This window comes from Mesoplodon densirostris, chromosome 16, assembly GCF_025265405.1.
Source record: "Mesoplodon densirostris isolate mMesDen1 chromosome 16, mMesDen1 primary haplotype, whole genome shotgun sequence".
Classification (NCBI taxonomy): Eukaryota; Metazoa; Chordata; class Mammalia; order Artiodactyla; family Ziphiidae; genus Mesoplodon; species Mesoplodon densirostris.
In genome coordinates this window covers 84,333,268-84,608,130 of record NC_082676.1, presented here as the reverse complement: position 1 = coordinate 84,608,130, position 274,863 = coordinate 84,333,268, and the positions used below count along the sequence as shown (strand labels likewise).

Genomic DNA, 274,863 nt, shown 5'->3' with positions numbered 1-274,863 from the left:
GCTGGTGCAGCTGAAAGGGCCTCCAACAATTTGCTTGTTCTGTTGTCTGAATTTGCATCCCATCAGTGGTCTACATTCAGTGAGGCAGGTGCGCCAGAACTTCCCAGGCATAATTGAAGGAAGAATCAGAAGAGAGGGATTTGTCACGTGTGACCTGCATGTCTCTGAGAAATGTAGCGGCGAATCCCCGGGCACCAGCAGCCATGCTCTGTGGGCTGGCGTGAGGGGGTGGTGCTGGACTGCCATGGGCTCCTGATTTCAGGGGGCTGATGGCACCCCGAACGGCAGAGGCTGAGCGGTGACCCTTAAGCTCTAGAGACAAGGTGAGCAAATTACACAGAGATGGAGCTATTTCCAGAAAGTTCTGGCCTGCAGGAATTTTTTTTTTCCTGCAGGAATTTCTGATGGAGGCTAATGGATCGTGGTGTTCTTAGGAATGAAGTAGATGGGCCACATACTAACGTATCACTTGAGCTATAAAATGGGAAAACTCCAGGTCTGGTGGACAGAAATCCCACTGGAGTCCCCACAGTCTCGAGTTCCTAGGCTTGAGATATGTTATTTAATGCATTAATAAAGAAGTACTTTTATCAGTTACTGTATCACACATTTGTGCTTTCAACTTGTTGACAACTGCAATTGATAGTTTCCTTTTGTAATTCCTTTGTAATTCTATGCATTTTATTTTATGCACTTAAAGGCATGATTCTCATTGTCTGTGGATGGATGAATGCATAAACAAAATAGGAACATATATACAATGGAATATGATTTTGCCTTTTAGAGGGAAGGAAATTCTGACACATGGTACAAGGTGGATGAACCTTGAGGGCATTATGCTAAGTGAATAAAACAGCCACAAAAGGACAAATACTGTATGATTCCACTGACATGAAACAGCTAACATAGTCAAACAGAAAGAGAAAGTAGAAGGGTGTTTTACCAGGGTCTGGGGGCAGGGTGAGAAGGGGAATTTATTGGGTATAGAGTTTCAAGTTTGCAAAATGAAGAAGTTCTCAAGAGCTGTTTCACAATATTGTGTATGTCTTAACTAAACTGTACAGTTAAAATGGGCTAAGAAGGCAAATTTTATGTGTATTTTACCACAACTTAAAAAATACAGAATGCAATACACACAACTGAAAGTCTTAAATTTTCTTTTCTTAAAAGCATGATTCTGGGACTTCCCTGGTGGTCCAGTGGTTAAGACTCCGCACTACCAATGCAGGGGGCCCAGGTTCCACCCCGCATGCCGCAAAGAAGACCCCATGCAGCCAAATAAATAGATAAGTATTTTTTAAAATTAAAAAAAAAAGCCTGATTCTGAGAAGGGTCGCTCTAAGTATCTTCAGATGCTAAACGCATCCACATGGGTCCACCCACAGCACCCGAACTGTTAAGAGCCCTGGCGCCTCCTATTGGCCGAGCCCAGCAGGAATTCCGGGTCGGCCAGGGATTCTGGGAATCGTAGTTTACAGCCCTCAGCCGGAGCCTCGCTGAGAAGGGTGGGCTTGGAGCTGGGAGACAATAGCTCCGATACCGACATACGGGATGGCGGGGGATTCGCGGAATGCAAGTTCGGCGCACCCGTCCCCACGTTGCCCAGGGCAGCCTCTCACACGGTCAGACGAACACACACACCTTGTCCACTTGCACCACGCAGCGCGTGGCGCTCCCGGTTTGCAGTTTGCACCTGCACATTTTTTCCAATACAAATGCCCACACGAACATCTGCGGGTCAGGCTCGTAGATGCTCCCTCGCTCTTGCCTGACACATCCCCACGGGAGCAGAGGCCTTGGCAGTGACCATGGGGAGGATGCACAGGCTACAGATGCCCTGGGGAAGTGTGTGCCAGGCTGAGGGCACAGAGAGCGCAAAGGCCCTGAGGCGGGAGGCCGCGTGGCCACTTGCACTGGGGGAGAACCGCAGGGGATGAGGTGGGGCTGGCCTCGTTGGCCACGTAGAGGCGTTTAAACAGGCTAGTGGCCAAGTCTCCCAGGTGAGCGCTGGGCCGCTGCCTAGTGAATTGAATGACGCTTATTGTTTTCACCGTGATTGCAGCTGCAGCCTCGGAAGTGACTCAGCGGAATTCCTGGGAGCTGGGTGTAGGCGGGAGGGATGCTCCAAATAGTCTGGGGAGGGGGCGGTGCCCGAGCAGAGGCCCCACCCCCAAGCTCTGGCTGACGGCGGCGCACACCCACCCTGGAATTCTCCACCCTAGCCCTGTTGGCTCCGGCAAGCGCCAGCGGGAGCAGAGGAAAGCGGGGCGGCGGTGGGCGTACAGCCGGAGGATTCAGGGAGAGAGGGAGGGAGCGGGAAACCTGGCGCGGGGCGGGGACTTCTCCCATCCTCCTGGAACTTCCATCCTTGAGCCCGGACTTGGGTGGGGGTGGGGCAGACTGGAAGGAACTGGGGTGCGGTGGAGGCTGGCTCTCTTTTCAGCCCCCGGGGGGAGCCCAGGCCTTTGGCCGGGGGCTGGGGAGCAAAGTTGGCCCAGTCCGGACTCCTGAGTGAGTCAGCCGGATCAGGGCCTCTCTGGGACTAACTTCTTCCTCTAAATAAAGGGAATCGTTCAATCAGCAGGCATTCAAACTTAAAGTCGCTCGTGGCAGACTGGGCATTTCCGAGGGGGAGCCAGGGCAGGCTTGAGTTAAGAAGGTCTGAGCACTGGACTGGGGCTGTGGCGCAAATATTCTAAGAATGAGCCTCAGTTTTCCAATGCATAAAACGGGTGCGACAACCCCAAGAATGAGGCTTGCTGGAGTAAACTGCGCGCGGTCCACCTAATTCAGGGCAAGAGCTTGCTCTGGCCTTGCACCCCGGGGTGGCTGGGCTGAGAAGGCGAATTAGTAAGTGTACTGCATGGCCCAGCTCCAACTTGCCCTCCTTAGGGAAGACGTCCCCCACTACCATGACAAAACACACGGCCTGTTCCCTCCTCGGGGCCGGAGAAGGGAGGACCCCGCCCAGGATCTGGCAGCCCTCAGGGACCCCACTGCCCTTTCCACCGCCCGATCGGGCCGCAGGGCGCCTGGAGGCCTCCAGGTGGCGCTGGAGACGCGCCTGCCAAGCCAAGCTGGGCGGGGCTGGACTTGTCCTTGAGAAGGGGCTGCTCGGGAAGCCACCCCAGATCCACTGAGAAGCCCTTTGGACACCCCCGCCCCCAGCCAAAAGTACTGCATTCAAAAAATGAAAAATTAAGAGTCAATACATATATGTATTTATGTGGTCAAGTTATGACTGAACTCGCCTCATCTTTCTGAGTTGGGGGTCTAGAGCAGGGCCAGAGGTCTCTGTCCTGGCGGGGTGACAGGTGAGAAGTGGCTGGGGTGCTTATCAGAGCAGGGAGATTTAAATAGGGCCTTGAAAAGTGAGTAGAATGGAGCGGAGGGGAGAGGGAATTCTAGGCTGGAAGGTGGGACTGGTTCCAACAAGTACAGAACAAAAGAAGTTCATTTCTCGGGTAAGAGGGTGGAATTTGGCGAGTGGAGTAGATGGGGTGGGTGATGTCCTAGCCTCGTCCAGCTTGGGACTGGCCACATTTTGTCTCAGGGTGGCTTCAGGGACATTGAAGGAGGTGATCCATCAGCATGGTGTCCTTGCTCCACTGGCATTTCACTCTGGCATTGACAGATACTGAGAGGTCATTGTGGGCTGTGCCTAGCCTGGGGACACAGTAGGCCTGCCTGTCTGCTTTCAACCTAACATCATCCGAAGCTCCCCAGGGCCCTTGAGACAAAATCTGGGGCCTCAGCTTGAACCTGCATGCCAGTGGCAGCTGGACATTCCCTGGCAGATGGAGATCAGGAACGGCATATGTGGGGCGCTGGACTAGTAGCACCCTACAAGCTTCTTAGGTCAGAAAGGCATAAATAAGGAGGTCTCGGCACAGGTGCTAAGGTGGGCTGGGCAGTGACTCTCGCCTGGCAGCAGTGGTGGGGGGTGAGCACTGGTGTGAGCCCTTGCTGTTTACTTTTAAATAAAGGCTCAGGGCTTCCTGCGCACCTAGAGCTCACACTCCGAAACAAGAGAAGCCACCACGATGAGAGGCCCGCACAGCGCAATGAAGAGTAGCCCCTGCTCGCCGCAACTAGAGAAAGCCCGTGTGCAATGAAGACCCAACACAGCCATAAATAAATAAATAAATAAATTATATATATAAATTAAAAAGTACGGACTTCCCTGGTGGCACAGTGTTTAAGAATCCGCCTGCCAATGCAGGGGACACCGGTTCGATCCCTGGTCCTGGAAGATCCCACATGCCGCGGAGCAGCTAAGCCCGTGTGCCACAACTACTGAGCCTGTGCTCTAGAGCCCACAAGCCACAACTACTGAGTCTGCACGCCACAACTACTGAAGTTCTCACGCTACAACTACTGAACCTGTGCTCTAGAGCCCGCAAGCCACAACTACTGAGCCTGTGTGCTGCAACTACTGAAGCCCGTATGCCTAGAGCCCATGTTCTGCAACAAGAGAAGCCACCGCAGTGAGAAGCCCACATGCCACAATGAAGAGTAGCCCCCGCTCGCCACAACTAGAGAAAGCCCGCGTGCAGCAACATACTGCAGCCAAAAATAAATAAATAAATAAAATAAATTTATATATCAAAAAAAAAAGTAAATAGCAAGGGGGACTTCCCTGGTGGTTCAGTGGCAAAGAATCCGCCTTACAATGCAGGGGATGCCAGGTTCGATCCCTGGTCAGGGAACTAACTAAGCCTGTGCACCACAACTACTGAGCTCACGCATCTCAACTAGAGCCTGCCTGCCGCAAACTACAGAGCCCAAGCGCTCTGGAACCCGTGCACCACAACTACAGAGCCCACGCACCTTGGAGCTTGTGCACCACAACTAGAGAAGAGAAAACCCGCAGGCTACAACTAGAGAGAAGCCCGCGTGCCACAACTAAGACCCAACACAGCCAAAAATAAATAAATGAATAATAAATAAATCTTAAAAAAAAAAAAGTAAATAGCAAGGCAAACAGAAGTTTCCTAGAGAATTAGATAATCCTTAGGTGGGCTCCGTACACATAATGCAGTCCTTCTCTGGGCTTCATTTCTAGGTCTTCATGTTGCAAGAAATGGAAAATACCAATGTATCTTGTCTAGAACAACAAATACTGGCTTCTGTAGCTGTCTAGAGGTAATGGGATGTCAGGTATGGTATGATCAGGGCTCTGGCTCAATTTCTCTCTCTCTAAACATTGTCTTCTCCATGGGTCAGCTCTGTGTACAGGGTGGCCAAATGCTTGCTGCAGGTCCGGGTGGCACATCCATAGGCCATAGTGACTTGGAGTAGAACAGCAGTGCTCTGGGCCAGGGTGCCAAGCATGCCCTGGGGTCTCTCCAGATTGGGCAGTTTAGGTCACAGGCCCATCCCTGGAGCAATGATGACCTGGATGGGGAGGTGACCTGGATGGGGAGGTGAGAGTAGGGGTTGGCCCAAGGCTCAGGAGTTGAGAGGATGAGCAGAGAGTGGAATGAAAACCTGGACTGTCTCTAAAAAGAAGGGGAGGGGGCCTCCCTGGTGGCGCAGTGGTTGGGAGTCCGCCTGCCGATGCAGGGGACGCGGGTTCGTGCCCCGATCCCGGAGGATCCCACGTGCCGCGGAGCGGCTGGGCCCGCGAGCCATGGCCGCGGGGCCTGTGTGTCCGGAGCCTGTGCTCCGCAACGGGAGAGGCCACAGCAGTGAGAGGCCCGCGTACAGCAAAAAAAAAAAAAAAAAAAAAAAAAAGAAGGGGAGGGACGGATGTGGGGAAGGAGCCCAGGGAAGAACAATGGAGGGAAAAGAGGAGATTGACAAGGAAATCCCTTAGGCGGGTTGCGGCTGGTGTAATCATCCAGGCTTGGGGACTGTCTGGCTGGCAGCGGGTGCAGTAGCTCTGGTGTGGAGGGCGGAAGGGGCTCTGGGTGAGGGTGCAACTGGAGGACCTTGGTGAGGGGGCTTCAACGCCGGGACTCCGGAAACCACACCCAGAACGAAGCCACTCAGGCCCTACCAGAAGCCTCCAAGCTCCCCAAACCTCCTACTGCTCTAACTGCCGCCTCCGCCAGCAGGAAACCAGGGGGGAGGGGAGGCTGCTCGCGGAAGGGCACAGGAAGGGCCGTCTCGGGACTCGGCCGGTGCGGAAAGTAATCGGGTAGCACGAGTGTTGCAAAGGGCGGAGGGACCCGGGGGGCGCGGGATCCGCTGGGGCGGTCCGGGCGTGGCTCTGCAGGGCCTCGCGGACCCCGGGGCGCCCCCTTCCTAGCTGCGCCCAGAGTCAGGGGCTTCCCCATCGCGGGCGGGGCCTCTGCTCGCCCTGATCCCACTGCTGAGGCCCCTTCCCCCCGTGGCACCCCTCTCCCATAGACCCTCCTTCTCCCCTGGGGCACCCGACGGCCTCAGCAGGACCCGGAAGGAACCTCAACTACAGCAGGTAGCAGGAGCCCCGCCCACTCTCCCACGGGCCCCGCCCACGTCCGGCCACAGCCCCGCCATTGGCTTCCCAGAGCTGGGGCTTCCCCGGATTGGTCCATCTCCGCTAGACCGCGCCCTCCCGCCAGCACAAAGAAAGGGGCCCACTCAGCCCACCCCCACCGCAGACTGCAAGGAATTTGGGGGGGCTGGGTCCCAAGGTTGCAAGCCCCGCTCTCGCCCCGACCGAGGCGCCCCGGCTGAGTCACAGCCTGGGGGTTGTAATAGTAACTGCGGTCGAGGTTGTTGTGAGCCCCCAGATGCGCTGACTCAGGCCTTGGGGGGTTCCGCTTTGGGAAAACCCGGGTCTCCCTACCCGGACCTCGCGCCCCGCCCCCCCGCCCTCCGGCTCCATTCCCACCCAGGAACTTACCCTCTAGGCCCCGTCACTCTGTCACTCCGCTGTTTCCCCTCTCTGCCCTTAGTGCTGGGGTGGGGGTGAGTGGACTCACCAATTTCGAGTTAACTTGATTATGAAGCTGTTACAGATGAGAAAACTGAGGCTCACAGAGGGTAGGTAGCCTGGGCCAAGTCACACAGCAGTCAGGAGTAGCCGAAAAAAAATAATGAGGTGCGGGAAGGCTGTGGACGATGTGATCATCCGTGCCTCCTCCCCACCTTCCTCCCTACACACCTGAGACTCAGCAGCCAAGTCAGGGAAGGGTCTTCAGGGTGACAGAAGGGTGTGCCAGACAGCCTGCAGGCTGAGGGAGGGGATTTGATTTGATTTGATTTATTTACTTTTTATGGGTCAGAACGTGAGCCATTTTAATGTAGTCAAGATTCTTTGTTCAGAATTTTTTCTTTATCAGTGATGTGCTTGATCCCAAACAACTGCACTATCCAACAGATACATAATGCCAGCCATAAATGCAAATCACATATTTAATTTTAAGGTTTCTTGTCTGGAGGAGGGGATTTTAGCAAGAAAACTTGGCAGTGGTGTCTAGAGAGCGTGTATAGGCTTTGTTCCCACCTCCACCTCCCAGGCAAGTTTTGCCTCCTAGAAACTTTCCTTATCTGTAAAATGGGCTGGTAACAGCTGTGAGGATTAGATGAGACCCTGCCAGTGACAGGCACACAGTGGGGGTGGACATGCATCACTGTGAAGAGTGAGGAGCCAAAGTCCACAGAAACTCAGCGGGGGTCCTGGAAGGTGGCTGCCTCAGGCTCAAGGTTTCTGGTGGGGAGGAGCTGATGGCTGGAGCCATGAGGGCAAGCTGGGGTGAGGGTCCAGGCTGCCCCCGGAAGCGTGGGTGTGGGGGGACATCCGGGCCATGCCCAGGCTGGGGCGGTGGGAAGCGGGGGACGGGGATGGAGCCTGCCAATGCCCAGCAAGGACCAGCAAGGGGTGTGGGTGGGCTTGAGGCCCTCACGCTCCCCAGAAACACCTTAAACTGTTTCAAAGCTGATGGCACTTCTGAAGTTTTGGGAGAGGGTGGGCGGGTGGTGGGAACACTGGCCAGGACCCCTGGATTCAAGCTTGAGGCGTGTGGTATATCTCCAGGTGAGGAGTCAGGGCTGTCCCCTTGTCCTCAGCCAGTCAGTGGCCCTGCCCTCCTGGAGGAAGCCCCCTCCTGCTCTCTCCACTTCCCTGGCTCGTTGCTGGGGCCTCTCCATTCTTTCTCCTGAACATAAGAATCCAAACCCTCCTGCCACCTCCAGGGTCCATGCAGGGTACAGCCATCACCCTCTGCCACCTGGCTTCACGTCCCCAAGCCGGCCACCCCACTCCGGCACCCCCCCACGGGAGCCCTCTCCACCCTGTGCATGGAAGCCCACCTGGCTCTGCCCCAGCCAGTGGCTTTAGGACTCAGCTGTTCCAGAAGGGAAATGAAAGAAGGGGCAAAGGGGAGAGGAAGGAAGACATCTTCTCTGTTTCTCGCTTTATCTTGAAAACTCACACCAAGCGTGCAGTTTGTAAGGAACGCAATTCCTTTCAGTTTAATGTGATGCAGGCTTCTCCCCACTCATCTTTGTGCTGTCCTGGGAGGGGGTCTGGGGCTTCCAGGGGCCGGTCCAGGGCAGAGACAGGTGGGGAAGCTGGAACAGCAGGGGTGGGGTGAGGTGGGGTGGGGGGGGTGGAGTGGGCGAGCCTGGAGGAGGGTGGGGCAGGGCAGGGGCCTCCAGGCCTCTCCTCTGCTCTTCCCTTCCCTTCCAAGACAATGGGCTGCCAGCTGAGGGAGCTAAGGGGCTGGATGGGGGCCCAGTAGAATCACAGCCTCCGGCCGCTGCCTGGAGGAGGGGGGCTTCCCCGAGGATGGCCCCCCCCCACAGCCTCCAGGGCCTCTGGTCCCCATTACTCTGCGCCTTCGTGGAAGGGAGGCCCGAAGGCTGTGCCTGGTCGGTCACCAGAGCCCCCCTCCTGACTCAGGGACTCAGTCACTCAAGGACAACGTCTTCCTTCCTCCCTCCCTCATCCCCACCACCGCCCGCGTCTATTTCTCTCTCTTTCTTCAAACGCAAAGTGCACCTACCTTGAGTACAAGTCTGCGTCTGTTGAGACGTGTCCAGCCAGGATGTCAGCCTGTGGAGCCCAGGATGGGCCTGTGGTGGGAACGGGCCAGGTGCGGCTTGGCGGAGTGTAGGTGGGCCAGATGGCTTAGTTTGGAGGGAAAGGAGAACCTAAAAATTTCTCAGTAACTTTTATATTGATTACAGATTGAAATGATCATATTTGGGGCATGCTCATGGGTTAAATAAGATATATATATATATTTTAAGATATATTATTAAAATTGATTTCGCTGGTCTGTTTTTACCATGTTAATGAGGCTGCTGGAACATTTAAAGTTACATCTGTGGCTGATACCAAACATTTCCAGCTCCTAGAAAGCCCCTGGAGCCCCACCTGGCCAGCACCTCCCCACTAGCGTTGACTGTCCTTGAACTTCCTAAAAGGAGTCACCCAGCAAGCGCTCCTTCCCGTCGGGGGGTCATCTTGGTGGTACAGTTGCTGCACCCTCATGGGGATTTAACAAGCCAGACTCTGGACGGAGCACAGAGATGCTGTGGCCACCAGGACAGCCGGGTCCTTGCCCTGGAGCAGCCCACACGTGGCGGGAATGATGCCGGGGCTCCCAGGGGCTGCAGAGGGAAAGGGGCACCTGAGCGAGGCCCACGTCTGAACTGGACTGGGTTGAACTGTGACCCCCCCCCAATTCATTTCCTGTTGGAACCTCAGAATGTGACCTTAGGATAGGAAATAGATCTTGGCAGGTGTCATTATTTAGGGATCTCGGATGAGAGCCTGGGTTGGGGGCGGCCCCTCCATCCATTGGCTGGTGTCTTTTTAAGAGAAAGGAGAGGGAGATTGGGACCCAGAGAGACCCCAGGAAGGAGGTCTTGTGAAGGCAGAGGAAGAGATGGGGTGATTCGGCCACAAGCCAAGGAACACCCGGGGCCACCAGAGCCCGGAAGAGGCAGGAAGGAGCCTTCCCTGGAGCCTCTGGAGGGAGCAGGGCCCGGCCGACACCTTGACTTTTGCCTCTGGACTCCAGAACGGGGAGGAAATAAATTCCTGTTGTTTTAAGCCAACTAGTTCGTGGCCATTTGTTATGGCAGCCCCAGGAAACCCAACCACGGAGACTTGGAGGAGCACTCCTCTGGGAACAGAGGGGAAACCGAGGCACTGGGGGCACGCGAGTGAGGTCTCCTCACAGAGCACAGGTTTGGGACCCCTCCCGGACTAGCTGGGCATCCCTGAGCAAGTCACTGCACCTCTCTGAGCCCCACTGTCCTTCTCCTTGGAGAGGCGCTGCTGAGAGTGGACGGAGACCCTCCTACCCAGGGCTGGGGGGCACCGCGGGTGGTAGGGAGGGGCCTCCGCCTCTCTGCCCCCAGAGGTGCTCTGAGCCTGGTTCCTCAGTGACACTGATGCTGCCGGAATCAGCTCACCATCAGCTCCGCCATCACTGTGCGCAGACCCTGGGGTGCCCGGAGACACTGGCTTCTAAGGCATTCCTGTTAGGGTTTTGTCTTGCACAGGTTTTACAAAAATATCCATAACTAGGCCAGAGACAAGGCAAGGGGCACTGTAGCCCTCTGACCACTGCATGATGCCTGCCAGAGCCCAGCCAGAGCTGCTGGGAGGGAAGTGCCCCCTGCGGGCGCTTCCCAGCCTCTGCACCCCGTCTTCCCCTCCGCTGCCTTCCTGCTGGTCACCGCCTCGTGGGGTGAGGGCTAGAGGGCGGTGGGAGTCTGGGGACCGCAGCGGGGAGGCAGAAGGAACTGTGGGGTCCCAGCCAGTGTGGAGAGGCTGGGGCTGGAGGAGGCCTTGATCTGAGCAGGCTTGTGACCCCCCACCCCAGCCTGTCTGGTCCTGCTCATGCTGCCCCCTTCCAGCCCCTCAGATGGTGTCAAAGTTCTTCCCCCCAAAACAGAAACTGCTTTCTGAGCACATCCTCCGGGCCCTGCTTGGTCCTCGTGACCCTCGGGATGTGGGGCTCCGAGGCCCCCCCGCTCCCCATCATGCTGACTCATCCTCCTGCACACGGCACCTCCTCCCCATCTCAGCCCCGGGGCTTGCTCCTCCCATCTGTCTTCCCCAGGTATCAACAGGACCACCCCACACTCCCACTGAAACCTTCCATGGCTCCCCAGCACTCTCAGGATAAACCCTGAGCACAGACCTGCAGGCTCCGGCCTCTCTACCACCCTGTCTCCCCCTTCCCACTCCCGTGCACCCCAGACCAAACCCCAGGTGGTCCCTGAACTCCTCCTGCCCTGCAGGCTCCCGTGGACACATATCTTTTTCAGGACATTTCCCCACAGCCCTCTGAGGTGGGCAGTATGGTACCCATTTCACAGAGGACAACACTGAGGCTCGAGAGAGAAAGGAAGCTAGAGGATGAGCAAGGGCCTGCACCCCAGTGGCTGCAGCTGCCCACAGCCCTGCTCGGAGACTGTTGCCCCGTCCGTGTGCCGACCTCTATTTCTTTGGCACCTTTGGTGAAAATCAAATGACTGGATAAGTCAGTTGGGCTCAGTCTTCTCTTCCATCCACCTCCGTGTCGGTCCTGTTCCAGAACCTTGCCATCTTCCTTACTGTGGCGTCAGAGAAAGTCACAAGGTTAGGGAGCAGTAAGTTCTTTTTGTTTTTTCCCCTCACTCAACCCCCCGCCACCACCATTCCACCTCCTGTCTCTCTGAGCGTGGCTCCTCCAGGGACCTCATATAAGCAGAATCCTACAGTATTTGTCCTTTTGTGTCTGGCTCAGTTCACTGAGCATACTGTCCTCAAGGTCCACCCCCATTGTAGCAGGTGTCAGAATTTCATTCCTTTTTAAGGCTAGATGACATTTCATTGTATGATGGACCACATTTCGTTTATCTACTCAGCTGTCAATGGGACTTCTCTGGTGGTCCACTGGTTAAGACTCCACGCTTCCACTGCTGGGGGCACGGGTTCGGTCCCTGGTCAGGGAACTAAGATCCCACAAGCCACTCAGCGTGGCCAAAAAAAAAGCTGTCAATGGTCACTTGGGTTCCTTCCACTTTTTGGCTACTGTGAGTAAACGGTGCTGTGAACATGGGTGTGCAAATACCTGTTCAGGTCCCTGCTTTCAGTTCTTCGGGGCTTATACCCAGAAGTCGAATTGCTGGACCATATTGTCATTCTATGGGGCGTGGATTTGGGGAGAAGCACGTTGTCAGCTTGGCTAAGAGAAGTGAGGGGAGGTCTGCAGGAGGGCTCTGGGAAAGGTTTCCTCTATTTATAAAAACAGCCTTCCACAGAGAGCTGCTGGAGTTAGGGAGTCTGGAGTCTCTGAACTCGGATGAGAAAACAATCACATCCTGATCGTCACTGACTGAGTTCAGCATTTCCCTTCTTTAGGATTGTGAACAGCAAACCCCAGAAGGGCCTGTGGCTTTGCCACCAACACTGTCACCGAGGGTTTCAGAACATAGTACGTCTATTGCAGAAATTTCAGAATGTCGTTTGGACTCAAGTAATGGTAGTTCTTAAATCCACCACTAGGTATTATTTAATGTATTAAAAGAAAGCCCATATTAGCACATCACAAGTAAACAATAGGTTGACAATTTCAATGTAATTGGCTTCCTTGGTAATGCTACGTATTCTGTCTTATGCATTTAAAAACATGATACTGAGAAGGGGTTTGTCAAAAGCCTAGTTTAGATGATGCTGGGGGGATGTGATGTCTGGAACCCTGGTAGCCATTTTGTGACTCTGAGGGGCTCAGCCTGAGAGTAAAGCTGACTCAGTAAGGATGGTAGAGAGGAGTAGGGGAAGTTCCAGGGTCCTTTCCCAGCTATTATCAGAATTACCCAACCCAGGAAACTCCCCTCTTTAGGGCTTCTTATTTCTTGCCATAACTACTGGACTTGTTATTGATATTTATCCAGTTGAGTCAAGTTTCTTTCTTTCTTTCTTTCTTTTTGGCCACCCTGCAAGGCTTGCAGGATCTCAGTTCCTCGACTAGGGACTGAACCTGGGCCACGGTAGTGAAAGCCTGGAATCTAACCACTAGGCCACCAGGGAACTCCCAGTTTTTTTGGTTGGTTGTTTGTGGGTTTTTTGGCCGTGAAGATTTCATGACTGAAAGACAGTGTTTCCAAAGGGATCCATGAATGGCCTAGGAAAAGATGGGTGAGGACAGAATCCTGCTGGCCTGCACAAAGCCTTTGTGTGAATTAGAAAGAGGTGTTCCTCTGGGTGGCTAAAAAGTGCCCTGGCTGGGGGCTATGGCTTTTGGCAAGAATAAAACGTCTTTTCCTCCAGGCTGACACAGCCCCCAAGCTGGGGCACAGGGCTTGTCTAAGGGGGCTTGAGTTGGCTCTCCCCCCACCCCAGCTGTACACAGAGGCCCTGGGAGAAGACCCCAGGTTGAGGAGAGCAGGTGGGCTTCATGGAGGGGCTGGATATGAATCCGGTGGGGTAGAGGGGGGCTGGCAGGACCCCTGAGCCAGGCACATAGTGAAAGGTTCCCCTTCCCCGTATGAGCATTTGGAATTCCCCAGACAGTTGGCGCTCCCGAAATGCCGTGCAGACTCCACCCCAGGCTCTTTCGGGGAAGCAGCCAGAGTGCTGGTCGGAGGCCACGTGCCCACTTGTGGAACTGTCAGGGTCTGGAGTCGGGGAGGGTACCCGGGCCGCGGAGGATTGAGCCAAGAAAGGCCTGGGCAGCAGGGAAGGTGAGGGAGGGTCTGGTGTCCAGGCCACACCACCCCTCCTGCCTCTGGGTCCCTCTGTCTTGCTTGGGGCTGCCTGGCTGCTGGGTGGGCCTCAGGGATGCATGTGTCAGGGGTTTGTGCAGGGCGTGACATGGGTGCTGCTGCTGTGGCACTGGAGTTGGGGGTGCGGAGAGTTGGGGGTGCCCTGGCTGCTGGTGCGGGGGGAGGGCAAAAGAGGCAAGTCACCAACAACTGGCCAAGGCACTGGACGCTTGTCACATCTGTCAACTCGTGGGATATCCCCAAACTCTGCTCTAGCCTCCCAGGGCGGGGCGGGGCAGCGCGGGCTGCTCCAGCCGCAGCAGAAGTGCCCGGACCTGCGCTTCTTACACGTAAACGAAACACAGTGAAGGGGCTTCCCTGGTGGCGCAGTGGTTGAGAGTCTGCCTGCTAATGCAGGGGACACGGGTTCGAGCCCTGGTCTGGGAGGATCCCACATGCCGCGGAGCAACTAGGCCCGTGAGCCACAACGACTGAGCCTGCGCGTCTGGAGCTTGTGCTCCGCAACAAGAGAGGCCGCGATAGTGAGAGGCCCGCGCACCGCGATGAAGAGTGACCCCCGCCCGCCGCAACTGGAGAAAGCCCTTGCACAGAAACGAAGACCCGACACAGCAAAAATAAAGAAATTAATTAATAAACTCCTACCCCCAACATCTTGTTTAAAAACAAAAAACACAGTGAAGCAAAATGAAAGGTTCCTCAGTCACACAAGCCACATTTCAAATGCCCCACAGACTGATGTGTGACCTGAGGCTCCCGTACCGGACAGAGAAGGTTCCAGAACGCTTCCATCACTGCACAAAGATGCCTGCCTTGACCCCTGGGACGCTCAGACCTGCGGAAACAGGGCCAGAGTTTCCCACACACACACTGGGGGCCTCCCCAGAGGAGATGGGGGATGTTTGAGGTGGGTCTTTTGCATGAGCAGGGGTTTGCAGGTGGAGAACAGGGAAAGGAGGAGAGCGAGGCAGGAGAGATGGACAGAGGCTGGACCACCAAGGGCTCTGGGCACCGGGGAGCCGTGAGAGAGCTTTAAGCTGCGGGGCAGGCAGGGCTAGCTTTGTGCCATGGAGGAAGCTGCCTGGCTGCCCCAGTGGATGGGTTGGGGGTAATGGAGGAGGCGGGCGAGGCTGCCATCCCTGTGGAGGTGCTCATCACTCTTTCTCCCCCTGCAGGCATCAGAAGTCAATCAGAATAGCGCTCAGAGCCCTCTGGGTGGGGGAAAAGCGGGCACCGTGCTCCTTGCAGGTGACCGTGATGCCCCTGGACTTGTGGGCGTTACGTAGCAAGGGTTCCGTGCAGGCTCGGGGAGGATGGATGAACACACCATTTGACAGACGGGGCCTGAGGCCTGAGGCCAGAGGCCGGCCTGTGCTGTGGAGGTTCACGGGCACTGGTGGAGGGGCGGGGGGGCCCCGAAGGTTGGCCACAGGCCGAGGAGCAGGAGTGGGGTGGCGGCCAGGTGGGGCTTAGCCGAGGCCTGGCATGGCCAGGGAATCGGCCCTGCTCCTGGCAAGGACGCCTTGGCAGGAGAGGGCTTCTGCCCGGGGTGCTAATGCCCTCTTAATTAGCCAGGCACTTGCCAAGCAACTGCCGCCACAGCCTCACTTTACAAAACACACTCGGGTCTCAGAGCTGTTCCAGCACCTGCCATGCTGTCAGGTGGATGGCCAGGTGCGGCCTCTGAGCTGCCCGCTGAGGCCAATCCAGGCCTTCCCCTCGGGACGTCATGGTCCAGGACGACAGAAATAGAAATGCTTTGTAGGGACACGCTTTTGGTAACAGACACGGGGCAGGTCAGCCTCTGTACCTTTGCTCCAGCCAGCCTGGCTCTGCCCGGCTGAGCTCCTATTCACCCAGCGTGGCCACCACTTCCTCCTGGGGGCCCTCCTGGACCTCACGGTTAACTCTGGGGTCTCCCCCACCGCCCAGGACAGCTCACTACGTGGGCCACGCTGTGGGCACCCACAGGTTTGGTTTCTGACTTAGAAGGGTTACAATTTAGGGGCAGGAGGGGGTGTCACGGATCTCTTGGCAAATCTGAGAAGAGCCACAGACTGGGCCCCTGGGCAGTGCATGTCCCTCCTGAAAGCTGGACCAGAGCCTCGCTGTTCGGTCCAGGCTACAGTTTCCCTGCTTGTAACCTGGAGGCCCTGAACCCATATTGGCAGAGATGTTTCTGGAGACGGGGTGATGGGGTGACAGCCGGTCCTGCCCTCCTTGGCTCTGACCCGACAGTGCTGGGGTGTGGCCCGTGGCCCTGGAGGGCACAGCTGTCCATCGGTTACTCCTACTTAGGGCGCTCGTGAGGGATGCGAGGGGTGCAGGGATGCAGGCCGTACCAGGCTGCCTCGAGGGGCCACAGGGGCAGTACAACAAAGACACCATTCACAGGCTCTGGGCCCTGAGGCCGGTCATCTATGGGGGCTGGGCCATTGACATCTGTGCATCTGCAATGTGGATGGCCCTTCTGGCCCCTTACACACGCCTGGGACACACTTACCTCCTTTTGAGAGAAGGGAAAGTGAGGCTCAGAGAAGACGGGGAGCCCCCTGTTCACGGCTCTAAGTGATGCTGGCGGGAAACTCCCAGGATGTCACATCCTGTCCTTTTGCAGACGAGGAACTGAAGCTTCGAGGAGCCTCAAACCCTGGTCCCTGGACCACAGTCAAGACCAAGTGCAGGGCCCATGCCCTGAAAGCCGGCAGCCGTGGTCAGGTGTGACAGGAGGTTTCTAGCGTTGAGATCCTGGCAGGCAAAGACAGGGTGTGAGACTGCAAAGCTGGTATGAAGCGGGAGCCCCAGCAAGGAGCGGGAGGTGCTGGGGGCGGGGCGGGGGGCAGTGGGAGCCAGCCTAAGGCTTGATTTTGTCACTCCTAGCTGCATGATTTGCTTATGTTCTTTTTTCCCCCAAGATTGATCGATTTTTTTTAAGTTGAGGTAAAGTTCACACAACATAAAAGTGTAAAGCACACAATTCTGTGGCATTTAGTATATACATTCACAATGTTGTGCAATCACCACCTCTACTTAGTTCCTTTTTTTTTAATTAAAAAAAAATTTTGGCTGTGCTGCGCAGCATGTCGGATCTTAGTTCCCCGACCAGGGATCGAACCCTCGCCCCGTGCAGTGGAAGCGTGGAGTCTTAACCACTGGACCGCCGGGGAAGTCCCTCTACTTAGTTCCAAAACACTGTCTTCCGCCCCCACCAAAGGAACTCCGTCCCCATTAAGCAGTCACCTCCCGTTCCCGGGCCCCAGCCCCCGGCAGGCACCAATCTCCTTTCTGTTTGGTTGTGTTTCTTCCGCTGCTCAGGCTCCTTCTCCTCATTTGTGAAGTGGGGATGACACCCGGTTGTCGGAAAGTTAAAGCAGATAGAGCCCTGGGCACAGTGCCTGCAGCGCCTGTGATTGTGAGTGGTTTAATGCCCGCCTCCCGACTGGAGCCCAGCACCAGTGACCCCAGGAGTGGTGGGAGCTGGGGCCCGGGTCTCGGCGGTTGGGAGAAGTGGGGCTTGGGAAGATTTCCTCGAGGAGAAGCCACGGGGAGCCCGAGGTGCCGGAGACCCTGGGCAGCGTAGCTTTGCCCCAGCCCAGGTGAGATGGCTCAGCTCCGGGACAGGCACAGGTCAGGGCCCAGCTAGTGCAGGCAGGCATCTGCCCCTGGGATCAAGCCTGAAGCGTCAGGTCAATGTGACAGCCTAGTAGGAATCTGATGACCTTCCACATGCCAGAGACAATGGGGTTGAAACAGCCTTGGGGATGGAGGGGGTGGGGGGCGTTCACTGGGCCAAATCGTCATGGGATGTAAGTAAGATGCAGAGCAAAAAAAAAAAAAAAAAGCCAAATTAACAAAACCCTCAGAAATAAAGCTATGCACTTCTCTATCTAAATATCTATCAATATCTCCTACCTGTCTATCATCTACCTATCACCTCTCCATCTCTACCTACATAATACATTTCTGAATAAAGGTACAGAGAAGGCTGGCAGGATGAGGTCCAAACACAACAGAACAGCACACACAGGAGACAGGACTAAGGCATAGGCGAAGATACAAGGTCAGAATGTCAGGGTTCATTATTGTTATAAACACGTTCAGGCAGACGTAAAAAACACAGTATGTTGTCTCTTCTCGTGCCGTCACTGCTGGCACAATCATTACATCCTATCTATTCCCCACCACCACTATTTTTTTGCGGGGGAAGGGAGGACTGGGGTATTTTATTTTTTATTTTTATTCTTAGTGTCCTTGTCCAAAACTTTTTTATTATGGAAATGTCCAAACATTTATTAAAGTAGAGAGACTCGGGAATTCCCTGGCGGTCCCGTGGTTAGGAGTCCGCAGTTTCACTGCCAAGGGCCCGGGTTTGATCCCTGGTCAGGGCCACGAGGCATGGCCAAAAAATAAAAATAGAGGGACTCACAGAATGCAACCCCACATGCCCACCATCCTGTCTGGAATAGTTTAAGGCAAAACCCAGGCATCATGTCATTTCATAGGGAGTGTTTTTTCATGGCTTGAGGGATCTTAGTTCCCTGACCAGGGATCAAACTCTGGGCCCTCAGCAGTGAAAGTGCCGAGTCCCGACCGTTGGACCGCCAGGGAGGTTCCTTTAGGGAGTGTTTCTGACAGGTAAAGACATTTGTTTGTTGCTTTTACAAACACTGTGCCATTTTTATAACTACCTCTGTGTTGTCCATGAGGAACTCTGCATGTATTATTATTTCCATTTGACAGGTGAGGAAACTGAGGGTGAAGTAACCTGTCAAAGGTCCCATGGTAAGCATGTGTCAGAGCCGAGAGCCAAGTCAAGGCCTCCTGACTCCAGCTTCTGCTCCTTGGCTTTTGCGCTGGGATGCACCCCAGGATGTCATTTCAGGAAGCCCCTGCCCATCAGTGGTGGGTGGGCACAGGGAATTCTCCAAGCCTGCTGGACGGGGGAGGAGTGTGAGTCTTCGTGGCTCAGAATCCTCACTCGGGGAACTGGGTTCACGGCTAGCTGAGCAGCCCTTCCTGGTGGCCTCATTTCCCTGCCCAGACCAGGCAGGAGGGCGCCCGGCGGCCAGCCTGGGAGCGGCTCAGGCCTGGCCCCAGCCAAGCACCTCCGTTCTCCCCGTGCCATGCCCTTGTTCCGGGCAGCTCAGGTGGCGCCTGGGTTCCCGTGGGGCCCAGGGACACAGCGTCCGTGTTCCTGTCCTTCCCCAGAGGGACCCAAGGTGGAGCCTGCAGGCAGGACCGTGTGACTGCACTGGACACAGAAGTGCCCAGTGTAACTGAGACTTGGGGAAGGGAAGAGGCGGGAACGTGGGTGCAGAGAAGGGAAGGAGTTTTGAAAATGCTCTTTTGCTAAACTGACCTAAGATTTTGTTCCTATATTGGCTTTTCAGCAATAATTAATCATAATAATAATTTTTAAAAAAACTGAGATGCTTCCCTCTGCCCTCATCCAAAGATCTATGGTCATGAGACTCAGCCATCTGGTAGTTTTCCCTGTACACAGGAGACCCCTCTTTCCCAGCAGCTGCTGTGGGCCAGGGCTCCCTCACCCCCCAATCTCCTCCCAAGCCAGAACAAGGCAAATATGTATCACCCATATTGGCTTTGGACAGAGGACAGAGTGAGCTCCCCATCACCAGAGGCATTCAAGCCAAGACTGGACAGCCTTAAGTTTTTACATGGTGCCTGTTGGGTAAAGAGAAACATGAAAACATGTTGGTTTGTGGTTGAGGGCATCACTCTTGGAAGGAGGTTCTGGCCAAAGCAGGGCATCAATAGCAACATCCCAAATGTCCATCCATATGGCAGCAGTTAAATAAATGGCACACTCATGCAGTGGAACATTACACAGCTGTGAAAGAGAATAAGGAAAGCACTCAGGTACTGAAGCAGAAACTGGGTTCAGATGCAAGTAAGAAAGCAGGATTGAAACTACTGTTTAAAGATGTAGAGATTTACAAGAATACAGATGCAGGTTCGCTTGTCTTTGAAGTTCAAGGAAAGGAAAACAATCTAACAGCAGTTATGGAGGTAGTGGGTGGGAATGGGGGGAGCGGGGAGGACAAAAGCCTTTTTAGGGTTTGGGAGATTTGAACTATGTGAATATACTGTCTGTTCAGAAAAAAATTAAATATACTAATTTAGCTCCATGCCTATTGAAACGAACCTCGGTTCTTCATATACTCACCCCTACACCGCCCCTTGCCCCCAGTCTCAGGACTAACCTGATCTTCCCCAACACTTCAGGCTCTACGTTGTTCACTCGACTTGGACTGCCCTCATCTGTAGGGAAATCCAAGGTCCCCTTTCTCTGTGCCCTCCCCCACACTGCTCCATTTGATTTTAATTTATTCATCAAATCAAATCGGCACAAGGTTCATGCTCCTGGCCGACTGATCCTAAAGCTTTGTACTTCACCATCGCTCTGACTACGGGACTAGGGTCCTGGGGATTCCTGGTGACCCTGGAGGCTGGAGGGAGTCTGGCCCGTCCCCAGGACTGTTCCCAGGACCAGCTGGCATTTATGAGCACTGACCACGTGCCAGGCACTATTTTTTAGGTGCCTAATGTGTGGAGTCACCAACTTGTCTCCGTTTGCCCAAGACCTTCCTGGTTTGAAAACCAAATGCCACGTCCCGGGAGGCCCCTCAGTCCCGTTCACAGCTCCTTCTGTCCTCTCGGCTTCTCTCCTGCGGCAGGTGCTATCATTATGCCCTTTTTAGAGATGGGAAAACCACGAACCAGAGCTGTGCATTTGAGCCCAGGAAGCCCGATGCAGGAACCCAGGCTGCCTCCATACCCAGCCGGGCTCACCAGTCTTTCTATCTGTCAAAAGCATCACCTGGGAAGTCCTGGACCCGCTCCCACTCCTGGCCTGAGAGGCAGGAGCCCCCAACCCCAGCCTCCTTCCTGGCCTCTATGCTGCAAAGTTGTAGGAGGGGGACTCGGGTCAGAATGGGGAGCTGCAGAGCCAGGAGGGAGGTGCCATCCAGCCCCCATCCCAGCAGGCACGTCTCAGCAGACTCCAGTCCTGCTGCCAGCATGGACCCCGCCCCCAACCTTCAGTTATTCAGCTCCCTCTCCTCTGAGCCTTGGTAGTTGGCCAGAGGGTTGGGGTCTCCCTTACTAGGGCTTTCTGGGGACTGGAATGGGTTCTGAGGGTGGCCAGGGACAGTGTCTGCTGAGCTCCATGCCCTCGGGGACTCTCAGACAACCCTGAGATGGGGGATTTGTATCTCTTCTACAAAAGGTGAAACAGGCTCAGAGAGGCTAAGTGACTTGCCTACAGTCACACAGCCAGCGAGACCCTGGGTTTCAAGCCTATTAGATGACCTCAAAAAGAGACACTTGATTTCTCATCTCTCCAGAGGTGAGCTTTGTGGGACGGGATGCTGTGGGCAGTGCCTGCCTGGGGCTCAAGGACCTGCCAGTAAACCCATTTGACCCAACTGATGGGAAAGTAACATGAAATTACCCTGAAAGATAAAAATCCCTGGAGGAGGTTGCCTGGGGGGAGCCACAGGCACAGACCAACCAGCCCAGGAGCTAGTTCAGTGCCCTCTGCCTTTGGCCTCGAGACCTTGTGGGCAGCCTGTGGTCATGCTGGCATTCCAGGGGCCTGCTTGGCATGTGGGGAATGTCCCAGCAAAAGTCTTGGCCTTTGGAGATGCTCAGAAAAGGGAAGTGTTCCTCTACAGGGGTGGGGGTGGGCATCTGTAGGGAATATCCACGTTGACGGAGGAGGATGGAGGGCTGTAGACAGCGTCGCCCCCTCCTGTGTGCCAGGCTCTGCGTCCAATGCAGTGGGGGCCTGGGGGTGGGTATCAAGTGGGAGGCACGCTGGCCCCTGGGGCTGGAGACCTGGGTTCCGCCCCTCGGGGCTGTACTGCCTGAGCCGCAGCACGTCTCTGACCTGCTCAGTAAAAGGGCACGCTGCTCACTCTATGCCTGGAGAACCTCACCAGAACCCTGTGGCTTCTGCATCCTCAGAGTGGACACACTGCCACTTGTCTCAGCCACTACCACGGAGACCTATTTGGGCCAGCCCGGCTGGGTGCCTGGGCCACAGGGAAGGGTCTGGGTGGCTTTCAGGGCAGTGTCCTGGGAGGGAAGCCTCGGGGAACCGCAGCCCCCGCTCTGGAGGCTGCAAGGCCTGGGTTGGGTGAGTTGGGGTCTGCAGGCCCCTCCCCAGCTCCTGGCCTGCACCCCACTCTTCCGCCCACAGGCCCTCGGAGGGTCCCTTCTCAGCTCCTTCAAGGCTCTGCTCTAAAGCCACCTCCTCTGAGGAGCCTCCAGGCCGCTCCGCCTGGTACTGATGTGCTCTGTGGTCTTGCGGTCTCTATCACAACCTCAAACCTGGCTCGGCCTTCCTCCCGTCTGGGCTTGGGGTGCGGGGCCTCCGAGGGGTCCCGTGCTCTGGGTGAGTCCTCAGGCTGCGGTGCTGCGAGGGCGAGGCCTTGGCATTGGCGGGGAGGGGGCGGCGGCCCGAAGAGGAAGAGGGAGCACTGCAGAGGCCGGCCGAGCAGGGAACGCGGCGAGCCCAGCCCCCACCCGCGCCCCTCCAGGCCCCTTCGAGACTCAGTTCGCTCCCTGGGCCCCGGTGCCCCCTCCTCGGCGAGCCCCGGGGCGGGGCGGGGCGGGGGCGGGACCTCGCGACGCTGACGTCACCCCGCCTATAAAGGGGCTCGGGCGCCACGGGCCGGCTTTGTAAAGCGCTGCTGAGGGTGAGCGCACGGCGGCGGCAGCTGAACAAAGGAGCAGGGCGCCGCCGCGGGGACCCACCACCGACCTCCCGGGCCGCGCCGGCCTCCCGCCCGCCGCCACCATGACCGCCAACGGCACGGCCGAGGCCCTGCAGATCCAGTTCGGTCTCATTAACTGCAGCAACAAGTACCTGACGGCCGAGACGTTCGGGTTCAAGGTGAATGCGTCGGCCAGCAGCCTGAAGAAGAAGCAGATCTGGACGCTGGAACAGCCGCCCGACGAGGCGGGCAGCGCAGCCGTGTGCCTGCGCAGCCACCTGGGCCGCTACCTGGCGGCGGACAAGGATGGCAACGTGACCTGCGAACACGAGGTGCCCAGTGCCGACTGCCGCTTTCTCATCGTGGCGCACGACGACGGCCGCTGGTCGCTGCAGTCCGAGGCGCACCGGCGCTACTTTGGCGGCACCGAGGACCGCCTGTCGTGCTTCGCTCAGACCGTGTCGCCGGCCGAGAAGTGGAGCGTGCACATCGCCATGCACCCCCAGGTCACCATCTACAGCCTGGCCCGCAAGCGCTACGCGCACCTGAGCGCGCGGCCGGCCGACGAGATCGCAGTGGACCGCGACGTGCCCTGGGGCGTCGACTCGCTCATCACGCTGGCCTTCCAGGACCAGCGCTACAGCTTGCAGACGGCCGACCACCGCTTCCTGCGCCACGACGGGCGCCTAGTGGCGCACCCCGAGCCCGCCACCGGCTACACGCTCGAGTTCCGCTCCGGCAAGGTGGCCTTCCGCGACTGCGAAGGCCGCTACCTGGCGCCGTCGGGGCCCAGCGGCACGCTCAAGGCGGGCAAGGCCACCAAGGTGGGCAAGGACGAGCTCTTCGCCCTGGAACAGAGCTGCGCCCAGGTCGTGCTGCAGGCGGCCAACGAGAGGAACGTGTCCACACGCCAGGGTGAGTGGGGACGCCGTCCCCCGCCTCTCTGGGCCATGCACAAAGCGAACCCCACCCCAGTCCCCGCAGCCTCCCGCCCTTTCTCGCCCGCGGCGCCGCTGCAATCCCGAGCGACGCCCGGTGCGCCCCCGCTGGGCGCGCGGGCCACCCCACCCCACCGCGGGACCTGCGCTCCGATCCCCGGGAAGGGGCGAGGGGTGGGGCCTTGCCCATCCTTGGGTGCCGCTGCATAACCCCCACTCCGCCTTGATGTTGGGGCTCCTAGGCCGCGATTAGAGGCCTCCCCTTGTGCCACCCTCCGAACCCTCGGCCTGATCTGGGTCCTCCCTACGCGCGCAGATCCCTCCCTCGCATCCGCGGGCCTAGCCCGTGGGGAGGGACGCCCCTCGCCTGTTTCCTCGTGCCCCTCCCCCCAGCAGTGGGCCTTTGGCTCCAGGGCGGAGACTAGGGGTCGCAACAGGCGCGGGGCGCGCCCCCGCTCCATGAAGGCCGCCTTTCGCGGGCGGGATGGGGGTAGCCTTTGATCTCCGCAGGGTGCGCTTCCACCTCCCCTCCCTCCGGGCCTTTCTCCACCTCCGCTGGCTGCTGGGAGGGGTTGGCCTCTGCTGGAGGGGGGCGCCCAGTGTGTCTGCCCTTCCCCCCCAGCCCCTCCTCCTGCGTCCGCCCCGCGCTCGAGGCCGCGGCCTTTGTGAGCAGGGGGGCGGGCTCGTCGACAAAGCCCTCCCTCGCCCCCTTTGTCCTGCTCCTTCTCTGCAGATGGGAAAACCAGATGCGCCTGGGCGGGGGAGGGAATCGACTTTCTGCGGGTCCCCCCTGCTGAGGACCCCCCGCGCCGCCCCCAGCCCAGTGCCCCGTCCGAAGCCGCCCCAGAAGGCGGCCTCCCTGCTCGCGCCCCAGCCCCGGGACGGCGTGGCGCGGATGGCGCCCCGCCAGGCACTCCGCCCCGCGCCCGCCGCGCGTCCCCTGGCCGGTACCCTCTGCTCTGCGGGAGACAGAGGGGTCTCAGCCTGAGCCCGGAGACCCCAGCCCGGCACCCTCGGGAAGCCCCCCTATCCTCGGTTGAACCCACCCCCAAGACTCCCGCCTGGAACAACTGGCTGCAACTCGATGCGTCCTCTCCCGGGGCCTCCCGCTGGCCTGGCCATTTCCTACTGGCCTGCGCGCCAGAAGTGAACCCTCCTCTTTCCCTTCTTAGACTCTCCCCGTAGGCGGCTTCTCTTCCTTCTGGCGCCCTCGCCCCTCCTTTGGGGGAACCTGTGGGTGTCTGGCTCCCCCAGCCGAGAAGTTGGACCCCAGCCTCTGGAGATAGCTGGATGGGAGCCCAGTCATTGCCCAGCCCCCCCTCCCCACTTCCTTCTGACGGCCACCCTCCTGACCCGGCTCTGCCAAGGAGGTCGCAGCCCCGTGGCAGTTTCCTACCCGAGTGTGCTGATTGAAGTGGGCGGTATTTCCTGCATCCTACAGATGGGCAGGTTTAGGCCCAGAGAGGAGAAGCCATGTGCCCAAGGTCACACAGCAAGTAAGCAGCATGAAGAACTGGGTTTGACTGTAGAATGAGCTCTTATCTGGACCCCCTGATGCCTCCCAGCCTCTGGGGCACAGGTCCTCCCCTTTCCAGTCTCACACAGTACGAGGTGGGGCAGGACTCCCCACCTATTCAGCAAACACTGAGCCCCTACCAAGTGAGACATGCTGAGGCCTGAGTGGTGAGCACATGGGCATCTCCTGGATCCTTCCCTGCTGAGCCCAATGTTCTTATTGGGACATGAGCAACATCCCAGAGGTGTCAAGCAAAGGTCTGGGGGTCCAGGAAGTACATGAGGGTCCCAGATTAGATGGGAGAGGTCCCTTTCTGAGGAGGACACTTGACCTGACCTGAGGATGAATAGAAGGTAGCATGTATCAGGTGTGTGGAACGGTGTTGCAGATACAGGGCACAGCTTGTGCAAAGGCCCCGAGGCAGGAAGGAGCAGAAAGCCCAGTGTGGCTGAAGAGAAGCTTGTGAGATTGGTAGATGGGACTGGAACAGCCAGCAGGGCCACAGGACCTAAGTTGGGTGCTCATCAGTGCAGGCATGCTCCATGCTTGCTGGGCTGCATCCAGCACCTGCCCTGGGGAAGGTGTGGCAGGAACGGGTGGCCCTGGCCCTAGCCCTAGCCCTTGGCGCCAGAAAGGAGCAGAGAGATCCTGGGGGTGTTTCTGGCAGGCACTGGTGAGCCTGGGCAGGTACCCTCTCCTCTCTAGGAAAGCCCGCTGGTGGTGTCATGGTGTGATTCACGCTGATGGGGCAGGAGGAGACGGAAATTGCACCAGGAGAGTTGCTGGCTCCTCTGTGCGTTTAAAGGGAAGGGGGCTTTGGGAGCAAAGACTGGAGCTACACTGGCCTCAGAGTTTGGGGTCCTCATCTCGTTCTGATGTTGGCTGACCTCGGGTCTTTGTGGGGTGGAGGATGACCAGAGGACCTGGAGCCGGCATGAGCTTGGGGGGTGTGTCTGCAGAGGCCATTTTGGACAGGCCTGCGTGGCAAGGAGGCTTCAGCTGTGCTTCCGACACATGTTGGGAAACGCCAGCCAGGAAGGAGGAGCATCCTGGGTTTAGCTGGCTGGGGGAAGTGAATCATCCTCCCCGTAGGCCTGCACAGGCTGGGCCTGGTGGGGGTGGGTTGCTCCCTGCTGAAGCTGCAGCAGCTTGCTCTCTGGCCTCAGTTGCCCTATTTGTAAAGGGCTCGCCCAGGGCTGCCCTGGGCACATTCTTTTCGGCCAGGCTGTGTTTCTGGGAGGAGGCCATCACAGCCTACATTAGAGGCAGGATCGGCCACAGGGAGTGGGGGTCCCAAGAGCTGATGTGACAAGGCAGATGGCACATGTCTATCCCAGGTCCTGGGAAATGCTGTAGCTGTGACCACACAGGTGAGGACATGGCTTGGGCAGGGATAGAGGATGGCAGGGCCACTGAGTGAGCAGTACTCATGCTACTTTGGAGCCTCACCTGCCCTGGGCTCCAGCCAGACCCTGGGCAGAGCTTCACCACATTTCCCACCTGGTCTCACAGCCTCTTTGCATCTGGCCAGCTGTGCCCTGGGGACTCCATGCTCAGGAAGTGCCCAATCCCAGCCGCTCGAAGGTGAGGCAGGCTGGCTGAGAAAGGGCTGGTCAAGCTGGGCTTTGCAGGATGTGTAAGAGTCCTCCTGATGCGGCAGGGCATTTCAGGCCCAGGGAACGGCTTGTGTAAGGACGGAGTAGGGATTTAAAGTGGTCAGGGAGTGGCAAGAGCTGACTGGGAAGAGGGCAGGGGAGGGGAGGCCACAGATGCTTCTGGGCCCCCTCCCTTAAACTGAATGGGGGTGGTGGAGAGTGCCTGCTTTGAGCAAGCCAGGGGAATATGCGGACTGCTAAGGCTGAGGGGGATGGGGACCATGGGGTGTGTTGGCAGGGAGGGGGTGCCCCCTCCAAGCCACCGTACAGGATGGCTCAGAGGCTGGAGATGGGGAAAGCCACGATGGGGAGGGACATGCCAGGGCCCGGTGTCTCAGTTGTGCTCCCTGGAGCGGGTTGCGGGGGACGTGCCCATGGGCTCTGTTGAGCCCCCGCATCTCCTGCCTCCTCAGGGCTCCTGTGGGCCTGTGACTCAGGTTTTTTGTGCTGCTGTTGATGAAAAGAAAAATTCCGAAGAAAACCCTGTTCCCATAGTAACCGAGCTCTAATTAGAGACTCCAAGGCCCCACTCCAAGTGGGGCCCTTCCCATCTGGGCAGGGCCTTGGAGCCAGGAGGTACCCCACTGGAATGGGGAGGGGATACTCTTCCCACCCCTTCCTATTGCGGGCGGAAGACCTGGTGTCTACTTGGCACTGGGCTGCTAAATCCTTTCCATCTCCGACCGGGCCCTTTTGACAGGCAGAGAGGGAAACTAAGGCTGCGTGGGGGGAGGCACTCAAGGGCGCCTGGCCCCGGCTTTGCGTACCTTGCGGGCTGGCCTAGGCCTGTTTATCAAACCAGTTCCAGGACTGGACACACCCAGGCGGGACGGGGTCTGAGGGGCTGAGCAGGTGGTGGTGGTTGTGTGGCCCTGGGGAGGTACCAGCCGCTGCAGAGCCTCCCTTTGTTCCTCGAAATAACTCTGGAATTGCTGGGAGGACTCAAGCCTATGGTTGTCCACAGGAGCGCAGGGCTGGCTAAGCTCTCAGGAACCAAAGCCTCATTGAAAAGGAGCCCCTGCACTTGCTGTGTTTGTCCTCGGGCAGGCTGGCGAGCGCCTTGTTCACTGGCAAGCCTCTGTTATGTCAGGTAGGCTGGGCAGTGCTAGAGATCTGCCTGCCATTCGGGGCCCTTCCCTGCCCCCGTTGCCCCTCTTTCTGGGGAGCCCCCTCTGTCTTTTCTGCTGCCCAGGTGTGCCCGGTGGGGCTCCTCCTCGTCTGTGCTTTCCTTCCCATCAGCCGGCCTGCCACGTGTTGGGCAGGTGGTGCCATGTGGCTGGGCACGCTGGGCGTGGCAGCTCTGCAGCAGTGGGGTGGGGCAGGTCGGCTGGGCGAGGTCTGAGCAAGGATGGACCCCAGCCCCACATTGTGCTCCTGGGTGTGGCCTTAGGATGGTCGTCCTCTGGGTGGCTCGGGCATCCAGAAGGCCCAGCCCCTGCTGATCCTCGCCCTGTGCTTCACTGGGGCGTGACGGTGGATCGAGCTCACCTCTACCCCCGGGGCCTCAGTAGTCAGCAGATCCCTGACACTGTGGCTAAGGGGACCCAGGGGGCCTGGAGGGTCAAGCCCAAGCGTTGTGAGGGTCTGCTTCAGAGTGACCCGTGGAGGCCACATCCACCAGTCCACAGAGGGGAGGGAGGGTTGGGGAAGAGGGCATGGCAGGAGGCCTGAGTTTGCCCATCTCTCCTCCCGAGAGCCCTGGACCCCTAGCTTTCTCTCTGGGTGACCTTGGGCAAGGGCACCACCTCTCGGCCTCATTCTCCTTTGTGATGGGGTGGCGGTGACATGGGACACGAGACCTGGTTAGCATGGGGCTGACACCTTTCAGGCCCTCTGGGTGGCGGCTGGAGAACTAAGAATGGGTCCTGGGGGAGGGCCTGGGGGTGCTCAGACCCCAGGCTCCGCCACCCACCAGCCTCTGCCACCCGCCAGCTTCATCTCATCTAAAAGAACACCTGCCGCCCGCCACTGATCCTGGCTTCAAAAGGCCTCAAGGCCCAACTCACCCTGCTGCTGAGGCTCTTAGGATCCATGGCGCTTGGGGATGTGAACTTGTTGGGACCAAAGATCCCCCTTCAGGTTTTATCTGGAGGAGTCCATACGGATGTGCAGAATGACGTGGCTGCAGCTTGTGGGAGCAAGACTCTGGAAGCCACCCCCTTCACAGACGATTTAGGGACATGGAAACGTGTAAATGTGTTAGGCAGATCATTTGCAAATCGAGGTCTGTAGCATGCATGCACTTGCAGGTCAAGAAAATGCATATGTGAGCGCACGGGGAAAAGGCTAGGAGTGTGTGGTCACCCGCTGTTCACAGTGGCGTTCTGGGGGTGTGGTGGGCATGGGGGTGTGTGTGAACTCGCATTTATGAGTTTTCTAAATTCCCTGAAGGGAACGTGTGCTGTGACTCTCTTGACACGTATACAGAAGCAGGAAGGGTATCATGAACTACCCTCTACCGAGTCCCCCAGCTGCAATATTCTGCCACACTAGCTCCCTGGCCCTTTATTCATTGCTTCTGGTTGTACTTAATGCAAATCCCTAACATCAGGGCGTTTCATCTCAAAATGTTTGTGTGTATCTCTAAAAAAACAAGGCCATTTTCTTACATAATGACAACATGATTAACAATAATTAATCCATGCTCTCCAATCCCGGACCATGTTGAGAGTCTCCCAGTTGGTTCTACAATATCTTTTTTTTTTTTTTTTTTTTAACAATATCTTTTTGCACTTGGTTTGTTGGAAGGTATTGCTTCTGTAATCAGAGAACATGATGTGTAAATGGACCTAGCTGGCCTTGGCCCTTGACTTGTCCTGCCTGGGATCCTGGGTTCCGCCCTCTGACGTGAAGGCCAAGGGGTCCGAGCCGCACTGTGGGGTCTCAGCAGCCCCCCGCTGTGTTGGTGTGTGCGGGCAGGGCTGAGGGTCAGCCAGCACTCGGGGGGCATGGGGGTCCCTGTACTAGCTGGAGGCTCTCCCCGCAGGTATGGACCTGTCGGCCAATCAGGACGAAGAGACCGACCAAGAGACTTTCCAGCTGGAGATCGACCGCGACACCAAAAAGTGCGCCTTCCGCACCCACTCGGGCAAGTACTGGACGCTGACGGCCACCGGGGGTGTGCAGTCCACTGCCTCCACCAAGTGAGTGCCCCGCTGCCCGCCTGTCACTGCCCGCACTCGCCCAAGCTGGCCTTCCTGTGGGGCGGCCTCGCCTGACCCTGTCCCGCCACCCCCAGGGATGCCAGCTGCTACTTTGACATTGAATGGCGTGATCAGAGGATCATACTGCGCGCGTCCAACGGCAAGTTTGTGACGGCCAAGAAGAACGGCCAGCTGGCTGCCTCGGTGGAGACGGCAGGTAGCCACCTGGGGGCACACCTCAAGCCCTTGTTCCCTGGAGGGTCTAACTGTATGCCGTGGTCACTTACGAACCCCACCCGAAGCCTGCCCCGTGCTGGGCATCCTCCCAAACTGGCACCACCCTGCCTCACCCTAGGGCTGGCATGCTGTGTGACCCCAGACTCCCGCTCTCCCTCTCTGAGCCGCACCCTGGGTGTGGCACCCCCAACCCCATGAGGCTCACTTCTTTTCCACCTCCTGGGACAGGGGACTCGGAGCTCTTCCTCATGAAGCTGATCAACCGCCCCATCATCGTGTTCCGTGGCGAGCACGGCTTCATTGGCTGCCGCAAGGTCACAGGCACCCTGGACGCCAACCGCTCCAACTACGACGTCTTCCAGCTGGAGTTCAGAGACGGCGCCTACAACATCAAAGGCAGGTTCTCCTGTGGGCAGTGCTGGGTGGGGCCCCCTGGGCTCAGGGGGCCAATGTTGGACACAGAGGGCAAACCCCTGCCCCACTTGAGCCTGGCTTTGGGGCTCGGCTTGGCCACCCTGTGATGTGGCTTGGGCCAGGCCCCATCTGGACACCAGAGGCTGTAGGCTGGGGGGTAGCCCCTTCCCCTCTTGTCTGTACAGGAGGGAGATGTCCGGCCCACCCCAGATAGAGCTAGAGAGGGAGACGGGATTCTGGAAAGGCTGGGCAGGGGAGGGGTCACACACGAGTTGTGGGACCAAAATTCTGGTGGGAGGCGGGGGAAGGGACTCCAGTCCAGCATGGGCCGGAGGCTTGGGTGGATGTCACAGACCCCGCCCCCCATTCTGGAAGCCGTGACTGGAGGGTGGGGAGCGGAGCTCAGGCAGGGCCTGATGGGGCCCCCCTTGGCCCTGCTCCAGACTCCACAGGCAAGTACTGGATGGTGGGCAACGACTCCTCCGTCACCAGCAGCAGCGACAGCCCTGTGGACTTCTTCTTCGAGTTCTGTGACTACAACAAGGTGGCCATCAAGGTGGGCGGGCACTACCTGAAGGGGGACCACGCGGGGGTCCTGAAGGCCTGCGCGGACACCATCGACCCCACCACGCTGTGGGAGTACTAGGGCCCCGCCGCCGGCAGCCCCCTCCCCACCCTGCCCCACCCGCCCTGCTAACTCTCTTCTCCAGGTGGGCTCTGCTGTGGGTGGCGAGCCCCTTGCCTTTCAAACTGGAAACCCAGAGCAAACGGTGCCCTCACCTGTTGTCCCACGTGGTCTCCCCTGGGCAGGTCAGAGGCTGTGACCTGGTCCTTGGAGGGATTTCACATCCCTCCACCCTCTCTTCTCTGCCCTGGGCGAGGCTGGAACTTCTTTCTTCTGACCTCAGACAACTCTGAGCCTTATTTCCCCGAAGAGGCCGAGGAGGAGTGGGGGGCTGGGAGGCCTTCCCGAGCTCCTGGGAGCGGCGGGGTGTGTAACTGGAATCTCCTGTCCCCTCCTGAACCTCCCCCTCCCCCATTTCCCGGGAGCCAAGCTCTTGCCCCAGGCCTGTTGGTGGCCCCCCTGGAGCGCCATCCCTGTGTTGTCAGGAGGACAGCTGGTGGACAGGACGGGGCTGGCTCCAGGCCCCCGTGAGTGGAGCAGGCCTGGTTTGGTGGCCGCCCGGGCCTGGCCACTGCACACACATCCTGCTGTGGTCCGGGGGTCCTGCTCCTGTCTCTTTTCTTTCACTCTGGCCTGACTGGAAGCAAAAAATGACCAAATCAGTAACTTTTTTCTTTTCAGTGAAATGTTATTGCTGGGGGAGCCCCAGGCGAGCCTGGTTGTAGCCATGAGTGGTCTTCAAGGGGTCTTGGTAGGGGGGTGGTGTTGACGGCATCTCCGGGCCTCAGTGCCCTCTGCCCACTAGTGGTGGGGTAGGTGGGGTGCCTCCCTGAATCCAGAACCTGCCTCCACCTTCCCAGGGGGCTCTCACCGGCCCCCTCCCTCCCGTGTGCCTGGGCCCCAGGCCTGTGTCCCCACCTGGTGGTGCTGGGCCCTTCACCGCCTCAGCCAGGGCCCCTGGTATGATCGGTGCTCCTCTTCTGACTGGACTCCCGGGTCTTGGTGGGATGAAGCTGGGCGTTGCCCTCAGCCGGGAGCCCCGTGGAAGCCCCCTGGTCCCTGGCTCCTAGCCCCGCCCCTGCAAGTTCCCTTCCCCTCTGGTTAGTGTCCACCATGCATCTCACTCTGGGTGTCTTGGTCTTTTATTTTTTGTAAGTGTCATTTGTATAACTCTAAATGCCCATGATAGTAGCTTCAGACTGGAAAGAGCAAAATAAAGTTAACGCAAGTCTGCGCCCCTGAGGTTGCGTGTGTGTGTGTGTGTGTGTGTGTGTGTGTGTGTGTGTGTGTGGATGAAGGCAGGTGGGAGGGGTGGGCCTGGGAACCCTCCTGCTGCAGGTTTCTGAGTTAGAGGTCAGGCCCACACAAACCAGCAGAGCGAACTTCCTCCTGCCTTGGCAGGTGTGCCTTGACTAGAGCTTGGAGGTACGGGGCCTGGGTGCTCCCTTTCCATACTGCAAGGGGCCTTGTGTGCATCCATCCACACCCCAACACAGCAGGCTTGGGCCCCTTGAGACCTGGATGTGCTGTCTGGGCGCCCTTGGAGGACAGGCCCGGATAGAGGTGGGCACAGGCCCTGGGAGAAGTCAGCTGGATGAGTTAAGCTTGGAGTCCAGGGTGGATGCCTTCATGAGAACAGGACCCCTAGGCCCAACTTGGGGAGGAAGGGAGGCACTTCTCTATTTGGCAGATAAGCTGAGGAAGTTTCCAACCTCAAGGGGGGAACCTGGGACCTAAGCCCACCCTGCGGGCGTGGCCCCTGCCAGAGCTCCAGGTGCTCAGCCCTGCAGAGACTCCAGAGAGGAGAGGCTGGGTTGGGCCCTTACTGTGCAGTATCATGTTACCCAGAGCATACCTGTTCCCATCTTACAGAAGAGGAGACTGAGGTTCAGAGTGGCGAGGCAGAGCTTTGAGGGTGGAACGGGGTGCCCCATGGGTGTCCAATAAGTAGGCGGTGATTGAAGAGGGACTTGGGCGTGTGGCCGTCTTGCGGGGGCAGCGGGACCGGAGGGGCCGGAGCTGTCAGCAGAAGCGCTGATTGGCTGCTGATGACGAAACTGGGATGCCTGCGCTGTGATTGGTGGTCCCTGGGGGCGGGAGTCTCGAGATTGACAAGCACAGATGGCGGCTACAAAGGGACGTTGGGCTCTCAGCGGGGTCCTGGCGGCCAACCCTCCACCACTGTTAAAGCCAGGCTGGAAGCCAGAAGAGCCTCAGTGACGTGGAAGGGAACAGATGAGTCCTCCGGAGCCAAGCTCCTCCAGACTGTAGGGATGGGGATGCACTGGAAGGGGCTCAGGGAGGGGTCCCCAGTTGGGCAGTTGAGCGAGGTGGTTCCCTGCGGTGTCCGGGGTGGGCGTCTGCCCAGGAGCAGGAATGACCTGTTCTGGAATGATGCAGGCACCCCTCCCCGCATCCTCCCAGCCAGGCCCAGGCACTGATTCTGAATTCCACGCGTTCTACAAAAATGGGCTCAGAGCAAGTGGCTGCGCGTTACAGGGGCTTATTCCCCCCTCCCCCACACACGCACCGCGAATGAGGCGCAAAGGCTGGTGGGGGAGGTGATCACACCTAGGGAGGAGGGGGGCCTAACCCAATACTAGGGACAGGAAGGGCAACCAGGGCAAGGGAACCGCACAAGCAAAGGTCAGGTGGGAGGAACCTTGGGGCGGGGCCTGGTTGGGTCCCGGATGAAGAGTGGATTTGAGTGAGGCCATTGTCTCTAGGCCCACGTGGAGGCGACAGGCGTTCCTGGAGGCGGCAGACACTCCCGTGGGCGCAAATGGAGCACCGTGGGGACCACCAGATTCACTCCTGCGCACGCACCGGGACTCCCCATGTCCTGGTCGAAAGGTGCCCCCCGTCAGAATTGGCTCTGGGGCCCCCAGAGCTCAGATTCCAGAGCAAAGGATGCTGTTCTTCCTCAGTGATTCCCAGTTCACAAGGGTCATTGTGTGATCCTGCACACACGCACACGGGCTTATGTACATGCATGGGTGAGTGCACACAGGAACACATGCAGGCACGTACAGGAGCGTAGTGCACACACAACACACAAGCAATATAGAGACATACGTGGACGCAGGCACAGGCACACGGACCAGCCCACAGGAACAAAGAGCTTACGGTTTGCTCACCAGCCTGCACTGACTCAGCCCACAGGCTTCCAACCACTGTGCCTGGGGACTCCGTTCCCCTCAGTTTTCCCAGACCCTGACTGGCAGCTCCTCTCACCTCCAGGCTGGGTTCCCCCCAAGCCTGCCATGGAGAGCCAGCAAGAGTCCAGCCTCCCATTGCTCAGATGGGGACACCAAGGCCTAGAGAAATGCCCAGTGAGTCTGGGTAGCTACAGCCAGTGCTCCAAGTTACTCGTTGGGGTTAATTGTGAGCCTAAAAGATCATGTCAGAAGGAAAAACATTCAATTAAACTTGTAAGGAAGCAAAAAAGAAGGAGAGGCAACCCTTCTTCCCTTCCGTGGCTCTTTCCCTGTTAGGGGCAGGACTGCCAGAGGCCGGGAAGCTGGGGGCAGCTGTGGGCAGCTGCGGTCCCCAGGATGTAGCCTGGCCAGAGTAAACTGGGATCTCCACAGGTTGGTCCTTTAGGTCCATCTTGGGGTGTGACCCCAAGCCCTGCTGGGGGATCCAGCCCCAGGAGGACACAGGTGGTCCCCCCTGGTGGGGGGAAGCCTCTGAACTTCCCAGGTGCATCTCCACAGGACACTTAAAGCCCCCTGCCCTCCCCAGCTCAGGCTCCTCCCCTGTTCATTTCTGGGGAGACCTCAGTGGAGGATATCCCAGACCTGGCTGGGCCCTGCTTCCTCCAGGGCCTCTGCTAGGATTGGGAAGGATGAGAGGTGACCTCCAGTGACCTTGGAGCTCATATCTCACACTGAAGGGTAAGGTGGGTGAGGCTACAAAGGGACCCCTGCCACTCTGGACTTCCTGGGGACCCTCTGGCCTCAGTTTCCCTCATTTGAGCGACGGACAGCTGGTCCCCTGGGCCGCAAGACTGTCTGACGGGGGAGGGGCTCTGAGACCTCTGGGGCAGCGAAAGGAGAAGGGAACAGATGGGGTCTCCCCAGGCAGAAGGAGGCCTGGAGAAGGGGCTCCGGCCTGGGAAGGGTGGGGTGGAGCTGAGCATTTGGCCTGAAGCCCCAGCCCTTTAGTGGGGCCCCTGAGCTTAACCAGGAGGAGGCTGATTCTCCATGAGGAGATGGGGGAAGAGAAATTGCTCTCTTCTCCCCACCCCTCCCCCCAATCCAGGCCTGACCCCCAGAAGGGGAAGGGAAACCCACCTTCCAGGAACCTGGAACTGGGCAAGCTGCTCTGAAAGGTTTTACTATTACTATCATTACTGTTACTTTAAGAATTAAGAGAGGGACTTCCCTGGTGGCACAGTGCTTAAGAATCTGCCTGCCAATGCAGGGGACACGAGTTTGACATGAGTTTGAGCCCTAGTCCGGGAAGATTCCACATGCCGCAGAGCAACTAAGCCAGCGTGCCACAACTACTGAGCCTGCACTCTAGAGCCCGCGAGCCACAACTACTGAAGCCCTCGCGCCTAGAGCCCGTGCTCTGCAACAAGAGAAGCCACCGCAATGAGAAGCCCGCGCACCGCAACACGAAGAGTAGTCCACGCTCACCGCAACTAGAGAGGATCAACTGGGAGGATCCCACATGCCGCGGAGTGGCTAGGCCCATGAGCCATGGCCACTGAGCCTGCGCGTCCGGAGCCTGTGCTCCGCAGTGGGAGAGGCCACAACAGTGAGAGGCCCGCGTACCGCAAAAAAGAAATAAATAAATAAATAAATAAATAAATTTATTTAAAAAAAAAAGAAATAAGAGAATAGGGACTTCCCTGGTGGTCCAGCAGTTAAGACTCCTTACTCCGAATGCAGGGGCCGGGTTGGACCCCTGGCCAGGGAACTAGATCCTGCATGCCACAACTAAAGATCCCCCGTGTGCGGCAACTAAGACCCGGCACAGCCAAATAAATAAATAAATATTTTTTAAAAAGGATTAAAAGAATAAATACCTAGAGTGTAAAGTTAAAGGGTGCCCCAGCCTCAGTCCTCCCCCCATAGGTAACACTGAAGTTACTTATACTCTTCCAGAAAATCTTATTTTATTTATTTATTTATTTATTTATTTATTTGCAGTACGTGGGTCTCTCACTGTTGTGGCCTCTCCTGCTGTGGAGCACAGGCTCCGGACGCGGAGGCTCAGCGGCCATGGCTCACGGGCCCAGCCGCTCCGCGGCATGTGGGATCTTCCCGGACCGGGGCACAAACCCGTGTCCCCTGCATTGGCAGGCGGACTCTCGACCACTGCGCCACCAGGGAAGCCCCCAGAAAATCTTATTTTTTATTTAAGGAATATAGCCCTTACTATGTGCCAGGTACAAAGCCCTTCATTACCTCATTTAGTCCTTATGATGAGCTGAATTGTGTCCCCACCAAATTCATATGATGAGTTATTAACTCCCAGTACCTCAGAATGTGATTGTTTGTGGAGATCGGGTGTTTAAAGAGGTGATTAAAATTAAATGAGGTCATTGGGGTGGGCCCTACTCCAATATGACTGGTATCCTTATAAGAGGAAGGGATTAGGGACTTCCCTGGTGGCGCAGGGGTTAAGAATCCACCTGCCAATGCAGGGGACACTGGTTCGAGCCCTGGTCTGGGAAGATCCTACATGCCGCGGAGCATCTAAGCTTGTGCACCGCAACTACTGAGCCTGCGCTCTAGAGCCAGTGTGCCACAGCTACTGAGCCGGTGCCCGTGCTCCACAACAAGAGAAGCCACCATGATGAGAAGACTGCGCACCACAAGGAAGAGTAACACCCACTGGCCGCAACGAGAGAAAAGTCTGCGTGCAGCAACGAAGACCCAACGCAGCCAAAAAAAAAAAAAAAAAAAAAAAGAGGAGGGGATTAGAACACAGGCACAGAGGGATGACCATGTGAGGACAGAGGGAGAAAACAGCTGTCTGCAAGCCAAGGAGAGAGGCCCAGGAGACATCAACTCTGCTGATACCTTGATCTCAGACTTCTGGCTTCCAGAACTGTGAGCTAATATATGTTTTTGTTTAAGCCACCCAGCCTGTGGTACTTTGTAATGGTGGCCCCAGGAAATTAATACAGACCTTATAACAGCCCCGCATGGTAGGTACTGTTGTTATTTCACTACTGGTGCAGAAACTGAGGCACAGAGAGGTTAAGTAACTTGCTCAAGGTCACACACCCAGTTCGTGGTGCAACTGGAATTTTTATATAAAAACCTAACAGGTGGAAATGCAAATCAAAGTCAAAATGAGATACCACCTCACACCTGTCAGAATGGCTATTCTCCAAATGACAACAAATAAGTGTTGGAGAGGAATTTTAGAGAAAAGGGAAGCCTCGTGCACTGTTGGTGAGAATGTAAATTGGTGCAGCCACTATGGAAAACAGTATGGAGGGTCCTCAAAAAACTAAAAATAGAACTACCGTATGATCCAACAATCCCACTCCTGGGTATTTACCCCAAAAAACACTAAATCGAGGGGCTTCCCTGATGGTGCAGTGGTTGGGAATCAGCCTGTCAGTGCAGGGGTCACGGGTTTGAGCCCTGGTCCGGGAAGATTCCCACATGCCATGGAACAACTGGGCCCGTGAGCCACAGCTACTGAGCCCACATGCCACAACTACTGAAGCCCGCACGCCTAGAGCCTGTGCTCCGCACCAAGAGAGGCCACTGCAATGAGAGGCCAGAACACCACACCGATGAATAGCCCCCGCTTGCCACAACTAGAGAAAGCCCGCGTGCAGCAACAAAGACCCAACGCAACCAAAAATAAATAAATAAATTTATTTTAAAAAACCCCACTGGGCCTCCCTGGTGGCGCAAGTGGTTGGGAGTCCGCCTGCCGATGCAGGGGATACGGGTTCGTGCCCCGGTCTGGGAGGATCCCATATGCCGCGGAGCGGCTGGGCCCGTGAGCCATGGCCGCTGAGCCTGCGCGTCCGGAGCCTGTGCTCTGCAACGGGGGAGGCCACAACAGTGAGAGGCCCGCATACCGCAAAAAAAAAAAAAAAAAAAAACCACTAATTCGAAAAGATACATGTACCTCAATGTTCATAGCAGCATTATTTATAATAGTCAAGATATAAAGACAGGGCTTCCCTGGTGGCACAATGGTTGAGTGTCCGCCTGCTGATGCAGGGGACATGGGTTCGTGCCCTGGTCCGGGAAGATCCCACATGCCGCGGAGCAGCTAGGCCCGTGAGCCATGGCCGCTGGGCCTGTGTGTCCGGAGCCTGTGCCCCACAGCGGGAGAGGCCACAACAGTGAGAGGCTCGCGTACCACCAAAAAAAAAAAAAAAAAAAAAAAAGATGTAAGGACAACCTAAGTGCCCATCAATAGATGAATGGATAAAAATGGATAAAGAAGATGTGATACACACACACACACACACACACACACACACAATGGAATACTGCTCAGCCATAAAAAAGAATGAAATCTTGCCATTTGCGACAATTTGGCTGGGCCTAGAGGTATTATGCTAAGTGAAATAAGTCAAAGACGAATACCATATGATTTCACTTATATGTGGAATCTAAAAAACAAAACAAATGAGCAAACATAACAAAACAAACAGACTCAGACACAGGGAACAAACAGGTGGTTGCCAGAAGGGAGGGACTGGGGGGATGAGTGAAATAGGTGAAGGGGATTTAGAGATACAAACTTCCAGTTACAAAATAAATATCACCAGAATGAAATGTACAGCACAGGGAATATAGCCAATAATATTGTAATAACTTTGTATGGTGACAGATGGTAACCAGATTTGTGGTGATCATTTTGTAACATATATAGTACATTAGTGTAATGCATACTATGTATACGTATAATCTAATGTACACTATGTTGTACACCTGAAAGCAACATAACATAAGTCAATTATGCTTCAATAAAAAAATCAACAAACATAACAGGACTTCCCTGGAGATCCAGTGGTTAAGTCTCCGCGCTTCCACTGCAGGGGACGTGGGTTTGATCCCTGGTTGGGGTAGATCCCACATGCTGCACAGCATGGCCAAAACAAAAAAAAATCAACAAACATGACAAGTATGTACAGGCACACAGGCACTCAAAGTCATCAGTTCTCCCAGAAACAGATGGATACAAGCGTTCAGGCCAAGTGACTACTTTGGAGGTGACCCAAGGACAGGGAGAGGAGGGGAGAAGGAAGGCAATGGTGGCAGCACCATGGGCACCAGGCCCTGAACCCCTCTGGGTGGTTCAGGAGATCAGGACAATGCACTGCAGAGCCTTCCCTGAGGAGCAGGGATGCAGGCCTGTCACCACCAAACCTCTCCATCATGGTGGGCTGCTTTCCAGAGCGCCAAGCTGTACTCTGGACTCTCCCTGTGTGGACAGGACAGATGCGTGCCCACAGCTGGGGGGCTGCTGGGCGGGGGGCAGAGGGTGGTGCGGGGGTTCGAAGGCAGCACCTCTGCTGCAGAGGGGGAGCCAAGGGGATATGTGAGGGGCACCGACATGGCTGCTATGGCCTATGTTGTCATGCACTTATTATCATGACCCCCGTTGTATTTATTTTATTCCAATTAATTAATTAAATAACTTTTAATTGTGGTAAAATACACTAGCACAAAAGCTGCCCTCTTAACCGTTCCTAGTGGTTCAGCGGTGTTAGGAATACCCACATTGTTGTGCCATCGTCAAATCGCCACCGTCATCTCCAGAACTCTTCATCTTGTACAGCTGATACTCTGTCTCCTCCCCCAGCCCCTGGCACCCACCCTTATACTGTCTGTCTCTATGAATGTGATACTGTAGGGACCTCATCCTAGCGGAATCATGCAGTATTTGTCCTTTTGTGACTGGCTTATTTCACTCAGCATAATGGCCTCAAAGTTCATCCATGCTGTGCCAGAATTTCCTTCCTTTTTAAGGCTGAATACTATTCCATTGTATTGATATGCCACATCTGTCAGTGGACATTTTGGTTGCTTCCATCTATTGGCTATTGTGAATAATGCTGCTATGAACATAGGTGTACAAGACCTTGCTTTCAATTCTTTTTTTTTCTTTTTGGCTGCACGGCATGGCATGCGGGATCTTAGTTCCCCGACCAGGGATCGAATCCATGCCCCCTGCAGAGGAAGTGTGGATTCTTTTTTTTTTTTCTTTTTGCGGTATGCGGGCCTCTCACTGTTGTGGCCTCTCCCGTTGCGGAGCACAGGCTCCGGATGCGCAGGCCCAGCGGCCATGGCTCACGGGCCCAGCCGCTCTGCGGCATATGGGATCCTCCCAGATCGGGGCACGAACCCGTATCCCCTGCATCGGCAGGCGGACTCTCAACCACTGCTCCACCAGGGAGGCCCGGAAGTGTGGATTCTTAACCACTGGACTACCAGGGAAGTCCCCCTGCTTTCAATTCTTTTTTTTTTTTTAATTTTTAAATTATTTATTTATTTATTTTTGGCTGCATTGGGTCTTCGTTGCTGCTTGCAGTCTTTCTCTAGTTGCAGAGAGCGGGGGCTACTCCTCGTTGTGGTACGCAGGCTTGTCATTGCAGTGGCTTCTCTTGTTGTGGAGCATGGGCTCTAGTTGCGTGGGCTCTAGTAGTTGTGGTGCACAGGCTTAGTTGCTCCGCGGCATGTGGGATCCTCCCGGACCAGGGATCAAACCCGTGTCCCCTGCATTGGCAGGCAGATTCCTAACCACTGCGCCACCAGGGAAGCCCTGCTTTCAATTCTTTTGGGCATAGACCCGGAAGTGGAATTGCTGGTTCATGTGGCCATTCTAATTTTAATGTTTTGAGGAACTGCCATAATGTTTTCCATAGCAGCTGCACCATTTTACATTCCCAGCAATGGTGCATGAAGGTTTTATTTTATTTTTTGACACATGCAGCATCGTATGCGTCCACTGCTCCATCCCTTCACTTGTCACCCAACACATGCCGGTTTTCCTTATCTGCCCAGACAGACCTCACTCTGTCTTCTCATGCTCAGCCCTGTGACAGGCTGTCTTATCTACCTTGTCCCCTGCTCATGGACATTCACATCCTTTCTCATCTGTCATGACTGGCACAAACATGGCTGAATGGAACAACGGTGGGTAGGAGCCTTTTTACAAGTCTCTGGGGTAAATTCCTGGAAGGATTAAAATTCTTGGGTCACTTGACATTTTGATAGATGTAGTCTGATGGCCTCCCCAAAAGATGCTCCCCCCGGCCCCTGCCCAGCTGTGGGTGTTTCTTTACACTTTTCCCAACGTGGATGGAATCGCTCTTGAAGCTTCTTGCCAAGCTGAGAGGTGAGAACCCGGGTCCTACGTGTGTTGGTGTGTGCCATCAGCACTGTGCTCAGGTTAGTCTGCTAACCGGGAACACAGGGTGTTTGGCCCAGGGGGCTCCTGACTGCTGGGCTTCCTCCTTTCCCAAAGCACCACTGGCAGATTTGAGGGGTGTAAATAAAAACCTCGTACATCTCCCAGGGCTCCAGATAAAGTCTCATCAAAGAGCTGGTAACTGGGACTTCCCTGGTGGTGCAGTGGTTAAGAATCCGCCTGCCAATGCAGGGGACACGGGTTCGACCCTGGTCTGCAAGATCCCACATGCCACGGAGCAACTAAGCCCATGCGCCACAACTACTGAGCCTGCTCTCTAGAGCCTGCAAGCCACAACTACTGAGTCCATGTGCCACAACTACTGAAGCCTGCACCCCTAGAGCCAGTGCCCTGCAACAAGAGTAGTCACTGAATAAGAAGCCAGTGCACCACAACTAAGAGTAGCCCCACTCGCTGCAACTAGAGAAAGCCGTGCGCAGCAACAAAGACCCAACACAGCCAAAAATAAAAATAAAATAAATTTTTTTTAGAAAAAGAAAAAGAGGTGGTAATCAAGGAGGCCCTGGGTCCCTGCAGCTCCAGATGTGCTGAAGGGGGCTCCAAGGTGGCTGATGGTCAGCCAGTCCCCTAACTCACCTGGGCCAAGGTCCTCCCCACAAAGGCTGTCCTCTTTGAGGGTGTAGGCTGTGCCCTGTCTGGCTCCCTTCCCCTTCTGTTTATTTTTTTCACTCTTTTTCTTGTGTGTTTCTTTGTTTTGGATAGTTTCTATTGCTGTCTTCAAGTTCACTAACCTTTTTTTAAAAAATTTTTTTCCCTGTAGCATCTAATCTATTATTAATTCCACCCAGGGTATTTTTTTAAAAATATAAAACATTGTATAGTTTCATCTTTATAAGTTTAATTTGGGTGGGTTTCTCCCCACCCTTTTTTTTTTTTTTATCATGCTCATGTTTTCTTTTGCCTTCTTGAGGGAATCGATTTACATCTATTTATAATAGCTGTTTTAATGTCCTTGTCTACTAACTGTATCTTCTTGTTTCTAGTGATTGATTTTCTTCCATCCTTAATATGGGTTGTATTTTCCTGCTTCATTGCATGCCTTGTAATTTTTGATCGGATGACAGATATTTAGATTTTCATGTTGTTGTATGCTGGATTTCTTTTCTCTATTTTAAAAAATATTTTAATTAATTAATTAACTAATTTTTGGCTGTGTTGGGTCTTAGTTGTGGCAGTCAGGCTTCTCTCTAGTTGAGGCATGTGGGCTACCTAGTTGTGGCATGCAGGCTCTCTAGTTGTGACATGGGCTTAGTGGCCCTGTGGCATGTGGGATCTTAGTTCCCTGACCAGGGGTCGAACCCGCATCCCCTGTGTTGGAAGGTGGATTCTTAACCGCAGGACCATCAGGGAAGTCCGGATTTCTTTTCTTTTTTTGTGTTTCTTTTAATGTCTGTTAGCTTCATATGTTTTTGCTCTGGGTTGAAGTTAAAGTACTTGGAACAGCTTGATCATTTGAAGGCTTGCTTTTAAGTTTGGGGCCAAAGCAGCCCTTCAGCCTTTCATGCCCACTATGGCGGCGACATCTTTCTGAGAATTCTAGCTCTGATCCATGCACTGAGATTCTTTGCTCTGCTGTGGGGAACATGAACTATTCCCAGTGCTGTGTGGCCTTTGTGGGTCGTTTAGTCTGCTTCTTTCTGCTGGTTATTTCCTGGCCTGACACCGGGTCCTCACATGCATTAACTCGTCAATTGTCAGCTGAAGACAGAGGAGGCCCCTCTGTAGACCCCTAGAGCAGCTCTCCCCTCTTTTCTGCTCTTTTGCTCTGTGGATTCTCGGCCTCACCAAATTCTCAACTCTCCTCAACTCTGGGAGTCCACTGGTCTCTGCCAGGGCTTCCTGTTCCTGTGCTGCAGCCTGGACAACTCTCCAGAAAGGAGGCTGGGAAATTGTAGAGTTCACTTCATTTGTTTCTCTTGTCTCAGGGGTCACTGACTTTGCTCCTGTTGTCCACTGTCTGAAGACTATTGTTTCATATAATTTGTCTGATTTTTTTAGTTATTTAAGGGGGAAGGGTAAATCCAGTCGGCCTTGTTACTCCACATGGCAGAAGTGGTATTTCTCCCCTCCCTCCCTCCCTCCCCCCCCCTTTCCTCTTTCTTCTCCTTCTTTTTTTTTTTTTTTTTTTGCAGTGCGCGGGCTTCTCACTATTGTGGCCTCTCCCGTTGCGGAGCTCAGGCTCCGGACGCGCAGTCTCAGTGGCCATGGCTCACGGGGCCAGCTGCTCCATGGCATGTGGGATCTTCCCGGACCGGGGCACAAACCCGTGTCCCCTGCATCGGCAGGTGGACTCTCAACCACTGCGCCACCAGGGAAGCCCGTCCTTTTTTTTAAAAATAACAGCTTTATTGTGATAATTCACATACCATAAATTCATCACCTCAAAATGAAAGACTGTAGGGACTTCCCTGGCGGTCCAGTGGTTAAGACTCTTTGCTCCAAATGCAGAGGGCATGCAGTCTTTTTTTTTGGCACACACTCTTTAGCTGTCACTCCCTATCCTTCCATGGCCCCCTCCAACCTTAAGCAACCACTAATCTACTTTTTGTCTATATAGGTTTGCTGATTCATATAAATGAAATCACACAATCTGCAGCCTTTTGTGTTTGGCTTCTTTCACTTAGCATAATGTTGTCAAGATTCATCCACATTGTTGGAGGTGTCAGGACTTCTTTCTTTTATGGCCAAATAATATCTCATTGTATGGATAGACCCCATTTTGTTTATCCATTCATCAGATGATGGACATTTGGATTGTTTCCACTTTTTGGCTATTTATGAATAATGCTAAATTATCATTGTATTAAATACATTCTAGGGAAACATCTCTGTAGATTTATAACCCCAGCTCTTGATATCTGCACCATCAGGACACCTATAAAATCCCAGCCCATTAAAGCAGGGAGGGCTTTTCAGGCTACCCAGCCAACCCCTCCACTTTACAGATGGGGGAACTGATGCTCCGGCTGGCAGGTGACTTGCTCACCATACCAGGAGTGGAAGGAACACTCACCCACATTTTCTGATTCTAAAAACAATGAAGGTAACATCTGTGTGGCTTCCGGGGGTCAGATTGCATCTCCACATACCCTGTCCCATTTGATGCCCTACATCCCCCTTCTGAGGTGGGTCTTTTTATCCTCATTTCACAGATTTCTTCTTCCAACAGTTATTGCCTGAGCACCCCAGACCCTGAACTGGTGCTGGAGATGTTGAGCTGGGCAGAATGGTGCTCCTGGGATTTCAGGGAGGCAGGCACCGTGGAAAATATTCCAAAGGTAGGGCATCAATCAAAGATGGTCAGTGCCTCATGAGGATAGAGGTCAGGGGACTGGGCTGTGTCTCAGAGGCAGGAAATGTCAGAGCTGGGTAGGAACGCCCAGATTCAAGGTCGCTCTAGGCTTCCTTTTTGGCCTTACTCCCCATCAGAAGGGAGAGAAAGTATATGTCTGTGGGGGAGGTGTCAGCTTCCCCGAGGTCTGAGGCTGTGAGCAGGCTTGGCCCCCAGGGTGCCTGGGACAGGGGCAGCCGGGCCTCCAGCAGGTCGCAGAGATGTGCCTCTGCCTGCAGAGTGCCCTTCCCTTGAGCTATGGGCATGTCTCCATCTTATAGAGACATTGACCCTTGTAATTCATGCGTTTCAGCATGCGAGGTGAAGCTGCCTTTGAAGACTGGGCAAGGACGCCTGGTGGAGGTGCATTCAGAGCCCTAACTCTGGGCTGTGTTCATTTTATAATCATAGCTTTGCTTTTGTTCCAATTTGGTTTCTTTGTTTGTTTTTATATCATGTGTATTTTTGGTAAGTGGCCTTAAACGCGATAGAAATGAGTAAAGAGGGGGGAGGGGGAGAGAGAGAGAGACAGAGAGGACCAGACTTGGGGCCAACAGAGAAAGGAGGGACAGAGCCACTTTAGAAGGCTGCGGCCACAGTCCCCCCAAGGCGCCTCTTCCAGCTGTGAGAGGCGAGCCGCGCACAGGGGGCCACAGGGCTTGGTTTGGGGCACGCTGGGCGCTGCGCGAGGTGGTTTGTGTGCGCTGGCCCCGGGGAGCCCTTGACAGCCCGCGCCCGTCGTGCTGGGGGGAAGCTCGGGCCGCGAGGGGCGAGGGGCCCTGGGAGGCCATCTCGGGGCTGCAGTCTCAGACAAACCGCAGCAGGGCTCAGAGCTGCCCGCGGTGGTTTCTAGCCATTGCGGTCTCTTGCTCGGGGTGGTTTCCTGCTGCCGAGGCCGCGGAGGAGCGCGTGGAGCAGCGGCGGGGGAAGGGGGCCGCTAGCCCCGGGGCGGGAGGAGCTCGGTTGGGCCCTGGTGGGGGCTTGGAGGGGAGGGGAGGAGGGACAGCACCGGATCTGCTACCCGACGCCCAGTAACCAGAGGGCCGGAGAGGGCTCGGCGGGGCAAGAGGCTCCTCCCCCTGTCGCCGCACCCCCTGGACTTCCTCCCGCTTCCAGACTGCCCCTCCGCCCGCTCTCTAAGCGAGCCCCTCAGGGCCCCGGCCTGGCCTGCTCGGCAGCCCCAGGCCTTCAGGACGCGTCTGCAGGAGCGCCTCGGCAAGCCTCCACGTGCCCGGGCCCGCGGCTCCGCCAGCGCAGGACAGGCTCTGAGCGCCACCGGGGGTCCTCCTGTCCCTCAGCCAGTCCCCAGGAGCCGGGTCCCTTTGGACTCTCTCCTCCTTCCTCCCAGATGTGCCGCCGCCTCAACTGCTCCAGAGGCTCTGCAGGCCCAGCACTGATGAGCTGATTGAAAATGCAGATTCCCAGGAAGCGCCGGAATCACGGGCCCAGGAGCCTATTGACAAGCGCCAGGTGATGGAGAGGAGGAGCCAGGTTGGGGTCTTTCCCCACCCTCTTGGCTGGAGGCACCTCCTCTAGGCCACCTCCCCAGCCCATGGGAGCCTCCTGCTGCGTCTTCTATTCCCACGGTCTGCTGTTTTAGTGGCATGTTTTTTGTCACCACTGCTGGGGAGCCTGACAGCTCAAGACCACCCAGCTGAGTGGCGCCTTCCTGAGGCCCAGCCCAAGGCTGTACCATTTAGTGGAGCGTGCACAGGTGCCCACTGTGTGCAGGGCGTGGGGCATGGTCTCAGTGCCATAAGGGTTTTATTTTTTATATAGCAGGTTATTAGTCATCAATTTTTTTTAAATTTATTTTTTGTGGCACGCGGGCCTCTCACTGTTGTGGCCTCTCCCGTTGCAGAGCACAGGCTCCGGATGCGCAGGCTCAGCGGCCATGGCTCACAGGCCCAGCCGCTCCACAGCGTGCGGGATCCTCCTGGGTTGGGGCACGAACCCGTCCCCTGCATCGGCAGGCGGACTCTCAACCACTGCGCCACCAGGGAAGCCCCTAGTCACCAATTTTATACACCTCAGTGTACACATGTCAATTCCAATCACCCAGTTCATCACACCACCACCTCCACCCACCACCCTACCCCCACCGCCGCTTTACCCCCTTGGTGTCCATACGTTTGTTCTCTACATCTGTCTTAATTTCTGCCCTGCACACCGGTTCATCTGTACCATTTTTCTAGGTTCCACATATATGCGTTAATATACGATATTTGTTTTTCTCTTTCTGACTTCACTCTGTATGACAGTCTCTAGATCCATCCACGTCTCAACAAATGCCGCGAAGGTTTTAACTGGCACCTTCTAAGGCAAAGCCAAGCCAAGCCAGTAATCAGTTCTGCCAAAAGGATCAGTCCTTGCCAAAAATGTGCTAATGAAGGGAGAGGAACTGGTTCTCCAACATAATCCTGACTAAGAGGGATGACACAGATGGGGATTTAGATGTGACCATTTCCCACCAGGGGTCATGGGAACAAAGGGCCAGCAGGCTGGGGAGGGTTGGCTGTACACCAGCCTTCAGGAAAGAGATTTTAATAAGCCCAAAGAGAATGCTAACAGAGCCTGCAGCAAGAGGTTATAAAACAAGGAGCTAATTAAAAATCATGTTTCAGAAGCACTTGCTCATATGTACCTTGTTACTGCTCAAGATAGACTGAAAATCTGCACATCTGGCTTACTGGTTTTGGGAAATACACCATATGTATCACAGAAAAAAAAATACACTGGAAGGAAGAAACACATCAAAATATTGTTAGTAGTTACCTTTGGGTAACAAAGCACTTCTTCTTTATACTTTTTTGTGTTTTCAATTTTTTTTCCATTTAAAAACATTCACAATTGGCAAATATATTTATTTATTTAAAAAAGACACTTTTTTTTTTTTTTTTTTTTTTTTTTTTTTTTTCTTTTTGCGGTATGCGGGCCTCTCACTGTTGTGGCCTCTCCCGCTGCAGAGCACAGGCTCCGGATGCGCAGGCCCAGCGGCCATGGCTCACGGGCCCAGCCGCTCCGCGGCATATGGGATCCTCCCAGACCGGGGCACGAACCCGTATCCCCTGCATCGGCAGGCGGACTCCTAACCACTTGCGCCACCAGGGAGGCCCAAGACACTTTTTTAAGGATGGAAAAAATAAAAGTTTGGACATTATAATGACAAATGCTCCTGACCTAAAAGCAGTTTTACCTAAAGAAAGAGGTGAAAATACAAATGATGCCTCCATGAGGTCAGATTACAGAGGGCATGTCTTAGGACAGCAGGGTGGACCATGGTCACAAAGATGTGCCAGTGAGGGGCGAGAGCACAGCCAAAGGCTCTCACCTGTGGTGGGTTGACACAGCTTTGCAGGAGAGGAATCTGGCAAAGCTACTGAAATACACCTGGAGAAAAGGGAACCCTCCTACACTGTTGGTAGGAATGTAAATTGGTGCAGCTACTACGGAAAACAGTATGGAGGTTCCTTAAAAAACTTAAAATAGAGTTACCATATGATCCAGCAATCCCAGTCCTGGGGTTGTATCTAGAAAAGGCAAAAACTCTAATTCGAAAAGATACATGCACCCCAACATTCTTAGCAGCATCATTTACAATAGCCAAGACATGGAAGCAACCTGAGTGTCCATCAACAGATGAATGGATAAGGAAGATGTGGCACATATATGCGATGGAATACTACTCAGCCATAAACAAGAATGATAATGCCACTTGCAGCAATATGGATGGACCTAGAGATTATCATACTAAGTGAAGTAAGACAGAAAGACAATCATATGATATCACTTATATATGGAATCTAAAAATTGTACAAATGAACTTATTTACGAAACAGAAGCAGACTCACGGACACAGAAAACAAACTTATGGTTACCAAAGGGGAAGGCGGTGGGGGATAAACTTTGAGTATGGGATTAACAGATGCGTGCTACCATATATAAAATAAACAAGAAGGATTTACTGTATAGCACAGGGAACTACGTTCAATAGCTTGTAAAAAAAGTATAATAGAAAAAAATTTAAAAAATCTATCTATATATATGTATAACCAGATCACTTTGCTGTACACCTGAAACTAACACAATATTGTACATCAACTATACTTCAAAAAAAAAAAAAGCTACACACGCCCCATCCTTTGATTCACAACTCCACTGCTGGAAATTTATCTATCGCAACATCAAAGGGAATGTTCACTCACTGAGGTGTTGTGTGTGGTGGCAAGACATCGCCAAGCATCCAAATTTTCTTTAATGGGGCAATGGTTGGATCACTTGTGGCAAATATATACAAAGAAATATCATGGAAGGCATAAAAGGCACAAATTAGAGCTATATTGACCCACAGACCTGGAGGGTACTCCATAATTGCAAAGAGAGAAAAGTGAGTTTCAGCCAAAAGTATGAAACCACTTTTGTAACAACAAAGGCCCAGAGCCCTGATAAGCAGGTGCATGTTGAAATGTGCTGGAGGGCGAGTGGGGTAAAGAGGGAGGAATGTGACTCTGGTTACTTGAATGGAGGATGGGAAAAAAAGATGGTAGCAGATTGTGGGGAGAAAACATTACTTATCTACTGATGGAAACTGCAGAACAGTCTATGATATTGCTGCAAATACGTAAATATGGAACACGTACAGGAACAAGAACTAGATGGCATGGGTATATTTAAAAATACACAGATTTAGAAGCTGGCAATGCAGGTAACTTTTGTCTTGGGTTTACTTCAGTACACCTTTTTCAGACATGCAATTAAAAAAAAAAAAAAGATGTCACTCAGTAAAAAGTTGCAAGTGGAGAAGAGGATAGCGTGTCTTCTCAACATCTGAGCCCGAGCGTGCTGTGACCCACCCGTGCCCAGGGTACCCTCCAGGCCTGGCAGGTGGCAGGAAGTGTGTGGAAGGGGGTGTACCTGCAGCTTCTCTGCCTAGGGGCTCCCTGTTCTCAGGACTGGCCTCCTGTCTTGAGTGAGGTTTCTCTCTTTTGCATCCACCTCCAGGGCTGAGTCAGTGGCTTGCTGCAGGGGCCTGGAAGAGGGGCTGACCATACTTTCTTGAAGGGGATTCTGTACTGAAAAACAAATTAAAAAACCCCTTTGTGCCCAACCCGACCTGAGCAGCCACCCAGGCAGGGTTAGCATAATGGATCACCTGATCTTCCTCCTGAGCAGGCCCAGCCCCTCGGGGCTCCTCTGGGGTCAGATCCTGCAGCTCTCCAGCAGCATCCCGACCTCTGCTCTCGGTGAGCAGTGCTACGTGAGGTGTTATCACTCCCCTGGAATACGCTGGCTTTCAGTCTGAGCAGCCCCTGTAACTCTGTGGGGTCGTGGGGCCTGCCTGATCAGGCCGTGTGGAGAAACTAAACCAGAGAGCAGTCTGCACAAACATTTATTTACAAAAAACCAAGTTACATATGGTACAGGCTTTTTACATAACACAGTAGTTTAAACAATTTTATGTATTTTTACTACCAGAAGGTAAAGAAAAGAATTTAATAAACTAATCGTTTTTGCTATTTTTATACAAAGTGACAGGTCATGCACATTTTTTTAAGTTTTAAAATCTTTTGCTAAGTGCAAATACTAGATTCCTCTCTCCAGTTTTAAGGCAAGAATGGGACTGTTGCTGGGCAGTCTCTCGCTCCAGGGAGCAAGGAAGGCAGCCCAGAGGGGAAGGTGCCAGGCTGCCTCCGGGACTGCTCTGTCCCCCAGACAGGGGTTGATCTCTGGGGGTGTCCTGTCGTTTGCATCTTGCAGCCACTGACTGGTTTGTCTGATGGTTACAGCGCCCTCTCCCCCCAACCCCATCACTAGTACAGACTGACTCTCCAAGACACGAGGCACCTACAGGGTCATTTTGCAGACATGAGGGGGCTCATGCTTGGGTCAGAACTTGCGGCAAAAGTGACTGTGCTACATCTGCAGACCTGCGAGCCACTCCACAGCCTGGCTCAAGGAGGAACGTTAGAAATCAGGCGCCCTCGGCTCAGAAAGGCAGGAGTGGTTCCCTAGCTGCCTTGTGTGGCTAAAAACAGCCAGAACTCATCTCAAAAGACAAGTCTTCAGTTTGGCCTTGGGGGAATTATTCTGGTCTCCCTCCTGTGCGGTAACCTTTGGACCTTCGCATGCCAGGTCCTAGGGCAGTTGCTGGACCACAGTGTCAAGGGCATGCGACACCAGCCCAAGGTCTGTCCTTGCCGCTGTCCCAGGACCTCCGTGGAGCCACATACCCTGGGCTGCTGGGCAAAGGTGGAAGCTGGTTCCTTCGTTAGTTGATGAATCGGGTCAGAGACCCAGAAGGTTGTGGTGGGCTGGGGTGAGCACTGTCACCAGTGGGGCAGGTTGACAGCACCTGGGGTCACCCTCCCCATCCGGTGGGACACCTGTTGGCAGTTCACAGCCCTCAGAGACCCTCCCTTGGGGAAGCACAGGGAACATGCTTTAAAGGTACTTGAAGAAATCCTGTTGCTGTGCCCCGAGGGCAGGGGCAGGAAGCCCAGTAGGGAAAGGCTCCTGGCAGCAGAGACTCAGTGTAGCCTCTCTTCATGCGCCCCCCACCCCAAGCCCAGGGGGCCACCTCTCCGCAAACCCAGAGGGAAGACAGCAATAACAGGCAACCTGGCACATCACCTCTCCATTTTAATCTCTGAAAAACATCTGAGAAGCTGATGGCAACGGGTGACCACACGGTGATGCCTGGTCCCAGGTGTGTCCCCTCCTCTCTGGGGTCTGTGTGTGTGAACTTCGGGGAACCCCATAGCCATCAGAGCTTCAGCAAGAGGAACGGAGGCCAACACAGGGAGCCAGGCAGGTTCATTCCCCACTGAGGCCTCTGCTCTGCACATGGGCTGGGGCATGAAGTACTGCAGAGCGGGTGGCTGGGGTGAGGCTCAAACACCTGGCTGGGGCTGGACAGCAAAAGGCAACTGGGAACATGGCGCGGACTCCCAAGCAAACCCACAGCCGGACTCACCTGACCTCAGGAAAGGGTAGCTGCCAAGCGCAACCTGGGTCACGTACCTGCTGGGGAAAGCCAGCGCCACCATATCTTAGAGGAGAATCTGTTCATTACCTGGGTGGTGGCAAACACGGATCCCTGGGAGAGCCACCAGGCCTCTGTCACAGCTACTTCAAAAGGATCTTGTGGTTGGCAAAAATTTCAGGACCATCCCACCCGCATCAACTGCCAGGCACGGGGCAACAGGTTTCTTTGACTTTCCAGAGACTGAGGGAGAGAAACTCTAGTAGGCCACAGAAAACTGGAAAAGTTCAAAGTGAGTAAACAGCAAATGTTTCTTTAGATAAACTACAAACATCCCATTGCATGAAATGGCTCTGTGGTCTCATCCGAGAAGATCAAGAGGGAAGGCGAGACCCTGGAACAATCACTGTGGTGGCGGCCTGGGGTACTGCACTTGGACACGGTCCACAGCCTCCCCAACCCGAGCGGCGCTCCCAGGTCTGTGGACATCGCTCTGCACTTAGACCAACCGGCTCAGGGCAGTGGGGTGCACCTCACTCTAGGTGGGCTTCAGAGCGAGGGGGTAGGAGAACGAGGCCTCCACGACACGGTCCTGAGCTCTCAGCTCTCTCGAAACTGCACTTGTTACTTCACTTTATTATGGATCACACTGCTACGGTAAGGAAGGCTTACGTGGTTTTTAACTGAGAGACTTCTGTTGTCTGCCGGGGGAGGGGATAGAGGCAACCATTTCCCTTCATCTATCTCTGCAGGGACGTGAGTGACAGAGACGGGTTACCTTGTGGCCCAGGGCCACCACGTTGGCTGCTAGGATGGCAGAACTCTTCAGGAAGAGGGTTTTGCTGCTCCCTGATCTCTGGCCCAATCCTGTTACGGGCACCCAGAGGGTACTAGCCTGCTGACCACTCTTCAAGGAGCAATGGCCCTTCCCAGGAAGAAATCCAGCCTATCCATTCAACAGGCAGGTCCGTCATCCCTACTTAGCAGGCATGGGCACAGCCATCAGCCTTGGGGGCAAAGAAGCATCTATCCAGACTCCAGCCTGCACGGGATGCTTGGCGGGGCTCCCAGGAGGGGTGGGGCCTGGGTGTCAGAAGCGATGCCGTGGCTGGGGGCCAAAGTGCATAGGCAGGTTGTGCTCCAGCGGCACGTGGACGGGGGCAAAGTCGTAATTGACTCGTACATTGGGCAGAGGGGGCACATAGGGCGCTGGGATGGGGCCCATGTTGAGGGGGAAGTTGTTGAACATGGGCCGGACGGGAGGCAGGGGGAAGGCTGGGTGCACAAAGGCGTAGGGGGGGATCTGTGGCTGGTGCAGGTTCTGTGGGACGGGCCTCGGCAGGGCTTCGATCCTCTGGACTTTCTCTGGAGGCTTCTCCAAGGGGGGCCCAATGCGTTTGAAGGTATTCTCTGAAAAGAAGATGGGATTTAGTAGAGAAAACAGTTAAATCCCACTGTGCTTGGATCTGGCTTGGGACCAGAGCTGTATATACTGACCCTGGTCCCAGGGGCCCTGAGCTGTAGGCTGACAGCCTGGAGCATGAGGGCAGACCAGGAACCTCCAACTTTCAGCATCATTCTTCCCTGTGGACACAGGAGGGGTGGCCAGGCCAGAATAAGGCCGATTAAAGCCCAAAACGTAGCATGCACGCATGGGTGCAGAGCCCCCTAACCAGCCATCACCAAGGACAAAATCGTACTTCCCACCGAGTGTCACACTCCACAAGGATCACCGTGGAAAGAGGCAGACTGATCCAGCTCAGAACAGGTGAAGCTTCTGTGAGAGGATTTCCTTTAGAGCCAGGGTGTGGATGGCCACTTCCAGAAACTCCATTTCATTCCTCTGTAACCTCAGAGGGGCCTACTGTCTTTTTAAGTCTACTTTGGCTTCCATTTGCTTCCTAAGCTCAAACTCACCCCTTGGGACCTCCTGGCCATCAAGGAGCTGCTGAAACTGTGTCTATGCTTTCAGGGCCTTTCCCAGAGGGAGCTGGATATGTGGGTGGGGTATATGAGTGGCCACCTGAGGGACAGCACTTCCCGGTGGTCCCTGGCTGGGTGGAGTGCCAGGATCTCGATGCAAGCCGGCAGCGGGGTCCCCTCCTCCCCTGTGCACATGGAGTGAGTGAGCACAGGGCCTGTCTTGGGGAGCACTTGCCTCCGTTCTTTCTTTTCTGTTCCTCTTCGGCCTCCTTCTGGATCTCCTCAATTAGCTTCTCATCATCTTCCTAGGAGAAAGGAAGGAAGATTACAAGCTTGCTCTCAGCCAGCTCCATGCAGCGCTGAGGCCCTCCCGGGACACGCGGGAGGCCAGCTTGCTGCCCATCAGCCATGGGGCTAAGCCGGAAACCTGCTGCTGACCAGCGAGGTCGTGGGCTTGCGTACCACCCATTCCCAGTTCCCCGAGAATCTTCTTCCTTCATCGTTAGATGGTGTTCCCATGAGGAAGCCCATCTGAAAGGCTGGGACCAAGGAGCGGGTCTGTGCACTGCAGGTGGCTGTCTGGGGGCTGGGCTAAGAGAGCGTGCTCTGTTCACTCAGCTGTAAGGTAAGAACTCCCCACAGCTCGGAGAGGGCAGACTGATAACCCAAGGGTCTGGGATGGGTGTGAGTTTGGAGTGGGCAGGGCCTGAGGAGTTTCAGATCTTGAGTCTACAAACTCTGAGCACAGAAGTGCTCTCTGTAGAGCCCGGAAGTCTTGCTGGCTCCCCGAACTGAGCTGGACAAAAGACTATGCGGGCCTGCTGAGCCCTGAAGCTGGCCTTTAGCTCCTAGACAGTGGTGGGCTGTAGAAGGAGCAGCATCCTGCCAGAACAGTGGCCAGGGCCACAAGGAAGGGCACAGCAGTTTAAGAACAACTCCACTGTAGACCTCATCATCTCCCCTTCCCAAACTCAGGCTTGGTAGGCCTGCTTCGTGAATGGGCAATTCAGACTTGGATTATCCCAGTCTGGGGACAGGAGCCAAAGAGGTGCTCTGGGTACAGGCAGATGTGTTGGCTTCACCAGGGAAACCCCGGGGTCTGTGCCACATACAGTTCCCCCATCTCCACCTGCCCCAGGCACCGTGAACTGGGCTGCTGGCCCGGGACAGACAACCTGAACCATGCCTGTTCTGTGTAATGTGCTGGGGGTTCAACCCACTCCTCAGCGGCCCTGCAAAATGGCTGGGGACTGAAAGCACACTTGCTGGATTGAAAACACCACCAATACGGTACACGTCTTTGCTGCCAGCCGCAGGGCTGCTGCTGAACCAGCATGGCCACGGAGGGCACGGGACTTAAGTCTACCCGCCACGAGCTGGGGCTCGACAAAGAGCAGAGTAGACACTGCAGCCACAACCTGAGCGTGGCAAGTGCACTGATCAAACCGAGAGACAGGCAGGCATGTTCTGTTTCCTGGGGTCTTGCAGTAGCTTCTCCAGGAGTTAAGGGCAGTCAAGCTGGGAAGAAGTAAGGAGAAGGGCAGTGGTGCCCAGTGTGGGGCGGGGAAGCATGAGCCAAGTTTCAGGACTTCCAGAAGCCTGCTAGAAACATGGGTTGCCCCAGACGACGCATCAGGCAAGGCCCCTCCACATGGCCAGTGTGGTCTGGGTTGGAATACTGTCAGTGCTAACTCTGGCTTTTTCACGCTGATTGGATGCTCTTGACTGGCTGACGTCACCCGTGGAACTTCTGGGAGGTGAATGGAGGGCCACAGAAGGGAGCGCGTGAGCTGGAAAGAACACCTGGAGAGCCTGGGACCAGGGGAGAGCACAGCAGCCTCAGTGTGGAGCTGGGCAATGGGCAGTCTGCATGCAATGGGCAGTTACTAATGTCATAACCAAGATGGTAACTGTGGTTTCACAGACAGTTATGGCCCCTCCCTGATTCTGGAGTCATGAGTGTTGCTCACTCAGTGTGTGCTGGACACCTACTCTATACAAACCCTAAGACACGGTCATCCAGCCTCTTGGTGAACACTCCAAATGAGGAAACTTACTACTCTACATAGTAATCACTAAGCCAATCGACACTAAGGGCTCCAATAATGCAGCAGGCCTTGGTGGAGGCAGTTTGAAGCTCTCCATGTGAATGTCAAGATAAATTCTACCACTATCTAGATTAGGAGCTGGCAAACATCTTCATTTTGGTGCCAGTGGCAAGCCTAGGAAAAAAGATTAAAAAAAAAAAAGAGTAATCTAGAAAAATGGAAAGTAGGAGAGCTGTTGCTCTGCACTGCTCACTGAGTGACCTGGGCAAATTCCTGAACATCTGAGTCTGGGCATCTCACCTGTAAAATGGGCTGTTGCAAGGACCGTATGAGCTCAGTTGTGTAAAGGACCCAGCACAAAGCAAGTACTCCTTATTAAGGACAGGAAAGTTGTAAAAAATGGCAGGAATAAAGATTTCAGAAAGGTGAAAAGTTTCAAGAAAAAGTGGTAAAGATTGGGAGATGCCCTAACATTTCTCTCAGTGGCTTCTTTATGGTATGAGTGAGGTTTCCTGCCTCTGGTCATTAATTATAACAGTACTACATCACCATCACCCTCACCCCACCCCAACTATCTCATCCCTCTTCTATCACATCACCTAAATGTGGTCATGCCCATCAGTACCCAGAGGGACGCCTAAGGCCTCTGATGGCACAGGAAGGCACCTTAGAAACCAGGCATTCTAACTTCCTTCTACCACAGAAAGTAAGGTCCCAGAGCAGGTAAGTGGTTCAAAGTTATGGTTAGTTGGTGGTGGACTAGGCAGTGTCACTCAAATACCTTTCCTGGAGAAAATCCACAGAAAACTACTTTGAAGGTTCCCTGTCCCTGTCGTTTGATTTGAAAATGTGGAGGGTATATGTATGCTTTCATTCAAGAGTATGTATCGCGTGTCCAGTATGCATCAGGCACTGAACTGGATGTACAGCTAAGAATAAGGCAGACCTGGTCCCTTCCCTCATGGAGCTTCTATTTTTGTGCTGTGATCACAATTCCAGCTGGCATTCCACTCTGGAATTCTACATGGGCTTAAAGAGTAATTTCACAGCATTAAAGACTAACCCCTGACCCCCACCCCCTCTTTCCCCTCAGACTGTCTTGTGACATTTCTGCCAGGATAAATGAAGAATGAGGGATACTTTCTGAGTAAAAGATTCCAGGTCTCTTATAGCATTGTTAAGGGTGTGGATGAACAGGGCATCTGACCGATTTGTATCAATACTAAGTTTCCTGTGATAAATCCGAACGCTCCTGGTAAAAGTTCGCCCTTGAATAAATGCAATGTAAGAATTCCCTTAGGCCTGGAGGGGTGGGATAGGGAGGGTGGGAGGGAGGGAGATGCAAGAGAGAAGGGTTGGGGGAACAGATGTATCTGTATGACTGATTCACTTTGTTAGAAAGCAGAAACTAAACAAACAAACAAACAACAAGCCAACCACATAAAAAAAAAAAATAGAATCCCCTTAGGTGGGTCTGAGGCACTTGCACAGGCAAGTGTGAGCTGCGCGTCTGACACGGACCTGCCGGCGCTCGGAGGACAGAGCAGCCAGGCCCACCAGCTGGCAGAAACGCCCAGGCTGCCACTGAGAGCTCTTCCGGGGTTGGGGGGCAGGAGAAGCCTTGGAGCCTTGAGTTCTTCACATTTTGAAGAGAGCCACCTGGAGCCTCCTCCCCTCCTCCCCTCCTTCCTTGGCTCTGATCACTCTCCTGATTTGTTAAGTGGACTCAGGACTACCTGTCCTTAAGCTCTGGCTTTCCCTGGTCAGGCAGTGCTCTCACAGTCTAAATGCAGTCTGTATTTCACAAGAAAATGTCAGCACTCAACTATTTTGAGCAGTGATTGTTACCATAAGAATGAGCGAATTGTTAGTTACACCTAGAATATGGGTCAAGCGTTTCAGATTTCAACTTTCTCCAACTGGTTGGAGTCACAGGACACTATATTTCGAAACTAAGAACTAAAACACTTTTCAATATATTTTTTTAAAGATAAAAATTACATTTTCAGCCAAATATGTTAGATTCTAAGGGGGAAGACTTTTTCTTCATCTGGGGTAGAATTTCCTTCCATAAGCAGTTTCCCTTCAGTATTTAAAATTCCTCAAGTCAAGAGTGAAGGCATGGGCTTCCCTGGTGGCGCAGTGGTTAAGAATCTGCCTGCCAATGCAGGGGACACGGGTTCGAGCCCTGGTCCGGAAGATCCCACATGCCGCGGAGCAACTAAGCCCGTGCGCCACAACTACTGAGCCTGCGTGCCACAGCTACTGAGCCCGCGTGCTACAACTACTGAAGCCTGAGCACCTAGAGCCTGTGCTCTGCAACAAGAGAAGCCACCGCAATGAGAAGCCTGCACACCATAACGAAGAGTAGCCCCCGCTCACTGCCAACTAGAGAAAGTCTGCGCGCAGCAACGAAGACCCAATGCAGCCAAAGATAAATAAATAAAAAATAAAAATAAAATTTTTAAAAAATTAAAAAAAAGTAAAGGCAGACTGAATTGTACACTTTAAAAATGGCAAATTTTACTTTACCACAGTTTAAAAAGTTAATAATGTTAAAAAAAAAAGAGTGAAGGTAGCAGGTTTAGGGTTGATTTTGAGATAACACATGAGGACTGGTCCCTCATCAGAACACTTCTTGGGTTGGGTAAGTGATACATGGGGATATTAAGGCTCTTCTAGAGGTGAGCTCCCTTGGGAAACAATCTAGACATCCCAAGTGTCATCATTCACGGTGAATAAGGACACTTGTGAAAAAGTCGTGCCATTCTGCAAATCTAGGACACACCTAACCTGCTGGAAACAGGGAACAATAGGAGGAAAAAAGATGATGAGAGGGCCAGGGGTGTGTGGGCTGGATCACAGAATTAACTGTCCTCCAGCCCCCCTGCAGGGCCTGAGTCACTTACAGGAAATCCAGGCATGCTGGAGCGGCCCCCACCGTAGTGAATTTTATCTTAAAGCAGCACTGGCTTCCTAACAGGCAGGCAGCTGGTGTGATGGGACTCCAGCTTTGGGGTTCCACAGACCTTGGCTTGGGGACCCCTCTACCCAACATGACTTAACCTGGAGCCTAATCATTTCCATAGCAGGTTTACTGTGAGAAGCAAATGATCTCACTTTTTATAAAGTGCCAAGCACAGTGATAGTAATAATGGCTTATTGTGTGCCAGCTCCTGTTCTAAGCACCTCACATAGATTTCATAACAACTCCAGGAGTTAGGTACTATTAATTAATCCCCATATTACAAATGAGGAAAACTGAGGTTTTTAAAAAATATTTTTTCTGATCAGGGATCGAACCCACGCCCCCTGCATTGGAAGCACGGAGTCTTAACCACTGGACCGCCAGGGAAGTCCCACGCATAGTAAGGTTTGAATCCAGGCCTTCTCAAAGTCTGAGCTCTCAAGTACTTAAACCACTAGTTTCTGAATAGAAGATTCTGGAACAGTATGACTGGAGGGGCCCAGAATACTCTGCCTGCCCTGAGAACTGTCAGAGGTGACTATTTCTAAGCCCTGCTTTGTTCTAGAAAGAGTGTGTCTTGCTCTCTTTGAAATATAAGAGTTCCTTCTCTTTGGGATGGGCAGAACTCTGAAATCTCCTTTCTCCACTGAATAAAAGAAGGGAATAGGGCAAAATAAAACATCTCTACTCAAGGAGATGAACAGCCAGTACAGCAGAGAAGGGGACACTTCCCTGAAAAATTCCCATTTTCCTGGGGTCAGCTCACCCAGAAGTACATGTGCCATCACTTGGAACATCAGGTCTCTGACTGGCCTCCCCAGCACTTGGCCTTTGAGACAAAGCCAGCAGAACCTTCTCACCCAGAGTGGGAGCCGGGAGCTTGGGGAGAAACCAGAAGCCTAAGGTGCAGGCCAGGCTCTATCACTGAGGCCACAGGACTTAACTGGCTCATGGTAACTGAGTCGCCTATCGCTCCTGACCCGGGCGCTGTTCCAGGCCATCTCCAGATGTCCTTGCCTTGTTGACATGTTTTCTCATGAGGCTACCAAGTTACTTGTATACCTTGGAGTCCCATGGAATTTTCTCCTTCTTCCACAAAAAGCCAGGGTTTTTTTTTTTTTTTTTTTTTTTGCGGTACACGGGCCTCTCACTGTTGTGGCCTCTCCCGTTGCAGAGCACAGGCTCCGGATGCGCAGGCTTGGCGGCCATGGCTCACGGGCCCAGCCCCTCCGCGGCATGTGGGATCCTCCCGGACCAGGGCGCGAACCCGTGTCCCCTGCATCGGCAGGCAGACTCTCAACCACTGCGCCACCAGGGAAGCCCAAAGCCAGGGTTTTGATTCTCACACACATTAAAGCAATCTTGGGAAAAAGTTAAACAAAACACAAATAAAAAGGTAATTCCGGGCTTCCCTGGTGGAGCACTGGTTGAGAATCTGCCTGCTAATGAAGGGACACGGGTTCGAGGCCTGGTCTGGGAGGATCCCACATGCCGCGGAGCAACTAGGCCCGTGAGCCACAACTACTGAGCCTGCGTGTCTGGAGCCTGTGCTCCGCAACAAGAGAGGCCACGATAATGAGAGGCCTGTGCACCGCGATGAAGAGTGGCCCCTGCTTGCCACAACTAGAGAAAGCCCTTGCACAGAAACAAAGACCCAACACAGCAAAAATAAATAAATAAGTAAACTCCTACCCCCAACATCTTAAAAAAAAAAAAAAAGATCATTCCTGGGACTTCCCTGGTGGCGTAGTGGTTAAGAATCTGCCTGCCAATGCAGGGGACACGGGTTTGAGCCCCGGTCTGGGAAGATCTCACATGCCGTGAAGCAACTAAGCCCGTGCACCACAACTACTGAGCCTGTGCTCTACAGCCCGCGAGCCACAACTACTGAAGCCCACACGCCTAGAACCGTGCTCCGCAACAAGAGAAGCCACCGCAATGAGAAGCCCGCGCATTGCAACGAAGAGTAGCCCCCGTTCGCCGCAACTAGAGAAAGCTCACGGGCAGCAACGAAGACCCAAAGCAGCCAAAAATAAAAATTTTTTTAAAAAAACAAAGAAAAAAGAAAGGTATTCCTCACCAGAGAAAACTCCTAGGAAGATTTTGGCCTCATTCCCATTGGTTGTTTTTGTATCCACATCTCATTTTCAAAATCCCTGAGGTTCCCTTCTAGAAGGCCACACTGCACACTCAGGTCCCACTTCCCTGTGTGTACTGCGCTTGTTCACACACGCCTGCTCTCCAAGTGTCTCTCCCAGCCCCAAGGGGCTGGCAGGATTCTACCCACGAGGCAACAGGCTCTGACAAGGCAGTTATGTGTTGAAGGTCACCAAGTAGATGATGAAGAGTGAAATCAGAACCAGGGCAGGGCCAGGCTGCTTCTTCTGGGCTTCCAGTCCCCAGGGGAGCCTGGGCAGCTCTGGACTCTGCAGGCAATCAGAGGCCAAAGGCCTTGGGAGCAAGCTATTAGGGGCCCCTCTGACTGCTCTGACCCCAACAAAGTTGGAGGCTAAACCGAGCCCATTTGAGACCTGAGCTCCCCTTCACACCCTGCCTGCCTTGGTCAGTGGTTAACTGTGGGAGGAACAGACAACTCTGTCCGGACTCCCTGCACTGGACACCTCGACAGGCCCTAGTGAATGTCCACCAAGGGCAACATGCCCGCCCCAGCATTCCTCTCCTTGGCCTTTGGCTCAGGGTTTAAGATGGACCCAGTAGGCTTTTTCTGCCCTCTTTCTGGCCCCTCCTCATCTTGGTGAAAACCTTTAAACAGATCCACAGAATATGCATATAAGCAAGTCTCAGACTGAGCATAAGGTAACTGTGGGAGGAACTGTGGGAGTAGAAGTGAACCCCACGGCACTTTCCATCACTATGCACAGCCACTCTGGGAGGGGAACCCACAGACCACCACCGAATGTAAGGAGAACTGGGATGGGAACACGTGCAGCACCCACAGTGGGCCAGTGCACCCCAAATGCAGTGCTGAGGACAAAGGATCACAGCAGAGTGACATGGAGTCTCGCCGCCCAGCAGATCTGGAGGAATGCTTTATATAAAGAAATGAGGCGTTGCATCTTAACAGTGAGAGGATTTTATTTCCTTTCCCTGAATTCCTCTGAGCTCAGCAAGATACAGAAATGCTGGCCTAACAGAGAAGACTCTGACACGCTTGCTTCACATGGAGGTGGGTAGGGAGTGAGGCAAGGCAAGAGCATGAGGGGGATGGCAGGGGCCCGGCTTCTCCAAAACACCGACTCAGCACGCCAGCTGCCGGCAGGAAGTGAGGGAGAATTCACCAGAGAGGTTTTAATGAAGAGAAACAACCCCAAACCCCAACTCCTTAAAACGCGTCCCTCAACAATGAAGCCCCACAGCTCTGCCCATGGAGCAGGGTCTGGATGGGAGAAAAAGAAAGAAGAGAAACTGCAAGTGGTTAAAGGGAAAAAGAGAAGGTTTCCACCAATCAGATATTGACAACAATCGCCAGCCACAGGCTGAAGGCTCCTAAAATAAATGTTTGAGTACTTAGCACACGGCTTGTTCTTGCGAGGCTTTTAAACATCCTTTTGAGCCCGTTTGCTTCAACATTTCTGGACACCAGAGCTGCCAGCCTGCTTGCCTGCTGCCAGCCTCTGGTGACCACGAAGGGAGGGTGGTGACTTTTCTTCTCCATTTAACTTTTCCTCCCCGTAAAAAGGTGACAGAATTGCAAATCAACCGCTGCTTCCCTCCTGTAATTTTGGGGGTGGGGCTGGGGCTGGGATCCAGGTCATGTATGGCCACAGCTGTTGTTAATAAACTTGCAATGATTTCATAAAAGGCTTCCAAAGAGCTGAGGATTTAGTTTCAAATTATTCCCAGATTGGCTGCAGATCGCCGAGCAACACCAGACCCTAACCCCCCAGCGCCAGCTGTCCCCCTGCAACAGGAAATTGGGGGGAGGAGGGTGCGGCACAGCCTGGAGTGGCACATGCTGTGCAGCTGGGGTCTGGAATGGCCGGGGAGGGGGGAGGGGGTGCGGTGGAGGTCTGGACAATGTGCTGGGGAGGAGCAAAGACTGGACGGCTCTCTGCTGGCTTCTGCAACTATCTCCTCGGGTCACGGAGGCCTGGAACGCAAACACCTTTCTGTCTAGAGCTCCCCCCAGGGACCTGAAGGCAGCATGGGGTGTGGCCATGTTGTGACTCCTGTCAGGGTCAAGCACTCAGCCTGGGGCCTGCTGGCATCTGCTGAACATGACACATGCCAACATGCCATGTTTACCGGACTGAGCCATACTGTGGCCCTCCTTGGTACAATCCTCTAGTGACATCTAAACCCGACTGGGGACACTGTCAAGGCCCCTTTCTACCATCTGCAGCTTGCTCAATGGGGAAGGGTCCAGCGAGGACCTATCCCTTTACGGAGACCTGCTTGACTCACTGGGTGCAGGGACCCTGCGGGCAGCTATCAGCAAGCTCCCGTACTTGTGACCTCTTGCTCCAGAGAGTGGAGACTTGGGGAGTGGAAGGAGCTAACAGCTGGCTGAAGACCTGGATTTGCACCCTGGTTCTACCAAGTGACCTGAATCTTGTTTTCTTCATCTGCAGAATGTGAAAGTGGTCCCGTCTCCATGTTGTAACAGAAACAATGGTGTTTAAAACAGTGACTTGAAATAAAATGCTAAGGCCAACTGTGGAAGTTAAGTGATGGGGCAACATGGGCGTTCACTTTACCACCTTCTTCACAGAAGGTAAATTTTGAAAGTTAAGAAAAAAACCCTGGAACTGAAAATTAGTTACCGAGCTAAACGCTGGAATACCTTTCCGAAGATACTCCCTAAAATGATCTCCACCTTTTCCTCCTCAACCCTGTCTGAAATACTTTTATTTCCTCTTCCTTTCCCAGGCCACTCAAACAAGGGTCTCAAAGGTGCCCAGTGCCCTCCGTGCCCGTGACCCATCAGGAAGACAGACACTGGTCCAGGCTGGGTGGTGCTGGAGCCAACTAAGGGGAGAAAGCAGAAAGCAGCTTTGTTTAAGACGCTGAGAGAACAGAAGACCTGAGATCAACACATGCCACGTTTTTTTTTTTTTTTTAATTTGGCATGCAGGATCTTAGTTACCAGACCAGGGATTGAACCTGCACCCTCAGCAGTGAAAGCACAGAGCTCTAACCACTGGACCACCATGGAATTCCCCATGCCACCTTTTACCGACCACAATCTTCTGCAAGTTTCTTCATTTGTAAAACTGGGATGATACATTGGCCTTAGAGGACTGTCAAAGAATTAAATATATTAACACATATTAATGTCAGGTTCAATCCACTGCAGGCTTGAGAAAAATAAATAATTCTCTTAACCAAATGGCTAGACGATAATGGTGCCAAATTGTAAACTGGCTGTTAAAGCCCTAGGGTTTTATTTGAACTGAACATGCTTCAAATTCTTATATTAAAAAACAAAGAAGTTGTAGAAAACAATTCTGTGCAGTTTCTGGTAGCCAAAACCCAAGATAAATACCGACTTTGTTTTGTATTAAAGAGAAAATGCTCTATGAATTTTGCCCCACTTCTGGAATCCGGACTGCCAGATGATTGCTCTGAACATGGCTTTTAACAGTTAAGATGTAACTTGTTAACCCCCTTAAGTTACCACTCACGGACAAGAAAAAAGTAAGCACATATGGGTCCAGTAAAGTCCCGGGGTAACCATTCACCCACTGCAAAATAATGTTTGTTCATTTATGTGTTGTGATTTGGCTGTGCATTCTGACCCCTAAGCTAGAAAACTGTGGTTTGTTGTGACTGGTTTTCTTCCGGTTTCCTTTTTTCCTTCTTAAAAAGACATCTTGTTTTTACAAGACTCTTGGTTGAATGTTTTGAGCTTATTTCTGACAACTAACAGATAACTGACAGCTTTCTAATATACAGTTAGTTCAGTTCCCAAGCAATCTCTAGTCATTAAGGATGAAAAACTCAACTTCTCTCCAAACCACGAAGGGATAACTCTCTCATGGACAAATGAGAGATTCTTCCTGGCCTTGCTGGTTAATTAAGCCAGAGAAAAGGCTGGATGACAGGGCATGCTTTGTTTCCCTGAACTTCTGAATGGCTTTGTCTTCCCAGAAGCCCCAACAGATGCTGGGTTGGAATTCAATCGGTCTCCTGGTGAGAATCAAGGAAACAGGGCTGATCCCGGTTTTGATGGGAACGGGACAAATGGAACAAAATCTCTGGCTGTGGCTACCAGAGGAAATCGGAGGGATTTGTATTTGCCTGACCTTCCTTTCGAACTTTATTTTGAGCAAATACAGAACCTTTCTCAGCGTAGAAGACGACAATTCAACATGAAAATGAGGGGCAGTTGCATGCTATGGCACCCAAACAAGGTAACAGAACACGAGATACGTTTATAATCAATTCCACGTGTGGGAAGAAAAGGGCAGTGGCAGGAGAAGAACAAGAGAGAGCAGAAAGGAAAACGGGGCTGCGGAGAAACCAGACTGCCTGCCGCACACCCTGCCGCACATGGTAACTCCCACGCTGCTCTCTGCTTCTAGAGAGGAAAGCAGCCTGAGGAATGCTTCTTAGGAGCCCGCTGAAGAAATAGACCCTATTTCTTCACCAAGTTCCTAGAGATGCTCAGGCCCCCAGTTTGCTCGCTGGATGGGACTGAGGAACCGAGTCAGTGGAACTGCCAGGGCCTGGGAAGTTTTGTCACAAAATACAGCGTGGGTTACCCTGGAAAGCACTTCCCACTGTGGGCCACACCTCCCTCCACTCAACCAGCAACAGAAGGATGACGGTTTATTCCAAAGTCGCCCCTTTCTTTCAATTATTTCCTCAGTGGTAGGAGGGCAGGCTTGCTAAGGGTCTTACTGGGTCACGGAGCTGTGGAATAAGAGCAATTCCTGGGTCCCTCAGCCCAGTTCTCCACCCAGGAGGAGACTGTTCCTGACATGCAGATACCGGGTTTTCACAGAGGACTCAGTGCTTTACAAAACTGTGGGGAGTTCTGAGGATTAGGATTAGGCCACCAGCCTGGTCTGCTGTGGCTTTCAACAGGGGCCAGCCTGTTACCCTGACACCTTTTCTTATCAGGCATATTGGAGGTGTTCTATATGAAGGATAAAGATTGGTGGCTGGGCCTCCCTGGTGGCGCAGTGGTTGAGAGTCCGCCTGCCGATGCAGGGGATACGGGTTCGTGCCCCGGTCTGGGAGGATCCCATATGCCGCGGAGCGGCTGGGCCCGTGAGCCGTGGCCGCTGAGCCTGCGCGTCCGGAGCCTGCGCGTCCGGAGCCTGTGCTCCGCAGCGGGGGAGGCCACAACAGTGAGAGGCCCGCATACCACAAAAAAAAAAAAAAAAAAAAAAAAAAAAAGATTGGTGGCTAACAAGACTTTTATCTTTGACTTAAAAAGTTCTAGCTAGAACAGTGTTTTCGATTTGGATTAATGGTCAATCTTTAAAAATTGGGAGATTTCACATTAAAGTACAGATTTCCAACCTCTCTGGAAAATCTGAAGCCATGGTAACTGAGCACAGTCCCATCTGGCAACAAACTATGGGGGCTTAGGCCAAGTCACTCGTGTACTCAGGGCCTGCAACAGCTCCCAGCACACTCAGTGAGACCCACGGCCTGCTTCTGCGCCCACCTCTCTCACCTTCCTCCCCTCGTTCACCACCTGCAAGCCACGCCAGCCTTCTTTCTGTTCCGCGCATAGGCCGAATCTCTTTTATTTCTTTGGCCTCTGCCCTGCTCCTCCTCTGCACGCAGGTTTCGCTGTAAATGCTGCCTCTCAGAGAGGCCTGCTGAGATGACTCCCCCCTCCGCTCCTGTCATTCTCCACTGCACCATTCTTACTGTTCCTACACAGTACCAACCACATGAAGGATCTCTGTTTTAAACTTAATAGACTGGAAACTCCAAGAAAACTAGTCCTGGCAACACTGAATAGTTACAAAGAATGGATGAATCTATCATTTCTCCAGTGATTTGAATGAAATTTTGTTCACACATTAAATTCTTATGGGACTGTTCCTGGTCTCTACCTTGTCCCCTTGATTTATCTGTCTATTCTTGCATTAGCCTACGTGATTTTTTTTTTTTTTTTTTTGGTGGTACGTGGGCCTCTCACTGTTGTGGCCTCTCCCGTTGCGGAGCACAGGCTCCGGATGCGCAGGCTCAGCGGCCATGGCTCACGGGCATAGCTGCTCCGCGGCATGTGGGATCTTCCCGGACCGGGGCACGAACCCGTGTCCGCTGCATCGGCAGGCGGACTCTCAACCACTGTGCCACCAGGGAAGCCCAAGTCTACATGATTTTGATTTGTGCAGCTTCACAGTAAAAATTAGTCTCACTTTCAAAATTACAGGTAATTTTTCAAGAAAAAAAAAAAGAAATCTGACTGAATTTAAAAGGGAATTGCAGTAAACTTGTAGATTACTTTGGACATAAGTAATCTCTCTGTAATACCAAGTCTCCCCTTTGAGGGACAAGGTGCTTCTCCACTATCCAGGTCATCCTCACTTGCCCCAGTGAACGCTGACTTGTCAATGGCTATCCCCAGGCCTCCATGGGCTATGGTGCAGCTTCCTTGCTAGCTCCAAGTTGGCAGGGTATCTATCCACTGTTATGTGCAATCGTTTTTTGGTAGAACAAGTCTTCTCACATACTACATTGCCATCCTTACAGAGCAACTTACAACTAATAGTAATACTATCAAACTTAAAATTATTGGGACTTCCCTGGTGGCGCAGTGGTTAAGAATCTGTCTGCCAATGCAGGGGACACGGGTTTGGGCCCTGGTCCAGAAGATCCCACATGCCGTGGAGCAACTAAGCCCGTGCGCCACAACTACTGAGCCTGTGCTCTAGAGCCTTCAACTCACAACTACTGAGCCCGCATGCCAAGAGCCCGTGCTCCACAACAAGAGAAGCCACCGCAATGAGAAGCCTGTGTACCGCAACAAAGAGTAGCCCCTGCTTGCTGCATCTAGAGATAGCTTGCATGCAGCAACGAAGACCCAACACAGCCAATAAATAAATAAATAAGTAAACAAATGAAATTTATCATTATATACATTAAAAAAAAGAACAAAGCATATTTCTCCACATGTTCAAGTCTCTTCATGTCCTTCAATACGGTTTTATAGTTTTCTTCATACTTCTTGTTAAAGTTCATTTCCTGGGTATTTCATGATTTATATAGCTACTGTGAATGACATTCTGTATATTTATTTTGTATCTAGCCATCTTTCACTGCTTCTGATGCCTTTTCAGTTGATTATTTTGTCTTTTCTCAGGTTTAAAACAGTAGGTTTGCCTTTTTTTTTCTTTTTTTTTGCGGGGGGCTGTGCTGGGTCTTCGTTGCTGCGCGCGCGCTTTCTCTAGCTGTGGTGAGTGGGGGCTACTCTTCGTTGCAGTGTGCGGGCTTCTCATTGCGGTGACTTTTCTTGTTGCGGAGCATGGGATCTAGGCGCGTGGGCTTCAGCAGTTGCAGTGCGTGGGCTCAGCAGCTGCAGCTCATGGGCTCTAGAGTGCAGGCTCAGTAGTTGTGGCACATGGGCTTAGCTGCTCCGTGGCATGTGGGATCTTCCCAGACCAGGGATAGAATCTGTGTCTCCTGCACTGGCAGGAGGATTCTTAACCACTGCACCACCAGGGAAGTCCTGCTTTTCTTCTTCACATATAAAAGTGCTTAGAACTTTTTATTGGGCACACAGTGGGTGTCCAATAAGCATTAGTGATTATCTTCTCCAATATCTATATTTTTCATCTTATTCTCTCAGCTAACTGCATTGGATAGCACAAATAATGATGATAGTCTTATATATGACTTTTGGGGAATGCTTCTATGTATTTCACTATTAAATACATGCTAATAACTGTTTTGAAATATGGGGCTTATAAAACATATTAAGTATACTTCTAATACTACTGTTAAAGCTTAAATCAAGAATGGATACAGTCATCCCTAGATATCCACAGGGGATTGGTTCCAGGACCCCCATGGACACCAAAACCAGTGTTGCTCAAGTCCCTTATATAAAATGGTGTAGGATTTGCATATGACCTATGCACATCCTCCCGTATACTTTAAATAATCTCTAGATTACTTATAATACCTAATACAATGTAAATGCTATATAAATAGTTGCTGGTGTGTGGCAAATTCAAGTTTTGCTTTCTGGAACTTTCTGGAAATTTTTTTCCCTGAATATTTTCAATACATGGTTGGTTGAATCCACAGATGTAGAACCTGCAGATACAGAGGGCTGACTCTATTTGTCTTTTTTTTTTTTTTTTTTTGCGGTACGCGGGCCTCTCACTGTTGTGGCCTCTCCCGTTGCGGAGCACAGGCTCCGGAAGCGCAGGCCCAGCGGCCGTGGCTCACGGGCCCAGCCGCTTTGCGGCATGTGGGATCTTCCCGGACCGGGGCACGAACCCGTGTCCCCTGCATCGGCAGACGGACTCTCAACCACTGCGCCACCAGGGAAGCCCCTATTTGTCTTTTTTTGTTTGTATTTTGTTTTGTATTTATTTATTTTTCACACACACTATTTTATTTCTACAAGAGATAAACTGACACCAAGCACTGTAAATGGATGACCACAACAAAAGCAACAATGATTGCAATTACCAAACATGAAACACACTCGTACTATGTCATAATACTGACATTCAGTCCAGTAATCCTCCACTGTAACAGCTCCTTTACTTTGCAGTGAAAATTGATTTATAGGGGCTTCCCTGGTGGCGCAGTGGTTGAGAGTCCACCTGCCGATGCAGGGGACACAGGTTCGTGCCCCGGTCTGGGAAGATCCCACATGCCACGGAGCGGCTGGGCCTGTGAGCCATGGCCACTGAGCCTGTGCAACTGGAGCCTGTGCTCCGCAACGGGAGAGGCCACAGCAGTGTGAGGCCCGTGTACCACAAAAAAAAAAAAAAAAAAAAAAAAATTGATTTATATATTTTTTGCCTCTGAGTCCTTGTGGGATTTTTTTTATTCCAACAGAAAGTCACAAAAATTATAATCATCCTCATCAGTGTATTTGTCTTTACCATCTAAAGATATCATATGGTAAATCATATTAATAGGGTTCTTAATACTGAACCATCCTTGCACATCTGGAACAATCTCACTTGGTCATGGTTTCTATTTGCTGATATTTTATTTAGAGAATTTTAAACCTATATTCATAAGTGAGATAAATTTGCAGATTTCTTTTTCAGGGTTACCTCTGAGAGGTTTTGGTATCAGCATTATGATGGCTTTATACAAATATATGTAAAACATTCCTTACACTTTTCTATCCTCGGAAGTATTTCAAATGGCATAGAAAAATTTTATTCCCTAAAGGATTAAAAGAATTTGCTCATAAACTGTTGCAGAATGCTGCTTTCTGAGGAGTAGCTTTTTAGCTACTTTCTCAATTTTTGTGTGTAGTTATCTATGCAGTTCCCTATCTTTTCAGGATTCAAAATGTGTTATTTATGTATAAAATCTTTTTGTCATATTACATTATAGATACTTTTTCCCTACAAAGCAACATGTAGCCATGCATTCACTTACAGTGGGGTCGGTCCAGAGGGAGCATCTTGAACACTCCTGGCAAGGGGCTCCTGGGGAGCGAGGATGCTGGCAGAAGTGGTCATATCCATTGATAGATACTCGACAGAGGTAGCACATTTGGGCACCGCAGCGGCAAGACATGCGGTTGCAGCCTTCTGATTTGATGAGGCCAGTTCCACACTTATGGCATTTCCTAATGCGGGCTGCAGTCATCTTTTCTTCACTAAAAAAAAGAAAACAGGATTGGAGATAGCACGGAAGATGAAAAAGAAAGAAAAATATGGCCCTTAAAGTCTTTCTTTCTTTCCACAGATAATGATTGCTTGGCTCTTTTGGTGACATTCGAAGGGTGAAAAGAGCCTATGTTTTGGGCTTCCCTGGTGGTGCAGTGGTTGGGAATCCGCCTGCCAATGTAGGGGACATGAGTTTGAGCCCTGGTCCAGGAAGACCCCACATGCTGCGGAGTAGCTAGGCCCGTGCGCAACAACAACTGAGCCTGTACTCTACAGCCCGCGAGCCACAACTACTGAGCCTGCATGCTCCAACTACTGAAGCTCGTGCGCCTGCAGCCCATGCTCCGTAATGAGAAAGGCCACTGCGGTGAGAGGCCTACGCACTGCAATGCAGGGTGGCCCCCCGTTGCCTCAACTAGAGAGAGCCCTTGCGCAGCAACAAAGACCCAACTCAGTCAAACAAACAAACAAACAAACAAACAAAAAAAGGAGCCTATGTTTTGGAGTCTCAGAACTGGCTTCAGTTTTTCAGTTGTATGACCTTGGGTAAATTATTTAACTGCCTCAAGACCCAGTTTCCTCATTTTTAAATTGGGAGAACCCAACTTTCTCATAGTTTTTTAAAAAATTAATTAATTAATTAATTAATTAATTTTAGCATCTCATAGTGTTCTGAGGATTACAGATAAGATACAGAGTACCCTGTGGGGCAAGTGCCTGGCACCTAGTATTTAGAAAATGATTATTCTATTTGTTATAGGAGTCCCTATAGGCTTAAAATGGAGAGAAAAAACTCAGTGTCTTCCTAAACAATGTTTTTTACATACACAAAGCTGGATAATGGAGAGCCAGTAAACCTTAGTTACATACACACCTTAGATTTTTAAATACATACTTGACATAGGGCTGGGGTAGACACAGCTGGGGGTGATCCAATAGCCACCTTATGACTTCTTTCTGTTGGCAGAGCTCACTCCTATGACAAACTGGCATGTTGGAATACTACCTTCCCAGACTCCCTTGCAGCTAGGGGATGGGCACACATATGACTCAATCCTGGCCAATGGGAAGCTTGTAGGGAGGCAACTTGTTTCCAGAAGCACTTTTTACTGATATCTAGAGTCAAAATGACAGGTCTTGGCTTGTTTTCAAGAGCTGGCACTGCTGAACTAGTTACTTCTAATGGTGCTGTTCATAACTCTGAAATAACACTTGCCCCCTTTGCCTATAATTGCTTATGTGTGTCTTCCTCTGCTGTGTTGAGTTCCTTAAAGTATAACGCAGAGGCTATGATGCCTGTACCCAGCTGGCATGAAGAAGTATCATCTTGATGGGAAGGAGTCAAAAGGTATTCCTGCTGAGACCAAAAAGAGCATGAATGACCCCAAGAATGGATAGCCTTGAAGGACTCATCCCATTGCTCGAGAACTTCTCTCCTTTCCGAGTACAAACACAGTGTGTAACCAGGTAATTGCTTCAATGTAAAGAATGTAATAGTGTGGGGATGAGTTCTGATCTGCACTCTCCCTCCTAGAGCTGAAAGAATGCAGCCTTCTTCCTTCCACTGCTCCCAGTTTTTCTGCTAATAAGTAAGAGTAGCCAGATGAGCCTGTGGTCAGGCAAGTGTTTTTTTTTCTTTTTTAAATATACATTTAGGACTTCCCTGGTGGCACAGTGGTTAAGAATCCGCCTGCCAACACAGGGGACAAGGGTTCGAGCCCTGGTCTGGGAAGATCCCACATGCCGCAGAGCAACTAAGTCCGTGTGCCACAACTACTGAGCCTGTGCTCTAGAGCCCGCGAGCCACAACTACTGAGCCTGTGAGCCACAACTACGGAAGCCCATGTGCCTAGAGCCCGTGCTCTGCAACTAGAGAAGCCATTGCAATGAGAAGCCCATGCACCGCAATGAAGAGCAACCCCTGCTCGCTGCAACTAGAGAAAGCCCGCCCACAGTAACGAAAACTCAACACAGCCAAAATAAAAAATATTAAAAAAAATTATATACATAAAAAATACATTTATTTATTTATTTTTGGCTGCGTCGGGTCTTTGTTGCTGAGCACGGGCTTTCTCCAGTTGCAGTGCGCGGGCTTCTCATTGCAGTGGCTTCTCTTGTTGTGGAGCACGGGCTCTAGGCATGTGGGCTTCAGTAGTTGTGGCATGTGGGCTCAGTAGTTGTGGCTCACGGGCTCTAGAGCGCAGGCTTAGTAGTTGTGGTGCGCAGGCTTAGCTGCTCCATGGCATGTGGGATCTTCCCGAACCAGGGCTTGAACCCATATCCCCTGCATTGGCAGGCGAATTCTTAACCACTGCGACACCAGGGAAGTCCAGGCAAGTGGTTTTAATTATTGATATTTAGAAGACTGTTGTAGAATGCTCCTCAGAAGCCAGATCATGTGTTTAAAAATAGAAAAATACATTAGGAAATTGGCTGCTATTCATTTCATTTAGGTCTAAGTTTTGAATGGCCCAAAATGAAGGCAGGCAGAACTTTGGCTTGAAAAGAATTTAAACCCAGTTCAAGTTACGGAAGAACAAATGAGTTCTAAGTTTTGCTGAACAGGAAACAAGGTCAAGGAGACAAAGTTTTAAAAAAGTAAATTTATTATTGTCAACACTGTACACATGTCCATGATTTCAGTTAACTCAGCAACTGTGAAGACAGTTCTCAATGTTCCATGTTAAGACTCACAAGGTTCTGGGACTTCCCTGGTGGTCCAGTGGGTAAGACTCCATGCTCCCAATGCAGGGGGCCCAGGTTCAATCCCTGGTCGGGGAACTAGATTCCCCCATGCATGCCACAACTATGAGTTCGCATGCTGCAACTAAGAGTTCACATGTCGCAACTAAGAGTCTCCATGCCACAACTAAGAGTCCTTGTGTTGCAACTAAGAAGCCCACATGCCACAACTGAAGATCCTGTATGCCACAACTAAACGTGCCACAACGAAGATCCCATGTGCCACAACTGAGACCTGGTGCAGCCAAAATAAATAAATAAATAAATATTCAAAATTATTATTATTTTAAAATAAAGTTCTTGTCTTTTATTTTATTTTTTATTATTTTATTTATTTATCCCCCTCCCCGCTACGCTTTTTTCAGCTGTACCGGGTCTTAGCTGAGGCATACGGGATCTTTGTTGAGGCATGTGGGATCTTTCATTATGGCGTGTGGTCTCTTCATTGCAGTGTTCAGGCTCCTCTCTAGTTGTGGCGTGTAGGTTCCAGGGTGTGTGGGCTCCAGAGCGTGTGGGCTCTGCAGTTTATGGTTCGCGGGCTCTCTCACTGAGGCGTGTGAGTTCAATAGTTGTGGCGTGCGGGCTTAGTTGCCCTGCAGCATGTGGGACCTTAGTTCCCTGACCAGGGATTGAACTTGCGTCCCCTGCACTGGAAGGCTGATTCTTTACCCCGGACCACCAGGGATGTCCCCAAAATTACTATTAAAAAACCAAACAAACAAGACTCACAAGGTTCTGATGAAAAAGTTTCCAATCTGAAAAGCTGTGACCAAAACACAATTGCAATTTTCTATGGCACAAACTTTCTGTGTACATGTACCCTGGAGACTGAGGTGTGGCTTTAAGCCATTGCACTCTGCCTGGGGCTGGCTCATGTCTTCCCTGGGCAGCTGCTTAGGCTGTAGTGTGGGAGAGGAGTGGCTAAAGAGAACCAAGGTTATATAGTCCTTTCCAGGAAGGGGGTGCATTTGCTTGCTCTGTTCCACCAAGCTGTCAGTCGCCAATGTGAGATAATACTGGGTGTGGTGGGGGAGAAAAGGAACTTCCAAATGGATGGAGAAATATGAAAAACACATACAACTCAGCATGGTTATAATGTTCAAATAGCTACTCAACACTTCAAGGATATCTATTCAAGTCCTTTGTTTCTGCAAAAGAACAGAGCTAGATAGGGCCAGAATGGCCCTGTACCATAAAAGGACTGCTATTATGGGATGTGGTGACCACCTATCCAGTAATGTGAAAGTGCAAAATGGGACTGGGGAGAAATCATAGTTGATTTTTTTGGGAGGAGGGTGATTTGGCAAGTAGATTCTAAACTAGGCAGGAAGCAAACAGCCCTACAGGATGTGATCGTTCGCAGGAAAGGAAGAGAAGCCTGGGCTGCAGCTGTGTGGACTGACCTTGTGTTCAAACAGGAAGGCTCACTGCCCTTCTCTGCATAACCAATCAAGATCCTACGATTCCATGATTATTTGTTCTCACCACTATTTAATTATGCTGGAAACTCCTTTTGGGAGCTGTCCTTATTTCCTGTAGCATACACTATTCAAAATCTTAAATGGTCTTCCTCTGTGAGCATGTGTATGCATTTTTTTGGTGATAATGTGCACATAAAATTTACCATTTTATCTATTTTAAAGTGTACAATTCAGGGACATTTAGTATATTCCCAATGTTGTGCATCCATCACCATCACCTAGTTCCAGAACATCTTCATCATCTCCAAAGGAAACTCTCTGTACCTATTAAGCACTCACTCTCCTCAATCCCATTTCCTCTGCAATCACTCATCTGCTTTCTGTCTCTAATGGTTTTGTCTATTCTGTACATAGGCGAATATCCATATGCTTATGAATACTTTATATAAATGGAATCATACAAGATGCGGCCTTTGGAAGCTGGTTTCTCTCACTTAGCCTCTTCTGAAGGCTCATCCACAGTGTAGCTATATATCTTCATTCCCTTTCCACGGCTGAATAATATTCCACTCTATGGGTATACTACACTCTGTTTACCATTCATCAGTTGGTGGACATTTGGGTTGTTTCCTCCGTTTGGCTATTGTAAACAGTGCTTCTAACGAACATTCTTGTACAAGTTTTGCTGGAATACCTGCCCCATCTTATACCACTTATTATGCTGTATCTTATGATTTAGCAATAAACTGCTTATGATTCCCTGTGTGTACCTTGTTGTTTCTTACTACTGACAGCTGGCAACTGGGGATTCCTTGGCTCTCTGGTCCATGGCTTCAGAGCTATATGGTAGCGAAAAGAAGTGGAAGCCCCTTGAGCACCCTCTGCCTACAAAAAGTGATACCAGATTCCTGTGAGCATCTTTTTTTTTTTTTTTTTTGTGGTATGCGGGCCTCTCACTGTTGTGGTCTTTCCCGCTGCGGAGCACAGGCTCCGGATGCGCAGGCTCAGCGGCCATGGCTCACGGGCCCAGCTGCTCCGCGGCATGTGGGATCTTCCCGGACCGGGGCACGAACCCGCATCCCCTGCATCGGCAGGCAGACTCTCAACCACTGTGCCACCAGGGAAGCCCCTTGTGAGCATCTCTGAGAGTGGCACCAGCACCAAAGACTTCAAAGATGCAGGGGTGCTGATTCTCAATGAATCTCCTTTTACTTCTCTGTCTGGACTGTACAGAGGAATGGGTCTTGGAGAACACTGCATTACTATAAGCCTAATCAGGTGCTGACTCTAATTGCAGTTGCTGTTCCAGATGTCATTTCTTACCAGAGCAAATAAACATAACCTCTGGCAACTGATATGCAGCCAATGATCTGGAAAATGCTTTTATTTTCTGACCAATAAGCTGAGAACACCAGAAGCAGTTGGCAAGGACCTTGATCATCTGTCAACCAACAGACAATCCACTGGACCACTATTCTAATGACATGCAAATAGAACCCAGTGAACAGGAAGTAGCAGGTACTTTACGATACATTAATATGGTGTATGTATGCCAGAAGGTGGGAGATAGATCTCTTGAAAATACAGAGATCTCTAATCTCTATGAATCTCTGGTGGTCTGGAGGTCATGTGTGTATATATCAGGCTATTCCTTCCAAAGCTACACACACATTGCTGTTATCTTGTATCCCCTACCACAAAGAAAGAAGTCAGACATTTGGGAGGTCTTTCTGGATTTTGTAATTAACATATATCACATCTGGATACATGGTTCTGATCCATTTACTGCTGATACAAAAGCCCAGGGTTAAGTAGGGTCTAAACCAAGAGAAGCCTTCCAACTGCTATTGGACCCAGTGGTGTTCCAAGTATCTATGGCAGACCAACATGCTGAACAGAGCTGGTAGCAGGAACTGACAGGAAAGTCAGAAAGGGGGCTGTGCTTCAAAAAGTAACCAACTCTGGGAATTCCCTGGTGGTCCAAAGGTTAGGACATGGCACTTCCACTGTGGGGGTCTGGGTTTGATCCTTGGTTGGGGAACTAAGATCCTGAAATCTGTACAGTGTGGCCAAAAAAAAAAAAAAAAAAAAAAAAAAAAGTGACCAAGTCTTCTCCTTCTGAGAAACATCTCTGGGTCTGTGACCGAGTCTTGGAGTAGTCTAAATGCCTGATCAAGAACCAGTTTATAGAGGTGGGCAATACTCCATCACCAACTGCAAGTAGAGTACATATGACCAGGCCTGAGCAGGCCCTGAATGCAAGAAGTTGTCTGTTTATGTGCTTTGTCACATTTATAAATCAGGGCTTCCTGCTTAAAAAAGAAAACAACAACAACAAAGAGCTAATACTTATTATAGACTTACCACATGGCAAGAACCATTCTGGGGATTTTAATCTTCATAACAACCCTATAAGTAGATATGATTATGCTCTATACTTTACAGATAAGGAAATTTAGGCACAGAAAGATTAAAAAATTTGCCTAAGGTTCCTAACTACAGCTATCCAGGGTGAGCACTCAATAAATCTGTACTGACTTCATGAATGAGACATCCTTCTTCGAGGCAAAACAAAGGCTCAAACAGCAACAACAGAAATCATCCATTCCTCCCAACTCAAACTACATATGACATGTCCACAATAACAAGAACAAATTTTGGGGGAGCTGGCTCGTAAACTGGCTGAAAGACAATTCCAAATGAGGAGTTTAAAGTGTTTTAGGCAATAGCACAACTGCTAGAATACTGCCAGACAAGAGGATGACTTTGAAAAAAGAACATTTTTTGACATGTTCATCACTCAAGGCCATGACACTGGTCAGGGTGGTGGTCACTCTAAAATATAAAGGCTGGCTGACAGGGGTAAGTCTGGATGTGAGGAAGCAATACCAGATTTTTCTAGTTGCCGTGGTATTTGTGATTACTATGTATGTGGCTGCATTAGTTTTCTTTTGTTTACTGTAACCTTAATCACATCTGCAAAGCCCTTTGCCATGTGAGATTAAAAACAAAACAAAACAAACCACAGGTTCTGGGGATTAGGGCATGCATTATCTTTGGAGGCCATTTTCTCTTCTCTAACATAGTCTGCCGTCTGGCTTCCAAAGACTGATAATCATCCCACATGCAAACTACAGTCACCTCATCCCAAGGACCCCAAAGATCTCATCCAGTATAACATCAACTCAAATTTCATCATCTAAATTAGGTATAGATGAGACTCTGGGTATGATCCACTATGGGACACACTTCCTCTCCATTTGTGGGCCTGGGAAACTGAAGAAACAAATTATCTGCTCCTAAAATACAATGATGGGACAGGCCTAGGACAGCATTTACCGATATTCTGGTTCAAAGGGGGAGAAAATGGAAGGAAAAAAGGAGTCACCATTCCTAAAAAATTTAGAAATCCAGCTGGGCAAACTCCCTTATATTTCAGCTCTGAGAACAATCCTCTGTGGCTCACAGCTCTGCTCATGGCTTGAAGAGGAATAACCCTTCCTTTTTCAAGAAAGGTAGCATATGTTTGCAGCTGAGTAGTTTTTAATCAGCCTGTTTGCTGCTTATAGAATTTTGGGGGTCTGACAGACTTCTTTCATTTTGTACTGTCTCTTTCAGTCCAACCTGGCAGTGTTTCTACTGATATAAAATTCTCAAGAACCTTGTGGGTCTCCCATGTATGTCACAGGGATTCATTCCATTAAGACATGAAGCTCAGGGGCTTCCCTGGTGGCATAGTGGTTAAGAATCCGCCTGCCAATGCAGGGGACACAGGTTCGATCCCTGGTCTGGGAAGATTCCACATGCTGTGGCGCAACTAAGCCTGTGCACCACAACTACTGAGCCTGCACTCTTGAGCCCACAAGCCACAACAACTGAGGCCCGCGTGTCTAGAGCCCGTGCTCCACAACAAGAAGCCAATGCAGTAAGAAGCCCGTGCACTGCAACGAAGAGTAGCCCCTGCTCGCTGCAACTAGAGAAAGCCCATGCACAGCAACGAAGACCCAACACAGCCAATAATAAATAAATAAATAAATAAATAAATTTATTAAAAAAAAAAAAAAAGACATGAAGCTCATTCACAGATATTTCCTTGATAATCCCACCTCTACTTTTGGCTTCTGCTTAGATGGCTGAGGGATAATGCCTGAGTTTCCTAGAGGCTCCCTGGTTACACTGAGGGGATCTGTGAGTCACTCTCTCAGGCTCTTCAAAGAGCCTTTGTGTAGCTGAACACTCTGACATTCTCAATGCAGCCTTGGTTTTTTTCTCTAGAGCATGCTTTTCCTGACAGTCAATCTCTTAATTTTAGGGTCTTTTATCATCTGAAGAGTATGGGATTTTCAGAAACAATCAAGCTTGTTCCTTTAAAAAAAAAAAAAGTTTATTTATTTATTTATTTGTTTATTTATTTATTTATTATTTTTGGCTGCGTTGGGTCTTCATTGCTGTGTGCAGGCTTTCTCTAGTTGCGGCGAGCAGGGGATACTCTTTGTTGCAATGCGCGGGCTTCCCATTGCAGTGGCTTCTCTTGTTGCAGAGCATGGGTTCCAGGCGTGCGAGCTTCAGTAGCTGTGGCACGCGGGCTCAGCAGTTGTGGCTCGTGGGCTCTAGAGTGCAGGCTCAGTAGTTGTGGTGCACGGGCTTAGATGCTCCATGGCATGTGGGATCTTCCTGGACCAGGGCTTGAACCCATGCCCCCTGCACCGGCAGGTGGATTCTTTTTTTTTTTTTCAATACGCGGGCCTCTCACTGTTGTGGCCTCTCCCATTGCGGAGCACAGGCTCCAGACGTGCAGGCTCAGCGGCCATGGCTCACGGGCCCAGCCGCTCCGCGGCATGTGGGATCTTCCCGGACCAGGGCACGAACCCATGTCCCCTACATCGGCAGGCGGACTCTCAACCACTGCGCCACCAGGGAAGCCCTGCAGCAGGTGGATTCTTGACCACTGCACCGCCAGAAGTCCCACCTGTTCCTTTTTGTTAACAGCTCTCCTCTCAGTCTATCTCTTTCCACTTGCATTTTCTACTCTTCAATACTGTGCTTGGGGGACTTCCCTGGTGGTCCAGTGGGTAAGACTCCATGCTCCCAATGCAGGGGGCCTGGGTTCAATGCCTGGTTGGGGAACTAGATCCCGCATTCATGCCTCAACTAAGAGTCCGCATGCTGCAAATAAAGATCCTGCATGCCAAAACTAAGACCCAGCACAGCCAAAAAAAAAAAAAAAAAAAAAAAAATACGGTGCTTGGAAACTTCAGTTAAATGTCGTTTCACCATTTACAAGTTCTACTTTCTTCATAACTGCTGGACACAAGTCAGCTAAGCTTTCTGCCATTATATAACAAGGATTCCCTTTCCTCCAGTTTTCAATAACATGTTCTCCATTTCCTTCTGAGTCCTCACCAGCACTGCCTTTCGTGTCCATATTTCTACTAACAGTCTGTTCATGGTGATTTAAGTGTTCTCTAAGGTAATTTAGGCTTTGCCCATAATGGTCCTCACTTACTTCTGAGCCCTCAATGGTGGTTTCTAATGTCTGTATTTCTACTAATGGTCTGTTCAAGGCAATCTATGTATTTTTCTATCATGCTTCTCAAAATTCTTCCAGTTTCTACCCATTGCCCAATTCCAAACCCATTTATACATTTTAAGGTATCTGTTACAGCAGCATTCCACTTCTGGTTCCAAAATTTATTTTCTACTGCTGCTATAACAAATTACCACAAACTTATTAGCTAAATGTAACACAGATTTATTATTTTATAGTTTTGTAGGTCAGAAGTCCAGCATGGATCTCATGGACTAAAATCAAGGTGCCGGTGGGCTGTGTTACCTACTGGAGGTTCTAGGAGACAATCTGTTTGCTGCTCATCTGGAATGTCAGAGGATTCAGTTCTTTAAGGCTGTAGGACTTGAAGTCCCCATTTTCTTGGCAGCTATAAACAGAAGGTTATTCTCTGCCTCTGGAAGCTCTCACATTCCTTGGCTCATGGCCTTCTTCCTCTATCTTCAAAGATAGCAACAGGAGGTAAAATTCTTCTTGTGTCTCTCTTTGTCCATCATTCCATCTTTGTCTGACCAGAGAAAAGCTCACTCTGCTTTTAAGGAGTCATGTGATTAGACTGGATTTACCTGGATAATTCAGGATAATCTTCCCTATTTCAAGTTCCATAACCTGAATCACATTTGGAAAGTCCCTACTGCCATGTAAGGAAATATATCCAAAGGTTTACAGAGATTAGGATATGGGACATCTTTGAGGAACATTATTCTGCCTACCAAACCTGTGGCAAAGAGCAAAGTCACGGAGCCATTTGCCTAGGTTCCAATTCCTGCTACGCCAATTACTACCTGTGTGACCATGTTTACTTGGGCTCCCTGCGTGTCAGTTGTGTCTTCTGTAAAATGAGGATAATAGTACCTATCTGTGGTGGAGACCTGGAGACTGTTAACTGCCCCAAAAAGCCATTTCCTACTTTATTTTCTTGGTCACAAAACCCACTCCTTACCCTTCAAATTTAAGTTGGACAGAAAATCGGCCAGCTAGAGACTATATATGGTATCTGCCTTGGAGCCAGGTTGTGGCCATATGACTCAGTTTAGGCCAATAGGGTATGAGCAGAAATAATATATATAATTTCTGCTTCACTTAAAACTTAAAAGCTGCCTGCCTGGCAACTTGTCTCTGTCTCTCTCCTTTTCTATGGGCTGGAGTGCAAATGTGGCTGCAACCTAGTCACAATTATGCAGATAAGAACACCACCTTAGGGCTTCCCTGGTGGCGCAGTGGTTGAGAGTCCGCCTGCCGATGCAGGGGATACGGGTTCGTGCCCCGGTCTGGGAGGATCCCACATGCCGCGGAGCGGCTGGGTCCGTGAGCCATGGCCGCTGAGCCTGCGCGTCCGGAGCCTGTGCTCCGCAGCGGGAGAGGCCGCGGCAGTGAGAGGACCAAAAGAACACCACCTTAGTGAAGCAATGAGATCAAGAAACCTAGGTCTTTGAATGACCTCATGGGACAGATCTGCCCCACCTGCCAGGCAGGGCTGGACTATTATATGAGACAGAAATAGACTTCTGTATTATATAAATCAATGTATTTAATATCTGTAAAGTGCCCACACACATAAGGAGTGCTATACAGTAATGTTCTTCTTACTAACTGCATTATTTTGCATTCTGGAGGTTGTAATTCTACTTAATGTCTCAGGCCACCAGTCTCATACAGAAAACAGATAAGCAACAGTAGTGCAATGTGACTTAATTAAAATGTGTAATAAGGGACTCCCCTGGTGGCGCAGTGGATGAGAATCCGCCTGCCAATGCAGGGGACACATGCTCAATCCCTGGCCCAGGAGGATACTACCTGCCGCGGAGCAACTAAGCCCGTGCGCCACAACTACTGAGCCTGTGCTCTAGAGCCCGTGAACCACAACTACTGAAGCCCACAAGCCACAACTACTGAAGCCCACACACCTAGAGCCCGTGCTTGGTAACAGAAGCCACTGCAATAAGAAGCCTGCGTACCGCAACGAAGAGTAGCCCCTGCTCGCTGCAACTAGAGAAAAGCCTGTGCGCAGCAATGAAGACTCAATGCAGTCAAAAATAAGTTAATTAAAATATGTAATAACAAATTTTATTTAAATAGTAAAGAGAAGAGGAACCGAAAGTTATTGAATTCATATGTGCCAGGCATTTACTATGTTATGTTTGACCCGAGAAATAGTTCTAAGAAGCTGCAGAGATGAGGAAACAGGGGCTCAGGGGTTAGGTCCCTTCCTTGAGATCATTCTAGCCTGGGGTAGCTTGAGAGCTTGTTTTTCCCACAATATTCACTGCCCCCTCTGCCCAAAAGGCAGGTTAATGGGGGAGTTGCAAATCGGTCAATAAGCCCCCCTGAATCATGTTACTCACATAGATGTTCGGTACTTGATGTCATCTTTTTCAGCCAGTTCTTCACAAGTGAGACCGTTGTGCTCCTTCCAGAGTCCCTGACACTTCCTACAGGTCTCCTGGGGATAAAGGAGAGACACAAAGACAGCTCTTGGTGAGTAGACACCATATACGTTTCTGTATAACAATCGGGAATGCGAAACAAGCTTCACTTGGCTTGAATTCTTTCAGAGGATCTCTCTCCCTTTCAGCAGGGATATTTCTAAAGACATCTCTCAATAGAAGATGTAAGAAACATTATAAGAAAGCATGGGGAAAGTTTTCTCTCCTTGGATCCAAAGAAAATGTCGCTCCCATCACCCAAGGTTTATAAGGTTTTCTAAAATGCCAGGAGTCACCTGAAAAAACTACAGAAGATAAATTTATGTGACCTTGGTTTTTTAAAAATAAAATACTGTGAACTGCTTGAGGTCTGGTTCTGCCCAGTGTTCCAGTGTTGGGTCTGGCATAGACCACTTGTGTTGAACTGAAGTGAAGAACAGTCTAGATTAGGATCACTAGGGGGTCCTTAAGGGAGACAGTCCCTCAGTCATCCCTCACTCATAAACATGGATATCATCCTCCATGGCTTAACTTCATTTATAAACATAAATTCAAAAAAATTACTACTTTTTATTCTAGGACTCTTCACAGTTTATAAAATATTTTCACATGTGCCAGAAACCATCTCACATCAATAACAGGAATTTAAAGAAACACTAATCTAATTTAATTTCCATAAATAGAAATCACAACCCTAATAAGTACAATGAAGGAAGAAATGGTGTTGTCAGCTTTGTTTGGCCTGGGGCGACAGTGAAGGCTTGAGGAAGTGGAGCCTGAGATCAGAAAGATGAGTCAAAGAAAGCAAAAGCAGAATAGCATTCCAGACAGAGGAACAGTAAGAGAAAGACTCTGGTAGATGAAACTGGCCGAGTTTGGTTCCTGTAGCTGGACTGCAGGCAGTGAAAATAGGCCTAGTGAGGCCCACTGGAGCCAGTCCCTGTGAGGCTTTGTAGGATGTGATTACCAGTTTGACCTTTATCCTAAGAGTGGTAGGGAGGCATCAAAAGGTGTCAAGCATGGAAGTAACATGAGCAGGTTTGTGATTTTAAAAGATGATTCTGCGTGGAGAACAGAGTAGAGGGAGAAAAGAGTGGAAGTGTAAGACACTAGGAAGCTATTAAAGTCATTCAAGAGAGAGAATTTGGAGGCCCCGGTCAGGTAGGTGAGGACATGAAGGAAAGTTGACTGATTTAAGAGAAATTTAGGAAGTAAAACTGGCTGGCTTGGTGACGGCCTGGCTCTGGGAATGAGGAGAGGGAGGTATCACCCTGATGCCTTGGTTTCTCGTTTGTGCAACCCAAGATAATAGTGACATGGATGGAGCTTGGGAACAGTGGAAAAGGCCTGGCTTGGGAGGAGGGAGGGCAGGTGTTAAGATCCCGAGTTTGATCTTGGCAGTAATGACACAGGGGGACCTGTGGGACACCCAGTGGAGATGTCAGGCAGGGAGTTGGGGGTACATGTTTAGCATCTGGAAGTACCTGGGGTAGAGCTCGCCAGGAGATGTGCTAGATTATATCTTCACATCAATTCTAGAAACATCTCCTACCTCTGTATTCTCCACTTACTACTGAACTTTCTCTAATATATACTTGCTAAGATGACTCTAACAAGGTGCAGAGTAGTATACATAGTAAAGATGCTACCACTTCTACATCAAAAAAGGTGGTGGTGGGAGAATATAGTGATATATAAAATCAACCTGAAAGGATACCCAAGAAATTGGTAGTACTGATTGTCCCGAGTGGCTGTAAAGTGGGGTGAGACTTCTTACTGTAAGCTCTTTGTATCTTTTGTATCTTGTACTACCTAATTAAAATATAAAATTTTAAAAGAGAAAGAGAAATAAAATGGACTGCTTGAGGAACTGAGAACCTGAATAACTCTCATAAAAAGGCTTCAATCAATGGCATGGGGTGGGGTGGGGTTAGAGATGAGCTGATCAGAGATTCTCTATTAAATGCTATTGCTTCCAAGGGATATGCTGCTCTCTGGTCCACTACTTACATCTCTGTCAGTAAACAGAAGCTAAATCAGTACTGACTTCATTACTACACACCCAAACGTAAAGCAGCATAAAACCCCAATTTTTTTTAAAACCCGTTTTTAAAAGACCTTGTGCCTGACTATTCTGGGAAACTGGAGGATAAACAACAGCTGGAGAATAGATGAGCTGGTATCTATATCCTAACCTTCAAAACAATACTAACCTAGCCACCCACCAGGAATAACATCTTGGAAACAATGCATGGCATTTAGAGAGTGCTTTCCAGCATTCCTGGTGATCCAGTTATTAATTCATGGGACCTTCTTCATAAGGGAAGAACCCATTTTCTAGGTGAGGCACAGGTCCATGACAGCAAGATGACCTGGCCAAGCTGAGTCAGCTGTGAGGGGTCACCACGAAGCCACTGCTTACTTCCAATGTCACAGCGGCTCTCCTGTAGGTCCATGTGTGGTTTTTCAGGCATGTACTTCTTATTGAAGGGCTGAGGGATCCCAGAGAATAAAAATGAAATGTCTTTTGAAGAGACTAGCTAGTTAGACATTGAAACCCACAATTAAAAGAAGGCAAGCATATAGCAGGCTGGGTGAATTTTACATTTGGACCTTTCTGTGTGTTGTTTCTTTAAAACGTACCCTCTCTTCTAAACACAGTGTATAGTTCACTAAGCTGTAATTCTCTCCTCTCAAGTACAGCTAGGCTTTGTTCCTAAATGCAACAAATGCTTAAACAATATTAGGCAGAAGAAATGTTCTTCAACGTTTCTAACATGAAGATAATCAATTCTTCAAAGTAAGGTTAATGAAAGTCCTAAGGACCATTTTGGAAGGTGGAGTACAACGTTGACAAGTAACTTCAAAACATGAAGGACATGGGGCTTCCCTGATGGCGCAGTGGTTGAGAATCCACCTGCCAACGCAGGGGACACGGGTTCGAGCCCTGGTCCGGGAAGATCCCACATGCCACGGAACAACTAAGCCCGTGAGCCACAAATACTAAGCCTGCGCTCTAGAGCCTGTGCTCCGTGTGCTTCTAACAAGAGAAGCCACTGCAATGAGAAGACCATGCACTGCAACGAAGAGTAGCCCCCGCTCGCCGCAACTAGAGAAAGCCCGCGCACAGCAATGAAGACCCAACACAGCGCCCCCCCCCCAAAAAAAACCCAAAAAACATGAAGGACATGCATATCCTGGCTGTCAAATATAATTGGAGAGGCTTCCCATCGCCTGTGTGTGTTTTCAGATCAGGAGGAAACAGATGAATTCATCATCAGCCCAAATACAACAGAGAAGGGAGCTCCTTCCTTCTTGATGAGGAAGGCATGCACACACTGGTTAACTCAGCAGCTACCAGTCCATGTTCCTCATGACATCAGAGAGATTTCTGGTTAAGTTTTATGTTGCCCTTTAGTGCGCAAGATGCATCAAGGTGTTTTGACTATTCATTAAGGTCTTAACTTTATACTCTAAAGAAAGTACTCGATAGCTTCTCTTCATCCATTTTCTGCTGCTTAAATAATGTTTACTGGGTAAGGCAGAAGATCAAGTTTGGTTTCAGATGACCCTGTCAGGGAGCTGGTATTTCTTCAAAGAAACAGCTTCCTAAAAGACTAGCAGACAGTGTCCAGGTCATCATCTACGCATAGCAGGGCTTCCTGCTGCTGGCAAAGAACCCGAGAGATGAGACCAAGGGTCCAAGTCACCAGACTCTGCACTTCTTGCTCGCCATACCTTCAGGCCTGCTCTGAAGCTGCTTGGCTCCCTGTGCACCCCGCCTCTTTCCTGCTTGACTTCCAGCCTTGTCTCAGAAGCGGAACACAGGAGAAACTGCTCACTGATTTCTGAATGGTTCCTCCAGTGAAACTTCTAGACTCACTCTCCAGGGGAGAGAAGTCTGCTGGCCTAAGATATGGGGCATGGGGCTGTGGCCAATTCATATCGAATCTCTGAGATTCCAGCTCTCTGCTTTGCCATCTCAGGTACTCAAAAAATGGTGGGGCTGTAAATCCTCACACCTCTTAAGTAAAAGATGAGGCCCGGGCACCTGACCATTCACAAATGCTTAGCATACTCTAGAAGCCACAGGGCTACGGGCATTCAGGCCACATGTGTCTTCCAGTTGTCAAAGTCACTGGTTCTCCCCACCTCAAGACCCAAATGACATACGGATGCTAGCCAAATCCAGAAAGAGTTCTATTTTAAGACAGGAAAACAGACAATGAGATGGATGCTGGAACCCTTGGGAATCAATAAAGCTTAGCAAAGTCAAAGCTCAGGCAGAATCAGTGGGCTTTCCTTCCTTTCACTAAGGGAATTTGAGGATTTCTATTTTCTCTACAGCAAGGATGCCAAGGAAGTCAGATATGTGAGCAAACCAAGTAGAGCACCGTGGAGGTAAGTATAATAGTGTACACATATACGTGTGCATGCGCACACACGAGCACACAAGAGACAGCAAAGGGGGTGGGGCTAAGTCAGACAAGGATTCTTTGAGGAGTTGGTGTCTTCATGGGACTGAATAAAACCAGTATCGTGGGGACTTCCCTGGTGATCCAGTGGTAAAGAATCCTGCCTTACAATGCAGGGGATGCAGGTTCGATCCCTGGTCAGCAAACTGAGATCCCAGATGCTACGGGGCAACTAAGCCTGTGCGACACAACTACTGAGCTTGTGTGCCTCAACTAGAGAGAAGCCTGCATGCCGCAACGAAGGTCTCTCGTGCTGCAACGAAGACCCGATGCAGCCAAAACAAACGAAAATAAAAAAACAACAGTATCATGAGTGATGAGAACATCCAGGCAACCAGTAAAGCACTCCTCTCATCTGGACTGACAACTCTTAGCGAAGTGCCTTTCCCAGCTACAACAGCCATTAAAGTATGTAAAATGTAGAAGCAGGGAATTCTCTGGAGGTCCAGTGGTCAGGACTCTGTGCGTTCACTGCTGAGGGCGTGGGTTTAATCCCTGGTCCGGGAACTAAGTTCCCACACGCCGCACGGCACAGCCAAAAAAAAAGTAGAACCAGACTCTCAATCAAACATTTCAACAATGAAACATATTCAAAGTGTTAATATTTTAATGAACACAAAACGTTTTCATATCATTCAATAAAATTGTTTTGTTTTGGGCTTCCCTGGTGGCGCAGTGGTTGGGAATCCGCCTGCTGATGCAGGGGACATGGGTTCGTGCCCCGGTCCGGGAAGATCCCACATGCCGCAGAGCGGCTGGGCCCGTGAGCCATGGCCGCTGAGCCTGCGCGTCCGGAGCCTGTGCTCCGCAATGGGAGAGACGACAACGGCGAGAGGCCCGCGTACCGCAAAAAAAAAAAAAAAAAAAAAAAAAAAAGTTTTGTTTTTTAAATAAAATTATTTAAAAGTATTTATTTCATCCTACCCTTTACAATTTTCTGTATTTATGTATATTTTTCAATGTATGTTACAGCAGTAGTACAGACACATAATTTATAAATAAATAAATACATACTTTGGGGGGAATTCTGCTGTACACATTTTTTTCCAATACAGAGAGCAATCGCAAAGTTGTGCCATCTACTACCCTAGATATCAGAAAGTCACGGAAGCGATCCAGATATGGCAGCAACCTGCCTGGGCATGTGTTTCCAAATGCTTTGATGGACTGAAGAGGCTGAGACTAGAGGCAGGAAGACAGTTAAGCAGCAACTGAAGAGTCTGTGGGACTGGGTTGGGGAAAACATGGACTTGGATCAAGTGATGAAGGAGGAGAAGCAGATCTGAGTGAGGGTGGGAGGCAGAGGTGAGAACAGAAGTTTAATTTTAAACAAGCTTATTTATTCACCCTCAATATTTGCTGAATTTTTATCATTGGTTGAGGGCTGTATGAGATGCTGGGGATACAGCATTAAGCAAGTTAGACTCAGTGTCTAACTTCTTGCAGCTTATGTTCTGCTGAAGAAAAAAGATATTAGACAAACAGGATATATAGCTACAACTGCAACAGGAACATTCAGAGGAAAAGCACTGGGTACTGTAAAAGAGCAGAGTTTAATCAGCCCAGCGATCAGGAAAGGCTTTTTGAGGATGTGATGTTGAAGCTGAGCCCTGAGGGATGAGCAGAGTTAGCCAGACATGGGGGAAGGGTGTTCCAGGCAGAGGGGAGAGGATGTGTGAAGGCTTTGGTACAGGTGAAGGCCTATCTCATTCAAGGAGCACAGAGGGAGTTGGTATTGGCTGGAGTCCAAGGGGGAGAGCTGAGAGTAGACAGTGGTCAATCCTGGTGCAGCCACTGAGGCTGGAGGGAGGTGTTTGGAAAGCTAGGCTAAATGGGTGGGAAGTGCAATGATCTAAATTCACATTTTCAAAAGATCACTCTGGCGGCTGATGGCTTGCTAGGTTGTAGGACCTTGCAGTGACCCCCTCACTGAACTAGGGCCTGGTAAATAACTTTTAGGGGAACAAGCCCTAGAGTCTGGATTCAGTTCTTGGCCAGACTTCCTCCACAGCCCTCCACAAATAAGGCCACAACCTCCCTCCTGAACCAAGCTGTGCGAACGCTGAGCCTGGCAGAGGTGAGGCTGACCTGTGACCAGCAAATGGCAACATACCCATCTTTTCTTGCTAGGAATAAGAGGACCACTTTTCCTACACGATTTCAGAAAGGGACTTCATCATTATTTTAAAAAGGAGATTGTTTTTTCAGTTTTGGCTCTTTAGATGAGTTTCTCATTGAAATGTCATCTATATGGTACAGAACATCTTTTTTTTTTTTTTTTTTTTTTTTTTTTTTTTTTTTTGCGGTATGCGGGCCTCTCACTGTTGTGGCCTCCCCCGCTGCGGAGCACAGGCTCCGGACGCGCAGGCTCCGGACGCGCAGGCTCAGCGGCCATGGCTCACGGGCCCAGCCGCTCCGCGGCATATGGGATCCTCCCAGACCGGGGCACGAACCCGTATCCCCTGCATCGGCAGGCGGACTCTCAACCACTTGCGCCACCAGGGAGGCCCGGTACAGAACATCTTTAACAAGAGTCTTGAACTCAGACATCTCACCCGAGACCCTGGTTCAAGGTTTCAGACCTATACACCTTCTGGTACAGGCTGTTTACATACACATTTCACTTAGTCTTCATAGCAATTCTACGAGGGAAGTACTGGCCATTATCACCCCCCCCCCTTTTTAAGTAAACGAGAAAGGAAGGCTCAGAGAGGCAAATTAACTTGTTTAAGGTCACAGAGCTATGGACTCAAGTCTGCTCAAATCCATTTACACTTCCCACTCTATTCTCACTGATTGCCAGCACGGTGTCTGTGAGCAAGAACAGGTCATTGTTTACTGGAAACCTGAGGGCACATTGTTTACTGGAAGCCCTGAGGTTACAATGGGCATCTTGTGTAAGGAGACCACAGACGAAAGGTCAGTGAGGTCACGTAGAACCAAGCGTCAGGGTAGCAAAGGTGTGGACACTGAGCTGCAGCTGTGCAGGATGCCTGCTTCCCCGTGTTTCCTGGAGAGCTGGGAATGACCCATTAAGAGGCAGGATGGACTAGGATTAAACACGAGGACACCTTTTCTTAATGGTAATGATAGGAACCTGCTAATCACAAAGTAATCCTGGACTGGATACATGTGAGGAAGTAGCTGTTCCTGCCGCTTTCAGCCAGTTGCATGTCTGGCGGGGCACAGACGGAAGTGTGTTTTTAGATTCCCATTAGATGTACAAACGTGAGTATTCCACACCAGAACCAAATATCAGTTACCTGGTCCTTCCCTCAACCAGCCCCTGGAACTTTACTTGTAAATACTGGCCACTCACTTCCCCAAAGGTGGCCAGGATTATGATACGTGAAGACGTGCTAGTGAGAATGCTTGAGATGATTACCATCACCAACACTGTGATTCAGTGCAGACAATTTCTGCACTGAAAGGAGTAAGAACACTTTCACTTTCCCTCCCTTGCCCTCTTCAACAAATACCTCCTGAGCGCTACCATGAGGACCAGGCACTGTTCTCAGCAAATGATCAGTGAACAAATGAAGTCCTTGCCCTCCTAGAGTCTACATTCTGGGAGTGCTGGAGTGGGTGGATCGCCAAACAGATAAACAGTCTAGTCTGTAGGAAGACAAGGAGCACCCGGGGGAACTAAAGCAAGGTGAGGGGCTAAGAGGTGTGAAGGACAGCCTTGCGCAGAGGTGGCGTGTCAGCTCAAACCTGAAGGGTATCTGGTAGAGGAGCGGGAGCAGGATGGAGGATGGTGGAGTGAGCCAGGAGAGAAGAAGGAGAGAAGCTCAGAGAAACAGCCGTCCCAGGTCTCACGTCCATCCCGAGCCAGCACCCAAGGCCAGCACTGCTGGCCTCCTGCCAGTGCCACACGCTCAACACCCTCGACCTCGCAAAGCTCTGCCTAGGTGTCCTTTCTCTGCTGGCAACACCTACTCATCAGCTCTCATTTCAAGTACCGGGGGCTCTGGAAAACCCAAATGACACGGGCAAAAGTTGGCACTCTTTCTCTGGACTCTTGGAGCCCTTGGCTCCAACTTTAATAGTGTCTTGTAATTATCTGGTTACATCACATCTCCAAGGAGCCAAGCACTCCTTGCAGGCACAGACTATGCCCTGCTGATCACTACAGACAGGCTTGGAATGGCGGGTTCCATTCATGTATTCAAAAAATGTTATCCTTTGAGGGCCTGTTATGTGCCACATGGGGATACACTGGTGAGTAAGCCAGCAAAATTCCTGACTGAAAGGAGCTTACAATGTTCTACACTGTGTTTCAGCTATCTTTGGACTTCTAGGGCCTTACACTAGGTCTGAGACAAACAAGGGGCTGTAGGTATGAAAAATTACAGAGAGATGAAGCCTGGCAAGACAAAGCACATTCCTCTCCATACAGAGTTACAAATACAACCCCACCCCTACTCCTGGGACTTTTGCATTTTACGTGGGAAAAAGGCATATGAAACCTCTTAGTAAACTGATCCCCTTCCCAAAAGAACATTAGTTCCTCCCTATCATATCTTTTTCTTTATAGTTATGTAAAATATAATGAGAAAATCAAGCTATATGTAAGACAATTTCAAGTTAATTCTTCAGAGTTTATGCCTTAAGGATACGGACTACGCCTTTTCCACTGTGATTCTTTTCTTTGCTCCCTAATCACCTTCCCCAACCTAATGCATAAAACTTACAGATCAGTTATTACCAAGAAGCTAATGGCCAAATGCCTGCAGATGGTGCTTGAGAAAGCACTGCATATATTTCAAATAAGACATTGTTTGTTGATTTTCTCCTATAGCTCCAATATGTGGAAACTGATCTCTCTTCATTTCCAATGAAAGGAGCTTCACCAACTATACTGCTTGTGTGAGCCTCTATTTTAGAGGGATTAAGACTCAAAAATCACCGTCAAGACTTCCCTGGTGGCGCAGTGGTTAAGAATCCGCCTGCCAATGCAGGGGACATGGGCTCGAGCCCTGGTCCGGGAAGATCCCCCATGCGGCGGAGCAACTAAGCCCATGCACCACAATTACTGAGCCCGCACTCTAGAGCCCACGAGCCACAACTACTGAGCCTGTGTGCCACAACTACTGAAGCCCGCGCACCTGGAGCCCGTGCTCCACAACAAGAGAAGCCACCGCAGTGAGAAGCCCACGTACCACAACGAAGAGTAGCCCCTGCTCGCTGCAACTAGAGAAAGCCTGTGAGCAGCAACGAAAACCCAACGCAGCCAAAAATAAATAAATAAATTTATAAATTAAAAAAAAATCACAGTCAGCCTGGCTCTTTCCTCCCACCCAGGGGCTCTGGAAGGTCAGTTACTACCTGAGGTCAGATCACAGGCTCCTCCTGCCCACCCGTCACCCCAGCAAGACCAGTCCACTCTGCCTGGGCCTACTTTTCTATTCCTTTTTTTTAATCACTATTTTTTTTGAATTTTATTTATTTTTAACACAGCAGGTTCTTATTAGTCATCCCTTTTATACATATTAGTGTATATATGGCAATCCCAATTTCCCAATTCATCACACCCCCACCACTTTCCCCCTTGGTGTCCATACGTTTGTTCTCTACATCTGTGTCTCAGTTTCTGCCCTGCAAACTGCTTCATCTGTACCATTTTTCTAGGTTCCACGTATATGTGTTAACATACGATATTTGTTTTTCTCTTTCTGACTTACTTCACTCTGTATGACAGTCTCTAGACCCATCCACGTCTCTACAAATGACCCAATTTCGTTCCTTTTTATTGCTGAGTAATATTCCATTGTATGTATGTACCACATCTTCTTCTTTTTTTTTTTTTTTTTTTTTGCGGTACGCGGGCCTCTCACTGCTGTGGCCTCTCCCGTTGCGGAGCACAGGCTCCGGACGCGCAGGCTCCGTGGCCATGGCTCACGGGCCCAGCCGCTCAGCGGCATGTGGGATCCTCCCGGACCGGGGCATGAACCCGTGTCCCCTGCATCGGCAGGTGGACTCTCAACCACTGCGCCACCAGGGAAGCTCGTACCACATCTTCTTCATCCATTCGTCTGTCGATGGGCATTTAGGTTGCTTCCATGACCTGGCTATTGTAAATAGTGCTGCAATGAACACTGGGGTGCATGTGCCTTTTTGAAGTATGGTTTTCTCTGGGTATATAATGCCTGGGCCCACTTTTCTTAAAGGACCAACAAAATTTGAACATTAATTCTTTAAATGATGTCTTGTAATTATTGGATTACATCACACCCCTACAAGAAGCCAAGCTCTCCTTGCAGGGGATTTCTCTCTTTTCTCAAAGTAAATAATCACTCTGAGGCAGAAGAACCTTTCGATTTCTGAATGTAGAAATGCACATCTGGGTGGGACCAGGCGACAGCTCTGGGCAACATTACCGCGGAATGGGCTTCTCTGGGGAAGATTCCATACTGTTCTTATTTTTGGATGGTCACACACACACACACACTGAACTATGGAGATTTAAAGAAAGGTGTGCGCTGGGTGCGAACCCTACCATTTCTGTGCACAGAAGCAGCTTTTGAAAACAGAAGTCTCCAAATCTTACTCCCGCAGATTAGAAAGAAGTCAAGCACTCCCTTCCTTTGGCTCCACCGGGATTAGGTGACGCATCGGAAGAGCTGGTTGATAAACCTGGTTTCTGTGCTAACGCTGCCCCCTAGGGGTGGAAAGCCATAGAGGGGCGGAGACGTAGAGCTTTACGCTGCCGGGGAACAGGGTCAGGCTTGGGAAGCACTGACTGGGGGAAGCCCGTTACAGCAGGGCCACAGCTGCCTGCTGTTTATCGTACTATGGGGACCAGGACTCTAAGATAGAAAGTGGGAGATAAATGTTTCCTGAAGTGAATGTAAGTTCAAATACTGACAACGTTCTCTAGAATGTCCACGTAACAGAACCAATGGCACAATATAAGCAACACCCAGGGCAATGCCAGGAGGTGGACATTAATATAATCTGATGACTGCTCTGGGCATTGGGGAATAAAATGGACAGAGACAAATCCCGTACCTTCAGAGAATTTACTGGGGGTGGAGGGAAGGTCACACCGTATGCCAAATAAGTAAAATACACAGTGAGATAAGATTACAGGTGCTTAGGAGAAAAACACAGGGAGGAAGAAGGTTAGCGTTGGGTTGCAGAAAGGGAAATTGTTCATAATTTTAAAGTGGGTGGTTGGGGAAGGCCTCTCTGAAAAGGTGTATTTAAGCAAAGACTTAGGAAAGCAAGTAGGCTTTGTGATGTCTGGGGGAAAGAATTCCAGGCCATGGAAACAGCAAGAAGGGAGGTGGAAAGGCCAGTAAGCTGTAAGGAGGGCAGGGTGTCTGGGGCCTGGGAGGTAATGATAAGGACTTTGGCTTGTACCCATAGTAAACAGGTTAAAGAGGATTCCCTCTACAAGGACTTGAGTGAGTTAAGTCCCAAAGAACCCCCATCTGCTGGCTCCCCTTTCCTGGCGACTTCTCAGGTCTCTGAGCCACACCTCCACCTGGGCCCTGGGCCTCTCCTGCCTTGTGCTGCGCTCACAGACTTGAAAGGGCGGGAGGGCAGAGGTTGTGACTAAGCCCTGTCCAAAGGGGTTTGCTCACGGCGGACACTCAACACAGTGCAAGTCTGTGGAACCAGCTACTTACAGCTATGATTTTTAAACTATGGACTACAAACCATTGGTGGGTTATGAAATCATTTCAGTAGATTATGATACAAAAAAAACCCTAGAACAGAAAAGAAGATACTAGAGTGCATTCCACAAGTCAGGCATTTGTTTTTTTGTAAAACTATTGTTTTGGTTATACATATATGTGTTTATGCATGTGTTGGTTCTATGGTAAAATATATTCCTACTATAGGTCACAGTTAAAACAGTCTGAAAACCATCAACTTAGGATTCATTCATTCATTCAAGAACCAAAAAGTTTCTTTAAAGGATCAGAGAGGCTCTTTCTCCAGGGACCAGCTGTGAGGAATTGAGAAATGGACCCGTCTCCAGTTTACCCTAGAGGTAATGCTTTTAGTGAGGAACAATGCATGAGAATCAGGTAGAACAACAGTCTTCAGGAGGGCTCAGGAGCAAAGCAATGTATTATGAAGTGGCAGATCTAATAAAAGGTCACTTCGACTGTCAAAAATAAACATTGCTAGAACTTGGGCAGAAACAAGCCCAGTACTCACTCCAAGGGCTACTCCTGGGGGACTTCCCTGGTGGCGCAGTGGTTAAGAACCCGCCTGCCAATGCAGGGGGCAAAGGTTTGAGCCCTGGTCTGGGAAGATCCCCCATGCTGTGGAGCAACTAAGCCCATGTGCCACAACTACTGAGCCTGTGCTCTAGAGCCCATGAGCCACAACTACTGAGCCCGCATGCCACAACTACTGAAGCCCGTGTGCCTAGAGCCCGTGCTCCGTGACAAGAGAAGCCACTGCAAGGAGAAGCCTGTGCACTGCAATGAAGAGTAGCCCCCGCTAGCCGCAACTATAGAAACCCCATGCGCAGCAACGAAGACCCAACGCAGCCAAAAATAAATAAATAAATTTTAAAAAAAAGGGCTACTCCTGGGCTTCCTGGAGCTTCTGGGAATCCTGGCCTGGAAGGAAGAGCCGGCTAAGCCAGCTCTTCCCTGCTCTCACTCCACTGTCAACATGCCCTGGAAGGGAGGCTCCAGATTTCAGGAAAACCAAAAGATGTACCTCCCACAATATGCTTCGAGACCTCATCTATATTTTCATGGTGTTAGCTAGCTGGGCAGGGGTGTTGAGGGGCAGACAGACAATAAAGGCCACTCACAATCCAGAACTTGGAGAGAAGTGACCCTCTACCTCAGTGTTAAACCGGGAAATGCTACGTATTTCTTGCGGAAGACAGACAAGTGGCAGAAGGGCTCAGGGAGCAAGTCTACAAATCAAACAGGAGAGGCATGGCCAAGGAGAAGAGTGCTACAGCCTAAGGAACAGCTCTCACAACCTGAGAAACAGAAGGATATGACCTGAGCTACCTGAGGTTGGAAAAAGAAGAAATGAAGGACTTGTCAGCCTGACCGCACATGCCCTAAAGGAGAGGTAACGGCACCAGCCAGTGCAAGTATCTCTGGCCTTGTCACCGCTGCCATCCTGCAGCCGTGACAAACAGCCATGAGATGACTGGACCTGTCCCCGGCCTTGCGCTCCCTCTTAGATGTGCCTTTGGGGACAGACAGCATGTGCTGGAAGGCCAACCTAAGTGTCTATGTGGCAGTTACATCTGGGACTCTAGCTGCATTCTGGTTTCTCTCTCTTTTTTTTTTTTTTTATTAGTTTCTGCTTTATAACAAAGTGAATCAGTCATACATATACATCTGTTCTGGTTTCTCTTTTAATCTTGTGTGGATTTGGCTTGCGCCAGTGTAAAATTCAGCTTCTGGATCAGGAGTGTCAGACAAAACCCTTGACCCTGGCACTCACTTTCTGTGTGCACAAAAATCACTGGGGTTGCTAATAAGAGATGCAGATTCTAACGCTGTGGTGCTGGGTGGGCCCAGGAATCTGCACATAGAACAGCTTCTTGGGACACTGCTACAGCTGGCTTACAGATTATGCTTTGAGAAACCTTGCCCAGATCCCCCCACTGCCTCCTTATGAGGTCTGGCCTTGATGGCTTTCCTCTAGGACAGTCATGACTACTCTTCAAGGGTAAATAAATGGTAATTAATGTCCCTCACCTAATAGGCTGCCCAGTTTCCTGGGCATTCCTGAGTAGACAGCATGCACACTTTTGTTGTTTTTTTCTTCTTTGACAAAGTTAGAAAAAAAGGTCTTTTGAACATACTGTCCACTTGTATTTTAGCCTGGTCTGATGATGCACTGTAAGCCAGAAAAGCAGAGAAACCAAGCCCCACCACACAGGCCTGTGAGAAGGAGTGGAGACTACCTTAGTTAGCAGCCCTCCCCAGTGGCAGGTCCGGCAACAGGCTGGGAGATTTATGCAGCTGGGGTTCCAATAGGCTGCCCAGGTAGAGGAGGAGCCATGAGGTCTGAGCACAGGAAGAAGGAGGAAGCAGAGACCTCAATCACAGGTAGTGCAGTGGAAGTGCTGATTCTAAGGTGGAGTGCAGTTTCAGGGGGCATTCTGTACAGCTGGCAGTGGTACCAGCACCCAGGGTCAGGATTTAGGGTTCAAAATACCCCTTGGTGGACGCTGGATAGGATAGCTCACGGAGGTCTCTGACCTAGGCTTTCCACCTTATGAACAAACGTTTCCAAAGAGGGAGACCCTGTAGGCCACTCACGGTGGCCTGTTTCCGCAGGAGGCAGCCTGGCTGCTCCCCGAGCCTGTACCTCCACCTCCTTCCCGCCCCCACAGATGGTTTATGCCCTAGCAGAAGAGCCCAGGAGGTGAATATAGTTATAATAAAATGAGAAAACATCCCCAAAGAGGTCTGGACTAACAGTTGTGCTGCACAGGTCAGTAAGGCTCTCTGGGACAGGGAAGGCATTACTAGAAACTTTCTCAAATGTTAAAGCTAATAGAAGAAAATATAGGCAAATATCTGTGTGTTCTTTGGTTAGGAAAGGATTTCTTAAACAATTCTCCAAAGCACCCACTACAAAGGCGAAACAACTGAACTGAGTAGTTTTATCCTAAGGAGGACACCATAGACCAGGGTTAACAGATGTGTGACTGACTAGAAGATATCTGGAACACTTAAAACTGAAATAAGATTAATATCTAGAATGTACAGGGAACTGGCAAAAATTGGGAAGTAAAAAAAAATAAGAAATCTGATAGAAAAATGGGTTAAAGATATGAGAGGGGAGATGTGCAACTTTAAAAGTTACCAAAGGGCTTCCCTGGTGGCGCAGTGGTTGACAGTCTGCCTGCTGATGCAGGGGACACGGGTTTGTGCCCCAGTCTGGGAAGATCCCACATGCCACAGAGCGGCTGGGCCCGTGAGCCATGGCCGCTGAGCCTGCGCGTCCGGAGCCTGTGCTCTGCAACGGGAGAGGCCACAACAGTGAGAGGCCCGCGTACCGCAAAAAAAAAAAAAAAAAAAAAAAAAAGTTACCAAAGACAAATGGCCAACAGACACATGAAAAGATGCTCAACATCGCCAATTATTAGAGAAATGCAGATCAAAACTACCATGAGGTACCACCTCACACCAGTCAGAATGACCATCATCAAAAAGTCTATAAATAAACTTCGGAGAGGGTGTAGAGAAAAGGAAACCCTCCTACACTGTTGGTGGGATGGTAAATTGGTGCAGTCACTAAGGAGAACAGGATGGAGGTTTCTTAAAAAACTCAAAATAGAGTTTCCATATGATCCACCAATGCTACTCCTGGGCATATACCCAGAAAAGACAAAAACTCTAACTTGAAAGGATACCAGCACCCCAATGTTCACAGCAGCACTATTTACAATAGCCAAGACATAGAAGCAACCTAAATGTTCACTGACAGATGAATGGATAAAGAAGATGTGGTGTATATATACAATGGAATACTACTCAGCCATAAAAAAGAATGAAATAATGCCATTTGCAGCAACATGGATGGACCTAGAGACTACCATACTAAGTGAAGCTAAGTCAGACAGAGAAAGACAAATGTTATATGATGTTGCTTTTATGTGGAATCTAAAAAAATGATACAAATGAACTTATTTACCAAACACAAATAGACTCACAGACATAGAAAACAAACTTATGGTTACCAAAGGGGGAAGGAGGTAGCAGGGATAAATTAGGAATTTGGGATTAACAGACACACACTACTATACATAAAACAGATAAACAATAAGGACCTACTGTATAGCACAGGAAACTATATTCAATATCTTATAACAACATATAATGGCAAAGAATCTGAAGAATACACACACACACACAACATAAATCAACTATACTTCCATAAAAAAAAATAGTTACCAGAAAAATGTATATGAAAACACTTTATACTAAGCAGACTGGCAACAATCAGAAAGTCAATCCACGTGAGGTGCTGGTGAGGCTGTGTGTCAAAGGGAACCGCTGAGTACAGCTGGAGAGTGTCAACTGCCTGGCCACCTCCACCTAGGGTTGCTTCCCCAGGCCCATAAGGATGCATTGAGGGGTCTAGGATGGCAGACAGGTGCTACGGTACACAGGAGAATGGATAACAAGAGGCTATGCAGGCAAGGAGAAACATTCACAAAAAGCAATGCAGAAAAGACCTCAAAAACAGTATGAAAAAAAGAACAGAATGAGATCTACAGCACATATCATTTATGTCAGTGAAAATGATACAGGCACAGAACTCTATTTTCTCAAGATACCCACATATCCAAGGACATATACTGAATATTTAAAATGGGTGTCTAAGGGGGAGGAGATAGGAGTAGGGATTGGAGATGGAGAAAACCCAGTAAAACAAAGAGGGGTCTTCTGCAGCTGGTTCTGATGGTGCGCCCGTAGGTGGAGAGTGTGACCGATTCAGATTCGTGGACTTGGGGTTCCCGTCCTCACCCCAAGACTAAAACACACCATTTATACACCCTGGGCTCAAACTGCTATTACTACCCCCACCCTCCCTAGGATTTAAAAACAGCTGTAGAAAGACTGGATTAACCGCCATATTTGCAAATCAAAAAGCAAAGCACGATGATCAGGGTGTAAGCACTGAGTGTGGGTGTATTCTGGGGTGTATCTTTCACTAATACTTTTATTTTGGTTAGGTCTGGGGATTTATTTCATTGACTTGGTCTAAATATGACTGAGTTTTAGAATACTTTAGAAAAAACCTTGAATAATAAAAAATCAAAATAATAAGAATAGCACATACTCAGAAAGATGGGTCCTGATAAGTGTAGGAGGACCCTGTAGAATCTGATCCTAGGGTACATGTGGTTCTGTATTTCTTGGACAGCTTTACAGACACAAGGACTTTTCACTTGGGATGAAATTGTTAGAGTGAAGAGGACACAATTCAATCTTTTCTTGGTGACTCACAGTTATGGTCTTGGTGTATGCCAGCCACTCTGAGCCATAAGGAGTCTACCAAGTCTGTCCCCGGGCTGCTGGGCCTTTGGAGTCCTCATGTTTGTTTCGGATAGACAGTATTTTCCTTGCTTTCAGGAGGCCCTTTTTTGCTGCTGTTTCTATGACTGCCCAACATGCTCCTTCTTTCTCCTCATCTATTGTTAAGGAGTTGAAAACTAGGTAACTAAGTGTTTTAGAACTGGATCTCAAATAAAAATAGACTGATCTGAGGACAAATCTCTAGGCTCACCTTGGAGGACAGAGCAGCACAGACTGTGATGTTAACTAGTTTGGATGCTTCAAAGGCTTTTCTGATTAGCTCCTGCCACTATTTCAGTGTGGAAGATGAAAAAAGGCAGCTGTGGAAAATTCTTCTCAAAAATGGCAATGACTACAAAATCTGCCCTGGCTTGACCTTACAACCCTTTCCCAGCCAGATTATCTTTGCCAGGTATGTTACTGCCATTTTCAATCTGGTGCCCAGGTCTCATCAGACTCATCTTAAATTTTTAGGATTCATGGTTTATGAGATGTTGTCAGTGTACTTTTTTTTTTTTTTTTTTGGCGGTACACGGGCCTCTCACTGCTGTGGCCTCTCCCGTTGCAGAGCACAGGCTCCGGACGCGCAGGCTCAGCGGCCATGGCTCACGGGCCCAGCCGCTCTGCGGCATGTGGGATCCTCCCGGACCAGGGCACGAACCCATGTCCCCTGCATCGGCAGGCGGACTCCCAACCACTGCGCCACCAGGGAAGCCCAGTCAAGTGTACTTTTATGAAACCCTTGTCAAGAAAACAAGACTTGAAAAGAAAGACATCACAGAGACATAGTATCTGGAACTGTAACAGCAAATGCCATGTTTAATAATGGGATTAATCAAGTGGAGCCTGGATTTATCTGTATTCCCTCATTTGATGTACTAGAAAATGGGGACATTACTGTAATCATGTTTGTTTTCTCCCCAGGACTCAAGGAGAAGGGAGTTACTTTTGAAGAAAACATGACAGATTTAGATTTTATGTGGTGGATTTGGGGAACTGTTTGGCGGTGTGGCTTGAACTTGTTAGGCTAAGAGCTCAGGGAGGGATGCGGCTGGAGTCCAGATGTATGAGGCTCTGGCACGCAGAAGGCATTTAAGACAGCTTGGATGAGGTCACCCAGGGCATGTGGGGACAAACGCAAAGGGGCACAGGTCAGAGCCCCAGGGGGCTCCAGGGGTGGCATGCAGGGCAGAGAGGAAGAGATAGGAAGCTTCTGAGTGGTGGGGGTCATTAAGGTACTAGATTAGGTTCTAAAATGGAAAGATGACAAATGAAGGAGAGCGGGTAAGGCTGCTATGCCTCAGGGACTGGCGATCTCTCTTTTGGGCTACTTAATAACATCACACCCATCTCTCTCTGCCTGAGTATTGAGGCACATCCTACTTGCATTCCTCTCTGGTGATGTCTTTCACAGCTCACTACAGAATTTCTGGCATTTTGTAGTCCTACAGTGATAGGAATCCAAAGACCTGCTAGTGTCGGGCTTCCTGGAACCAAGAATTGGCTCAACTTTGAGCCCATTCAGCCACTAGATAACACTCAGATAATTCTTGGCTCAAATTTTGTTAATTATTGATGGGTTAGAATTGCATCATTCATGTAACATAAAACCACAAGTTGGTAGCAACTTCCTGGAACTAAAAACTTCAGTTTTAATTTACAGAAAAAGGAACTCCTAGGTGGATATCCAATTGGAGTGTACCAATACTGTCTTTCCACTTTAGCTGGGCTTAAGGCAAGGTACTCAGGCCTGAGAGTATACATATAGGAAGAACACATCCTCCATAGAGCTGTTAAAACTGGTAGTTACAGTTCATATGACCATTTTTGATACTGAAACTGGTAATGATTTCTGGAAAACTTGGAAGAACAGGTTCCTGAAGGAGCGGTAGGGGTTGTGGTAGGAAACAGCCAATGACAGCATTAAGGCAGGACAGGGAGGAAAACAATTCTTCTCATTATTTCCCTCAGTGGCTGCCTTTTCCCCGCACTCCTGTGACAGGCCCTACTTGTCTGCATTTTTCTCTCTTCTTGCTCGCCTCCCTGCTGACCCCTCTATCCCACTCTTTCTCCAATGATGTTCATTTCCCTTTTCAGAAATGGACTTTCATAAGGAAGTAGAGGTCACATGTGAGCCTTTCCCTTGTGGCGTCTGTTGTCCTGTTCCCTTGAACGTGGCCCTCACTCACTCTTTTTTGGACCCCTCAGGAGAACGCAATCTCTCTAGTTTCTTTTTTCTTCCTCTTCCCTGAGAGAGACACATAGACTTGCTCTGTTGGAAGGATTTTATGGCTCACCATGCTGCGTGGACAGACTGGAGAAAAAAATGACATATAGGAAGTTAGTTTTCAGAAACTCCCTTAAAAAAAAAAGTACTGGTTTCTGGGATGTGGTTTCAGGTACACTTCTGTGCTGGTAAGTAGTAAATCCCATTGGATTTCCTTCCACTTTTATTTTTAAAGCTCACACGCCCTCCCCACCTGCTGACCCAACCCAATGAAAGGAATAAAGACAACACAATGTAGCAGAAGGCTTGGAGAATAAGAGTAAGTATTTGCTGCTATTTACTGCTATGGGCAGTCTCTTCTCAAAGAGTTACCACTTTCAGATCTCCCTGTAGTAGTATAAGCATTAAATGAGAAAAGGTATCACCTCTGGTAGGTGCCTGGCACACAGAGGCTCTCTCTCTCTTTTTTTTCACATCTTTATTGGAGTATAAATGCTTTACAATGTTGTGTTAATTTCTGCTGTACAACAAAGTGAATCAGCTGTATGTATACATATATCCCCATGTCCCCTCTTTAGCCTCTCTCTCACCCTCCCTATCCCACCCCTCTAGGTCATCACAGAGCATCGAGTTGATCTCCCTGTTCTATTCAGCAGCTTCCCACTAGCCATCCATTTTACATTTGGTAGTGTACATATGTCAATGTTACTCACTTCATCCCAGCTTCCTCTTCCCCCCGCCGTGCCCTCAAGTCCATTCTGTACGTCTGCATCTTTATTCCTGCCATGCCACTAGGTTCATCAGTACCGCTTTTTAAAATTCCATATATATATGCATTAGCATACGGTATTTGTTTTTCTCTTTCTGACTTACTTCACCCTGCATGACAGATTCTAGGTCCAACCACCTCACTACAAATAACTCAATTTCGTTCATTTTTATGGCTGAGTAATAGTCCATTGTATGTATGTGCCACATCTTCTCTATCCATTCATCTGTCGATGGACAGTAGGTTGCTTCCACGTCCTGGCGACTGTAAATAGAGCTGCAATGAACATTGTGGTACATGTCTCTCTCTTTTTTTTTTTTTTGTGGTACGCGGACCTCTCACTGTTGTGGCCTCTCCCGTTGTGGAGCACAGGCTCCGGACGCGCAGGCTCAGCGGCCGTGGCTCATGGGCCCAGCCGCTCCGCGGCATGTGGGATCCTCCCGGACCAGGGCACGAACCCGCATCCCCTGCATCGGCAGGCGGACTCTCAACCACTGCGCCACCAGGGAAGCCCCACGTCTCTTTTTGAATTATGGTTTTCTCAGGGTATATGCCCAGTAGTGGGACTGCTAGGTCATATGGCAGTTCTATTTTTAGTTTTTTAAAGAACCTCCATACTGCTCTCCATAGTGGATTTATCAATGTACATTCCCACCAACAGTGCAGGAGGGTTCCCTTTTCTCCATGCCCTCTCCAGCATTTACTGTTTCTAGATTTTTTGAGGATGGCCATTCTGACCAGTGTGAGGTGACACCTAATTGTGTTTTTTTTTTTTTTTGCTGTACGCGGGCCTCTCACTATTGTGGCCTCTCTCATTGCGGAGCACAGGCTCCGGACGCGCAGGCTCAGCGGCCATGGCTCACGGGCCCAGTTGCTCCGTGGCATGTGGGATCTTCCCGGACCGGGGCACGAACCCGTGTCCCCTGCATCGGCAGGTGGACTCTCAACCACTGTGCTACCAGGGAAGCCCCTCATTGTGGTTTTGATTTGCATTTCTCTAATGATTAGTGATGTTGAGCATCTTTTCATGTATTTGTTGGCCAATCTGTATGTCTTCTTTGGAGAAATGTCTATTTAGGTCTTCTGCCCATTTCTGGATTGGGTTGTTTGCTTTTGTAATACTGAGCTGCATGAGCTGCTTGTATATTTTGGAGATTAATCCTTTGTCAGTTGCTTCATTTGCAAATATTTTCTCCCACTCTGAGGGTTATCTTTTAGTGCTGTTTATGGTTTCCTTTGCTGTGCAAAAGCTTTTAAGTTTCATTAGGTACCATTTGTTTATTTTTGTTTTTACTTCCCTTACTCTAGGAGGTGTGTCAAAAAGGATCTTGCTGTGGTTTATGTCACAGAGTGTTCTGCCTATGTTTTCCTCTAACAGTTTTAATAGTGTCTGGCCTTACACTTAGGTCTTTAATCCATTTTGAGTTTATTTTTGTGTATGGTGTTAGAGTGTGTTCTACGTTCATTCTTTTACATGTATCTATCCATTTTTCCCAGTGCCACTTGTTGAAGAGGCTGTCTTTTCTCCATTGTATATTCTTGAGAGGCTCCCCCTTTGAATGCTGACCTCACTAGCAGGGACTCTGCTTCTCTGCTGCTCCTCACACCCCCTGCCATTTGTGTTTCTAACTCCCCAGCAACTAGAGAAAGCACCAGCAACAGCCTGATGTTCCTCAGGGCTTGTTTTCTACATTTGCACACAGTGCAGTGTGGGTATGTCTGTCTTCTTTTTCTTTTGCTCATAAGGTTTGCAGGGCAGATTCTATGCTGATATCATCCACTTAAAATATCGACTAAGTGCCCACCGGGGGCCAAGCAGACTGCCAGGTATAGTCAGCAGTGCTTGAAATTATCAAACTGTGTGCTCTCTTTTTGCTTCACATATTGGCAATGTTTTGAACAGAGGGCCTAATCCTTCCACCGTGGACCCTGGCAATACTCTGCCTGGGTTACACCTGACCACAAAGCTCTTTTCTTCAGAGTTCAGGGCCTTCCTTCCTCACTGTCCAGGGAGTGGACGGCCATTTATAAACATCTAATTTGCCCACAGGCACGGTCAGCTCCTGGAAAAGGAATGGCAATCAAGGGGACTACATACTCGCAAAGGTTTTCAGAATGATTTTCCTCCAAAGAACCCAGAATTCTTCCAAATTCTGTACATCTTAAGGAGACAGAATCCTCGCTGTCTTCCCAGAAAGGAAAGAACAAACAATGGTAAAAAATTGAGGGCCTCCCTGGTGGCGCAGTGGTTAAGAGTCCGCCTGCCGATGCAGGGGATATGGGTTCGTGCCCCGGTCTGGGAGGATCCCATATGCCGCGGAGCGGCTGGGCCCGTGAGCCATGGCCGCTGGGCCTGCGCATCCGGAGCCTGTGCTCCGCAACGGGAGAGGCCACAACAGTGAGAGGCCCACATACCGCAAAAAGAAAAAAAAAAAAAAAAAAAAAAAAAATTGAAAGGGTGCAGTCACTTCTGATCTTTACTGGTACTTTCACATTCCCTCCTGTTCTGCTATCAATGGGAGGTACAATCAGGGCTGTTTAATTCTTATGAAGCAGGTTACAAAAACCAAGAGTGACATGGATTGCTGATGTGTTGCCAATGACAGTCCCTTTCCTTTGGTGTTGGAAGGAACGTTCTCTCCTCAAACTTAGCTGGAGGTAGAGTTACACCCGCTTCACAAGTGCCGTTTATACAGCAAGCTTGCAGGGAGGGAGCGGCTGCCTAGCTAGTAGTTTTTCATATTCTCATTAACAAACAAACAAACAAACAAACCCCCTCCTCAGAGTAAACAGCAATGGTGAGCTTTCAATCTTTCCCTCCTTGCTCCTTAAGTGTGACAAAAAGAAAAGCCTCTCTCGGGCTCAAGCAATATGACTGAATAGAAGGGTCAGAAAAGGGAGGAAAAACTGTCAACCTGACACAGGGGCATGATAAAAAATGCAAGTGGAAGAATCCCAACTTGAAAGGCACAGAAACAGGAACACAGAGGCCTGTCTCGATACAGAAATGCTTCGTGCTGTCACCCTCCTAATGCCTCACTCCCTCCATGCTCCCACTTAATATGCTTTGGCAACTCCAGTTATGCTCTAAGTTTTCATATATTTTTGTTATAGGAAACAGTAAAACACTATGTATTTGGTTAGTACGCTATCCATCTGATGTCTTCAGATACTATCATCCTTACACCCCTACTGAACTCACATGCCCACGTAGCTCTTTATCCAATTTTTTTCCTTCCTTTTTTCCTTCCCTCCCTCCCTCCCTCCCTCCCTCCCTTTCTTTATGCAGGCTGTGCCGGGTCTTAGTTGCGGCACATGGGATCTTTTAGTTGCGGCATGCAGACTCTTAGTTGTGGCACGCATGCAGGATCTAGTTCTCCGACCAGGGATCAAACCTGGGCCCCCCTGCACTGGGAGTGCAGAGTCTTACCCACTGGACCACCAGGGAAGTCACTCTTTATCCAACTGAAAACTAGTCCTTTCCCTTAGGAATATGAGCAGTTTGATCAATGATTTTTAGCTCTGTGGGACGTAATAGTATAAAGAACATCACAGAACATTCAGGGGATGGTTACCTAGTTACTTGCTCCTCAAAGGATGGGCAGCACTGTCTTTCCCTGGGAGCTTGTTAGAAATGCAGAATATCAGGCTCCACTCTAGACTTACTAAGCAGATTTGCATTTTGACAAGATCACGGAGTGATTCTAATACACAGTAAAGTTTGAGAAGCCCTGGCCTCTTCTTACACAGGTCTTGGTTTTGCTGATCTTTTTGATACCTCTATTCAGACAAGAAAAAAAAATCAGGTGATATGGGTTCTTTAGTAGATTAGTTTTCACTACTGGCAATTTTTAGGGAAGGTGACTATATTCATTCTCCATTCTTTTCAGCATGGCTAAGGGGACTGGCAGAGTTGACTCAATGCTCATGAAATCATCACTCCATCTTGCTTCAAGGGAAAGGCCATCAACATATTTAACAGTAGGGGACAAAGAGGTATGAGAGAGTGAGGTGACCGGAGGGGGCACTAGTGAAATCTACAATTCTTCATGCTTGTAAATCAAGGTCTAAAATTTATTATCAAATTTGCCAAATATTGTCGTTGAAAATGAGATGGTGAACACTGCATTTTGGAAAGCACCTTGCAAACAAACAATGCCGGTGCAGGGTCTTCAAGACTGCAAATAAACCATCTGCACTGAGCACATACTCGCCTGCCTGTAAAGGCTGCTTGCTGATGCAGGGAAGGACCCAGCTATGCGGGGAGGCAGGGCTTGCCTGATGCCACGTCGAGGAAGCTGCCAAGAAGAGACATTCAGAACCAGGCGAGAGTGCTGAGCTGACTGCTGATGAAGACAAATGGTCTTTTATTTTCTTGTTTGCTTATTCTTGGACTTAAATTTTCAGTACAGTTAGTCACTCAAGTATAAAACAAACCTTAGTATACCACTATCTCAAACACTATCAGAAAGTGTTTGATCAGAGAGAAACTAATCAATGGTGTGTCCTCACCATTTGACCCCAAAGCATGCTTAACCACCACCCACTAATGCTTAACCATTTTTTCATTAGTTTTCTTCATGTTCAAAAACCCAAAGGTGATCTTTGGAAGCAAAAGTGCAACTAAGGTGTTGTAAATGGGTCTTGTAACACAATATGTTGCAAATGTGACTTCCCTCTCATCTCTTTTAAGCTGTTTTTCAGCCTTTATCCATGGCCCCAATTCTCAGTTCCAGTTATATGGTGGACCGAGGGGGAACGTGTAGTGTTTGGCCATATACGGAGCCTGTCCACAGCCTTCCTTGAAGGCAAGATGAGCCCAGCCCAGGAAGGTAGAGCTGAAGGTCTACTCAATAGGAACCATGTCACTCACGCCCCCTTTCCATGTCCCCTCCCCTGGAAGGGCCTACAGTGATTCTGTGAACACCCAGCCCTGCAGAGAGCTGCCAGAGTGGTAGCCTGCTCTGGTGTTGCCAGTACCTTTGTTTTTCATTCTCAATTCCTTCCTTACAGCACCTACTCAAAACAACAGATGGACAATAGGACAACACCTCACCAGAAGCCATTTGCCTTTTGTCAGGCTCCCCGGGCTCTGCTCCACTGGGGCTCAGCAGCAATCGCCCTGTGTGCCTGGACGAAGGCTGGACAAGCTGGAAATACATGGCACACATCTGCTAAAGCTCTAACAGATTTGTCTATGGCTCCGTTGTAAGCTCAATTATAACCACTCCTGATTTATGTGGCTTTCTCACCTGAATCAGGCTACAAAAGACACTGTTTTTTGGGTGGCCATGATGGACTGAATTGTGCTCCCTCCTAAATGCAGATGTTGAAGTCCTAACCCCCAGTAGCTCAGAATGTGAATCTGTTTAGAGACAGGGCCTTTAAAGGGGTGATTAGGTTGAAATGAGGCTCTTAGGGTAGACCCTAAGCCAACCTGACTGGTGTCCTTATAGAAGAAGGGGTATTTGGACACATAGAGAGACACGGGAGATTTGCCTTCACAGTGGAAAGGCCCTGTGAGGACACAGTGAGGAGGTGGCCATCTGCAAGCCAAGGAGAGAGAAGAAGAAATCAAGAAGAAATCAAACTTGCCAACACCTTGATCTTGGACTTCCAGCCTCCAGAACTGTGAGAAAGTAAATGTCTGTTGTCTAAGCTGCCAATCTGTGGTATTCTGTTATGGCGGCCCTAGCAAATTAATAGGGTGGCCTTCAATGGTGATCAAACACTAGATGGTGGTGGATCCAGAGAGGTCCTGACTCTCTGTGCACACACTGCTGCCCTTTGACCTTCTTCATTCATGCTGAAACTCTAAGTCATGATTTTGGGGGACAGATGGGAACAGGCCGTGGAGACTGTGACTAAGTCCCTGAAAACCGAGAGTGCCACTGACCTATTTTCCATTCAGATTAACACGTGGCTTCCTGGAAGTGGGGCCTCTAAGTACATGTTGACTTTGGGGGAATAATAATTTTTTTTTTGGCCGTGCCGCATGGCTTGCGGGATTCTCAGTTCCCCGACCAGGGATTGAACGCAGGCCCTTGCAGTGAAAGTGCCAAGTCCCAACCACTGGACCAGGGAATTCCCAATAATCCTGTAGTTATACCAGTTACTTCTACCTTTACTAATGGTAATCCTCAGAATATACCACCCCCCTCAATGCAACGTGGTGCTTAGAGTATGAAGAGATAGTTTATGCTACTGAACAATTTCAACAGGAATTGGACTCAATATATCTTCTGGGAATAAAAAGAGGTTTCCAGAATTCACAAAATACATGTTGAATTAAATTTGCATCCATCTTCCTGCATGCTCCTGCCAGTATACAACAACAAATAGTTATGATACTAAAGTGTAATTAAATCTATTTCAACAAATATTTATCAAGCAAGCTAGACACTGTATTAGCAAGTGTAACTAAAACCATTGACAAGACTCTGTCTCTGACTTTCAGGAGGAGATTACAGCAGACCAGGAACTGCAAACTCAAAACGCCCATATGGGTGGCAGGTAATGCCAGCTGCTAGAAAATAACCAATCGTGGTGACCAACAGCTGCCAATCAAAAGCGAGATTCAGTTTGCCTAAGCTTTAAATTTAAGAGCAGCCAGAAATCTGAAATTTTACATAAAATCTGATTTCATGTATTGGTAGCTAACTAAAAAACAGTTTATAATGTTGGTGAGGACTAAATGAAAATGGCTATGAGCTGCATCAGGGGTGTGTGTGCGCACGCGCATGCGTGCGCTGGGGGTAGGGTTTTCTGCACTTTACAGACCAGATTTAGGACCGGGCACAGCTGGGGGATGAGCACTGGCACCAAGGAAACATTCACAACCTTGGCTCTGGGTTTAGGCTTGTTTGTTCATCCAGCTACTGAACCGCTGCCACTCACCAGCTGGTCCCGCTGTCTCCACCCTGCCCCCACCCTTTTTACAAAGGTATATGTGGTTTTCCTTAACCATCAAGAGACTGTTCCCTCTCCACCTTTCTCCCCAGCAACCCCCCTCCTACCCAAGACAAGTACAAGAGTTCATGGTTACTGCTGCTCCGAAAAGGTCTCTGTGAAAAGAGCTGTCTTCTAAGGCAGAGTTCAGCAGGGAGTGGTGGTGTCTACTCCTCATGACTGACTAACCTGTTCATCCAAACAAATGCTTACGCCAGGTCCTGAATAGGTGCCGGCTAAGAGGTGGATCCTACAGTGTTTCTGTTCAGGTATCGGCTAGTGTAGAGTGGGACAAGAGACAAGAAGGGTCACATGGTGTTCTAGGTGTTCAGGGGAGGGGTGGGGCCTGGGAGGGCTGCACAAAGGAGAGGGTCTGGCTGAGGTTCAAAGGCTCAGGAAGAGTCGCCCAGGAGCGGGTGGGGGGTGTAACAAGTACAAAGAGCAGAGATGTGAGAGAGCTGGTCTAGTGAGGACACTCTAGTCGTGTGGGGCTGGAACACGATGCTGGGAGAAGGAAGATGTGCAGGAGAGGAGTCTGGTGAGGCCAACCAGATCCCGGGCCAGATGTATAAGGCCTCCTAAGGTGCATCCTAAGAGCCATGGGGGCTATGGAGGGTCTTAAACAGGAGACAACATGGCCAAGTTTGTTCTGTAGGAGATCACTCCAGTGCAGGTATGGAGCATGAAACTGGAAGTGGAAGCCTTGTGAGGAGGCTGTTGCGATCCGGGCAAACAGTGCAGGGTAGAGGAGAGATATGGAGAGAACTTGGTGACAGGTTGCAGGGAGAGGTGGGAAAGTGGAGGAGAAGGGAGCTGCGGAGAGTAGGAGGTCTAGGATGGAAGGTGAGAAGCTGAGGCACTTTGTGCTTGAGGTTCTCTCTCTGGATTCTATCGCTTGACCTCTGGGGATCCCTTGGTCAGAAAATCTACAGGAGTGCTGAGATTTCCTAAGCCTTCGCCTAAGAAGCTGCAATTTATAGGTTTGTTCTGTCTTTACAAGAGACATGGGGTGGTATCTATCAGCCTCTCTACCCACTCTCATGGTGGGACGGGGACACGCATGCAGTGTGGGTATCCGCTCTGCACCAACTGGACTCCCTGAGACCAGTTTACTGAACAATCTGATGCTGAGACAGATGTATTCTCTCCAACACCAAATCCCACCTGTGGGCAGTACTGCATCTGGCACCAGCCCTACCTGAGAGGGGGAAGCACGTTAAACAGTCAGTGGTTACTGAGATTCTTCTGTGGAGCCCCAAAGTATAAAACAGGGCCTCTGCCTGCCTACCTACCTACCTACCTATCTATTTACCTGCCTATTTATCTATTTAATTAATGTGGAAAGGATCCACAGAGCAGTGTGGACTGGAGAGGGCTTTGTGAAGACAGCAGGACAAGCGGTGAAGAGAATGGTCCAGGTGAAGGCACGTGTATGAGCAGAGGCAGGCACATGGAGGACCTGGTCTGGTCTGTGAGAAATTCAAAGGCCTGGGCTCTAGAAGCCACTGCAGGTTCTAATTGGGTGATGTGAAGGAACAACGTTATAGGCTGACAACATTATAGGGCAGACTGGAGGGAGGAAAAGAGAGTCAGGAGACTGAGTGCAGGAGGCCACAGCTACAGTCCAGAGTGAAAGTCCGACCAGGTGAAATGGGGAGATAAGAGATTCTGAAGAAATTCTTCCATATGGCTAGATTTAGACAAAAAAACCCAAACAACCCTAAGCCATCACAGGTTATGAGAAAAATCTGCCAGTCAAGGAATCCTTGGGAAGACTGTTCAAAGACATGCTGACACCCACTTGTAGGAGTGCAAAGAAGGGAGCCTTTAAAGCAATGTGGATGTAAAACAGTTAATGTTTGAATATGTTAGCTTCATATGTAACAGAGCAGAACTCCCGCAATTTAATTGAAAGGTTAAAATTTGATTTTAAAATAATAGCATGGCAAGAAGAAGTATCAACTCTCGAAGACTCAGATATGGCATCGTTTATTAAATACGTGCTATATACTACTTACTGTACTGGGTGCTTCACACCCATCATCTTGTCAATCCCTAACCCCCTGCACAGAGGCAAGTGAGTCACAGACAAGAATCTAAGGCTCCTGCAAGGGAAGTGACTTTTCTGGGCTGTACCTCCGTGGATGGAGGAGAGAGGCAGGGCCACACAGATCATGAAGCTCACAGCACCACCTCTATCTGAAAGAAATTCCCTTTTCCCCAGCTTCATACCTTAAAAACTTATGCAAATTTTAACACAAAACGAAGCTGACAGTAGAAGTGTTGACAGCAGGTGCTAAAAATGAGTACTACTCTGAAACAAGGTAAGCCCTGTCAGAACCGCTGCTGGGGAAATCTCCCAGCAGCACTTGCAGCAGAGCCAGTGAACTGCTTCCCTGCAGCCTCTGTCCACATGGCATTTCTACATGGAACAGAGTGGCGCAGTCTGCTCCAGACCTACTGCTTCGGTCCTGTCTGCCTGTCTACCACAGCTTCAATGGCACTCTGGGAACACAAGCAGCACCCCAGACACCCTGAGAGGGCACAAAAGGGGGACAGGTGCACAATTAGAAAAAGTAGGCTTGTGCTGGAAAAAGCCAGTCTAATCTAAGCCCTTATTCTTGCAGAAGAATGGCACTTCAGGCCTAACAACTGGTAAAGAAATAAAGGACTCACAAACAGTACAGTATGAGAACCATGACCGACAAAAAGGCCACTAGCCTTCCTTGGGCCTCAGGTTCAAAGTACTTCCCCTCCAGCCATTGTCCCCTGCTATTATTTCAAGGCTGACCTTGGGCCTATGACCAGGTGTGCATCCAGCTGGGGTGCTCTAAAATGGGACCAGTGAATGCCGGAAATACTCTCATCCAAGGTCCATGTTTCCAGTGGGTAGGGGTTACTGTTTCTTAAAGACAAAGCCAAACAAAAGCAAACCAAAACAAACCAGATTCTGTTCTGTTCTATGACCTTCCTAAGAAAACCTAACTAGCGGCCCAGTTTAAGTAAAATATTGGTATAAAACACACACACACACACGAGTGGGGCCTGCCCACCCAACAGTTTCAGGGTACTCTGATGTAACTTATAAGGTGTGGGAAGCTGAAAATGATGTTATTTTGTATTAGCATTATTTCTAAACTGTCAAGGTGTTCACTTCAGGGCAAACACATGTTACTTAGAGACTGCTGAACACGCACTTCCACGCATCAGTCAAGGAGTCACCAAGGACTCCCCTGTCCTCTGAACACTATGTGCTCTTACTGTATGTGCAGCACAAGCAATGAATGCCTCCTACATTCACTAAAGGTGAGCATGAGATAAATTTTATTGCTAGTGATATATAACTGCATTCTTTTGGCTTTCTTGCCATTTTTCTAAGTTTTCCACTATAAAGGAGAAAAAAAGGGACAGCCATGGGGAAAAAAGGGAATGAAATGTAAGATCCAGGCCATGATTTAAAGGCCCATATACAGGGAGTTCCCTGGTGGTCCAGTGGTTAGGACTCCTCACTCTCACTGCCAAAGGCCAGGGTTCGATCCCTGGTCAGGGAACTAAGATCTCGCATGCCGTGTGGCTTGGCCAAAAAAACCCATAAAAAAATAAAAATAAAATAAAGGTCCAGGGCGTCCCTGGTGGCGCAGTGGTTGAGAGTCCGCCTGCCGATGCAGGGGACACGGGTTCGTGCCCCGGTCCGGGAAGATCCCACATGCCGTGGAGCGGCTGGGCCCGTGAGCCATGGTTGCTGAGCCTGCGCATCCGGAGCCTGTGCTCCGCAACGGAGAGGCCACAACAGTGAGAGGCCCATGTATCGCAAAAAAAAAAAAAAAAAAAGGTCCATATACAGTTTTTAGTAGACTATAACAACAACAAGCACTTACAAAGGCATTGTTCCAAGCGCCTGTCACTACACCTACAATCAGGATCCTCAGATTAGAAAGAAATTACTAATAACCAGTCTGGAATCTGGCCATTCAACTGCTAATACTGAGGGTTAAGAGCGAAACAGCTTAATCCTCTTCCGGGTGTGTCTGTCATTACTTCACTCTGCATCTGCTGTCCACAATCCTGGAAGCATTGTGCAGGACTTCCCAGGAAAGTCTGTCCAGGGAGGGGGTTATACATGCAGAGGCCATGCGGGTTACTGAAGCAGAACCCAATAGAAACCAGAGCACGGGGATACTGGGGTGTGAAGGCGTTAGTTTCTTGTTCACTTCCCGGTTCCTGCAGGCCAATGGGCTCCTCTTTTACATACAGTGGCAGACCACACAACCCTCTGCCCCACCCTCAAAGCAAGACTACACAGATTCCCAACTACCAGGCCACCAGATTTCGCAACTGTACTTCTGTAATTAACTGTGATTTCTATCTTCCACCTAGCCCCTATCTTGATATCGAAGGTGGTGGAGTTTCCTCCCAAGTTCAGAGATGGGCACTCCAGTTTGGGCTTGCCTCACTGCACGCCCACTGAAGCCAAAGAAGGCTGGCCTTGGCCTCCCTGAGAGGGCCAGAATCTGCGCTTATTTGTGAGGCTCTGGGGCCCTCTGCCGACTGCCTGCTGTAACTGTCAGTTCCTCACTAGACCAGTAAGAAAATGGTCCTCAGAAATCTTCCCATCTCACTACCATCTACAAGGCTTTCAATTTACTGAAAACACCCACATGCAGAGAAATACGCAATACAGCTTTACGTCATCTGAGCTCATGGAACGTAAATATTTTTATCCACATTTAATAAACAGGATCTACAGAACATTAAGGCTTGTGCCCAGTCTCAGGACGGGAACTAACACGGTCAAGATCTGCCCGAGATATCCTCTGACCAGCATCGCAGCCTCACCAAGTACGTACAGTTAATCTCATTCTACAGATGAGCACAGTGAGATTCAGACAGATTAAGGCAACCTGGGCTCCCCACACAACCTGGTGGTCAGGAGACTGGCTCTGGGCAGATGTGGGTGGTCTGCCTCGACCACTCACTGAATGGTGACTGTGGGCTGGTAGCTCATCTCCCAGCTTTAGTTTCCTTGTCTATGAAGGAGAGGTAACAGAGTTACAGGACAGATTGAGACGCTGCACTTCTAGTACCCACAGGGGGGCGGCACCCAGCAGTAGACTAACAGACGTTTTAGCTGCTGCTCTGCCATCGCTATCATCACAGCCTGGGCCTCCAGGCCTCCTGCCTGCCAAACACAGCTGCAGGAAAACCCTGCCCCATGGGGTCTAGAGCAATAACATGAGTCGGAGAGGCCCCCTCATACAGAAGGTGGCAGAGCCTGTTTTTGGACAGCAGGTTACCAAGTGAGAGCTGGTTTCTCTCCCTTAAAAGGCAAAGGGAAATTGAGAGAACTGACAGAGCAATGAGCGCATGAAAGAACCGAAACCCAGGTCCGTAGACACTGCTGAGGAAACTGAGGATGCCGCAGGTGAGCGGAGGATGAGCACCTGGAAACTACTTGGGCAGTATGGTTGGCTTCCAGTTACTTTCCAATAACCCTGACCACACAGGGATTATAGAACAACCATGGGAAGAGCAACAGGGAAATTTATGGGAGCCACAAGTATAGAATATTGAAAAGACTTAGTAAGTTGCCAAATCTAAGAGTAGGAGAAATGAGATACACAGTGGGATGAATAATAATAACAGCTAACATTCACCGAGTGCCCATGGACTAAACATCTTACTTATATTAAGTCATTCAATCCTTATAGCCAATCTCTCAGGAGGGGGCTCTTCTCCTCCCTATTTTCACAGTAGGGGAAACTGAGACAGAGGGTGAAGTGGGCTGTGTAAGGCCACATGACTAGTTGGTGGAGGGGCTGGGATTTGAACGCAGGCAGTGGCAGTGCAGTTCCAGCCAGCCTCAGTGAAGAGCGCTGGACTAACAACCTGCTTTGCCACAGTCTAGTGACTCTGGGCAAATTCTTCAGCCCCAGAATGGTGCAGCACAGAGAAAATACTATATAAACAAATGGTGTATTTATTGATACACTAAAGAGATGTATTTGGTGGAACAGACTGTTAGGAAGCCAGAACTTGGGCGAGGCCTCCCAGTACTGGGAAAGCTGACCGGAGAGGCCCTTGACAGTTCTCCTTGCCTCCAGTTCCTGGGAGTTGAAGTCTTCACCAGATGCGCAGTTATTTGATAAGTAAGGCCTTAGCTCCAGGCACTATGGCAACAGACCACAAAATCAAACCACTGAAATCAAGCAAGTGAAAGAACATTCCTGTTGTGGAGTCTGCCAGTGGAATGTGCTGTTGCAGGATACAATTTAATAAAAAAGAAAAGGAAAAAAAGCCACCAGGAGAATGAGAGTATTAGTGTGAGTGTGTGCATTTTAAAACAACTGGTCTTACAGAAACAGGAACAGGAGTGTCTTTAGAATCGCCCTTGGTGAGACAGAACCTGAGCAGCTAGACCATCACACTGATAAAGAGCCAGCCCTCCCAACAGACTTGGATCGATAAAGCCAGAACCCCCACTGTCCACACAGCATGCTGGCCCACTCATACCCACCCTTCTGCTGAGCTGCCAGAGCCCCAGGGCAGGGAGCACGGTGGCTCCGCCATCACTCTAAGGATGAAAGCGGCAGCGCTAACTGCACTGCACTGCCTGTGTGTGGCTGAGCTGCATCCTTGCACTGTCTCCTTACTGCCCTCCCTGCCTTCAATCTCTTCTCACTTTCAGTCCTTTTTTCAAACTGCTGCCAGAATGATCTTCTGAAAACCTTTGTTTGAGCACATCATCCCCTTTCCCACCCTGGATGGACCTGCTATTGCTAACAAGAAGACGCCCACACTCTTCCCACAAGGACTGTCCCCTTCACCAAATGGCTCATCACCGGCCACCGCCCCACCCCTCCCTCAGAAACACACCTTCAATATGCTGTGTCCTCTTCTGGGAGGCCTCTCCCCACTCCCCTGCCCTAGCTACCCAGCAGCCTTCCAGGTCCAATCCTAAAGTCACTTCTTTAATGTGTCCTCAACTCTCCCAGGCAAAACCAGTAGTCCCCTCTCATCCACTCCCTCCCCAGCTGACACGCCAGGCTCTGAGGCTCTCCCACGCAGGCAGGATCGGTGGTGCCCGGCTCTACTCTGGCTCTGACAGCTTCCCTAAGTTGTAGGCCTGCATATCCGACTGGCTCTTCAACATTTCCCCTTGGAGGTCTAAAAGGCATCACAGACACATCTGAAACACAAAGTTTGATCCCCTCACCTCCCCACAAAGCTGTTCTTAGTCTCTTCTGTATCACTAAGGGACACCACCACCCACGAGCTGCGCAAGCAAAAACGCTGGATTCCTCCTTTTTCTTCACCACCCCCACTCATCCCACCAGCCAGTCCTCTCAGCTCTACCTCAAACCCACCCACTCTCAAGTTTCCCGAAGCCTAAATCCAGAATCACTGCTAGCCTGGACCCTGCAGTGGTGGAAGATCCAGAATCTAAACCAAAAATAAATAAATAAATTAATTTTAAAAAAAGGATGCTACAAAGGTGACCAAAGGTGACAAACTCCCTGAGCCAACAGCAACCAGGACGGAACACGTGCGCCCACTCTCACAATGATGGCTTCACAGGCACATCCGCTGTATGTATGTATTTATTTATGGCTGCGTTGGGTCTTCGTTGCTGTGCGCGGGCTTTCTCTAGTTGTGGCGAGCGGGGGCTACTCTTCATCACAGTGCGCGGGCTTCTCTTTGCAGTGGCTTCTCTTGTTGCGGAGCAGGGGCTCTAGGCTTCAGCAGACGTGGCACGTGGGCTCAGTAGTGGCTCGCAGGCTTGGTTGCTCCATAGCATGTGGGATCTTCCTGGACCAGGGCTTGAACCTGTGTCCCCTGCATCGGCAGGTGGATTCTTAACCACTGTGCCACCAGGGAAGCCCTCATCGGTTTGTTTTGGTTCTTCTCATGCTGTTTCTTTACCCCAGCAGCTTCTCTCCTCACGGCAGGGACAATCAAGAAACGCCTGCACTAAAATGCAAGCACAACTGTCCACTCAGAGAAGGACAACTGAGACCAGAGTGGGTGTCATGCTGCCAGGACAAACTCTGTACCGATGTGCTGGCCTATACTTGCTCTTGCTCAAATCTGGACTCCGAAAATTCCTGTTTTGTCTTGAAATCCTCTGGAATCACCTCAAAGGCTACTTCACAAAGCAGCCCTTCAAAGGTGTCAGTGCCTCTATGAAGGGCAGCCAGGCAGCATGTGTCACTGTTCAGCCTGGGGAAGCCAGTCTCTGTGCTGAAGAACAGATGACATTTTTCCTTTTAAAATAAGCAGCATGTACCGGAGGAAAGATAACCATATACAATCCTGGAAAGAAATTTGCAACTATGTCTTAAGAGTCTTAAGGAAATTGATTCTCTTGGGCCCAGGAGTCCTACTCTAGAGATCTATCATGAAAAATTCTAAAAAAGAGAAGGCTTGGGCTTCCCTGGTGGCGCAGTGGTTGAGAGTCCGTCCGCCTGCCGATGCAGGGGACACGGGTTCGTTCTCCGGTCTGGGAAGATCCCATATGCCGTGGAGCGGCTGGGTCCGTGAGCCATGGCCGCTGGGCCTGCGCGTCCGGAGCCTGTGCTCCGCAACGGGAGAGGCCACAGCAGTGAGAAGCCCGCGTACCGCAAAAAAAAAAAAAAAAAGAGAAGGCTTTACATACAAGGCCGTGCACTGCATTGTTTGCAGCAGCAAAAAGCGGAAAGCCTCCTGCATTTCCAACTCAGGGGTGCATGTGAATAAGCTGAAGCACATCTGATTGATGGAATGGCAGCCACCCGTGACACAGGTTTACACATGGTTAGAGAATGCAAAAAGTGCTTACGTCATGTTGAGTAAAAGCAAGGCACAGCAGTGTACATATGGAATGACTACAATCATACGGCAAAAAGCACATGCCAGCCCGCAAGCTAAAGGCGCAGCACCACATGGCAGAGCAGAGCATCAGAGGGATCTGTGTGACCCTGAGAAAGTCCTGGCCTCTCTGCTTCCGCAGAAAACGGGGAACAAAACACAGGAAAACAAAACCAAAACAAACACGGGGAAGACACGTACCTGGCAGGATGTCTGTGCACATGAATGAGACATGCGTCTGCTCGATGCCCAACAGCTGCTGTTCTCCCGCGCCTGGTGCTGCGGCCTCACGCCTCAGCACACCCTGAGCAGGCGCCACGTTATCCCCACCCTCCCCCGTGAAGACTCCAAGGTCACAGGCACTCAGGCACTGTGATCCTAACTGCTTCACCAGAACTTTCTAAACAGACATTCGAGCCTCAGTCCTGGCTCTGCCATGTACAGGTGTGCACTTAACCCCTGAGCCTCAGTGTCCCCATCTGATAAACTGGGGATGATGATGATGCCTTTCAGGGTTACTCTGAGGACTGGTAAGAGTTTTTAGAGTGCTTAGCACAGCAGGAGATAATCAATGAGCGATACAGTTATTATTGGGGGAAGTGGGTGGCAATCATATTCGTGTCTTGGGATAGAATCTGTACAAAGCTCATGATTAGCCGAGCAGAGTTTATAGCCTAATTACTCTGGCCATTACCACAGAGACAAGTGAGAGACAGGATTTTCTAACTTAATTCCGGATGGGGACAGGGGTAGTTTTTGTTTAAAGAAAAACTGCAGGGCTTCCCTGGTGGCACAGTGGTTAAGAATCCGCCTGCCAATGCAGTGGGCAAAGGTTCGAGCCCTGGTCCGGGAAGATCCCACATGCCGCGGGGCAACTAAGCCCGTGTGCCACAACTACTGAGCCTGCGCTCTAGAGCCCGCGAGCCACAACTACTGAGCCTGTATGCCACAACTACTGAAGCCTGCGCGCCTAGAGCCCGTTCTCTGTAGCAAGAGAAGCCACCGCAACGAGAAGCCCACACACCACAACGAAGGGCAGCCCCCGGCTCGCCACAACTAGAGAAAAGCCCACGCGCAGCAAAGAAGACTCAGTGCAGCCAAAAATAAATAAATTAATTAAAAAAAAAATTGCAACACTATGATATGACAAGTGACATATGGTGAGAAGGCCGCCATGGCTGAGTTAAGGCCTAGATAAAAGTAGACAGTGATGTGTGAAGAACAAGTGGGCAGAGAAGCAGTTCAGCCTGGCCAGTGTTTGGCTCTGATTTGTGATGGCCAAACACGTGTTTCCATTAGCTGGGCTTTCTAAGTGGGAGTCTGCATTAAAAAAAAAAATCCTGAGGGACTTCCCTGGTGGCACAGTGGTTAAGACTCTGCGCTCCCAATGCGGGGGCGCCCGGGTTCGATTCCTGGTTGGGGAACTGGATACCATGTGCACGCTACAGCTGGGAGTTTGCATGAAGCAACTAAGGAGATCACGTGGAGCAACAAAGGAGCCCTTGAGCTGCAACTAAGGAGCCCACCTGCCGCAACCAAGTCCCAGGGCAACCAAATAAACTAAAAAAAAAAAAAAAAAAAAAAAAAAAAAAAAAAAATCCTGAGGTTGGAACTACTGCCAGACTTTGTTATCCCTGACCTGCTTGTGCAGGAAGCACCAGCCACCACTCCTGTTGTACAGTGCTCCCTGGGGTTTCTAGAAATTCCAGCTTGGCTTATGTCAGTGGCAGCGAAGACCACCCCGAGTAGTCATGTAGCGTCCCCAGTTGCCCTCAGGCCTGGGTGCCTGTGCCCTGCCTGTGGAGCAGAGGGGGAGAAAGGGGGCTCTATTGATTTCTTAACAGCGATTCCAATGGGCTCCCAAGCAGCATATGTCCAAAAGGCACCTCACAAATAGGAAGGAAAAACGAAGCTTTTACTTTTCCATGGTTCCTTCCTTTAGCAAATCAAATGGTGCGCCTCATTTTTTTTTTGAGGTGGCTAAAGAAGTCAATGAAACACCTTGCTTAGCTCCCCCAAGAAGGAAAAGTGGACTCCTGCTGGGGCCATCTGCACTGCTCCCCACCCACAGGCCCCGCACCCGTTCCTGCTGAGGCGCGAGTGGATGAGGCTGCTGGGGACTGCTGAGGTGAGTCCCACGCCGGGCGAAGCCAGCTTCTGCTGGCCAGACCTCTGTCTCCCCTCCACCCGTGCCACTGGCTGCTCACGCCACACTCTGCTTCCTACAGGGAGCCAGACCACAGCAGAAAGAGGGGTGAGCCTTCATTCACTGACTCGGGCTGTAGGAACCAGGGAAGCACCCTGATTGTCACCCACTGCAAATGTGTGGACACGGGGTGGCTGCCCTGGTGGCGGTGGCCTGAGACGAAAAGGAGTACAGTGAGCTCCAACACCGCTCCTCCTCTGCCCACAGGCTCCCTGACCCCCTCCGCCTTCAGAACTAGATGCGACTCATGTTAGGAGAGGGGGACTCCCACTGGCCCCTGTCTGGGGTCTGCACTCTTTTGTGGGCCTGGGCCTACTCCTCCCCTCCCCACAGGCCACCAAGGTTGAAGGACCCAGGGTGCAAGGGAGGACTTTTTTAAGTCTGGGAGAGCAGGGCTGCAGAAACTGTTCTGTTACTGTATTTTTTTTTTTTTTTCTTTTTTCCGGTACGCGGGCCTCTCACTGCTGTGGCCTCTCCCGTCACGGAGCACAGGCTCCAGATGTGCAGGCCCAGCGGCCACAGCCCACGGGCCCAGCCGCTCCGCGGCATGTGGGATCCTCCCCGACCGGGGCACAAACCCGCGTCCCCTGCATCGGCAGGTGGACTCCCAACCGCTGTGCCACCAGGGACGCCCCCTGTTACTGTATTTTACTGGACACTAAGGAATGTACACTAAACATTACTACTTTGAAAATACAGCCAGCTACAAGATGAACTCCACAGAGGCGAATTCTATTACCTTTCCTCTTTCCACCCAAAACCAAAAGGACAAAGTGACGAGCTGAAAATGAGAGGGAAGGGTATGCAGTGGGAGGGAAAGAAATAGCCAAAAGCTGAACCTGACAGAAGTCATGGTTTAGCCACTCTCCTCTCACAGTTGCATCCAAATGGCAAGTCACCAAGGCTGCAAACATCTATCTCAGGAGTAATTAAATCAAATTAATCTCAGGAAAAGAGCTTTAAATGTTCAGAGCCCCATTAATCCTCATGCCTTGTAATTAAATACGTATGTTAAGAAGGCTTGGACAAAAGCAAAACATTTTCAAATGTGAATTCTTTACATTCACAGCATTATAATGCATTCTAAGTATTGATCTTGTAGAAAACTATGTAAAAAATTTAGTGAAGCACACACTGTAAAAACATGGCAGAAGGTATGCAGATACAATCTCAGTCCATACTGAGCTTTAGAAAAATGTGCCTTGATAAACATCTTCACTTTTAAGCCTCCACATAAGTCATCCAATGATAATCTCCACTTCGTTTTTGACCTCTCCCTGATCCTTGCCCCTCTGGATCCCGAGGGGGCGGCCCTCACATGCATCTTGGAAAAGTTCTTTGCTTCTGCTCTCCTGGGATCTTCTACTTTATTTCCTTGTTCGTGTCAATCTTCCAGGGTTAACCTTCTCTTTGACAATCAACCATGAAAGAGACTGGTCACCCCAACATACCGTGCGTCTTGAAGGGAAGGTATGCAATCTTCCATTTCTAAGAAAGCGTGTGCTTAGCAGAAATCTCAAGAACACTACTGCTGACACGTGGTCTCTGAACAGCTCTTGACTCCTTTGTCAAAGGGCTCTCACCTCACAGAACTTCATTTGCTTCTCACAACCACCCTGAGAGGAGGTGGAATAGGAATCACACGTCCATCTTTCTGATGAGGAGAGTCAGAGTCAATGACTTGCCGACAGTCACACAGTAAGCAGTTTACAGTCTGAATGTTATCAGTTCTCTGATTAAGTGCTACTGGTCGGAACCGTTGGTGCCTCCAGGAAAGCCTGTCACAACGCAGACCAAATCATCTACAAAAGGCTCCCATGATTTGTCTAAATTGCTTGGTTCTGTTGGAACTGTAGTTATCAATTATTTCTTAAAAAACACTGTGAGTTGGAATTATGGACTGGACTGAATGTCTGTGTCCTTGGATAACTCATACATTGAAATCCTAACCCCCAATGTGATGGTATTAGGAGGTAGGGCCTTTGAAGGCCATGAGGGTGGAGTGCTCAAGAATGGGATTCATTATAAGGAGAGACAGGAGAACCTGTTCCTTCTGCTCTTTGTCATGTAATGATACCTAGAGAAGATGTCCATCTGCAAACCAGGAAGAGGGCCCTCACCAGCACTCAATCTGCCAGCACCTTGATCTTAGACTTCCCAGCCTCCAGAACTGTGAGAAGTAATGCTGGTTGTTTAAGCCACCCGGTCTATGGTAATTTGTTATAGCAGCCTGAGCTAAGATGGCTGAGTTTGGAAAACTTATCAACAAAGTTTTCAAAGACAGGGATATCTGTGGTAAAGGAATTTTACCTACAGAAGATCTTAAAAGACAAAAGCAGAAGCCCTGATTATTCCAACTGGATTCATTACCATGGTCAACTGAATGTATCTATCAGGAATACCAGGTTCCAAATCAAAACCTCGAAATTAAGGGAAGAGGCAGAGTTTTCAGAAACCACAGGAAGAGTCTCTATACGCACATCTAATCTGTGGACAGAGATACTGTGGCAGGATTGTCACACTGACCCCAGGGGATCTAAATGACATTTTAAAGTTTCTTTAGGTCCAAAGGTCTGTGTGAAGCTCCCCTGCCCCTTGAAAGATTCTAAGGTAAGCAGACCTCACTCCAGAGGAGGAACCCAGTGAGCCAGCCATGTCATTTCAGAGAGGACCGAAGCAGAGAAACCAAATGCCTCAAATGAGGAGGAATCAAGAACAGTAAAAACCTCGTCTTTTGTTTATTTCCCAAGTCCGAGGGGAGGGAGAAGATAAATGGACCTACCCACATTTTCAAGGACTTAAAGATTAAAGGTGCTCTCTCAGAATTTTACTAATATCCCTTCCTTCAATCCTCAGATAGCCCAGAGAATGTCATCATATCCATTTCACATATGAGGAAACCATGTTACTAAGAAATGGAAGGACTTGCCTAGTTTACATAAGTTATGCCCAGGATTCTCAAAGTCACACTACAATTAACTTCCTATCATACTCTTTCCCCTGTTTTCTAGCAGGAAAAAACAGCTGTTCTGACTATTTTACTTATGTTTGATAAAAGGTCCTGGCTTTTGGAAATGAAACTAAAGAGATGACTGGAGCAGTAAATAAATATCAGAGAATGGATTTTTGTTCAATGAACAAAGTCTTTGTGTTCTGTGTATTGATTCTGAGAAAACTTAAAACATTTATTTTATTTAATTTATTTACTTTATTTTTGGCTGCACTGGTGGCATGCGGGATATCTTAGTTCTCCGACCAGGGATCGAACCCGTGCCCCCTGCATTGGGAGCACGGAGTCTTAATCACCGGACCGCAGGGAAATCCCCAAAACATTTATTTTAATGTCAAAAGCTTTTGCCTAGTGAATTTCACTTACTTCTGACACAGCTCCAGGTCTAACAGACGGAGGGAGCACTTCAGTTCAAGTGAAGAAAATGGAACTTTACTGTCTACATTGTCTGAAGTTCTGCCAAGCTTTCCTGGAAGAGTCACGAGAGTATTCTTAACGGAAGACATTCCTGCTTCCAGTCCTGGATTCCTACAGCTGGCCAGCGAGGGCAACAGGCTTTCATTTTGCTGTTAAAAGCACAGAATTGTGTAAAACCGAGATAATTCTGGCAATGATTATCTTCTTTCAATTATTTTTAGATTGAGAGAAAAAGTAGAGTAAAAAGCTATGAAAAGTATAAGCAGACGGTAAATGAAGTAGGGTGAAAACTACTTAATATGACACATTCACATATTCACAAACTATAAAGAAAGAGGAGGAGGAGCTACCGACCCGTTCATTCTAAACAGACTAGACTGAACGTCAGGGGGAAAAGTGGTCAGCTGAAGCTCAGAATTCTATGCTGGGGTAGTTTTTGTTTTTTAAATCGCTGTGGACACCGGTCAAAGAAAAAAAAATACATGTACATGCTGAGAAATACAAAAAGGCATAATGAGTGAAAGCCTGTGTTTCATTCCAGAAAAAAAGCTCACACTGCACCCATTTTACCTTGCTTTTTGCACTCGACAGTGCACTTCTTGAAGAGATTTCCTGATCAGTACTTATAGGTCTTTCTTATATATATATATAATTTTTGGAATGGGTTATGAAAAATTTTGCTGCTTACTCTAGCAGTGGGCCAATTCTCAATTTATCTATCTTACTTTCTTATCAACAGAAGAGTTGTTTTTTAAAAAAATTTATTTATTTTTATTTTTCTTATTTTTGGTTGCCTTGGGTCTTCGTTGCTGCACACAGGCTTTCTCCAGTAGCGGCGAGCAGGGGCTACTCTTTGTTGTGGTGTGCGGGCTTCTCATTGCAGTGATTTCTCTTGCTGCGGGGCACAGGCTCTAGGCATGCGGGCTTCAGTAGTTGCGGTGCATGGGTTTCAGTAGTTGTGGCTCACAGGCTCTAGAGCGCAGGCTCAGTAGTTGTGGTGCACGGGCTTAGCTGCTCCATGGCATGTGGGATCTTCCCAGACCAGGGCTTGAACCTGTGTCCCCTGCATTGGCAGGCGGATTCTTAACCACTGCGCCACCAGGGAAGCCAAAAAGGGTTGCTTTTGATAAAGTATGACTCAGGCTCCTAAATGAAGATAACAGTCAACATTACTATGCAGATTACTGTTTTTTAATCATCTTTTTTTTTTTTTGCTGTGTTGTGCGGCTTGCAGAATCTTAGTTCCCTGACCAGGAATTGAACCCAGGCCCCAACAGTGAAGGTGCTGAGTCCTAACCACTGGACGGCCAGGGAATTCCCAGATCACTGCTTTTTAAAGTAAGAGTTTAAGAGATTCTGAATTCAAATGTTGATTGAGTGAGAGATCAGAAAAACAAACAAATGAAAACATTCGAAGAATTGGATTAAGGAAACAACCTTTCTTCCTTAAGTGGATCTGCCGTGGCTCCATCCCTCATGTCAAGACCTTAAGACAAAATAAGTTCCTGGGATGTAGCACCACCACCAGGACCACTCATGCCCACTGGGAGAGCCGGGGGCGTGGAACTGGAAGGAGTGCCTGCCCTCCCATGCGGCCTGCTTCAGCATCGTGCTGGTGTGTGAGATGTGGGAAAAGCGAGAGGATTTACTTTCAGTTTTGAGAACCATGATTCATTCTCCCTACATTCTCTCAATTCTGGCCGTATTTTTAGTATTAAAAAAGAAAGAAAAAGAAAAGAGAGGCAGATCATGAAGCAGGGAACATAGAAGCCCACATCCTTTCAGTTCTACCATCAAATGATTAATAACTGCTCACTTTCGTGAAGCTGTTTTCTTTCCAAGAAAAATATAAGCTTTGTGTCCTCTCAAAATGGTTTTTCCTGCCTTTCAACAATTAAAAAACATTATTTCAAAGTAGTTTTCCTTTTCTCCTGGACTCAGGGTTGTAATTGTATGATAACACACTTGAGTAAAATAATTTAGAAATGAAGCGTTCAAGAAAATGATACGTGAGGGGGCAGGTGACCCACGTTTGCAGAGTTCAACTGTCTTACAGTTTACCCATACCTTTGAAGTCCCTTTCTACTTCCTCTTACTCTAGAAGACATGGTCAGTGTACCTGAGAAGCTGGGCAGGCTTTTGATTAGAGATCAGTTTGCTAAGGTTCCCCAGGTGACATTAAAGGCGGCTCCAGCGGCATGAAATTCTCCTCTCCCTGAAGCAACAACGGGAGGAGGTGCTGTCCTCACCTCTCACAGAAACCACTACACCAGCTCACAGGGGCCGTCAACCAAACACGCCCTTGCATAAGCAGGGCTCCATTCCACAGGGAAGAAGGGGGGCTGCTGGCCCCTGCCCTCTGGTAACGCTCTGCCGCCCAGTCTTTTGTACCTTAGGTAAGTGCACGTGCTGGTTCTGCCAAGCTTACATCTCCCAACAACACCGACGTGTCACATTCGCGCGAGGCTGGGATGTGGGGGCTGGATTCGTGCGAAGCTGGGATCTGGGGGCTGGAGGGAGACTTAACTCACATAGGCAGACTCAGACCTGGAGGTGAAGGGCTGATGCCAGCACACGGCACATGGCCAAGCGAGGGCGGAAGCCGGTTCCCCGCAGTCTCCCTGCAACGCCTCTCCTGCCACTTTAACACAGTCCTGTCCGGCTCATACCGCCAGCGCACAAAGAGCTCGCTTTCAAAGGGGTTGTTCTGCCATGGTAAGAGTTTTGGATGTTTCAAAGTTCCGACAGAAACGCACCCTCTTCTCTAACCCTGTGCACAGACAGTGAGACTGGGGTGACCGATGTGATGTGAAGAGCACCTCCCCTCCCACCAACAGGGTCTCTGCTGGGTCGGCTTATGGTGAAGATCCACCTCTACCCTCAACAAACAGCACAGACACCGAGCAATTTTGCCTGACAGCAGTATTTTATTGTTATGACACCGTCTTGTGACCCACTTTACTCCCTGCTCCTTACTTCTCAGTTATAAGCAGTAATTAGTAATGTCAGTGTTCTGGCTGGATTGCTCCAGGCCCATTAATAATGCAAGAGCAGGAACAGGATGAATGCATAAATGTGCAGCAGAGGTTTCAAGGTTAAAAGCGGTAATGGGGGAGCTGGGGGGAGGCAGGCGGTGTTGGCAGAAGAGGAAAGCGTGTGTGTGTGTGGTGTGTGTGAGAGAGTGAGAGTGAGAAAGAGAGAAAGAGAGAGAGAGAGAGAGAGAGAGAGAAAGAGAAAGAAGCAGGGAGGGTGTGGGGGAGAGAGGTGATGGGGAGTTAGTTTTAAATTTATTTTTTACAATGTCTAGCTTCCCTTTAGGGGCAGTATGTACAGCGAAGCACTTCTCAGTGTCCTTCATCAAGCTGAGTATAGTTTCTCCTCTCCTCTGGAGTGGACACATACCTCTGGCCACCTGGTGGGGAGGGTGTCAGTGCTAAGTCTCAGGCACTGAAGAGTTACCAGTATATGAAACTGAGGTCAGAGGAAACTATGCCAGTATCTTTCAAACACCTTTCTGGTGATTTAAACGACTTCTCTTACAAAAGGCAATGCCTGCTTGTTCAGCAAAACTGGTACCTCCCCACTTAAGCTTTTACAGGAAAGTCAAGACAAGTGATGCAGAACAGGTCCCGGTCTGGCAGCCAGGTACTCCGTCAGTGCAAGAGACAGAAGACGATGTTGTTACAACTGCTTCCCCATCTCTGCAAATCTCCATCCCACCGTGCTTCCAAGGGGGGATTTCAAAAGGTATGATATCCAACATTCCTACACAGATCGTTGTATTAGAACTGAATGACAGCAAACAAGCCTGCAAATGAGGCGTGGGAGAGGATTAGCATGGCTATCTGAAAAACATTTGCTTAGGAGATGGGGGAGGGGGCCCTGAAGCAAGGTGGACAGCCATCTGTGACTCCTGAGCTGTTTATAGCTACGTTACCTTCTAAGCAGACACAAGCTTTCACTTGTCCCTCACGTACCAAAAGTGAACTGCTTTACACACTAGGAAAGTAACAACTTTCTCTGCTGGTTTCACAACCAAAACCAGACATTTCAAAAGCCGGTGACAGCAATGCTTGGGTGAATCAGAACCCATCCTTACTTGTTAGTCAGAAATAGTCTCTGTGGGAAAAGGAAGCAGTTGGAAGCAGCCTTGAATCATAGTTACTGAAAGCTGTATCTATTCCCACGGGGCTCTGACTTCTGCGCCAAGGTTTTCTCACTGGCAGCATACGGTCCTGTGTGCTAGAGATGGGGCTCCTGCAGAAAGGCCAGCGAGAAGAAAGGCAGAGCTGCCAGAGTTCCAGTTCTTTCCACTAGCCACAAAATTGCATCACGTCACCTACAACCTGAGGCAAAGCACTCCTTTTGAGGGTGGTGAAGTCAGCCCTCACAGGGATCCAGGAGAAAGGTCCATGGGTTTGAAAATATACAAGCATGTTTTTAAAATCACGTCTATCATTCTTTTCAAGTTCCCTAAAAACAAATAAAATAAAATCCTTTTGTTTCAATAAAAGTTCAGAGGTGACTGGGTTGATGAAAGTGGGTGCAGTTATTTTTTAATTGGAAAAGTAGTACACGCACAGTACTCCCCCTCTCCCGCCTTACCCTCAGAGTAAGCCTCCCCCAAAGCAATTCCCTGTAACCAATTTCTTATTTATCCTTCCACACAGATTTTATTCACATGTTGGCACCCATCTCCTCCTCCTCCCATGTGAGACCCAGATATAAGCATACAATACCCACTGTTCTACACCTTGTTTTATTTTATTTTTTTTACTTAATACCTCTTGGTGATAGCTCCAGATTGGCACAGCTGGACCCATGTCATTCTCTTTAATGCTATGGTGTACTGGTTCACAAGTCAAATCTGTTCTGTTGCCTCTTGTAAATATAATCTTAACTGGATCACAGCCACATTCATTTGTTCACCTATTGTCTACGGTTGCTTGCAAGCTACAAAGGCAAAGCTGAGCAGCTCTGACAGACTTATATGGTCCAAAAAGACTAAAATATTTACTATCTTGCCCTTTACAAAAAAAGTTTGCCAACCCCTGGTGCGTGCCATTGTATGAATGTCGATATGTAATCTGTTCCCTGTTGATGAACATTCAAGTGGAAAATGGGTATCCTTAAGAATAAAATTAAACTGTAAACATTGAGAGGCACTAAGTAAGGATGAGGAGGAAAGAGCAGGAACTAGCTGGAAGAAGCTGGCATGAAGAAGCAGGCGTAAAGAGGGTACTGCAGGGCAAGCTACAGCCTCCCGAAGTGTTACTTCCTTTTTTTAGAGGAAGTTAAGAGGCAAACTGTAGGTCTTTTGATAAAAGGAAATTCCCCTTTGCTGTATCAAAGCTACTCCCTGTGTTTGTGTTTTTCTAAGTTAGGCAAGGCTGCCTGAAGCATACTCTGACCAAATTAGGAAGCAAGCAGGCTGATGTCTCTAAGCTGGTCACCACATGGCCAGGACGCCCAGGCATGCATACAGAGAGTGATGGATGGGGAAGGAGAGACTCAATCCAAGAAAGAAATGCTATTTGCTTGAGAAATTAGCCTTATGAAAATTACACTTAATAAGAATTAGTAATTGTTCTTGAAGATGAAATTCACTTCCTGCTTCTGACAAAAAAACCCAGGGCTTCCAAGGTTTCTACATGGGAAGAATGTGTGAGGTGCGCAGTGGAGATGAATTCTTTGGGGCATTTTTCTGTTTACCCCAAGGGCAGTGAAGATCTTGTGAAGTACCAAGGAAAAACATACCAATTAGCTCTCTGATAGATTAATAAGATATTCAGTTTTACACTACTGAGAAAAAAAGAACTTAGAAAGGTCATACTAAAAAAGACTTGTATAAATTTCTATTTGAAGACTGACTCCTCTCTGCTTTATCTGCCGGAAGGATAACGTTTTAAACTAGTCTTACACTTTCCAACAGGCTGAGGTACGTGACACTGAATCAGTCATTCACACTGAGCTTGTTTCTGCATTCTCTACTCAGTGATATTCTTTTTCAGGAATGACTTCTGAGTTAACTTTTGATTCTGAGCCAATGAGCTCAGAATCTACTCCGACCACCAGCACTATCTGGGTAATAAAATTTAACCTTGAAAATCCTTGCTTTCCTCCCACATTTCCAGATCAGCAAGATTCTTGGACATGATTCTTATTCCCTTAGGAATGTGCTCAGTTCAGTTCCAGTATTTGCTTTGAAATAAGACATGCAGTTAGAGTTAAGGTAAGTTTAAATGACAAAGCAAATCTCAGTTCTTCTTTACAGGAAAATCTTCAAGGTAGCCAGGCAAAAAGACGTGGGCACTGTTCTTGGCTCAGTCTGAGAACGTGCTCTCTCCAGCGCAGCAGCCGCTCCCCACAGAGAAGGCAGAGCCCAGAGCAGCGATCTGCACGGGTGGCCATGGACTGGCGTGGGGCTCCTGTTGAAACAGCGTTTTCTGTGCTGTAGCTCAATTTGTGTTGAGTTGGTATCCTGGTTCCTTTGCCAGGCTGCATGGGGCAGGAAATTCGCAGCCCCTCTCTCCAAAGCGCTCTATATGTTGTCAAAATTGCTAAGTGTTTGCTTTCTACCTATTCCTTTGTTGACTTTGCATATTTATTTACAATCACCTCAAGGACCCATGGATTTTACAGGTAACACTATAAAGAACAGCTATTTTTTGAAACCCTGGTTGAACCCATCAATTAAGAACTGTATTTCTATTAGTCAAGACTTCTGTGACTCACCTTTAACTGAGTCAAACTGTACACTAATGGACCACTGAGGACATACACAGGTTAGAGAGCTATCCCTGAACCCGAAGTTCACACATAACCAAAAGACTAAAGTGTGATAGTTTCCTCAAGCTGCGTGAACCCGGCACTTAACCCCTTTCTTCGTCTGCACAGTGAAGATGTAAGGGCTGTATGAGTCCCCTCCACTCCCTTTATAAATCCAGCACCTACAATTACAAATGGAGAGAACCAAATGCCAGTAACATAGAACCACCCGGGCAGGCTCAGTGCAGTTCCCCTTAACAGGGTTTGAACTACACACTTGTGTCCCACCAGACGAGCGTGAGCTGTCGATGGTACCCAGGTAGATGGGAGGCCTTCCTTGCCCTGCTTTCTCCAACTGAGGCTGCTGCTCGGCAGCCTGGCCAAAGCAGTGATGTGGGCTCAGCCAACGTGCTGCTGTACCTACTGAGACGCGTCCCTCTCCCCAGCTTGTCTTCTGCTTTTTTACTGCAGTGCAGAAGTCACCACAGCTCTACACAAGCTTTGTTGCCCTTTTATGGTAGAAAAATGAATTGCCTGCCCAGCAGTGGAGCGGAGAGAGATGACAGAACGGAAAGTTGTCATTTGTTGTGGTTTTGGCAGCAAGAAAGTGTTCTCCCCTCAGCCACCCTTGGATGGACAGTGCACGCCAGGCATTCAGAGAGGGAAAAGCAAAAGCCCAGCCAAACTGTTCCCCGATGCATTCTTCCTTTGCCTGGGCGGCAAAGGGATGTGTTTATTTATGAACAGTATCAAGCCTCATTCTTGTGAAAATGTACCTTTTACAAAACAAGCCATAAAAAGGCTGTTTGTGTTCTGCTGAAAGATTTAAGCAGAGGTGTCCCAGAAAACATGGTTCCAATCAGATCTCATCCAAGGAACAGACTTCACTTCCTTGCGTAATGAGGATGTAGGACTGGAGCTGGGCAGGGAGGTGACCTCACTCTGAAGGAGGGGCTGTGGCTTTTACTGCAGCCCAGCGCAACCTTGGTCCCTGCCTCCCATATAGCTCAGAGGGACAGGAGAGTAGCCACAAACCCTAGATAAATGCAACTCCTGGGAGAACACACCAATATCCAAGTCCCTGTGGTAATAAACAGCAGTTGGTACCACAAGGCCTTAAACGGTTTGCACTTCTGTCAGGAGGCCCACAGAAAAAAAGCAGGTCTCCCAGCAGCTGGGAAAGCATGTTGTTAAAAGGAAAATTTAGCAAATCTCTGTATGCACATCGGAGTTAGGGAAATTAAGCCATCTGAGTGAGAAATTAAGCTTAATCCAACATGCTTTCAGCTGGAAAACAAGCCTTTTAAAATGTGTGGGGAAAAAACTTCGATGGTTACGTGGTTTCTTCCATGTTTAAAAAGCACCCAAGGACTAAAAAAACCAAACATACTGGTACGGAACTGTACCAAAGCAGCAGCTACTAAAGGATGTGCCCAGTGTCTCATTTTGGGGCTCCCTCCACACTCCACTCCCTACACCCACAGGGGCTGTGCTCCGGGACAGCCCCGCAGGAGGAAGGGGCCTCCTGGACACCCGTGCCCAGGCTGTGTCCACCACTGGCCCTGGGCTGGCGCCTCCACCATCGCTCCTGATGGCTGCTGCCCCTCCACTGCAGCCCCCAATCAGCCCTCAGAAGACTGTGTTTCTTCAGGCCAATCCAACCCCATCAAGGCCTTCTGGAGAAGGAAAAAAATCATAGCAAGTACCTGAGGCACTACATAAACGGGCTTTGGGACTGGAGGGTTTGTTAACCGAGGACCACGGGAGCACTGTGCGATCCTAGGTCTGGCGGCACCAGACCCGTTACGATCACTAAACTGACAAGACTTCCCAGCTCCCCCAACATTCTGTATCTCATCCCTCCCCAACTCCCACTCCTCTTTCATGGCTCTACAAGGTCCACCTTCCTTGCACTTTGATCACATTGTCCCAACGTCAGGCCTGCAAATAGCTCCCTGGAGTGTCCAGAATTAGATCCCCTGTCCTTCCCCTGCGCTGCAGAGCCCTCTTCAATCTGGGCTCTAGTTACCTGCCCAGTGTCATTTTCCCCTGCTCTGTCACACTCGTCTACTGGCTGACCTCACATGCAGTTTTGCTCGTGTCAGAGCACCAGTCCCCCATCTCTGCCCGTTAGGTCCCAGTCAGGCGGAGACCCTGCTCTTTCAGGGGGTATTTCCTGGGCGCTCTTCTGACTCCCTAGAGCAGTCACCATCACCATCTCACTATCTAACTGCCTTCACAGGACTTGGCCTCCCCTGCCGAGACCCTGGGTTAGGGCTGTGGCTGCCCCTTTTGCATTTCTTCAGGCACGGCAGCGCTCAATAAGTATCTGAATGACCAGATTCCAACCAAGCAGTGATGTCCCACCTGTCTTGGCACAAGTCTAGGCTGAGGGAGCGGCTCACAAACGTGCTCAGAGAAGAAGGAAGTAACGTCGGGGAGGATAAGGGGCAAGACCCTGGTCGGCTGCTTCTGCATGATGGCTGGACAAAGGTTTTTAGGAAGGACTGAGTCCAGAGCTCTAAAGAGGGAAGCACCCCAACGGCAGGCAGGGCCATGGAATGAAGGGTTTAGGGGCAAGTGTGCTACCTGGAGAGAAGATCCAAGCCAGGAGAGATACAGTTAGGTCAGAGTGGGCACTGGCCTTGGGGGAGAAAAGAGGGTTTTAAGGGAGGCAAGAGGGCCTTGGAGCAAAGAGGGCTGTGGTCACAGGACAGGGAGCAACAGAGATTTTTAGCAGCAAAATGTGACAGAAGAGGGGAGAGGAAGGCAAAAGGACAAGCCGCTGTCAAAGACAAGAGAAGAAAAAAATTGCGATCTGTTTCACTCTCTTTGGGCTAGAATCTGGATCAGCTTCTAGGGAGCTTTTGAAACTTAAAATGTTTTTCATATATATGCTTCTGATGGGAAATAAAACTGAAAAGTGCTTTTATGAGGCTTTAGGGATTTGATCTGAGAAATTCTCTTAGCCTACTTCTCTTTGAAAACCAAATGCCAATGCCAGTTTGAAAGCCCTCAGTATTCTAGAAATCAGAGACTCTGGACTGGAAGGACGCTCGAAAGGTCATCTGGTCTCCCTCCCGGCCTCGAGGCTAGACCGCACATTGCCAGTCGTCCTAGAGGAAGGAGAATCTGTCGAGGGCTGTACGTGAGCCTCTGCACAGGGCCCCAGGCTCCTGGAACCTGTTTCACTGGTTACATTATAGTCTAGCGATCCATCTTGGATTCCTGATGGGCAGCTGAAGTCTGTTTTCTCAGGGAAGTTGGAAAACATCAGGTCACCACCACTTGTATGGAAGAATCTTGTACCGATAGAGAAACTACACACATGCAGCCTTCCCTTCTCTAGGATGACTAGCCCTTTAATCTTCTCACAAATAGCTGCTGACATTTTCCTGTTATGTTACAAATTTTCTTCATCTCTTAAAAAAGTGACTACACCATGAAATAGAATATTGGAGTGAAAGGTCTTGCCAGTTTCCAAGAGTGAGGTGCCCTCAAAGTAGTAAAGCAAAGTAGGTCAGAGCATAGACATAGAAAAGTCAAACACATCTAGATTTCTGTTTTTTAAATTAACTTATTATGAAAAAATTTAAATATATGCAAAAGTAGGTAATATAATGAACCCCATGTACCCATCACTCATGTTTAATAATTATCAGCTCAGAGCCAATCCTGGCTTCTCTAAACACTATCTGCTCTCCTGTCCTCCCTCTTCCAGTATAATTTCGAAGCAAATCCCAGACTACACATCATTTTGTTTGTAAGCATTTCAGTTTGTATCTCCAAAAGACAAGGACTCTTAAAAAACCAACGATCATACCAAAATCACACCTAAAAACACACAAATAATGATAAGTAAGAAAACCTTGGATGTGATTCAGGGTTGTCACCCTGATGTTGTCACCTGCTAGCTGCGTGACTCTGGGTGGACAAGGAGTAGAAAGCCCCTAAAAGCCGGCAAGAACGCTGCTGGCAGGTACTGTGACTTCCGCCAGGTGTAACGCCAGGTGCTAAACCCCCGCCGCAAGGAACCCTGACTAGATTGGCTCTGACTTTCTGGCAGAGCAGCACACTAGCTTTTGCTCGTGCTCCTCAAGCCAACCTCAGCGGACTGCACTTGGTTTCTCAGCACTGCTCTGAGTTACCAAGGTGATTCTGAGTCCATCTTCTCAAGAGACATTAGCACGTAATGCAGACGCAGAGCACAAAAGCTGCCATTTGGCTTCAAATGAGATGGCAAGGCTGACTCCTTAACCTGTTATACTGGAGATGAAGGGCAGTGGGTGCTGTAGGTCTGGGTGGTCAGTCCCACTTGGAGCGGTACACTGGCCACAGATACAGACACTCGTTTCTAACCGTGGCCTGGGAGAAGGTCGTGTGGCCTTTGGGAACTACAGAGATGACAGGCCCTTCTCATTCTCTGTTTGTCTCCAAACAGAGGACACTGAGGAGAAAAAGACCATTTACATTTCTCAGCTACAACATAGCAATCGGAAAATGACCTCAAATTCAACAGTAAACACAAGAAATTCCATCCAGTGGCAGCTTTAGCCTAGGCTTCACTCTGATTTTGCCTGAACATTCCTCTCTGCTACTGCTTCCTCCTGCATTCCTCCTCCCTGACACAGACACCCAGGGGGATACAGGGTGTTTTCGTGCTTGTGTTATTACCATAGCAACAATTTTTCTTCTACCTGGAAGGCTGGAAGCCCTGCAGTGCTCTGTGCTGAGAATGCAAAGAGGAGACACTATTGCTTTGCTCTCCAACATACATGCACCACACACAGACACACACACATGCATGCACACACAACACACACTCCTTCCTCAAGTACATCACGATGAGGATCGCTAAAACAAATTAAGATGCTGACACCTACTAACACAATTAGTGAAAAACAAAAAGGAGGCAAATGACTCTATAAAAATATATTCTGTAGATTATCAATTCTTGAGGGATTTTTAATGTGAGATTTCTAAAGATTTTGAATCAAAATGCATCTCTCCTTTGATGAGGCCACAGGCACAGAAAAATGCGTTATTTTAGCAAAACGTCTAAAGGCACTTAACAAGTAATATGTGGTTTCCAGAAAGAGAGGCACTCAAAGCTTCTGATCCCCGTACGGTTTGTGACCAGGGTTAGGCTGCTATGAGTCTGATAAGCAATGGCTAATGGTGGCCATAAAAACCATGAAAAAGGGTCAGAGTTCCTATTTTAATAAAGTGCCCATACAAACCTGTTAATCCACAGAATCTTTTTCTTTAAGCACCACAGACAGTATATTTTAGTAGAGACCAAAACAACGAAAGACAGACAAGGAGGTGTGTCCATCTGCTAAGAGGACAGCAAAAGGCGAGCAGCCTCAACCTCCAGGGCTGCCTGCTGCACTGCACGTGCGGGTGATGGTCAAGACTCCAAGGTCAGCACCCTGCTAGGAAGACAATTACCAACGAATCATGGAGATGAACCAAAGGTTTTTAAAACTATTCCCTTTGTGACTAATTCTGAGTTCTCCAGCCCAATATACTGTCAGTTTTGTTTCTAGGTCCTTCCTACACTCGTCTCTTTGAATATCATTCCCTGAGATGCCAATCCTTCTGGAGAGGGGTTAAAACAAAATCAAGGAGAAACCTGAAAGGAGGGGACACAGCAGTGGTGCAGACCAAGCAACTGAGACATGGAGAGCAAACCCACGAGCAGCCTGCTTCAAGACACAGCTCTCCCCAGGGCAGGACGGGGTTCTCTCTCAACTTGAACACTGTGGGCTGAACTGAGAGTGGTTATTTCTGACAGAACATATTAGTCAGCAAAAAATTTAGCTTCAAAAATCTATCCCCTTTCCACTGTGGCATGCTAAAAAGAAATGAAATTTTTTGAGTACATGATTTGAAAAATTAAGGTAAGTGAGGAGTCCTCTTTTGGTCCCCTGATGGGACTTCACATCTGCCCACTTTAGGGGAACTCTGTGCTCTTGTGGTAAAAGATTTTACAAACCTGGGAGAGGTTCCTCCTTTCTAGGAATTCCTGTCCTCACCTGAGCCTGCACTGCACCTGCACACACTGTCGGCATCAGTCTCTGCCTTCCTTGTAAGGACAGCGGCTGTTTACTGACTGAGGAAGTGCTGGGCAGTGGGGTAAGTACTTCAGCTACATCACAGCATTTAACGCCCCCCCCAACCCCCCTGGTGTAGATTTACTGAGATAAAACTGACAAGCCATTTACTTTTCACAAAAGCTCCACGACACAGGTGTAATTGTTCTCCTTTTATAGATAAAGAAAATGTGGCTCAGGGAGATGAAGTTTTTACCCTAGGTCACAAAGCCAAGAAGAGGAAGAGCTGGAATTAAAGCATGAGCAGGTTTAATAACAAAATCCCTGTCTTATCCACTATGCCAGACTGTCTCCTTAGCTGCATCATAAGCAGCAGCATGGATTTCTTTGATATTTACAGCCTCAAGGCACCCAGCACAGGGCTGGACCCAGAGCAGTGCATCCATGAATATTTCTCATGTAACTGTATGCAAAAAGAACTCTCAAAACAACGAACTTACTAATAAAGCCCAGCAAAAAAAGTACGTGTCCCAAGCAATGCTGCTGGAGAAAGGCAAAGCCTCTTCATTCTACAGAGAACAGGAAGTTCTGTGATTTGTCTCCTAGAAGGTGGCAACATTTTAACCCTTTAAAGCAGCTTCATTAAGAAGCACCAGAATGTTCTCTGGGGGCAAGACAGAGCAATGCCCATTTCCTGAGGGTGAGGGAAGTCGGGAAAAACCCGAGGCCCAGGCTGCTGCTCTGCCCTCAGGCCCCAAGTCCATACTGACAGCTGTGTCTGGACCACCTTGGCTCTGAAATGCACTCCACCATCTGCTGAAAAGTCAGCAGTCACTCTCTGAGAGTTTCAAGGGGAGAAATCTGAGGGGCTGTGCCAGCCTCCAAGGGGAAACAGGCATAGTGGCACTGCTTGTGCCCACTTACCAGTCCCCTAAGCTTGGAGATATCATGGGTTCAGTTCCAGACCATGGCAAAAAGCAAATATGCTGTAAAGGGAGTCACATGAATTTTTTGATTTCTCAGTGCATATAAAAGTTATGCTGACAGGGCTTCCCTGGTGGCACAGTGGTTGAGAGTCTGCCTGCCGACGCAGGGGACACAGGTTCGTGACCCGGTCCGGGAGGATCCCACATGCCACGGAGCGGCTGGGCCCGTGAGCCACGGCCGCTGAGCCTGCACGTCCAGAGCCTGTGCTCCGCAACGGGAGAGGCCACAACAGTGAGAGGCCCGTGTACCAAAAAAAAAAAAAAAAAAAAAAAAGAAGTTATGCTGACAGTATACTGTACAATGTACTATTAAGTGTACAATGGCATTATGTCTACAAAATGCATATACCTTAATTACAACTTTTTTTTTTTTTTGCGATACGCGGGCCTCTCACTGTTGTGGCCTCTCCCGTTGCGGAGCACAGGCTCCGGACGCGCAGGCTTAGCGGCCATGGCTCACGGGCCCAGCCGCTCCGCGGCATGTGGGATCCTCCCGGACCGGGGCACGAACCTGTGTCCCCTGCGTTGGCAGGCGGACTCTCAACCACTGCGCCACCAGGGAAGCCCCTTAATTAAAAACTACTTTATTGGTGAAGAATGCTAACCGTCACCTGAGTCTTCAGCGAGTCATAATGTTTTTGCAATAGTAACATCAAAGATCACTGATCACCATAACAAATATAATAATGAAACAGTTTGAAACATTCCAAGAATTATCAAAATGTGCCACAGAGACACAAAGTGAGCAAATGCTGTTGGAAAAACAGCAACAACAGACTTGCTCAATGCAGGGTAGAAATAAACCTTCCACTTGTTTAAAAAAAAAAAAAAAGCAGTATCTGTGAAGTGCAATAAAATGAGGTATGCCTGTACAAAAATAAAAACTATTTCTGTACAGTTGAGGGGAAGCAAAAATAAATGTTTTATTCATACTGGCATTTCAGTTTAATGCATGCATATTTTTACCTTTCCCTATTTTGGGTGGATATCTATCTCCCTTTTAAGTAACGACTGCAAACAACAGCAGAGATGGTTATTTATTTGACCTTTATTAGGGAAGGCAGGGGGGGAAGAGGTAAGCAATATTTGCCTTTCTTCGCTTTTATTCTTCTTGGAAACACACAAACACACACCCCTAACTGGAAGACCTAGCTTCTCAAACACAATGTTTGATGTGTTAAGATGTCAAGTAAGGAAGGGTGTGTAGTTACCAACCAAAATCTTTCAAGGATTGAGAAGCCTATGATGAACAGACTCACTACGCTGTTTACTATGGAGAATTTTAAAAAGTGGAAAAAAAATATTAAGACAAAAACAGAGTTAAATCCTGAAACCTCGCTCCTACAGTGCCAGCTCTACTCAGTGCTTGTTGGGAGGACGGCTCAAAGAGATGGCCTTTCGGATCCACTCTGGATTGTTTGGGGGCGGTAGGGAGGCCCCCCTTTGGGTTCTCAGCTCCACCATTTTACCTCAGTGTCCACTTCATAGGGTGGCTATGGGGACCTACAGGAGCCTAGGGTCCCGCAAGGCACCCTTCCTGACACACCTGCACGCCACTGCAGCTTGAGGTCTTAAGCTGTTCAGCCAGAGCCCTCGGGCTCGGAAGGGAGTGACTCACCTTGAGAGAAGCAGGGGCAGCTGAATGCCTGAGAAGGAATTCCCACACCACCCCACTTCTTTTCTGGACTTGCATTATGCAGCATGGACTTCCATGCCAGTAAAGCAGCCCTCATTTGGGGACTTAAGAATCCTTTTGTTACCCAGACATTTGGTTCTTCTCAACGTTACTTCCTGAATAAAGGTCCTTCCTGATAATGAGAACAAGAGGCTCAAGCTTCATTCATATCTAGATAAATGTAAAGGCCTGTGCTCAGCACACGAGTCAGGGGACTGGCTGGGCCTCAAATTATAGTGCTGCTAATAAGTGCCAACCGTCCACTGTCACAGCTGGAGCTGCCCTGGCACTGACAGCTGGTCCAGGATCATTTACATTCTCTTCACGCAGCCATTGAGCTACTTTAGGCGGCTGCAGATGCCTGTTTTTAGCAACAAACTGGTTCACTGCAGATGTGAATTTTGGTTGTATTTTACTGCTGCAGAGTCAGTAACACTGAATGCTACCAAGGATAGGATGGTGCCTGAGAAGCATAAAAAAGATGAGTAGAGAAGAAAGCTGGCAGGTGGGAAAGATACATAAAAACAAATATAAGTGACACTGGGAAAAGATGAGTGGTTACACAGTCACTTCACATTCTCCACTAAAAGACACCAAACTAGGCATTCTTCAGTTACTCTGATTAAAGGCTTCCCTAATAGCACTTGCTTCGTGAGTATTCTTAAAGCTCCACCTTGTGGTCCTGGTTACCTTTTGGGAAAGCTCTACTTACGTATCTCTGAGTTTATGGAGCAAAGTTATGGTTCTAGACAGTTAGAAAGAGACCCAACAGGGAAGCTTCTGACTCTAAAAAATATTCCAGAAGTATCACTTTCAAATCTCTTTTTAATCTAACACCCTGCAGTCCCACACCAAACCCATCCAATCCACTCCTAAAAGCAGCACATTGAAAACAAACTGATGAATCCTTTATCTGACAGCACACAGGACGCCGAGGGCCTTGACAAAGGCATTTCATCATATCAATGTAACAAAGACTCTCCCCCCATTTCATCAAAGATACAGTGTCTTACTAACTCTTCAGGGATTTCAGGGGAATGATTCCAGGCATTCAAGCCCGTCTCCAGATAATGCATTAATATAAATGCCTCATCTCAGAGTGACAAGTTCCCGGAAATCTAACTGGAGTTTAGATTACTGGCAGTGACATTGCAATAAGGAAGCAGAAGCCCTTAGTCTCACAAGGGCCCAAATTAGCTTGTGGCTCATTTCTTGAAGATTAGGAATCCTCAAGGATTAACAGTTGGTTTAGCCAGGTAGCTGAGGAGAAAGAATGTCGTAAGGAGAATGTGTACAAGTGAAAAAGGTAAAAGCATATGTCTTAAAAACAATGACTCTTTGATGTTAAATTCTGAATGCAAAGAGTGGTTTGCTTTGGTACTAAACCTAAAAGAATTCTGTCAGTTCTGCTTACAGGACAGTGTTTTGCTGACACACATGCTTTTGAAATGCCCAAGAGAAGACCTGTCTTCACGGAGTGTTAGTGCCACCTTGTGGCGAATCCTTCCATAGTTCCTAATAAGGATCGAACGTTTTACTTTTAAGTTCTCCCTTCTTTTCAAAGGACAGCTGGGAACTTCTCAGTAACCGTTAACCGGCTGTCACTGCCTCAGGTCCCATGAGACCGTTTTCCCTTTATTTCTCACAGTGGGCCAAACACTGCAGATCTTACCCTAATGTAGAAAGCAAGTCTAGAACATGAATGCTGCTGTCCGCAAGTGAGGGTCAGGTTCTGAAGCACACGGTGATCTACAACACTTTATGATGCATTCTCTTCACTGTAAAACACTACTAAGGGACATAAAAAAAATGTGAATCACTGGAAAGACTTATTGATAGCAGGACAACATTTTAAAGGTAATACTTTCCTTATAAACTCACCTATAAATTTGATGAGACTCTAATGCAAATGCTGCCAGCATCCTTAGGTGCCAGCATTCTCTAACTCCTGTGACCTAACTCCTAGAGGGCCTCACCCCAAACCCCCCTGAGCTCCCTGCATTCTGCCCTCTGCCTTCCCCCAGGACTCCCGCCTTTCAATGCTTCTTATTCCTGACTCCAAAATCTTTCTGCAGCCCATATCTCTCCTGTGTTCCTGACCCTAGTCATGTCCCAAATAATTACCGAGCACCTGATATGTGCCAGGTACTGGGGAAAAGTACGCTTACTGAATACGAATACCTCCACCCTCAAAACTCAACATGTGCAAAACAGAGTTGATCTTCTCTCCTGGAACCTTTTTCTATTCTATTTCCAATTTTGTGTGAATAGCATCATCACCCACTTAGTGGCTCAAACCAGAAAAGTGAGTCATCTGGGCTTCTCCCCACCCCCACAGTCAAATATCTCTTTGTAATCCTATCTCCCTACTATCTTTCCTTTTCTCCACCCCTATTGTCAGTTGTGGTTCTCATGATCCGTACCAGTCAGAATGTGCTCGGTTATGCTGTTGGAACAAACTCAAATTTCAGTAGCTCAAAACAAACTTATTTCTACATGTCTATCTTGGCAGAAGGAAAAGAGACAGTGAACCATATGCTCTCTTTTTTAAATTGTGATAAGAAACACATAACACGAAATCTACTCTATTCATGAATTTTAAGTGTACAGTACAGTACTGTTACCTATGTGTGCACTGCTGTGCAGCAGAGCTCTAGAACTTCTGTACCCTGTGTGACTGAAATTCTATACCCGTTGCATAGCAACTCCCCAGTTCCCCTCCCCTGGCAACCACAATTCTACTTTCCGCTTCTATGACTTTGACTACTTTAGCTATGCCTTGTCAGTGGAATCATACTGTATTTGCCTTTTTGTGACTGGCTTATCTCACTTAGTATAATGTCCTCAAGGTTCATCCATGTCGTAGAATCTCCTTCTTTTTAAATACTGAATAATATTCCATTATATGGATGGACCATATTTTCTTTATCTACTGGATATTTAGGCTGTTTCCATATCTTGATTATAAATAATAATGCAATGAACATGGTAGCACAAATATTTCTTCAAGATCCTGTCTTCAATTCCTTTGGATAAAAATCCAGAAGTGGGATTGCTAGATTGTATAGTAGTTTTATTTTTAATTTTTTGAGGACACTTCATACCATTTTCAATAGCAGCTGTACCATTTTACGTTCCCACCAACATCCTGTAATGGTTTCAATTTCTCCATATCCTTGCTGACACTTGTTATTTTTTGCTTTTATTTTGATAGTGGCCACCCTAATAGATATGAGGTGATACCTCACTGTGGTTTTGATTTGCATTTCCCTGATGATTAGTTATATAGAGCACCTTTTCATATACCTGTTAGCCATTTGTATGTCTTCTTCACAGAAATGCCTAGTCAGGACCTCTGCCCATATTTGTTTTTTGTGTTGTTGTTGTTTGTTACTGAGTTGCAGAAATTCCTTATATATTATGGATATTAATGCCTTATCAGATAAATAGGTTGCAAATACTTTCTCCCATTCCAAAGGCTGCCTTTTCACTCTGTTGATTGCTTCCTTTGCTGCCCAGAAGCTTTTTAGTTTGATGCATTCCTATTTGCCTATTTTTGTTTTTGTTGTCTGTGCTTTTAGTGTCAGATTCAGGAAATTACTGCCAAGACTAATGTTAGGAAACTTTCCCCCTATGTTTTCTTTTAGGAATTTTGTAAGTTTCAGGTCATTTGTTTATGTCTTTAATCCATTTTGAGTTAATTTTTGTACATGGTATAAGATAATGTCTAATTTCAGTTTTTTTACATGTGGTTATCCAGTTTTCCCAGCAACATTTGTTGAAGAGACTATCCTATTGTGTAGTCCTGGCACCCTTGACTATAATATGCATGGATTTATTTCTGGGCTCTCTATTCTGTTCCACTGGTCTCTATGCCTGACTTTATGCCAGTAACATACTGTTTGGATCACTGTGGCTTTGTAACAGGCTTTGAAGTGTGGAAGTGTGAGGCCTCCAGCTTTGTTCTTCCTCAAGATTGTTTTGGCTACTGGGGTTCCATATGAATTTTAGGATTGTTTTTTCTGTTTCTGTAAAAAATGCCATTGGGATTTTTTTTTTTTTTAAGATGTTGGGGGTAGGAGTTTATTAATTAATTAATTTATTTTTGCTGTGTTGGGTCTTTGTTTCTGTGCGATGGCTTTCTCTAGTTGTGGCAAGTGGGGGCCACTCTTCATCGCAGTGTGCGGGCCTCTCACTCTTGCAGCCTCTCTTGTTGCGGAGCACCGGCTCCGGACGCGCAGGCTCAGTAGTTGTGGCTCATGGGCCCAGTTGCTCCACGGCATGTGGGATCTTCCCAGACCAGGGCTTGAACCCGTGTCCCCTGCATTAGCAGGCAGATTCTCAACCACTGCGCCACCAGGGAAGCCCGCCATTGGGATTTTCATAGTGAATGTACTGAATCTGTAGATGGCTTTGGATAGTATGACATTTTAATAACCAACTCACGCACATGGATGTCTTTCCACATACTTGTATCTCCTTTAATTTCCTTCAACAGTGTTTTGTGGTTTTCAGTGCATAAGTCTTTCACCTCCTTGGTTAAGTTTATTCCTAAGTACTTTATTCTTTTTGATTCTATTATAAATGGAACCGTTTTCTTAATTTCCTTTTTGGATTGTTTGTTGTTAACATATAAAAACTCAACTGATTTCTGTATGTTGATTTTGTATCCTGCAACCTTGCTGAATTTGTTAGTTCTAACAGGTTTTTTTTAAAAAAAATAATTTATTTATTTATTTTTGGCTGCGCTGGGTCTTCATTGTTGCGCATGGGCTTTTTCTAGTTGCGGCGAGCAGAGGCTACTCTTCGTTGCAGTGCATGGGCTTCTCATTGCAGTGGCTTCTCCTGTTGCGGAGCATGGGCTCTAGGAGTGCGGGCTTCAGTAGTTCTGGCTCGTGGGCTCTATAGAGCGCAGGCTCAGCAGTTGTGGCGCATGGGCTTAGTTGCTCCACAATTATGTGGGATCTTCCTGGACCAGGGATTGAACCCATGACCCCTACGCTGGCAGGAGGATTCTTAACCACTGCGCCACCAGGGAAGTCCCTTTTCTGATCTGATTGCCTATCTTTTTCTCGCTTATTGCTCCAGCTAGGACTTCCAGTACTAATGTTGAACAGAAGTGGCAAAAGTGATCCTTGCCTTTTTCCTGATCTTAGTGGAGAAGTTTTAGTTTTTCACCAATGGCTGCAGGCTTTTCATACATGGCCTTTATTATGTTGAGGTAATTTCCTTCTACTCCTAGTTTGTTGAGTGTTTTTTATTATGAAAGGGTGATGAATTTTATCAAATGATTTTTCTGCATCAACTGAGATGATATAATTATCCTTCCGTTAATGTGGTCTATCACACTGATTGATTTTTGTAGAACCATCTTTCATTCCAGGGATAAATCCCATTTGGTCATGGTGTATAATCCTTTTAAGGTGCTGCTGAATTTGGTTTGCTAGTATTTTGTTTAGGAGTTTTGCATCTACATTTGTCAGGAACGTTGGCCTGTAGTTCTCTTGTGGTATCTCTGTCTGGCATTGGAAGTAGGGTGATGCTGGCCTTATAAAATGTATACTTGAGAGGAATGTATATTCTGCTCCTGTTGGGTGGAATGTTTTGTATGTCTGTTAGGTCCATTTGGTTTATAGTGTTGCTCAAGTCCTTTGTTTCCTTACTAATTTTTTTTTTTTTTAAAGATGTTGGGGGTAGGAGTTTATTAATTAATTAATTAATTTTTGCTGTGTTGCGTCTTCGTTTCTGTGCGAGGGCTTTCTCTAGTTGTGGCAAGCGGGGTCCACTCTTCATCACGGTGCGCAGGCCTCTCACTATGGCGGCCTCTCTTGTTGCAGAGCACAGGCCCCAGATGCGCAGGCTCAGTAGTTGTGGCTCACGGGCCTAGTTGCTCCGCGCCATGTGGGATCCTCCCAGACCAGGGCTCGAACCCGTGTCCCCTGCATTAGCAGGCAGATTCTCAACCACTGTGCCACTAGGGAAGCCCCCTTACTGATTCTCTGTCTGCTTGTTCTATCTATGATTGAAAAATGGAGTAGTGAAATCTACAACTATTACTGAATTGCCTATTTCTCCCTTCAGATATGTCAATGTTTGTTTTGTATGTTTGGGTGCTCTGACGATGGATGCATATATATTTATCCCTGTTATATCTTCCTGGTTAACTGATCCTTTCACCATTATATAATGTCCTTCTCTGTTATGACAGTTCTGACTTACAGACTATTTTGTATGACATAAGAATGGCCACCCTGGCTCTCTTTCAGTTATCATTTGCATGAAATATCTTTTTCCATCCTTTTGTTTCCAATGTGCATCATTTAATTTTTTAAAATACAATCAAATTAATTAATTAATTAATTTTTGGCTGTGTTCGGTCCTTGCTCGCGGGTGGGCCCTCCCCAGCTGTGTAAGCGGGGGCCTCTCCCCACCACGGTGCACCTGCCTCTCACCACGGTGGCCTCTCCGCTGCGGAGCATGGGGTCCAGGCGAGCAGGCCTCAGCAGCCGTGGCGCATGGGCTCAGCAGCCGTGGCTTGCAGGTTCCAAAGCGCAAGCTCAGCAGCCATGGCATACAGGCCCAGCTGCTCTGTGGCATGTGCGGTCTTCCCAGACGAGGGATTGAACCCACGTCACCTGCATTGGCAGGTGGACCCTCAACCACTGCACCACCAGGGAAGTCTGCCATTAAATTTCAAGTGAGTCTTTTGTAGACAGTATATAGTTGGATTAAAAAAAAAAAAATCCAGGGCTTCCCTGGTGGTGCAGTGGTTGGGAATCTGCCTGCCAGTGCAGGCGACACAGGTTTGAGCCCTGGTCCGGGAAGATCTCACACGCCACGGAGCAACTAAGCCTGTGTGCCACAACTACTGAAGCCCGTGCGCCTAGAGCCCGTGCTCCGCAACAAGAGAAGCCACCACAATGAGAAGCCAGCACACCACAACAAAGAGCAGCCCCCGCTCGCTGCAACTAGAGAAAGCCAGCACGCAGCAACGAAGACCCAATGCAGCCCCCCCGCCAAAAAAAAAAAATCCACTCAGTCACTCTGTGTCTTTTGGTTGGAAATTTTAATCCATTTACATTTAAAGTAATTAATGACAGGGAAGAACTTACTACTGTAATTTTGTTGTTCTCTGTCTTATAGCTTTTTGGTCTCTTTTCCTCTTTTGCTGTCTTCCTTTGTGTTTCATTGAATTTCTCGTAGTGACATGCTTTGATTCCTTTCTTTCTTTTGTGTATATTTATAACAACCTATTTTCAGCTGGTAACAACTGTGATCACATACAAAAACTCTTTATATATTTTCCATACTCTTGTCTTTTAAGTTCTATACAAGAGTTAAAAGTGATTATATACACACGTTACAGTATTCTGTTTGTCTACATATCCACCTTTATCAGTGAGCTTTATACTTTCAAGTGCTTTTGTGTTTCTATCTAGCATCCTTTCATTTCAACTCAAATGACTTCCTTTAGCATTTCTTGTAGGGCAGGCCTAGTGGTGATGAACTCCCTAAGCTTTTGTTTATCTGGGAAGGTCTTAATTCCTCCCTCACTTAGTTATGCCAGATACAGTAGTCTTGATCGGCAGGGTTTTTTCCTTTACTTTTTTAGCACTATGAATATATCATCTTACTCTCTTCTGTCCTGTAAGGTTTCTGCTGAGATATACTCTGAGAATCTTTTTTTAAAAATAAATTTATTTATTTTTGGCTGCACTGGGTCTGTGTGCGGGCTTTCTCTAGTTGCGGCGAGCGGGGGCTACTCTTTGTTGTAGTACGTGGGCTTCTCTTGTTGCAGAGCACGGGCTCTAGGCACGCGGGCTTCAGTAGTTGTGGCTTGCAGGTTCTAGAGCGCAGGCTCAGTAGTTGTGGCGCATGGGCTTAGTTGCTCCGCGGCATGTGGGATCTTCCCGGATCAGGGCTTGAACCCATGTCCCCTGCGTTGGCAGGCAGGTTCTTAACCACTGCGCCACCAGGGAAGTGCTCCTCTGAGAATCTTATGGGAGACTCACTGTACATGACAAGTTGCTTTTCCCTTGCTGTTTAAAAAATTCTCTTTGTCTCTGACTTTTGACCATTTGATTATAAAATGTCTGGGTCCATCTTAATTGAGCATCTTCATGATGATTATTTGGATTCTTTGTCAAGTAATTCACATACCCCCATTTCTTTAGGGACAGTTTCTGAATATTTATTTTGTTCCTTTGGTTAGACCATGGTTCTTCTTGTGCCTTGTTACTTTGTCAGGATCTATATACATTTGAAAAACAGCCATCTCTCCCCGTCTTTAGACTGGCCGTGTACAGGGAAAAACCTTTACCAATCAGTCGGGCTATAAATTATGGAGGACTCTCAAACCTCTTCTGTGGATGCACCTTCTCTGGACCTATGTGTGTACATTCCCAATTCAGAGAGGTTTTGCTGGCTTTTTTTTTTTTCAGGAGCTTGTAATCTCTTGCTCCCTCTGGTGTCCGTCTACAGTACTGCAGGTTCTCTGGAGGGGCTGTAAGATGCCCAGCTCTTTTTTGTTCTCAGTAGACCTCAGGCATCTAGAGTATGGTGGGTCTCGAGAATCAGTGCTCTGAGTTGGGCAAGAGAGAAACCAGCCCTTTGAAGAGCTCCCCCCTCCCCTGAAAAGCTAGAACATTGGGTATATGTCCCACTCTTCCTTTCTCCTGGAGGGAAAAGCCACAGAGACATAATGGCCTCTGTCTGCTATACTGTGGGTGCTTTGTTAGCAGCAGCAAGCCTCTCAGCTCTTTTTTTCCTCAGAAGCTTCCAGGCATCTAGAGTATGCAGGGTCCTATCAGTGCTGAGTCAAGTGAGACAGAAACCAGCCCCTTGGGCAGTACCCCAAAAAGTTGGGACACTGGATGCACACTCCAACTCTTCCCCTCCCTAACCAGAAGCTGGGAATTGGGGGTTTTCTCCTGCTCTTTGTACACTAAGCCAAAGGGGCAAAGGTGAGTGAGCGTATGCTAGTCCAAACCACTGCCTTTGTTCTTTTTTTTTTTTTTTTTTTTTTTTTTGCTGTACGCGGGCCTCTCACTGCTGTGGCCTCTCCCGTTGCGGAGCACAGGCTCCGGACACACAGGCTCCGCGGCCATGGCTCGCGGGCCCAGCCGCTCCGCGGCATGTGGGATCTTCCGGGATCGGGGCACGAACCCGTGTCCCCTGCATCGGCAGGCGGACTCTCAACCACTGCGCCACCAGGGAAGCCCGCCTTTGTTCTTGATGATGTGAAATCTGGTGCTCCCTCCTATCGGTGCTTAGATTCAGGAAAGACATAAGCCAGCCCCTTGGGTAAGCCCTCTGAGAAGTCTGAATGTTAGATGTATGTTCTAGTCTGCTCTTTGCCTCCCCAAGGAAGCGAGGAGTTAGGTGTTTCCTCCCATGTGTGCTACGTGTGCTGGGGGACGGGCTCTGGGGAGTGAGCTCCACTAATTTTCCTACAGGCCTCAAGGCAGCTAACTGCCCTGTATGGAGTGCAGGAGCCTCGTAACTGGTTTCTAGATTTCTCACAAAGGAAACTGGTCCATGTATTGTTGAATCAGTGTTTCTGTGGGGGAAGAATTTGGGGCTACCTATTCCACCACCTTGCTGACATCACCCCTAAGCATTTATTTTACCACTTTTTTTGCAAGTGACCTCTCACCCATACTCACATTTCATGGGCCAAAAGAAGCTACACGGCCCCCTCCAAGCTCAGCAGGGCAAGTATATTCCTCCCACAAAGAGGAAGCAGAATATCTGGGTTTTCTGCCTAGTATCTTAAGAGCCTCTAGGAGGCGTTTACTGATATCCCAGGCTGGATATTCTCAAAATACTCACGGGATGCTGTTTTAGACTCATAAGTACCCTGATACATTCCTGTAACTGTCTCTGGCATTCCAAATCATATATGAGCACTTTCATTGGCAAAGTCTTATTTGGAATCATACCAGGAAATAAAATTCCTAGCTCAAACTAGCAATTCCAGGAGACTCCAGAGGGGGGTGACAGTGATGTGCATCTCTCACCTTGATTACTCAACAGCCAAACAGATCTCCCTGCTTTTTCACTCCCCCATCCTCCTGCCTCAGAATGGTGCTGAAGGCCTGCATGGCTCTGGCCCCTCCCAGTTCGGAAGCCTTTCTCTTCACACTCCCAGTACCAGTCAGTGTCCAGGATACTACTGCTCCTTGGACCTACCACGTTCCACATCTTCACTTTCACTTTACTCCCACCCTTTTTGTCCCTTGGCTACCTCCCTTGCTCTCTGTATCTTAGTTCAGGCACTGCCTTCCCAGGCATTCTAGAGCTGAACACACTGGAAGCACACAGGACAGTCAGTGAGTCTGCTTTCTTAGTTCCAAGATTCCAGAGACTACTGAAACATTTGTTATAGCAACAGCCTGGGGTGGGGACAAATTACTAATGGATACATCAATTGTAAGAAAATATCCAGATTTTACACAGAAATGTTAATGTTGAAAACAAAATGAGTAAGGTTTTAGTCTATCAGTGTAGTTTCTTCTTCCTTTTCCAATATCTACTTTAATTTCTTCACTCCCCAAAAGGCGGAGATATTATAATATTCAACTCTGATACTCTATTTTAGGAAAATGGCTTAAAACATACTTGTCTATGTGGATGCCAATATTATATTCCTTAAAAACTCTTAAGTGGCTTATAAATGGTTGACAAATTTCAAGACATTCTTAGTTCACGGAATAGGAGTCTAAAGGGAAGAAAGATTTTCAGCAGCAAGGCGACTAGACAGCTTTGGTCTCACCTGACACAATCAGTCCTTATGTGAACAGCTGAGTGAATCATCTACCGCATGTGATAGACATGCCACCATGACGCCCAATTCTTTAATCAAAGAAATACCACTTGGACTTTGCAAGTGGCAGGAAGTGTGTGCATGCTCATGTGCGCACACAGAAAAGAAGTATTTGAGCACAAGGGGGTGGTGAAAGAGCAAGCAAGAAAAATACTGGCACAGTGGAATAAATACAGAACCCTTCACATTTTACACTGCAGTATCTGCCCTTCAGGAAGATGGCATAAAACGGGGATCCAGAGCTGTGTAATTAAAATTCCGTAAGTGGCCCCCGTCTCTGCAACGAAGTCAACCGCCATTCACAAAGAACCAATCTTCACTTGCTTTCATGAAAAGGAGAGCACCCAAATCCTCCTCATGGGTCAGCATGCAGACAACCAGCACATATCTGTGCCCCAGAGGCAGTCCGTAATACCACAGTTCAAATAGGAATCTAGAAAACATATGTGCCTCCCTACCTTCCGGCAGCGAGGATTGGGACAACTGAACCTCTTCACATCACTGTCCAACAGAGCAGGGAAGCTGCAAGAGGGGCACCTAGAATCAAAACAGCAGAAGGAATATTATTCAGAATATTAAAGCCTGATTTGTTCCATGTGATTATTCATACTAAGATGGAGTTTTTAGCTGGACAGCCACACCTCCTTTTGCTCCTTAACTTTTCCTTAAAACATGGACTGAGGCTCTGCTCTGTGCTGGCTCTCACCAGGAAATGCAGGTGCCGTTCTGGGTCCTGCCTCAGTGCAAGCCACTCAGTATTTAACATACCTTTCTGAGAACTCCTTACACACGTCATCTTTCCTCTAACCAACGCACAAGGACTGTACCTATAAGCCAGCTGATTAAGAGGTGCCAACGAACGTAGGTAAAAATACGAACTGCAAACTTTTCTATGAATACAATTATTCTCTTTTTTAAAAGCAAGAAATGCCAGAAAACCTGGAGATAGAGCTCTGTTACAGAATTTTCATCACCAATGAAAGGGCCCAGGCAGTCTTCCTGACAGGGAACGAGTTAACAAGTGACACTCTGACTCTGAGGACTCACCTGACGAGCTCATCAGCGTAGGCTGCAGCAACTTCTTCTTCTGCTTTTCGCTCATAGTATTTATACAGGATGGTCTGGGGAAGCACCTTCTCCAGTTCACTGGTTGGGAATGAACATGTGCAGCTGCCTTCCATGCAGCTGAGCTCTGACTAGAATGATACAGTCAGGAGGCAAAGGGAAAAAAAAAATTTAACCAAGTTTTCAGAAACACAAAAAAACTTCAGTGGTTAAATGCATCTTTCAATGGGAAGCAAATAAATCGTGGTTTGGAACACAGACTCTGAGATGGCAAAGGTCCCCTCTTCTGTCCCCTCTTCTCTGAGAAACCACACTCAAAACAAGAAAACCATGAAACAAAAACACAAGGTCCACCTTTGATTCTACCAGAGGACGTCTATCAGCCTAAACCACAATATATGAAGACGGGAAGTAGATGAGGAAGGATAAAATCGTTTAGCAGATTAGAGGAGGAAAGTCACAGCTCAGTGTCTGAAAAGCAGATACTCATGATAAGCAAGTTGATTCCCTCTACAGTCCGTGGAAAAGCTGGAGTTCCGAACCTCTTGGAAGGCAGAGATGAGTGGTAGGAGGGGAGGGGATTGACAAAATGCTATTGCACACTTAATAGGCTACAGTATAGTGTAAACATAACTTTTCTATGCACTGAGAAATCAAAGAGTTGTGTGACTCTTTTTATTGTGATATTTGTTTTACTGCAGTGGCCTGGAACCGAACTTACAATATCTTTAAACTATGCCTATATTCTGCTCATCACAACTACTCTGCTCAGTAACTGCTACTCAGGGGACTTCCCTGGTGGCGCAGTGGGTTAAGAATCCGCCTGCCGATGCAGGGGACATGGGTTTGAGCCCTGGTCTGGGAAGATCCCACATGCCATGGAACAACTAAGCCCGTGCGTCACAACTACTGAGCCAGTGCACTACAGCCCGCGAGCCACAACTACTGAGCCCGCGTGCCACAACTACTGAAGCCCGCACGCCTACAGCCCGTGCTCTGCAACAAGAGAAGCCACCACAATGAGAAGCCCGCGCACTGCAACAAAGAGTAGCCCCCACTCGCTGCAACTAGAAAAAGCCCGCCGCAGCAACAAAGACCCAATGCAGCCAAAAAGAAATAAATACATTTATAAACAAAAAACAAAAAAACCCCTGCTACTCAGTCCTTGACTAAATTACAACTGATTTTAGAATAATTGATGTCAAGTGGTTTGATTATTGGTGGGGCATTTATGAAAAGCAATTCTGGTTTTTAAGTGTTCATTAAGACAAAACAAAACTCCTTTCCATATTGTATGTTGGTGTCAAGAGAAACTGACTTTGGACAGAGAAATATAATCTTATATAAACTATTATTCATTTTATGGGTCTTCCCTGGTGGCGCAGTGGTTGAGAGTCTACCTGCTGATGCAGGGGACATGGGTTCGAGCCCTGGTCTGGGAGGATCCCACATGCCGCGGAGCAACTGGGCCCGTAAGCCACAACTACTGAGCCTGCGCGCCTGGAGCCTGTGCTCTGCAAGGAGAGGCCGCGACAGTGAGAGGCCCGCACACCGCGATGAGGAGTGGCCCCTGCTTGCCGCAACTGGAGAAAGCCCTGGCACAGAAACGAAGACCCAACACAGCCAAAAATAATAAATAAATTAATTTAAAAAATATTATTCATTTTAATACAACTATATAAAATGTTTTAAAAATTCTGTTAAAAAATACTAATTTGCAGCCTCAAATGTTCAAACAGCCAGCAAGATTCTCTTTTTGAGTTCATCCTTCATTTTAATTTCAAACAGAAGATGACTGAAGAAGTTGGTGCTCCGGTGAGCTGGGCGTGAGAGCATGGAAGAATTAAACCATTCCCTGAAAAGAAATCTGCTGTGCTTCAAACCAACATAATCACACAAATCAAAGGCTGTCTAGGAATCACACACATTAGCATGTCTTAGCAGAGTTCCATATCACCTCAGAAAAGGCACTTCCATGAGGCATTTACACTTGTCTATAAATGTGGTGTCCTCAAACTCTGTGAATATTTCCTATGTATGGACACATTGTACGGTTCTTACCTTTCCAGATCCAAAGACTGCCTCTTGGGCGTATCTGATGAGACACTCTTTGCAGAACAAGTGAGCATCTGCACACTGCGTCAGTTCCTCAAATGGAAATTCCCCGTAGCAGCAGCGGCACTCAATCAACTGGCCATCCTGCAAGCCACCAGAAACACACATGAAATTCCCTACACTCAAGTAGAGGGGGCAGCCATGTTTCATATTCACCCACCCCCGAATACATTCTGAGGTGAAAAGCAATCCCTAGAAGCCATAAAACAATGATGAGCTGTTTTGTTTGTTTGTTTGTTTTTTTGCGGTACGCGGGCCTCTCACTGTTGTGGCCTCTCCCATTGCGGGGCACAGGCTCCGGACGTGCAGGCTCAGTGGCCATGGCTCACGGGCCCAGCCGCTCCACGGCATGTGGGATCTTCCCGGACTGGGGCACGAACCCATGTCCCCTGCATTGGCAGGTGGACTCTCAACCACTGCGCCACCAGGGAAGCCCAAGCTGTTTTTGCTGTATAAATCTAGCTTAAGATGATAGTACAAATATTAATACGTAGCTAAAGACAGTGAGAGTTTCATGTTTTTTTGGGGGTATTCTTTGGTATCATCCTTTGTATAAAGTTATCATATTCATGAACTCCATGGTACCAGCAGAACTGTAACATCTATAATCAGATGTTAACATAACAGTCAGGGACAAGTGGCATGAGGGATATTATTTTTAAAGTTTTGGGCTTCCCTGGTGGCGCAGTGGTTAAGAATCGGCCTGCTAGTGCAGGGGACAGGGGTTCGTGCCCCGGTCCGGGAAGATCCCACATGCCATGGAGCAACTAAGCCCGTGCACCACAACTACTGAGCCTGCGCTTTGAGCCCGTGAGCCACAACTACTGAGCCCGTGCGCCACAACTACTGAAGCCCGCACGCCTAGAGCCTGTGCTTTGCAACAAGAGAAGTCACCACGATGAGAAGCTCATGCACTGCAACGAAGAGCAGCCCCCGCTTGCTACAAGTAGAGAATGCCTGCGCGCAGCAACGAAGACCCAATGCAGCCAAAACTAAATAAATAAAATAAGTTAAAAAAAAAAGTTGGATTTTGCTCCTTATTATAAGACAAGAGTGCGATGGGGTCACGACTCAGCCCAAACTTTATCTTAAGTGACTACTGAAGCTATATAAAGCAGCATCTCAAGTACTGCGAGTACCAGGAAACTTATGCTTTTTATTAAGGGCAGTGATTGATCCAGTCACTAGTCCATTTCTACCATGTTAGAAGAGGCCACTACATGAGGATGGCTGACATCATACAAAAGCCATCTGGTCCTGAGGTTAGACACATCTCTTCCTTCTAACTCTATAAGTGATACGTGAATCCTAAATTTTGCTCTAAAAGTCTATCCAATGGATTCCAGGCAATGTTTTTTAAGGGGCACGACTCTAACAATATTATCTTCCCTCCAAATCTGATCCAATTTGGAAGCAAAAGTAACTATAATGGTTTAAGTACCTGACTGTAACTTAGCCGAAGCTCAAACTCAGCAGATCAACAGCAAAGGTTATACGGGAATCAATTTGTCATCAAAATGCTCAGGAAATGTGAGAAGAGAAAACAGCTAATGAAAATACCCAGAATAAATTGATTAGGTGAGATTTTAACTACCTTTTGATACTGTTCTTCATTCATCTGCAGGGCAAGCAAAAAGTCTTCGTGCTGAGGAACAAAAAACCATACACACAGATGCAAATTTAGTCAAGATGCCACAAACCATTTAGCATTTACTTTCATAAACATAAAAAAACCCTATTATTAATAGTCATCTCTTCAGTTACATAGTTTAGTAGTTTAAAAAGTTACCTGAGAGTAAATTTAAAATGCATCAGAACACTACACATGAAAAAGGAAACCATATAAGTACCAGAATATATGGGGGAAATTCCTTAAATCTGACTCAAAATATAGAAGGAATAAAAGACTGACATAAAACACTTATGAAGAGTACAGAATAGCATAAGCCAAAAAAAAAAAAAAAAGAATGGGTAAAAACCAAGCTTGACAACATACTTTGTTGGTGAGGTTAGCGGGAAACAGGCACTCTTGTACATCACTGGTGGGAATGCAAAACAGTACGACCACTACGGAAGGGAATTTGGCACCATATAACAGTTACGTAAGTTTTTACACTCCAATTCATCAATCGCACTTGTAGGAATCTATTCCAAAGTTACCCTGGGGCATAAATATGAAGTGATGTATGCGCAAAGTTATTTATCATGGCACTATTTATAATAGCAAAAAACTGGAAACAACCCTGAATGTCCCTCAATAGGGGAATAATTGAATCAACTCTGGTACTGCAGACAATGGGACACTAGGCAGTTTTAAAAAGGAAAGAGAAAAATCTCCATGGATTGCTGTGGAGTCAAGAAGCACAGTTAAGTGAAAAAGGCAAGGGTAGAACAGTGTGTACCTTTTAATAAGAAAGAAAGGTTTATAAATAAATATATATATATATATATATACACATATATGCTTTTACATAAAATAAGAAAAGACAAACCAAAAACTATTAATAATGGTTATGTATAGAGGGAGTTAGAGGACATGGGGAGGACAGACAGGACAGAGGCTAGATCTCTCTGAATGTTCCTTGTTTTATAGTTTTGACTTTAAAAATACTTTACGTAACTGAACAACAGAATTAAATGAAAAAGAAATTAAAAACCAATTCCTTAAAACTTAAAAATAAACAAATAAACTTCTTTGCTTACCAAGTTAATGGCATAACCACACACTTATTTCAAGTAACTTTATAATATTTTAATTTCAAATTCCTAATCTAAGCTATAAATAAATCCTAGACCATATTTAGCAATATTATTGGTAATAATACTGGGTTGTTATTTGGGATCTACTAAGTATACAACATAGGATAAAGGAAATAAGCCGTTATGGTAATGTAATTAAGAGCCAAGATTTTCAGCATAAGAGAAAAGAAATGCTTACATAAAATGAAAGAAGTAAAAAAAAAACCTGTAAACCAAAGTTGAAATAAAAATCTTAGTATGAACTTCCACTAAAAGAAAATATGACACCTTGGAAAAGTTGGTGATTCCAGGTCCAGGTTAGGAAAAGCAGAAGTTGAACCTGGGTCACCAGGTGTGCCAGAAAGCAAGGATACTGTCAAAGACGACTAGGTCCAGGACAGAGGAACTAACTTGAAGGTGACGCCACTGGCCAAAGAAGGGACAATTTGGACATCAAAAAGATGACCACAACCATCTTGCCAATACTTCAACACTTCTCTGATGAGACTGGCAGTGATATTAGCAAATGTGGTGTTTTGATACTATACTATGAAATGTGCCAATATCTGGAAGGTCTACATAACTCAGTGAATCGGTGTTTATGATAAAATCATGCATGGGTGAAAGATCTATTTGAACTGCAAGCTACACTAACAGATTTTAATGTAACAGATACAGTCACAGGTAACTCTATGACGGCTGCATCAAGATGACAATTCTCCAAAAGTCCAATTTCTGCTTGAGATCCAGAATTTTATCATTGGTCATAAATAATCACTTCATTCATTTTTGAGAAAATTCCTGCTAAATACCTAATTTTGAATAATCACAGTTTTTTTGTCAGTCATTTTTTCAAGTAAAAATGGTGGGGTTTTTTCGGGGGGGGGTAGGGAGGAGGGCCTAATTCAGCAACTTGCAATTCGATGTTACAAATGTTTCTCCTTGAGAAAACCATCATAGTCAGTATGCAGCAAAAGCACTTTATGCATACATTCAGCCCTCCATATATGCAGGTTCTGTATCCACAGATTCAACAACCTCGAATCAAAATTATTTGGGGGAAAAAAGATTCTAGAAAGTTCCAAAAAGAAAAACTTGAATTTACAGTGTGCTGCCAATTATTTACAGAGCATTTACATTGTATTAAGTGTTGTAAGTAATCTGGAGATGATTTACAGTATCCGGGAGGATGTGTGTAGGTTATATGCAAATACTATGCCATTTTATACAAAGGACTTGAGCATCTGTAGATTTTGGTATTTGTGGTGGGGGTCCTGGAACCAACCCCCTGTGGATACAGAGGGACAATTGTACTTCCCATTTTGTCATACAGAGTATTGAAAAGATGTTTTCAAGGGTTAAAATTTCATAAAGTAATAATTTCAACTGCTTCATCAAAGCATCAAATACATTTTTAGACGACATGGGCTTTTTTTGTTGTTTTTTTAAATGTGAGTGCATGGTGGTGAAGAAAGTAATGATTTCCAGTAGAGTTTGGTGCCACTGGCTTGATTCACCCTAAGGCACCATTACTTTTGTTCCTCAGTACAAATTCAACAATGTGAAAAAGGTAAATATCGTCTTATCATGATAAGAGATCTGACGTCGCAGACATCCTAAAGAGTCTTGGGAAACCCAGGGGTCCATGGGGCAAATTTGAGAGTTGCTGGTCTAGAAAACACATATAGGCACACTTCATTTTACTGCACTTTGCAGACAGTGCCTTTTTTTTTTTTTTTAAAAACAAACTGAAGGTTTGTGGTAACCCTGCATCGAGCAAGTCTATCAGTGCCATTTTTCCAACAGCATTTGCTTACTTCATGTCTCTGGTCACATTTTGGCAATTCTCGCAATATTTCAAACTTTTTCATTATTATTATTACTGTATTTGTTATGGTGATCAGTGATCTTTGATGTTACCATTGCAACTGTTTTGGGGTGCCATGAACTGCACCCATATAAGACAGTGAACTTAATCGATAAATGTCATGTGTGTTCGGACTGTTCCACTGACTGGCCATTCCCCATCCTTCTCCCTCTTCTCCCGCCTCCCTATTCCTTGAGACACAACAATGCTGAAATTAGGCTAATTAATAACCCTACAATGGCCTCTAAGCATTCAAATGAAAGGAAGAGTGGCCCATCTCACTTTAAATCAAAAGCTAGAAAAAATTTAAGCTTAGTGAGGAAGACATGCCAAAAGTTGAGACAGGCCAAAAGCTAGGCCTCTTGCACCAAACAGTTGGCCAAGTTGTGAATGCAAAGGAAAAATTTTTGAAGGAGATTAAAAGTGCTACTCCAAAGAACACACAATGATAAGAAAGTGAAACAGCCTTACTGCTGATATGGAGAAAGATTCAGTGGTCTGGACAGAAGATCAAACCAGCCACAATATTTCCTTAAGCCAAAGCCTACTCCAAAGCAAGGCCCTAACTCTCTTCAATTCTATGAAGGCTGAGAAAGGTGAAAAAACTGCAGAAGTCTGAAGCAGGCTGAGGTTGATTCCTGAGGTTTAAGGAAAGAAGTCATCTCCATAGCATAAAAGTGCAAGGTGAAGCAGCAGATGCTGATGCAGAAGCTGCAGCAAGTTATCCAGAAGATCTAGCTAAGATAATTAATGAAAGGTGGCCACACTAAACAACAGATTTTCAAATGTAGACAAAACAGCCTTATATTGAAAGAAGATGCCATCTAGGACTTTCACTGCTAGAGAGGAGAAGTCAATGCCTGGCTTCAAAGGACAGGCTGACTCTCTTGTTCAGGGTTAATGCACCTGATGACTTGAAGCTGAAGCCAGTGATCCTTTTACCATTCCAAAAATCCTAGGGCCCTTAAGAATTAGGCTAAATCTACTCTGCCTGTGCTCTATAAATGGAATAACAAAGCCTGGATGATAGCATATCTGTTTATAACATGGTTTACTGAATATTTTAAGCTCGTTGTTGAGAACTACTGCTCAGAAAACGATTCCTTTCAAAATATTCCTTTACTGCTCACTGAAATGCTCCTGGTCACCTAAGAGCTCTAATGGAGATGAACGAGATTAATGTTTTCATGCCTGCTAACAAAACATTCATTCTGCAGCCCATGGTTCAAGGAGAATTTTTGACTTTCAAGACTTATTATTTAAGAAATACATTTTGTAAGGCTTATAGCTGCCATAGCGATTCATTCCTCTGATGGATCTGGGGCAAAGTCAACTGAAAACTTCTGGAAAGGATTCACCATTCTACATGCAAAGAGGAACATTCATAATTTATGGGAAGATGTCAAACTATCAACACTAACAGGAGTCTGGAAGAAGCTGCTTTCAATGGAGACATTAACTGCAGATGTGGCAGAAACAGCCAGAGACCGAGACTGAGAACTGAACTGCTGCAATCCCATAATAAAGCCTTAACGGGCAAGGAGTTGCTTTTTATTGATGAGCAAAGAAAGCTGTTTCTTGAGATGGAAACTACTGGTGAAGATACTATGAAGACTGCTGAAATGACAACAAAGGATTTAGAAAATCACATAAACTTAGTTGATCAGGCAGCAGCAGCAGGATTTGAGGAGATGGACTCCAATTTTGAAAGAAGTTCTACTGTGGGTAAAATGCTATCAAACAGCACTGCATGCTACAGAGAAATCATTCATGAAAGCAAGAATCGATCGATTCAGCAAACTTCATTATTGTCACATTTAAGAAATCTGGACAGCCACCCCAGCCTTCAGCAAGCACCACTCTGATCAGTCAGCAGCCACCAACACTGAGGCAAGACCCCTCACCAGCAAAAAGATTGTGACTCGCTGAAAGCACAGATGATGGTTAGCATTTTTTAGCAATAAAAGTATTTCTTTTTTTAAAAAAAGTATTTCTTAATTAAGGCATGGACATTGTTTTTTTTAGACATAATGCTATTGCACACTTACTAGACTACAGTGTAGTGTAAACATAACTTTTCTATGCACTGGGAAACCAAAAAATTCATATGACTAGCTTTATTGCAATATTCACTTTATTGCAGTGGTCTGGAACTGAACCCGCAATATCTCCGAGATCTGTCTGTATTAAATAACCAATATATGTATATTCCAGTTGACTTGCACATTTGATGGCATATTTGGAAGAATTAAAGAGCTAAATGGAATCTGTTTTTTCCTCCATTTCCTCTAATTTCCACCATTAGAGGGTGAAGGAGGTGAAACAGATGTGTTTACTAAGCTCCAGTTAAAATTCTCTAACATAAATCTGATTTATGAAACTGTGAACTTTAGTCAGTGTCATTACAAAACCTAGTTTTGTTTTCCTTTTAAAAGTTTTCTAGTTTATTCAAATGAATCACTTGAAAGAAAAGGCAAATCGTATAAGACAGTTTTATACTATGCCCTAACAGCAAACCAGAATCCCAGAAACGCATTCCAAGCACACCTTCCTACCTCTGCCATCTCTTTGATTTTCTGCTCATAGAACTCCTGCTCTTGCTGCACAGCTGGAAGGAGAGCACGCCGGTCATAAGACCTACAATGTCGCCGCTTATTTTCCAGAAAGAACATCCTCTTTTCTATTTTTTTGTCACCTAGAAGATAAATGACAATGCAAAATCATGCAGACAACTGTTCTGCTAGGAATCAGGCAGCCATCCCAGTCCTCTGTGGCCTGGTCCTACAGAGGACGGTTAGTGACTCTCCCATAACATATTCTCTGGGGGAAAACTGGGCTCCTTACCATTCCCTAACATTCCACGCACTTCCCGACTCTCTTCCTCTCCACCCCTCCCTCGCTCCTGCTTATTATAATCCAACTGGAAGGTCTCTCCTAGCCTGTTAGTACTGCACTGTGTGAATATACCACAGTTTATTGTGCATTCACTACTGAGGACAGGCAGGTTTACAGTTTTGGGTTATTATGACCAGAGCTGCTATACATATGCCTGCAACTCAGCTGAGAATACATGAAGGAGTAGAATTGCCGGATCAGCTTAGAAAACAGTGCCAGTTTTCCAAAGTGTCTGTTCCAATTTACACTCTCCCCCCACCAGCAATGTATGTGAGTTTCAATCGCTCCACATTGTCCTCAACACCTGATGACATCAGTTTTTAATTTGAGCCATTCTGGGAGGTGCACACGTGTTTCATGTATGTTTAAAAATTTTTTTATTTTGAAAATTTCAAAGACAGAAAAGAGCAGTACCTAGATTTACAATAAATAACACTTAGAATAAAAGCTAACAAAATGACAAATGTCAAATCTTGCAGTTGGTCTGATTTAGGTTTTGTATTTCTTTGGCTGATTTGGTAATGTACATTTTCTAGAAAACTGTCTATTCCATCCAGATTTTCTATTTACTCAAAAAACCTTGATAATCTCTTTTGATTTTATCAATATTTACTATACACTGATACACTTTATTTTCCCTCTCTTTTCTCTTGTTCACTCTCACTAGTTTTTTTTTTTTTTAACTCTCACTAGTTTTTAAAAATTAAAACTTTTTTTTCATTGATTATTTAGAAAACCAGTTTTTGGTTCTCTATTCTGTTCCATCTATCTGTCTATATTTCTGCCAAGCCCACCTGGTTTTCTTTTTAAAGAGTATTTATTTATTTTATTTATTTATTTAATTTTATTTTTTTGGCTGCATTGGGTCTTAGTTGCAGCACACGGGATCTTTGTCGCGGCATGCAGGATCTTTCGTTATAGCGCTCGTACTTAGTTGCCCTGAGGCATGTGGGATCTTAGTTCCCCGAGCAGAGACTGAACCCGTGGTCCCCTGCATTGGAAGGTGGATTTTTAACCACTGGACCACCAGGGAAGTCCCAAGACCACCTGATCTTAATCACTGTAGCTATGTAGTAAGTCTTGAAATCCAGTAGTCTGATTTCTCCCACTTTATTCTTTTTAATAATCACTGGGACTTCTCTGGTGGTGGAGTGGTTAAGAATCTGCCTGCCAACGCAGGGCACACGGGTTCGAGCCCTGGTCTGGAAAGATCCCACATGCCACAGAGCAACTAAGCCCGTGTGCCACACTACTGGGCCTGTGCTCTAGAGCCCTCGAGCCAAAACTACTGATAAATAAATTTATTAAAAAAAATAATTTTAGCTATTCTAGTACCCTGCCTTTCCGTATAAATTTTAGGATACCTTGCCTGTATCTACAAAAAAATCTTGCTGGGATTTTGACAGAAATTACATTAAGCATGGTACCAATTTGGGGAAGATTTCTTCACTGAGTCTTCCAATCCATGAACATAGTACGTTTCTACATTTATTTATATTTTCTTTGATTTCTTTCTTCAGTGTTTTGTAGTTTTCATCATAAGTCCTGTACAGGTATTGTTAGATTCACATCTAAGTATTTTATTTTTTTCAGAGCGACTTTACTTTTCAATTTATTTATTTATTTATGGCTGTGTTGGGTCTTTGTTGCTGCGCGCAGACTTTCTCTAGCTACAGTGAGTGGGGGCCACTCTTTGTTGCGGTGTGTGGACTTCTCATTGCGGTGGCTTCTCTTGTTGCGGAGCATGGACTCTAGGTATGTGGGCTTCAGTAGTTGTGGCACGTGGGCTCAGCAGTTGTGGCTCATGGGCTCTAGAGCGCGGGCTCAGTAGTTGTGACACACTGGTTTAGTAGCTCCGTGGCATGTAGGATCTTCCCGGACCAGGGATCAAACCCGTGTCCCCTGCATTGGCAGACAATTCTTCACCACTGCGCCACCAGGGAGGTCCCAGGAAGGTGCATTTTTGGCTCGATATAAAGGAAGAACTTTCTAAAAGACACAGCTGACCAACAAGGGAGTAGAACATCTTGTGAAGTGGTACTTTCTTTTCTCTCCCACTGAAAGAAACAAATACTGAATGACTATGTATTAGGGATGCCCAGTCTAAACTGTGGATAAATTCAGATGAATGAAAAACCACCTATACACGTCCCCACTTCCATTCTGCCACAGATCTGTGAGAATGTCATGTCAGGAGAGGACTGCTTCACAAAGTAGCTTGGCGAACTTCGAAGTCAGAGCCTAGGATGTTCTCTTTTAGATCCTGAAGAGTTCAAAAGTTCAAATACTTTCCAACTCTATAACTATCTCATGGATTTTTCATTTAGTCACACCTGAAGTCAAGTTATGAAATTAATTACAGATGTAATGGAAAGACACATAGGAGAAAAGAAAAGGGAAATATTCTTATTTATGACATAATCTACAGGAAAAATTGAAGTGTAACTCTTTTCTTAGACACAAGCAACTAAGATCAAATTTGTTACAAAATTCAGCAAGTTTACCTTGGCGGGGGGTGGGGAGTTAGACCTGAAGTAACCTCTTTGAAAGAGCTTTCAGCAGTTACTTCATCAATATGAATAACAGAATTTTAAATAAACAGCTTAAGTGGCAGTTTAAGAGCTGTCTGGTTTTTTTCTGTGTAGAAGCCACTCTCTCAGGTGAGTCTCTCTCAAGTGACTCCTCTGCAGTAAGCAATCAATCACTGGTCTAGCTTTTACTATGTAGTGATAAGGTTAATTCTTGTCAAACCTTCAAGACCTCTTTTCCCCCCAAGCTGAAGAATGTCCCCAAACACTTTTCCACATGTGAGTCTAACACTACACACAATTTTCCTGTCATGGTATATCCTAAACAGAAAGATGACAAACGTAGCCACCTTCTAAAAACACCAATGTGCCATCAAAGCAGTCATGTCAGTGACACTCCTCAGACTGCTGTAACAGGGCACTTCTAAGCAGCCACACCACGACTCCCCTTACGGGCTGCGTGGAAGCAGATGGCTCTGCAAACACCATCAGCAACACTCACATTTGGCTATTACCTTGTTCAAATTTGAAATCTATGTAAGAATACTGATTCATTTCTTTTCTCTTTTTTCTTTTTCCACTGGTTTCTGGTGATAGCTCCTGCCATTTTTTAATGGCATCAGAAAAGGCCTAAAAATTGAGAAAGGGAAAGGTTACCGCTGTAAATGGGACAAAAAAAGTACATGAAACATCGGCAATCCCCAAATCTCATGACTCACAGCTATCTTCCCTACATGGCTTACCAGAAAAGGCAGCAGCAAAATAAACAGGTAGCATTTCATTATCTTCATTTTCTCTTTCAACAACTGCTATAATGGTAGAACCAAAATGCTTACTGATAAAGGTACACAAGAAAATAGAAACTACTGAAGCTGTCCTTGAATAAGCACAGCTTAAATCACATAACAAATGGCTACAAGTTATATTTTACAGGCAGCATCTTACATGGTGTTTCCCTGGTCAACACTCCCTCCTCCACTTCCCCCACATTCTCATTGCTTTCACCCACATCCCCACTTTGTACTGAACACTGAGTGCAAAATTCTTATGCCAGTGATAATCCCTTTTCTTCCATTCTTTTAGCTTCTACCCCTTTTTAGATCTTTCCAATAGGCATTTAAAGGTGCTCAAGTCTCTGCCTTCTTAAAAAAAAAAGAAAACCTTTCATTCCCTGACCTCCTTCCTCTTCCAGCTACCAGCCCTTTTCTTCCTCCTCTTCTTTGTAGCCAAACTCATCAAAAGAGCCATCTGTACATCATTCCATCACCTCGCCTCCCACAAGCGGCCAACTCCCTCTAATCTGGCCTCTACCTCACCTTTCCACTTGCTAATCTTCCTAACACGGGGCTAACTCCTCATCTCACTGGATCTCTCAGCAGCACAAACAATGCTGCCTGCTCCACTCTCCTGACTCCCTCCTTCCTCGCTGCCTGCTGCTCTACCTAGTTTTTCCACGTTGGGAGTCCTCAAGGCAGCCTTGGCTCTTTTCTCACCCGACAGTCTCTCTAGGTACACCTCATCCAGGCTGGTAAGGCCACCTTCCATATGCTGACGACTCTCAAAATCCCTTCTCCAGTTCGTATTTCCCACCTTTTTTGTCCATTCAGCCAACCAATGAATTGCTTTTACTTGGATGTCTCACAGGCCCCACCCAGCATGCTGGCAGTTCAGCGTTTCCCAGACAGAATTCATGATTTCTAAGGATCACCCTTGCATCTTAATCTACCTCCTACTTCCCTTCCTTTTCAAAGCTCCTAAGTTTGGGAATCAGAAGGGAATTACCATTCGTTGTGCGCGCCTCCTATAAGCTAAGCACTACATGTGGCCCTTTCAAGTCCTTACTTATTTAATTCTCAGAACAATCCTCTGAGGGAGGTGTTATTTATTTTATAGTAGAAGGAAGCAAGGCTTAGAGGAAGGAACTTGCCCCCAGTCAAACCTTAATTAAAGCTAGTATAGGAAGTCAGGCCAGTCTCAGAACTAAAGCTCCTCTCTTTAACGCCACCTTGCCCTCAGATTTCAGTGAAACCCCATCAAGAGCTGGCCAACAGCAAGATCCATCTTGCTACCTCTCTATATCCCGGATCAACGTCCTCCACAGCTGCAGTGCCTCCTCCCTTGCTTTCTGTTTCTTCTTCCTGTCCCGCTACCCAAGGTGTTCCCCACAAATCCTTAGGCACCAATCTTAAAGTCACATGGTTTGTACTCAGCTGCAAAACTACTAATCTATACCAAGTTTTATCTACAGGTAAAACCCCACCCTTGAACCAGGGCTATGTGTAAAAACCCAGGAAAGGAGGCAGGATAAGTTATTATGATCTGCATTTAAAAAATGAGGTAATTAAACAGGAGATGTCATTTATCAGCAACTGATTACTGGAATGTGAACTCAGAGCTCATAACTGGTAGGTAGTCTATGGGGTTTTCAACCACACTACACTGTCATAAAACACAGAGGCTTCTGGGACTTCCCTGGCAATCCAGTGGTTAAGACTCCACGCTTCCAACGCAAGGGGCCCGGGTTCAATCCCTGGTCAGGGAACTAGATCCCGCATGCCGCAACTAAAAGATCCCACATGCCGCAGCCAAAACCCGGTGCAGCCGAATAACTAAATATTAAACAAACAAAAACCATAGAGGCTCCTGACTGGAAGAACTGAGGTCATTACCTTGGTCCCATTTAAATACTGTTTCTAGTTAGCAGGAAAAAAAAATCCATATATATGAACACAAACTTATACTTGTCAGGAGGCTGTACCTTAAAACAAAATGTTGCCTAAAAATTAAAGGCACCTCCAAAATCTTACCTTAATAGTTATATTAACATTCATTACTTATCTTTTTTTGTTTTTTTCTGGTCGTGCCTCTCAGCTTGCGGGATCTCAGTTCCCCGACCAGGGACTGAACCTGGGCCAAAGAAGTGAAAGCGCTGAGTCCTAGCCACTAGACCACCAGGTAACTCCCTACTTATCCTACTGACTAAAGGTCCAGCAGACAAATAAAATTAGAGAATCAGAATTCCTTCCTTTCGAGACCAGCTGGTTATAATTCACACCTACACAACCAAAAGGCATCACAGTTACTTTTTCTTACCTTTTAGCCTTTCACATATTATTCCTCTAGTGAAAGCATCTTTAAGACCTTGTTCAAATGACATCTTCATTTCTTTCCTAGTGCCCTCATGCACCTTTATTCACTCTATTTTATAATACTCAACACATTGCTTTAGCCTTATTTTAAACTTTAATCTCCTCAAACAGACTGAAAACTCTTTGGAAAGAAGCTAATTTGTATTCTACGCATGTCAGCGTCCTCAGGGTCTAGTCAGTAACTACCACAAAGTAAGTACCCCAAAAACCTAGCAGGAAGAACACAGAACAGATAATGAAGAAAAAAATTTCAAAAATTTTCCTTTTGTTGTTTCTGGCACTTTTCCCTCCAGCCTGCTCACACTCACAAATCAAATACCCACTCAAAGTATTCGTTTTGAGAATCAAGGATACAGTCTGGTAAGATTTTTGGGCCATCTCTGACAACAGCCAAACCTCTTTTAAGGGATGACCTAAAAACATGACAATGGTCATGTGATGATGCAAAAGCTGAGAAGTAGACAGAGACTCCTCTGTGGAGCCTGATGGAAAGGTCAGGTCCAGGGACAGGGATATGTTACCTGCATGGAGACAGAGATGAACATTCAAGTACACAGAGGGAGAAATCTAAGAAGCCTGGGTAGTCAATACCCTGAGAACGACCACCTCAGAGAACAGAAGTCAAGGGGTGGGTTAAAAAAGATGGCCCTGTCCACTAGCATTAAGCTCCATGAAGGAAGGGAACCTCTATATTTACTGTGACATTCCCAATGTGTGACTTATGGCAGGCATTCAACAAACTGCCTGAAAGAAAGAGGTAGTCACATCTGGGGCAGAATTATTGAGAAGAATTAGGAGGGGAAATAATTTTTCAATCCAGTAGAACCATCAGTCAAGCATGAGTGTGTAAAGGGAGACACAGAAAGTTGTCAGGATCTAGAATACAGAAAATTAATCTTTGTCAAAAGGCAAAGGGAATTCCCAAGATAACAGCTATGCAGCAGGCGTGAAGAACAATCCAAACAGACTGGAGTCTACCAGCAGATGAATGGATCAAGAAGGTGTGGAATATATATACAATGGAATACTACTCAGCCATAAAAAAGAATGAAATGTTGCCATATGCAACAACATGGATGGGCTTAGAGGGCATTATGCTAAGTGAGATAAGTCAGACAGAGAAAGACAAATACTGCATGATATCACTTACATGTAGAATCTAAAAAATACAACAAACTAGTGAATATAACAAAAAAGAAACAGACTCACATATACAGAGAACTAGTGGTTACCAGTGGGGAGAGGGAAGGGGAGAAGGGAAATATAGGGATGGGGAATTAAGAGGTATAAACTATTAGGTATAAAATAAACTAAAAAGGATATATTGTACAACACAGGGAATATAGTCAGTATTTTATAATAACTATAAATGGAGTATAACCTTTAAAAATTGTGCATCACTATACTGTACACCTGTAACTTATGTAATATTGTACAGCAAGTACACTTTAATTGAAAAAAAAAGGAAAAACAAAGAACAGACTGGAAGAGGAAGGAGGGGAGGGCTCTGGGTAAAAAAAAAAAAAAAAAAAAAGAAATGAGAATTGACAGGTTTGACAATAAGCAAAACTAGAATAACTTTCAAGTTGTTGGGTGTGGAAAGATTTACCCAGAGTCAAAAAACAAAACAACAAAAAAAGCAAATGAAAAAACCAAGGCAACTGATTTTTAACTCTATGAAAAATACAAAATTCAAAAAAAGGAAACATTATCATAGTACATTACTTGCCCTAGCAGTGAAGATTTCCATAGTCATAATAATGACAATGCTAAAAACAGATTTAAAAAGCTGTATGCATCTAAAAGATGAGTGTGTGTTAGATCTAGAACCTCCATCTACCATAAAGAGTAAACTATAACAAATGAATCAAGCCTAATTATATGTTCATAAATGTGGAGGTAAATACCAGAAAAAAAAACATAAAAGAGTTGTGAGTTGCCTCTAGAGAGGACAGGAAGAGGATGAAGAAGGGGGCTTCAGCCTGCCATTTACAAAATTATAAATGAGCATTTTGCCACTATTGTATTTTATTTATTTAAAAAAATTTTTTGGCCGTGCTGCACAGCATGCAGGATCTTAGTTCCCTGACCAGGGACTGAACCCGCACCCACTACAGTGGAAGTGCAGAGAGTTTTAATCACTGGACAGCCAGGGAAGTCCCTGATTATTTTTAAACTATGGAAATTAATTAGTTTGATAAAAATAAACATTCATTTTAAGAAGTAGTTCCTGTTGTGAATTTTAAGGATGACCAGTTCTCTCCAGTTTAGAAGTTATTCATTGAAAACACTTAGTGCTGATAGCATTTCTGTCCCTACAGAACTTTACAACCAGAAGAAACATTACTGCAGCTGCACTGGGGTCTCCAAGAAGCTTACCCACAGGATACACCCATAAAAAGAGTGGAGCTAAAATATCCACAAGTGCACACATATGCGGGTTGAGGCTTCCTGCACTCTGGGCCTCCATACCACAGGCTTGGAACAAACCAGAGTGGGGCCTGCTGGTCACAGGCCTCTCTAGCATGAATTCAGCGCTGCAAACCTAAGGAGGCCAAACCACCAAAGGCTCTTGTGCTCTTGTACTACACTAGGGACCAACTCTGAAGATAGCACTGAGTAACTGTTAAGTAAAATGGTTTGAAAATTATTCTGTAGCACACAGAAGTGTGAAGGGATGGAAACTTGTTACTGAAACTTGATATATGTAAGGCACTGTGTTATAGGCCTGCTATGTATTATCTCATCTAATTCTCACATTACCCATCTAAGACATTCACTATTCACTAACAGAAAACTGAGCTCTGCAAGTTTAAGACACTTGCTCAAAGTCACACACCAACAAGTGGCAGAAGTAGAATTAAAATTCAAGAGAGGGGCTTCCCTGGTGGCGCAGTGGTTGAGAGTCCGCCTGCTGATGCAGGGGACATGGGTTCGTGCCCTGGTCTGGGAAGATCCCACATGTCGTGGAGCGGCTGGGCTCATGAGCCATGGCCGCTGAGCCTGCGTGTCCGGAGCCTGTGCTCCGCAACGGGAGAGGCCACAACAGAGGCCTGCGTACGGCAAAAAAAAAAAAAAAAAAGCAAGAGAGAGAGAAAAAAATCAAACCTAAGTTTGATCAAGATTCTAGATGTAACCATCAATTTATACAAAATTCAGGGGACAGAGGAATCATTTAATTACAATGCAGGGGTGCAGTCAGCAAAATCTAGACTTCGAAAACCTGTAAGATAAAACAACCCAGTTTTCCCCAACAAATAGGCAGGAAGGAAAAATAAAGGGGGAAGAAAGAGAGAGAGCTTACAGATTTTTAAAAAGAGATTTAAGAACTTATCAATCAACTGCAATAAACACATTTTACTTGGAACGCTATGACCAAACAAGCCAAAGATTTTTGACATATTCAGAGAAATCTGAATGCTGACTGGATAGCTGATGATGTTAATTTTTAAGCTGCGATAATGGTATTTTGATTGTGTTTTAAGAATTATTTTGTCTTTGTATTTTTCTTTTAAAGATAAATACTGAAATACCTATGGATGAAAAGAATGAAATGAAGCTTGGAATCTACTTCACAACAGTCTGGGAGGGAGAAGCGTGTAGGGGTGGAAATACAATACAACAAGACTGGGAAGGAGCTGATAATTGCTGAAGCTGAGTGACAGTAAGCAGGGGCTTTTTACAATACCATCTTTACTTCTATATGTGTTTGATGTTTACAGTAAAAAGTGAAAAACAGAGAAATCCACGGAGAATTGACTTCGTCTTCAGTCAGCATACCTTCCCAAAGCTATCACCATGTTTGGGGAGTGGCGCAGGGAAGACATGCTATTGCTGAAACTAGGAAGCATCTCCGGGTGTGTTTTCTACATCCCTGTCCACGTGAGTGTAACTTCCTACAAAGCAGAAGTCTTGTGCACTACGTCCATAAAGCAGGGAGACTTTCTGATTGAGCACATCAGATTTTAGCTTCTGTCAAACATTATTTCTCCTTAAACACCTTACATTCATTCAAATAGTCCAACCCACCTCTTTCCAAAATCCTGCAAATTTTTAAATTACCCATCAAAACAAACAGACACCATAAAAATATAAAGGGCCAGAAAAACGAGGAAAAAAGGAAGGTATGAACAAGAACTGAGCCACAAAGCCCTACAACCTCCCACCCATATAACTAGTAGGACTTCAGTGGGGAGAACCATGTGTGAGCACAGTTACTCTTACTGATCTCAGGATGGCGGGAGGGACGTTACCAATGAGGACCAGCCCACACCCAGACCACAGGGGCTGTCTCCTGCTGCCGCCCTCTTACTTCTCATCTAAGCTCCCTGGGAGCTCGGAAAAGGTGTGAGGCACCAAGCATCAGTAAAGACGCCAGGCAGGGCCTAAAGATGAAAGAGCCGCTTCTTTCTCAAGGTCATTATTTTGCGGGGGGGAAGCTCATTCATTTTTCAATGACAGTACAGACATTCCCTCTTTAGCATGGGGAATGAGACTCAGAAACAGAAGGCACTATCTCTGTGTTCCCTTCAGAGTAATTTTACCTAAAATGAACCTATAATTAGGAGTTTGTTGACAGCTGCCTAGATGTTATCAATCTAAAGGTGGAATGGGCCTACACTCAGCAAATTTACCGATGTTCACCTTCTTTCAGGTTATGACCCAGTGGGTGTTTTAACCGTTGAAGTAACTCCACATTTGCTTGTCTTCTGGAAAGAAAAGCACACTGTCTGCTGAGAATCACCAGAACTTCAGCCGGAGAAATGGATTCAAAGACAGGAGAAAGAAGAGCAACGAGTCAGGGACCTGTTGGTGCTCACTCGTCCATCCTGGCTGACTGCCATGAAACGGGCACTGTACAACGGACTTCACTAAATTAAGCAGGTCTGCTACCCACTAGTGACCAGCACCCTTCCAAGCCCTGGAACAGAGGCCCTTACATGGAACCTTATTTAGGGCCTAGAAGAAAAAAACAAAACCTCGAGAGCTTTCAGTAGCTGCCTACTCTCTTCTGAGGCAAACCACCACTCCCTGGGCAGAGCTGGGTTCCTGGGCCCTTTACAGACTCTACATGTAACTGTTAACTGGGCCATCTGGGGGAGGATTGTGGTGGCCAGCTCCAAGTCAGAAAGCAAATGAGGGAGGAGTAGCACTGAAATGCATCTTTTACACTCTAGTCATCCGCATTCCATGGAAAAATTCATTACCTTCCATGTCTTTATGGTCAAACCAGAACTTCCCTGCTTCTAATATGTATTTCTTTTCATTCAGTTCTTCCTGATCAGCAAATACCTTTGTCTATGTATCTTCACCCTGACAAACTCCTTAGCTCTTTACCATCATAAACCATGCCAGTTTCCACAAGCGGAACTCTTCATTCTGTTACCATGGGAAGGAGCAGTCAAGAGGTGTAACCCCACCAGGGAGAGCAAGCAGAGCACCTTTCGGGTGATTGCATAGTGTCCTTTGAGCTCATGCAGGGCCCACTTGATGTCCTGACTGCTGAGCATTTTGAAGTCGGCCATCAGGAGGTCAGCAGCTTGGATGAAGCAGCGCTGGTCAAGAGGAGCCAATTTAGCATAGTCAAAAAAGTCTATTTTAGGCAACTGAAATGAGAGAGAGGCACAACATTAGAGGCCAGACGGTGCATTTCCTGTGAGGGGGAAATCATTTGAAGAATTATTTACTACAGAATAGAATAATCTGACTTGCACTCATAATTACTCTAAAGGAGGATACCAACCCTGAACAGAGATGAAGAAATGATAGTCAGACAGGTTAAACAGTCTGTCTGGAGTCTGAAGACTAGTTTTACTAGTTGGAACTATGAAAAAGTATAGCTGGGGATTTGAACCCAATTTTTTAGCCATTTTCTTTTCACAAAATGTTTAGAAAAATGAATTTTTTTCCAGCTACAAAATACAGGCATACTTCAGGGAAACTGCGGGTTTGGTTCCAGACCACTGCAATAAAGTTAGTATCACAATAAAACGAGCCACACAAATTTTTTGGTTTCCCAATGCAAAGAAAAGTTAAAGTTATGTTTACACCATACTGTAGTCTTGTAAGTGTGCAACAGCATATGTACAAAAAAAAAGTACATGCTGCAATAATTTATTGCTAAAAGATGTTAACCATCATCTGAGCTTTTAGCAAGTCAATCTTTTTGCAACAGTAACATCAAAGGTCACTGATCACAGATCACCATGACAAATATAATAATAAAGTCAGAAATATTGTGAGAATTACCAAAGTGTGACATAGAGACACGAGGTGAACAAATGCTGTTGGAAAATGGCACCAACAGATTTGCTCAAGGCAGGATTGCCACAAACCTTCAATTTGTAAAAAAAAAATTGTAACATCTGAGAAGCACAAAAGTAAAGAGCAATAAAATGAGTAATACCCATACATAAAAGAAAGAGTCAAAAAGAATTTGTGGTAAGTAGAAGGATGGTACAACAGATCCCAGTGAAGCAGTTCTGAACTATACTTTCCTTCAACCGCTTGACACACTAAATGCTAGTCTGGATCATAAATGAAGACAATGATTAAGATTTCTAAAAACCAAACTGTTTATATCTTGATACAGGATTTGGCTACACAGGTGTATGTACTGTATATAAATCTTATACAAAAAGAAAAACTGTAAACAGACATTAAACTCTAGGCAATAATCTGCATGCTAAAGTATTTAAGGGGCAGTGTATTGATGTTTTTGCAATTTACTTTGAAGTGCATTATAATGAAATAAAACATGAGAGGAATGTGCTGATGGACACAGGGATGGACATGTGACAAAATGGACATAGTAAAATGTTAACTTTTAATAGTCCTGCTGGTGGGTATATAGGTAATCAATGGAAAAGCCTTCTGACTTTACTGTATGTTTGAAAATTTCATAATAAAATGTTAAAAAAAAACCTAAAATGATATAAATAATCTGGTCCAATTCTTGTTTATCTTAGGAACTTCCTTTGTAGGATTAAAGATATGGAGGATTTGTTTAATTCTTTGTGGGAAAGGGAAGATAGAGTTACAATGAAAGAAGTCAAATACAGAATTCAAAGTGACTCAGATGGAGAAATCCCACTGAAATATATATTCTGAAATCCTCTATTCCTGGATAGTCTTAAAAAAATGTGTCCTGACAGAGCAGTTTATTCCCTTAAAACTGATGGAAAGAGCAGAGCATCTCCAAGTAGACACTGCGAAACAAGAGCACAACTTGCCTTCATCTCATCTTGGCTGGCAAGCAGGCTGCTATTGGGATTGATAAGGACTCTATCTTCTCTCTTTGGATAATCTGGGTTTTCCAGAAGAAAATTACAAAGTCTGCAAAAATAAATGATGTTACTTTCACAGTGCTTCCAAATCCCACACCTACCCACTGATTCAAACATAATGTGTGAAAATAAAGTTTCTAGACACACATTATAAATGACCTATCAGGGAATTAAAAAGTTTGCATATCAGAAAAACAAAACAAATAAATAGACAAAAGACAGTTACACTGAATCTCTATTTTTACTTGCTAATTTAAAAAGTAATATACATACTGAAATATAAACTCTGAAGTTTTTCTATTAGTTGGGTATCAATATAATGAAGTCACTGAAATTCTTACTGGTTGAACTGTATGGGGAAAAGTTTGTATTTACATTCACAATTAAAAATAGTTTTCTAGGGCCTCCCTGGTGGCGCAAGTGGTTGGGAGTCCGCCTGCCGATGCAGGGGATACGGGTTCGTGCCCCGGTCTGGGAGGATCCCATATGCCGCGGAGCGGCTGGGCCCGTGAGCCATGGCCGCTGAGCCTGCGCGTCCGGAGCCTGTGCTCCGCAACGGGGGAGGCCACAACAGTGAGAGGCCCGCATACCGCAAAAAAAAAAAAAAAAAAAAAGTAAGGATATAGAGAATAAGATGACATAAGAGATGTATCACCACCCAGATTTACAAATGTTAACTAACAAGGCCCTTCACCCTATAACAACCAAAGAAGGCAACAAACTGTACTCCTGGGATGATTCCACACAGACAAGTACAGCCTGGCGGTATGCAGCACGAGCCACTTCAGTAGCAAGAAAGCTTCCCAGTCACAGGGCAACCGGGGCTTCCCCTCTCCTCTACCTTCCTTCCCTCGCCCCTGCAGATTCTGAAGATGACTCCACTGCCTCAAAGGTGCCCCACCATGATTCTCACTCAACTCCCTTCTCCCCAGGTCTCTCCTGTCCAGTGTCAGGAGCGCAGCCTCTAATTAAGACAGGTCTAGCAGGAAGAAGACAGAGAAAAAGTGTTCACCTCCAGCTCCTCTCCTCACCAAGGGCCAGTGTGTGGGGACTAAAAACTAGGGAGGCATGCTTCTTTTGCAATCCCCCTCAGGACCCTCTGCACTGGCCGGAATACAAAGCCCAACTGCAAAGCCCCCTCTTCCTCCTACTCCAGGACCGGTCAGCACACCTCAACACCTTTTTCTTCAACATCACTTCCAGGAGTCGCATGCTTCTTATCGTTAAGCTCTCCTCTTCCTATCACCACGCCCAGTCTCTGGAACACCATGCCAGAGGCCCGGAGAGGGAAAAACCCCTTTCCCATATTACAGTAGTAGCAAGGGGAGACACCCCTAGTCAAGAATGCTGAGCACATTTCCCATTAAAAGCATTGTCTCTGATGGTGACTCTTTGTTCCAGTACCAACTGATGAGCACCGCAGGTTATACAGATCTCTGAAGGCTAACCTGAGAATTAGTCACTGTTAAGAACCCAGTATTTGTGGAGAAAGGCATGGAGTTCCAAACAACCCCTTTAACATGCACAACTGGACGTACTACAAACCAGATGTGGAAGAGCTCCTCCATTCCAATCTTACCTGTTTGTAACATTCTGATAAGTGTGGCTACCACAGGCCAACAAACTGCCCCAAAACCAGGAATGTGGGGAAAGATAAAACGGTCAAATATAAAGAATCTTCTTTAATAGAACAGCCATGCATGAGTGAAGCCAGAGGTCTCCTAAGTGGGATGCATGGAAGATGATCTGCTAGGGTGTGGGAAGAAAGTAGTAAAACTTCTGTTTCTAGTTTTTAAAATCTCATCCTTTAAAATGTTCTATTTTTATGCACTTTCTAAAGTACATGCTATAGAATAGTAGGTATAATTTCTGAATCACCTCCCCCACCGCATTTTAGAGGTTCTTCTCTTAGCAATTCATTTTATATTTTCAACACTATTAAAAACTTCACGTATCGAAATGCTTGTCAGAACTCCAATCTGCCCACCTACTGATATTATTTCATGCTTGCTCTGACCTGACAAGCTAAAGGGTCACTCCCACTAAATAAGCCAGGGCAATATTCCAGCTTTTATTCTTTAATAGTTGTTGCTGCCCCGATCCAACTTAAGTTGCATCACATGTGAGTGAAAACTCTTAGTTAAAGCAGCAAAGAGTAGGTTACCATCACAGCAGGTTCTCTGGTGAACAGGCCCCTCCTGCTAAAATGACCAGCTGGTTACATCTAAAGGTGACTTAAAGACTGCACACAAGGTGACTGAGAGTCAGCCCCACAAAATACCAGCTTGCTCAACTCTGCTTTGGGCCTCCTTTCGGCCCTGCATTAACAACATTCAACTTAGTTTTGAGAATTAACAACTTAGTCTCAACAGCCCAGGGACGAAAGGAAAGCAGTGTCAGGAAAATCATACCGTAAGTTTCAAAAGATTCAATACAATTATTGAACATTCCCTTTCCTCTGGAATTCACAAGAATTTATGTTTAAGGATGAATATTTGCTTTTCAGTGATGCAAAAGGCACAGAGTCAGTAGCCCCCAGAAAAAAGGACATGTATGAGACTCAGGAGGTAGGAGAACAGAATTGTCACAGAATCTGTCAATTTGATCACACTTTAGCGATATTACATTGAAGACTAATTTTTCAGATATTTAAAAAATAATATATTCATCCATAGAATGAGAGGGAAACATTATAGTATACTAAATTTCTAAAGGATTACTTTAATATTTACTATAAGTTATTCAAAATACTACTCGGTAGTTCCTATTCAAATCAGTATTCTGTAACTAAATGTGCTAGGTATATACATTTATAGTTTCTAAAATGAACAAACATTATGCTTCATAATCAGGAAAATATTAACAAAAAAAGGAATTCAATGAGACGAGAAGGAGTAAACAATTCACATAGGAGGGAAATACAATTAGTAAACAAATATATGAAAAATGGTACATAGCTAATTATCAAAGAAATGCAACTAAAATGTTAATTACTTTATGCCTAGTTAAAATAAGACTACTCAATATTGTTGAGGAATGATTAAACCAATTCATATACATCTCTAAAAGCAACATAAACTGGCACAACTCCACAGGAAAGCTGTTTGTTAGTTTGTTTGTTTTTGCTGTGCTACTTGGCTTGTGGGATCTTAGTTCCCCAACCAGGGACTGAACCCAGGCCCTCCGCAGTGAAAGCGCAGAGGCCTAACCACTGGACTGCCAGGGAATTCCCTGGAAAGCTATTTGGAAATACGTTTCAAGGATCATGAATCTGTTTATAATCCCTGATCCCAAATCTTAACTTTTAGGGTTTCAGCATACAGTGTATAACAAAAAAAAGGAAAAGTACTACATGGAATAATGCAGAATAATGTTTATCAGAACACTAGTGAAACTATGAACAGGAAAAATATTTAACAAAGAGGAAAATTCAATAGAATAATTTTTATTAAAGGTAATCACTAATAACACCATAAAAAATGGAAAATATTTTTTTACATAACACTATTTCATGAAAAAGATATCCAAAATTGTATTTACCCTCCAAAAAAAATTATGTTTTCATTCCAAGAACTAAAAAGGTACGTTAAAAAAAAATCAGTTTGGGGCCTCCCTGGTGGCGCAGTGGTTAAGAGTCCGCCTGCCGATGCAGGGGATACGGGTTCGTGCCCCGGTCTGGGAGGATCCCATATGCCGCAGAGCGGCTGGGCCCGTGAGCCATGGCCGCTGGGCCTGCGCATCCGGAGCCTGTGCTCTGCAACGGGAGAGGCCACAACAGTGAGAGGCCCGCATACCGCAAAAAGAAAAAAAAAAAAAAAAAAAAAAAATCAGTTTGGACTTCCCTGGTGGCGCAGTGGTTAAGAATCCGCCTGCCAATGCAGGGGACACGAGTTTGAGACATGGTCTGGGAAGATCCCACATGCCGCAGAGCAACTAAGCCCGTGCGCCACAACTATTGAGCCTGCGCTCTAGAGCCCTAGAGCCACAACTACTGAGCCTGTGTGCCACAACTACTGAAGCCCGCGCACCGAGAGCCCGTGCTCCACAACAAGAGAAGCCACTGCAATGAGAAGCCCGCACACTGCAAGGAAGAGCAGCCCCCACTCACCACAACTAGGGAAAGCCCGCGCACGGCAAAGAAGACCCAACACAGCCAAAAATCAATCAATCAATCACTTGTTTTTTAGTTGAGTGGAAGTCTAGGAGATATTTTTCATTGTAAAAATGTAGTTATTTCTGCTCAATTTTGCTATGAATTTAAAACTGTTCTAAAATTAAAGTTTATTAATTAAAAATAATGCAGTTGTCATCATGTTGTTTACATACTCAAAAAGAAAATATTTTAAAAGCTTAGAACAGCACCTTCACTTCTAGTAATAGCAGACCAATACTCCCAAAGATGAGAAACAAGACCAAAATTAAAAAACAAAATTAAAAAATTTCTACTTGAAGGTATCACTAGCCAACAGGGTGGTAAAGAAGGCCAAGTCTGGGCTTCCCTGGTGGCGCAGTGGTTGAGAGTTCGCCTGCCGATGCAGGGAACATGGGTTCGTGACCCGGTCCAGGAATATCCCACAGGCCGTGGAGCGGCTGGGCCCGTGAGCCATGGCCGCTGAGCCTGCACGTCCGGAGCCTGTGCTCCGCAACGGGAGAGGCCACAACAGTGAGAGGCCCGCGTACCACAAAAGAAAAAAAAAAAAAAAAAAGAAAGGCCAAGTCTGGTTAAGACTAGGGGCTCGGGAGGCATGTACAAGTATGCTCATAGCTGCATTATTTGCGATAGCCAAAAAGTGACAACAACCCAAATGTCCATCAAAAGTGGAGGGAGGGGCTTCCCTGGTGGCGCAGTGATTGAGAGTCCGCCTGCCGATGCAGGGGACGTGGGTTCGTGCCCCAGTCCGGAAAGATCCCACATGCTGCGGAGTGGCTAGGCCCGTGAGCCATGGCCGCTGAGCCTGCGCATCCGGAGCCTGTGCTCCGCAAGGGGAGAGGCCACAGCAGTGAGAGGCCCACATACAGCAAAAAAAAAAAAAAAAAAAAAAAGTAGAGGGAAAATTTAATTACAGCATTTTCAAACAAGTGGAATACTACTTAGCAACGAAAATGCATGAACTATAGTTATACACAGCATGAAAGAATCTCACAAACATAATGTTGAAAGAAGCCAGTCACAAGAGAATACAGACTACATGAAATCTTCATACAGCATTCAAAGATGGCAGCAATGCTCTATTTTTTGAAGATTTCTGGGTGGTGGTTACATGAATGTTTGATTTGTGATAAATTATTAAGCTGTGCGTCTTTATTTTGTGCATTTTTCTGTATGTGTATTATAGTTCAAAAATTAAAAAAAATTAAGTTATACACAATCCAGAATATGGAGGAAAGGCTTGAGAAGAATGAATGGCGTGTAAAGTAACAAAATGGCTTCCCTTTCCAGGAGTATGGAAGATTAAGTACCAATTAAGTACCCAGGCAGTCTCCAACTGAAAACTGCTGAATGAAATATTAAAATAAAAATTTTAAAGTACACCAATATGTTTAAGTTAGTAAGGCTTTTTCAGCAGTCCAAACCTAAGTGAAACTGACACCCCTGAGAAATAAGCTAAACACAGAAGCTAGTTTTCCTGAGGGAATCTGTTGATCCTAATAAACATGAGCCCTTAGTTTTCACAGGGCATATAGGATAAGAGACAAAGTTCAGAGACCACATGGAAAAGCATGCCTTAACACTGATGCTGAGTGGATGGATGGGAAAACAAAACTCCCCCTGAGAATTTGTGAAGATTACCCAGTCCTCATCTAGGACTAAAGTCTTACTACCCAGGTAAGATAAAACTTCCAGACAACAACCTAAAGTAGTATTAGACTGACATTGCCCTGAGGCACATGACAAAAGTTAAAGCAAATCCTCCTTGAAGGAACCGTTTCTATCAAGACCTCAAGTAATGTGTTCACAGTCAAAATCTACAAAATAACGCTAGGAAACAGGACACCATGAGGCCAGGAGAAACAACAGAACGAGATTCACAAGAACTTCATGTGTCAGAATGATCGCACCCAGAACACAAAGAAGTTATGTTTATTGTGTTTAAGACCTAAAGTGATTAAAAATACAAACAAAAAATAAAACACTAGAAGAATGGCCTGAAGAATTAAAGACTAAAAATACTAGAAATGAAAAACATATAGAAACTGAAATTAAAAACATAACGGATGGACTAGTAGCAGATTATACCCCACTGAAAAGACAACTGGTGAGCTGGAGGTTAGATCTGAAAAATCATCTGGAATGCATCTCAGAAACAAAGAGATGATGTTAAGAGCCATCATGGACAAGGGTTAGAAGAAAAGTGTTACAGAAGAGGGGAAAAAGAGAACAGGGCAAAAGAAGTATTTAATGAGATAATGGCTACAAAATTTCCAGACCTGACCAACATCATCAATCTACAGCCCAGCACAGTCTATACTCTAACTGTATTGCCTTAGTGAAATATACATAAGTGCAAAAATAACTACAAAACATTGTTTACTTCACTCAGTAGAGGTATTAGTACTAGTAACATCGGTACTATAATCTTAAAATTATTTTATGTATATTTTAGGATAAAGAAAATAAATATATTAATGTTATTAGAAATTGCATTTTTAGTGGAAGAAAAAAATAACACATAAATGTAAAATTCAGAAAAATTGAGAAAAAAAAATTTTTTTTTTTTTTTGCGGTACGTGGGCCTCTCACTGTTGTGGCCTCTCCCGTTGTGGAGCACAGGCTCCGGACGCGCAGGCTCAGCGGCCATGGCTCATGGGCCCAGCCGCTCCAGAGAAAAAAAATTTTAATGTTAAATTTGAATGGGAAATTTTGAATATAAATTCATGATTTAAAAAAAACTTATTTTCTTGGTTTGTCCCTTGAAAAGGTCCTAGAAGTAATGACAGGCTAGTAGGTACAATGAGCAAGTTTAGCTCCAAGATGTTAGTTTATAAATAACAATCCTCATTCTAAGAAACGTGGGTTTCTTGGGGGAAATGACAGATTCCAGGTTTTGGGCAGAAAAGTTCAAGGTAAGCCTGGGGTAACTTGGCCTATTAGAAAGCCAGGATGTGCTCAAAGACTAATGCAGTCATGCTAAAAAGACACAGGTGCATCTTAAGAGGCTCCTACTGGTCAAATTTAGGATAATTCAGTTTCAAAAAGAAAAAAATTGTAACTGATTATAAAGCACCACTTATATAAAACCTTTATGTCTACAGAGATTTAAAAAAGAGAACAGGGCTTCCCTGGTAGCGCAGCGGTTAAGAATCTGCCTGCCAATGCAGGGGACACGGGTTCAAGCCCTGGCCCGGGAAGATCCCACATGCTGCGGAGCAACTAAACCCGTGTGCCACAACTACAGAGCCTGCTCTCTAGAGCCTGCGAGCCTGAACTACTGAAGCCCACACACCTAGAGTCCGTGCTCTGCAATAAGACAAGCCACCGCAATGAGAAGCCTGCGCACCACAACGAAGAGCAGCCCTTGCTCACATCAACCAGAGAAAGCCCGCGTGCAGCAACGAAGACCCAACTCAGCCAAAAGTAAATAAATTAATTAATTAAAAAAAAAAAAAAAAAAGGAGCGCAAGAAAAAAAAAAGGCAAAATCTTCCTTACAGCAGAATGTCAGATAATAATCTAGGTGGTGGATACAGGGTGTTCATTTTATAGTCTTTCAACTTTTTATGTTCAAAAATTACAGGGAGAAAAAAATCAGTAACATTAGAAAAAAGTAAGCGGGGGACTGTTCTAAATTAAAAAGCTAAAAAGATAAAGAAATACATTTGAAACCTTGATTCCATCTTGGTTTAAAAAACTGGTAACAGTGCCTGCCTCTGGACCGAGGGGGAGAGATAAGGCTGCCAATGGCACCAACAGTGCCTTTGTATGAATCAGAAAGAAGTACCTCCTCTGGGCTGCTAACCTCAGAAAGAGGGCCCTTCCCTCTTGGTCAAGGCAGCCAGCTCCCACTCGCACCCTTGCTGAGTTCCACGGTACAGAATATAATCTTTGAGGACAGAGGTTTAGTATCCACCTTTAATTAAAATAATCTGTATTAATTAGCCGAAAATTTGATCAAGTTCAATACCTACTGCTCTTTACAAATTTACAACTGTTCCACCTCTGCATACTAGAAGGAGGTGAAAGAGTATAAGAGGAAAGAGACTTATTTTTCATTTTGTATTCTTTGGGACACTTTTATTTTTTAAAAAACATATTTATCATCTTTATAATGAAAACTAAAGAAAACACTTCCATACCTTTCTCCAAATAGGCACAGTGGCTACAGAATACTTTGTTACAAATATAGGGGAGAATATATCTTTAACATCCTGACCAAAACATGGGTAGTATCAATGTTAAGAATTAACTGAACATCTTAATTCTATAACCATGCATGATTCTATACAAGATCCAGAAAACAGTCTGTATACGACTAAAATTAGAACTCTTCTAATAGGATGATTCAAAAAGACATAATGCTAACTGAAGTAAGCCAGCCACAAAAGGACAAATATTGTGTGATTCCACTTACATGAGGTCTCTAGAGGAGCCAAATTCATAGAGACAGAAAGTAAAACAGTGGTTGGCACGCGCTTGGGAGAGGGAGTGGGGACAGGTTCAGTTCGAGAAGATGAAAAAGTTCTGGAGATGGATGGTGGTGATGGTTGTGCAAAAATGTAAATATACTTAATGCCACTGAACTGTACACTTACAAATGGTTAAAATGTTTTATGTTATGTATATTTTACCACAATAAAAAAAAAGAAAGAAAAAAAGCATGGTGGTATACTTACACATTCAAATCATAGTAATTTTTCAAATGAATTATTTCCTCAATATACCCATGTGCTACATCTGGAAATCTTACTTCCTAGAAGGGAATAAAAAACATTATTTATATTTCATCTCCTGGAATGGTTTCAAATTGCAATAAAAACCAGATGGCAAAAAGTACATAAAATGACTAAAGACTAGAAAAGGACTGTAAAGCAGTTTTGTGTCTGGCTTAAACCTTCACACAAGGTGCCTCGATTTATCTGTCTACAGAGAATATGGAACTTAGAAAGGTATGTAGAGATCACCTGGTCCTCTGCCCCCATTCTGCATGTCTATTCTATAGTCTTTCAATAAATATTGAACATCTCTGCCCAAGCAAAGGAAGTCTAAAAACAAATAAAACACTTTCTAGTGTATACCCTCAAGAGGCACACAATCTAGTAGACCAGACGAAAAAACCTGGGGGAAGAAGGGTTAAAAGACTGTTCCAAGGCAAACAGCAGCCCAGAGAGCCCTGCATGACTTCCTAGGTCAGGGCTATCTAACAGAACTTGGTACAAAGATGGAAATGTTCTATTCTGTGCTTTCCAACACGGTAGCTGTTGAGCCCCATGTGGCTATTGAGCACTTAAAATATGACTGGTGCCACCGGAAATGAAATTTAGATTTTATTTAAGTGTAAGACATTTAAATTTAAACAGCCAAATGAAGCTACTGTATTGGACAGTGTAGTTCTAGGTAATCTTATAAACCTGCTTTAAGGGTTTGAATTTGGAGTTAACTCAATTCCTTTTTAAAAACTGCAGGGACTGCTCATATAACAGCATGAGGGCAACCATGATCTGCAGCTAGAATCCCAGAGGGCTTGCTGAGGGTTTCAGCATACATTCAGGAATCCTGATTCAATTTTCGAATCTTCAGTTTCTCTCCTTCTAGTCTACAAATCTAGGAAATTCAGAAAATGAAGTCCACACACACAAATAATACTTTTGCAATAAAAGGAAACTCAGTATACTTAGTGTGCATGATTATTTACATATCAAAATAAAACTTACTGTTTCTTTCACTAATAGTGCAATGAGTTCTTGGTCTACATCAGGAGCTTCTTGCCCCCAAAGGTTTTCCAAATTGGGCTCCTGAGATCCTTGCAGTGGAAAGGCTGGACCTGGCTCTTCATCATCTATTGCTAATTGTTGGTCTTCAAGCTCTTCCAGAGGATGGGCAGGCTGAGGAGAAGAAGGGCCTGGAATCCCATCCTGCTGGGGTTCTGGTCTTGGAAAAGCCGGTCTTGGAAAAGCTGACCCTGAGGGTTCATGCTGATACAACAGTGGGCCCAGTTCTACTTCAGGCTGCCGCTCCTGAGGCACAACCTGGTTTGTTATCTCACGGGGCTGTTGGTTCAGAGACTGGAAGTAAGAATGGTCTAACCAGCAGTCTTCTTCAATGGCCTGGTCATCTAGGATATCAGTTGATTCTCCGAGGTTTGATAAAAGCTCTGTCTCTGAGTCTTCAGATGACTGGTTCTGAGTGTCCAAAGGATCACTTTCTGGAAAAAGAAGGCTACCTTCTTTCAAGATAATGATTTTCTGCTCTGCTCTGTGGCTGACAATGTCATTTGTTGCTTGGTTATGACTTGGTCCAGGCTTGGGTTCTCTTTCTGTTTGTCCACTTGGCTTAATGAATTCAGAAACTCCAGGAGGCCCAAGATCTAGAAATTCACCGTAGTTATCCTCAGAATCATCCTGTGCCCCAGAACCAAACAACGAGCTGTTACACACAGAAAAAAAGCCGTTCTTATCTGATTCAAAGGCTGCTCTAGATTTTTTAGGCCTTTCTTCTCCCAATCTTTTGAGATCTTGCCACTGGGCAGCTGGTTTGATGAGATTGGGTCGTGATGTCTGAGGTTTATTTGTCTAAGAAAAAATGAAATTTTAATAATAATTCAATTTTTTTTCCTGTGTCTATACCTCCCTATGTACTTATATTGAGCCTCTGAGGTTGGAAAGGAAAGAAACAAAAACAAAAACACCCTCCCCCATGAGACCTATTCTTCACATTTATCTTAACATTGAAATTTGGTCACACTATAGTAACTGTAAGAATCAAAGCAGCCATTCATTGATTGAAGCATGACTTATAGTTTGAATTATAATTTCACCTGAGACTAGTAAAACAAAAATAACTGCATAGTACAGAAAATAATGAAAGAATCACAACACAGTAGAGGAATGAGAAACGTTCAACAGACACACGAAAAGCAGCTAAATCTCATTAGTAATTCAGCAAAATGCAAATTAAAACAAGGTACCCCCCGCCCAAGACTGGCAAACAATTTTCAGTTAGACAACTTTTTAGTTAGCATTGGTACAGATGTGGGAAAACTCTCATACTATCATTCATTGCTTGTGAGTTTAGGAAAGCAATTTGGTATTACTTATTTTTTTAAAAATGTATATGCTTATGATTTGTCACTATCGTTTTTCAGCATCTATTCTATAAACCCTTATGTATCCAAAGGAGGCATATTCACTGCCACACTGCTTGCAATGTAAAAAGAAAAACACTGGAGACATTCTGAAGTTTGTTCCTAAGCGAACAGTTAAGTAAACTATTATTTATCTGCTCTACAAAATACTCTCCAACTCTCCACCCCTCCAAGAGGTAGCTCATTATGTAATGAAATGGAAACCTCACCAATAAACGGTACTACGTGAAGAAAAGTTAAAAAACAATACATACACAGACTGATTCTATTCTTTAAAAAAATCAAAACACAGACATAAACATACCATTTCTAAAAGCATACATACACACACACACACGCACACGTGAATACATATGAATTCAAAGAAAAAGATCTGGAAGGATACATGCCAAACTAGTGACAACAGTTCCTCCGGGAAACCTCTGGGGCAGAAGGGGCTAGTGAAGACAGACTTCAGTTTTATCTGTATTGTTTCAATTTCTATAGAGAACACAATCATATGTTATTTATAAATGTAAAAAGTGGAATGCCGAGGGCCTCCCTGGTGGCGCAGTGGTTGAGAGTCCGCCTGCCGATGCAGGGGATGCGGGTTCGTGCCCCGGTCTGGGAGGATCCCGTGTGCCGCGGAGCGGCTGGGCCCGTGAGCCATGGCCGCTGGGCCTGCGCGTCCGGAGCCTGTGCTCCGCAACGGGAGAGGCCACAACAGTGAGAGGCCCGCATACCGCAAAAAGAAAAAAAAAAAAAAAAAAAAAAAAAAAGTGGAATGCCGAATTTTAAGGTAGCAGAATAAAGATGTCTCTGATCCTTCTCTTCTCTGAAATCACCCCAATCCAGAGAGGAGAATGAGACAAAGAACTGAAAATCTTTGATAAAACCAGCAGACATCTGCGATCCCAAATCACAATATATATGAGAAGGAGCTGGTCAATGTAGTGAGGGAAGTCTAACCAGATTTTAGGCAAGGCAGAGAAAGCTTCAGAAAGGCTGAATTTTCCAAAGTAGGTGGTGTGGCCTGGCGGGCAAAACCAACTCCTTGCTTGGAACAATGGGAACCTCCACTCCATTTGGCAGCAAGGATGTTCTGAGGAGGTAAGACTGAATGAAGACACACGTCTCTGCTGGAGGGAGGCTGTCAGTGAGGCAGGAGGAAGAGAACTTTGAACTGGGCTGCTCTGAAACTGGCAGTATCTGCCAGGCAGTAAGAAAGAAAGAAGCATACGTGCATGTAAGCACACCTCCCCTACCCGCTGCCACCCCAATGTCCTCTGCCACCCGCCGCCACCCCAATGTCCTCTGTCATAGGAAGAATTCCTGCTAGCCAAGAATAGTGCCTGAGCCTTTCCCCAACATAAATGCCTGCAAAAAGCTGGTCCAGGAACACTTCAGATGCATTCGTCGTTGAGTAGTGATAAAAAAACAACCAGTACAGAAACTATATTAAGATGCCTAACTACTGACAAAAGAAGTGGTAGCTGAGCAACACGTATGATACAATCAGTACTACACAGTGAATGGAATGAGAAAAGAGAAAAGCAGGAACACAAAGCAGTAATGAAATAATTAGCTATTTAATATAAATGTTCTAAATCATGGTTTCATAGAAATAAGGTAACCATCAAAAGTTGGGAGGGGAAATGGAGAAGCTGAGGGTCAAAAGATACACTTAAAGCTAATAAATCAACATATAAGGACATGTGTAAGGACAGCAGTTGAAAGTATAAAAGCAAGTACTAGAAGAACTAAAAACAAACAAAAAAACGTAAGGATAAAAACCTTTCAAATGATCGGCAAGGACACATGCCCCCAATATAAATAAAATAAAACCTCAAAAATGCAGGGAATATAGTGAAAGATCATTTTTAAAAGCAATAAAAATATAAAGCATATTAAACACTATGAGAGAACTAAAAACAAAGTATAATGGTCACATTAATAAATATAAATTAGATCAATTCACCTATTTAATTTAAAAGTCTCTTTAAATAGAACCACTAGGCAAAACCCAACTATATAATCAACTACAGGCATACCGCAGAGATGCTGCAGGTTTGGTTCCAGACCACCGCAATAAAGCAAGTATCCCAATAAAGCAAGTCTCATAAATTTTTTGGTCTCCCAGTGCATAGAAAAGTTATGTTTACACTATACTGTAGTCTATTAAGTGTGCAATGGCATTATGGTTAAAAAAACAATGCACATATTTAATTTTTTAAAATGTTATTGGAAAAATGGTGCCAAAAGACTTGCTCAATGCGAGGTTGCTACACACCTGCAATTTGTTAAAAAAAAAAAAGGGCAGTATCTGCAAAGCACAGTAAAATGAGACATGCCTGTATACAATCAAGAGTTAGTAGACCACTGTGATTCAGAAAGCACATGGACAAAGACACCAAAGTGGATTTCTGATTCTAGTAATGGCATGCTAGATCATTCAGATCAACCCTTCTACTGAGTAAAAGCAGAAACCCTGGTCAAAATATCAAAGCAAAACCAAAACATCTACTTGAAGGCCTCAGGATCCAGGAGGAAGAAATCCAACAAAATAAGCTACTTTTCTTCTACAGATGCATTTGCCAATCCCAGACCTGGATGAAGAATGAGAAGATTGAACGAAACCTTGGTATCTTTTTTGAGGAGCTAAGTGCACAAAATCGGAATTCAGAACTCACCATGGCGAGGAGTTCTGGTAAATCTCAAGCTCTAGGGTCATTCCTTGAAGGGTATACCACCGAAGTAAGGGTAAACCGGAAATATGCTGGACCTCCCAGAAGCTGAATCCTAGTTTCAATAGTTTAATCCCTGGATCTGAGTTTCCTGGTCTCCCAAACCTTCTTTGAGAAACAAATATAGGCCCTCTTTGAAGAAAGATAGTATCACCTAGAACCTCAAAATTTTCATATACAGTGATACTACTATTCAACAAAAAATAACCAGGCATATAAGAAGTTGATGCAACATAACAGAAAACCAAAACCAGGAGAAGTAATAGACAACAGAAACAAATCTACAGTGATTTCAAATAGTGAAGTTATCAGACATGGATTCTAAAATAACATGCTTAGCATGTTTAAGGAAATAAAAGACTATATTGAAAGTTTCACCAGAGAACTAGAAACTGTTACAAAGAAAGAAAGAAAAAAAATATATCAAATGGGAATTCCAGAATGTAAAAATACAGTAACTGAGATCAGGAATCAATGGATCAGTGCACAGCATTTTAAATAAACACAGTTGAAAAATTAGTGAACGGAAAGACAGGTCAGAAGAAAATAGCCACAATAATGCATAGAGACACAAAATGATTTAAAATTAGATAAGAGAATAGGAGACATAAAGAATAATACAGTGAAAAGGTTTTACCCAACTATGTAACTAAAGTTATAGAAAAAGAGGAGAGAGATAAGAAGCAATATCTGAAGATAAAATACAAATATTCAAGCAGAACAGCAGCTTGATTTCATTTGTGAAGATCTAAACCGGATAATTAAAAAAAAATCCAAACAGACCTAGATACAGCAATAGGAAGACTGTAGAAATCAAATACAAAGATAAAAATTTAAAGCAGCAGCACACACTGCTTTCAAAAGGAAAAAGTAAGACTGACTTTTCAGTAGAAAAATGGAAGCCAGATGGATAAACAACAAGGTCCCACTGAATAGCACAGAGAACTATATCAATATCCTATGATAAACCATAATGGAAAAGAATATAAAAAATATATATGTATAACTGAATCACTTTGCTGTATAGCAGTAATTAACACAACATTGTAAATCAACTATATTTCAATTAAATAAATAAATCAAAGAAAAAGAAAAATGGAAGCAAAAAATACTGGAATAGTATCTTCCTTGTGTTAAAAGAAAATAACTGACACACTGAATTCTATGCTCAATGAAAATATCAGATTTACTCTAAAGAAAATCCTAAAGAGTGTTCGTTAGGCAGAGTAAAAATAATCTGTTTTAAGGCCAGAGATGCAGAAAGGAATGAGGACCAACATAAAAAGATAATTATCTGGAGAAGGTAAAGTGAATACTGATTGTATAAAACAAAAAAACACGGGGTTTAAAACAATGTATACAGGGGTTTCCCTGGTGGCACAGTGGTTAAGAATCCACCTGCCAATGCAGGGGACACGGGTTCGAGCCCTGGTCCGGGAAGATCCCACATGCCACAGAGCAACTAAGCCCATGCGCCAAAACTACTGAGCCCGTGTGCCACAACTACTGAGCCTGCGCTCTAGAGCCCATGCTCCGCAACAAGAGAAGCCACTGCAATGAGAAGTCCACGCACCACAACGAAGAGGAGCCCCCGCTCTCCGCAACTAGAGGAAGCCAGCACACAGCAACGAAGACCCAATGCAGCCAAAAATATATAAATAAATAAAATTTTAAAAATGTATACAGAATCAGAATATATTAAAAAAACCCAGTATTTAAGTTGGGAGGTGAACAAATAGAGTTAAAGTGTTTTAAAATCTTTACAATCCCCAGAGTTTAAAACACTAAACATTAGTGCTGAGGCCTCTATGATGTGAGGAAGCCTGAACTAGCCTTTAAAATAGACCATATGGGGGGACTTCCCTGGTGGTCTAGTGGTTAGGACTTCACACTTCCACTGTAGGAGTTGTGGGTTTGATCCCTAGTCAGGGAACTAAGATCCCGCGTGCCACATGGTGTGGCCAAAAAAAAAGGTTAAAATAGGTCATATGTAGTATTAGACATGATACCAGAACAAGTGACAAAGGAAAAAAGAGATAAACTGAACTTCAAAGTTTAAAACTTTTGTGCTTAAAGGATACTATCAAAAAAGTAAAGCGACAATTCACAAAACTAGAAAAAATATCCACAAATCAAGACATCTGATAAGGTACAGTATTCAGAATATATAAAGATTCAATAATAAGAAGACAACACACTTTAAAAATGAGCAAAGGGGGACTTCCCTGGTGGCGCAGTGTTTAAGAATCCGTCTGCCAATACAGGGGACAGGGGTTCGAGCTCTGGTCCGGGAAGATCCCACATGCTGCAGAATAACTAAGCCCATGTGCCACAACTACTGAGCCTGCGCTCTAGAGCCTGCGAGCCACAACTACTGAGCCCACGTGCCACAACTACTGAAGCCTGCACGCCTAGAGCCCATGCTCCACAACAAGAGAAGCCACCGCAATGAGAATCCCGCGCACGGCAACGAAGAGTAGCCCCCGCACGATGCAACTAGAGAAAGCCCGCGCGCAGCAACGAAGACCCAATGCAACCAAAAATTAAAACACACAAACAAACAAAAAAAACCGAGCAAAGGATCTGCACAGACATTTCTCCAAAGATATACAAATGGCCAATAAGCACATGAAAAGAGGCCAACATCATTAGCCATCGGGAAATGCAAATCAAAATCATAATGAGATACTGCTTCATAACCATGAAGATGGCTGTAATAAGAAAGATAGACAGCAATTATTGGTGAGAATATGGAGAAGTTGGAACACTCACACTGCTGGTAGGAATGTAAAATGGTGCTACTACTATGGAAAATAGTCTAGAAGAGTAAAATACAGAGTTACCTTGTGATCCAGCAATTCCATTCCCAGGTATATACCTGCTATAGTCTGAATGTGCCCACTCCCTCTGCCTCCAAATTCATGTTGAAATCCTAATCACCAAAGGTAATGGCAGCAGTAGGGGGAGTCTTTGGGAGGTGCTAAGTCATGAGGGTAGAACCCTCATGAAAGGGATTAGTGCCTTTATAGAAGAGGGTCCAGGGAGATTCCTAGCTCTTTCCACCATGTGAGGACACAGTGAGAAAGTGCCAGCTATGAACCAGGAAGAGGACCTTTACACGATCGTGCTGGAGTCTTGATCTTGAACTTCCCAGCCTGCAGAAATGTGAGCAATAAATTTCTGTTATAAGCTACCCAGTCTGTGGTATTTTGTTATAGCAGCCCAAATGGACTAAGACAATACTCAAGAGAAACGAAAACATATGTCCACAGAAAAACTTCTACAAGAATGTCCATAGCAGCATTATTCATTATTCATAATCACAAAAATGTGGAAGCAACTCAAATGTCCATCAATTGATGAAAGGCTAAACAAGATGTGGTATATCCACACAATGGAATATTATTATTCAGCAATAGAAAGGAGTGAAGTACCACTTCATCCTACATCACAGATGACCTTGAAAACGTTATGCTAAATGAAAGAAGCTAGTCACAAAGGACCAAATAGTATATGATTCCGTTCATATAAAATGTCTAGAATAGGCAAATCTATAGAGACGGAAGTGGTTAGTAGTTCTTAGGACTGGGTGGAAGAGAAGAAGGGAGGAGGGAAGATAATGGTTAGCTCACCAAATCAAGAAAAAAGGCTAAAAAAACACAACTACACTAAAATAGAAAAGGAAAATGGAGGAACCATAGGTTCAGAGTAAGTAGAAAGAACAGGCTATTTTGTTTAACTCTATTAAATACATTAAAAAACGCTGAAGAAATAAACGATTTTCTAGAAAAACATCAGGGATCAAAACAGATTCTGAAAGCAAAAGAAAATCTAGACCTGTCAATCACCACAGAAGAAGCTGAAACAGTTTCAAAGAACCATCCTCCATGAAAAGAAATAGCCCAGATGCCTTTAGGGTAAGTTCTACCAAATCTTTAAAGAACAGGTAACTCCAACATTATTTAAAATATTTTATCAGAGCACAGAAAAAGAAAGAAAACTTCTAGACTCTTCATAAAGTCAGAATAATGTTTATAAAAAATTTGTCAAGGACAGACCAGGCACACACACACCCCTATGGGCCAATCTCACTCATGAGATCTATGGAGAAAACCCTAAATAAAATCTTAGCAAATAGAATCTAACAGCACATTACCATCATATTGTAATACCATTACCAAGCAAAGTCTGCCCAGAGACAAAATAATTTACCACATTAATAGATTTTTAAAAAATCACATAATTATCTCCACAGATGCTAAGATTGAATTTGATAGAATTCTACATTTACTCATTAATAAAAACTTAAAATAAAGTAGATAGCTACTTCCTTAACATAATTTAAAAACGGTATCTCAAGCAAAAAGTCACCATCACACTTAAGAAGAAAATATTAAAAGTATTCCCATTTATGTCAGTGGCTATTTTTCTTATTTCTATTACCGCTATTACTTAAAAATTTTGGGGCTTCCCTGGTGGCGCAGTGGTTGAGAGTCCACCTGACGATGCAGGGGACATGGGTTCGTGCCCCGGTCCGGGAAGATCCCACATGCCGTGGAGCGGGCCTGTGAGCCATGGCCGCTGGGCCTGCGCGGCCGGAGCCTGTGCTCCACAACGGGAGAGGAGGCCACAACAGTGAGAGGCCTGCGTACCGCAAAAAATAAATAAATAAATAAAAAATTGAGGACTTATCACTTAATATAATTAGACAAGTATAAAAACTGGAAAGGAAGAAACTGTAAGTATCATTATTTACAGATGGACCAGATACCATTCCTTGGGTCAACTGAAAAATGACTACAGACAATAAAAACAAGCTGACTGATTATGAAATTAATATAAAAACCAACAGACTTTTAAATGAAAAAAAACCAAAGGTTAAAAAGGTACACAGAAGAAAAGATGCCATTTACAAAAGCAAGAGAAAACATAAAATAACCAGGAACAAACTTAAAAATGTTTAAGATCTATTGTAAGAAAAATTGAAAATGCTCTGGCTGAGGAATATAAAAGGTTAGACTGAAAGACAGAACTTGTTCTTAGTTAGAAAGGGTCAATACAATAAAAACTTTCTATAACAATAAAATATGTTTTAAATTAAACTATCTACCTATCTTTTGGAATTAGAAAAGCTGATCTTAAAATTTGCATTAAAATATAAGCACAAAATATCCTGGATGAGTCTGAAAAACATAGAGTAATAAGGGGAGATGGGCACTATCTGATATTAAGATACATTATAAGGACATAGTAATTACAACACTGTGGACTAGTACATGAAGAGTCAGAGCAATAGTGCAGAAGTCCAGAAATAGACCAAAACATAGGGCTTCTGACTTCTAAGCTAAGGGGACATCAGGTAGGGTATAAGAGAGGCTGTTCTCAGAAATGTAGAACAAGTACAAACAAATAGTGCTACAAGTGTAGCACAAGAGGTGCTCTCAGCTGTTCTATAAGGCCCCTACCCACTACTGAGTGGCTGAAGAATCAGATTATTAACTTGCAATATGCCTCATCACGTTAAGTTTTAGAAAACTCACTTCCGCCAGGATGACATCATCATCCAGGTCCTCTTCATCATGCTGCTGAGGAGCTGGGGTGACCAGCATTGGAACCCCTTCCTCATCAGAGGAGTCAGATATGGTGATGGGTCCATCTCTGAGATTGATCCAGTCTAAAAGAAGGCAGAGAACACTGTTAGGAGGAGGTGGGCATAATCACATTGTCCTTTAATTCAACTTTGGCATGAAAAGGGTCAAGCCTAAAGCCAAGTTTACAGCTACTGGAGTGTTAACTTATCTCCTCAAGCAGCACATGCACCCAAGCATTAAAATGAGCCATTTTCCCATGCTGATCTTTGCCAATAATTCATTTTGGGAATCACCAGAGAATATCTGACAATTACTATGCTCAAGATTATCAACTTTTTCTTATACTAGACTGGAGTAATCTGTTGATAAAATCTTCTTGACTGCTCATTTCTTAAAAGTGAAATCATGGCCTCCCATCTCACCTCTATTCTTCCAAAGGAATATAAAACACTGCTTTATTCAAACTGATAGGTCTGAAAAAACTTTCACTCAGAAACAGTAAAATTTTCACTTAATATTTAAAATATTAAAATTTGCTCACCTTAGACACAAATCTTAAGTATCACTTACACAAACACATTTCAGTGTTTTAGTCAAACACCCATTTATCATCTACGATAGGAAGCACTTTAACTTTCCTGTTTCCTTTTAAATATAACTAGAGTTAAACTAACCATCTATTGATGGATGTAATAATTCTGTTAAAGGTCTCCAAGTCCTTTTATTTGTTTGAAGACAAAGCACGTTTGACATAAATTACTGGATAACACAAATTAATAATTCCTCCATTAAAGCTCTAATATTTTTCTCAAGGTTAATGCCTCATGTATTTTTATGTTACCCAAGAATTTGAAAAGCAATATAAAACCAATTAACTCATTTCATTCCTGTAACAGGGCTGTGGTAATGCCAAGACAGTAGTTTAAAACAGGTATGTCCACAGGATCTAAGGTCAGACTGCCTGGATTCCAGTCTCAGCTCTACCACATACTAGCTATATGATGCCATTATTTATTTCTTTAGGCATCCATTTCCTCAACATTAAAGAAAGGCTAACAACACTGCCTACTTCAAATAGCAGTATTACCTAAAATGCTTGTTTATTATAGTACTTGACACACAGTGAAGTTGCCTGATTTTAAGTCCAACGTTACCTATACAGAAACAACCAACTGAACTGAGGGCCTGCGGAAGTACATTATAGAGGATTTCTCTTAAACCTGCATAATGAATCCAAGTGATTATCACCATCACCTGCTAAAACCCTACTAAAATGATAGTAAAGGAACTTTTAAAAAGTATAACCTCTTAAGTACACAAAGAAGAGAAAAGGAGATAATAGCCAGCAAGAGATTTAAATAAAATTCTGGAAAACAGCAGATTTACACATGGCAAGAGCTCTAGAAGAGTGGATAAGGCTCAAACCCACAGCCTGCAGCGGGGGCGGCCAATCAGAGGTGGCCTAATTCATGTTGCAGAATCGTAGATATCCTGAATAACTGTTCTCAATTACTGTATGTCTTTGGTCATTTCCAGTCTTTAAATGGTTATTTTAGACAATTCTGTCTAATTTTACCATTGATTTTGGGGAGAAGATTTGCCAAGCTTCTCACTCAGCCATTCCAGAAGACCCACACTGTGGAGGTCCATTCTGAAGAGCCACTGAGGCAGAGAGTCACTAGACACCAGGCCAAGAGAGGAAAGGGGTGTCACTGGAACAGCCATAATGAGTAAGACCCTGGCTGCCTTCTGCCGCTTGGCTCCCTGAATGCTGGCAAACAGTCTTAGATTCCACATTCAAGACACTGTAGATTCCTCCCTGGAAGAACTGGCCCAAGAAAAAGACACAGACAACAACCGTGGGGCACCCAGCGAAAAAGTTGGTTTTAAACCTATCACCTTACAGTGAAGCCCAATGGTTGACAAGATACTCCCCAACATACCACATATAAACACATTAGCTTTTAAAAATATACTTTAAAATTTTAAAGTAAAACAGAGCAAAGGCTATGAATTAACACAAAAGGCCCATACCCGTGTGACCATCACAAAGGTTCGTAAATACATTTCTTGCACATTAGTAGCCTAAACTACTCACATTAGTTCCTGAAAATACATTCTTTTGATTCTGGCTTCCTTGCAAACAACATGTCTGAGATATATCCACGCTGTTGCATGTTACAGTATGTAGTTTTCTTTGCTGTATGTAATTTACTATATGAATATATCATAAGTTTCTTATTCTTCTGTTGACAGACATTTGGGTTGGTTCCAGTCTTGCCTGTTTTGGATAATGCTGTTATGAACATTCTTGTATATGTATCTTGATAGACTCATTTCAGTTGGGTACATTCTAGGAGAAGTGCTGAGCCACAGGCAAAGCATATGTTCAATTTTAGTGGACAATGCCAACCAACTTTCCAAATTGTCTGTGCCAATTTACACTCCCACCAGCAGTGCAGGAACTTGAAACTTGTTTTGTGGCTCAAAATGTCAGTTTTGGTAAACACATGGGTGCAACATTCAATATGTTTGTTTGCTTATTTATTTATTTAAAACATCTTTACTGGAGTATAACTGCTTTACAATGCTGTGTTAGTTTCTGCTTTATAACAAAGTGAATCAGCTATACATATACATATATCCCCAGCTCTCCTCCCTCCCACCCTCCCCATCCCACCTTTCTAGGTGGTCACAAAGCACCAAGCTGATCTCCCTGTGCTATGCAGCTGCTTCCCACTAGCTATCTATTTTACATTTGGTAGTATATATTAGTCCATGCCACTCTCTCAACTCATCCCAGCTTACCCTTCCTGCTCCCCATGTCCTCAAGTCCATTCTCTACATCTGCGTCTTTATTCCTGTCTTGCCCCTAAGTTCTTTATAATCATTTTTTTTTAGATTGCATATGTATGTGTTAGCATACGGTATTTGTTTTTCTCTTTCTGACTTACTTCACTCTGTATGACAGATTCTAGGTCCATCCACCTCACTACTAATAACTCAATTTCGTTCCTTTTTATGGCTGAGTAATATTACATTGTATGTATGTGCCACATCTTCTTTATCCATTCATCTGTCGATGGACACTTAAGTTGCTTCCATGTCCTGGCTATTGTTAATAGAGCTGCAATGAATATTGTGGTACATGACTCTTTTTGAATTATGGTTTTCTCAGGGTATATGCCCAGTAGTAGGATTGCTGGGTCGTATAGTAGTTCTACTTTTACTTTTTAAGGAACCTCCATACTGTTCTCCATAGTGGCTGTATCAATTTACATTCCCACCAACAGTGCAAGAGGGTTCCCTTTTCTCCACACCCTCTCCAGCATTTATTGTTTGTAGATTTTTTGAGGATGGCCATTCTGACTGGTGTGAAGTGACACCTTATTGTAGTTTTGATTTGCATTTCTCTAATGATCAGTGATGTTGAACATTCTTTCATGTGTTTGTTGGCTATCTGTATATCTTCTTTGGAGAAATGTCTATTTAGGTCTTCTGCCTATTTTTGGATTGGGTTGTTTGTTTTTTTGATATTGAGCTGCACAAGCCCCTTGTAAATTTTGGAGATTAATCCTTTGTCAGTTGCTTCGTTTGCAAATATTTTCTCCCATTCTGAGGGTTGTCTTTTCATCTTGTTTATGGTTTCCTTTGCTGTGCAAAAGCTTTTAAGTTTCATTAGGTCCCATTTGTTTATTTTTGTTTTTATTTCCATTTCTCTAAGAGGTGGGTCAAAAAGGATCTTGCTGTGATTTACATCATGGAGTGTTCTGCCTATGTTTTCCTCTAAGAGCTTTATAGTATCTGGCCGTACATTTAGGTCTTTAACCCATTTTGAGTTTATTTTTGTGTATGGTGTTAGGGAGTGTTCTAATTTCATTCTTTTACATGTAGCTAGCCAGTTTTCCCAGCACCACTTATTGAAGAGGCTGTCTTTGTTCCACTGTATATTCTTGCCTCCTTAATCAAAAATAAGGTGACCATATGTGTGTGGGTTTATCTCTGGGCTTTCTATCCTGTTCCATTGATCTGTACTTCTGTTTTTGTGCCAGTACCATACTGTCTTGATTACTGCAGCTTTGTAGTATAGTCTGAAGTCAGCGAGCCTGATTCCTCCAGCTCCATTTTTCTTTCTCAAGATGGCTTTGGCTAGTCGGGGTCTTTTGTGTATCCATACAAATTTTAAGATTTTTTGTTCTAGTTCTGTGAAAATTGTCACTGGTAGTTTGACAGAGATTGCATTGAATCTGTACATTGCTTTGGGTAGTATGGTCATTTTCACAATGTTGATTCTTCCAATACAAGAACATGGTATTTCTCTCCATCTGTTTGTAGCATCTTTAATTTCTTTCATCAGTGTCTTACAGTTTTCTGCATACAGGTCTTTTGTCTCCTTAGGTAGGTTTATTCCTAGGTATTTTATTCTTTTGGTTGTAATGGTAAATGGGAGTGTTTCCTTAATTTCTCTTTCAGATTTTTCATCATTAGTGTATAGGAATGCAAGAGATTTCTATGCGTTAATTTTGTATCCTGCTACTTTACCAAATTTATTGATTAGCTCTAGTAGTTTTCTGGTAGCATCTTTAGGATTCTCTATGTATAGTATCATGTCATCTGCAAACAGTGACAGCTTTACTGCTTCATTTCCGATTTGTATTCCTTTTATTTCTGTTTCTTCTGATTGCTGTGGCTAAAACTTCCAAAACTATGTTGAATAACAGTGGTGAGAGTGGGCAACCTTGTTTTGTTCCTGATCTTAGTGGAAATGGTTTCAGTTTTTCACCATTGAGAACAAGTTGGCTGTGGGACTGTCATATATGGCCTTTATTATGTTGAGGTAAGTTCCCTCTAGGCTTACTTTCTGGAGGGTTTTTATCATTAAAGGGTGTTGAATTTTGTCGAAAGCTTTTTCTGCATCTATTGAAATGATCATATGGTTTTTATCCTTCAATCTGTTAATATGGTGTATCACATTGATTGATTTGTATATATTGAACAATCCTTGCATTCCTGGGATAAACCTCACTTGACCATGGTGTATGATCCTTTTAATGTGCTGCTGGATTGTTTGCTAGTATTTTGTTGAGGATTTTTGCATCTATGCTCAGCAGTGATATTGGCCTGTAGTTTTCTTTCTTTGTGACATCTTTGTCTAGTTTTGGTATCAGGGTGATGGTGGCCTCATAGAATGAGTTTGGGAGTGGGAGTGTTCCTCCCTCTGCTATATTTTGGAAGAGTTTGAGAAGGAGAGGTATTAGCTCTCCTCTAAATGTTTGATAGAATTCGCCTGTGAAGCCATCTGGTCCTGGGCTTTTGTTTTCTGGAAGATTTTTAATCACAGTCTCAATTTCAGTGCTTGTGATTAGTCTGTTTATATTTTCTATTTCTTCCTGGTTCAGTCTCAGAAGGTTGTGCTTTTCTAAGAATTTGTCCAGTTCTTCCAGGTTGTCCATTTTATTGGCATACAGCTGCTTGTAGTAATCACTCATGATCCTTTGTATTTCTGCAGCGTCAGTTGTTACTTCTCCTTTTTCATTTCTAATGCTATTGATTTGAGTCTTCTCCCTTTTTTTCTTGATGAGTCTGGCTAATGGTTTATCAAATTTGTTTATCTTCCCAAAGAACCAGCTTTTAGTTTTATTGATCTTTGCTACTGTTTCCTTCATTTCTTTTTCATTTATTTTTGATCTGATCTTTATGATTTCTTTCCTTCTGCTAACTTTGGGGTTTTTTTTTTGTTCTTTCTCTAATTGCTTTAGGCGTAAGATTAGGTTTATTTGAGATATTTCTTGTTTCTTGAGGTAGGACTGTATTGTTATAAGCTTCCCTCTTAGAACTGTTTTTTTTTTTTTTAACATTTTTCCAAAGAAGTTATATATATATATATATATTTTTTTTTATTTTACAAATTTAATCAGTTATACATATACATATGTTCCCATATCCCCTCCCTTTTGCGTCTCCCTCCCACCCTCCCTATCCCACCCCTCCAGGCGGTCACAGAGAACCGAGCTGATCTCCCTGTGCTATGCGGCTGCTTCCCACTAGCTATCTACCTTACGTTTGTTAGTGTATATATGTCCATGCCGCTCTTTCACTTTGTCACAGCTTACCCTTCCCCCTCCCCATATCCTCAAGTCCATGCTCTAGTAGGTCTGTGTCTTCCTCTTAGAACTGCTTTTGCTGCATCCCATAGGTTTTGGGTTGCCGTGTTCTCATTGTCATTTGTTTCTAGGTATTTTTTGATTTCCTCTTTGATTTCTTCAGTGATCTCTTGGTTATTAAGTAGTGTATTGTTTAGCCTCCATGTATTTGTATTTTTTGCAGATTTTTTCCTGTAATTGATATCTAGTCTCATAGCATTGTGATCAGAAAAGATACTTGATATGATATCAATTTTCTTAAATTTACCAAGGCTTGATTTGTGACCCAAGATATGATCTATCCTGGAGAATGTCCATGAGCACTTGAGAAGCGTATTCTGTTGTTTTTGGATGGAATGTCCTGTAAATATCAATTAAGTCCATCTTGTTTAATGTATCATTTAAAGCTTGTGTTTCCTTATTTATTTTCATTTTGGATGATCTGTCCATTGGTGAAAGTGGGGTGTTAAAGTCCCCTACTATGATTGTGTTACTGTCGATTTCCCCTTTTACGGCTATTAGCATTTGCCTCATGTATTGAGGTGCTCCTATGTTGGGTGCATAAATATTTACAATTGTTACATCTTCCTTCTTGGATTGAGCCCTTGAACATTATGTAGTGTCCTTCTTTGTCTCTTGTAATAGTCTTTAGTTTAAAGTCTATTTTGTCTGATATGAGAACTGCTACTCCAGCTTTCTTTTGATTTCCATTTGCATGGAATATCTTTTTCCATCCCCTCACTTTCAGTCTGTATGTGTCCCTAGGTCTGAAGTGGGTCTCTTGCAGACAACATATATATGGGTCTTGTTTTTGTATCCATTCAGCCAGTCTATGTCTTTTGGTTGGAGCATTTAATCCATTTACATTTAAGGTAATTATCGATATGTATGTTCTTATTACCATTTCCTTGATTGTTCTGGGTTTGTTATTGTAGGTCTTTTCTTTCTCTTGTGTTTCCTGCCTAGAGAAGTTCCTTTAGCATTTATTGTATAGCTGGTTTGGTGGTGCTGAATTCTCTTAGCTTTTGCTTGTCTGTAAAGGTTTTAATTTCTTCATCGAATCTGAATGAGATCCTTGCTGAGTAATCTTGGTTGTAGGTTTTTCCCTTTCATCACTTTAAATATGTCCTGCTACTCCCTTCTGGCTTGCAGAGTTTCTGCTGAAAGATCAGCTGTTGAGCTTATGGAGACTCCCTTGTATGTTATTTGTTGTTTTTCCCTTGCTGCTTTTAATACTTTTTCTTTTTATTTAATTTTTGATAGTTTCATTAATGTGTGTCTTGGCGTGTTTCTCCTTGGATTTATCCTGTACAGGACTCTCTGTGCTTCCTGGATGTGATTAACTCTTTCCTTTCCCATATTAGGGAAGTTTTCAACTATAATCTCTACAAATATTTTCTCAGTCCCTTTCTTTTTCTCTTCTTCTGGGGCCCCTATAATTCAAATGCTGGTGTGTTTAATGTTGTCCCAGAGGTCTCTGAGACTGCCCTCAATTCTTTTCTTTCTTTTTTCTTTATTCTGCTCTGCAGTAGTTATTTCCACTATTTTATCCTCCAGGTCACTTATCCATTCTTCTGCCTCAGTTATTTTGCTACTGATTCCTTCTAGAGAATTTTTAATTTCACTTATTGTGTTGTTCATCATTGTTTGTTTGCTCTTTAGTTCTTCTAGGTCCTTGTTAAATGTTTCTTGTATTTTCTCCATTCTATTTCCAAGATTTTGGATCATCTTTACTCTCATTACTCTGAATTCTTTTTCAGGTAGACTATTTCCTCTTCTTTTGTTTGGTCTGGTGGGTTTTTACCTTGCTCCTTCAACTGCTGTGTGTTTCTCTCTCTTCTCATTTTGCTTAACTGTGTTTGGGGTCTCCTTTTCGCAGGCTGCAGGTTTGTAGTTCCCATTGTTTTTGGTGTCTGCCCCCAGTGGCTAAGGCTGGTTCAGTGGGTTGTGTAGGCTTCCTGGTGGAGGGGACTGGTACCTGTGTTCTGGAGGAAGGGGCTAGATCTTGTCTTTCTGGTGGGCAGGACCGCATCCGATGGTGTGTTTTGGGGCGTCTGTGACCTTATTATGATTTTAGGCAGCCTCTCTGTTAATGGGTGGGGTTGTGTTACTGTCTTGCTAGTTGTTTGGCATAGGGTGTCCAGCACTGTAGCTTGCTGATCATTGAGTGGAGCTGGGTCTTGGCATGGAAATGGAGATCTCTGTGAGAGCTTTCGCTGTTTAATATTACATGGAGCCAGGAGGTCTCTGGTGGACCAATGTCCTGAACTTGGCTCTCCCACCTCAGAGACACAGGCCTGACACCCAGCCAGAGCACCAAGACCCTGTGAGCCACATGGCTCAGAAAAAAAGGGAGAAAAAAAGAAAGAAACAAAGGAAAAAAATAAATTAAATTAAATAGTTATTAAAATAAATAATAATAATTTTTAAAAAATTGGGCTTCCCTGGTGGCACAGTGGTTGAGAGTCTGCCTGCCAATGCAGGGGACGCGGGTTCATGCCCCGGTCCGGGAGGATCCAGTGTGCCACGGAGCGGCTGGGCCTATGGGCCATGGCCGCTGGGGCTGTGCGTCTGGAGCCTGTGCTCCGCAGTGGGAGAGGCCACAGCACTGAGAGGCCCACGTACTGCAAAACAAATAAAATAAAATAAAAAATTAAAAAGTAATTTAAAAAAACCGGAATCATAGGACAAATGGTAAAAGCAAAGCTATACAGACAAAATCACACAAAGAAGCAGACACATACAAATTCACAAAAAGAGAAAAAGGAATAAAATATATATATCGTTGCTCCCAAAGTCCACCGCCTCAATTTTGGAATAAGGTTGTCTACTCAGGCATTCCACAGATGCAGGGTACATCAAGTTGAGTGTGGTGATATAATCCACTGCTCCTGAGGCTGCTGGGAGAGATTTCCCTTTCTCTTCTTTGTTCGCACAGCTCCTGGGGTTCACTTTTGGATTTGGGCCCACCTCTCCGTGTAGGTCACCTGAGGGCGTCTGTTCCTTCGCTCAGACAGGACGGGGTTAAGGTAGCAGCTGATTAGGGGGCTCTGGCTCACTCAGGCCAGGGGGAGGGAGGGGTACAGAATGCGGGGCGAGCCTGCGGTGGCAGAGGCTGGTGTGACGTTGCAACAGCCTGAGGTGCGCCGTGTGTTCTCCCGGGGAAGTTGTCCCTGGATCATGGGACCCTGGCAGTGGCAGGCTGCACAGGCTCCCAGGAGGGGAGGTGTGGACAGTGACCTGTGCTTGTACACAGGCTTCTTGGTGTCTGTAGCAGCTGCCTTAGCATCTCATGCCCGTCTCTGGGGTCCGCACTGAGAGCCACGGCTTGCGCCTGTCTCTGGAGCTCGTTTAGGCGGTGATCTGCATCCCCTCTCCTTGCGCACCCTGGAACAACAGTCTCTCGCCTCTTAGGCAGGTCCAGACTTTTTCCCGGACTCCCTCCCGGCTAGCTGTGGCACAAGAGCCCCCTTCAGGCTGTGTTCATGCAGCCGACCCCAGTCCTCTCCCTGGGATCTGACCTCCGAAGCCCGAGCCTCAGCTCCCAGCCCACGCCCGCCCCAGCGGGTGAGAAGACAAGCCTCTCCGGCTGGTGAGTGCTGGTCGGCACTCATACTCTGTGTGGGCATCTCTCCACTATGCCCTCTGCACCCCTGTTGCAGTGCTCTCCTCTGTGGCTCTGAAGCTTCCACCTCCCGCCTCCCGCCCCACACCCCGTCTCCGCCAGTGAAGGGGCTTCCTATCGTGTGGAAACTTTTCCTCCTTCATAGCTCCCTCCCACTGGTGCAGGTCCCATCCCTATTCTTTTGTCTGTTTTTCCTTTTTTCTTTTGCCCTACCCAGGTACATGGGGAGTTTCTTGCCTTTTAGGAGGTCTGAGGTCTTCTGCCAGCGTCCAGTAGGTGTTCTGTAGGAGTTGTTCCACATGTAGATGTAGTTTCGATGTATTTGTGGGGAGGAAGGCGATCTCCACGTCTCACTCCTCTGCCATCTTGAAGGTCTCTCTGTACTCACACTCTGGGTGTATGACTGTTGTCTCCTTTTCTTCACATCCCAGGGCTCTTTGCTCAAAGAAGGTGACCAGTTCAGCTTAGAGACAGCAACACCTGGTGTGCGGCCTGGAGGGCAGACAGGGTTTCAGCCGCCCGGGTCTGTCCCGAGTAGACTGGCAGTCCCACATATGTTTATTATGTCCAGTTTGTTGATCATGCTCTTCCAGTGTTCCATATTTATACAAATGTTTCTGTGTGCTTGGTCTCTCTCAGTTATTGAAAGAAACATATTAAAATCTCCCATTTTGATTGCAGATTTGTCCAACTCTCCTTTTAGTTCTGTCAATTTTTTCTTTGTATATTTTGATACCATATTACTACTCTATAGAGATTAGAATTGTTCTATCTTCCCAGACTCTATCTTTCCCAGAACTCTTTATCTGTATAAACACTTCTGGCTGGATTGTCTACTTTATCTAATAATATATAGACTTAACAGCTCTGTCTTGAGGACTACTGTTTGCATAATGCATCTTTTTTTTTATTCTTGTACTTTTAACCTTACTTTACCTTTATTTGTAAGGCTATCTTCACTGGATATAGAATTCTAAGTGAATATTATTCAGCAATTAAAAGGGACTGAATTACTGACACATGCAACAACATGGATGAATCAGAAAAATTATGCTGTGCAGAAGAATTCAGGACAAAGAGTAAACACTGTATGATTCCATTTATATAAACCCATATAGTGACAAAAAGCAAATCAGTGGTTTCCTTAGTTCAGGAGTGGGGTGAGGACTACCTGCAAAGCGGCACACAGGAATCTTTCTGGATATGTTCTACATCATGATTGAGATGGTGGTTATATGGGTATATTCATTTTTCAAAACTCACTGAACTATACACTTAAAATGTGTATAGTTCCTCATGATAAAATTCCTCACAATGGGTGCAAAATACACAAAATGTGTCCAACAGAAAAATATACCTCTAAAGCCAATAATTTCCCAGAAGAAGTTATTCTTAAAGAAACTTTGTTGAAGTATATTTAAGACCCAGTTAAAAAAACAATCACAATGTTTATTTGATATACATGTTCAGAAAATTTGGAAATGATCATACATACAAATTACAACTAGGATTTAAAACTTCCTAAATCACAATAAATTATGGCTACAATCAGTAGCAAGTCAGAATACACATTAATAAAATCCTTAAAAATTTGGCATTTCTTTTGTTTTCATAATTTGCATAGTTTAAACAAATTTGTTTTTCTCAATTTATTTGCTTAATAAAATTTGCTCAATTTTAAATTATCTGAAAGCCCTATATATATAATTTACCTTCTGCTGGAAAAAAAAAACTTCTTCATAAGCACAAAATATTATCAATGGGAAAACACACAAAAAATGGTATAACTTTTTCCATGGAATTTATACTTATGATCTTTTCCTACTCATCAGCATAACATTTTTCCTTTTAGTCTAGATATAACTGGGAATTACGATCTGATAGGAAATTTCATATGCATTTAGGAATCTTAGAGAAATGTAGGCTCCTTTCCCTTTATGAATGAATGAATTTCCCCCAATTTTAAACTGTAAAGTCAAAGAATACACGTCCTAAAATTCCTTGTAAGGCTAAACCAGAACCTTCTGGCAAAAACTAAATTAAGTATTGTATGAGGGACCAGAAGTGCTTTAGCAGCAGATTCAGTACTTTCAGAATGTACAGGCCTGGAGGAGCACTCCTCTGCAGTCACCATTCCTTCAAAAACTGAGAACTACCACAGTTCCCATACTCCTACCTCTTAAGATCTAATCTACTTGTGATAGAAGGTTCTTAAACTTCATTCATGCCAGCAGGAATCACCATTTGACATAAAATTCTAGTCTGATGAGTCCATTTAAACCTGATGTCCTGAGATCTAAAAATGAAACGTCTCTGGGTTTTACATGGTGCAGAACAGATTCATTTCAAAGACAATATAACTGTAACACTAAGGGAAAAAGCAATGATGAAAGAGAGAAAGCAAGAACACTTACCTCGTCCCCGGTGGCAGTGGAAGTTGTTCAAGTGAATTACCTCTTCATTGTTGTTTCCCTCTGCCATTTTCCAATGCAGACATACACCTATGTGCTTGCTAATATCTAAACATGGTGACTACCTGTTCCACCGAGTCTGAAAAAGAAGAAAAAAAAAGAACATTAAGAATGAGGGAATATCAAAACTCTTCCCACATACCTGGTCAAGGTAGCATTCTAAGCTTATTGTGAAAACACCACTGAAAAGAAAAACAGGGGCTTCCCTGGTGGCACAGTGGTTAAGAATCCTGCCAATGCAGGGGACACAGCTTCAAGTCCTGGTCTGGGAAGATCCCACATGCCGTGGAGCAACTAAGCCCATGTGCCACAACAACTGAGCCTGCACTCCAGGGCCTGTGTGCCACAACTACTGAAGCCCGCGTGCCTAGAGGCCGTGCTCCACAACAAGAGAAGCCACCGCAATGAGAAGCCCATGTCCCACAACAAAGAGTAGCCCCCCGCTTGCCACAACTAGTGAAAACCCATGCACAGCAATGAAGACCCAATGCAGCCAAAAAATAAATAAATTAAATAAATTTAAAAAAAAGAAAGAAAAAGAAAAAGAAGGGGACTTCCCTGGTGGCACACTGGTTAAGACTCCGCACTCCCAATGCAGGGGGCCCAGGTTCGATCCCTGGCCAGGGAACTAGATCCCACATGCATGCTGTGACTGAGAGTTTGCATGCCACAACTAAGGAGCCCATGTGCCTCAACTAAAGAGCAGGCAAGTGGCAACTAAGGAGCCCACCTACTGCAACTAAGGAGCCCACCTGCTGCAACCAAGACCCAGCACAACAACAACAAAATAATAATAAATAAATAAATAAAAAGAAAAAAGAATAACTAAAAAGCTAACAGAACCGGGCTTCCCTGGTGGCGCAGTGGTTATTAAGAATCCACCTGCCAATGCAGGGGACATGGGTTCGAGCCCTGGTCTGGGAGGATCCCACATGCCGTGGAGCAACTAAGCCCGTGCACCACAACTACTGAGCTTGTGCTCTAGAGCCCGCGTGCTGCAACCACTGAAGCCCACGCACCTAGAGCTTGTGCTTCACAACAAGAGAAGCCACCACAATGAGAAGCACGCGCACTGCAACAAAGAGTAGCCCCTGCTCGCTGCAACTAGAGAAAGCCCACACACAGCAATGAAGACCCCATGCAGTCAAAAAAATAAAATAAAAATGTGTATCTATAGCAACTTATATAAAATAAATAAATAATAAAAAAGCTAACAGAAGAGGAAAAATGGAAATAAAAAAACCCATTACTGCAAAAGAACATACAAGGGCTTCCCTGGTGGCGCAGTGGTTGACAGTCCGCCTGCCGATGCAGGGGACACGGGTTCGTGCCCCGGTCCAGGAAGATCCCACATGCCGCGGAGCGGCTGGGCCCGTGAGCCATGGCCGCTGGGCCTGTGCGTCCGGAGCCTGTGCTCCGCAACAGGAGAGGCCACAGCAGTGAGAAGCCCGCGTACCACAAAAAAAAAAAAAAAAAAAAAAAAAAGAACATACAAAACAACATACAAAAGATCAGCAAAGGATCAAAGAACAGACGGAACATATCTTTTAAAAAAGTAAAATTAAACCAGAAAAATTAAAATAAACAAAAAAGGAACTAAAAAACATTTTTCAAAGAGTAAAATTAAAAACTCAATTACAGCAACCTATGGAATGGGTGAAAATATCTGCAAATCATAATCCCTAATAAGATGCTAAAATCCAGAATATATAAAGAACTCACAGAGATCAATGGCAAAAAACCCCAAATAATCCAATTTTTAAAAATGGGCAAAAGACCTAAATAGACATTTTCCCAAATAAGATATTCAAATGGCCAACAGGTATATTAAAAGGTGCTCAACAGGGCTTCCCTGGTGGCGCAGTGGTTGGGAGTCTGCCTGCCAATGCAGGGGACACGGGTTCATGCCCCGGTCCGGGAGAATCCCACGTGCCGTGGACTGGCTGGGCCCGTGAGCCATGGCCGCTGGGCCTGAGCGTCCGGAGCCTGTGCTCCACAACGGGAGAGGCCACAACAGTGAGAGGCCCGCGTACCGCAAAAAAAAAAAAAAAGGTGCTCAACAGTACTAAACATCAGGGAAATGCAAATCAAAATCACCTCTGCCTGTCAGAATGGTTATCATTCATTCAAAAACTCATTGTTATGAGCAATAACAATGCTAGCAGGATGTGGAAAAAAGGGAACCTTTGTACACTGTTGGTGGGATTATAAATTGGAACAGCCACTAAGGAAAACAGTATGGAGGTTCCTCAAAAATTTTTAAATAGAACTACCACATGATCCAGCAATTCCACTTCTGGGTATATATCTGAAGGAAATGAAATATCTTGATACTTTGAAGATATCTGCACTGCCATGTTCACTGCAGCACTATTTATAATAGCCAAGACATGAAAGCAACCTAACTGTCCACTGACAGATGAATGGGTAAAGAAAATGGAATACTATTCAACTACAAAAAAGAAGGAAATCCTGACATCTGAGACAACATGGATGGACCCTGAGAGCATTATACTAGGTGAAATAAGTCAGATAGAGAAAGACAAATTCTGTATGATCTCACTTACATGTGGAATCTAAAAACAAACAAGCAAACAAAAAACCCAAAACTATAAAAAAAAAGACTCACAGAAAAAGAGATCAGATTTGTGTTTACAAGAGATGGGAGAATTGGGTGAAGGTGGTCAAAAGGTAAAACTTCCAGATATAAGATAAACAAGTACTGGGGATGTAATGTACAGCATGGGGACTAAGGTTAACACTGCTGTCTGGTGCATTTGAAAGCTGCTAAGAAGGTAAACCCTAAAAGTTCTCATCATAGGGAGAAAAATTTTTTTTCTTTTTTCTTTTGGTATCTATATGGATGGATGTTAACTAAACTTATCGTGGTCATCATTTCACAGTGTATGTAAGTCAAGTCGTTATGCTGTACAACTTTAAAAAATTCAACTGTATCAGAAATTATATTACATAAACAGACTACTACAATGAAAAGACAAAGATTATCAGAATGGATAAATGAAACCCAACTAAGAGTGTTTTACAAGATAAACACGGTAAGTACAAGAAAACTGAAATATTTAAAGTAAAAGGATAGAAAGCAAACATCAAACATTTACAACTCATCTAATAAGTTCTTAATTTCAGATACTGTAGTTTTTAGTTATAAAATGTCTATCTGAGGAAATGCAGATGGCCAACAGGCACATGAAAAGATGTTCGGGCTTCCCTGGTGGTGCAGTGGTTGGGAGTCTGCCTGCCGATGCAGGGGACATGGGTTCGTGCCCCGGTCCGGGAGGATCCCACATGCCGCGGAGTGGCTGGCCCCGTGAGCCATGGCCGCTGAGCCTGCGCGTCCAGAGCCTGTGCTCCGCAGCAGGAGAGGCCACAGCAGTGAGAGGCCCGCACACCGCAAAAAAAAAAAAAAAAAAAGATGTTCAACATCGCTAATCATCAGGGAAATACAAATCAAAATCACAAGAGAGATATCAACTCGCATCTGTCAGAATGGCCATCATTAAAAAGAACACAAATAACAAATGTTGGAGAGGATGGGGAGAAAAGGGAACCCTCGTACACTGTTGGTGGGAATATAAACTGGAGCAGCCACTATGGAAAACAACATGGAGGTTTCTCAAAAAACTAAAAACAGAACTACCATATGACCTAGGAATTCCACTCTTGGGTATTTATCTGAAAAAAACAAAAACACTAATTCAAAAAGATACATGCACCCCAACGTTCATCGCAGCATTATTTACAATTGCCAAGATACTGAAGCAACTTAAGTGTCCAACAAAAGATGAATGGATAAAGAAGATGTGGTATATTTATACAGTGAAATACTACTCATCCATAAAAAAAGTTTTGCCATTTGCAGCAACACGAATGAACTTGGAGGGCATTATGCTAAGTGAAAATAAGACAGAGAAAGACAAATACTGTAAAGTATTACTTATATGTGGAATCTAAAAAATACATCAAACTATTGAATGTAACAAAAAAGTAGGAAACTCACACATATAGAGAACAAAGCAGTGGTTACCAGTGGAGAGAGGAAAGGTGGGAGGGGCAATAATATAGGTGTAGGGGGAATAAAGGTACAAAATATTAGGTATAAAATAAGCTACAAGGATATACTGAATGTACAACATGGGGAATATAGCCAATATTTTATAATAACTATAAATGGAATATAACCTTTTAAAACTGTAAATCACTGTTTTGTACACCTATAACTTATATAATACTGTACAGCAACTATACGTCAATAAAAAGTCCATCTGATTTTTAAAAATAAATTCTAGTTCTCTGTTGGAATTCTCTTTAACTATTTTATCCCCCTGCTCTTTACAAAACCCATAAAAAACTGCATGAGTGCACTAGTATCAGACAAAATGGATATTACAAGTATTATTACAAACAAGTAGGGAGATTTCATCCAGATAAGAATGTCAACTCACAGAAGATATAACAACGTTAAACCTGTATGAACTTAATGACACAGTTTCAAAATATATATGGCTTAAATTGACAGACCTTAAAGAAATAAGACAAATCCACACCTACAGCTGGACAGAAGACTTGAATAGCACTATCAAACAGCTGACTTAACTGACATTTATAGATCACTCCACCTAACTACTGCAGAATACACATTCTTTTCAAATGCACCAGGAACATTTACAGAACAGACTACATGCTGAGCCATAAAGCTAGCCTCAACAAATTTGCTGGGCTTGAAATCATATAGCATGTGTTGTATGACAACAGTCAGTAAAAGAAAGATAAATTGGAAATTACTAAGTATTAGAAATTAAGCAACCTAAACAACCCATGGGTTAAACAAGAAATTACATTGAGAATTAGAAACTATTTTGACTGAACTGAAAGGTAATGAAAACAAAACACATCAAAATTTGTGGGATGGAATTAAAGCAGTGCTGAGAGGATAATTTGCAGGTCCAAATGCATACTTTAGAGAAGAAAAAACAACCCAAAAATCATTGATTTAAGCTTTGATCTCAAGAGGTTAGAAAAAGAGCAATAAATTAAACCCAGAAAAAGTAGACAGAAAAAACTTATAAGAGCAGAAATTGAAACAGATTATAAGCATAAAACAGAAAAATCAAAGCAAAAAGGTTTCTCTAAAAAGATTAATAACATACAAAAAAATCTAAAAAGATTAATAAGATTGATAAACCTTTATTAAGGGAGAAAACACAAATTACCACCATCTGGAATGTTAAAGAAGACACCACTACAGACTCCACAATATAAAAAAATACCATGAATAACTTTATACCTCTTAATTTGAAATTTTAATTGAAATAAACTCCTTGAGACATAATTTACCACAACTGAACAAAAAATTAAATTACAACAGATCTCTATCAAATAAAGAAACTGAATAAGTAATTAATAACCTTCCCACAAAGAATACAGCAAGCCCAGTAAAGTTTCCTAAACATTTGAGGAAGAAATGTAACTAGTATTACAAAAACTCAGAGAACAGAAAAAGAGCAAACATTATTTTTGAAATCATTTTATGAGGCTAGCACAATTTTGATACTGAATAGTGATAAGAACTTTACTAGAAAGACTAGAATCTCTCATGAACACAAATGAAAAATCCTAACCAAAGCAATGCAATGTTCATTACTAGAATAAAAGAAAACTACATAGTCACTGCAGTTGAAAAAAAGAAGTGTTCAAAATTAACACCTATTCACGACTAAAATCTCTCAGCAAACTGGTACTGGAAGTGAATTTCCTTCATCTAATTAAAGCCATTTCAAAAATACTAGAGCAATCCTCACACCGAAGAGTGAAACACTGAAAAGCTTTCTCTCTGAAACTGAGAAGAGTTTTCACCATTTTTTGGTCAACACTGTATTGGAGGCTGTAGCAAGTAGAGTCAGGCAATAAAAAGAAATAAAATACCAGTTTGAAAGGAAGAAATAAAACTGGTGTTATCTGCAGATAAGATTGTGGTACTGATGCAAAGATAGAAAAATAGAACAGAGGGCTCAGAAACACAGCCACATACACCTGGTCACCCACATAAAAACAAAGGTGTTACTGAAATGCAGTGGGAAGAATGGCCTTTTCAATAAACATTGCTGGGCCAAGTGGATATCTATATGGGAAGAAAATGAGCCTTGATACATTCCTTACACCACCCATCAACATCAATTCCAGATAGATTACATGAAAGAGAAAACAATAAAGATACTAGAAGATTACATGAAAACAAAATTATGTATATCTGTATGTGTAACTGTACACAGAGATACCACTGGAATAAGTGAATGAATGAAAAACAAAATCTCTAGATACAAGGCCAATATACAAAAAATGAACTAGTATGAAACAAACAAAAAAAGACATTTTAAAACAGTAGCATCAAAAACAATCAAATAACAGGGATAAACACATGAAAAATGTGTAAGACCTCTACACAGAAAACTGTAAAACATCACTGAGAGAAATTAAAGAAGAGTAAATAAATGGAGAGACACACCACATTTGTGGGTTGGAAAACTCAAGTTTGTAAAGATGTCAATTCTCCCCAAATTGGTCTACAAGTTTAAGACAGCCTTAGTCAGATTTAAAAAATGGGTATGTACTAGATGATTCTAAAACTTACAGGAAAATGTAAAGAACCAAGAATAAGTAAAGCATTCATAAACAAAACATGGAGAATTTATACTACTGGATATTAAGTCTTATTATTATAAAGCTACAGGGCCTCCCTGGTGGCGCAGTGGTTAAGAGTCCGCCTGCCGATGCAGGGGATACGGGTTCGTGCCCCGGTCTGGGAGGATCCCATATGCCGCGGAGCGGCTGGGCCCGTGAGCCATGGCCGCTGGGCCTGCGCATCCGGAGCCTGTGCTCCGCAACGGGAGAGGCCACAACAGTGAGAGGCCCGCATATCGCAAAAAGAAAAAAAAAAATAAATAAATAAAATAAAAATAAAGCTACAATAATTAAGACAATGTGGTACTGGCAAAAGAAGAGAAAAATAGACCAATGGAACAGGGTCCACGAACAGATTCATTCACGTATGGACGACTGATTTATGACAAAAGGAGTACTGCAGAGCAGGGGATAAACATGATTTTTAAACTATATGACACTGTACTGGAAAACTATATTTTGGGAGGATAGGAAAGATCAAAGAACTAGACCTCTTCCTCATGCCTTAGACGAAAACAATTTCAGGTGAACTCTTGATTTAAATGTTAAAGTAAAATAATGAAGTTTCTGAAAGATAACATAAGAAAATACCTGCACAAATTGGAGCTGGAAAAGGTATCTTAAACAGGAAATAAAAAGGGGTGTCCACCAAAGAAAAGACTGAAATATTGTACATTAAGATAAAATACTTCTGTTCACCAAAGAACTTATTAAGAGTGAAAAGGCAAGCCACTGGGAAAAGAAATTTGCAATACATATAACAAAGGCTCCTATCTAGAAAATACAAAGAACTCCTACATGTTAACTGAAAATAGGAAAAAAAAAAAAAAGAAAGGAAAAGAAGAATCAGACAACTTAAAAGAAAAATGGGGGCTTCCCTGGTGGTGCAGTGGTTAGGAATCCGCCTGCCAGTGCGAGAAACACGGGTTCAAGCCCTGGTCCGGAAGGATGCCACATGCCGCGGAGCAACTAGTCTCGTGCACCACAACTACTGAGCCTGCACTCTAGAGCCTGTGAGTCACAACTATTGAAGCCTGTGCGCCTAGAGCCCGTGCTCCACAACAAGAGAAGCCACCGCAATGAGAAGCCTGCGCACCACGATGAAGAGTAGCCCCCACTCGCTGCAACTAGAGAAAGCCTGTGCACAGCAGTGAAGACCCAAAGCAGCCAAATATAAATAAATAAACAAACAAATAAATAAATAAATTCTGGGAAGAGGGCAGTAATGGTGGCACCATAGCTTTTAAATCTCCCCAAATTTTCAAATAAAAAACAGAAAAAAAAATCCCTGGTTACAAAAATTCCAGTTTACAAAAAAACAAGACAAAACAAAGGAGTCTCCACAAACTCCAAAGTGCAAGCACATGGAGACAAACCACCAAGAGCCACACGATTTCTGAAGCATCGCTGGTGCCTCAGAAAGCACAGGGTATCATTCAAACCTGAGAACAGTATCAATATATAACCCCAAATAACCGACAGGAATTCACTGGAAAGCACAGAGGCCAATCTGAAAAAGGAGCTAATACTACGAAGCAGTTTTGCTCAATTCAATAGTGGGTAAATGCAAGGAGGCCCTGACCCTGTAAGATCTGAAAAAGATATAGCAGTCTAGGACCCATGAAGTTTTGAAACTCATCAACCAGGGATCCCTGACAGGACACAGCCCTATGAGAAGAAAATGCTGGGAACAGTTAAACTGAGTAAGATAGAGACAAAGGAAAGAGAAGTGTTGTCCAGATAAAAACAGAGAACAGAATCAAGAAGTCTCAAAAAGCAAGCTGCCATATTTTGAACACTGTATGAAGAGGGAGCTCTGTGAAATTAGAAAAAGTTATCCTAAACTACATCTCCTTCTAAAAGTCCAAGAAAGCATCCATTAACAGAGGAATGGATAAAGAAGCCATGGTACATATATACAAGGGACTATTACTCAGCCATAAAAAAGAACAAAATAATGCCATTTGCAGCAACATGGATGGACCCAGAGACTGTCTTACTGAGGGAAGTCAGACAGAGAAAGACAAACATCATATGATATTGCTTATATGTGGAATCTAAAAAAGGGTACAAATGAACTTATCTACAAAGCAGAAACAGAGCTGCAGATGTAGAAGGCAGACCTATGGTTACCAGGGCGTAAGGGGGGTGAGGAGGGATAAACTGGAAGACAGGGATTGATATATACACACTACTATATATAAAATAGGTAACTAATAAAGACCTACTGTATAGCACAGGGAACTCTACTCAATACTCTGTAATGGCCTATACGGGAAAAGAATCTAAAAGAGTGGATATATGTATATGTATAACTGAATCACTATGCTGTACACCTGAAACTAACACAACATTGTAAATCAACTATACTCCAATAAAAAAAAATTTTTAAATCCCAAAAAGCTAATTTCACTAAAAATTAACAAAGAACTGATGTCAAAACTCATATAAAGGTGTAAGAAAAACAAGAAGCAAAACATCCCTATAAGCAATAACAACATGCCAGAAAGATAAAACAACCTAAGGGTCACTAAGAAAATAATATGACATAAAATAAAATAAATCAGAACTAGAAAAACTCAGAAATGAAGTGATATATCTCAGGAAAGAAACAGAAATTAAATAAAGTGTTTTAGGAATGCAGACTAAATTAGAAGAAACACAAGTGTTAATGAACACAACACATACTGCTTTAGGAGAACTGAAAGGTGAAGGGAAATTTTTAAATAGAAAAACGGAGAGATAAAGGAGCTCTTGAATAAACTGAAAGGGAAGAAAACACAAAAAATTGTAACTGAAAAAAAAACTTTCCTAAAGTAAAAATATTAAAGCTACATTTCAAAAGAGCACAGTACATACCTAAGGAAAGCAACCCAGAATGACAACCATCAAGACACATTCTCGTAAAATTACTGGACTTGAAAGAAAGAAAAAAATCCTTTAGCATCTGGGCTTGAGAATTATAACAGAAAAAATTAAGATTATTAACAGATTTTTACAGTGATGCTTTAAGACGCTCGAAAACAGATTAAGATACTTTAAAAAAAAACGTGAGCCATAGATTTTATATCCAGCAAAACTAATTTTAAGAAAAAAGCGCACAAACTTAACAATGTACAAGAACTTCCTACAAGATTTTCCTCAGGAATCAACAGAAAAGCAAGCTTCAGGCAACCAAAATGACTAGAGAGACACTGACACAAAGACTAGTGGTAAACATGAAATACATACTTACTTTAGTACTAAGATTAAATTATAACTAAGATTGAATGATACAGTACAATTGTAAAAATTATGGGGAAGGGAAGCATATGAAAGATTTTAAAGTTGTTTACAGTAATCATGTTGCTGGTGACATTCTGAGACTTTAATTTTGACACTTTTGGGTGTGTTAAAACAAGGTTATAGCATATTCTAATTCTATCAATCCCTGTGTCCTTGAGAATCAAGATTTTTAGTGTGGTAAAAAGGAATTATAATATAGAAGCAATAAAGTAAGTTAAGTAAAACCACTATAGTCCTAAATTTGAATTATAAATATTAGCATAAACTCATAAAATATTTTACTTCCATCCAAAAAAAAAAAGTTTTCAAACAAGACCTGCTTGCAGCAATGAACATCCACAGTGCCCAGATTATTTGAAATACTATTTCTCATCGAAAGAGATGAAGGCTTTTGGGACAAATTACTAATTCCAAGTCTGGGGCGGGAATCATACAAAATAAACATGGAACATCTTGTCATATCACATATCAAGGAAGCTATCAAAGACTACTTATCAAAGACTGAATCCTGTCAGAATAAATTCCTGAAGAGGCTTCCACTGGCCAAAGATGGAACATTTTGAACTTCAGTAAAGATAATAATTGATATGGTACAAACATCTTAGGAAAATGTATAAATGAAAGTGTTCATAATTTTTTTAAAAGGTCATTTTCAGAAGATGATAGTCAACCAATACATTACCTTTAAAACTGGTAAAACAAAGGCAAAGAATCAGGCATTTTCTTGCCTTTTCTATATAAACTATATCACTGGGTAACCAAATAGCAGATGAGGAAATCATTTCTTTATAAAATTATTCTAGTATTAATTGAAAACTTCAATTAAAATATCACCATTTTGCAATCCTCAGTAATTTACTGGGCCTTGGAATTCCCTGGCATTCCAGTGGTTAGGACTTGGCACTTTCACTCCAGTGGTCCAGGTTCAATCCCTGGTCAGGGAACTAAGATCCCACAAGCGGGAAAAAAAAAAAAAAAAAATTACAGGACCTAGACATTGAATATCATTGACTGCTAACATCATAGAGACAATAAGACATAACTGCCTTCTGAGGAAAGAACACTATCTACTGTCCTGACAGAAACAATCAGATCTGGACACAGCCTAATTTTTAGAATAGAAGCTATCTGAAAAATGAAATTTTTGAATTACACCATTAAGTATGCCATCTAGATCAGATATTCTCAATGGCGGCAATTTTGCAAGGGGGTAAAAAGATCTTATATATTACAATGGTTTGTCATCCTCCCAAATTCAATCCCATCCAACAAAATCTTATTCCTTAGTATTTAATGGGGGAGAATCAGGAAAAAATGTCTAAAATGGCTCTACAGGGAGGAATGATTTTTTTTTTTAAGCCTGACAAACACCTATCTAGGCTCTGGAAAACTAACAGGTCAAATGATTCAGGTTCAACAACAGATAAATTATAAGGAAAAATAAAAGGAATGGAAGAGGAACCCTAGATTTAAAAGATATAGGGATGCACTCAGGTGAAAAAACCATAAAGAAATACAAGAAAACGATCAGACTAATGGTTAATTTCAGGGGGAAGGAATGAATTATGCTCAGGACAGCATGCACAGAGGAGGCTTGGGGATGATCTACTTCTTGACCTAAGTAGTACATACAAACACCTTATAATAATTCATTAAGCCATACATGTTTTATATATTGTTTTATTTGTAAAGGGCAAAAAACTCCCATGAGATACTGCATACCCATAAGGATTGCTAGAAGCCTGAAAATTGATGACCAAGTGTTGCTGAGGATTTGGAGCAATGGGGACTTTCATGTACCATTGGTAGTAGAGGAAACTGGTACCACAACTGTGCAAAAAAGAATCCTTCATACTTTATCAATTATAGTGGAAAATATAAATCCTGGAAGACTCAATCCACTGTAAAATGTGTACTACAGAAATGTACGCTTATACGCACCAGCTCTATGCACAAGAATGTTCACAGCAGCACTATTCCTAAGAGCCAAAAACTGAAAAGGACTCATATCAATGACAGAATGGACAAATACACTGAGGTATGCTCATACAATTGAAACATACACAGCATCAAGAATCAAGCCACAGTACTCACACGCAATATGAAGGGATCTTAAAACATAATGGTTGAGTGAAGGAATTCAGACATAAAAGAAAATATACTGAATGCCTCCATTTAGATAAAGTTTAGGCATAGGCCTAAACTTAGCTGTTCAGGGTGAAATTTCTTTGTGTGTGTGTGTTGTATTTAACAATGGAAAACTTAGAGGGAAAAACGTCACCCTAAGGGAAAAAAGTCACCCTAAGGGAAAAAACAGAGTGGTTGCCTCTATGAAACAGTATTTGGAGGTCAAGAGAAGAGGATTACTGCTTTTATTTCTTTCTGTAGCTTGATTTTTTTTTTTTTTTTTGGCGATACGCAGGCCTCTCACTGTTGTGGCCTCTCCCGTTGTGGAGCACAGGCTCCGGACGCGCAGGCTCAGTGGCCATGGCTCACGGGACCAGCCGCTCCGTGGCATGTGGGATCTTCCCGGACCGGGGCATGAACCCGTGTCCCCTGCATCGGCAGGTGGACTCTCAACCACTGCGCCACCAGGGAAGCCCCTGTAGTTTGATTTTTGAACCATTTTCTTGCTTTACTCTGATGGACATCACAAGAATGAAAATCAGTAAGTAAGAACCAATGGGGGACAATTATAACTGCTACAGTGGCTTTTTAGTTCCAAGATCCTATCTGTAACTTACCCACTCAAGGTTTTTCTTCCTCTCTAAGAAAATCTCAATTTTCTTTGCCTTCCTGTGAGAAATCATGTACTTCAGAGGAGGTGGGCCCCAGACCCTGGCTTATTATATGATATCTATAAAGAGATAGTCAAATAATGTCATCATTTTTCCAACTTAAGATACTATAAAATTTTATATCAAGACTATGTTTAAGTATTACAACAGAACTTTCTGGTATCTATAATTGGACAAAGGTATCTCAATGTTTAAAAATTATAAATCCAAGCATAAGTTTAAGTATCTCGCTTGAAATAACAATGATGATGTTATTGATATTTATAAATAGCATGATATAATGGAAAGAGCTCTGGTATCAAATTTCAACTGCACCTATTCAGGTACTTTTCTTTCAAATACAATTTTTTAAAAAAATATTTATTTATTTAATTGACCGTGCTGGGTCTTAGTTGCGGCACGCAGGATCTAGTTCCCTGACCAGGGATTGAACCTGGGCCCCCTGCAATGGGAGCACGGAGACTTAGCCACTGGACCACCAGGCAAGTCCCATCAAATACACTTTTTAAAAAGCATTTTGGGACTTCCCTGGTGGCGCAGTGGTTAAGAACCCACCTGCCAATGCAGGGGACACGGGTTCGAGCCCTGGTCCGGGAAGATCCCACATGCCGAGGAGCAACCAAGCCCGTGTACCACAACTACTGAGCCTGTGCTCTAGAGGCCACGAGCCACAACTACTGAGCCCACGTGCCACAACTACTGACGCCTGGGCGCCTAGAGCCTGTGCTCTGCAACAGAGAAGCCCCTTCTCGCCGCAACTAGAGAAAGCCCGCATGCAGCAACGAAGACACAACGAACGCAGCCAAAAATTAATTAATTAAAAAAAAAGCTTTTGAACACTTAATTCCAATAACCAAGCTTATTTCTTCTTTTACCATAACTAGGTTCCTTCAATTTTACACTGGAAATCAAAGGAAAATGTGATTTATTTTATATCTAATTTAGTTAGACTGTCAAGCTTGTAGTTAAGCAGATTACTAGTGATGCTTTAAAAGCAAGATTCCTCATGAATGGCAAGTACAGTGGCCCCAAGCTGCAGTGAGAAAAGAAGTCTGATGGTGAAATTTCTACTCCTGACTAGCTTCTCTGTAAAGGCCATTTAACTCCCTGACATTCAGTCCTCTCATCTGGGCTCAGAGCAGATTGCCTAAGTATGAACCATGGTTTCACCAATTAGTGAATCAGTGACTATGCATAAACTGCTTAATCTCTTGGGCCTAATTCCTTTATTTGTAAAATGACAATACAGTTGTTTTAAAATTAATTGAGTGAAACATATATAAAGTGATTAGCATAATAACTGGCAAATAGCAACTGTCACATTATGACTATTATTATTACCTGTGAAATGGAAACAGCAGATGCACAGTGTTTATTAATAATAATATGTTGATAATACAACCAAATGGGGGGAGGGGGGTGGAGAGAGAACTTTATTCTCCTCTTCCAAGCTACTTTTCACTAGTATTACAACTATTCACAGTAAAACTTTTACTTCCTTCTATAAGAAACTTCGTTTCCCTTTGGAAGTAGCAAGAAGCTATGTATGTCTTTTTGCTTATTGATCAGACACCAAAGTGGAGTTCAGAAACACGAAATGCCACCCAAAAAGAATATTTCAGTTGTCACCTCTTGCTTTTAATTATACAAATAATCATTTACACATTTATGATTATACTCTCTAGTCAAATATACCAATTAATGCTTCCAAATTAGAACCTAAAATTAGGATATATTTCATCACTTCATTACTCAGTGGAGAATTTTATGTAGTAATATTATAAGAATTTAAGAAAATTGGATGACAATTCTTCTATGTTCTCTTCCACCTCCCACAACTGTCCTAATGATTTTTTTTTATCCCCTTCACTTCGTTGTATGAATGAATCAACATATGATGAGAAGGAGTTCGCATTTTGTTTTCTCCATATGCCCTTGACTATGTCTTATTCATAACTGTACTTCCAGAGTCTCACAGTTGTTGAATGAATGAGTGGCTCCAAAAACATACTCTGCTGCCAGACTGGAGCTCTTCATCATAGCCATATACAACCAGAGTCAAGTAACATGGTTTACATGACAACAATCAGTTTATCATGATTTTCTTCAGTTATAAAGTATTACACCATTATAGAAAATTTGGAGAACAAAGCAAGTCAGGAAAAGATGGGAATCACCCATGGTTCTCTCACACAATTTTATGATTTCCGAAATTGCATCTTTGCTTCCTTGTGACCAGGGTCCTTGGGTCTGTCTCTAACAAATCATTTTCTTCTCAATTCTTCTATTCATGTCACTTCTCCACTTTTCCTTCCAGATGCTCCTAATATAATACTGTATGGTCCCAGGGTTTTGTGGTGTTCCTGTTTTCCAGAGTAATCTCCAAAAATATGCCCATCACTTCTGCAACACTGATTCTGGGGTAATAAAGGATGTTTCAGATTTAGTGGGTTAACTCTTTGAATGTTCTAGGGAAAGGTGGGCAAAGAAGAGCCAGGCACAGGCTGAGAGAAGCTGACATGCCCATGTCATATCAGCACCCACAAAACCTCCTCCTAGCATATTTTTTAAGCGTCTATAAATGATTATTGCTTTTAATTCAAATACTAGTTTCTCATCTTAACATTTAGCTAGCCATTCTTTGTAATCCTGTACTAATATGTAATCAATATTAAATTAACACAGAAAAGTTAATAACGGTTATTTCTAAGTAACAGGTTTACATTTTTTGCTTCCTTATATTTTTATATACTAAATTGGTATTATTTACTTTAACATTTAAAATTAAAATACATTAAAAGAGTTTGGCAAATGTTTATTGCAGGCTCACCACATGGTATAAAGAATTTGTGTTATGCATCATGGGGAACACAAAGAAAATCCAACATGGATCTTGCCTCAAAGAACTTCCATCAGTGAGAGAAAATATGCACACAATTAAGTATACTACAAAGTATAAACCCATTAGTGCAATACAGAGACTATTCCAGTTGAAAGAGGGCAGGCAGTCAGAGTAGGCTTAGTGGAGACAGCAATATTTAAGCTAAACTTAATGCTCTGCCAGTTCCAGGCTTAGTTTTAAGAGAACAGCACTTCCATCTAGGGCTCTTGAAACCCACAGTCACCACGTAAGAAGTCTGACTACCCTGATGGAGAGACCACATGGAAAGCCCCGACACTACATGAAGAGGGAAAGGGCAGCTGAACCCAGTCTTCCAGGAGTCTCAGACAAGGCGTATGAATAAAGAAGCCATTTTGGAAGTATATCCTCCAGTCCCAGCCACCTTGGCTGACAGCATGTGGTGGGGAAAAAAAAGGCCCAGTTGAGTCCTTCCCAATTTCTGGACTCAAAAATCTGCCAACAAATAAAACTGTGACACTAAGTCACCAGGCCTGGAGGTGGTTTGCTAACACGTAAGTGAAGCAGAGCTCTAAGCTTATTTTCTAACCAATGGGAAGCAATGCAGAGAGCTGTGCTTTAGGAAAATCAACCTAGCTGCAGTGTGTAATCTAGCGGCAGGAAACCCAGGAAGCAAGAGCCGGTGACGTCTGAACTAAAGGTAACAGTAAGCAGAGGGAGGAAAAGATACAAGATACTGACCACAGAGGTTAGATTCAATGGGATTTTTGTATGTAACTGGCCATGAAGGGCATGAGGAAACAAGGAGTCAAAGTTGACCTCGATGGTGAGATCAGGTGACTGGAAGATGGTGATCCTATTAAGAAAGAACAAGGAAGCTGATGAGTTCAGAGTAAGAAAATGCAATGCATATTAATTTCAATACATAAACAAAATGAAAAAAACGACAGTAAAATAGCATCCATAATTACAGATAATATGCAAACAATTAGTGTGGAGTTTAAGCAGTTTAAAAGAGCTCTAAAAACCCTGTTATCAGTATCTTTCTACAAAACAAAAGGTTTTAAACCAAAAATTATTCAAAATTTTCGGTGGGGAGCTACAGAGTTTACTATAAAACACTGAGATTTCTCCTCAACTGTCAACTGAAAATTGGTTCAGAAACTGGGATGTGGAAGCAACCTAAGTGTCCATCGACAAATAAATGGATAAAGGAGATGTGGCACATATATACAATGGAACACTACTTAGTCATAAAAAGAAACGAAATTGAGTTATTTGTAGTGAGGTGGATGGATCTAGAGTCTGTCATACAGAGCGAAATAAGTCAGAAAGAGAAAAACAAATACCATATGTTAACACATATATATGGAATCTAAAAAAAAAAAAGGTCATGAAGAACCTAGGGGCAGGACAGGAATAAAAATGCAGACCTACTAGAGAATGGACTTGAGGATACGGGGAGGGGGAAGGGTAAGCTGGGACGAAGTGAGAGAGTGGCATGGACATATATACACTACCAAACATAAAACAGATAGCTAGTGGGAAGCACCTGCATCGCCCGGGGAGATCAGCTCAGTGCTTTGTGACCGCCTAGGGGGTGGGATAGGGAGGGTGGGAGGGAGACGCAAGAGGGAGGGGATATGGGGAAATATGTATACATATAGCTGATTCACTTTGTTATACAGCAGCAACGAATACAACATTGTAAAGCAATTACACTCCAATAAAGATGTTAAAAAAAAAAAGAAAGAAAAAGAAACTGGGATGGATAGGCAAGCATATCCTCATCCACAAAGGGGAGAAATCAATGTTTTCAATGATATTTTTACAGTTGAATCCGCTGTGAACTCGTGATATCCTCTCCCTTCTATCCCAATACTGTCTACAGGTTACACCCTATGATAAATTTTCATATAGCATTGAGTTGTTTTTTTTAAAAAACCACAGATCTCATCATGGTAGAGCCAAAATCCTTACCATGGCCTGTGAAACACTGCCTCATTTGGCCCTTGCTGACATAGCTAGCCCCACCTCATACCTCTTCCCCCTATTCACCAATCTGCAGACACCATGGCTCAGGTCCTTGAACATTCCATGCTTCTGCCTTCCACTTCCGGCTCTTCTCTCTGGCTGGGTTCCTCTTCTTCACTGCCTCTCTTTGACCAAATTAACTGTATTCATCCTTCAGTTCCTCATCTTAAATGTCACCTCCTCAGAGAAAAACCTTTCTGGACTAACCCCAGTGTTCATTCACACACCTCTCATTCCTTCAAAGTACTCACCACAATGATAGTCTACAATTTAGGAAGCTATGATTAATATCTACCTCCTCTGCTAAAAAACGTTCATTCCCATAGCCTCAGGACATAGGACACAGCCTGGCAAAAGTAAATATTCCAGAAGAACTTGAACAAACAAGAAGTTCACAGGTATAGTAGGATAATTAGGAGCATGAACTCTGGAGCCAAACTGGGTTCAAGTCCCAGCTCTGATCCTTACAAGCTTTGCAACTAGCTAAGTTATTTTTCAGCACCTCCCTTTCTTCCTCTGTAAAATAAGAATAATGACAAAACCCACGGCACTGAGCAGTCAAAGAGTTAATATATGGAAGATCCTTAGAACAGTATCTGGCTAAAGACAGATGTCTGTAAAGATCTTAACCATAGCCTAGAATTTAGTGAACCCTCATTAAACAGGAACTATCAAAATTAGCAAACACAGGCTCTCCCATCTATCCTGTTTCATAAACTGTCAGTCTCCCAGACTCACATCTCAACTTCCTTTATTAGACTTCTCCAAAGGGGTTGCAAGGCTTCTCTTTTATTAGCTACTGCCTGTCTTCAGGAGAAAAATGTAAAGCCTCTATTTAAGCTTACGGGGAGGTCCAAAATCTGGCCCCAGGCTCTCCAAATATTTCCTTAAATTAAACCACTCCTTACCCCCAGCTGCAATAAATTACTTCTACAAAACACCAACGAGGGCTTCCCTGGTGGCGCAGTGGTTGAGAGTCCGCCTGCCGATGCAGGGGACATGGGTTCATGCCCCGGTCTGGGAAGATCCCACATGCCGCGGAGCGGCTGGGCCCGTGAGCCATGGCCGCTGAGCCTGCGCGTCCAGAGCCTGTGCTCCGCAACGGGAGAGGCCACAGCAGTGAGAGGCCCGCGTACCGCAAAACAAACAAACAAACAAACAAAAACCCAAAAAGCCACCAACGAAGCAAGGCCATTTCTTAAAGGTCTTGCAGCAGGCCAGCATACTAAAGTCCGCCCAGCCCTCTCTCAGCAGGGTAAGTCATCTTCTCTTTGCATCAAAAAGCCTAGGACAGGGACTTCCCTGGTGGCGCAGTGGTTAAGAATCCACCTGCCAATGCAGGGGACACGGGTTCGAGCCCTGGTCCGGGAAGATCCCACGTGCCGCGGAGCAACTAAGCCCGTGCGCCACAACTACTGAGCCTGTGCTCTGGAGCCCATGCTCCGCAACAAGCCACCGCAACGAGAAGCTCGCGCACCGCAAGTCCCCCCTCGCCGCGACTAGAGAAAGCCCCTGCGCAGCCATAAAAAAAAAAAAAAAAAAAAAAAGCCTGGGACAACCCTACCCAGGCGCTTATCACGACGCATCCGAGTTCTTTACAGAGCCCTCGGCTCGCTGATGTCGGAACCCTGCCCAGCGGGTATCACCGGGACCCTGCAGGCACTCAGTGAGCTTGGTCACGGGACTGAAGCGGCCCGAAGTTTTCAACAATCGTCCCACACGGTATTCGGGCCACATCTCACGCGGGAAGATCGGCCTCGTTCGCCGCTCGGCGCTCCGGGCACGTTTGTCGGGTTCGCGTTCCCCGCGCTGCCCAGGGTTCTGACCCACTCGGGGAGGCCTCACGAGGGCTGGGCAGCAGTGGCCGCCTTTTCGGGAAGACGCCCCTCCAGAGCCGAGTCGGGAGGGTTTGGGACCGCGGCCCGTCAGCCCCCCGCCAACCCCCGCTCGGACCAAGGGCGTCGGAGTTCAAAGTCACGGCGTGTTGCCTCCCCGCGCGCCCCCGGCCGCGTTCGGCTCCACGGCCACCGCCTCCCGTGAGGCGCCGCCGAGGAAACTTGGTCTTTCGACGCTACCGGCCCGCGAAACTTCCCGAAGTGGCAGGAGCGGCGGAGGGTCCGCCGGCCGCCCGCGCCTCTATCGCTCCTTCTCGGCCGCTAGCCCCGCTGCTCCGGCCGCTCGGCGCTAGGCGGCGCCCCGCGCGGCCCCGGGTTCGCTCGCGTCGGGGCCGCGGCTGAGCCCGGCCAGCGCCCCCCGCCGCCCCTCACAAACGAGCCCCCGCCCCCACCCTCACCCCTGGGCTCAATGGAGGCGCCGGGCGGAGACGCCACTACCCTCACAGAGCCTCCCGAATAGCTGGCGCGCCCCGCGGCCAACACTTACTCGCCACTCAACTCACCGGCTCTCGAGGCGGGTTCGGCGGCTTCTGTCGCCGCAGCTTCTAGTCAGCTGGAGCAGCGCGAGAGCTTCGTGGCCGCAGCCGAGGCCGCCGCTGCGCTCCTTCCGGCCCTGCCGCGGCGTCACCCCGCGCCTGCGCACAGCGCCCCCTCCCGACTAATGACAGGAAGAACCATAGAGGCACGCCGGGTGATAGGGAGGAGGGGTCTGGGGAGTAACACCATAGAGAGGGACGCCTGTCCGCTTCTCCATCCCGGCTCACGGCCCGCTGAGTCTTGACTCCCCCACTAGGTGGGAGGACGAAAGGAACTGAGAGCCCCTCAACCCCGTGAGGAGGTGTCGCTGTCTCCCTGGAGTTGAAAACTCCAGGGCGTGAAGCGTGAAGCGGGCAGCCGTGGAAATCTCCTGGATATGCATTTATTTGCATCCGTTGCCTTTGGCAAGTCATTCATGCAACACATTTTCGGAGGGCTTCCAGTATGCTAGGCACTGTTCCAGGAATTGGAGCCAAAACGGTATAGACTGTCCCTGTTCTCATGAAGCTTATGTTTTATTGGGAAGTCAATAACTGGTGAACTAATTAACTAACCAACTAAAATACTGGCCCAGACAGGAAGTGTTCTGGAAACACACACACACACATACACACACACGAAAAATAAGACAGAGAAAGGGATAGAGTGATGGGGATAATAGTGTGGTCTAAATGAAGTGAGGGAGTGAGCCGTGATTACCACCCGGAGGAAGAGCACTTCAAGCAGACGGTATACAAAGGCCAAAAGCCCTGAGATGGGAATACGCCTGGCGTGTTAGAAAAACAGCGTTATGCTGTGTGGCTGCATGGCAGTGCGGTGAGTGAGACGGAGAGTGGTAGGGAATGGGCTTGGCAAGCTGGTCGGGAGCGAAATCATAGGTCTTAAATTGAATTTGGATTTTATTCTAAGTGTAATGGGAAGCTACTGGAGAACTGGGAACAGGGACGTGAGTTGATTTGCTTGTGTTTTCCGAGACCAGAATCAGGAAAGCCAGTTAAGAAGTTATTGCAGGATTCTAGGGCTTCCCTGGTGGCGCAGTGGTTGAGAGTCCGCCTGCTGATGCAGGGGATACGGGTTCATGCCCCGGTCTGGGAGGATCCCACATGCCGCGGAGCGGCTGGGCCCGTGAGCCATGGCCGCTGAGCCTGTGCGTCCGGAGCCTGTGCTCCGCAACAGGAGGGGCCACAACAGTGGGAGGCCCGCGTACCATAAAAAAAAAAAAAACCCAAAGAAGTTATTGCAGGATTCTAAATGATAAGAGATCGTGTCTTGGACCAGTACAGTCAGGGAGGAGGTGATGAGAAATGGTCGGAGTAGGGATTTTTTTTAAAGGTAAAACAGAGATTTGCAGATGGATTGGATGTGGGGTGAGAGAGAATGAAAGGAGTTGAGGATAACTACAAGATTTTTGGCTTGTGCAACTGGGTGAATTGTGGTGCCATTCACAAATATGGGGAAAATCAAGAGGAATAGATTTTGGTTGGAGTGAGAAGTGAACATGTTTTGCACGTTACATTGCGAACTAGACCTTCAAGTAGACATATCAATATGCAATTAGATCCTTTGTTTCTTGATGACTGAGAAACAAAGGATTCTTGGTTAATCTGAAGACTTCATTTGGGAACCAAAAATCTTTTAACAAATAATCTCTCAGACCTTGAGCCACACATTTCCCCGAAAAGTATGCATTTTTCCCAGCATAATTTTGTTGGGAGTTATGTTATTGAGGCATGAACTAAGATGAATATGTGGAACTGTAATTTAATGGCATAGAAATCTGAAGACCTGCAGGAGATTTAAAAATTCCAACCCTTGTTATAACTTTTTAAAAGACTATGAAATTATCAAAACACAGCGAATCAAGTTTTTTTTAAAATTAATTAATTATTTGGCTGCGCTGGGTCTTAGTTGTGACATGAGAACTCTCACTTGCTGCATGCATGTGGGATCTAGTTCCCTGACCAGGGAATGAATCCAGGCCCCCTGCATTGGGAGCACGGAGTCTCAACCACTGCACCACCAGGGAAGTCTCTGAATCAAGTTTTTTTTTTTTTTTTTTTTAATTTATTTATTATTTTGGACTGTGTTGGGTCTTCGTTTCTGTGCGAGGGCTCTCTCTAGTTGCGGCAAGCGGGGGCCACCCTTCATCGCGGTGCGCGCGCGGGCCTCTCACTATCGCGGCCTCTCTTGTTGCGGAGCACAGGCTCCAGATGCACAGGCTCAGTAGTTGTGGTTCACGGGCCTAGTTGCTCCACGGCATGTGGGATCTTCCCAGACATGGACTCGAACCCGTGTCCCCTGCATCGGCAGGCAGATTCTCAACCACTGCACCACTGGGGAAGCCTTCTGAATCAAGTTTTAATATGCTATATGATGGGTGGATGAGGCTTTTTTTTTTGAAACTTAAAAGTATTTATTAATTCATTTATAATAACAATAATCAACCTATCACGTGTCAGCATAAATCACGTTTTTAACAGAAAATATCTATATTTTCCAAAACAAGAGAAAATATGTGAGAAGAGTAACATTGTTTTACATTAAGTTCTTTTTACATAAATTTACATCACAGTTTTTTAAAATTCAAACAGAAAGTCACAAAAATTATAATCATTCTCATCAGTTCACTCAGTCCCATGTAATTAATTTTTTATCTTGATCTTTTGTTAGCACTTTTATGAATTCATCAGTTTTCCATTAGAGTTCTGAAAATGCTTATTCATTCAGCTCAGCAGTATAGTCAGTTACCAGAAACCTGCTTGTCAGTCTTTTCCATGAATTCCTTGAAGATGAAACCCTTTTATAGAAACATTTTTGCAAAAGCATCAGAGTACACCCAGAACTGTCTGTAAATGACAAAAGACTTAAAAATGTCCACAGTTAAAGATTTGATGAAAGTTCATAATAATGCAATTGACAAGGAAATTTAGTTATTTCTGAGATATACATTTTAAAGTAATAACTAGAATTATGACTTATAACATTATACCAGAACATATAAGATTTTTAGGAATTTCATGTAATGACTGAAACATTTATATTAACATATTTCCATGCAAATAACCCAAAGAAAGTTTAGTATTAGTTTTTCTTTTTCTTTTTGAATTTTATTTTATTTATTTTTTTATACAGCAGGTTCTTATTAGTCATCAGTTTTATACACATCAGTGTATACATGTCAATCTCAATCGCCCAATTCAGCACACCACCATGCCCAACCCCCCGCGGCTTTCCCCCCTTGGTGTCCATATGTTTGTTCTCTACATCTGTGTCTCAACTTCTGCCCTGCAAACTGGTTCATCTGCACCATTTTTCTAGCTTCCATATACATGTGTTAATATACGATATTTGTTTTTCTCTTTCTGACTTACTTCACTCTGAATGACAGTCTCTAGATCCATCCACGTCTCAACAAATGACTCAATTTCGTTCCTTTTTATGGCTGAGTAATATTCCATTGTATATATGTACCTCTTCTTTATCCATTCGTGTGTCAATGGGCATTTAGGTTGCTTCCATGACCTGGCTATTGTAAGTAGTGCTGCAATGAACATTGGGGTGCATGTGTCTTTTTGAATTATGGTTTTCTCTGGTTATATGCCCAGTAGTGGGATTGCTGGATCATATGGTAATTCTATTTTTAGTTTTTTAAGAAACCTCCATACTGTTCTCCATAGTGGCTGTATTAATTTATATTCCCACCAACAGTGCAAGAGGGTTCCCTTTTCTCCACACCCTGTCCAGCATTTGTTGTTTGTAGATGTTCTGATGATGCCCATTCTAACCGGTGTGAGGTGATACCTCATTGTAGTTTTTTTTTTTTTTTTTTGGCTGTATGCGGGCCTCTCACTGTTGTGGCCTCTCCCGTTGCGGAGCACAGGCTCTGGACACGCAGGCTCAGAGGCCATGGCTTACGGGGCTAGCCGCTCCACGGCACGTGGGATCTTCCTAGACCGGGGCACGAACCCGTGTCCCCTGCATCGGCAGGCGGACTCAACCACTGTGCCACCAGGGAAGCCCCTCATTGTAGTTTTGATTTGCATTTCTCTAATAATTAGTGATGTTGAGCAGCTTTTCATGTGCTTCTTGGCCATCTGTATGTCTTCTTTGGAGAAATGTCTATTTAGGTCTTCTGCCCATATTTGGATTGGGTTGTTTGTTTCTTTAATATTGAGCTGCATGAGCTGTTTATATATTTTGGAGATTAATCCTTTGTCCGTTAATTTGTTTGCAAATATTTTCTCCCATTCTGAGGGTTGTCTTTTCGTCTTGTTTATGGTTTCCTTTGCTGTGCAAAAGCTTTTAAGTTTCGTTAGGTCCCATTTGTTTATTTTTGTTTTTATTTCCATTACTCTAGGAGGTGGACCAAAAAAGAGCTTGCTGTGATTTGTGTCAAAGAGTGTTCTTCCTATGTTTTCCTCTAAGAATTTTATAGTGTCCGGTCTTACATTTAGGTCTCAAATCCATTTTTTTTTGTGTGTGTGTGGTACGTGGGCCTCTCACTGTTGTGGCTTCTCCAGTTGTGGAGCACAAGCTCCAGACATGCAGGCTCAGTGGCCATGGCTCACGGGCCCAGCTGCTCCACGGCATGTGGGATCTTCCTGGACTGGGGCACGAACCCATGTCCCCGGCATCAGCAGGCGGACTCTCAACCACTGCGCCACCAGGGAAGCCCTCGAATCCATTTTGAGTTTATTTTTGTGTATGGTGTTAGGGAGTGTTCTAATTTCATTCTTTTACATGTAGCTGTCCAGTTTTCCCAGCACCACTTATTGAAGAGTCTGTCTTTTCTCCATTGTATATCCTTGCCTCCTTTGTCATAGATTAGTTGACAATAGGTGCGTGGGTTTATCTCTGTGCTTTCTATCTTGTTCCATTGATTTATGTTTCTGTTTTTGTGCCAGTACCATATTGTCTTGATTACTGTAGCTTTGTAGTATAGTCTGAAGTCAGGGAGTCTGATTCCTCCTGCTCCATTTTTTTCTCTCAAGACTGCTCTGGCTGTTCTGGGTCTTTTGTGTCTCCATACAAATTTTAAGATTTTTTTGTTCTAGTTCCTTAAAAAATGCTTTCGGAAATGCTTTCGGTTTTTCACCATTGAGAATGAGGTTTGCTGTGGGTTTGTCATATACGGCCTTTATTATGTTGAGGTAGGTTCCCTCTATGCCCACTTTCTGGAGAGTTTTTTCATAAATGGGTGTTGAATTTTGTCAAAAGCTTTTTCTGCATCTATTGAGGTGATCATATGGTTTTTATTCTTCAAATTGTTAATGCAGTGTATCACATTGATTGATTTGCATATATTGAAGAATCCTTGCATCCCTGGGATAAATCCCACTTGATCATGGTGTATGATCCTTTCAATGTGTTGTTGGATTCTGTTTGCTAGTATTTTGTTGAGGATTTTTGCATCTATATTCATCAGTGATATTGGTCTGTAATTTTGTTTTTTTGTAGTATCTTTGTCTGCTTTTGGTATCGGGGTGATGGTGGCCTCATAGAATGAGTTTGGGAGTGTTCCTTCCTCTGCAATTTTTTGGAAGGGTTTGAGAAGGATGGGTGTTAGCTCTTCTCTAAATGTTTGATAGAATTCACCTGTGAAGCCATTTCGTCCTGGACTTTTGTTTGTTGGAAAATTTTAAATCCCAGTTTCAATTTCATTACTTGTGATTGGTCTGTTCATATTTTCTATTCCTTCCTGGTTCAGTCTTGGAAGATTATACCTTTCTAAGAAGTTTTCCATTTCTTCCAGGTTGTCCATTTTTTTGGCATAGAGTTGCTTGTAGTAGTCTCTTAGGATGCTTTGTATTTCTGCGGTGTCTGTTGTAACTTCTCCTTTTTCATTTCTAATTTTATTGATTTGAGTCCTCTCCCTCTTTTTCTTGATGAGTCTGGCTAATGGTGTATCAATTTTGTTTATCTTCTCAAAGAACCAGCTTTTAGTTTTATTGATCTTTGCTATTGTTTTCTTTGTTTCTATATCATTTATTTCTGCTCTGATCTTTATGATTTCTTTCCTTCTGCTAACTTTGGGTTTTGTTTGTTCTTCTTTCCCTAGTTCCTTTAGGTGTAAGGTTAGATTGTTTATTTGAGATTTTTCTTGTTTCTTGAGGTAGGCTAGTATAGCTATAAACTTCCCTCTTAGAACTGCTTTTGATGCATCCCATAGGTTTTGGATCATCATGTTTTCATTGTCATTTGTCTCTAGGTATTTTTTGATTTCCTCTTTGATTTCTTCAGTGATTTCTTGGTTATTTAATAACGTATTGTTTAGCCTCCATGTTTGTGTTTTTTACATTTTTTCCCCTGTAATTCATTTCTAATCTCATAGTGTTGTGGTCAGAAAAGATTCTTGATATGATTTCAATTTTCTTAAATTTACTGAGGCTTGATTTGTGACCCAAGATGTGATCTATCCTGGAGAATGTTCCATGCGCACTTGAGAAGAAAGTGTAATCTGCTGTTTTTGAATGGAATGTCCTATAAATATCAATTAGATCTACCTGGTCTATTGTGTCATTTAAAGCTTCTGTTTCCTTATTTATTTTCATTTTGGATGATCTGTCCATTGGTGTAAGTGAAGTGTTAAAGTCCCCCACTATTATTGTGTTACTGTCGATTTCCTCTTTTATAGCTGTTACCAGTTGCTATATGTATTGAGGTGCTCCTATGTTGGATGCATATATATTTATAATTGTTATATCTTCTTCTTGGATTGACCCTTTCATCATTATGTAGTGTCCTTCCTTGTCTCTTATAACATTATTTTAAAATCCATTTTATCTGATATGAGAATTGCTACTCCAGCTTTCTTTTGATTTCCATTTGCATGGAATATCTTTTTCCATCCCCTCACTTTCAGTTTATATGTGTCCCTAGGTCTGAAGTGGGTCTCTTGTAGACAGCGTATATATGGGTCTTGTTTTTGTATCCATTCAGCAAGCCTGTGCCTTTTGGTTAGAGCATTTAATCCATTCATGTTTAAGGTAATTATCGATATGTATGTTCCTATGACCATTTTCTTAATTGTTTTGGGTTTGTTTTTGTCAGTCCTTTTCTTCTCTTGTGTTTCCCACTTGGAGAAGTTCCTTTAGCATTTATTGTATAGCTGGTTTGGTGGTGCTGAATTCTCTTAGCTTTTGCTTGTCTGTAAAGCTTTTGATTTCTCCATTGAATCTGAATGAGATCCTTGCTGGGTAGAATAATCTTGGTTGTAGGTTCTTCCCTTTCATCACTCTAAGTATATCATGCCACTCCCTTCTGGCTTGTAGAGTTCCTGTTGAGAAATCAGCTGTTAACCTTATGGGAGTTCCCTTGTATGTTATTTTTCGTTTTACCCTTGCTGCTTTCAATAATTTTTCTTTGTCTTTAACTTTTGCCAATTTGATTACTATGTGTCTCAGTGTGTTTCTCCTTAGGTTTATCCTGTATGGGACTTGCTGTGCTTCCTGGACTTGGGTGGCTATTTCCTATCCCATGTTAGGGAAGTTTTTGACTATAACCCTTCAAATATTTTTTCTGGTCCTTTCTCTCTCTCTTCTCCTTCTGGGACCCCTATAATGCAAATGTTGTTGCATTTAATGTTGTCCCAGAGGTCTCTTAGGCTGTCTTCATTTCTTTTCATTCTTTTTTCCTTATTCTCTTCCACAGCAGTGAATTCCACCATGCTGTCTTCCAGGTCACTTATCCATTCTTCTGCCTCCGTTGTTCTGCTGTTGATTCCTTCTAGTGTAGTTTTCATTTCAGTTTTTGTATTGTTCATCTCTGTTTGTTTGTTCTTTAATTCTTCTAGGTCTTTGTTAAACATTCTTGCATCTTCTCAATCTTTGCCTCCATTCTTTTTCCAAGGTCCTGGATCATCTTTACTGTGATTATTCTGAATTCTTTTTCTGGAAGGTTGCCTATCTCCAATTCATTTAGTTGTTTTTCTGGGGTTTTATCTTGTTCCTTCATCTGGTACATAGCCCTCTGCCTTTTCATCTTGTCTATCTTTCTGTGAATGTGGTTTTTGTTCCACAGGCTGCAGGATTGTAGTCGAGGCTGTCTGTTGTACCATTTATTTTTTTGAGTTCTCAGGCATGGTTTGGCAGTGCAAAAACTATAACATTAACAAATTCAATAAAAATTAATATATGGAAAAAATAGGCAATTTAGATTTATGAGTGTAGCTTCAGAAAGACAGAACTCAGAGGCTGGGGATTTTTTTAAAAATAAATTTATTTATTTATTTATCTATCTATTTATTTATTTATTTATGGCTCTGTTGGGTCTTCATTGCTGCACGCAGGCTTTCCCTAGTTGCAGCGAGTGTGGGCTACTCTTTGTTGTAGTGCGCGGGCTTCTCATTGGAGTGGCTTCTCTTATTGTGGAGCATGGGCTCTAGGTGTGCAGACTTCAGTAGATGCAGTATGCAAGCTCAGTAGTTGTGGCTCACAGGCTCTAGAGCGCGGGCTCAGTAGTTGTGGTCCACGGGTTTAGATGCTCTGTGGCATGTGGGATCTTCCTGGACCAGGGCTCGAACCCGTGTCCCCTGCATTGGCAGGTAGGTTCTTAACCCTGGGCCACCAGAGAAGCCCTGAGGCTGGGGCTTTAAACTGGGATTCACTAAGACATATATAATATATAAAGCCTCAGGACTGGCTATACTTATACCTAGGGAATGATTGTAGATAGAGAAGAGAGGACAGCTGAGGGAGGCCAGGGTCACTTGAGCATTTAGGATCTAGAGGAGGATGCTGAGAAGGAAAGGGCAGTGAAAGAGGAGGAAACCCAGAAGAGGGTGGTATCCCAAGGTCAAGGAAATAAAATGTCCTGAGGAGAAGGGAGTTATCAGTGGTGCCAAACACTGCTCAGAGACTCAATACAATGGAACTGAGTCTCATTGAAATCAGAAGGAAGACCGTTAGCTGAGAGTGAGATCAGGGAGAGGATCTTGGAGGTTTGTGAAGGAAAAAGAGTGGAGGGTGAAATGATGAGCAGAATGCAGGGGCTTGCTGGTCTGGAGTTCTGGGATCATAAATTTAAAATGAAGCCATGTAGGGCTTCCCTGGTGGTGCAGTGGTTAAGAATCCACCTTCCAATGCATGGGACACAGGTTCAAGCCCTGGTCCTGGAAGATCCCACATGCTGCGGAGCAACTAAGCCTGTGCACCACAACTACTGAGCCTGCGCTCTAGAGCCCGCGAGCCACAACTACTGAGTCCGAGTGCCACAACTACTGAAGCCCATGTGCCTAGAGCCCATGCTCTGCAACAGGAGAAACCACCCAATGAGAAGCCTGCGCACCGCAGCGAAGAGTAGCCCCCACTCACCGCAACTAGAGAAAAGCCCACGTGCAGCAACAAAGACCCAATGCAGCCAAAAATAAAAATAAATAAATAAATTTATTTTAAAAAATAAATAATAAACAATTCATTTTAAAAAAAATGAGGCCATGTAGCAAGGATGTGGGTCTTTGTCCAGCCACTTGCTTAGATGCAGGGGAAAGAAAGAAGCTAGAGACATAGGAGGGTATCAAAGAGAGGGATGCTTGAAGGTGAGTTCTTGGAAATGGTGCAGTTGTTGGTAATGATGAAGCCTAGGGTGTGACTATAAGAGTGGGTGACTGAGGTAGAGAGAAAGTCTCGATCATTGAAGCAGAAGAATCAGGAAACTAAGAGGCCTGGGTGTGGATAGATTATTTAAAAAGATGTCTGAAATGGCAGGGGAAGAGCATAGAATAAGACAGGTCCTAAAATCGTCAATGAATAAGAAGGTATGACCAGCTGGCCAGCAGAGAGCAGGAAAGAGGGTGGTATCATTTGATGGCACATGCTTCCAAAGATTCAGTTAATTGTCACTGTTGTTATTTTTTATTTAATGATGCTGCTCCATCTTATTGAGATGCCACAGATGAGCCCATACCAGCCCTCTCATTGAACCACAAAGCAGCAGAGCTGAAAAGAGAACAGCCTTTCCCAAATCTCAGACATCTGAGCAGTACCGCCACAGTATTTGCCTAATCTGCTTGTTGCCCATTAGTAATATTTTTCTTTAGACTGACTCATTTTTGTTAAAATATATTTAAGATGGATTGGGAGTTTGGGATTAGGTGATGCAAACTATTATATATAGAATGGATAAACAACAAGGTCCTACTGTATAGCACAGGGAACTATATTCAATATCCTGTGATAAATCATAATGGAAAAGAGTATGAAAAATAATATACACACACATATATATATATAACTGAATCACTTTGCTGTACAGTAGAAATTAACACAACACTGTATTTTTTAAATTTATTTTTATTTTTTGGTCATGGCACGCTGCATGTGGGATCTTAGTTCCCTGGCCAGGGATCGAACCAGCACCCCCTGCATTGGAAGGGTGGAGTCTTAACCACTGGACCGCCAGGGAAGTCCCAACACAACATTGTAAATCAACTATTCTTTAATAAAATAAAAATTTTAAATATATATTTATTTAAAAAGCAAACAGACTCACAGATATAGAAAACAAATTTATGGTTACCAAAGGGGAAAGGAGGAGGGGGAGGGGTAAATTAGGAGTTTGGGATTAGCAGATACAAACTACTGTGTAGCTCAATTCAGTATCTTATAATAAACTATAATGGTAAATAATCTGACGGATAAAACTAAATCACTTTGCTGTACACCAGAAACTAACACAACATTATAAGTCAACTACACTTCAATAAAAAATAAATAAAAAGGAAACTTGATTTCACTATGTAAATTAAAAATGTCTCACTTTCCATAAGCAGAAAGTAACCATAAAACAGATGCCATGTTCCTAGAGATTATCATACTAAGTGAAGTAAGTCAGACAGAGAAAGACAAATAACATGGATCACTCATATGTGGAATCTAATCTAAAAAATACAAATGAGCTTATTTACAACACAAAAGCAGACTTTTTTTTTTTTTTTTTTTTTGTGGTACGCGGGCCTCTCACTGTTGTGGCCTCTCCCGTTGCGGAGCACAGGCTCCAGACGCGCAGGATCAGTGGCCATGGCTCACCGGCTCAGCAGCTCCGCGGCATGTGGGATCCTCCAGGACCGGGGCACGAACCCGCGTCCCCTGCATCGGCCAGTGGACTCTCAACCACTGCGCCACCAGGGAAGCCCAAAAGCAGACTTATTGATATCAAAAACAAACTTATGGTTACCAAAGGGGAAACGTGGGGGGAAGAGGTAAATCAGGAGCTCGGGCTGAACGTACCCACCCTACTATATATAAGATAGGTAACCAACAAGGACCTCCTGTAAAGCACAGGGAACTCTACCCAATATTCTGTGATAACCTATATGAGAAAAGAATCTAAAAAAGAATTAACATATGTATATGTATAACTGAATCACTTTGCTGTACAACAGAAACTAACACAACATTGTAAATCAACTATACTTCAATAAAATTTTTAAAAAAGAAGTGTCATAAAAACCCATAAAGGGCTTCCCTGGTGGCACAGTGGTTGAGAGTCCGCCTGCCGATGCAGGGGACACGGGTTCGTGCCCCGGTCCAGGAGGATCCCACATGCTGCGGAGCGGCTGGGCCCGTGAGCCGTGGCCGCTGAGCCTGCACGTCCGGAGCCTGCGCTCCGCAACGGGAGAGGCCGCAGCAGTGAGAGGCCCACGTATCACAAAAAAAAACAACAACCCATAAAGAACAGATATGAAGTCTTTCAGTGTTCAGCTGAGGAGATGAACTTTGTGTTAATGGGGGGCATTTTAAATCGAAGTGACTTATCCGCATCGCCATGTAAGTTACCACGCCTGTCTCCCCCTTCCTACACATTTCCAGTTCCTGCAGCAGTTACCCCTACTGAAGCTGCCATTTATCGGCCCTCTGTGCTTTTGAACCCACGAGCACCGCAGCCATCCCCGGCATACTACCCAGCGAGCATTCAGGTCTTTGTGAACTACACAGCGTACTAGCCCAGTGTTTGAAAGATGTCTGGTGATTCTGAAACCGTCAGAAATAAGACAATTTCTAGCAACTTCAGGGAAAGTTTGTCTATACTCAGGCTGCAGTATTTTCAGCAAACATGATTGGACAGTGGGCCTGTGCCCTATATTTTGGTGGAGTGAAAAATTTGAGCCAATGAAGCCAAATCCTTACAGCAAGCAGCAGGCTTGACTCCTTGCTGATTGCAAGTGGGCATTTATTTATTTTTTAAAAATTTTATTGAAGTAGTTGATTTACAATGTTGTGTTAATTTCTGCTGTACAGCAAAGTGATCCATTATACATATATATATATTCTTTTTCATATTCTTTTCCATTATGGTTTATCACAGGATATTGAATATTGTTCCCTGTGTTATACAGTAGGACCTTGTTATTTATCCATTCCCTATATAATAGTTTGCATCTGCTAATCCCAAACTCTCAATCCTTCCCTCTCACCCCCTACCCCACCCTCTTGTCAACCACGAGTCTGTTTGCTATACCTGTGAGTCTGTTTCTGTACCAATGATAAGTTCTTTTGTGTCATATTTTAGATTCCACATATAAGTGATATCATATGGTATTTGTCTTTGTCTGAATTACTTCACTTAGTATGATAATCTCTGGGTCCATACATGTTGCTACAAATGGCATTATTCATTCTTTTCTATGGCTAATATTCCATTGCATATATATACCACATCTTCTTTTTTTAAACTTTTTTTTTGGCCGCACTGTGTGGCATGCAGGATCTTAGTTCTCCAACAGGGATCAAACCCGAACCCCCTGCAGTGGAAGCACAGAGTCTTAACTGCTGGACCACCAGGGAAGTCCCCTACCACATCTTCTTTATCCATTCATCTGTTGATAGACATTTAGGTTGCTTCCATGTCCTGGCTATTGTAAAATAGTGCTGCAATGAACATTGTGGTACATGTCTCTTTTTGAATTATTGTTTTCTCAAGGTATATGCCCATTAGTGGGATTGCTGGGTCATATGGTAGTCCTATTTTTAGTTTTTTAAGTGTTTTACTGCTCTCCATAGTGGCTGTATCAATTTACATTCCCACCAGCAGTGCAGAAGGGTTCCCTTTTCTCCACACCCTCTCCAGCACTTATTGTTTGTAGATTTTTGGATGATGGCCATTCTGAGTGGTGTGAGGTGATACCTCATTGTAGTTTTGATTTGCATTTCTGTAATAATTAGCAATGTTGATCATCTTTTCATGTGCCTAGTGGCCATCTTTATGAATGCACGTGTTTCTTTGAGTTACTCATAATGTCCTTAGCTTGACTGCAATGCCATGCAGATTTACATGGCTGCTGTTTTTGTTGACTTTGCATTACTTGGATTAACACCTTGAATTGAGAGTCAAACATTCCCTCTTCACTGACCAGCAACGGACCTTTAACTGCAGTAGGAAAAATAAAAATAAGAAACAAAAACCATTTTGTGTGAAAGTTGGTGATAACTGGCACTTAAGTTCAGAAAAACAGTTCTTTATACCTGCTGCCTTAAGATGCTGTCTGCCCAAAGCTCTGAAAGACTTTGATAGGCGGTAATACTTAACTACAATACTACTGAGTTTTTGTAGAAAGGTTACATTTGATAATAAAACTTGCCTGCTTTAAAAAGAGAGGGAGAAGAATGGAATAGTTAATGACCAGTCAGAAATAATGGGATATTTGCTCCACATTTTGAGTTTGAGGGAAAAACGAAGTTCTACTTCAATAAGAGGAGTCACTTTGTTTTTGCTTTTAATGTTAACCATCACCAAGAATCAGAAAGGGAAAAAGATACCTACTACAGACAAAATTATTGTCAAGTGATGGTTTGCTATTTTCCTGGGAAGAAGCATGGAAATTCCTTCTACGGAAATTCCTATCAACTGTACTGGCTGTACTTCCATGCAATAGGGCAGAAGGTGTGAAACACACACCAGCTTACTCTGAACCTTCCAGAGAGCTGTGGTATAATTCATACACCTCTGTGAGTCATCACAGCACTGTTTCCTTGATTTCATTTTCTGGTTACAATTAGTTTAATGTGCCTGTGACCTATAAAATCATTTATAATAGCAGAGGACTGTGTTTTCATAATTTGTGCGTCATCACTTTGTTCCCAAGTAAGTATTGTCATCAGCTTTATCGAGATGAGGCTGTACTAATCTGGCCATGGAGGAAATTATTCCTGAACTCTGTCTGCTTTCAGAAGTAGTAATTTCCTGCCATTCTGGCCCATTGCTTAAAAAAAAAAAATCAATGTTATTGCAGTATAATTTGTATTCAACACAACGCACCCAGTATAGGGGTATATTTCTATGAGTTTTGACAGATTTATATGCCCATGTAACCACCACCATAATCAAGATAGATATTATTTCCATCACTCCAAAATATTCCCCGTCAATCCACCACCCCCATCCTTGGAGCTAGGCAGCCACTTATCTGCTTTCTGTCACTTTAGATTAGAATTTCTTTTTCTGTAGTTTCAGATAAATGAGATCATAAAGCATGTATTCTTGTGTCTAATTCCTTTAGTTCAACATATGTTCATTTTTTGGTTATTTTTATTATGGTAAAATACATATAAAATAAAACTTACCATCTTAACCATTTTTAAGTATACACTGCAGTGGTATTAAATACATTCATAATGTTGTGCAACCAACATCACCATCCATCTCTATAGCTCTTCATTTTGTAAAACCAAAATTCTATACCCATTAAACAGTAACTCCCAATTCCCCATTCCCCCCAGCCCCTGGCAACCACCATTCTACTTTCTGTCTCTAGGATTTTCACTACTCTAAGTACCTCATGTATGTGTGATCATGCAGTATTTGTCTGTTTGTGACTGACTTATTTCACTTAGCATGGTGTCCTCAAGTTTTATCCATGTTGTAGCATGTGTCAGAATCTTCTTCCTTTTAAAGGCTGAATAATATTCCATTGTGTGTATTATCACGTTTTGTTTATCCATTCATCCGTCGATGGACACTTGGGTTACTTCCATGTTTTAGCTATTGTGAATAATGCTGCTATGAACATGGGTGTACAAATATAATATCTCTTCAAGATGCTGCTTTAAATTCTTTTGGGTACATACTACTCAGAAGTGGAATTGCTGGATCATATGGTAGTTCTTTTTTTATTTTTGAGGAACCATCATACTGTTTTCCACCATCTGACATTCCCATCAACTGTGCACAAGTGTTCCGGTTTTTCTACATCTTTGCCAATACTTGTTATTTACTTTTTTTTTTTAAACATTATCCATCCTAATGGGAGTGAGGTGGTATCTCACTGTAGTTTTTTAAAAAATAAATTTATTTACTTTATTTTTGGCTGTGTTGGGTCTTCATTGCCGTGTGCAGGCTTTTCTCTGGTTGTGGCGAGCGGGGGCTACTCTTTGCTGCGGTGCACAGGCTTCTCATTTCAGTGGCTTCTCTTGTGTGGAGCACAGGCTCTAGGCGCGTGGGCTTCAGTAGTTGTGGCACACAGGCTCAGTAGTTGTGGCTCGCGGGCTCTAGAGCACAGCTCCTAGAGTGGGTTCTCCATGTTCCTCAGCATATGGAAGCTTCCAGGACCAGGGCTTGAACCCATGTCCCCTGCATTGGCAGGCAGATTCTTAACCACTGGGCCACCAGGGAAGCCGCAGTGTCATAAAGATTTTGCTGTGTTTTCTTCTAAGAGTTTTATAGTTTTAGATCTTACATTTAGGTATTTGGTTCATTTTTGTATATGGAGTTAGATAAGGGTCCAACTTCATTTTTTTGCATGTGTATATCCACTTTTCCCACACCATTTGTCAAAAAGACTGTCCTTTCCCTCATTAACTGGTTTCGGCATCCTTGTCAAAATTCATTGGACCAAGTATTTGAGGGTTTATTTCCTGACTCTTGTTTTCTATTCCATGTCTGTCTTTATGCCAGTACCATACTATTTTGAGTCCTGTAACTTTGTAGTAAGTTTTGAAATTAGGAAGTATGACCCTTCTAGCTTTGTTTTTGTTTCTCAAGATTACTTTGGCTATTCGGGGTCCTTTGAGATTCCATATGAAATTTAGGATGGCTTTTTTCTGTCTGTAAAAAACATCATTGGGGGACTTCCCTGGTGGCCCAGTGGGTAAGACCCTGCGCTCCCAATGCAGGGGACCCGGGTTCAATCCCTGGTCAGGGAACTACATCCCACATGCATGCCACAACTAAGAGTTCGCATGCTGCAACTAAGAGCCCACATGCCACAACAAAGATCCTGTGTGCCACAACTAAGACCCAGCACAGCCAAAATAAATAATAAATATATATAAAAAACCATTGGGGTTTTGATAGGGATTGCAGTGAATTTGTAGATTGCTTTGGGTAGTATTGACAGCTTAACAATACCCTTTTCCAATCCATGAACATGGAATATGTTTCCACTGATTTGTATCTTCTTTCAGCAGCGTTTTGTAGTTTTCATTGTACAAGTCTTTCTCAGCATATGCTTTTCAGTTTCCTCTGTGTTGTTTATGTGTGTTAAAGGTTTATTCCTTCTTATTGCTGCATAGTATTCCATTTCATGGATATATCTTAATTTGTTTATTCACTCACCAGTTGATGGACACTGAGTTCTTTCCAGTTTGGGGCTATGATGAATAAAGCTGCTATGAACATTAAAGTACACGTTTTTGGGTGGATATGTGTCTTCATTTCTCTAGGGGTGGAATTGCTATGTCATGTATTAAATGTCAAACTATTTTTCAAAGGAGTTGTACCATTTTACTTTCCCACTGGCAATGAATGGGAATCTCACCAGGTGCTCCCCCTTCTCATCAACAACCTTTTGAATTTTAACCATTGAAATGGATGTATAGTGGTATATTGGTGTGGTTTTAATTTTCACTTCCCTGATGGCAAATTATATTCAGCATCTACTCTTGTGCCTGGTGGCCTTTTTATATCTTCTTTTGTTCAATTTTTGTTCAATTTTTTTGCCCATTATTTAAATTGAGTGGTTCATCTTCTTACGATTGAGTTGTAAGTGTTCCTTTTACATTTTTAAAAATTTTTTATTTGTTTATTATTTAGTTATTTATTTTTGGCTGCACTGGATCTTCTTTGCTGTGTGCAGGCTTTCTCTAGTTGTGGTGAGCAAGGGCTACTCTTTGTTGCGGTGTGTGGGCTTCTCATTGCGGTGGTTTCTATTGTTGTGGAGCACGAGCTCTAGACACGTGGGCTTCAGTAGTTGCAGCACATGGGTTCAGTAGTTGTGGCTCATGGGCTCTAGAGTGCAGGCTCAGGAGTTGTGGCACGTGGGTTTAGTTGCTCTGCAGCATGTGGGATCATCCCGGACCAGGACTCGAACTCATGTCCCCTGCATTGGCAGGCAGATTCTTAACCACTGTGCCACCAGGGAAGCCCTCTTTTTACAGTTTTGATGTAAGTACTTAGTACTGTGCATATTTTCTTTCAAATCTCTTACCTCTTTGTTCTCTCTTAACTTTTTGTTCTCTCTCTCTCTCTCTTCTTTTTTTTGCAGTACACGGGCCTCCCACTGTTGTGGCCTCTCCCATTGCAGAGCACAGGCTCCGGACGCACAGGCTCAGGGGCCATGGCTCACGGGCCCAGCCGCTCCGTGGCATGTGGGATCCTCCCAGACCGGGGCATGAACCCGTGACCCCTGCATCGGCACGTGGACTCTCAACCACTGTGCCACCAGGGAAGCCCACTTTTTGTTCTCCTGATGCTCTTTTGAAGAGCAGAAATTTTTAGTTTTGATATATTTCTTAAAATTTCCATCCAACTTAAATATTTTGTTACTTCTCTTGTGATCTCTTTGTTGACTCATGGATTATTTAGAATTGTGTTTTAAATTTACTATTTGGGGGAGTTTTCTAGATATATTTCTCTAACTGATTTCTAATTTAATTTTTTGTGGCTAGAGAACATATTCTGTATGCTGTCAACTTGAAAAAATTTATCAAGACTTGTTATGTGGCCAATGATAGGGTCTATTTTAGTGAATCTATGTACAAGAATGTGTATTCTTTTGTTCTTCAGTGGAGTGTTCTGGTCATGTCAACAGGGTCAGCATTAAAATCTGCATCCTTACTGAGTTTCTGTCTCTTTGTTCTTGCAGTTAGGGAGAGGGGAAGTCTTGAAATCTCCAACTAAAACTTTGGGTTTGTTGACAGCATACGTTGGGTCTTGCCTTTTTATCCAACCTCACAATCTCTGTCTTTTAATCCAAGTGTTTAAACCATTTTGATTTAATATAATTATTTATATGATTGGGTCTAAATCTACTGTCTTGTATTCTTGTTAATTGACCCTCTTATTCTTTGTTCCCTCTCTCTCTTTTTCTGCCTTCTTTTGGATGTAACTGAGTAATTTTGAGATTTCCATTTTATCTCTACTGTTGGCTTATCAGCTATTCCTCTCTGTATTAATATTTTAATTATCTCATTAAGGTTTATAACATGTATACTTACCTTATCACAGCCCATCTTCTAATAATGTTGTACCCTTACAATCATATACTTCCATCCCCCACCCCCGTCTTTTATGCTTTTACTTCCATATATAATTTGAACCTCAATTCTACTCTTTCCCAAATCATGCCCTACAATTTCTGGCTGCCTGAGTTTCCTTGAGCTCTAATCTTTATCTCCTGCACTCAATAAGGGTCCTGGGCTCTGATTAGGTCTCCCCTCCTCTTGCCTATGGTCCGGAAATTGCTTCTGGGCAGAAGCTGGGGTAGTTATAGGGCTCATTTCCTTTGTTTATCCATCTCTCAGGCATCCAGTCCTGTGTTTCATGCTGTCCAATGTCTGGAAACTGCTGTTTCATATATATATATGTGTTCAGTTTTCTAGTTTTTTACTATGGGAGGATGACTCTGATTCTTGTTACTCACCAACATAGGAGGTGGAAGGCTCAGCATTACTTACTTGAATCTTCTCCTGAGTGATAATGTTTTTGAAATCATGGATTTTTTATGGTCCTTATATTATTTATATTCATTTAAAAATAAGTAACTATTAACATGCAAACATGTGACAATTAAAATAATTTTGCTTAGTACCAGTGGTATATGTACCTGCTTTGGAAAACCCTGAGCCAGTCTAATCTCAAAGTGTTATAATAGGTGGAAAACAGAGGATGAGTGTCATGCCCAATGTCACACAGACTGTTAATTTCAGATTCTGATCTAAAACTCAGGAGGGAGACTTCCCTGGTGGCACAGTGGTTAAGAATCCACCTGCCAATGCGGGGGACACGGCTTCAAGCCCTGGTCCTGGAAGATCCCACATGCCACGGAGTAGTTAAGCCCGTGTGCCACGACTACTGAGCCTGCACTCTAGAGCTTGTGAACCACAACTACTGAGCCCGCACGCCTAGAGCCCATGCTCTTCAACAAGAGAAGCCACCACAATGAGAAGCCCGTGCACTGCAAAGAAGAGTAGCCCCAGCTCGCTGCAACTAGAGAAAGCCCGCGTGCAGCAACAAAGACCCAAAGCAGCCAAAAATAATAATAATAAATAAATAATTTAAAAAAACCCCCAAAAACTCAGGAGGTTTTTCAACTTCTAGATAATTTCCACCCCCACTGCATTTTCTTCTGCTTTCTCTAGCTCTTTCCACATCCAGATTTGAAAAGGAAGCTTCTAGGGGAAGAATCAGATTCTACAAACATGTACTGAGTACCTGCTCTTTGCCTAGTCATCATTCAGTCATCATATCAAATGTTATTTTTCTCATGGAAACTTTTTCTGACAATTAAGGCTAGATCAGTTTCCCCTTTGAAACATTCCTTCATAGCCCATTTACAATTTGTAGTTATGTATGTATTAGTGTGATTATTTGATTAATGTTTTCTTCTCTACTGTGGTCACTGTATAAGGACAGGGGGGCTGGGTCTGTTTATTTTTCTCTTTTTCTTTTTTTAAACTTTTATTTTATTATTATTTTAAAAATATTTTATTTATTTATTCATTTTTGGCTGCTTGGGTCTTAGTTGCGGCATGCAGGCTCTCTAGCTGAGGCGCACGAGTTCAGAAGTTGCGGGATCAGTAGTTGCGGCATGGGCTTAGCTGCTCCGCAGCATGTGGGATCTTAGTTCCCCCACCAGGGATCGAACCCACATCCCCTGCATTGGAAGGCGGATTCTTAACCACTGGACCACCAGGGAAGTCCTTTCTTTTCTTTCTTTTTTTTTTCCACTCACCACTCTTCCTCTAGCGCTCAATGCCTAGAATGTGGAAGGCACTCCATAAGTATTTGTTGAACAAATATAGTAAAAAAGAACATCAATAAAGAAGCTGTAAACCACTCAAAGACTCAAAGAAGTGCCTGTATAAGACCTGATCCGGACTTCCTGGTTGGGCTCCAGAAAGCAAAAGACCTGGAGAGCTTCCCCAGATTGGTTGAAGTGGCCCCACTATGTGGGGATTTGTCCTGTAGGCCCCTCTGGTGGAGTTGTTGCCAGCTGCCTTTCAGTCTCCACCTTGGAAGAATGCCAGGGCATCCTCAAGGACACCCAATTAGCCAACATCACCAGGGTACCTGAGCTTCAATATTGACCTGAGGACTTTCCTGGTGGTCCAGTGGTTAAGACTCTGCCCTTCCAAAGCAGTGGCGCGGGTTTGATCCCTGGTCGGGGAACTAAGATCCCACATGCTGCTGCATGGCAAGGCCAAATATATATATATACATACACATACCTGAGATCCGACCATCACAGATGACCCATCAGAAATCTAAACTTGTGAGTATCATGGGACTCAAGATGAGGGGGAAGAAAGATTAAGAACAAAAGAAGCAATCTTTACACATACTGCTAACCAGCAGGTGGAGGGACAGTCTTATCAAAGAAGGGTCACAGGGATTGGCATCCTGATAGCAATCCTGGGAATTTTTCTGCTCATCTGCTGTTGGTATTGTAGAAGATGTAGTGGATAAAGAACCTTGAAGGACAAAAGCCTTCTTGCTGGTACTCAAAGTACCTTGACAGGAAGAAGCCCACATGATGGGCTTGCCCACCAGGACAGCAAACTGCCTTTTCAAGGGAACAATTGTACTCCTGTGATTCCCAATGATCTACCTGCCCATGAGAAACTCTGAAGAACCGTTGCCATCACCTTATTCACCTTTAGAGCCAACAAGTCACCTCAGAGGTGCTGAAATGATTTGCTTCATGCTTTTGCTTAAATTTAACACAGGTGGGCTCCCCTGGTGGCGCAGTGGTTGAGAGTCCGCCTGCCGATGCAGGGGACACGGGTTCGTGCCCCGGTCCGGGAAGATCCCACAGGCCGCGGAGCGGCTGGGCCCGTGAGCCACAGCCACTGAGCCTGCATGTCCGGAGCCTGTGCTCCGCAACAGGAGAGGCCACAACAGTGAGAGACCCGCGTACCGCAAAAAAAAAAAAAATTTAACGCAGGTGTCTAATGTTCTTGATTAGCCTTTAAAAAGGAGGAACAATGTACATCATCTCTAATAATAAGCTTTGTGTCAGATTCTTCGTAGGGTGATGTTATAGGCAGAGTTGTGTTCCCCAAATATCCATATGTTGAAATCTTAATCCTCAGTACCTCAGAATGTGCCCGTATTTGGAGACAGGGTCTTTAAAGAAGTAATTAAATTAAAATGAGGTCATTCAGGTGGGCCACAGTCCAACATGATTGAAGAGGAGATTAAAACACAGAGGGAATTGGGTATCTCCCTTCCTCCATGTAGAAGCCTAGAGCCAGCTGGAGCTGGTATTTCTCTTTCCCCAGGTCACTTAGACCCTGATAAAACCCCAGCCGGTTAGGCTCTGGTTAAGCAGTTTCTCCTGAGAGCAGGTCTTGTTAAGAAGAACAGAACTGTCTGGTGTCTTTTAAATGGGTTATTTCTCCTCTCCCCCTGCAGGAAGCATCGGGGTGGAGGTGGGGGTCTTTTCTATATTCACTGTGAGAACCTGGTCAGGCTCCTGGAGGTAAACTCACAAAAGCATGGGGACCCCACCCCCATGATGGGGTGTCCCTGGAGTTTTTGGCTCTCAGACTCATCCACACTGGAGCCTCCAGCAATTCATCGATTACAGTCCAGGTTTTCCTGCCCCGGAACTGGCTCCCTTGGAGGTTTCTGCTTGTGGGTTTCTGCTCTGGTAAGTTGTGATTCTTTGTATTCACCGGACTGTCTTTCTAATTTGGGGTGCAGTGGCTTGCCCTGTGACCTCACTTCTTTGACAGATCTAAGAAGAGTTGCTGATTTTTCAGTTTGTTCAGTTTTTTGCTTGTTAGGATGGAGTGGCAACTCCCAGGCTCCTTACATGTTGGACTGAAACCAGAAGTCCTGTCCATCTGTTGTTTTAGGTAGTTTGTCCACCTTTATGTGAATCTGGAAGTTTGTGGGGATCTGATGGAGCATAGTTGGTGGATTGTTTCCTCATTATCCTTGTTGGCTTTGTTTGGTTCTTTAGAAGTGGGAAGATTGAAAACCAACCTGTCACCCTGCTCCCACCACATTAAAAAACATATATATATTTCAATGTCTAATGTATGCCAGGAATTGGGCTAGCCACTGATGATGCAGCAGCAGATAAGAAAGACCCTATCCCTCCCTCCTGGCACTTGCCTGCCCACCTGGAGGGAATCCATTCATTTTTAAAGTGCCAACCTCAAATGTTCCTTGCTTGCTCTGTAAATCTCAGCTGATCATATGCTTTGATGGGGAGACACCACCCTGCTGCCGAGTTCTTGGTTCTGAATTATACCAAGGTGCATCCAAAAGGTAGAGCAGGACTTCCCTGGTGGCGCAGTGGTTGAGAGTCCACCTGCTGATGCAGCGGACACAGGTTCGTGCCCCGGTTCGGGAAGATCCCACATGCCGCAGAGCGGCTGGGCCCGTGAGCCATGGCCGTTGAGCCTGCACGTCCGGAGCCTGTGCTCCGCAATGGGAGAGGCCACAACAGTGAGAGGCCCGCATACAGCAAAAAAAAAAAAAGAAAGAATCCGTCTGCCAATGCAGGGGACACGGGTTCAAGCCCTGGTCCAGGAAGATTCCACATGCCGCGGAGCAACTAAGCCTGTGCACCACAACTACTGAGCCTGCGCTCTAGAGCCTGCGAGCCACAACTACTGAGCCTGCGCTCTAGAGCTGGTGCTCCACAACAAAAGAAGCCACCGGGATGAGAAACCCGAGCACCGCAACAAAGAGTAGCCCCTGCTCGCCGCAATTAGAGAAAAGCCTGCACGCAGTGACAAAACCCAATGCAGCCAAAAATAATAAATAAGTAAATAAATTAATTTTTTTAAAAGGTAGAGCAAATACCAAAAAGAGGTGTCACTCCCATCTTTGCATGTCATATTAAATTACCCTCTGACCACGAGAGCTGCTGTGAGGCCAGGAGCTGAAGGCGTTTTGACTGAAGAGAAAATACTTTCCTGTTAGAATCTGCAGCTCCAGGTGATAAAAGAGAAGTTCATTCCTTGTGTGCCAACCTCAGAAGTAGACGGATGATACAATCTCACTTATGGAGACACATAAGTGATAAATGAATGAAGGGTGCTTGTATCAACATGTCTACACTCGTCTCTGGCCGATTCTGCTTCCATCAATCAAACAACCCCCCTTTGTTCCTAATCGTGTAGAACAAAGCTTCATATTTGAAATCAGCTTCAGAATCAGCAGCCACAATGGAGACTCCCAGGCTTATCCTACTTGTATCAACACTCCATTATAAACGATATAAACAAATGATGGGTCCAAGGATATGAAGGCTATCTGAGCAGTAAATGACTTTTTTTTAAGGTTTTGTTTTCATTTCTGTTTTAATCTAAGGGGTTAGATTAGTGAGCGCTATTGCCACCGGGCTCCAAAGGATCATGATTCTGTGATTCTGTGTTGCTATGGGGATGAGATTATATGACTCAAATGCACAGCATGTTCCGTTGCTAAGGTAATTATGGGCATCTTCACCCTCTTTATCAGGGCCTGCTTTGTCACCGATATTAGCTATGGGATAAAATGAGCTTGCGGCCTCGGGTGCCACGAGCCAGAAGTGAAAATCAGCTCTGTGGAAGGTTTTAGAGGAAGTGGAAAATTCCATTCGCTGGTTGACTTGGCTGGCCTCTTGGTGACAACCAGCAACATGGATTGCATGGTTACTACTGTTTTTCTGAAGAAAGCTAGTTCCAGGGTAGGAGACAGTGATTGCCATTTCCCAGGTGCCTGGTGGTATGATGGTTAAATGCCTTGCTCAGAGCCACCGGCAAGTAGGGACCCAGAAGGCTTGAGTGCTCCAGAAGATGTCAGACTTGTGTGGCGAAGGGGGGTGAAGATTGACTAAAACCGGGCTGAGGGAAACTTCTGTACTAATGGGCAATCGTATATCCTGCTGGGTTTTATGTATCTGCAAGGACATGTATCCACCATTGTAGCATCATATGGAATAACTTCACTGCCCTAAAATTCTTCTGTGCTCAGTCTAATCATCCCTCCCTCTTCCCTAACCCCTGGAAACCAGTGATCCTTTTACCGTCTCTGCCTTTTCCAGAATGTCATATAGTTGCAATCACATCATACCGTAGCCTTTTCAGATTGGCTTCTTTCACTTAGTAATATGCATTTAAGTTTCCTCCACGTCTTTTCATGGTTTAATAGCTCATTTCTTTTTAGTGCTGAGTAATATTCCATTGTCTGGATCGACCACAGTTTATTTATCCATTCACCTACTGATGGACATCTTGGTTGCTTCCAGGTTTTGGCAGTTATGAATAAAGCTGCTATAAACATCTGTGTGCACATTTTTGTGCAGACGTAAGTTTTCAGCTCCATTGGGTAAATACCAAGGAGTGTGACTGCTGGATCATATGGTAAGAATATGTTTAGTTTTATAAGAAACTGCCAGACTGTCTTCCAAAGTGGCTGTACCACTTTGCATTCCTACCAGCAATAAGTGAGAATTCTTGTTGTTCCACATCTTTACCAGCATTTGGGGTTGTCAGTGGTCAAGATTTTGACCATCCTCAGATGTGTAGTGATGTCTCATTGTTGTTTTAACTTGCAATTTTGTCTTTTTTTTTGGCTGCGCTGGGTTTTCATTGCTGCACGTGGGCTTTTTCTAGTTGCTGTGAGCAGGGGCTACTCTCTGTTGCAGTGCGTGTGCTTCTCATTGCGGTGGCTTCTCTTGTTGTGGAGCACGGGCTCTAGGCATGCAGGCTTTCAGTAGTTGTGGCACATGGGCTCAGTAGCTGTGGCTCGCAGGCTCTGGAGTGCAGGCTCAGTAGTTGTGGCACATGGGCTTAGTTGCTCTGCGGCATGTGGGTTCTTCCCGGACCAGGGATAGAACCTGTGTCCCCTGTGTTGGCAGGCAGATTCTTAACCACTGCACCACCAGGGAAGTCCCAATTTGCAATTTTCTAATGGCATATGGTTGCAGGGCAGGTCTAATCACAACAAATTCCCCCAATTTTTGTCTGAGAAAGTCTTTGTTTCTCCTTCACCTTTGAAACATAATTTTTCAGGGTACATGATTCGAAGTTGGTGGGTTTTTTTCTCTTGACACTTCAAATACTTTACTCTTGCTTGCATGGTTTCTGAGAAGTCAGATATAATTCTTGGCTTTGTTTCTCTACAGGTAAGCTGATTTTTTCCTCTGGTTTCTTTCAGGATTTTGTTCTTTTATCTTTGATTTTCTGACGTTTGAATATAATATGCCTAGGTACAGGATTTTCTTTGTTTTTTGTCATTTATCCTGATTGATGTTCTCTCAGCTTCCTGGATCTGTGGTTTGGAGTCTGACATAAATTTGGGGAAATTCTCAGTCATTATTCCTTCAAATATTTATTCTTCTTTCTCTCTTTCTTCTCCTTCTGGTATTTCCATTATTCATATGTTATGCCTTTTGAAATTGTCTCAGTTCTTGGCTATTCTATTCTGCTTTTTCATTCTTCTTCTTCTCTTTGCTTTTTAGTTTTTAAGGTTTCTGTTGAGATATCCTCAAGCTCAGAGATTCTTTCCTCAGCCATGTCCAGTCTATTAATGAGTACATCAAAGGCGTTCTTTATTTCTGTTACAGTGTTTTGATCTCTAGTATTCCTTTTTTGATTCTTTCTTAGAATTTCCATCCCTCTGCTTACATTATTCATCTGTTCTTACATGTTGACTACTTTTCCCATTAAAACCTTTAGAATATATATATATATATATTTTGTATCTAGTCGTTATTTTTTATTTTTTTAACATCTTTATTGGAGTATAATTGCTTTACAATGGTATGTTAGTTTCTGTTTTATAACAAAGTGAATCAGTTATACATATACATATATCCCCATATCTCTTCCCTCTTGCATCTCCCTCCCTCCCACCCTCCCTATCCCACCCCTCTAGGTGGTCACAAAGCACAGAGCTGATCTCCCTGTGCTATGTAGCTGCTTCCCACTAGCTATCTATTTTACGTTTGGTAGTGTATACATGTCCAATCGTAGTTTAAAAAAATTCCTTGTCGGGACTTCCCTGGTGGCACAGTGGTTAAGAATCTGCCCACCAATGCAGGGGACACGGGTTTGAACCCTGGTCCAGGAGGATCCCACATGCCGCGGAGCAACTAAGCCCATGTGCCACAACTACTGAAGCCCACAGTCCTAGAGCCTGTGCTTGGCAACCAGCGAAGCCACCGCAGTGAGAGGCCTGCACAACACAATGAAAAGTAGCCCCTGCTTGCTGCAACTAGAGAAAGCCTGCCCATAGCAACGAAGACCCAACACAGCCAAAAATAAATAATAAATAAAATAAATTAATTTTAAAAAACACAAGTAACCCCATATTAAAAAAAAATTCCTTGTCTGATAATCCCAACATTCCTGCGATATCTGACTCTCCTTCTGATGCCTGCTCAGTCTTCTCAGAGTGGTTTGTTGTCTTTTTTGTTTGTTTGTTTGGTTAGCTTTTGGTTTGGGGTTTTTTTGTTTTGGGTTTTTTTTTTTTTTGCATTTTAGTATGCCCTGTAATTTTTTTGTTGAAAGGTGGATATGATGTACTCGGTTAAAAAACCTGCTGTAGGGAGTTCCCTGGTGGTCCAGCCATTAGGACTCTGCACTTTCACTTTGAAGGGCCTGGGTTTGATCCTGGGGAGCTAAGATCCCACAAGCCCTACAGCATGGCCGGAAAAAAAACCCCTACCAAATGAAAAAATAAACAAACAAAAACCTGCTGTAAACTGGCCTTTAGTAATGTAATGGTAACGTGTGGAGGAAGGAGAAGTGCTTATAGTACAATGATTAGGATTCAGTCTTTTGATGAGTCTGTGCCTCTGGACTGTGAGCCTCACAAGTGGTTTTGAGCCCCTCCCGCCTCACCTCCTTCAGTGGGTTAATACAGCTGGAGGGGCGGGAGTTGGGTATTTCCCTCCCTTGGGTCAGTTAGGTTCTGATAAGACCCAAGCAGCTTAGGCTGTGGTTAACGAGTTTCTCCTGAGGGCAGACCTTGTTAAGGAAACCAGAATGTTCTGGTGTATTTAAAAATGGTTACCTCTCCCCTTCCCCTGCAGGAAGTATGAGGCGATTTTTCTCCTGTATTCACTGTGAGAACCTGGTCAGGCTCCTGGAGGTAAACTCACAAAAGCGTGGGGACCCCCCCGCCATGATGGGGTGTCCCTGGAGTTTTTGACTCTCAGACTCATCCACACGGAGCCTCCAGCAATTCATCAATTACAGTTCAGGTTTTCTTACCCTGGATTGGTCCATGTGGAGGTTTCTGCTCTGGTAAGTTGTGATTCTCTGTGTTCACCTCTCTTTCCAATTTTGGGGGGCAGCTGTTTGTCCTGTGACCTCACTTTTCTGATGAATCTAGGAAGATTGTTGATTTTTCAGTTTGTTCATCTTTTTACTTGTTGTGTGGATAGAGTGGTGACTTCTAAGCTCCTTCCAGCTGCCATGTGTTTTTCAGATAAACAGTTGACTTGTTGGGGTTTTGGAAAAGTGGGAACACAGTAGCCTTGAGGGAGGATTAATCCACCTCTGGAGATGTTGACGGAAACATTAGTTTTAATGGAAGACAGTGCAGGTTTTAAAAGAAGGAAGGCAGATTTTTATCTAGGCGCCTGAGACCCACATGGGTGGGGGTATGCAGTTTTTTCAAGTTAAGAATAAGAGATTTAGTTATTTAAATTTTTCTAAGAGGAGATTTCATTATGGGCCATTGATTTCTCAGTTGGAGCTTAATGATAACAGGGGTTCATAGAACTGAAATCTGGGGCTTAGTGTTGGCATTGTGTTATTTTAACTGTGCTGTCATTGGTTAATCGTTGAATTGTTATTGTCTCAAGAAAGTATGGGGCTACCTTATCATTTGGGTGAGTTTCCATGTTTGCAAAGAGGTTTGAGACAGAATGTGAGATTTGGAGCTGCTCTCCTGGGCAATATTTCTCAAAGAAATGAGTGAGAAACCCTGTTGGTTTATTTGCTTGTTTTGTATTATAATTATTACATTTTTGATAGAAGTATAGTTGATGTATAATAGTATACAAGTTACAGGTGTACAATATAGTAATTCAAAAATTTTAAAGGTTACACTTCATTTATCATTATTATTAAATATTTGCTATCTTCCTCATGTTGTACATTATATCCTTGTGGCTTATTTTTTACTGAATAATTTATACCTCTGAACTCCCTACCCCTATCTTGCCCCTCCCCCCTCTCTCTTCCCACTGGTAACCGCTAGTTTGGAGAAACCCTGTTTAATAGTTGCTTTAGGAATTCCAAGTTCAGCTCTCCAAATGGAGATGCTGAAGGAACCCCATCAGTTCCCATGGAAGATGGCCCAGTTTTTGGCTATGGGTAAAGAAAAGCAAATGCTACCTTGCAAGCCATGTATTCAGGATTCAAGTTGCCTATTATCTAAATCTCTAGTCTGATGAGGCTGTAATTCCTTGACCAATTTACATAAGCTACTGGATTGGATTAAACCAGAGGTTCTTAACTGGGGGCAATTTTGCTTCTTCTCCCTCCCCTGAGGATATCTGATAACGTCTGGTGAAATTTTTGGTAGTAAAATTGTGGAGGGTGCTACGGGCATCTGGATGCTGCTAAGGATTCTGCAATGCACAGGACAGCCCCCAGCCCCCAACAAAGAATTATCTGGCCCCAAAAGTCAGTAGTGCTGAGGTTGTAAAATCCTACTCAGTGGTATATATCTGAAGGTGGAATTGCTGGGGCACAGGGTATATGCATGTCCAACTTCACTAGAGAATACCAAAATGTTGCCCCATGCAGTTGTATTAATTTCCTCTGGTAATTAGTGTTCCAGTGATTTTACAGCCCTGCTCATCCTTGGAATTGCCAGTGCCAGTCTGGTGTTTATAATTTGCATTTCCTTGATCATTACTGAAGTCGAGCACCTTTTTGTGTCCTTAAATGTCCATCTGGGTTTTCTCTTCCTGAAAGTGCCTTCTCAAGTTTTTTTGACCTCTTCTTTTTTCTATTGCATCATCTGCTTCTTTCTTATTGATTTGTAGGCATTCTTAATTCTGCAGATGTTCTTTGAAGTTATATATATTATTGATATCTTCTCTCCCACTCTATGGCTAGTTCATTCATCCTCTTACCGTGTCCTTACTTTTGATACAATCTTATCAATCATTATAGTTAATGGTTTTTCTGTTTTTCTTAGGAAATTCTCTTCCGCATTCTAAAATCATGAAGATATTCTCCTATATCTTCAAAAAGTAATATAATTTTGTCATTCTCAACTAGGTCTTTTGGATTTTTGACCTTCTCTACTTTTGTTTATTTTCTTTTTCTTTTTTTTAAACATATTATTTATTTACTTACTTTTGGCTGCATTGGGGCTTCATTGCTGCGCATGGGCTTTCTCTAGTTGTGGCGAGCGGGGGCTACTCTTCATTGCAGTGCACAGGCTTCTCATTGCAGTGGCTTCACTTGTTGCAGAGTGTGGGCTCTAGGCGCATGGGTTTCAGTAGTTGTGGCACACAGGCTTCCGTAGTTGTGGCACGCAGGCTCAGTAGTTGTGGCTCACAGGCTCTAGAGCATAGGCTCAGAAGTTGTGGTGCACAGGCTTAATTGCTCTGCAGCATGTGGGATCTTCCAGGACTGGGCTTGAACCCATGTCCCCTGCATTGGCAGGTGGATTCTTAACCACTGTGCCACCAGGGAAGTCCTATCATTTTCTATTTTATCAATTTATCCTCCAAACTTATCATTTTCTTTCTATCTTTTTTCTTTCTATTAATTTCTTTGGGTTTAGTTTGATGTTCTTTTTCTATAATTCCTAATATGGATGCATAAAAATAAACACAGTAAAATAATAAAGGCAACTTCTATGTTGAAGAAGAAGAAATTCTGCAAGTCAGAAGAAAATGAAATGCTTCTTTTTAAGAGCTGAAAGAAAAAAAAAAACAAAATAAAATCCTGTTGATGTGGATTTCTATACAGTGAAAATATCTTTCAAAAATGAAGATGAACTTTTCTTTCCAGTGAACATAGAGTAACAAGGACCAGATTTACTCTTCCACTTGAAAAAAACAAAACCAGACAAAATGTATGAAACAATTATTTGTGAGACACTGGACATGAGGAAATGAACAGTGATTCCTGAGAGCTGGGAAATTAATGAAGTAACTGTATGATTGCCCCAGCTTACAGCCTTGGGAGAGTTTTCAGGCTTGGGCATAAAGAGGGTAACCCAGGTGAAGTCCAGTGGACTCCCTGAGCTGAAGGACTGAACCTGAGAGTCCAGGGAGACCAAAGTAGTTAGAATTCTCAGGACAGAGTGCCAGAGAGGGCTATAATAATAATGATGTCATATAATATCATTTGAAGATAGATTATGATAAATTAAAATGGATATTGTGAATCTAAAAGAACCACTAAAATAAGAAAACAACGAGTTATAGTTAATAAGCTGACGAAAGAGATAAAATGGAATTGCTATAGGCTGAATATTTGTTTCCCCAAAATTCGAGTGTTGAAACCTAACCCCCAAAGTGATGTATTAGGAGGTGGGGGCTTTGGGAGGTGACTAGCTCATGAGGGTAGGGTCCTCGTGAATGGGATTAGTGCCTTATAAAAGAGAGCCCATAGAACTCCCTTGCCCCTTCCACCATGTGAGGACACAGTGAAAAGACCTGCATCTGTGAACCAGGAAGTAGGCTCTCACCAGACACTGAATATGCTGGGACTTTGATCTTGGATTTCCCAGCTTCCAGAACTGTAAGTCACCTGATCTATGGTATTCTATTACAGCAGCTCAAATAGGCTAGGACAAGAATTATAAAAAAATATTGAATTAGGGACTTCCCTGGTGGCACAATGATTAAGAATCCGCCTGTTGATTCAGGGGACACAGGTTCAATCCCTGGTCCAGAAAGATCCTACATGCCATGGAGCAATTAAGCCCATGTGCCACAACTACTGAGCCTGTGCTCTAGAGCCCTTGAGCCACAACTACTGAGCCTGCGTGCTACAACTACTGAAGCCTGCATGCCTAGAGCCCGTGCTCCTCAACTAGAGAAGCCACTGCAATGAGAAGCCCATGCACCACAAGGAAAAGTAGCCCCCACTGGCTGCAGCTAGAGAAAGCCCGCGTGCAGCAACAAAGACCCAACACAGCCATAAATAAATAAATAAATAAATAAATAAATAAATAAATAAAATTATTAAAAAAAAATATATATTCAATTAAGAAGGCAGGAAAGGCAGGAAGAGGCACAAGAAGGCAGGAAAAGATGAAAAGAAGAAAGAACAAATGGGATGAACAGAAAACAAATAGCAAGATGAGAGATTTAAACCCAGCTATATTAATAATCATATTAAATGTGAATGGTCCTTGTATGATTTTATATATGATTACATGGAGGCAGGGGAATTATATGGAAGAATAGATACTAGCCTATTTATATTTGTTACTTTGGAACGTAGGGGCTGAGGAATTAGCTTTCTCTCTATATTTGTATTGTTTGATTTGTTATACTGTATGTTTATTATGTTCTTCAAAGAAATTGAAAACATAAAAACCTATAATCAGAGCAGTTAGATTCCCTTGTCTCCAGCTCTATCCAGCATATCTAGGTAAGCTATTACTGCTTATCATTTCCACCCCCAAGATTAAATTTTGTCCTGTAGTGAAATGGGGTAAATGGATAAAATTCATTGCTGTCTATAGTCCAACTCAACTAGGTGGGGGGAGGTTCATTGTTCATGTCACAATCTGCTTCACCTGTTTGGGTGGAATTCTCCATGACATTGCGAATCTTCTCTTATCTCCTATGGCAGAGACTGCTAGTTACCTCCCTATATCTATTCTTTGCTTCTGTAGTAACAGAATCCCCGATTTTGGGCTGGGAATATTGCCCTCCTAGCATAAAGACGTTTTTGTCCCGGTCTTCCCTGTAGATAGCAGTGGTCATATGACTAAGACCTGTCCAGTGGGATGTGAGCAGAAGTGACTCATTCCTCTTCTGGATTGTGCCCTTAAAAGAAAGGACATTTTATACACTTTTCCCTTCTTACTGCTGTTTGAGATACAGATGTGGTTGATGGCCATCTTGAATCATGGAGAGGAAGAAAATGCCCTAGAGATGGTAGAGTAGTCATTTAGAAGAAGCCTAGTTTTCTAAGTTTCTTAGATGGGCTTATGAGAAATAATTGTCTATGATTTTTTTAAGGCACTATTGTTTTAGTGTCTCTATTACAGCAGTTTCATCCATCTCCTAAGCAATATAGCTCCATCCATTTTTAGTTCTCATTTTATAATTAGGATTGGAATGATCCCCTTCCCCATTTATTTTAAAATAGTTTCCATGTAATTTTTTTTTTTGAGCATTGGGTCTTTTTTTAAAAATAAATTTATTTTATTTATTTATTTCTGGCTGCATTGGGTCTTTGTTGCTGCACGGGCTTTCTCTAGTTGCGACAAGTGGGGTCTACTCTTGGTTGCAGCACGTGGGCTTCTCATGGCGGTGGCTTCTTTTGTTGTGGAGCATGGGATCTAGGCCCGTGGGCTTCAGTAGTTATGGCACGTGGGCTCAGTAGTTGTAGCTCTCAGGCTCTAGAGCGCAGGCTCAGTAGTTGTGGTGCATGGGCTTAGTTGCTCCACGGCATGTGGGATCTTCCCAGACCAGGGCTCGAACCCGTGTCCCCTGCGTTGGCAGGCCGGTTCTTAACCACTGCGCCACCAGGGAGGCCCAGTTTCCATGTAATCTTGATGTTAGAAGATGATACCTGTAAGTGTTTTATTTTCTTTCTCATCAGAGAAGAAGTGAAAAAGTAAATCTAAAGCTTTCTCTTTGGGAAAAAAATAAGCGATAAATCTCTGGTTGTGCTAATCAATACAAAAGGGATACCAATTCTTGGAAAACTCTCTAAAAATACATCTGGAAATTTTAAATAATTCAAAGTAACAGACATGATAAATAACATAGTAAAAAACTTGAAAGTACTGAATTAAAAGACAATTTGGAAGAAAAAAAATATATTACCAAAGTTGATTAAACAGGAAAAGAACAACAACAATAAAAAGACATAAAACCCTCAAACAATTATCCTGTAAAAGGTTCTGTACTCAAAAGGTTCACAAATGAATCTTTCCAAACTTTTTTAAGGAGATGATTTCTATTGTTTATAATTCTCTCTAGAACAAACCAAAAGGTAGAAAACTATGTAGCTGAATCTGCAAAGGACTCAAATCCCTGATGTCCAAACCTAATACAGGAATTAGAAACAAAAGGAAAAGCAATCCCATGTTACAAAAAAATAAGATTACTTTTTCCTTTTTTTCAAAAAGATCATGAGCTGAACCTAACAGCGTATTTTAAAAGTTCTTACAGGTTGTTTCCAATAATGCAAAAGATTAATTGATATGAAACTTACTATTTGAACATATTAGTAAGTAGCTTAAATGATCATTTTATAGGTTTTTCAAAAATCACATAATGACGTTCCTTACCCTAACATCCCCATCCAACACACACACACACACACACACACACAAGATACATGTAACAGAGAATATCTATTTCAGACCAATATCGTATTTGGTTGTTTAAACTCTGCAGGCAGTTCTAGCAACATTGCAAAATAAGAACTCAAATTTATTAATACTATTATGTAATATAGGATATCCTAAAGTTTTAAGCTTTAGTAACTTTAGCAGTATAAATGTTAGAAGCATATGAAAAGCATCATTTTATTTTTTAATTTTAATAGTGTTTTATTTAACTCAGTGTGTCTAAAACATTGTTCCTTCAGCATATAATCATTATGAAGTTATTAATGACATATTTTACATTCACTTTTTTCATACCAAGTCTTCAAAATTCAGGGTATTTTACAATTAAAGCACATCTTATTTATTTATTTATTTTGCTATTACATGTATTGGGGTTGGCCAAGAATTTCATTCGGGGTTGTTGCTTTTTTTTTCCACATCTTTACTGGACTATAAATGCTTTACAATGTTGTGTTAGTTTCTGCTGTTCAACAAAGTGAATCAGCTGTATGTATACATATATCCCCATATCCCCTTCCTCTTGAGCCTCCCTATCCCATCCCTCTAGGTCATCACAAAGCACCGAGCTGATCTCCCTGTAATGCACATATTAATTTGGACTAGCCACTTTTCAAGTACTCAGTAGTCACATGTAGTTAGTGGCTACTGTATTGAACAGCACAGATCTATACAATCACAAAGGAAAATTTTGTTCCAATACCCTCTGACCCTCCACTTGAAACCCATTACACTTTTCAACAGCTCTAGGAATCAGAAAGTTCTTCTTCGTGTTGTACTGATAATCTGAAAAGCATCATTTTAAGTTTAAATTCCTGTTACCTTCACTTAGTGAATTTTGAATAATAAATTTTAATAGCAAATAATGAGAGGAAAGCCACACAATACAGTAGCGAGTCAAAATAAGCAGAATCTACAGAAAAATATTTACCATTAACTGTATCTTTGAAACTAAATGAAGACCAACCAAATGAAAACAGGTAAGGCTATTTGTTCAGAGCTTGTTAGAGCAAATGAGACACTGTCACTGTCACTTGTTTCAGTAGAGACTCAAAGACAGGCAGAGGAATGCGAGAGTTTTACAGTGGAAAAAGGAAGATATCTGGTATGCCCTCTTTGGAGGCTCTTGGTATGGGGAAGCTGAAGGCTGGCTAACTAGATGCAGGGCATCCTATGAGCTTGGTTAGGGGAGCATGTTTGACTTTCTTTGGTTGGTCCTAATTAGAAGCAGGTACAAAAACCAGGGAAACTGGCAGTTATTGATCCAGTCCTGGTCATTTGGAGCCAACTGCTATAAAAGTTACTGTTTAGCTTCCTGGAATGTGACTAGAGATAGCAGCATGGCTTTCTGGGCTTTTTACTGTAGGTAAGGGGGTTGGTTTCTTGGGTAGCTCACAGAGGTGGTAGGTCAGAGTTCTGGTGTTAATTATTATTATTATTATTATTATTATTATTGCCTCGTGGTACATGGGATCTTAGTTCCCCCACCAGGGATGGAACCTCCGCCGCCTGCATCGGAAGCTTGGAGTCTTAACCACTGGACCGCCAGTGAAGTCCCCACAGTTCTGCTTTTATATGTGGTCTGGCCACTGTCCAGTTCATATATTCGGCATCTCATATGTGTGTATGCATATATATATCGCCATATTCTATCATGAGCTGCAGACATAATACTTAGGCAAGTGTTCCCTGACACCTGATAATTATTTCAAGGGTGCCTCCAGAGTAAAAATATTGAGAAGGGCTGCTTCTGATTCCTCTACCCCAAAATGGGGCTAACAATACCTATTTCGCGGATTGTCATGAGGGCCAGGCATTTTTTACAAAATAACGCGTCCGACATGGAGCCCCTCAGAGAGCAGACTTCCTGGGACAAGGTCTGCAGCTAGGACCAGGTTGGACTTTCAAGACTGGGGAGCCCATAACCTGCCCCTCAAAATGGCGCCAGGATGGGAACGGATCCGATCAGATGTGGCGGGAAACCACCAGGGCCACTGCTGGCCCGGCAACACCGCGAAGATGGTGTGTTCATGGCCAGCCTGGAGGTCCATCGGGGCTGCCAAGGGAGACACCTCCTCGGCAATCCACGTCGCCACGCATGCCCGCCCACGCCAGCCCCCCGTGGCCGGAAGCGCCTCTGGCTGACCGGAAGTGCCTTGCCGCAGAGGCTGCCAGGAGTTGTAGTTCCACCCCAGTCCAGGGGCACCTACGCAGTGCAGGGGTGTCCGAGTGTGATCTGCGCACTTCCGGACCCCAGTCTGGTCTTACGGCGTCCAGCACCTCGGACCTGGCCGGTTCTGAGGTCTCCGCGGCACCTCGGACTGGTGGTTCCCTCGGCTCCCGGCTGTAGGGAGGGCACGTGTGGAGGAATCCACGGCTGCATAGCCAGGCGGGCGCTAGGAGGGGGGGTGCTCTGTGCAGGGGGTCCGGGGGGGTCCGGGTGGGCGGCTCCGTCTGACGTCTTCTGCGGAGGGTCAGGGTTTCTGTCTGGTGTGGGCTGGGGGCCGCATGCTGACTGGGTCTCACTGCTTCTCTGACCTCCCACAGCTCAGCCTCTTCTGAGCCCACCATCCACAGGGGGCTACTGCATGGTACCCAGTGATAGCCTTGGCCTCAAGGAGCGGGGGACTAGCTCTCCTGTGAATGGTCACCCCTTTTTCCCGACGGTGGATTTGTTTCTGACCTTTGACCTGGAGCTTCTCTGCCCACCCAGGTCCCTGAACTCCACTCAGGCATCCAGACCTCCTGTGGGTGAGGAGGGAACTGCTGAGGAAAAGCCCCCCTTCTCTCCGACCCTCCCTCCCTCCTGCGGACCCTACTTCCAGCCAAGGGTAGGCTCTGAGCTATGAGGGCAATTAAGGAAGTTTGTGAAACGATTGTTATTTCAGGGGTCTACAGTGTCAGTATTCATCTGACAAGCCTTTAGAGTGTCTGGGTCAGCCCCTGGGGAAGCACCGGGTCCCATCCGTGGCTGAGGTCCTATGGAGATGTCAGTCCTGTGAACAGATAAGGGCCCTCAGGGTGTGGGTGCCCTGGTAGTTATCTCTACTGGATGAATGGACATCCTGGGAGGGAGGTCGGTTCCTACTGGGGGAGGCGGGGCTAAAGATCAGACTTAAATAGGGTCTGCGTAGGTGGAAGGGGGCAAAAGGGTATTCCAAGCGGAGGGAACCGCATATGCAAAGGTAAGAGGCTTACGGCTGGATTCCGCGCTCTGGAGGAGCCTAGAGGTGGTGAGGGAGCAGATCAAGCTAGCTTAGGGGGTGTGGACTGGGTCCTGTTGGTGCCTGAAGTGTTTTAAGCAAGGCAGTGGCGCGGTTATACTTGTTTTTTGGTCGGAATGTATGAGTGGCTGAATAAGGTAGTGAGAGAAGAGTAGAGGCGTCGTATCTCAGATTTGTGAAGCCGTAGCAGCGCCGGGTCTCGGGAGTGAAGGTGGGGTCGTGTGAGCGCACCTGTTTGCAGACAGAGAAAGTTCAGTGTAGTCTGTTCTTTTAAGGCAGTTGGTGAAGAAAGAGAGCAACGTGAGGGTGGGAAGTGATGCAGAAATGATGGAGGATTTGTCTTTGATTCTTTTTTGTTCAAGTTGGGACAGATTTGAGCTGTGGGGAAAAACTGAAACTGGTACTGTAGTTTTAAATCTTGATAAGGTCAAATGTATCAGGTTTTTCCATTATGCCTTGAACTTGGGTTTTATTGAAGGAGTTTCCCCTACTGCAATCCATAGTTCTATATATATATTTTTATACTATTTATAATAAGTTATATTAGGAAATATCTCAAATGCAGCATGCAAAGTAGAAAAAGAAAGAAACCTTTGTGCTTATCATCTATATTGAGCAAATGTTAAAGGTTTATTTGCTTCAGATTTTCTGAAGAGCTAAAACCTCATAAATACTTGAAGGCTTTTTGCACTCTCCCTATTGGATTTTCCTTCTTCTCACTCAGAGGTAACTTCTGAAATTGCTATGTATCATGTTTTTATTTACTTACAAATATGAATGTAGCCATAAACAATACATACGCTTGTGTTGTATATTCATTACCTTTGCCTATATTTCTTTTGGATTTTTTTCTTATTTATTTTTAGTGTGTTGTCTAGATACAAATCCATTTTGCCTTGTGCACATTGCAAAAATCTTGAATGGAATTTGATTGGACCTAATGTTTCTTTGATGGGTATATTTTTGAGTATGGATCCATTTCATTTAATGTTCTGTAGTTTATTTGGTTTTCTGTTGCTTTGTTAATTTGATTAATTTATATTTTTCTGGAAAGTTGTCCAATTTAATTGCAACTTAATGGCATTATTTATAATAGTCTCATAATTAAAAGAAAACTCCAGTATATCTGTAATTGTCTCCTGTTTCATGTCCAAAAATTGTTTCTTTTTTGCCTTTTCTTGTTTTCTTGATCAGTCCTGCCTGAAGTTAGTCTATTTCATTAGTTTAAAATACAAAGCAACTATTTTAATTAGTTGTAATAAATCCTTTCCAAGAATTGAATTTAGTTTTTTCTTTTTAATTTTTCATTTTGGGCACAATTTCAGAAAACCCATAATAGTAGAATGGTGCAAAGAATTCCTAAATACCTTTCATCTAAATTCCCCAAACGCTAACATTTTACCACATTTGTATAGGGGGTTCCAGGAACTGGATGGATTTCAGGGCCAGTTAAGGAAAAAGAAGTAAACATGAAGTGGCAGGAACACATGCAGATTATTTATGCATGCATGAGGGAGAAAGGGGCCTCTTGCAGCATGACCCCACCCAGAGGCTGGGGCCCAGGGGCCACTTCCCAGAAGAGAGGAGGACGAGGGAACCCTGGGGGGTATCTCTGGGTCAAAGCCACTTGGGGTCTTTATAGCCACATGGTTTATAGCTATCAGAAACTGGGTGTGGTTTCACAGGGTGGGTAAAGCATGCAGCTTCTAAATGACTAAAAATGTGCTGATATTTGGACTGTGTTTAAAACATTCACATGTGTTGACATTTGAGTTTGGGACTGCTGGTCTTTTGAGCTCTTGGTCTCAGTCTGCTGTGAAGAAATAAACCACCCAGGGGCCATCTTTGGCTCATTGCTAATGCAGTGAGCTTTATCCTGCTTTTCCTCCCCGCTCTATACATATGTATATGTGTGTGTGTGTGCGCGCGCGCGCGCGCCCGCGGGCACGCAAATACTTAAATGTGCATTTCCCAAAAACAATGGCATTCTGTCACACAGCCACAGTATAATGATCCAAATCAGGAGATTAACATCAATGCAATACCATTGTCTAATCCACAGATCTTAGTCAGATTTTACTAGCTGTCTCAATAATAATTTTTCTAGCTAAAGAAAATCCAGGATCATACATTACATTCCCCCCCACACAACATCTCTTTAGTTTCCTTTACTCTGGAACAGTTTCCCAATCTTTCATTGTCTTTAATAACATTGACATTATTGAAGAATACAGGCCAGTTATTATAGAACGTTCCTCAATTTAGGTTTGTCTGGTGTTACATCATGATTAGCTTCAGGTAATACATTTGTGGCATGATTTTTTTAAAAAATCTGCTTAATTATTTCTTTTATTCTTTTAAAATTTCTTCTCATACTTGTCTTTTTTTTAACGTCTTTTGAGTTTATTCTTTTTTTCTGTGCTAGCCTCCTGCATTGAATGTCATTAATTTCCAGTTTTAGTTTAATGCCTATCTTAGGGCTATAATTTTCCTTTAAGTATGTGTTTGTAAATATCCACCAATTTTGGTATGTACTATTTTTGTAGTCGTAAATATTTTTGCATTCTTTTTATTTTCTGATTTTATTACTTTTTGGTTTAGAGAGTGGCATCTATGCAGTATTGATTTTTAAAAGATTGGTCGAAGTTTATTTTTCAGCTTGTCAATTTTATAACTGTATCAGATGAAAGTATATACTAAACTCTTTTTGCTGTGATTGACGATTTGTCAGTTTCTCCATGTTGCGTCGCGTCAGTGTTCAAGTGCATTTGAGCTGCTTATGCATCGTGTACATTTGCTGGGGACACGGACCTAAGATCGAGTTGACTTCTGGTCATTGCTTTGTCTCCTTCCAGTGGGTCGTTCTTTCTTGTTTTTTGTCTGTCTCCGAATTTTTTAAATGAATGCCGCACATCGTGTGTGGCAGACTTCTGCTGGGCCGTTTCAGTGTGCGGAGCTGGGAGTGCAGGAGTTTGGCTGCGACAAGACTGGTCAGCAGTTGCCAGTTGCGCAAGGCTGGCATTTGTTGTCGCTATGGTTACTGTCGGCCTCGGCTGGCGTGGCTCTGTGCTTGGAGCCGGCTGGTTGCTGGTCCCCTCTCTGCGGCCGGCTTCCACCCACCCACCCCCCGCGCCCCTTGACTCTCCTCCTGCTGGCACTCCCGCCTGCTCCTCGGTGCTGGCTGGCCTGCTGGAGGAGGGGCAGGGTGCTCTTTGTGTCTCAGTCTCAGGAGGGCCCTGGGGCCTTGGGGATACTGCCCCTCCCTGTGAGGTTGTCGGCTCTAAAAGTCTGAGCCCAGGACCTATGTCTGCCCCTCTCCCATAGTGTGTGTTTGTTTCTTTTTCCCGCCACATGAGGTACCACTGCTCTGGGAGCAACAGGGTTTTGCTAACCTTCCCCCAGCAACACAGGGCTTTTGTTCCTCAGGAGAGAAATTTCTGGAATGATGGGGCTTCCCCCGTTTCCAGCAATGGCAGCCACTCCCCTCCTGTAGGCCTTCACTACCCAGGGAGTCTCCACGTTGTCTCCAACTCCGCCCTGTCTGTGTTCATCCTCTATATCTGTATAACAAACAAACATTTAGTGGTTTAAAGCAGCTCACAGCTCGGAGGCCAGACGTCCTGGTGGGATGGCCACACTCTCTGCTCGGGTCTCCAAGGCCAAAATCAAGGCACTGGACGGGGCGGCCTCTTCTCCGGGGCTCCGGGGGAGAGTCCGCTCCAGGAGATCGGGGTCAGGGGAAGTGAGTTTCTGGCGGTTTAGGTCGGAGGCCCCTGCGTCCCTGCCCGCTGTCGGCTGAGGGCCTGTCTCAGCATCTTCTCACACTCACGTCTGTCTTCAAAGCCAGAGACGAAGCACCGGCTCCTTCTTGGGCTTTCGTTCTTCCAGGCTTCCCCTCTGACCCCCATCCGTTTCCAACTCAGAGGTAAAGTGTCCTGCCGATATTTTGACCTGAGTCTCACCATGTCGTCTATTTATTTTCAGGTTTTCTTAGTGTCTTTGCAAAGGCTTAGAATCGGACTGTAGCCAGGGCGGCTCTGTCCTGTCTGCATATTCAAGCTTCTTTCTACCCGCTTCTACCTGCAGAGTCTCGGAGGCCAGAGCTGAGCCTCCAGCTGACGGTAAGTCCCCAGCAGGAGAGAAGAACTGTGGCGATGGGAATAGGTCCCAGTCCTCAAATCCCAGGCGCCCCAGAATAGAAGAATTCTCATAATAAAGGTGACCCGGTGAGCAGCCATCTCCTTGGCAAGAGGGATCCCTCTCTCATCCCGCTCCGTAGCTTAGGGCTGAAGTTGGAGGCTCACGATCTGGGGCAGCCCCCCGAATAGTGCCCCTACAACAGCCCGGGACCCGCTTTGCAGGCAGAATTGGGGTGATGTCATTGCCTTAGGGGATCATCTAGGACTTGATTTAGGGGAAGGTTTGGTAGGAGGAGAGGGGGGTCTCCCGCTTTAGGGCCTGAGAAGCATGAACTAGCAGGGAAGGGACCCCCATGGCTCTGAGGGTGACCCCCCCAACCACAGATTTCTCTCCACTCATTCACGTTTACTCTCATTCTCTGCTGTCCATCCAGCTAGTTGTGTAGCTCCTCCCATCCCACTGTCACCTCCGCACCTGACTTCTAGTGACCTGTAACCCCACCCCCCCTTCTAGTTGAGTCAAGGCCCAGACGCTGCTTTCTTAACCTAAGAGTATTTCGTTTTTCCTTCTCCTGTTAAAGACGAAAGAAAACGGGCGTGAGAGAGGTGTTCAGAGCCACCCAGCTTACTAGAGGCCGAGCCAGCACGGGCCCCCAGGGCTCCTGTCCGGAGGAGGCGGGGCGGGGCCCTCATCGCTAGGCCCCGCCCCTCCCCACCCTCCACCCCTTCAGACCTTCTCACGGATTTCCTCTCCTCCAGGGGCAGGACTCTGATAGGAGGTCATGGAGAGAGAACCCAGTAAGATGATATCTGTATATTTTTATGCCATACTTAAGTATTAAACAATGAGCACGTTTACTGTTGAAAACATTAGAAAACGTGAACAACAAATCCTACCGGGTGAAGGTAACCATTGCTAACATTTTGCGTGTTTTCTATAGAACTTTCTTCTTTACATGTTTATGAAAACCCATTCCATGACGATGAAGCAGGAAATGGAGTGGAGGGTCCCAGAGCACTGTTTCTGACCCACGCTGTTGGGCCCACCTTCCTCTATTAGCTTCCTGGGGCCGCCATCACAAGTACCAAACTGAGTGGCTCACACAACAGAAATTGAGTCTCACACAGTTCTGGAGGCTGGAAGTCTGAGATCAGGGTGTGAGCGGGGTTGGTTCCTCGGAGGCCATGAGGGAGGACCTGCCCCAGGCCTCTCCCCGAGCTTCTGGAGCTCTGCTGGCAAGCCGTGGTTTCTGCGGCATCACCCTGACCTCTGTCTTCCTCTTCGCATGGACTTCTCGCTGTGTCTCTGTGTCTAAATTTCCCCTTTTCATAAGGACGCAGCCATATTGCGTTAAGGTCCACCCCAGTGACCTCATTTTCACTCGATCGTCTGCAAAGACCCTCTTACTAAGTAAGGTCACGTTCTGAGGTCCTGGGGGCTAAAACTTCGGCATAGCTTTTGGGGGAACACAGTTCAACCCATTGTACTTCCCCTCCTGGACGCTGCCTCAGGGAACCCCACAGCTGTTGGGTCACTTCAGGTTATAGTAGAATAGGCCCCCCTCGGTTGCCAGCTGTCTGTGAACATCTTACTCTCGTGTCCCGTCTCCAGCTTCTCCCTCCCCCGTGTGGAGCCGGAGGTCTGGGGCCTCGCCATGGGAAGGGCATGTGATCTGTTCTGTCTCTGCTCCTTGATTCTTCCTTCTCACTGGATTCCCTCCTTTCTCCTCCAGGGTCAGGGTATGAGGAGGGGAGAGTAGAGGAAAAAATAGCTCAGATTTTCCCCTGCTTGGGGTTATCTGTAGCTCTCACCTGCCTAGTGCTGGCTGCCCTCAACTCCGCAGGAAGCCACGTGATGGCCCTTTGTCGGGGTGCCCAGCCTGGGACACCAGCAGTGACTCTCTGCAGACCTCCATGCTCTTGGCTCAGTGGTCCTGCCCCTCAGGACCGGCTCTCTTCACCCTGCCAGCAGCCTGCTTCATCAGCACCCCACTGCAGTAGGGCTTAAGCCCACTTAGCTTCCCCACCATCCACTTGGCTCCCCCAGGAACCCTCCCATCCTTGATCCAGCAAACGCAGGCCGTGCAGCTGGCTTCCGCTCCTGCGCCCTCCCCCTCCCCTGGCTGCCCTGACTTCTGAATTCTTCAGCTGGAAAGCTGGCTCCTGTTTCTGGGTTCCTGCATGCCCTAAACATTCAAAGGAGCCCCCCTCTGGGGAGTTTCTGCAGCTGGACATAACACCAGCCTGGGGGTGTAGTTCTCCCTTTTTCCAGGCTCCCTCCAGCACCCATGAACAGTTTTCTTGGAGCACAGCCCCTCTTGGCTTGCAAGGGGAGCAATCCCAAACTAGGACGGGAGGCAAGCCCCACGGTACACTTGCTCAATAGACAGCTCTCCTTCGGTAATTTCCCTCACCCAAAGGCAGGAATCTGTTAGGGTGTGTCTGGAAGCTTCTCCTTAGAATTTGGGCTGTTTGGGATTTAACTAAAATTTCCAAGCACGTGGGAAAAAGTCCCAACCTTTCTCCTGTTACGCATCTGTGAATCATATGCTATGTATCCTGCTTTTTTCACTTGCTGGTGTTGTTGGAAGATCATTCCATGTCAAATATTTATAATATTTTAAGTTGATTCATAGCTTGGCATGCTTTAATTGTATCATAATTTATTAACCAATCTCTTATTTTTAAGCACTTAGGTAGCCACCAATTTTTTTAAAAAAGACACCCTCAGAATTCTTTATGGAGTTTCTGTAATTCTAGAGTTTTAGTGTCTCTGCAGAATTCTTGGATCAAACTCCAGTGTGTCTCTATCCTGAGTAGGAACTTACCTAGGACCAACCTCGTGTCTATTCAGGAGAGATAGGTGTGGGGTCCAGTTGATGCTTCAGCCACAGTAAATTTGCTCCTGAACCTTCGTGGTCCTGTTCCCTGGGAAAATGAGGAAAGGAGGAGGAGGGCTCAGGAGAAGCCATCAGATCTTGTCCCATATTTGGTAAGTGGCAGAGTCAGACCGGGACCACTTTCTGGGCAGAGATCAGCACAGTTCAGCCCAGAACAGGTCTTAATAATAAAATTTACTGTCGAGAAACTACAGCTATGAGAGGAGAAGCAAACAAAACTTAGCAGGGTCCACGGATAGAACTGAGCGCCCCAGGTTAATAGACCTCCAGTTGCCTTAGCTAAGTGCCTTTGAATGGACTCCGCCTTCTAGAACCCATTTTTATATTTTCCTGTGAATTTCCTCAACACCAGGGGCAGGAATGGTGATAGAAGCTTTGGGTTAGAAGATTAGTAGGCTACAGATATTTTTAAAATGATAATTTTAAAGACATGATCATATATGAAATGCCCATTTGTCATAGAAGAGCTTAGAAAATTCATCTAAGTACAAAGAAAAAAATGTAAAATTGGGCATTATCCAACTATGCAAAGCTAACTACTACTTGCATTTTGTCTTACATCATTTCAGAGACTATTCTGTGTGAGTGTGTGTGTGTGTGTGTGTGTGTGAGATCAAATAGTTTTCAACCACCTTTTTCAGTTGCCCGTATACGATCAATAAATTGTCTTCTATGGTTTTATTTTTATTAGCTACATGATGTTTATTTCTCTTTGGTTGTGGTATATTCATTTAACTCGTCCTCTATAGTTGGATATTTAGTTATTTCTGTTTTTTCAGAGTTTTACCAGATTGTAATAAATATCTCGGCCGCTAAATCTTTGCCCGAACTCATGACTGTTTCTTCAGAATAAATTTCTATTAATTAAATCTCTGGGTAGTGGCAGGGGAGGGTAGTAAATTGCACATTGATTACTGCGACTCAGGGATGTGTATTCATTAAGTAGAAAAATAATTCAGGTTCAAGCCTCAAAGTTGGGTCCCCATCACATTGCAAGGTGAGGGCTTTGCTCTGATAAACGGGGTTCTTGGGAGGAGCCCCCATGCCACCCCGTGCCTGGGGTGTTAGAGCAGTTGATTCTGAGGCTGGAGGCAAGCTTGGCCTCTCATGTCCTCCTCTCCCCCCACCCCAATCTCTGCCTCCACAGGTGTCTGCTTTTCCCAGACCAGCAAGGAAGGACCATGTGCCAGGTGAGTGTGGCATTTCTTTCAACTGCGCTTTTTGTTTTACCATGGATTTCAGGATGCTTGTGAGAATTAATCCAATCAAACACAATGCAAACAGAAATCAGGATCCGTGAAAATAGGAAGAGAGTGGATGATCAAGGCCATGGGAAAGGCAGGGTGGGGGCAGTACAGAGGCTGCTGGGGTTTATTAGCTGACCTCTAAATTTATGCCCGACATGCCTGGCACTTTAAAAAGACAGATTCCATCCCATATACGACTTGTGTTGTCTGGGACAAGCATATCACCTTCTCAGGGGAAATAAAGCTTTTTAGGATATTTAGACATTTTTGTGATGGGTCTTCATACGTGAGATACAGCAGGCAGGTTCCTCAATAATAGCCACATTCAAATAAACACAACAGCAGATCTCCTGTGACTTCTTTTTTATTCCAGTATAAAGAGTGGATATTGTGCCAGTGCAGAAATCTGTGATTACAGTTGTTGGAGGAATCCAAACACTCAGGTCTGCATAAACAGCTGTGTTACAGTTCACACTGACCTAGATAAAACGCTGAATGATCTAGAGGAACGAGTGAGTGGCATGTTCTTCAAACTGCCGTTCATAATCATTTTTGACACAGATGGAGCTTAAACAGCTCCAAGCTTCCGTCTTCGGCAGAGGGACAGAAGGGAAGATCGTGCAAGCTCGCCTGCCTCCTCCTCTCTCCGCGACTTAGACCTCACCCATTGCCCTTGACCTCCCTTGCGTCCTTTCTTACTGGTCATTATCTTTCTTCGGACATCATGATCTCGTTGTGTTCTGTCAGCCGGTCATTCTCAAATGCCTCTGTTCCTAAAGGCCTCCCTCTTTACCCCGGGCTCTAGGGTTGCATGAACTTGAAGTGCACTGGTCAGAATCCTGGAAGTTACAAGAGCCCAAAACCCAGCTAGAGCTAGTTGAGGACAAAGACAAAAATCTAGGCAGCACCCCAAACTGGGAAGAGCAGGCGTGCAGCTGGGACTGGGAGAGTTCCGCCCAGGGACCCGGATCTCACCAGGTGTCTCTCTTGTTCTCTTGTCCCTGTTTCTGTGACTCCTTTTCTCATGCCGACTTCATCCGTATGGCCGGAAATATGGCCATCAGCTCTCATGTACCACATTGACAAGTTCTGCCGCAGAATGGGACCAAGTCTCCTTTCATAGGGCCAGTTTGAAAGATCTTTGGGAAAGATTGGGATTGGTCCAGCTTAGTTCAAGGGCTGAGGGGCTGGGTCTGCAGAGGGGCGCTCCCAGGAGCACCATGTGCTTGGGGTGGGGAGGAAGGAGGATGTTAGTCCCAGAGGAAGATGAGACCTGGTGGGTAAACACTGCAGCTGTCCACTCCAGGAAGCCAAGCATTCACAGGGTGTTGGTTTTGAGCTCAGGGAACTGTCTTTTTTGCCGCAGAATGCTCTATCTACAGGCGCTTTTTTTTTTTTTTTTTTAATTGAAGTATAGTTGACTTACAGTGTTGTGTTAGTTTCAGGTGTAGGGACCTGTCTTGATGGGAGTGTCTGTGCTTAATAAAGCTAGGACTACCTGGATATCTGGTACCAGGAACATCTGGGACAGGACCAATCTGAGAGGTTGAAAACCAGGTGGTGACTCCACAGCCTCCTCAGAGGAGAGAGCTGACCACAACATGAGGCTGTCAGACCTGTATGTGAAGCTGGAGGTTTCATTTGGTGTCTTCTGGGGGAAACTTTTGTTTTGTAGGAAACGAAGTCTCACTGGGAGCTCCTCCCTGTTATGGCTATGTGTGATAAAAGATAATGACAATAAAACTTATAAAACTATCTGTTGAGCACTTATGTGCTGGTCTCTGTGTTTTTCGTATATTGTTTCATGAATAAACCTGTGAGATAGATATTACCATTAACTCCTTCCCTCATTTTACAGGTGAACAAACTGAGGCTAGAGATGTTAAAATCCATTAGGCGATGGAGTTGGGATCTGAATGCAGGCAGGCAGACAGACAGACATAGAACTGGGCCCTTAATGATTAAACTGTAGTTTTATCTACCAATAGCAAATTCCCAGCAAAGGAATCCAGGAGTATTGATGTGTTCTAGACATGCATTGTCCATCACGGTAGCCAGTAGCCACAGGTAGATACTGAGCATCCAAAGTGTGGTTAATGTGACTGTGGTTCTGAATTTTTAAATTATATTTCAATTTAAAAACTGAATCAGAGGGCTTCCCTGGTGGCACAGTGGTTGAGAGTCCGCCTGCTGATGCAGGGGACGCGGGTTCGTGCCCCGGTCCGGGAAGATCCCACATGCTGCGGAGCGGCTGGGCCCGTGGGCCGTGGCCGCTGGGCCTGCGCGTCCGGGGCCTGTGCTCTGCAACGGGAGAGGCCACAACGGTGAGAGGCCCGCGTACCACAAAAAAAAAAAAAAAAAAAAAAAACTGAATCAGAGTAAATATTTTTTCAGGAAACACAACTTTGTTTTGATAGGACTACATTTCACCAAAGTGAAATTGAAAATAGTGTCTGAATTGAGATGTACCTTAAGTGGAAAATACACACCAGGTTTTGAAGATGTGATATGATTAAGAAAGAATGAAAACTATATCAGTGATTTTAAAATAATTATGATATGTTGAAATTATATTTTGGATAGATTAGGTTAAAGAGAGATTAAAATTCTTTTTTTTTTACTGTTTAAAAGTGACTACTAGAAATTTTTATTTTTTTAAACCACTTTGAGGTATGATTGACATTCAATCTGTACATATTTAATGTACACAATTTGATGAGTTTACAGATAAGTGTACACCCATGAAACCATCACCACGGTTAAGGCCATAAACTTATCCACTGCCTCCAAAAATTCCCCTCCCCCTACCTTTATAACTTTTTTCTTTTGAGGTAGGAGCATTTAACATAAGATCTATCCTCTTAGCAAATTTTTAGGTATACAGTACAGTATTGTTAAACACAGGCATGATGCTGCACAGTAGATCTCCAAAAGTTTCTCATCTTCCATATCTGAAACTTTGAATCCTATGACCAACCTTCCAATTTTCCCCTCCTCCCAGCCCCTGGTAACCACCATGCT

At 45.7% G+C, this 274,863-nt stretch overlaps 2 protein-coding genes across 6 annotated transcripts; one reads left to right on the top strand and one right to left on the bottom strand.

Moving 5' to 3' along the window:
* The first annotated feature begins 22,368 nt into the window (after positions 1 to 22,368).
* FSCN1 (fascin actin-bundling protein 1) lies at positions 22,369 to 32,167 on the top strand. Its single transcript, XM_060120320.1, has 5 exons — positions 22,369 to 23,312; positions 29,493 to 29,649; positions 29,745 to 29,866; positions 30,115 to 30,282; positions 30,744 to 32,167. The coding sequence occupies exons 1-5, from the start codon at positions 22,481 to 22,483 to the stop codon at positions 30,944 to 30,946; spliced, it is 1,482 nt and encodes a 493-aa protein (XP_059976303.1). The 5' UTR covers positions 22,369 to 22,480; the 3' UTR covers positions 30,947 to 32,167.
* Positions 32,168 to 50,073: 17,906 nt separating this feature from the next.
* RNF216 (ring finger protein 216) lies at positions 50,074 to 226,487 on the bottom strand. 5 transcript variants are annotated; one of them, XM_060120646.1, is made up of 19 exons: positions 226,354 to 226,487; positions 222,663 to 222,777; positions 219,008 to 219,120; positions 206,223 to 206,358; positions 193,990 to 194,123; positions 184,297 to 185,154; positions 183,259 to 183,335; positions 174,374 to 174,476; positions 172,583 to 172,747; positions 164,508 to 164,622; positions 161,125 to 161,264; positions 155,558 to 155,608; positions 153,910 to 154,047; positions 151,831 to 151,979; positions 151,242 to 151,320; positions 82,469 to 82,566; positions 70,162 to 70,384; positions 53,822 to 53,891; positions 50,074 to 53,073 (listed from the first exon to the last, which is right to left on the bottom strand). In XM_060120646.1, exons 4-19 carry the CDS (start codon positions 206,287 to 206,289, stop codon positions 52,754 to 52,756), a joined length of 2,787 nt encoding a protein of 928 aa, XP_059976629.1. In that variant the 5' UTR covers positions 206,290 to 206,358; positions 219,008 to 219,120; positions 222,663 to 222,777; positions 226,354 to 226,487; the 3' UTR covers positions 50,074 to 52,753. The 5 variants fall into 5 exon arrangements, with proteins under 5 accessions (XP_059976629.1, XP_059976630.1, XP_059976631.1 ...); XM_060120647.1 differs by lacking the exon at positions 219,008 to 219,120; XM_060120648.1 differs by lacking the exon at positions 222,663 to 222,777.
* Between the last annotated feature and the right edge of the window lie 48,376 nt (positions 226,488 to 274,863).

Bases quoted from the DNA above. Each gene is read 5' to 3' on its own strand.
- FSCN1 (XM_060120320.1), top strand. From the start codon at position 22,481: ATGACCGCCAACGGCACGGCCGAGGCCCTGCAGATCCAGTTCGGTCTC. The intron at 29,867-30,114 runs GTAGCCACCTGG...CTCCTGGGACAG, and splicing joins TGCCTCGGTGGAGACGGCAG to GGGACTCGGAGCTCTTCCTC. The intron at 30,283-30,743 runs GCAGGTTCTCCT...GCCCTGCTCCAG, and splicing joins CGGCGCCTACAACATCAAAG to ACTCCACAGGCAAGTACTGG.
- RNF216 (XM_060120646.1), bottom strand. From the start codon at position 206,289: ATGGCAGAGGGAAACAACAATGAAGAGGTAATTCACTTGAACAACTTC. The intron at 194,124-206,222 runs GTAAGTGTTCTT...GCCTTCTTTTAG, and splicing joins CCACTGCCACCGGGGACGAG to ACTGGATCAATCTCAGAGAT. The intron at 53,892-70,161 runs GTAAGTGAATGC...CCTTTCTCCTAG, and splicing joins CCCTCTGGACCGACCCCACT to GAAGATGATGAGAAGCTAAT.